Source organism: Mugil cephalus, chromosome 12 (genome assembly GCF_022458985.1).
Source record: "Mugil cephalus isolate CIBA_MC_2020 chromosome 12, CIBA_Mcephalus_1.1, whole genome shotgun sequence".
Lineage (NCBI taxonomy): Eukaryota > Metazoa > Chordata > Actinopteri > Mugiliformes > Mugilidae > Mugil > Mugil cephalus.
In genome coordinates this window covers 23,163,661-23,392,954 of record NC_061781.1, presented here as the reverse complement: position 1 = coordinate 23,392,954, position 229,294 = coordinate 23,163,661, and the positions used below count along the sequence as shown (strand labels likewise).

The 229,294-nt window shown below is 40.3% G+C and overlaps 12 protein-coding genes across 34 annotated transcripts; 9 read left to right on the top strand and 3 right to left on the bottom strand.

Moving 5' to 3' along the window:
- Positions 1–10,562: 10,562 nt before the first annotated feature.
- On the top strand, positions 10,563–21,682 carry hcn5 (hyperpolarization activated cyclic nucleotide-gated potassium channel 5). Its single transcript, XM_047601005.1, has 10 exons — positions 10,563–10,947; positions 12,023–12,209; positions 12,809–12,913; positions 14,385–14,522; positions 15,553–15,714; positions 16,525–16,618; positions 16,712–16,839; positions 18,438–18,584; positions 18,714–18,951; positions 20,368–21,682. The coding sequence occupies exons 1-10, from the start codon at positions 10,763–10,765 to the stop codon at positions 20,538–20,540; spliced, it is 1,557 nt and encodes a 518-aa protein (XP_047456961.1). The 5' UTR covers positions 10,563–10,762; the 3' UTR covers positions 20,541–21,682.
- Positions 21,683–21,705: 23 nt separating this feature from the next.
- On the bottom strand, positions 21,706–30,574 carry LOC125017621. The gene is made up of 4 exons (XM_047601006.1): positions 30,466–30,574; positions 30,195–30,384; positions 26,604–26,807; positions 21,706–22,550 (listed from the first exon to the last, which is right to left on the bottom strand). Exons 1-4 carry the CDS (start codon positions 30,516–30,518, stop codon positions 21,807–21,809), a joined length of 1,191 nt encoding a protein of 396 aa, XP_047456962.1. The 5' UTR covers positions 30,519–30,574; the 3' UTR covers positions 21,706–21,806.
- Positions 30,575–32,126: 1,552 nt separating this feature from the next.
- ska3 (spindle and kinetochore associated complex subunit 3) lies at positions 32,127–39,019 on the top strand. The gene is made up of 11 exons (XM_047600187.1): positions 32,127–32,362; positions 32,454–32,515; positions 33,112–33,283; positions 33,360–33,795; positions 33,922–33,980; positions 35,812–36,011; positions 36,103–36,303; positions 36,392–36,580; positions 36,889–36,968; positions 37,092–37,222; positions 38,349–39,019. Exons 1-11 carry the CDS (start codon positions 32,239–32,241, stop codon positions 38,504–38,506), a joined length of 1,812 nt encoding a protein of 603 aa, XP_047456143.1. The 5' UTR covers positions 32,127–32,238; the 3' UTR covers positions 38,507–39,019.
- A 997-nt stretch (positions 39,020–40,016) lies between these two features.
- On the top strand, positions 40,017–45,455 carry LOC125017282. Of its 2 annotated transcripts, none has more exons than XM_047600199.1 (2): positions 40,017–40,276; positions 41,457–45,455. In XM_047600199.1, the coding sequence occupies exons 1-2, from the start codon at positions 40,099–40,101 to the stop codon at positions 42,767–42,769; spliced, it is 1,491 nt and encodes a 496-aa protein (XP_047456155.1). In that variant the 5' UTR covers positions 40,017–40,098; the 3' UTR covers positions 42,770–45,455. The 2 variants fall into 2 exon arrangements, with proteins under 2 accessions (XP_047456155.1, XP_047456153.1); XM_047600197.1 differs by having other exon boundaries at positions 41,400–45,455.
- Positions 45,456–47,596: 2,141 nt separating this feature from the next.
- On the top strand, positions 47,597–78,880 carry lats2 (large tumor suppressor kinase 2). The gene is made up of 9 exons (XM_047601438.1): positions 47,597–47,822; positions 56,667–57,348; positions 69,487–69,619; positions 69,700–71,291; positions 72,482–72,709; positions 72,885–73,239; positions 74,709–74,891; positions 75,331–75,437; positions 75,746–78,880. The coding sequence occupies exons 2-9, from the start codon at positions 57,019–57,021 to the stop codon at positions 76,301–76,303; spliced, it is 3,486 nt and encodes a 1,161-aa protein (XP_047457394.1). The 5' UTR covers positions 47,597–47,822; positions 56,667–57,018; the 3' UTR covers positions 76,304–78,880.
- A 3,438-nt stretch (positions 78,881–82,318) lies between these two features.
- Positions 82,319–146,049, top strand: xpo4 (exportin 4). Its single transcript, XM_047601331.1, has 24 exons — positions 82,319–82,442; positions 86,025–86,130; positions 86,479–86,620; positions 88,379–88,517; positions 89,954–90,070; positions 90,166–90,319; positions 104,262–104,374; positions 118,475–118,632; positions 126,272–126,446; positions 127,428–127,604; positions 127,685–127,827; positions 127,945–128,090; positions 129,258–129,435; positions 134,921–135,080; positions 135,177–135,346; positions 136,862–137,036; positions 139,129–139,335; positions 139,446–139,532; positions 140,643–140,823; positions 141,604–141,725; positions 141,827–141,957; positions 143,155–143,272; positions 143,350–143,442; positions 144,594–146,049. The coding sequence occupies exons 1-24, from the start codon at positions 82,353–82,355 to the stop codon at positions 144,789–144,791; spliced, it is 3,480 nt and encodes a 1,159-aa protein (XP_047457287.1). The 5' UTR covers positions 82,319–82,352; the 3' UTR covers positions 144,792–146,049.
- Positions 146,050–147,742: 1,693 nt separating this feature from the next.
- Positions 147,743–151,782, top strand: eef1akmt1 (EEF1A lysine methyltransferase 1). Its single transcript, XM_047601300.1, has 5 exons — positions 147,743–147,820; positions 149,217–149,368; positions 149,793–149,875; positions 150,625–150,914; positions 151,258–151,782. Exons 2-5 carry the CDS (start codon positions 149,219–149,221, stop codon positions 151,389–151,391), a joined length of 657 nt encoding a protein of 218 aa, XP_047457256.1. The 5' UTR covers positions 147,743–147,820; positions 149,217–149,218; the 3' UTR covers positions 151,392–151,782.
- On the bottom strand, positions 151,737–155,220 carry il17d (interleukin 17d). Its single transcript, XM_047601301.1, has 2 exons — positions 154,079–155,220; positions 151,737–153,053 (listed from the first exon to the last, which is right to left on the bottom strand). The coding sequence occupies exons 1-2, from the start codon at positions 154,411–154,413 to the stop codon at positions 152,732–152,734; spliced, it is 657 nt and encodes a 218-aa protein (XP_047457257.1). The 5' UTR covers positions 154,414–155,220; the 3' UTR covers positions 151,737–152,731.
- Positions 155,221–155,359: 139 nt separating this feature from the next.
- Positions 155,360–174,404, bottom strand: ift88 (intraflagellar transport 88 homolog). 18 transcript variants are annotated; one of them, XM_047601279.1, is made up of 28 exons: positions 174,219–174,404; positions 174,004–174,066; positions 173,839–173,898; positions 173,085–173,138; positions 172,910–172,973; positions 172,757–172,826; positions 172,481–172,571; positions 172,040–172,144; positions 171,508–171,610; positions 170,668–171,014; positions 169,071–169,141; positions 168,843–168,929; positions 168,637–168,736; positions 168,265–168,270; positions 166,954–167,040; positions 166,664–166,850; positions 166,110–166,218; positions 165,797–165,947; positions 165,603–165,718; positions 164,286–164,338; positions 164,111–164,176; positions 163,897–164,003; positions 161,196–161,268; positions 160,342–160,392; positions 159,751–159,765; positions 159,476–159,526; positions 156,305–156,412; positions 155,360–155,958 (listed from the first exon to the last, which is right to left on the bottom strand). In XM_047601279.1, exons 1-28 carry the CDS (start codon positions 174,297–174,299, stop codon positions 155,837–155,839), a joined length of 2,598 nt encoding a protein of 865 aa, XP_047457235.1. In that variant the 5' UTR covers positions 174,300–174,404; the 3' UTR covers positions 155,360–155,836. The 18 variants fall into 18 exon arrangements, with proteins under 18 accessions (XP_047457235.1, XP_047457236.1, XP_047457237.1 ...); XM_047601280.1 differs by having other exon boundaries at positions 159,751–159,762; XM_047601281.1 differs by having other exon boundaries at positions 160,342–160,389.
- A 503-nt stretch (positions 174,405–174,907) lies between these two features.
- cryl1 (crystallin, lambda 1) lies at positions 174,908–203,849 on the top strand. Its single transcript, XM_047600050.1, has 9 exons — positions 174,908–175,052; positions 176,116–176,223; positions 179,857–179,983; positions 182,668–182,829; positions 183,512–183,607; positions 184,083–184,181; positions 193,278–193,386; positions 201,598–201,704; positions 203,429–203,849. The coding sequence occupies exons 1-9, from the start codon at positions 175,012–175,014 to the stop codon at positions 203,531–203,533; spliced, it is 954 nt and encodes a 317-aa protein (XP_047456006.1). The 5' UTR covers positions 174,908–175,011; the 3' UTR covers positions 203,534–203,849.
- Positions 203,850–205,895: 2,046 nt separating this feature from the next.
- gjb8 (gap junction protein beta 8) lies at positions 205,896–208,197 on the top strand. 2 transcript variants are annotated; one of them, XM_047600033.1, is made up of 2 exons: positions 205,896–206,063; positions 206,959–208,197. In XM_047600033.1, the coding sequence occupies exon 2, from the start codon at positions 206,992–206,994 to the stop codon at positions 207,778–207,780; it is 789 nt and encodes a 262-aa protein (XP_047455989.1). In that variant the 5' UTR covers positions 205,896–206,063; positions 206,959–206,991; the 3' UTR covers positions 207,781–208,197. The 2 variants fall into 2 exon arrangements, with proteins under 2 accessions (XP_047455989.1, XP_047455990.1); XM_047600034.1 differs by having other exon boundaries at positions 206,931–208,197.
- Positions 208,198–209,636: 1,439 nt separating this feature from the next.
- gja3 (gap junction protein, alpha 3) lies at positions 209,637–216,091 on the top strand. 4 transcript variants are annotated; one of them, XM_047601955.1, is made up of 3 exons: positions 209,637–210,070; positions 210,686–210,747; positions 212,396–216,091. In XM_047601955.1, exon 3 carries the CDS (start codon positions 212,431–212,433, stop codon positions 213,862–213,864), a length of 1,434 nt encoding a protein of 477 aa, XP_047457911.1. In that variant the 5' UTR covers positions 209,637–210,070; positions 210,686–210,747; positions 212,396–212,430; the 3' UTR covers positions 213,865–216,091. The 4 variants fall into 4 exon arrangements, with proteins under 4 accessions (XP_047457911.1, XP_047457912.1, XP_047457913.1 ...); XM_047601956.1 differs by having other exon boundaries at positions 209,637–210,161; XM_047601957.1 differs by lacking the exon at positions 210,686–210,747.
- The last annotated feature ends 13,203 nt before the right edge of the window (positions 216,092–229,294 follow it).

The window sequence follows — 229,294 nt, the reverse complement described above, 5'->3', positions numbered from 1 at the left end:
CAGTAACAAATATCTCAGTGAGAACCCCACAGAGTGTCGTTTTTATTTCATTTTTTATTTTATTTTTTTAAAGAAAGAAGAGAAAACTTCCTCCAGAGCTTTCGCTAAAAACTTGTCAATGAGTCACGTATACTAGCGGGAGTCCTCGTTTCCTCGGGTGCATATTTAGAGACACTGAAATAAGTGGGATGGCAGCGTAGGTCGGATTTCAGGTATAAACACCCGCACACATGTCCAGCGCTCGCGGCTCACGGGGACACGTGGGACACATCTGAAATGTATATGCTTTTATTCTTTATTTATACAGAGCCATTCAATAAATACATAGATAGAATACGATGGAATCAGACGAATGGAAACTATGAGAGGGAAATTAAACAGAAACAGATTGAGATTCCATAATGACTTAAAAAAAAGGGTTATGCAGATCAGCCACAACATTAAAACCACCGACAGGAGAAGAAAATAACATTTAAAAACCATCTTGTGACAATTTAATGTTCTTCTGGGAAACTTTAGGACCTGGTATTTAATCATGTGGATGTTACTTAGACGTGTACCTAGACCAGGTCCTGGTCTGGTACCCCGACCACATGGCAATAATGACCAGTCTCAGTTACCATGGTAACCGTCTCCCAGTTTAAATGACCTCTCTTTCTGGAGTTAACCCGCTCTCTCTGGGTTGATTAACCTCCCAACGGAGCCCCGGCCTCAAAATTCACTGGATCCCAAACTGATCAAGTGTCTGTGGGATGATCCACAGAGAGAGGCCCCTCCCCTCAACCCATAGGACCCAAAGACCCCCCACTAACAACATCCTGTTTCCAGACACCACAGGGACCCCCCCTCAGAAGAACCATGTCCATTCTCTGATGAGACACAACTGTTTTGGATGCACCAAGGGAGACCTACACTATATTAGGAAGGTGGTCATAATGTTACGCCTGATCAGTTTTATTTGTAGTGTATAAGTTTTGTTGCAGAGTTGAAGGTCCTACAACTTTAAGTGAATTATTATTTGGGACTTTGAATATTTGAAGTGTCTTTCAGGCTCATGTTAACTCGTCAACACAACAATACAAAATACTGACTTAGTCATAATTTTACAAATCTCAGCCACATGAAAGGTGCCAACTTTAATATGCAACGTTCTTCTGGGAAAACTGGGTCTGGACATTTATGTAGAAGTTACTTTGACATCACCTGAACATAGAACAACAGCTTCTCCTTCTTTGAACCACTTTTAATAGATACTGATCCATCCATAGGGAAAGAGGACAGTCAATGGACATTATTAGTCCCTTAGAACAGAAGAAGCTACTTGGATGAAACATCTTCTAAAAGGCAGGTAGACTGGTAAATGGTTTTTGGATAACAGATTTTTGCTGCTTCTGATATAAACTTTGAGGAAGTTGTTCACTTTCTGCCTAATACTGAATATCTCAGCCAGCGACACTGATTCCAACCGGTCGTAATGTTATGACTGATCGGTGCACATAAACCATAGAACAAAAATGATCTGCTGTACAGGAGATAAAATATATAAAGTCAGTTTTCTTGAAGACGTTTCGTCGCTCATTCAAGTTGCTTCATCTGTTCTTTAGAAAGGGAGAAATATTTTATAATTTTTATTATTGCATCCATCCACCTTCCTTATATCAGGTTCAATCTGTTCTATCAAAATATGACACGTTAGTGCAGAAATGTGCAAAACACGTCCTTCATAAATGCAGTATTTACCAGTATTGACTTGAAAACTACCGTCCTGTTAAACTGCATCCAGTTTACCTGAAAAGCTGTTGTCTTCACAGGTTTAGTTATATTCATATTTGTATAAATTGCAGTTTGGGTAAAAATAATTTGACCTCAATAATAACAATAAAACAAACTAGATCCCACATTTGTTCCAGCTTTTGCAATTCTCAGTTTTGTTTATGGCTCGAAATAAGAAACTGCACCATGAATAGACCATAAACAAAAACTGTTTTATTACATAGAACCACTTATAACCTAACGCACCCTAAAATATAAAGCATTTGTATTTTAATTATAGCATCTTTGGAACTTGCAGGAGAAACTCAACTGTGTCGAGACTAAAAAGACTTTATCTAGTATTTGCAGCTGTTGTTACTATCTAATTATTTCAGATGTTAATTTTTCTCTAAAACATTGTCACTTTTCTGGCTTTTTACCAGTTCTTCCCCCCATGTGACGCATGACTAGCAAGTTTTCTTTAACCTCTTGAGTGTTTGAACTGATCTTTGAATTAGAAGTAGTCATGTGGACACAAGTTATTTTATTGTGCATCAAATGTTTAAAACTATTTCAATCCCTGAACATTGCTGTGCAAAAACAAAGTCCCAATGTCCTCAAACGAGTCCTTGCTAATTAGCAACATTGTAGCTCGTTACCATTAATAATCTGTTTAACTTGAACATCATATGAAACTAGAAGTTAAAAAGCATAAAAACAAGTGTCAACATGTAAAACATGGGGTTTTGTAACCTTGAGTTAACGTATTGACCCGCTGCAACTAGATTTCAGGTCTAAATGAAGCAGAATAATCGGTCACAAACCTAAAACTTAACGTCCCCATATGAGGACGCAGGGTCTCGGGAGGTTAAGTGTGAAAATGGATGTCCACAGCCAGGCACACTTCAGCTACGCCGACACACCGTAGAGAAAGAATGCAGATATGTCGAGTATTGACTTTGAAGGGCTATTTTTAAATCACAAGTGCATACCAGGAACGACAACTGCAGCAAGGAAGCGTTTTCGCTGCCAGAGCAGCCCCTCAAACTCTCCACTTTTAAATAAATAGGCCAGAAAAGAGACTTATTGCATAGAACTTTTATTCAATTTCCAAACAGCATTTTTTAGATATTCACACATTTTCTCAAATTTTGTCAGACTTTTTAAAAAAAAATATTTCTACACAGAGTGAGACAGTGGATCCGTTAGAGGTTAAGTGTTTATCACGTTTCCCTTCCAGTGGAGATATAAATAAGAGGGGGAGAAGGAAGAAAAGGAACAACAGGCGCCATCTTCCACTCACAGCAACACACTGCAGGAGAGAAAAAATTAACACAATGAGCATCCGACACCGTTACAGGCTGCACATTTAAATGTAAAACTAATCCGTTTTCCTACGTTTGTGCGCTGATATTTCACCAGCCGGGACACTGGAACGGCTGAAACGTGAACCGAGCACACATGGCTGCAGGCATGTTTCATGTGTAACCCCCCTCCCCATAAAAACCCTCCCCCCTGCTCCTCGTTACGTGACCTTCTAGTCCGACACTGCAGTTATCGTACAGCAGATAAACCAGCAAAGACACAAACTGGAGCTTTTATCCCAACAAACCAAAAACCTCCATCGCTGGCAAAAATGAGATAAAAGCTCGTGGTTCACAGAAAGGGTAAGAGGACCCAAATTAACCCACCACGCTGACTCCAGTCAAGACGGATTTAGGCTGTCGGGGCACATTTGTCCACGCCTTGTCAATTCAGTGGCTGCATTTAGACCGACGCTAGTATTCTGCTAATAACCGCCCTCTAATCTGTGTCATTTTCAATCAAATAAACTGGATGGGGTCCAAGCTTCTCTGGAATAAATCAATTCTTTGTTTACATGCTTGTTTACCACGTGGGGGTAAACATCATGGGGAAGTTTCCAGGAGGGATGGAAACATAACGGCAGCAAAGCCACCAGGTGAAAAGATGAACGAAGCTGGAACCAATGAGTGCAGCCGTGTTGAACATGTTCATTTTTCATGTTTTGGAAACGTAGCAAAGATATTTTCCTGTAAATCTGAGGCAATGCACGTTGGAATCTCATCAAATTTATATTAAGACATAATATTCCATGTAAATGGAGTCACTTGAGTTTATAGGATCACAATTTAAGCAAATTATACAAGTTTGCTCAACAATTCAAATGGAAAATATGAGATGGAAATTGGAAAACAAAACCAGATTTTAAGATAATTTAAACCATCTTGTGACAATTCAATGTTCTGCTGGGAAACTTAGACCTGCCATTCATTCACGTGGATGTTACCTAGACCAGACCGGACCAGACACCCCAACCCAATTGTTTTTATTTATTTACACTACCAGGACAGAAGTTTCAGAGCATCCTCTGGCTAATTTTGGAAATTTGAGGCTCCACAAGTGACCAAAATCTGCAATGCAAGTTAGAATCTCGTGAAATTTATATCACAAAATAATTTTCGGGTCACTTGAGTTAACAGGATCCCAACTAAAGCTAATTACACAGGTTTGCTCGACAATTTACTTGTTTGTCTGGGATTTTTGCAGGTGTCTGGTGATTTTTTTGCCCCAAAGTGGAAGGTCAGACTGAAGTCAACAAGCACAGCCTCCAGGAAACTGTTTCATGCATCATAGAAAGGAATAATTGTGCTTCATTTGCATTTATTAGCGAGTCCTACATTACCCTTAGTAATTAGGAACGCGTGCATTCGTGTCCTCGTCTGGTAGATTCAGAGCTCAAGGGTATGAATTACGCTGCATAACTAGACGAGTGGCAAATAAACCAATAGGACACTAAAAAGAATATTTTTAAGTTCACGTCACATCGAGTTCTTTTCACACTTACCACATACACACACAAAAAAAAAAGCTAAATCTTGAATCCGAGTGCCCTCATGCAGTCTTTGTGCGCCTCGATCAGCTGCGAGCAGTTTTCCTCTCCTTTTTCAATGATGCTGGTGGAAACAAACATGGAGGGAAGAGTAAATATTTCCACTTTAATCAAGGAAACAATTTTCAGTCTCTCTCTCTCGCCAGGTTCTCACCAAGCGTCCCGGACTTTCTTTGTTTCCGGACAAGCGCAGCACGGCTTCAGCGGCTTCTTCTGCTCGGTTCCCTGAGCAGCAGGTTCCACGCTGGCAGCAGACACAGTCGACATCTTCAAGCTAGAAACAAAAAAAAACAGAAAGAAATTAGAAGAGCGGATTCTGTTTTGCACCCAATTCTTAATTCACCTGATTAACCTGTTTGAGATGTAAAGACGTGTCTGTGTAAATGGTTTTGCAGCATCTGTGACACTTCTTCAAATGGTTGTTTTAAAAAGCCCATAAAAGCAGTTTGTTATGGTTTTAAAACTTTGTGGAAGTGGAAAGTCAAGGAGCGTGACATTTTCAGAAATTGTAATTTATAATTTAGCTGCGTAGTTCCCTTTATAGTTTCAGAAACATGTCAGGAAAATGTGGATATTCCCAACAGATTCAGTGCATCAAGCTCCCCCATCGGTACCACGCTAAACTTTTAGCATCAGGCTTCTGCACTCACTTGCCTTTTTGCAAAAAAACACATATTTAGGACATAACAAACGTTAAGTGAATGCTGTTCAAGAACATTTTGCAGCTCATGCACGTTCTTGGTCTCGTTTTAAAGAGAAGACTCTCAAGTTTCTATCACAAAAGTCAGAATCACTCTAAGTGTTACTGTTCTTGAGTAATCAAAGCTGGTACATAATCAAAAAATAAGTATTGCATCATGCACAGAGCTGTGACTGGTTCAAAAAGCTGCTGCTGCCCCATGTACGACCCAGCAGGATGTTAAAGGGTTAATTAGGTTCACGAGTGACGATGCATCAGTCCCAGCTTCATGAAAGTTACTGTATTTAGCGCTTTCAAGGCTGCAGATTTACCACCTTTGTGACACAGTTTCCTCGCAGCCATGGTCACATTTTTAACTGATCTTTCCACTGAACGGCAAAAGTTTTCTGTAAACTTAACCACTGTCTCTCAAGTTACAACTGGAGCAGTTTGATCAGAACAGAGCCGTCATTAACATGAGTACATGCACGAAATAATGTCTGTAGTGAGAAAGATCTGGGGGGAGATTTTAGAACAAACCTGGAACCGACAGGATCACAACAATGTGGTAGAACGGGACGTTTTGCAACAGATAAAATAGATAATACACATGTTGTGTTCCTCTTCCTGCACGGTGAATTATATGCAGACAATTAAACCTGTAAATGTTCTGCCAGCGTTTCATAATCTTGTTCATGTACAGCTGAACTTAAGTAAGATGCTTAAAGAACGAGATTAATAAATAAATGCTGGACCTACAAGGTTCCCAGCTTCTCATTTTTATAATATTCTGCAAATGTTATTACTTAACTAGATCAAAATAACCTTTTCCAGACAAACAAATAAATAAATAAAAACAACAATAAATGACATGTGACATTTATATCTGATGTAATCATCTATGTGGAAAAGGAGATAAAACAAACAAAAACGTCATGTCAAGTGGAGGAGAAACTAGATTTCGCCCATAAATTAATTTCTGAGTTTGATACATAACTAGATGTTGAGTAACAACAGTTCCACTTCCTTATTCCAATGCTCAGAGCTTGTGTAACGATAATTGTAACGACACAAAATCATTATTTTTAATAGTACACACACACACACAGGGTGCAAACAACAGACCATTAACACAGGGGACGATATAAAATATAAAGTAAATAATATATAAGCATCTGTGGAGACATTGCGTAACAGTGACGTTGGATAACGCAGGCTTAGCTAACAGTGGCTAACAGATATAGCATATAAAACTACATGTACACAGATACACGTTAGTTTGTGTGTCAACAGAAGACGTGTTATTTAAACCACGTCCCGAGTCGTAACGTGGCTAAATGTTGTCCGTGTAAATGCGGACTTACCTGGATGGAGTGAGACCGGTGGATAGAAAACAGTTCACCTTCAAAATGAAAGCGGCACCACGCGGAATACAAGCTCACGCGTTCGCTCTTTATACGCGCCTACGTCATCACAAGCGTCCAGCAGAGGCTTCTGGGAAATGTAGGACTTCATTACAAAACGACAACCTCTTAAAATAATGACCCAAACTGTTTTTTTCCCCATTTTGTTTTTCAGAAAATACAAAAAAACTGAGCCAAATGTTTAATACATAATATTTATCACTGAAAATCATTTTGTCAAAAAAATAAATAAATAAAATAAAAATGACTTAATTACTTGCCATGCCATTATTTTAGAAAGACGGCAACACTAGTGACGGGAAGTTCGTTTTTTTTGTGAGAGTCGACTTTTTTTTTTAACACGGCTCCTAAAGAAGAGTCGACTCTTTCGGCTCTCGAGCGGCTCTTTATTTGTAATCGTTTCTAGCTCGGCGTCAAACATACAGAGGTAGTGGAAGAATTCACATTCTGCATTCAAAGTACTGATGCAACGCTTTTTCCCAAGAAAAAATAAGAAAGTACAGGCTCTGAAATGTACTTTAGTAAATATATATATTTATTATTATTATTTTTTCTGCAATTAATGGAACAATACATTGATAGTTGATAGTTTTGCAAAGTGAAAAAGGTTCTGACAGAATAATCTAGACTGAACTGACCAGATGTCCTGCATGAGCATCTGGACAATGCGTGGATCTTAGGTTAAGACTCAATGCATTCACCATGAATCATTCTATCTATCCATCTTACTAAAAAAGCAAAAAAATAATGTTGTTCCTACTTAAATCAACATCATCCTCATTTGAAACATGACAGTCGTGATCATGTAAAGGAACCACAACATCACTGCTGATTAGAATCAGAATCAGAATTAGAATTAATTTATTGATCCCGGGGGGGAAATTACTTTTCACTACAGCAGCTCCTACTCAAAGTGCACCAGTGTAAAGAACAAAGAGCAATTTAAGCAATAAAAATAAGTAAGAGAATGTAAAAAATATATATATATAACAATTTAAGTGTAAGTGAACCTGTGTTCCCAGTTGTTTCTCTACAGTGACACTGAATATGGGGAAGAAATTCAATTTCAAACTGTCCCTTATTACTACTTTTAGAAACTACTCAAACAATTAATTCATTATGAAAAACAACTTCATTTAAACTGTGTGTGAGCTTACAGTTATGGATTTTTCCCCCACACAGCTATTTTATGGTAGACATTTTGTTCTTTATTACATCGCTGCTGCTGCTGGTGTTTGGCTCAATATAAACAACGGTGGCATGAGAGTTTTGGGAAATGAAAAATGTTCTTATTCTGTCGTGCAGTGCTGAAGGTATGTGTGTGTTTCCACATGTCCGCTGGGTCGACGGTGCGTCACCACAGGAAAAGCAGCGCGTAAGCAGTAGCACTAAGTCACTTATTCTAGTTTGAGGACCAGCTGTGTGCTAGATAAATGAGCTAGTAAGCACATTGTTCATTTGCACTGTACTGGGTGATAGATATCTACCTAAAAACACACTCTGCTGCATTTTTTGGGCTTTCTTTCCACGGGGTTAGGGAGGCAATTAAAGACTGAAAATGAAATGGAAAGTGTACCTCAGTTCATGTTTTAGTTTTCTCCCAGTTCTGTCTACGTCCTGTAGAAATCTGCCCCCTGAAGGATGAAAGGTGTAGAGACACCTGCCACACAAACATTCCCCAGTACGTTGTATAATCCAACAAACCTTGATTTAAATTGGAAAACACACAAAACATTGGAATGCATTTTTTTTGTTTTTACCCATTAAATGTTTTTTGTTTATTTATTTACTTATTTTCTATCTAACCCAGTGAAGGAGGAAGTGAATCTTTAGGAAAATAGGTCCAGAGATGATCCAGAGACCCAGTGTTGAATCTGACCTATAAACACTTTACTCTTATGAAGTTGCTTATAGCTTGCTCTTTTTTTTCCAGACACTTAAAATAAACCTGTGTTCTCTTTTCTCTGACATACGGACAGATGCCAACACAGTCGTTGTTCTCCTGGGGAGGAGGTTGGGGTCGATGGTGAGGCACACAAAACATTTGGAGCAGGAGTTCTGGATGCATCCTGTCTCCAATTAACGTTACAAGTATTAGCAAATACTGTACATATGAATAACGTTTAGAAGAATTATATATGTATATATAATAATATATACATATATAATATGTATAGATACTTTTAGTTTTGTGCATTTAACTTTAACCACAAAGAGGATAAGTGGAGCTGGTGGGGGAATTGAGTGAGGCTTTGCATGGCTGCCCACCACTACAAATCTTCTCTGTGTGTACAAACAGATGCATCAGCCACAACATTAAAACCACTGACAGGAGAAGGAAATAACATTTAACCCATCTTGTGACAATTCAGTGTTCTGCTGGGAAACTTTAAGACCTGGTATTAATTTGTGTGGATGTTACTTAGACATGTAGCACCCAGCTAGAACAAGGTGTTGACCTGGCCTCCAAATTCACTAGATCCTAAACTGATCAAGTATCTGTGGGATGATCCACAAACAGAAGCCCCTCCCCTCAAAGACCAACAACATCATATTTCCACACCCTCAGAAGGCTCATGTCTATTATCTGATGAGTCACTACTGTTTCAGGAATACTAACAATATTAGGAATGGTCATAATGTTATGCCTGATCTATGTATGTACCATCTTATATATACAATCAAAGGTAAAAGATGAACGTAGTAAGTATGAGAATAAATAAATAGAAACAGTGTGTGGTGGTAGAAGTAGCACAAAATGTTTAAATGACGAGTATGAAGTGTTAACAGACCGAACCAACCGTAGTAATTAATTTTCTGAACCACTTTATTGTGTTCGAGGTCAGAATGAGATGAAGGCTATTTCAGGACTCACGCTGAGGGAGAGGCAGCGTGCACCTGGACAGGTTGGCAGTCTATTACAGGGCGTACGAGCAGCGTTTCCAGCAGCGTTCAGTCACAAAGCTGCAGCTAAAAGAAATACAGTGCGTCCGACTGATAAAATAATGCAGGAATGAGCCGCCCTCCATTCAGCCACATGTAGTGTTTCCTGCACTTTTCCACTGATAGAAAAAAAACAACAACAACAAAAAAAAACAAAAAAACAGGAGGAAACATTACCAAACACATCTCATGCACTAAGCTGCCACTAATTCACCTTGCTCTCTGCCGTGACCCCCACAGTTAATCCTGCTGCACTCTCTCATGCTCTCATGTTATTTTGTTTTTTCATCTTCCGCCTCCAGAACAAGCAAAACATAGACTTATATTATTTTCTATTTCAGGTAAAATTTCTGCCTGTGTCTTTATCTCCTGCAGCCGATGGTTCAATGTGCAAACAAACAAACAAACAAACAAACATATGAGCCGGGTCAAAGCTGCAAAGCATATGTACAGCATCAGGTAACACAGTACAGGGTTTAATTACATCCCCGTTTGTTCGACATTGGCCCAGACCCAACTTGTCCCTGCACAGATGTCGAGTTCACGTGACGATTATTGTCATCCACCGCGCACACACACACACACATGCACGCACACACACTGCACACACACTGCACACATATCAATGTCTTTAGTATTAATGTGAGCTGGACCTTGCCCTCTTGACATGGCTTGATTCATGCGGGGATGAGACACAGATACTGAATAGTTGATGAGCTGCGAGAAAAAGAAAAGAAGCGCAGGAGGGATGGGGGGGGGGGGGGGGCAGAAATAGAGAGAGGCAGGACTTACAGGGAGGGAGGGATCGAGCAGAAAGGCGGGTAGTCGCTCTCCTCGCTCCACTAAAGCTCCACTAAAGCTTCGCCAAAGCCCGGAGGTTGGGAGACCTGATGGAAAATTACCTTGTGATGAAAAGGGGGAGGTCAGGGCTGGTGGAGTCGGACTCGTCCTGAGGAGAACGAGGAGGAGGAGGAGGAGGAGGAGGAGAGGAAGGAGCAGCGTTTGCATAGGGAGGATGTGCATTTGGCCGATGAGAAGGGACCGAGGTTGGCCATGGAGAAACTAAAAGGTCCCACGGTGGGATGCACCACAGCCACCTGTGGATGGAGAGCCCTGCTCCTCCCGCAGCTGAACAGACAGTCCCTGTACGTGTACGGCAGCGAGGTGGCCGTGGAGAAGGAATGCATCCGGCAGCTGCAGAGCGGAGTCTTTGTCATTCACCCTTTCAGCCCCATGAGGTATTTAATAACAGCTGATAGATTCAGGCCAGTCCCGCACATCACTCACACCGTTTGTTTCTCTGGGCTGCTTCCGTGACTGTTTCTCGTAGGATCGCGGCTGTTGCTTTAGTTTTCGTTGTCACAGTCAGTAAAGTGGTTTGATTTGTCTGCAAGTGGAAAAATAATCAGTGAGGTAAATTGTGCCCGAAATAATTCACAGATTTGCTGATTATTTTTTTAGGTGATTTAGGGAAAATGAGGAAGTGAAGTCACCTTGTGTGTAAACTTGCTCTATAAATCACTTTAAACTAATTAATTATTTAAAATTATTAATTCATATGTTTTTGTAATATGGAAGTAAAAGAAAATCTCTTCCTCGTGTTTTGTTTTGTTTTTTGTTTCCACTTGAAGAAGTTTTCTTTATCCAGTCCTTTTATGTCTTCAATGTTTTTCCAGCGAACGACCCCCAACTACATTTGTTCTATATTATACTCGGCTTATATAAAAATGTACATTATTATCATAAATTTTCATTCAATTTTAAACAGTCCCTTTTCTAAAATATGTTGGATTCGTGTTAATATGTAGTTGAAGAAATTTAAATTTGTGGGAGAAAATTAAAAAATATATACAAAATGTCTAATCAACCAAAGATTTTGCGACCGCCCCTGCAGTACCCTCTAATTTATTCAGATGATAATTGATATTTAGCATAATTAATCCAAAGCGCATTTAAAAGCCCAATTAGAAGTGATTTGGGGTCGTTAGGACTCCAAGGATAAAAAACAGACGGATCAAATGACTTATTTGAGGAATGGGCGTTTCTTATTATTGGTCTGTAAGGTGATCAGATGGGCTGAAAACAGAGAGGGAATGAAACAATTGGGATCAGAGAGCAGAGTTATTTGAGCCTGGCAATTGAACCCTGACTGAGGAGATGTGCAGTTAACAATATCAGAGTATTTAGTGTGCATAAATCAGCTTGCCTTACCGGGCTGGCAGATAAGCCGACGCTTTCCACTACGAGATCTGAGTATGTGCTCAAAAGTCACATGTGTTTATTTATATTTTTTGGGTCTGTTTTCCCCTCTAGGAGTTACTACATCATGTGCATGATGGCCATCACCTTCCTGAACCTGATCGGGATTCCCATGGAGATCGCGTTCCTGGACGGGAACAGCGGTCTGGCGTGGGAAGGCTTCAACGTGTTTTCAGACACGCTGTTCCTGATCGACGTGGCTCTGAATTTCCGCATGGGCATCATAACGGAGGACGCAGAGGTGAAAGTGGCTCTACTCTCGACTCTATTTTCAGACGCAATCTGGACGACTATAATCCCAAACAAGCACACACAATCCATCTCTGCCCCATCTGTAATCTCAGTACATGGAAGACTAGATTAACAGCCTCCCCCCCCTCGGCCTCTGGGCACAGACTAAATTGGCACCTACTGTTTGATTCTGTAACAGGGATTACGATAGCGCGGATAGGTAGTGTAACATTTCCAATTATGTATAATGAAAACTATATCCTGTTTGTTTTTATCGGCTCATGCTCTTATCTTACCAATCACAAATGGCCCATGTGCAGAGTTTTCTCTCAGCCAACATCTGGTTTTTCTCTCATCCACTCTCAGTACGTTTGTGCCTGTTTTTTAAATATTCATGCTGCGGCAACATTTCAGTCTCACTGTCAGCTGAACGTTTCTCTGCACGCCCCCCCCGCTCATCCTCTCCGACATTACCGTCTGCTTTAATTTTGGACTAACTCCCCAAACTATTGGTTGAGTTCAAGTATTAAATTATACATCTGATCATGGCACATGCTGCGCAGCCTATTCATCCATCTGCTCAATCTGCTGCGCTCCTCTCTTTTGCAGGAAGCTATTCTGGATATCAAGCGGATCCGAGTCAGTTACCTGAGGACATGGTTCATACCGGACGTTATAGCAGCTTTCCCAATCGGCTACATTCTGCTGTTTGCGGTAATAATGAACAGACCGTAATAAAACACAATAAAACACAAGCAGTGTGCGCTGCTCTGTAGAAAACAATCAGTCACACATCACTTTAAGCTTTGAGGCAACTTTAGAGCCAATATAATTTATTAACCCTTTAACATTCTGTTGAGTCGTATATGGGACAGCAGCGGCTTTTTGAACCAAGCAGAGCTCTGCACAGGAGTTGTGTTTTAACCGTGTGCCAACTTTGATTAAGCAAGAACAATATAATTTGATATTGAGGCAACTTGAGTGATTCTGACTTTTATGATGGAAATTTGACCGAGACCATGAATGAGATCCAAAATGGTCATAAACAGCTTTCAGTTTACTTTGGATATTTCATAAATAGGCGTTTTGTTTTTGTTGTTTTATTGACTATAATCAGAATCAGCTTCGTACAGGGTATCAATGACGTCACTTCCGCCTGGAGCCACGCCCCCCGGAGTGGCCCAAATTTAGCTGAATGTAGCAGTAAATACAGCAAGACCGGGGAAAATGTGGATTATCAGATGAAATTAAAGACCACTGGACTCGACAATGATCCGAACAAACTAGTAAGGATTTGGAAAAGCGGATTTTCAGTTAGTTTAAGTTAGTTTTAGGTCATTTCCGGTATGATAAACGTAGCTAAATAAAAGATGCTAACGCTAAGAGCTTTAGAAGTAGCGGTAGCCATACAATCCTGTAGCGTTAAAAGGAAGACGAGGAGTGATCACAAATATTAAGTTTATTTTTTTATTGTTATTTATTGTTGAGACTGAAGTAGTTACAGTCGGCCGTAACTACACACATCTACAAACTTATCTGACAGCCTCCAGGACGTAACTTCATAAGTAACTTAAGGTGACGTCATCAAAAATCGCAGCTCAAATTAAAATTACCAAACGCTGTTTCTGTGCTTACAATAGCTTAGAAATAATGTTAAGAATTATAATGTAAATTAATTTTACAGTTTAGACGCTATTAAAGCCTATGATTAAAGATAATGCTGCTAATCTCCACGTTCAACTGTCACTTTTTCGCCACTCAGTGGCCGTAACCATGGAGACTTAAGCTAACTGTGACGTCACTTGGATACCGCGGCCACTTTGCTCGATGGTACAAGACAAAGCACTTAAATAAACATGAAAAATAAAATCGTTAAAAAAATAAAAAATAGGAAACCGTACAAAGCGTTTCAATTAGCTTGAAAATAAAAGTGCAAACTATACAAAGCTGTACAACATAAATTAGATTTCCAGAATTTAGAGAAAGAATAAAGAGCAGAATCAGATATAAATTGTGAGGATGTTCTTCAGCAACAGCCCGGGGGAAGAAACTGTTTTTGTGCCACCTGGTTTTGATGTACTAATAATAGGTTAAGAAAAAAAGCAATTAATTGAGCAATAAATGTAAGATAATAACGATAAACCAGTAAAATAATGGGGATAATGTGTTTAATTTACAATCCCAGGGCTTACACTACCACAACGAAGACAACCCCTCCAAGACCAACAAGATGATGAGGATACTGATGTTCGTGCGGATCCTCAGCTTGATCCGTCTCGCTCGAGTGTCCAGGCTGGTCAGGTTCTTCAACGAAGTGGAAAAAGTAAGCAGTGAATTTTCCATCAGCCTTCACCCTGAAACCTTTTTACCACGCCGCCGGCTCCAGTGACAAATCTGACTTTGGTCAATGTCATTTGTAAAATAAGAGCTGGTCGTAGCTCGATTATTATTAATTTTTTTTCTTATGCAACAGTAGATGTTATTATGAAATATGATATCTCAGCTCTGACCTTGATAGTGCATGATGTATGCTTTCTGGAACTGGTGTTTACTCGAGGCTAAAATAAATGATTTTAGGTGAAGTGGTGCTTCCTGGAAAACCTGGAAACCTTTTATTTATTTTTTTTTGGAGTGGTTTGTACAGGGACCAGGCTAAGAAAGAATGACACTGGATTGACTGGATGTTGCTGTCATGTACTGCAAATACTTAGACTTTATTCATCTATATTTCTTAAAAATATCCAGATTCAGAGTTAATGCAGATTTTTGAGCAAATAACTGTATTTATTGAGCTTGAATGAGTATTAATGTGCATCACTGGAGCTCGGAAGACGTTTGATGTTTTATTTCTGTTTTATTGTGTTATTTAGCATTAGATCGGGAACATTGTTTGCTTTGCTACAACCTGGGTCTACCTTTCTAACTTGTACTCACAAATTAAATCGAGATCTAGAAACAAGGACGAGCTGAAATGAACTATCACGTACGTCCGTCACAGTTTACCGATCCGTGTCCTGCTCCAGCTGTACATCAGCTGTGTGCAGACGTTATTTCTCTGCAGTCTGAGATTCACTCACTTTCAGTTTTAGATAATCTGACTAAACGGTTGGCTCGCTTCCACCCTGTGAGATCATCTGACTGCTCCTGTTTCTTGGTTTCTTCTTGAGGTGTCCTTCTTGTAGTGATGTGGTCATTCGATGCCTCGTGTTAGGGGCACAATAAATAAACTATTCAGATTCATGGGGAGCTTTTGTGAATTGTTTAAGGGCTGGGATCAGACCGGGGTTAACACCAGCGTGCCGCTCTATTATTATCGGACTCGTCTACATTTACATGTCGTGTGTTCCTGACAGGTGTCAAATGCAAACCTGGAGGTCGTCCGGCTGTTCTTCCGCGTCTTGTCTCTGTTCATGATGATTTTTTTGCTGTGTCACTGGAACGGCTGCATCCAGTACTTCGTCCCGATGCTGGAGGAGTTTCCCACCGACTGCTGGGTCCGCAAGGAAAACCTCATGGTAAAGACGACGTTTTCTAAATGAAGAATGCACTTTGTCTTAAATCTCCTATTACCTTGACATTTTCTATCACTTTTAATCCTTGGTGTCAATTTGACCACAGTAATTCAATCATAAACAGCAACTTTATGTGTCTGGTACTTTATGTGTATTTGTTGACTAACTAAATAACTCTTTAAATAAAATAAAATCCCTCCACCCCACCTCACATTTCCATCCAGAAAACCTGTTACACAACTCTGGACAAATATGCAGATCACCATAAAATCTCACTGATAGACCTTAAATAGGAAAGAGAAATTTTTCAAATTTCCTCCCACAATTTTCCTACACAAATGTAAATTTCTTTAAATACACAATAACATGAATCTAACATATTTTAGTAAAATGGAGATAAATGGAGACAGGAGACACTATCTTTTAGGTATGTTCCTACACTTCATATTTAATTTTATCATCTCTAATATCTCTAAATCCCTTCATTCATCGTTTATAAATATGACTTATTTTTCTTCCTCAGCTTTTCTTTGAATTAGTTTGAGTCAGTTCATTTCTTGTTTATGATGAATCTTTGTCATTTAGGGTTAGAAGGGTTTTTTTGGTTCCTCCTGCACATTCCTACTTCAAAGTAACATTTGTTTCTCTTCTTTATGTACTGTATGCTTTCAGTTATTTTATTGATCTGTTCATTATTCTCTTTTTTACTTATGTGGTAATAAAAATAGATAAATTGACCCCATAGATAAATAATAGGAGGGTTAAAGTGTAGAAAGTTGTCACCTATAGATGGTCCCAAACCTTTTCTTCCAGAACTCCACAGTCATTGTGAAATACTCCTGGGGAGTTTTCCGGGCCCTGTCCCAGATGATCGCTCTCTCTTACGGCTCCATGGACGCTCCAACAAGTGAGGCAGCTTTTTAAAAAAAAAAAGTGTCTAATATAAACTCCCAGTTTATTTCGCACTAAACACACTTTTTGTTTGATTTTCTTCCTGTAGATTATGTTGAAATGTGGATTGTCATGGTCAGCATGGTGTCCGGCTGCCTCATGTACACCGTCCTTGTGGCCAACGCTACGACCATGATCGCCAACGTGGACCCAGCGGCCAAGGAGTACAAGAGCAAGGTGAGACGTCGGGGGTGACACTTGCCCCCCCAACACCTACATAAGGCCTTATACGGGGGTTACACCATTCTGTAGCGGTGTCAGAAACCTTTGTGATCAAATTCTATACCCTACATAGGGAACTCAAAATTTCCCATAAAGCGTTGCAAAATGTAGTGAAAATCCGATCTCTCAATGGGTGGTAGATATCCCATCATGCATTGCGTCTCTAGTGGCGTCGCCGTTAGTGACCGTTAATGGTGGTAAACCCAAATATCACCCGTATTCAGTGTTTATTCTGTGTTGCTAGCATTTGTCGACTGGAAAGCTGGTCAGGGAGACACATAAATAATGTCGTTGCCGAGTGACGAACGGGGACGTTAAGTAGAAAAACTAAAAAAATATGTGTCATACGAGACATTTACTCTTCCCTCACTGAATCTCCGGGTAACGTGTGACAACTGTCATTAATTCATAATCTTTCTATAATGTTAAAATAATTAATCATGGTATAAATACAACATGAAGCTTAGCCAAACGTTTTATTAAAAAAAAATGCTTCACAGAACGTAACGTACTGTCATTTAAGTTCAGCATCAACATTCACTTATTTGACTTTTTAAAATGAAATTTGAATTTTAAACATTATAACTAATAACTGTGATTAAGTGTTTGCTGCACACGTTCACATATCGACTAAGATCAGGGTCCCACAGCTTTTACATCTGTGTTCAGACCTTTTATGGCCTGAAGCCAAACAAACAATTTCTTACTTTTTTATTACTGTCATTTAAGTTCAGCATCAACATTTACTTTGACTTTTTAAAATGAAATTTGAATTTTAAACATTATAGCCCTTTAATGGCCTGAAGCCAAACATGTCTTAGTTTTTTATTACTGTCATTTAAGTTCAGGATCAACGTTAGCATCATAACTTAAAGTGATTAAGTGTTTGCTGCACACGTTCACATATCGACTAACATCAGGGTCCCACAGCTTTTACATCTGTGTCCAGACCTTTATGGCCTGAAGCCAAACATGTCTTAGTTTTTTATACCTTGATGGGAGAAGGTAAAATCTCAGTGTTTTGTCTTTTAAATCGTATGAAGAACGATACACAATGTTTTCACCCCATAAGGGGAAGTGGCCTTAAAAGTTAACGTAACTTACGTAGGACCATTGTCCTCCATGAGCGGCGAAACGTCTTCAAGAAACTCTACAGGTTTAAGAAATGTAAATATCTCACCGGTGAAAGATGTATTTTTGTGTGTTTTCAGTTTATACGCTGAATATCGACACATTTTTGGAGTTTCAACTTGAAAACCTTTTCTGAACATAATGTTATTTTTTATTTCATGACCATCACACATATTCGTTTACAAAAAAAATCACATTTTAATAACGTGTAAATAGTTTTGAGAAGCACATTAATTCACCCCGTATTAGTTCCCTGCTTCACTATTTTCCACCTTTCTTGTCCACAGAGTAAAGCTGTGAAAATATGCATTCATGCAACACGATTAAATATGCACCTGCAGGAAGACACTCGCGGCGTAAAGCTATCCGTCATGAATTATGTGTGGGGGCTAGTGAGCCGTGCCTTAAAAATATCTCCGCAGATGAGCCGTTTGGAGCACTACATGGCCTTCATGAAGCTCCCTCCAGAGCTGTGCCTTCGCATCAACAGCTATTATCAGGCTCGCTACGGAGGGAAGTGGTTTGACGAGAAGGACGTCATGGACACAGTGTCTTCAGCACTCAAAGAGGTACAACTGGGAAACGTTTTTTAATCCCTCGTATCAGATTTTTTTCCGATGCGTGCTATCGTTTTGTTGAACGGTCCATAATCCAAAGCAGACGACATATTTTCTGCCTTTGTTTTTACTTTTTCACAGCAAATCCTGATGGTGATGTGCAGCCGCCTGCTGAGGAAGGTACCGATGTTTCAGAACAGAGACGAGAACTTCATCAACGCCATCCTCCCCAAACTGGAGTACGAGGTTTTCCAGGAAGGAGACGCCATAATCCGACAAAACGTCCCGGGAAACCGCATGTTCTTCATCGACCACGGACAAGTTCTGCTGGAGACAGAGTCCTACGACAGGGAGCTGTGTGACGGAGACTTCTTTGGAGGTGGGTTGGGATTTACGACGAATGTGGGAAATATATAATGTTTATGAAAAGTCTGTTCACTTCCTGTTTTTAGTTTGTGTCAGTCTTTAATAACTTAATTCCTTTAACTAGAATCAGATGGGAAATTTTATTATTAAACAGCCAGTTCACTCAAATTACATCAAATTAAATCACAGTTTATTAGTTATACTAGTTAAAATATTTGAATATAACTGTTCTGTTAAACTTTTGTTTGCATGAAGATTCAGACAACTTTATTAATCCCACCAGAGGAAACTGGTTTGCACAGCTTGTACGTTATTACACAACACACACATACGATAGGAACAGATAAAAGTAGAATTAAATGGCCAATAAATAGATGAAACTAAACTACCAAAAATAATAGCGCCACACTAGACCTGTCAATCTAAGCCTCCTCTACACAGTAAGCCCCGCCCCTATGGCTGCTGAGCCAATCACAAGGCTGCATATTAGATGCTGACTCGGTCAGTTTCCGTGCTATTGGCCGAGAGCCTCATCAGTCCTCAGGTGAAATCCTGCAATATTAGCAGCATAAACATAATTTATAACCTTTACAAGAATGCATTTGCTTTCTCGTACCTAATGATAAATGGATGCACTCTCTCAAAAACAGTTTTCTTACCCTGCAAATGTTTTTGTCCACCTTTATTTTTGCTTCCAGACATAATTTCTCTTACAGTTGTTTCAGTTTTCACGGCAATTATTATGTTTTGGTGGAAGTTCTGATCAAACCTGTTCAGAGAAAGACAGCGCTGAGGCCAAAGGTTGCATATTGCATGGAGTAGAGTCCATTAGGTGCCACGTTCTCTTTCCTTGCCAAGGTCAATTTAGAAACCTGTCAATTCTCTGTTTCCCTAAAAGCAGTTGCATCATTGGAGCCACTTTCTCTGTGAAAGTGAGCGACGGCTCGCTCAGCAGATGACGCGCTCTGATAGTGTTTTCAAGGAAATGACATTGCTATTTGTGTGTATGAGGGAAGTTTTTGCAAAGCTAGAAGTAGTAAAGGAATGAAGAATGAACTTTTATATCATTACTGACTTCCCCACCATTCTGTTGGCTTAAGAGGAATATTTAGTCGTGCTATAAACCTTTCTAATCATATAAACAGTCCTAGGATACAGCTGCAAGTTCCTGTTTATATGTGAACAAGAAGGATTTATAAAAGAGCACAGTTTCCAGTTTGATTTATTTAATTCTTCGTTAAGTGGGAACAGGTCCTAATCTTTTTTTGGCAGCAGAGCTCTGCAGCGTTTAGAGCTAAGCAGGCTTCCACCAAATAAAAAAAAAAAGTCTGGTTGTTTAATTTAGGATTAATTGTCAGATCTCATCCCGTCGTCATTAGGGTTCAGTCGCTCATTAACCGCGGCCTTGTGGTTCCTTCTGTGCGCGCAGAGACGTGTGTCCTGACCAAAGGCAAACATCTGGCCACGGTGAAGGCGCTGACCGACTGCCAGTGCTTCTCTCTTTCCTACAAGGACTTTCAGGAGGCGCTCCGGGGCTTCCCAGATGTCAAGAAGGACTTTGAGAAAATGGTCCAGCTCAACTCTGACGCTGAACTCGTGTAAGACCAAAAAAAAAACCAACAGTATTTGGACTTGGTACTGTATTAAACGCACAGAAGCTATGCATTTCCAGGGCATTTTTGGGGATGACGACTTCTTCGTAAGTTGGACAGAGATGGACAATATTAGAGAGTTTTTATTTTATTTTATTCGTCTTCTTAAGATCGATCAATTATCAGCCATAAACCAAGTGAAACATTTAACCTCAGCCTCCTCGAAAGCTGCATTTAAGCCTCAATGTTCAAAAAAAAAAAAAAAAGTCGATGCATATTTGCGACTAAGCAGGAATTCACAAGAAACACAAGCAGTCAGAACATCGTACGTTTTTTAAAAACTGCTCATTTGAACCTATCTTAACTAAATTTGATTGTTGGAGCATCCGTCATAGTTTGGACCAGTGGTTCCCGACCTTTTTTCCGAGGTTTATTCCCTCTGATCTCTTGGACCCAGATTGGGAACCACTGGTTTAGACCAACCTCAGTACACGAAAGATTATTTATTGTACTTCAGTTGCATTTAACATTTAGATGTAAACAGTTGATTCTGATTGTCTGACTTCATGTGTTTCTTCCTTCTATGGACTGTGTAGTGATACATCCTACAGGATGCTACAGGATGCTAGCAGCTAACTTCAAGGCAAAGGATTATGGGAATGCTAAGATATGTGGGTGTTTGGTCTTAAACCAAAGTACTGGATTAATTATGTTTTTTTTTTTTAAACTTCATAATGGGTCTGCACAACATTTCATGCAATTTCATCTGTTATTTCTTGAGATTTTTGAGTCTGAACCAAAGTTGGAAATCCAAGGATTTAGTAATTAAGTCCCTAATGATGACTTACAATGGTGAGCCAAAACATTACGACCACCTGTTATGCTTTGAGAGTCTTCCAAATACCTCAGGCTGCTAAAACGTGGCCACAGAAGACCTGGTAAAGTAGTAGCAGATCCTTTTCCTCGTCAACGCTGCAGACCGAAGTACAAAGCATCGGCTGTGAGAACCAACAGTTTACTTATGTTAAATGTATCTCCGACTTTGCCACTTGCCATTGTTGCGAGACCATCAAATTATTATTCTTTTAATCTCATCGACTCATTGTAGATAAGACCCACCCTGCAATAAAATGGAACTTTGCTTTAAAAGAAGGTTAAAAAAAATCACGTATGTCTTTTTTTTTTCTGTGTTTATTTGGAGGTAATGCAACAACACGAGAAAGATTTTTACACATCTGTGTGGGATCAGCAGATAGTTTTATCCCTGTTTAATTTTTCATCCGAACACACACACGGTGCCCGAGGCCAGACGGTGCGTGTACTCGTAGAGGTAGTAGGAGGCCGGAGGGAAGTTGCACTTCATCTCCATCCTGCCCGGCACCACGTGAATGGCCACGCCGGCTCCCAGCCCCTCCTGCAGCTTCCTCAGCATGCGGGAGGCCAGGTACCGGCGCGCCCTGCCCGGGTCCTCCTCGATGGAGGCGTACACTTCAGGCGGCGGATTCGGGATCTTCCACTCCAGGTCCACGATGAGCTGGTGGATGCGGCTTTTGTCCAGTGACGTCGGCGTCTCGCGGTAGCAAACCACCACGTGGGGGATCGGAGCTTCAGACACCACGGAGAGGAAATTGTTGGGCTGCTGTTCTGTCGGCGGAGCTTCCTTTTCGTCCTGCGTCTCCTCCTCCTTCTCCTCCTTCTCCTCCTCCATGACTCCCACAGCAGGATGGAGCATCACCGCCCAGCGCAGCCAGTCGTAGTTCTTCTCCAGGGTCTTCAGGATGCTCGACGCCGCCTCCTCTGGAGGTGCGCGGTTCTGCACGGCGTCGTGCAGCTCTTTGCGTACGTCCTCTTCCGCCTGCTCCAGGAAGTATCCCAAGCAGCGTCCGCCGGTGTTCTTCATCTTCCTGTAGAGGGCGCCCATGCGGTCGGACCAGCTCTTCATCAGCAGAGCCTGGTCTCTGCCGGTCAGAGAAGCCTGAGTGAAGAGGCAAAGGAGGCCGGTGCCCAGGACGAAGTTCACCTGATGAGAGAGTGAGAGGAAGTGTGAGCTCTAAAACTATGGTAAAACAGTAGTTCTACCTTAAAATCCCTATAATAACAATAATGATAGTAATAGAAGTAACGAAACAGCAAAATTTACTCATTGTGGACATTTTGTGGAAATGTAAAAGGACAACTTATTGGTACAAAGGTTAGCCTGAGCTAACGGGTAGCGGAGAGTTGGTTGGGCGGGAATTAAGACTTGGAATATCTGTGTGTGGGCGGAGTAAAGATCCAACATGGCGACCGCAGGCTCCGCCCACTTTAGGCTTCATTTTTGAGGTTCAAAATCCAACGGGTGACGTCACGTTGGGTTTGTCAGTAGTATAAACAGTCAGCGACCGCTCCTCACTGTAACCTACTGAGACCTAAACATTTGTTTGGAATATTAATTAATTAATGTCTTAAAAGTAAGATTAAGATCTTTCGGTATTTGGGATTAATTGGATCTAAGAAGTATAAACAAAATAAGCATCATCTTTGTTTCTGAAAAATATTATAGGGACACAGGGATTATTGCACTTTAAGTCACCAATGTGCAACAGTTTATTTTAATGCAAAACCTAGAATTGGATACGATGAAATCCCAACGTCCTCGAATGAGTATTTGTGAATTTGTTAAATTTTCATGTCATATAAAACTAGAAAAGTCACTAAGAATGAATAAACAAGTGTTTTGACCCTTCGCTACCAGTACATGGCAGACAAAAGTGTCCCCATATGAGGACAACAGGACTAAATGGACTAAAACCTTAAACTTAACGTCGTCCACACATGAGGACGTTGGGTCTCAGGAGGTTAAAGATGACTTGTTTTACTGATGACTCTTAATAGTCTATGTTATAGGATCTGGTAGTTAAACTTCTTGTTTGTTTTCCTTCTCAAATATTCAGAGTGAAACAAGCACAACATAAAAGTAACGTAAATAAAACTGCCTCAAATTTGGGATTAATTCAACACAATTTGCATTTCAAAGAGATGAAAAGAGACTTTTTAGGAGCAAACGGTCAATGACATAAATGAACCTCCCATTTATTTTAAGATATTCAAAACTCAGCTTCTCTGATTAGTTCAGTTTAGTTTGAATATGTAAGAAAGCAAACAAAATAATCACAAATAAAATAAACATAAACTAAATATTCCATCCTCCACATGTCTGAACAGGAGAGGGAGGAAGTTTAGATTTATTTTATCCCTTCTTAAAAGATCAATAATATATAATAATATTCTTGTCCTTCTTATCCTGTCAGTATAATAATAAGAAACAAGAAAAATAAAAATAAAATGAAGAAAACAACATCTAAAAGACATAAAAACAATAATAATAAATGAATAAAAAGTTAGGAATAATATTTATATTATGTATTTAATGCACGATCGAGCCTCGATTGCTGATTTCATCTAATAAAACAGATGCAGTTCATGTTAAAATGACACTTTTTCACACATTTATTGACTTGACCTTAGGAGGAAGGGATTTATTTATTATTTATTTATTTCTTTTGGTGCATGTTGACCTTAAAAATCCTAAAAGTGCTGAGGCCCATCGTGACGCGAGGCTCTTAATCTGAGGAGAGTCCCAGCAGATGGACACAGACCAAGAATCCAAAGCTCCTCTGGTGACATTCACATATAAATATAAAAAGAAGTCGCTCACATGTTCTTTCTGCAGCAGGAGCAGGAACAATGTCATCATACGTCAACTTATCACCTCGGACGTGTTTACACATGATAAGTTCTTCAAGGTTGAAGGAAACGAAGGTGCGGCGGCTTCACTTTAACGAGGTCAGACTCTAAAACCTCCTGACGTGCTCAGATTAATGTAACATTTATCACGTTTAGTGCTTTATTCCACTTACTTTGAACGCGCCGCGGGGGCAAATTTAGCCGTTCTTTGCGCCTCAGTGAAACCATAAGGCTTTTATATAAGAGTTTTTATGCAAATTAGTCCTTAAATGAAGCTCTGCATGAACACGTCCCCCCCCCCAGTAACCGGACTCTGATTTGAGTTTGTGTGTTGCCCCTACACAGGTCACGCCCCCTATTCTAATTAATTATATAATTGTTTTTACGTAACACACAGGCCAGGGGTCACTGCTGTGTGTGTCTTTTCCTCTAAGAGTGGACATGCATTCACAATGGCCGAAGGGAAGTACACAAGGACAGATGGACACTGTTAGAAAAAGAGGGGGTGTCTACTCATGGTTAAAGCTGTTGTGTTAAGTTACTTTGTGTCACTGGGGTCATTTTCTGCTACTTTGTGGTTATTTTCGGTCATTGTCGTCACTGAATCATTATTTTGTGTCTTGGTTTCCAAAGTTATCTTGTGTTTCTTTGTGGTCATTTTATGTCTTTGTGGTTATTTAGTGTTTTATTTTGTGCGTCTTTGAAGACAATTTGTGTTTCTGTGAGTTTTTTTTGTATCTCTCTGTTGTCATTTAGTGCAGCTTTGTGTGTTATTCTGTGTCTTCGTACTCATTTTGTGTCATTACCTGTCTGTCTGTGGTCATCGTTTGCATCTTTGCGTCATATTTTGTGTCTCTCTGTGGTTATTTTAAGCCTTTGTGGTTATTTAGTTTTTTATTTTGTGTCGTTGTACTAAGTTTGTGTCTCTTTGTGGTCGTTTTGTCTTTCTTGGAATTTATTTTGTATTTCTATGTGGTCATCGCTTGCATCTCTGCGTTATATTTTGTGTCTCTTTGTGGTTAGTTTGTGTCACTTGTTGTTTTTCTGTCGCTTTGTGGTCAGTGTGTGGCTATTTTGTGTGTCTTTTTGTTCCCTTGGGTTTCTTTGTATCTCTCTGAGGTCAGGTTGTGGTTATTTAATGCAGCTTTTTTGTTTATTTTGTATCCATGTCCCTTTTGTGCCATCATTCTGTGTGTTTGTGCTAGTTTTGTGTCTCTTTGTGGTTATTTTATGCAGCTTTGTGTTTTATTTGTGTCTTTGTACTCATTATCTGTCATGTTGTGGTAATTGTGTCTGTCTCTGTGGTCACATTCAATTATTTTGTATTTCTTTGTGGTCATTTTGTGCACGTTTTCATCATATCTTGTGTGTCATCACTGTTATTTTTGTGTCACTGGTTATTTTTCTGTCTCTTTGTGGTCAGTATATGGCAATTTTGTGTGTCTTTTTGTCAATTTGTGTTTCTTTGAGTTTTTTTTTGTATCTCTCTGAGGTCATTTTGCATCTTTGTGCTCATTTTGTTCATCGTTTCCATTATATTGTGTCACTTCATGGTCACTTTGTGGTTAATTTGCATGTGCGTTTGAGGCAGCTGTTGTTTCACAGGGAACACTACACGCAGCAGCTCTGAGTCTCTGACTTAATTTTAGCTTTAAACCGCTGCTGTTGCTCGTTGTAGCGGTAAAAAAAAAAAGAAAAAGCAAACAACAAAGAAAGTGTGTTCCTGAGCCGACAGAGTCGGCAAATCCCTCTTTTGCCGACTCAGCTCTGGAAGAAAGACAACAGAAGGTCGCAGCTCTGCCGAATTAAATATTCAGTTTATTTTCATACCGGGAAGATGGATGCAGCTCGCTCCATCCCTCCCTCACGGGACCTGGATGTGTTTTTTCTCCCATTCATCTTTTTGGTCCGGAAAGAGAATGTTTAATACTGCGCACATCCGAGCTCCTCCACGCATTCGTCTGATAAACCTTTAATTATTCTTACGAGGCTTATTCTTAATTCTCGGATTGGATGTAATGAAGTTTTAATAGTTTTTGTTCCTCTGAGCTCGTATATATGTGTCTGTGTGAGTTTCAGACCTTGGATGGAGGACGTTTCCTCCTCATTATCAGACAGAAATAATTCAAAGGGCTGTTTGAGGTTTATTCCAGCTTTAGAGTTAAGGTTAGAATAAGGTTATATTAATGAGTGTGTGTGTGTGCATCTGTTAACAAGAGGTTGTTAGATTGTTGTGTCACCTCAGGCTCGCGTGCGTCCGTATAATGACTTGTAAAATAATCGAAGATGAAACTTTAATGACTGCCCGCGGGGGGGGAGACGAGTTAATCCTCCCCTCCTCACCAACCTTGACGCAGAACTCCCTGAGCTCCCAGCGTTTGGGCTTGCGGTTCAGGATGACCTCCTCCAGCAGCGTGGGCTGGTCCGTCAGGGCCGACACGCCCATCAGACGGTTGTACAGCGCCGTCAGCTGCCTCTCCAGGCGGTAGTCGTGCACGTACTGCAGGAAAACCTCCGTCTCCTTCTTGGTGAAGTCTGACTGGGCCCTCACCTGAAACAGGTGGAGAGGTGGCACATTTACAGCTTAATGAACTTCATGCAATTTGTTTAGTATAAAAAAAAGACCAAGAAAACTATAGGGCACTACTCATTAAAATAGTTGGAAAGTCTAAATTTGAACCAGGGGCGTCACTAGGTTTTAAAGACAGGGGGGTTTAGCCCCCCCCCCCCCGGGAGATGCACAGGATGTGAGCGAACGTAGCATGTTAGCACAAAATGTCCCAAACAGCTAATGAAGGCTAGGAAATCTGCATCGATCAGATTTGATTGATTCCTCCTATGAATTTTTAATCTAGGAAAAGTTTGTGGTTTTGTTTAAACAACATTTTATTGAGTTTCTAAACAGGACATAAGAGTTTGTGTAAGAAACATAGGAAACTGGTCACTGGATCCTCACTAGTTCTGTTCTACTGAGACTTAGCGACTCGTGGCTGCACTCGTATGTATTTAATACGTGCATCATCGACAAACACTTCATCATGTCGCTGCGTAAGTTGCATGTTGCGCTGTTACAGTCCCTCCTGGTGAAACCAGAAGTGAAGCCACTTTGGATTGTTTCAGTCTCTCTGCCATTGTGTCTTTGTCGTCATCATGTGATGTGAATGATGTGTGATTCTCCTTCTTCTTTGGGTTTATGGCGATTGTTTAAACAACTTTTAGGTGCATTACTTTCCCCTACTGGACTGGGATGTAAAGATCTGGCACAAAAAGTATCGATAAGCATGAAGGCTAATGATGATGATGATGAATTGAACCAGTTGTAATTTAAAATGAGAGTAAGTTACCAAATATGGTTCCTTGCCCCATAATCAGAATCAGAATTACTTAATTGCAAAGGAGTAACTTTTCATTACAGCAGCTCCTACTCAGAGTGTATCAGTGCTCAGAACAAAGAGCAATGTAGGGAATAAGAATATGTGAGAATAAGTAGGAAATTAGAATAAGAATGCACACATGTAAAAATATATATACATAAAAAAATATCTACAAATATAAGTGAACATGAGTTATTTCTCTGTGATAGCATTGAAGCATTGAATATGGGGTATTGCACATAGTTATTAAACAGAAGGCTTAAATGGTCCTTAACAATCAAATAACTGAAACATCTGCATCTATAATAATGTTGTCTCTCTCTGTTGTTGTTTTATAGTAATTTTTAGCATTTTGTGACTCTTTATGTTTGTTTTTATTGAAGTCATTTCACTGTCCTTCGTCTCACTATTGTTTTCTGTCTCTTTAGGCTCATTTTCTGTCACTTTCTCATTTTGCATCTTTTTGCGATTACTTGCACCTCACATTGTGTCTCTTTGGTCATTTTGCATCTGTCGTCTTGAGGTCATTTTGTTTTAATTTTCTCCCACTTTATTTTTATTTCCTGTCTCTTCAGGCTCATTCTCTTTCTCCCTGTCTCACTTTTCCATCATTTTGTGATAACTGGCACCTACTTGAAATAAATTTCTCTCTTTTTGCTCATTTTGCATCAATTTGTGATTTTTGTCTGTCTCTCTGTGGTACTTTTAGTCATTTTGTATCTTTTTTCATGTTTTTTTTGCATATTTGTCTTCACTTTGTGGTAATTGCCTCTAATTTGTTCTGTATGGTCATTGTCTGCTTTGTTTTATTATTATCTGTGCTTATCTCACCTCTTTACAGTCATTTTTTTTTTGCCTCCTTATGGTTATTTTCTATGTCTTTACATTTTCTACATTCTTTTCATTTGTTTCTTTTCCCACACGGTTTCTAAAAATCTCTTTATGTTACAGTGGGAGAACACATGACACATGAGAACGATGTTGCTGCTGATTGGTTTGACTCTCTGTCCTCTTTCTTGTTTAGAGTTACAGTCTACGTTTCCTTCCTATGAAATAACAAACCCTCGTCCGTATCGGATAGTTTGAACTCATATTTAATCACTTTATTTCTGATGAAGAAACAATAGAAGCAGAAACTGACAATTTTAGTTTGTCCTTGAATTCATGAATCAAGAGAGACGACGTCAACGCTCTTAATTCAGATAAAATAATCCGGGTTTGCATTTCTTTTCTTTCTCTTTTTTTTTTGCCTTTTTTCCAAATTCAGACAAATGAAATGACATTTAATCAGCCGCCGACCAAAAATAGACGACATAAGCCTGTCGATGCTAAGTCTGGTAGAAACAAACAGATGCTTCGATTATACATCTGCTCACGCATCAACATTTATGTAACGCACTCAGCGCGACGAGCTCAGTCACAGACACGCAACGCTTTAGAAAATCCTTCGCCCTCACACGGCTTGATAAGAGGACGCCGGTCAAAGACAGTTTCACCTCAGGCAAGTAAAGGTGAACCGAGCAATCACACTTTGATAACTTTCATCTGATATTTTCCTCCACGCGCACACGGGTCCGTCACGACTTGAGAGGAATCTCAATAGTTAAAAAAAACGAAATTTTGAAAGAAAGATAACTGAAAATTTATGTTAGAGCTATATTCATACACAATTAATGTAATGTTAGAATAATGAATGCAGTGAAATGAATGAACTAAGCCAAAATTACACCTGAATTATGATCATTCATACCACAAGTTACTTTTTAACACAATAGCTTATTATCTGGTAAATAGCGGCAACTCCAAATGTTTCCCTTTGCTTTAGTGCAAAAAAATACAGCTGCATATAATGAACAACCATGAAATTTCTTAAGAAGTGCAAGGTGCAAGTGCAATTTCTTATTTTATCAAATACTTTCAGCTGATATCTTCAGTGTAATTTTTGCAAATTTATCCCACGGCCCAGTTCTGGCCCCCGGGCCTTATGTTTGACACCTCTGCTCTAGATAATGATGGAAGGTCATGAAAGGGATTAGTTTTTGTTGAGTTCTTGTCATCTTGAGAGTTAATAAGAGAACTACATCTATAGCAGCTTAATGCTTTAAAACAAACACTATTACTTACAGGAGAAAAGGTGACGTAAAGATTTTAAACTCTCTTTTGTTGTAATTTGTTGTCAGAAAAGTCTTAATTTGGTCCCAGAACATGAGCCGTGATCTTCCAGTTTAGCTTATTTTACAAAATTTAATGTCTGTTAATTAAATAAAATGACTGAACTAAATTGTAACTGAATAAATCACATTATGCATCTATAATAATGTTGTTTCTCTTTGTTGTTGTTTTATAGTAATTTTTAGCATTTTGTGACTCTTTATGTTTGTTTTTATTGCTTTCCCTTTGTGTCACTATTGTTTTCTGTCTCTTCAGGCTCATAGAATTTATTTCTTCAGCACACCTGCTCATGGACATCGAATGCCTGCACATGATTTGTAATATTCTCCTTTGGTTCAGCTAAGTTGACATTAGTTGAGCCTCTAGTTATCGTCCATGTGCAGTTTTCTCACCGCGGTGCCCAGCTGGTAGTAGACCACGGCCAGGTCGTCCTCCAGCCGGTGGACCTCCTGGTCGTCCAGGAGGCCGTGTCCCGACGCTCCCAGCTCCTGATCGATGCCGTCCAGGTTCTTCTTGGACAACTCGGTCTCCTCCTCGGAGGCGCTGCCTCCCAGGTACGAGCAGATCCCCTGGACCAGGACCCTGAACACCACACGGAGACACTCTTACACTTCACTCCTTTATTCTCACACCTTTAATGTGATCGACGTGTTCGGGTCTTACCTCACAGTCTGCATGTAGCCGACCGGCTCCAAAACTTTTCCAAACATCGCCATGGTTACTGAACCGTCTTCTGAGCACAACTGAAACCGGCTGCTTCTTCTACACCTCACCTCAGGTTTGCACCGACCTTCACGGTTCCTCCCCTATTTATACACTCTCCCTAACAGCCAGTCTGTCTGATAACAGCTCCACTCCAGCAGCAGTGGAGACGACAACGATACAAATGAATGAGTCTCGTGTGCACAAGATACTTTTTAAAATATTCTTCCCCAGATGTCCTCTGTCCTCTGTCTGTATGAACCAGATGAGGGGGGAAACGAGTCCAGTTTTGTTCAAGCACCGTGATCTTGGTCACTGACAATCGTCACAGACATTTCCACCCCAATAAACATAATAAATAAATAAAAATTAAAACCATTAACGTGAGCCTCAGTGAGTGTTTATTAGTGCTACATAGTATCACATTCAATACTTCTGCTACAATCCAACTACTTTTTCTATATAAGCCAATACTTTTATATTATTTATTCTATTCTATTTAACTTTTAAACAGTTCACTCTTTATTCTTGTTACTTTTCTGCCCTATATATACTGTAAACTGCAATTTCCCCATTGTGCGACTATTCTATGAATTAAACTGCAGAGATAAAACTCTAATCTGTCTTAATCATGATGTTACAAAGTGAACTGACTGAAAGTTTTATAGAAATGATATTAAGGTTTCTGGGTGTCACATTTAAAAGTTGAAACGTATTCTATTGATCTATTTCATGCTTTACCTGCCTTATTTAAAACCACCACACAATTCCTAATTTCTCAACCATTATAAATCATTACCATAACTGATTTCCTGTTTGCCTGCAGAAAAAAAGCAAACAAACCTGTGTTTCAGTTTAAATAAACTTTAATCTGAACACAAAAAGCTGCACAAACCTTAGAGATGGTAGTAATTTATTTATTTTCTGTCATATGAATTATAATCACAAGTGAACCACGCAGAGTATTCAAGTTATTTCATCTAAATCTCAGTAAACTGTTTGGAGGACACACGGATTATTGAAATGAAGCGACAGAACAAAATCCTGAAGATTATTTAACTCCATCATTTCAGGGCCATGTATGTTTAGAAACATCCGACAGATCGCTGCCGTTAATTAAACACTAATTTTAAGTGCAGAAACAAACGTTTGCAGAATAGTGAAAATGACAGTTGCTGCAAAAGGTTCATGTAAATGTGTGGACAATTTAAAGCATATTAGGTTTTCTTAGGAAAAGACTGTGTGGCCAGAAAAAGAGAAAATATTTTATGCACAACACCATTTAAAAAATAAAAAAGAAGAGGCAGTGACAGGTGTATTGTGCTGGTTTATGAAAGAAAAGTTAAGAAGTAAAATGAAAGCGATGCCAATTTAATTTCAAATCTTCCAAGAGTTGAAACATTTAATAAATAAAGTTTCACTGAATGTTAAATACTGGACGCTCAAATTAATTCCAGTCACTTTGGGGATTTTCCCACTTAAAACACAACATTTTAGGAGCAGACAACAATGATCTTCAAAAATAACTGAGCATAGTCATTGACAAGTCCCAACTATCACCGTAGGGGGCGCCAGTGAGACAGTTTCAAAATTAAATCGTAGAAGAAGAAGCAGATGCGGAAGAAGGCGCCAAAATCGAAAAGTGTTTTTTTTCCTGCTAGCAGAGAGAAAGCTAAACACTTCTCCGAGAGTTAAACTTTAGGGATTTTACTAACTTGAAGCGCTTACCTGAAAATGGACCCGAGTCACCCAACAACACAGTTCTTCTCCAAACTGAGAAAACTGGCAGCGACTCTTGAGTCAGAAACTGCCAAACTTCAACACACCTTTGAAAACCGCCACAAAGAAGCTGACAGCGGTGAGAAACACACCGACAAACACACACCTGTAGCCCTCATTCTTCAAAGTAGTCTAGTCAGCTTGTATTAATGTGTTTCTTCTTATTTCAGAAACCACAGCGAGAGCAATGAGAGGATATCATGAACTGAACGCGGACATCGGGAACCTGAAGGTACACCAGACTCCATTCATTTATCTGTCATTTTAAGGCAGCGACATTATGAAACGTTACAGCTTTATTTATCACATTCCCATCTATAATTTATCTTGAATACGGTAAATATTACAGTACTCTGTATGTTCAAGTTACGCGAGTCATTAGGTTTCTGACAGAAAATGCGTTACTTTAGCAGAAGTACCAAATTAAAAGTACTAAAATACAAGTAGGAGTTCTGCATAAAAAAATCCTGCTTCATTAAAACTATAACTACAAATATGAGATTTTAAAAGGTTTTATCAACATTAAAATGCTCATACACGGCAGTTTTACTGAAATATCACTAGTTATCTTCTTAATAAACAACATGCGGTGAGTTGAAACATAAATTAATGTTGTTTACAACTCAAAGATATGGAACATGACATGTGGCCTCAACTACAAATCATTGACAATTAATCATCAACAATTAAATAGATATTAAAGTGTAACAGTTATGACATGTGATACCTTAATAAGTCTTTTATTAAGCAATATGAAGAACCACGTACACTATAAATCCATAGGTCTGAAAGCAGAATACTGATGAACTATGGTCTGTAAATATTCAGGGGCAGATCCAGGATCAGTTGTCTCAGCAGAAAACTCGGGTGAACGAGGCGAGCGATTTCATTAAGTCCTGTAGAGCGATGGAGATGAAGGTCTCTAAGGACATCCAGACAGTGAGGAGACACTGGGAGAAATATGGCTACCAAGCTCCTGGCAACACCCAGCGGCCAAACAGTAAGTAGCCGTTATTATCATAACGATGTTTACGGCTGCAGATTGTCTCACCAACATCATCTACTGACGTATACAGAGACGAACGGTCAGGAGACGGACGCTGACGGTGAAACTAACTCGGAGGAAGACGAAGACGGATGCCAGGAGGAGGACGAGGACCAGGATGGACACTTCTCATCACCTCCAAAACCAGAGCAGCCCGTCGGTGATGTCCTGCAAACCCCGCAGCCCTCCGACTTCGGCCTGTCGGACATCCAGCTGAAGCGGGCGCTGGCCGGTGGGGCTGACTGGTGTCCCGAGGCGCCCCCCATGCCTGAGATGAGCCTCCCGCACCCTGCGCTCAACACGCCGGTGCCGCCCATGGCCATGACGCCCAAATGGGCCCTGCGCATGGACGACGACGAGCTGCAGACGCCTCAGATGCACGACTTTGGCATCGCGGAGAACACAATGTGTCTGAACAACGACTTCACTATGGCTTTGTTCCAGAAGAACGTTGATAAGCCCAAAAGGTAGAGCAAATAAACCCCCACGTAATGTAAACAATGCACATGTTTGTCTATATCGACCTCTACTGGCAACACATGGAGTTGCAGGGGCATGTTTTTGTTGCTTCATGAGTGTCTCTTCTTCTACAGAGAAACACAAGACATTCCTACACCAGTGAATTCTATTATGGAGAATTTGCAGACAAAAGGTAACACATATATTCAGATCTATAACGTTGGCTACGGCGTCTCTGTAGCCCAGACTATAGCCTGAAACAATCACTACACATTGCAGCGATGCAGACAACAAAGGTCTGAAATGCATTTCCTTGACTTCTGACAAAATTTATATTTAAAACTTGATGCATTTTCATCCAGTAGATATTATGATCTTTTCTCCAGCTTTTGTCAGTGTTCTTATTATGGCTTGTAATTATAATTAATGATCTTTTTTTGTGGATGCTGGGTCAGATAGTGGCATTTAGGTGATATATATATATATATATATATATATATATATATATATAGTTTAAAAGGAGTGTTAAAAGTGTCTATCTCGGGCTGATCATGATGGCTTTTTGCAGATGGAATGAAGGCTTTTTTTTTGTAGATGTTTTTCTGGACCAGTGGAGCTTTGTGCTTCTTGTCTGATGCCAGTAACTGGAAGGAGTAAAGCGATGGGTATCGTTAAGGTTTTATCCAACACTGGTGCCCAGCTGGTACTTTTGAAGCGGTGCCATTAATTAATGGAAAACATACAAAGTTTGTCCAAAAACGAGTCCTGTTTTTTATTTTTGAGGCGTTTTGTGATGTGCAAGTTGAACAGAATAGTAATTTAAATAGTAATTTAAATTGGAGGTTCTGTATTAAACTTAGCCTAGTGCTGTTTATAAATATACATTATTATTATTATTTTGCATTCAATATTAAGTTATTCAAATAATACACAGGTTCAAATATATATTTTATTTCAAGTATGTGCAACAGTAGCATGACTGTGGAACTGCTATAAACATAACAAACCAAGCTGGTTTATGTATAATTAATTGTAAAGTGTCAAGTTTTAACGTTAAACATAGTTACATGTAGTAATAACAGAGAATCATCACTAGTCATTCTGGCCTCAGTAGTTGGTTGATGGGAGCGAGTTGCTGCTTCTCCTCCTCTAATATTTCAGCATGTGTCTGGGATTTCACTTGGAGATTGAAGACGTTCTCTTGTGGGGAACCAGGCGGAGTCGGTGTATAATTTGCGGCCTTGTGATTGGCTCAGCAGAGATAGGGGCGGGGCCTAGTGTGTACAGGAGGCGTAGATTGACAGGTCTAGTGTTTGTGCACTGTTGAGGTAGCTCCTGTAGAAGTGTTGACTGAAAGTCTTCTGCCTCCTCTGATCCCTTTACTAAAATATGTTGGATTTATATTAATCTGTATGTAAAGAAAGTAAAATTTGTATATATATATATGTAGATATATAGATATAAAAATGTGTAATTAAGCAAAGATTTTGTCACCCCCCTGCAGTCTCACCACAGACCCCACAGGGGTCTCAGACCCCCTGTTGAAGACCTATGATCTAAATAATATAAATACAACGAAGACTAACAAATAAATTAACCCGTATAAAATAACATTCACAACAGTCTGTCATAATTAACATAATAAAACCGATGGCGTGGGGTCGAAGATGCTACATTTCTCAGATTTCATTCTATGCGTCGTCAGATGTTTAATCAAATTCCAGATGTTACATTTCCTATTTTTGAGGTGAAGTTCAGACAAATGTTTGACCTTAGGTTCACTTCCATCCATGCAGGTGAAAAACTGATGTGATGCACAGTAACAGATCTAAGGTGACACTAATTGCATCAATATAAAGCACTAGAACCTGTGTTGCTATTTGCTCTGGTTTCTCCCGTTTGCATCAGCACCGATGTCGTTATGATACTGAGTATCGGTACCTGAACCCTGGAGGGGATGAGAAGTTTCCTCTGTGATCATTGAGGCTGTAAACTTCACATGCTATGTTTTTTTTTGTCTGCAGCTAATATCTTAGAGTCCCCGGAGATGCCTGTGCTTTCTACCCTGGGTTTCAAAATAAAAAAGTCCAACGGTCAATGCTCCCCACCTGCACAAGCCGGTGGCGTCCCAGAATCCCCCCATCGCCCCGGCAACCTGCCTACGTCCCCCGAGGTCCCCGTGTTTCAGACGCCGTACATGAAACGACTGGTCAGCAGCAAGAAGGTAGAAAGGAGGAGTGTGTGTGTGGAGCGTTAAGTAGATTTATTTTTAAATATCTACGGGTATAAACTCTTCAGTCTCCCGTGTTTTACAGCGGCAGCTCGAGCCCGTCACTATACAAACCTTTGATGAAAGCCACAACTTCGAACTTCCGACGCCACCTCGTAACGGGACGACCGGCTCCAAGTGTAGCTGGGAGTACGACGTGCCGGAGATTTCCATCCTGGGTGCGGACGACAGGAAAATGCCCGAGATGCCAAACCTGGAGTCTGTTTTAGGAAATTCTTTACAAAGCGTAAGATCTGAATCCGAATCGCTTCAGTTTAGCTGTTATGTTCTAATCAAAGATTAGCTGTTAAAAGACTTTGTTTTCCCGTGTGCAGAAAAATGCTAAAATCCTGAAGATGAGTGAGCATGAAAAATTAGCCGGGGACCCTGTTATCAGCAGTCTGGAGCTGGACGGACCCACCCAGGAGTTCACTTTGGGGACACCTCGCATCCGGACGAGCTACGACGAACCCAGGACCCCGGAGATGCCGGACCTCAGCTCTGTGACACAGGACATCTGTAAAGTAAGTTTAGTTTATTCCCATAAACAGAACACACTCTAAACTACACAAACTGTTTACTAATAGAGCCCTGGAAACATCATTTCCATTTTGTCTCTAATATAAAGTCTTTGTCCTTCATCGTTCTTCATTTTCTCCTCCTACACCTCTTCTGATTATCAGATTACTGCTTAATTCCCTTTAAATAAGCTGATGGAAAAACCGATAATTCACATTTTTCTTCTTCTGCATCATTTAAAAAGTTCACTATTGTCATTAAATCCAGAACTAAATTCATTAAATGTGTCTCACTCGTCTCTTTTACTCTGTAGCTTTTGTCTCAGGCTCAGATGAAGAGGACAGAAGTAGCTGTTGTTCAGCCAAACATCAGGGCAGAAAAAGACAGACGCAGGTAAACTTAAAGGATTTTTTTTTTATAAAATAAGTATGTAAATGCCTTAATGCTTTTGCTGTCTGCTTGGGTTTGTGCTTCTTTTCCTCCTAATAGAAGCGTAACACGTCTTCTTCCCTTCAGTCCTTCCCCACAGATCTTATCCACCGTGTCGGAGACAGAGTTCCAGAGTTTACCCGGATACTTGAGGCAGATGACTCTCAGTAACCTGAACAAGGCCGTTCTCAACATCAACAGCTTCATAGAGCAGCACGGTTGGTTGTGCAGGACACTGAGCATCTCAGCTGAACGTCTGGTCCAAAGTAGAGCTGTAGTTTCAGATTAATCTTTCTAAATGTTTCCATATTTTTCCACCTGCTGTGGGATAAATTAAAGGATTATTTTTGTCAAGTTTTGCCTTGATTTCTCCACTTGAAAGGAGAAAGATGAGTCTCTGCAGAGTTAAACTAGATTCCACTCAAAGGACCAAACACTTTCTTCTTTATATCCATTTATTTTCAGTTGGTTAAAGGTAAATGCAAACACTTATATTAACTTTACTCTCAACTCTCAGATGTTTTGATCCTAAAAGCTCGATAAAAATGCATCAAATGAGCATCAAATCAATGGATTTAATTATATAATCTAATCTCTATGAAGAATGTGCAATTAGAAATAAGATTTTACATAAAAAGAGAATCAAATCTGGTAAATAAATAGTAAACAATACTTTAGAATGATCCTACAAAATGTGTGAGAACTCAGTATTTACTTAATAATAGTTAATTTTATTTAAGAAGCGCCTTTCAAGTCACACAAGGACACTTTACAGAAAGGAACAGACGAATAGAACAACAGATAAAAACATCAATGGACACATAAAAATAAAACGACATTCAAACATCCAAATACAAGAAACATATAATAAGCAACATTCAAGCATTGACAAACAGACAGTAAGTCTAACATTTAATAAAACAGCATCCATTCATTCATTTACCGTGCTGGTTATTTTATTTTTTTTACACTAAAATGGTAAAATATCTCAGATTTCATCAGTTTCTGGTTGGATTCCTGCACCATCCAGTCTGTCACATCAAATTCATTCACTTTAAGTCATCCAGTGTTTGGAGAATATCTCTCCTGCCTCATCTTTCCACCATTTTTCCACCAAGTCCTCGTCCCTGCTCTTAACAGATCTCACCTTTAGTAGCTCTAAGATTCTTTACCAGGATCTACTCTCAACTTAAACATCACGATTCTAACAAATTTCTTAGAATTTGTCGAATAATATTTAACCAACAACCTCAATTATAAACTATTTAGAGCTGCTACCTTCCATTAATGTCTCTGAGTTAGAAGTTGTCTGATTTCTCTGCTGTTGTGTGGCGCCCCCTGCAGGACAAGCTGCAGACTTCCAGATGGAGCAGCTGAAGAGCATCATCAGCGTCGGCGCCAAAGCCCCCGTTTACATCCTGTGTCTGACTGAGCTCCAGAGGCTGAAGCAGGTGGGCGGAGTCAGAAACACGTCCGTGTACAAACTCGTCACGCACAACTAAAGGTTGTGAGACCGACAATAATCTCACCCGGATTCAGGAAAACACTGAGTCTTTTAAGAAATCTAATTTATGTGCACGTTTAATTTCAGTCTCGTCTGCTCAGAACCAGAAAACGCAGGTCGCTAGTTTTAGGTTATAAATAGTTCTGGTGCATGTTGTGACTCTAAAATGCATTTAGGTTTTTATGTGTATGAAAACAGTTTATAGTTAATTCACAAGATATTTCAAAACACAATATGAAAGCTGGTTATCTAGGTATATAAGTGTGTAGTACAGTATGTAAGATACCGACATAACTATAATAAATATACAACTCTTGATGGATAAAAACCTCCTGATTTACAAAATCCACCTGTGTTAAGTGTAGAACATGTTTAGTGGGTGTTCAACAACAGAAATGCACTAACAACACATCCAACAGTAATTGTGTTCAAGAATCTGTTTTATTTCACATTGATGACCAGTGTTTAATGTCGTAACATGTAAACTTATTCACCACATCTCTTCATGTGTTTCCTCGTGTTTCCTCCTTGTATTTAAGATGTAAATTGTGTAAATAAATTATATTGACCTCGTTTCTTTTGTTCACTTTTTATCTGATGTCTTCCTCCTTGTTCCGTGCGATAAATAAAGGATGATATTATCTTATTATGCTGCAGCCAACGATTATTAGTCTTATTTGATTAGTTGAGTAGTATGTGAAATGTCAGAAAAAATAATGAAAAGCAGGAATTTACTGACAATCATAACAAATATTCACATAATAAGTGTGGATCTCTGAATGGAGGAACTTTTCTACCAATAATAACAAAATACATGTCAGTTATTGCTCTGGCAATCAACTGTTAATTAATTAAATAAGCTAATTATTTGGCTATACATTGCTTTTTGTTTTAGGAGTGGGTTGTAATTGGGCATCAGAAAGCTTCATTCAGAATATTATGTCTATTATTTAGCTTGTAAATCTTTGTATATAATACCTTCTTTGCACTATTATAGCTGTACATGCTATACTTGTGTTTGATTTGTACTGAAAAGGAGAAGCAATCTGTAAAATGACAATAAAGGGTATTCTATTCTATTCTATCTATTCTATTCTATTCAGACATTATAATATCATTTTATTGTCAGGCAAATATCATAAACAGCTAGAATTTATTTAATTTGTCTAGATAGATAGAAAATATGCCAAGAAAATAAGCCTGGACTTCTGCTATTTTAAATTTTATCTCTGATATTATTATTATTTTTTTTAAATCTTATGTTGTTTTACTTGTTTTCTGCCTCATTTTATTAATCCCCTAAATGTCTGTGAAGGTTCTCAGTCATCCAGGTCATGGTAATCCAAAAAAGCCAAAATATTCAACGCTTTTTTGGATAATCCCCTAAATGAGCGCATTGTAATGACGTCACCCGGAACCCGCCCAATCAGACCAGTAAATGCAAACGACTGTTGATGACGTTGCACTTTTTTTCCCTTTTTTTTCTTTATTCTTGTCCCTACTCTGGTCGGCCGCCATTTTGGGAGTCAAAACATCCCCCCCTCCAGCAAAACAGCAGCGCCCACGTCCACGCGTCTCCGTGGCCTTACTATGGTTCACACCTGTGTGGTGGCAGGCTGCAGGAACCGACGGACACCGGGGACCACGTTATCCTTCTACCGCTTCCCACGGGACCCGGAGAGGAAGCAGCGCTGGATAGAAGCCGTGAACCGAGAGGGCTGGGTGCCCAACGACGGCAGTCGGCTGTGTAGCACTCACTTCATCTCAGGTAGGACTGCAGCTCCCTGCACCTGAAAAGGTTTGTTTCAGTCCTGGTCTCATTAATATTCATGCAATAATATATATATATATTTGCAGCGTCTTTGTCTTTAGTTTAGGTCCCAGTGGAGAATTAGTTTTTATATTTATATATTTTTTTTGTTTGCATTGATGCCGTGTCACTTTTAACCCTTTATAATTCACTCATTGAGATACTTTAAATGCATTTCAGCTGTAGAGTGTTAAGCGTAGGGAACATGCATCAAACATAAAGTCCGCGGACCAAAACCGGACCGTCATAGGGTCTAATCTGAGCCGCAGCATGAATTTGCAAAGTGCGAAAATTACATGTCAAACTGCATTTTTTTTCTTAGTGAAAATAACTCATATCCTTATTTATTTATTTATTTATTTATTTATTTTACTGTTTTAGGAACAGACGTGGACAATACGCAACAGTTGCTGTGTTTTCATTCCCCCTAGAAATGCGTAAAACCTAAATATCGCAATAAAAAAACACCTACATTACTAATAACCTCTGAAATATCTAAAAAGCTAAAACATTTTCACGCTCCCGTGTGTTTTTTTCAGACGTTTTGATATAAAAGTGCATCACACAAGTGCAATGGAAACACTTTTTTTGGACATGACGCAGTGGATCATGTGACCAGCTCATTTAAAGTCCATATTCCTCAAAAGTGAAGTTTCTCTGGCCTCACGAGTCTTCACAAGTCACAAGTTTTTACAAGAGTTACAGCTTAGTCGTAAACATTTGTACTTGTATTGAAATTTCAGAAATGTTGCTTTATTTTGCAGAAAAATGTAATGGAAACACAGCTAGTGAGACCCAGGACTAAACAGCACAAATTGCTCTTATTCTTCTTAAGAAAACTTATTGTTTTTAAAGGATAGTTTATTAAATGTAAACATTCACTTAATTTACTTGTTCTTCTTTGCATTAAAACAAATGGAAATAGTCTGGAGTTGCCGAACTAAGAGTTTTAAGAGGTTGACACGTCGGTTGTACGGCATAAAAAGACTTGTTTTACGTTGTGTTTTGGATCATTAGAACATTAGACACTTAGACACTGAAATGCTTCATTCATTCATTTTCTTTCTCTCTTCACATGCAGGTAAACAGGTGAAAAATCCCCGTTCACCAGATTATGTTCCTTCTGTGTTCACGACAGCTCCCCTGTCCCCGGAGATGAAGGAGCCCGGTGCCTTCGAGGTCCTGGACAAGCAGGAGGCGCGCGTGGAGGCGGCCAACGCCCTGTTGTTCCTCCAGGGTCAGGGCAGGTCCTCGGCGGACGCCCAGAACCAGGCGCCGCCTCCCGAGGAGAAGGAGCCGGAGCCGGAGCCCATCGCGGAGGAAAGCGCCTCGTCCTCCGTCAGCGACGAGGACGAGGACGACGACGAAGAGTCCGTGTGCGACAGCAAGAAGGGACGGTTTGCTCAGACGTCCGACGCCCCGGTGAACTTCGACGACGTCCTGAAGGCGCTGAGGAAGGAGAACCAGACCCTCAGGGAGTCTGTGGAGAAGATGTCGCTCTCGGAGAACTCCTTAAGGAACGACGCGGAGAAAGTGAAGTTTTACACTGGCCTGCCCAACTACTTCGTCCTGGAGACGGTCATGTGGCTGCTGGCGCCCCACATGGACGCCATGAAGAACCTGCGGCTCTCCAAGTTCCAGCAGCTGCTGCTGACGCTGATGCGCCTCCGCCTGGACCTCCGCAACCAGGACCTGGCCTACCGCTTCGGCGTGAAGGTCGCCACGGTGACCAGGACGGTGCACCGGATGGTCAACATCATGTCCTCCACGCTGGTGCCGACGGCCGTCTTCTGGCCGTCCCGGGCCGAGCTCAGGAAGAACCTGCCGGCCGCCCTGCGCGCCTCCCACCCGGACTGCGCCGTCATCATAGACTGCTTCACGGTGCCCTTCGAGGAGCCGGTCTCCAGGGGCAACCAGCAGCAGCAGCAGCAGCAGCAGAGGACGCCGCCGTCGCCGCCGAGCTCTCAGGCCGCGGGGGCGAGCCCCAACGTGCTGAAGTACCTGATCGGCGTCGCCCCGCAGGGGGTCGTCACCTTCGTCTCCAGGGGGGTGCTGGGAAACGTCAGCGACAAGAGCCTGGCCGAGGGCTGCGGCTTCCTGTGCAAGCTGCTGCCGGGCGACGTGGTGCTGGCGAGCCGCGACCTGGACATCGGTGAGTCGGTGGCCGCCCGCGGCGCCCTGTTCAACGTCGCGGGGCCGAGGGCGGAGGGCCCGCCGCCGGCCGACGTCGCCTCCTCCTCCTCCTCCTCCGAGGCGGCGGCGAGCGTGCAGAGGCACGTGGAGAGGGTCATCTCCATGGTGAAGCGGAGGTACGCCATGCTCACGGGCCCCGTCGAGAGCCCCTTCACCACGGCCTCCGAGCGCACGTCGAACCTTTCCACCTTTGACAAGATTGTACAAGTCGCCTGTGCCTTAAACAACCTGTGCATCTCTGCTGCTCCACTAGAGTGATTCACACGGTGCTTCTTAATGATTCCCTTTACTGCTCCGGACGTTTCTTTTTTTGTTTTTTTTCCACTATATCCATGTGTCAACACTACGTTATTACTACTCCCTGTTATCTGAGTCGCTTTGTACTTGGTGGTAGGAGCACACTTTGCTGAGATGTAGTGTCATTAAGTATGCAACTGGCAGAGGATTTTATTTTTTTATTTAATCTTCTGGTGATCTCTGTTTTAAATGTCTCCTCGTCGGCCTTTTTTTCTAAGCGCTGACGAGTTTAAAGTGTGAGCGTCGTGGGCAGCAGGTTCCTATCGATCCAGTTTTTTTTTTCCTGACGTTACAGCAGCTGAATTAACTGATTGCGGGTTTGTCAGTTGATCCGGTTTTTTGTTGCTTACCCAGTGGAAAAAAAAAATAAAAAATAAAATAAAAATAAGAGTGTGCACGGCGCGAAGATGTATGAAGCTGATTAAAATGAGAAGAGTAGCATGTTTTGACTGAGTTCACCGTGCAGGGACAGAAACGCTCTGTGGCTTTAGCAGGAGTCGGAGGGATTACTGCGTCTAAACTTGCCTTTCTTGGCACACGTCTTCGCCAGCCAGGTAGATTTTTCAGCAGATAGAAAAGAGACGCCGCTCTGACAAACCTATTTTTGGTTTTAATTTATCTGCTGCGCCCTCGTAGGAGCACACCTCATTTCCAGCATTTCTTCGTCGACTGCACATTTCGCGATCTGCTGGTACCGAGGAATTTTTTTTTATTTATTTAATTTTTTTTTTTTTATACCAACTCAGCAGCCCTTCCTGCAGAAACTTGAACTCCAGTCTGGGCTGTATGATTTAACAATGATGTCAATATTAACCCTATAAATATACATATACATATATGTATGAAAAAAGTTGGTGCACTTTTTTTAAAGTCAGTGTTTTCCCAGAAATATTAAATATAAAAAGCTTTCTGAGAGGTTTTGCTGCTGAGGAAGGAAATAAGTGTGTTTTTCTTCCCTATAGCTGCAGCTTTACTGACGATTCATTATACGCCGACCAGCCACAACATTATGACCACCGACAGGGGAAGCGAATAACATTTAAACCATCTTGTGACAATTAAATGTTCTACAGGGAAACTCAAAAAGAACATCAGAAGATGTTGACCTGACGTCCAAATTCACTAAATCAAGTATCTGTGGGATGATCCACAGAGCCCCCCCCTCCCCTGGAAGCCCCTGGAAGATGGTCATAATGTTATGCCTGATCGTGTATATGCAACCAAAATCATAAAGGATCATAACAAGTGAATGAAAGAGGTGTTTTTGATGAGTTTGTACATTTAAAGAGCCATGGATTTGTCCTCGTCGGGTTAGTTCTGACTCTGTTTGGTTGTTTCCAAGAAAAAGTCAATGCAACGTTTAATCAAATGCAAATATCTTGTCCCCCCTCTTCTGGAAAAACAACGTCTTTCATTGTCCTGTGTCGCTGGTGCCTTAGTTTTAAAAACTATTATTTCACTTTTGAATCACACACTAACTTTAAACCTTCGTGTCCTGGTTTTGCTGCAGGAGTCGATTGTTGACCTTTTGTTTGTGTGCGTGCGTTAATTAATTAATGTTCCCATTAGTTTTAATTAATATGTCGTTATTGGGCCCAACCCTTATTGTTATCAGCCACAACGTTATGACCACAGACGGGTGATGACGCTGATTATTTCGGGACATTTTCGTCCTCGAGGCTGGATTTTTGGATTTTAGCGAGTTGCTTTTGAAAAACTAAATGACTGGAGCATCGACAGATCTGCAGCTGTTGCTCGGTGTTTCCCGGCCGGCAGCCGTCACGGGTGGTTCACGGCTCACGGATCTGACCCCTGTCTGCTGCTGAACGGTCACGTGAGCATCAGAACCACGGAAGCAATGGAGGAAAGTTCGCCTGGTGAACGAAGCACATTTCCTTTGGCTTATCTGGGCGACGCCTCCTCGCTGGTTACCGTGGAGATGGGTTGCGAGAAATGTTGAGGTGGTGCTCTGTCTGGAAGTAACGGCCACATAAATGCCAGGATGCGTCGTTAATGTCGCTCCCTTCACCCGTTTGTGGTTTTAATGTTGAGGCCGTAACTTGAGATTTAAAATGACACCGTTCTGTGGATGTTCTCATTAATTTTTCATGTGCGTTACCTTTTGTGCTTCCTTAAACTCCCCCTTTTTTAAATATAATTTTTAAGTAGCCACACTGGATGTCACGGCTAAAGTCCTTCAAACAAATCAAAGTTAATCAGCAATACTTACGCTTGATGTGTTCCCTCAGTACAGCATGTTGTCTTGATGAACACACACACACACACACACTCTGAAATCTCTGCAGACTGTTTTTTTTTTGTTTGTTTTTTTTAATAGAAAATGTTCTTGTTCCATTTGTTGCTGCAGCACTTGTTGTGTATGAGACGAGACCAAATACCAGTGGTATGAGTAGTTTAGATTGTGAAAGACGGTTTTCATTTGCTTATTTTAAACTTCTTGATGCTTCCACTGAGATGAAAGCTGTTCGTCACTACATATTCGCCTTTTATCGTTGTTATGGGTGCATGTGCTTCCATGATGTGTATGTAACCACTAAAGGTTTAATTATTCTTGTTTTTTTTTTGTTTAGTTTTAATATTTAATATTCTGTGACTGAAAAATTAAAGTTTGGGGGAAAATGCTTCAGCCCTGTTGCTGCTTCTTTAATGCTCGGTGCAGGATATCTGAGGGTGTTGTACAAATATTTGTTATCTGTGTCGGCCCATTTTATTCGCTGTCACGCTGATTGATGGTTTTTGGCTCATTGGTAAAGATTCCTTCCAGTGCCAGAGAGGAGTGACTGACTAATGCAATGCACTCATATTTTATAATTTATCAAAGGGAGAAATGCTTTGCAGGAAGCTCCGCCCTGAATATGCACCAGCAGAGAGGAGGAAAAGCGAAGAGCTCTCACTCTGTTGCTTTTTTCTTTGGCGAGCGGCAGTGATTTTAATGTTGTTTCTCATGGATACTTATTGGAATAATTCTGATAAAGTGTGTTCAATGCGGCTCAGAGATGCCTCAGTGTTTTATGCCCAAAAGGTTAAAGTAAAAAATTTTGACCCAACAAAAAAAAAAAAAAGTCAGGATTTGGAGAAAACCAAAAAGTTATGACTTTTTTTCAGAAAACATTTTTTGTATTCAATATATAATTTATTCTCTGGAAAAAAAATATGTCATTCACTTTTCAGAATTCTGACTTTCAAATAAAAAAAATCGTCAAAATGCAGTTTTGCATGCAATATTTAACTTTTTTCACAAGTTTTGCTTCCCCCTCATCAACTTTTGTCTTAAAGTCCAAACTTAATAAAAACATAATAAAATAATAATAAAAATCTGCATTTGCCCCTTTACAGTTGTGTCATTTTTCTAGACATTCTGACTTTATCCTCATAATTCTTTCTGTTCGTAGACATAAAATCATGACAAAAATATTCAGGAGGATTAGGACTCAAACGTCTGACCTATTTTCAGGCTTATGAGTAAATACAAGTTTCTTTCTGCTAAATATCACATTTTTCTGTTTTCTTTGTCACAAAAACAAAAACAGGCAATAAAAAGAAAAATTGGTCAATTATTAATTGCTAGTAATTGGATTAATGTGACTGATACACTTACCTAAGATATTACTCTAGATCAAATTTTATTTTGTCTTACTTTTTACTTGTGGTTGTTAAAAGTGTTTTATGTGCAACTAAACTACTGTTACCAAACAGTTTCCTCCTCGTGGATCATTAAAGTCTAAGTTTATATGTAAACCTATAAAAATTTCCAGTTATCACAAGAAAAACAACAGTAAGAAAACTCCTGGTTTTGTTCTGGCTTCTACCCGTTTGTCAGGTTTCGGTGCCAATTGTAGGTAACGTTAACACAAAGCTCTGTAGATTTACTTTATGCAATGGTTTAGTGAATTATCTTCACTGTGTGAGCTCCATCACTATATATATGTATATGTATATGTATATATGCTGTATATAGACTGGATTCAGATTTTCTTCTAATGACACTGCAGATAGTGACTTTAACTCCTCTCTGCAAGAGCATTAGGATCATTCCTATGAAAAAAAATTAGAGGAGGTAGATTTTTTTTTCCCATCATGTGCTTTGAGAAAAACGTTGATATACTTTTTTCTCAACATTTCAAGTTTTTTCTTAAAGTGCATGAGGAAAGAAAATCTACCTCCTCTGGTTTTATTCAAGTTATAGTCTCAAAAAGTCGTTTTTTTAACATTATATTTTGACTTTGTTCACGACTTTTTTCTCAACATTGTATTTGTCAACATTGTATTTCGACGTTTTCTGTCAACATTATTTTGAGTTTATTCTCAAGTTTTTGTCTTGACTTTTTTGTCGACTTCGTATTTTTTCGACTTTTTTTTCTCGTTTTTTTTCTTCACATTGTATTTCGACTTTTTTTCCCCCTCAACTTCTTTTTCTTGACATTAGATCTTGACTTCATTCTCTGCTTTTTGTCTTGACATTGTTTTTCGACTTTTTCTCAACTTTTGGTCTTGACATTGCATTTTAAGACATAGCACGATGAAAAAAAAAAAAAACCTCCTCTCATTTTTTCTCATGCACGGTCCTAATGACGTCGACTTTTTTTTTAAATCAACTTTTCCACTTTTTTTTCCCTCGACATTTCTTCTGTTTTCTGTAGGAGCATGATCCTCTCATTTGTTGTTGTATTTTTACCCCCCCTCCCGCTCAGGGGCGCCCCCTCCTGTTTCATAGACGATCTCTGGGACGGTGCTGACGTGCGTCGGTCCGTCACGTGACTCGAGGAATGTTAACAATGCGGCGAGTGTCCAACTTTGTGCTGCGTTTCTGCTCCAGCCCGGAGTCTGGGGAGAAAATGGAGGCTGGTTTCATCACATTTAGCCCGTTCCTCCGTCTCCACTGAGCTCCTCCGACCGAGTCCACGCTCCCCGCAAACTTTTCTCAGCAAAAAACCCTGCGCTGCGCTGACGGGATTTACCCTTTGAGGAGTCCTTTGAGTTATTCTATCACATGGTAAGAGGAGAGCTACTTCTTTTTTTTTTGGGGAGGGGAGTGGTGGTGGTGGTGGAGGAACTTATTTCCATTTGTTGCTGAGGGGGTAGAAAACGTTTTTCTGCTTTAAAGTGAGGAATGCAGAAGTTGTGTGGAAGCTCCCCGGTGTTAACAGGACCGCTTCCATTTTTTATTTATTATTATTATTACTGTTTATTATTATTATTGTTATTATTCACCCCCCTCTGCAAAGGAATGCGTCTCCCAGCCTGGGATACAGTGGAGGAGGCCACCGAGCCTTTAAAGCAGGGCTCTCCAAACTGGTTCATGTCCAGGGGCCCCAGGCAAAAAAAAAAAATCTAAACCACACTGACTCCATTTTGTAACAGTTTTGCATTTAATATGCAGCTTAAACTAAACATAAAAGTCTGTTTTATTCTACTAATTATTAAAGGTAGTTGCACCTATTTGCAGGGATTTTAAATCCTAATCCAAACTCACTTTATGTGTTTATAAAGTTTATTAAGAAACTGTAATAACTCAACATGTGTGTGGTTAAAACATTTTATTTTTAATTTTTATATTATTTGATTTTAACTTTTCACTCTGCTCCTTTAAAAAAAAAAAAAAAAAAAACTGCATAGTTTTGCACTGATGCAACCATGTGTTGCGTTCAGGTGTGCTACAACTACTACTACTATTCCCAAACACACACACACACACACACACACACACACACACACACTCTTTTTCTACCTGACACACGTTTACTACGTTTAACGTCGCTCGTATCAGCCGCTGTGTTTGAACAGTCGAACAGGAGCGTGGTGTAACTTTTATTTAGTCGTTTTATGCTTCTTTGCGAGTCCTCAGGCAGGAGTTTGTGTTTTTTTTTTTGTTTTTTTGTTGTTTTTTTTGTTAAGGCCCGTTATACTTTGGTTGTCAGGCATCTGGCCACAGCTGGGTTTAATTCTGGTCCAGGCAGTTTAGAGGTATCTGTCAAGGAAGAACCGCGGGGATGACTGCAGCGGGGAAATCACCCCTGGACTGTAAAACAGATGCTGGCAGATGTTGGCTGTGTGAGCAGTGAGAGATGGAAGCTGTGATGCACCGAGGTCTGGGCGAGGATGTCTTGCTCGCTTCCTCTAATCCCGCCTGTGTTTGAGGAGGTTCGCGGCGCTGAAAGTGAACGATAAATTTCTCAGCGTGAGTCGTCTCAGAGACAGAATGTGAAAGGGAAAGTTCTTGTACTGTGAGATTCACGGCGTGAGAATGAAAGAAGAAGATGGGATGTGTCAGTGTTTGTATCACAGCTCTGGGAAAAAGCTCAGGAAACTTAAATTAGTTTTATGACTATTACTGATCTGTTGTAATAAGATCAGCCTTAACATTATGACCACCTGGATGCTCTAGTGTTGATTCTGGAAGAAGCTTTCGCCTCGGGGATCAACATGGACACTTCTTCTCCTCCCATAACCATTAGTTGCTGCGATATGAAGAAAAACAAAAACAAAGCAGTAAATAGTTTGAAATTGTTCCGTGACGTTAATGCTCTTGAAGAATCTGAGATAAGTTTCATTTTCTCTAGATTAGTAACAAACAAAAAAAAAACACTACATTGAGAGGAATCATTACAGTTGCTGCACAGTTGAGGACAAAAATGTATTTCTATTGATTTTTTATGCACAGAAGCAAAAGTTACAGATGTAACCAAGGTTCTGTGAATCTACGAAGTGTCCAAGGACAGATTTCTCTTGGTTCAGATTGAAAACAACAAGGATTACAGCTGCTGGACACTGTTTACTATTGGTTACGGGTACAGCAGAGAAACTGGAGTTACAGATGTAACCAAGGTTCTATGAATTCACAGACTCGTACAGTCAAGATCAACGAAACTGTCCAAGAAAAGCTTCTGTCGTTGAGAAAAAACTTCTGTAGCTTTAATGCGTGGACGCGTCGGTTATGAGCGTACCAGAATGCTAATGTTAGCACCTCTCAAATATCTAAAGCTAAAACTTTTTTAAACTCTCATGAGGTGGTTTTTCAGACGTATGTGCAATGGAAACAACTTTTTTTTTCGTGTTTCCCCATCACCAGAGATGATGAGATGGATCATGTGACCAGTTCATTTGAAGTCCATCTTCAGAGAATTATGAGATATCGCAAGACGACACTTAACGAGAGTCACAGCTCATTCACAAAACACCTTTTGTACGAAACACGTACAAAAAATAGTTCTTTATTGAAATTTCAGAACAATTTCACCTCTTTCTTTCTCTATCTTGGATCTCTTCTGCAGACCAGGAACATCCCTCAAGTGCTTCAGTCGTATTGTCCCCAATCACAGTCCCTCCAAACCTTCCACTTTTCCATTTTTCCTGCCTCTAACTTCAACGTTGAAGAGAAAATGGTCACCTGCTGCCTCATATCTCAACAATAACCAGATAATCAGCACGATTCGGGGGTCATAATGTTGTGGCTGATTGATGTTATTCAGAGCGCTTGTCTCTTGTCTCCCGCCTCAGTCGTCGACAGTTTTAACTTTTAGCGGACGCAGTGAAAGGAGACAGGATGTTGTGTTCTTTCCCAGAGACATCTGCCCGACAGGTTAAATGTGATATTTTTATCCTATAATATAAAACTGCTCGTGTTACTCAACACCGCTCTGTGTGGACTCCAGAACATATTTCATCACCAGCTTATTGTCCAAAGGGACAGTTATTGTCTGTCTAGGGACGAGCTGAAAGCGAGAGTTTGACCGTGACAGTATAATATAAAACATTTAAAGATTTAAAAGTGATTATGTGAGTATGTTAAAGCCAAATTCTCTCTAGTGGCCGTTGGAGGAACTGCACGTTAAAGTGATTCACCTCCAGCTCAGTGATCGTTTCCCTGAAAAAAAAATAACCTCGTCGCCTTGTTATGTTATTTATTTGAAAAGACATTCCTTGCTGGGTTTTGTTGGAAAACGTCACTGTTTTAGGAAAACTGGCAAAATACACGGGTTTATCTTTGCCCACATGTGGAACTTATTTAATAAGAAATGCATATTTTAAGTCCCAGTGTCAAACGCAGTGATATAGTATGACAGATTTTTAGCTCCACGTACATTTTTGAAGCATGAAGTGTGAATATTTTTTTTTGGGGGGGGGGGAGTGAAAGTTTCTTCCAGTTTTCAGGATGGATGTCGTCCACTCTTTAGCCAGACATTAGATTTAGAGTCAGGGAAGACCAAAGATAAGGATGAGGTTTGTTTTGGTGAAAGCTGGAGTTAAGTCTGAAAGTATGTTGTGTGGTTTTTGGTAGAGTACGTACTTCTGCTGGTAGATTTTTTAAGTTTGGACCTCCACCAACACCCGCCCTAAGCCTATTTCCAGACAGAGATCACCCATATATCTTGTTATTTTTATTTATTTTTTTTTGGTTTATTTTGGTCAGCGTAGACTGTCCCATGATTCAGCGGTTGGTATTTTTCATGTAGTTACTTGTGGAAAGGAATGCTCATTGCTCGGACACGGCGCCTAAAGCGTCGCAGGAATGGAGGCAAGAGATCCCAGAGATGGGGCAACATTTGTGCAGCTTGGCACCCTTTGGTCCCACATTACCCCGCCGCCACCCAGCAACATAAGGAAAACAAGTTTTTGTCAGTGCAAAGTTTTATCTGTACAAACAGTGAGGGCTGTGTCCTTCCTAGAGATGGCCCAGAGGGATGGAGACTCCCATGGAGGAGGCGGGTGAGGGGGTGTAGCTCGAGAGCTTTTTATGTTTGGCTTCTTCTTCCTTTGCGTCTGCTCGGTAGTAGCTCTCGGCGACACGGTTTACATCACCACCGCATAAATAATAAGAGCGCATTTTTTGGCCTTGCGTAAGACCAATGCGATCGTCAACACAGACGCTCAAGAGCCTCCTGGAGAGAGTAACAACACTGTTTAGCTTCAGTTAATAACACGTTATTTACGAGCATCATTTGCTATTTTCTCCCACCAAGTGGGAAGTCAGAGCTGAATCTGCCGAATTCAACCAAAGCTGAGCTGATTTCAACTGCAGGTTGTTTTATAAGATTTTATTTAGATTTAGCTGCATTGAATAGACTCGAGTTAAATGGACAAAATAAATCATCTGTTGCTGGCTAACAAGTGACTGGGTCGCGGCCTGATGGACATTTCTCAAAGGAAGGTTCAAATTTAATAGGATCACTTGAAGGTTTGGACACACCTTCCTAATCAGTAGTTTTACTTTTATTTTTATGGATGTGCCATTTGTTATTTGGGCTCATCCCGACATTTTTTGTAGTTATTTGTGCCAACAACCAAAGCCATTTTCCTTGTAGCATCAAAACGTCATCTTCTTCTGTTTTAATGGTGGTTTGTTAGCATCAAATTTGGCAAAAATCAAAGAAGAAGAACCAAAATGATCAAACATGTCTGCTTACTCTGGAAAATGAAGTTGCCAGAGAGCAGTTTGTAAATTGTGCAGTGTAGATGTTTGGGTAGGTGATAGTAGGAGACCATCATTGAATATTACCAAAAGGCTAATTCAGTCTTAACTAGGCTCACCTGATCATTGAAACCATTCCAGGTGGATTTTTCAAAAGGAAAACTAAGGCAGCTTCCTACCATCTATAAAACATTTATTAAGTTATAGAAAATAATTCTTGCGCATCTTCCTCTAAATGCTAAATGCTAAATGAATGTGATTAGTTGTCTGTTGGTGGGGAGGAGCCACAGTTTAGACTCATACCGTATTCCCATTTACCTTGGAGGTCGGAAGTTGGACCTGGGAATGTTCCAGTTACAGACGTTGGAAAACAAAATGGCCGCCTCCACCAAAGCTCCCGCCTTGTTCGAATATGACTTGGTGGAAATTTGGTGTGTTCGATATTTACATTTTTTGAGTGCAGAGTGAAATTTAAGTTTTTGTTTTTTAATCTTGATATTAGACAAGACTTGATACAAGACCACACGAGGATTAAAGTTTCAATTGTAGAAAAAAAAATACACTCTTAATCACAGTTTGCCACGATGGTGTTTCGTACTGTTTTGGTTTTACCAGGCTATTGTTTTTAGCCGTTGTTACCGCAACATGGGCTTGTAGTTCCCATATAAAACGTGAATATCACTGTAACAGCATTTCAATATATGTATGTGGGAAAATACTGTCTGTATGACCGATTTAATGCAACAAAAACTAATCAGAAGTGATAATAAACGGAATATTACCGGAGCTTCTAATTACTGTTTACACATGGGGCGGCCATCTTGGTAACTCACCTCGGGGGTAGTGAGGATTCTGCGAGTTTCTGAGTAGAAAATCCAACTTTGGGGGGCGTTCCAGCCTTTCCAGAACTTGGAAATTCCTACGTCCGAGTACAAATTGAATGCACCATCAGCTCTCTTTGGTACTTCTTAAAAGAATTTGAATTATAAAACTTATTCTGATTTGTTTAATATTATTGACTGGTTCATTTATCACTAATTTCAGATTCAAAGACCATCTTTGGCTGCAGTGTCTGTTTCTGCACATTCTTTAACATTACGAGGCAGTTCATTAAGTTTAATTTTATTTGTTCCCAAGCAGTCAGTAAATCTTGGTTAGTTTGTTGGTTTGTAATTAATTTAACAGCATGAAACAAAGCAGCTCCATTCATCCAACTGTGTAAAATATGTTTGAACAAACAATATGTTTGTTCATTAGTAATATCATTTGAAAACATTACGTAACTGAACAAACGGCAGCACATTCATGTGGTTACATAAATACCAGCACATTCTTTCCACCAATACTTTTACAGTAAAGGTGATAATAATAAGGAGGTGTGTGGCCCATGGTTGAGTTGTGTTAAAACAAAGTTATGAAAGTATCGATTAGTTTTGTCTGTAATGCTTAAGATATATTGTTAAAGCTGTCACATATTTGTTTAAATGTAAGCATGTGTTGGTCATTTATTTTCACTTTCAGTCTAGACAAAAATTTAAACTGACTGCAAACTAGTTTTAAAAATAATAGTGGGCAGCTCCTCTTCCTGCCAGTCGTAACTGGGCGTAAACCGAGCTCTGAAAACGTCTTAAAATATGAAATGACTCATTTACAGTCAGTCATTTTTATGTGTCAGTAAAATTCCTTTTCCTAATCTACCTGCACACTAGACTTGAAACAGAACCAGATCAATTAAAGGTTGATTGCTTAACAAAACGTTTGGAATACCAGACAAGATCTTAAAACCGCAGCCATGTTGAAACCTGCCAGGAGAGGATTGTATCTAGCATGTCGGTAACGGACTGAATTGGTGCACAGAGGTCAAATATCACCTGCCAGCCAAATGGAAATCTTCTCTAAACAAACTCGAAGCTTCTCAGTTTGACATTAAACCGAGCTGCCAGTCAGCAGGGAAGGTTTAAATTAGGTGTAACGCAAAGAAAAGAAAGAAAAGGACAAATATTTTAGTCTGACAATAAAACAAAGCAATAAATAGTTTGAAGTCATCCTGCAATGTTAATGCTCAGCAACTTTCTGTTGCTCTAGATTAAAAAATAAGAAAATAAAACCTCTACATTGAGAGGAAGGATTACGGTTTCTGCACAGTTGAGGACAAAAATGTGTTTCTATTGATTTCTCATGCACAGAAACAAAAGTTACCGATGTAACCAAGGTTCTATGAAACTGTGCAGTGTCCCAACGACAGGTTTCTGTTGTTCCAGATTAAAAAACAACAACAAAAGGGATGAGAAGAAGGATTACAGACGCTGTACAGGGCAGACACTGATTACCAGTGGTGTGGAGTACAGCAGAGAAACTGGAGTTACTGATGTAACCAAGGTTCTATGACTTCACAGAGTCAAGACTGATGAAACTGTCCAAGAAAAGTTTCTGTTGTTGAGAAAAAACTTCTTTAATGCGCGTCAATTGTGTGGTTCCACGTTCTTCTTGTAATATCTTTGCTGGAGAGGCTTCACTTGATAAAGACAGACTAGACTTTGTCCCCTCTGTGTCCTCCTTTGTCGTCAAATCGTCCATCCAGTGAGCGAGAGTGTAGGGGTTGGTGAATATAGTCCCATCAGTCAGAGACACTCACAGTCACAGGGAGTGAGTGTGTTAGTATATTCTCTAAAATATCCGTTTTCCTCGTCCATTCTTGCCAAAACAGTCCACAGAAATATGCTAACTGGACGTTTACAGACTATAGTGTTTGAGATGTTTTGCCTCCAGTTAAGCTCCGCCCCTCAAAAACCATTACACTGTTTACAAACCGTCAAGGGGTCTGTAGTGAATAAAAAAAAGCCTTTATTAGTACATGGCTAGTCTAATGAAATATCGAATAATAACAAAGCAGCACACAAAAACAACTCCTGCCTTGTCAATCTTTCTTTAAAAACAAATATGAGTGCACATGTGACTGTCTCCTCCCAGATGTAAGTGTTTTATGATTTGAACGTCATGTCCTCACGTGAGGCTCCCGACAGCGAACATGTGCGTTTATTCCTCACATCCTCCCACACCAACCGTGTGCCGTGGCAGAATGTGGAGTATGTTCTTTTAGATAAGACTCGCTGTCAGGTGGTGTTACATATCTGATCACAGGGGAGCATCGGAGGCCGACGGACGGAGGGACGGACGGACGGACGGAGGGCGGGAGGGGCCGCTGACTTGTTTTGACCCCACCCTGAAAGCTCTGCTCTCTCAGTAGGGTGTTTACTGATGACCACGCACCAGAAGTATGCAGTGACAGGGGCCGACTTGTGCAACCTCGGTTATGCATTGATGGGGTGCAGAGAGGGGCAGGTAGTGTTTAATGACCCCTGGCGTTCCTGGAACATGCATTAGGTGTGCACCGGTGTTTAGGGACTGGATTCCTGGTATTAATAGTCTCAGACTGGTCTCAGGTTGTATTTGTGACATTTTGTGACCACTTGCAACATATTTAAAATTCCAGTTCCTTATATCAAAACGAAATCTTTCTGGTCTCGTTTTCTGATTGACTTCAAGATGTTTACTGCTCAGTAGGGATGTCCCGATCGGTATGGAGGCCAATTCAAGCATTGGCTGATTAGATTGGATAGATATCAGGCTTCAGCCGAGCCTGACCTTTTGTAGTTACTTGTTTTAGACTTTGACAGATTTTTAATGATCCATGAGGGAAATTACTTGGTCACAGCAGCTTAGTTGCACATAAAAGAGTCTTAAAAACCTCAAGTAAAAAGAAAGATAAAAATGATGATTGTGAACAAATTTATAAAAGCAGTTGGCAAAACAGTGTCCGGTTGTTTGGTCAGTTGCATAGCAAAACTAAAACCAAAACTACGTCCCAGTAGCCTCAAAACATCTCACTCCTCTTCGATGTCTAGTGTCAAACCTGCCAAAAGTCGAAGAAGTAGAAGAAGAGGCAAAATCACCAGACTAAACATGTCTGAGTGAAAGTACTTCACAATGGAAAATGAATTCAGCAATTTGTAAATTGTGCAATGTGGATGTTCGGTGAGATGGGTAGTAGGAGGTTGTCATTCCAAAAAAAAACCCTCAGTAGTTGTACACTGAGACAAAGGCTGAACCGAAATACCAACAAACCCTGAATGCTGTTTTTAAATGAAGAGAAAAGTTCCCTCAAGATGGCAAAACTTGTTTTCTGGAGCTACCATTACACATGGTGCACTCGTGATCTACGAGAATAATAAATAAGATGAGAAAAGGCTTTATGGACCTACAAGGGAGAACATTTGGTTCATTCAAAGTTGGATCTTCTGATACTGAATATTAACATATTGGTTTTGGATCAGGGGACATCCCTACTGCTCAGTGTTTGCTTTGGTTTTAGGAAACAGACAACGCGTTAACTCCATCCACGTTTTAACTCCATCCTTACCTCCACAGGCGCAGAGCGGCAGCATCATGGTTTGGCTACGGGTTCCCCTCGTGATCGGCTGCATTTCCTGGAATAAGCTGGAACCTGAGCGCTGAAAGCCACACCATGGAATGCCTGTAGTAGTATCCTGCCTGCATCCACCCCAGAACCAGAACCAGAAACACAAAGTGAGACACCAATAAGGGACGTAGAGGAGGACTCCCGAACTCCGTGCGTCCGAGTCCGTTCTCCACAAGGCGCTTTTATCTATTTAGGTCAGCCAGCTTGAAAGGGATCTCTGAAGGCTGTAACGGGAGCGAGTGCCAGTTTGTGTGCGTGATTCCCTTTTTAGAGTAGGTGCCTGCCCTGGGCACTCAGGCCATGAGGCCCAAGACTTTCCCGGCCGCCCCGTATGTGGGCAACACAAGGCAGCGGCTTCAGGAGATCAAGGAGGGCCTGAAGCAGCCGGCTAAGCTGGTGAGCCAGGCTTTGCATGGAGGCAGCTCCCGCAGCGACGGCGGCAGAGGCGCCGACAGCAAGAGCGGCAAAGACACGGCCAGTCGACAGCAGCAGCTCCGGCCTCCGCAGAAGTTCAACAACTACCAGAACGCCCTGCTGGAAATCCGCAGGTCGCTCAGGCCTTTCGAGTCCGGCGCCGGGGACGTGAACCGGCAGATGCTGCAGGACCTGGTGAACACCGGCTGTGACCAGGTGAGTGAATTAGAAATGGCTACTGTTTCCTAATTAGATTTAAATATCAGTTAATTTAGAGTGGGCGGGGGGAGAAAATATCGATATGGCAAAGTATCGCGATACAGTATCGACTTAATATCGATCTTAAAAGAAAAAATCATGTTTTGACGCGATCGTGAATGACTATGAAATGCCATCAAACTTTAAAGCTGAGGTTTGGAGGCACTTCGGCACAAAGAGTGTGCAGTTTGCAAACTTTGTTTAGACATTTGGATTTATATTGTTTTTTGACTTTAATCGTCTAATGAAGTATCACTGTCATCTGATGTACAGACATGCAACTTGTATTTTAAGCTGCATTTAAACTTTCTCAGTGAACTAAGTAAACAATATCATAATATCGCAGTAATGTATCGTGAAGTTCTTGATACTTAAGTTTCAAAACACTTAAATCTAAAGCTAACGTTGGTTCCAGAGATTCGTAATCTTTCAACAGTAATTTATCTCTAGTATCTTGCATTTGTCTTTAGCTTTGTGCACCTCTTCTTTGTTGTCTTTCGTTCCTGACGCTGCTCTCAGGGTTGTAGCTTCTGTCATGTTTTGGACCCCCCCCTCCTCTCACACGTGGACCAATCTTGCAAAATATTTGTCTTGTGAAACCAGTCTCAGGAGATTCGCAGCTAGATTTCTATCGAGAGGATGCGGGAACTGGCATTAAAAACATAATCTTTCCGAGGAGTTTGTAAATCGCAGTCAAGATTTTCTTATTTATTTATTTTTTGTTGAAGTTTTGAGACACAATTTGAGACACAACCAGACGGGCGTTCCTCCGACAGCACCACTGTAAAAATAAAAGGTCGGGAAATCCAAGAGCAGATACTGGTGTCACGGTGGAACATACACACTGGTCATGCAAAGTTATTTAAGCTCAAACATACATTAACATATATATGTACAAAAAACATTAATAAATTAATTTAAAAAAATGAATAACAGATAAAAACAAATAAACTAAAAATGATATAAAGACATACAACAGAAGCAGTTACTCTGGGATAGTAGGAAACACCAAACCATTCACACAGTTTTATCCAATGTAGCAAACGAACCATTTATTGTATGTCTTAATTCTCCACTTTAATAAAACTGAGTCTATCTTTGATCCAGGAAGAGTGGGAAAGTGGTAGGAGGTGATTTCCACCTCATTAGTATTAATCACCGGGTTAATAAAGTGACAAACGCCATAAAGTCAGATTTTCAAAACAGGATTTTTTATTTTATCCTCAGCCCTAAGTCAGAATAAACTCTTCAGTATGTGAAGCATTAGTACATATTAGTTTGTTTATTTTAAGGCATATGTCTGCGTTTTCAAAATCTTTGGTTGATTAGACATTTTTTATATATATATATATATTTTTTTTGGTTCCTCTCACAAATTTAAATTTCTTTAAATTCACATTAACATGAATCCAACATATTTTAGTAAAGGGAAAGCGTAAAATTGAATGCAAGGTATGATGATAATGTATATTTAGGGGGTCCCTACTTAATCTCTCCATCGGTTTGTGGGTCCTTGGCCTGAAAAACATTGAAGACCCCGGATTTAAGGTACAACTCAATTAACAGAATCCCAAACACATTCTCCCGAACAGCTCGGCCTTTAAACCCCGAGTGTGTGAATGTTTTGAGTTTCGGAGAAGAAAATGTCAATAACTTCCCTCCGCTGACTTCAACCCTCTCTGCCTCCTTCACTCAGGAATTTTTCAGAGGAAGCAGTATGTGCCCCGAGCTGCAATACAATACAAATCTGTCTCCTGCCAAGCGTATAGTGCTTCACTTACGTAACACAGGCCCGGGAGCGTTGACATGTTGAAATATCAGGTGGATTTCCCAACTGGACTGCATAGCATTTTTATTTTTTTTATTTTTTCACTCCCTCTGTCCCGCTCGAGGAATGGAAGTACGACATCAGACGTCTCTGGAGAAGAATGAAGTGGGAGTGGGCGACGGGGGGGAAGTGGGGGGAGGTGTTGGGTCATGTGGATGTAGTTTATCAGGGGTCACTTCACCTCCCTCAAGTCCGAGCAGAGTCTCAACATTATAGATTTCAAAGTGTTTCATCTGACATCATCTACATCTGCGGGAAGTTCAATTTGCACAAATCTGATTTCACGTTGTCATAAAAGAGGTTTCACTGCAACTCGTCCCTGCACCTGTTACAGTTAAAGTTCAGAGAATGTCGTTTGCCAGTTGACAACAATTTAGGCAACAATGCGAGGAGCTGGCGTGGGTACGAACGTTTAAAATGAATGAGGAAGTCTGCGTTTGTGGCTTGAATACGCACCAGTTGCTGCACGCCCAGTCTGAACAGCCGCCAAAAAATTATTCAGTGTCTTCTTCTTGTGCCGCGGCGAAGTGATTGATGATTAAAATCAAGGAACGTCTCACGATTGCGGATCGTCCAGGTACAGTCTGGTACATCCACGGTTAAAAAGGGGGCTGCTGGAGGACGTTCCCTGTGATGGAGCACGGTATGTGAAGAATGCTCCGCTCAAGCCCATGCACAGCTCTGCGAAGAAGAGTTATGAGACTTCCCCTGGCAGCTAAATTGATTTCAGCTTATCACAGCTGGAGGACCCACCATTTGTTGGGTGTTTGCTGAAAGCAGGACCTTTGCTCTCGTTCCTGTGTCTGGACTGAGTTTGTCCTACATTAGTGGGCTCTGTGGTTGGTTTTTACCTTTAACTGTATTGTGATGGTATCTGGATATCTGGATTTTATGGAAGATGATAAAATCTATAGGGTTAACCGACCGTAAAGTCGCACCACAAAGACTAATGCGTTGTCCACCTGTGAGAAAGGAAATAACTCTTCGTACCAGCAGCCAGCAGCAGTCTGTTTTTGTCAATCAAAAGAGGAAACAGGAAAAGTTGCTGTTAGCTGCGAGGCTAGGAAGAGCTACAAACCATCGCACAGATCCGGCCCAACTCAACAAAAAAACATGAAGAACGGCACAAGGTGTTGACCTGGCCTCTAAATTCACCAGATCCCAGACTGATCATGTATCTGTGGGATGATCCCCTCAACCCTCAGAAGGTTCATGTCCATTCTCTGTTGAGTCACCACAAGGGAGGTGGTCATAATGTTATGCAATGAGTGCACCGGTCAGAAGCCATTTCCTCGGCTGCAGTACCTGATGTTCATTGCTGCATCGCCATTGTGAATGGACAGAGCTGAGCAGGTCCAGTCAATGCAAACAGGAAGTGGACATTCAATGGCTTTAGGGTGGATCAGTTCCTTGTGCTGAAGTCCAGCCTCCACCCTTCATGTCGCCTGTCCACCTCCTCCTCCACCCGTCTGTCTGTCTGTCTGTCTGTGGTGTCCGTCAGACTCCTGCAGAGTCACTGCCTTTAATCACTTCCCTTATATTTGTGTCTTTGCTAAATTCTTACGCTGAACATTTTGAGTTATTACATTCATTGATAAATGTTCACAGCTCTCGTTTACTGCACGTATCTTTTAAGGCCTCCTCTCGTGGGTTTGATTTCTTCCTTCTGGTGCTCTAAGCCGACCCCAGACAACACCCAGCAGTGACATACGCTGATTGATCAGCTGCTTCACGCCGACTAATTGCGCAAAAAAAAGTTGAACTGCCAAGTGCTAAGGAATAATTGCCAACTGACCGCCCACGTATTAAGATGTTCTGGAGAGAAGTGGAAAGGATTAAGTCACTTTTTTGGTCTCATAATATGTTAGAAAGACAAAGAAAACAAACTAAGCATTAACACACCTTTGTATGTCTCTGTAAAGTCTCCTCTAGTGTCTTCTCAATGTAGTTGAATATTCTCGAGGTATTTTATTTGGGCGTTATACCGTCATACCGAATACCGGTATTTTATATATAATATAACGGTGCATTTGATTAAAATTTGGGATTTGGGTATTTTTTTAGGTTGACCAGAGGTCCCAGATTTGGATGATCTGTCCCCCAGTTAAAGCTGTCCCCAAAAATGTCCCCAATTTTAGCTTTTTATGAATGAAAAAAAATAATGTTGCGCACAAATTCTTGTCCCCAAGTTTCCACATCATCAGTCAGTGCTAACACGGGTCCATGTAAACCTATTTTTACTACTAGTGTGGGATTATTCTACAATATTTACTCATCATCACAGTAAAATAGTCCATCATTAGTCAATCTACTGCATTAATTCCTCTCTCAACCAGTAGAAAACGTTGTGAACATGTTATAGATTTTTGGTCGAACTGCCCAGCCCTAGGCGAAAGATAGAAAATGAGATCGTAAGAAACTCTCTTTCTCGGCTTCCCTGACCGCAGATATTTTGGGTTGTTATGGCAGGAAAAGCAAAAGTCATTAGTGATGGCTCAGTCCCAATAACACTGGAATAGCCCAAACCGAAATGGATGTTAAATGACCCTTACACCTGTGTTTACACCCACTGCTAATGTTTGCGTGTGTCATTTATGACCTAATATTATCAGTATCTTTACTGTAACAGACGAACTGCGTCTGTTTTGTCTCTTTCAAGCACATTCCATCATGGCCGCCCATGTCCCTGAGCACCTTTCCTCTTCTCTTGGCAGTCCCACTTTTTCATCCCAGCTCTTATCAGCCAGTCTTCCTCCTCCTCCTCCTTCTCCAGCTGCAAATTACAGAGCAATGTGGCTTGTTACATAATCTTTTTTTTTTTTTTTTAAAGGAGGAAATGTTTTGGATGGGGAGAAACGGTGGGGGTGGCATGCCAGGCATCGAGATGACGGGGGGGGGGAAAGGAAGTGAGAGGGAAGGAGGGTGCGTTCGACGCTAGGCCACGCTCACGGGCCTTCCGCTGTATGTACAGGACAAACCGCGGCCGGGGAAGGAATCCGGTGCACGCTAAGCATATTAAAGCCTCCGACGTGTGAGCAAACAAACATTGTGGTGTTTATGTAGCGACGCGGCCAAGAGGACGTGACTTGGTTTGAAAGTTGGGGGTAGAGGACGAGGCTTTCCTCGGGTCACGCTGCAATAAGTTGGAAGGAAGGCGTAGCCCCCTGGTTGAAACGTTGTGGTGCAATCGTTTGTCTGTAGAGCAGGACCACGGCTGAGGAGGCTAAAGGAAGGCTGAGGAGGCTAAAGGAAGGCTGAGGAATGCTAAGGAAGGCTGAGGAGGCTAAAGGAAGGCTGAGGAGGCTAAAAGAAGGCTGAGGAGGCTAAAAGAAGGCTGAGGAGGCTACCTACCATGTGGGAAATGATGCATAGGCGTCCCTCTTGGCGTGTCCCGTCTGCTCCGCGCACTTGAATCGTTCAGTTTTGATTTGAACTAATATTTTGTCACTCATGGAGAGAGTTTGTGTGTCCGTGTCGAGTCCGTAGACCGGTGATTATGTGCTCTGGGATAACTTCGGCGGCTTGCGGCCCGCGACCATTATGACACGGGTGCAAAATGTGGCCGGGATATTTTTGACCGAGAGTGAGAGAAAGAGACTTTCCAGATTGCAAATAGCTCGAATTCCTGCTTCCTGGGTTGAGGAATGTGCACAAGGAACATCTGTCGCCATGACAGCCGGGGTCACCAGGCCCGCCTCCACCCAGAGGAAGAGACAAACAATAAAAACCAGAGAGCGCTGCAGCGCCGATGCTTCCAGTAGATCTCAGTATATTTTAATACGCTGATTAAAGTCAGCCCTGATATTTATAGATGTGCTTTAAGCCAAATGCTGCTCTTAAAAATGCTGGTTTATTATCGTGTCGTACAAAAGATAAAAATGATGGAGGAGGAAGTCTCACTATTATTAATCTGCTAAAGTTCTCTTTTTATGTAACACAGAAGGTTGGTTTTTAGTCTATTTTAATTACTAAATGTGATCTATTCTTGAAAAATATGGAAAAATGGAAAAAGGAGTGCTACTTTTTGTGGATAAGTAAGAAAAACCTTCCAGGTTCTCTTTGGTTTAGGGTTTATCAAATGTGGTGAAGAAGGTAACAAAGGCACAAACATGAAAAAGCCTTTATTAAAAGTGGCTAATATATTGTACAAATTGTATTGTAGCTACTCATTTCAGCACACTGCCTTCATCATCTGATCTTATCATAAATATATTTTTCTTTCACTAATTTAAAGTTTCAATACGCACAGATTCTTTTCTTAGTGATGAAGCGTTTTAAAGGGACACGTATCATTTAAAAGAATGACCTGTACGAATAATAATAATTAAATGTGTAGCAGTGACTCAACTCAAGTCTCTGAGGAGCATCTTTGTGCTTTTTACCCGACTTCTAGTGCAGTTAAAACATGTTTAATAATAGTTTGTGTTAAGTGTGTATCCCCCCCCCCAAACATTTAGAGAGTGATTCATTCAGATGACAAAGGAGCAAAGAATTGAACAAGGTCAAGTATCTATTCATAAAATCCTTGGGTTCATTTTTAACAATGTGCTCTGTTTTATTCTGGTTTCTGGTTTGAGATGCTGCTGCTGCTGTGAGATTGGAGACATTTTGGATTTAAAACCTTTGACCACAGAGAATCAGAATCACTTTATTGGCCAATTGGACAATGTGTAGAGGAATTTTATTTTGTGTATCAGCACCTAAAAGTTAACTTAGCAAAACAGAAGAAAAAAAAAACAATTTAAAAACCATTGATAGAGAATAAACAGAATAAACACCCAATGAACAACGCGATGCTTATTTTTAATTTAATTATCACCGTTTCATTTCTTTAAAGTATTTTTTAAAGCATTCGTCCTAAATGAGGCAGAAAAAGTCAAGTGAAAGGGATGAAATGTGACATTAAAGGGCGGCTCTGGCAAACTGTAACACACACACACACACGTACACACAGGAAACCCAGTATAAACAGTGGGTTGTGTGTGTTTGTGTGTGTGTGTGTGTGTGTGTGTGTGTGTGTATGGTCAGTTTTGAGTTCAGGGACGTAAAGTTATATATATATGTGTGTGTGTGTGTGTGTGTGAACATGCAGATGCAACAGGACACAAAAAGCAGGGAAGTTGCATCCAGTTTTCACAGAATATGTGAATATGGACACACACACTGTTACGGAGGGCATTGAAAGTGTGTGGCCTTGGCATTTCCTGGCTTTCAGAGCTCGGCCGTGCCCACTGTTGCTGTGTGGTCGTACTTTTAAAACGATTTATGTTTGATTCAGTTTCCTCTCGACAAATAAAGGCGGCCAGACGATCTGAGAAACCGCACGACGCCGCGTCACAAAATGGCTCCTCGGGGATAAAACTTCTCAGCTGTTCTTTGATTTTCCTCTTAAATCACCAGGACAGAAATGGATTTTTTTTGTTCCTTCTGTTCTTGGGTGACGTTATCGTCCTTTGTGTTTCATCACAATAAGAAAATCTTTTTATGTTCTTGTTTCACAAACAGAAACTGTCGCTGCCACGACAAATGCTAATGTATCACAAAAGCCCGTGCAGCTTTATTTATATGCTGGAACTGGGAAACTTTTGAACCTGGTGATGATTCATGTGGATGTTAATTAGACATGTAGCACCCACCTAGACCAGACCAGGCAATGAAACTATGTGATGGCAGCAGCTTTGGCTTCAAGAACAAGTCAAAAAAACATGAAGAACAGCACAAGGTGTTGACCTGGCTTCCAAATTCACTAGATCACAAACTAAAATGACCCTAACAAGACCACAGGACCCCCACCATGAAGGCCCGTGTCCATTCTCCAATGACTCACAACTGATTTGGAGGCAAAAGGTAGAAAAACACATTATTAGGAAGGTGGTTATAATGTTATGCCTGATTGGTGTATAGTTTCAGAGAGGTTTAATATTAAGTTAAAAAAGCACAAGATTTTTTAAAGAACTGAACCTTCTAGGAGTTGTTTCCATTCTTGGGTGATTTATAAACCAGCAGCAGCTCTTAAACTGATCCTGAAGCCATTGTCAGGATTTAAGAGTTGGACTAATTCGCTCGCTTCTCCTGGTTCTTGTTAGAAATCTGGCCGCAGCGTTCGGACCTTTGGATTAACACCCGACCTGAGCAAACCGATCGCAAGTGGACCCAGGTTTCAGGACCTTTGGTCACATCTGGATTTAAAATGAGAGGATTTTTAATTTTAATTAGTTGTGATCTGAGTTTTGAATCAGTATGCAAATAAAATCAGAAGAATATTATTGCAGCTGCTGCTGTGTTAGAATTACATCCAGCTGACTTGGGGACGTATTTATTAAAGGTTTATTTATTACTTAGTTAAGAGCTGCGAGGACAGAATATTTTAAAAGTATTTTATTAGGAGTCAACAGAGATCACTTGTTTGGCTTTTTTTTTTTTCCCTTTTCAAGTGATTCAAGTGCTTATGCAAGATGAGCCCTGTTGACTAAGTGGTTTTTAACGTGGCTGAGGATTTATTGTGTGTTCACACTACCTAAGGCATGCAGAGTCCCAGACCACCTCCAAATGTGGCCCGAGTTCAGATCGGTCAAACGTGTCCTCATTGTGTCCTGGACGTGTTCGAATGTCGTTTTAAAGAATCACAGAAAGATCCAGATTATGTTCCTGTAAATGTAACAAACTTCAGTCACTTCTAATGTATGTGACCATTTATGACTTAAGCTAACCGCTACATGCTAGTGTTGCTATATGAACCATATATATGTTGTTTTGTAGATTGTTGTGAGGTGTGCTTTGTGTAATTGCAGTGTGAAGATAACTGTGTTGGGTGTGGACTCCAGGAAGAACAGCGACGGCTTTAGCCAAAGCTAATGTAGATCCAAATAAACGATGGATAAACCTGCACTTAAAGCCGAACACGTCGATGGCTCATTGTTAATGCAACGTGCACGTGCAACTGTTGCTCTTAATCTGCTAAATGCACGACCAGATTTACACCTAAACCACTGTTTGTTCATTATAATTTAGCCTTTAGGCTCCAACTACTAAAGTCAGTGCTTCGTTGCACAGCACAGACACCAGTTAGTATCTGGTGAAGGATTTTTTTTCCCTTTTTTAATGTGTGGGTGTCGTTCCTGCGTTTGACCAGCGGGGGCGCCTGGAAGCCCGGACTCAGCTGGGTCGAGGTCTGAGTTGAAATGTCTTTGCAGTGAGGTCATATGCCATTTGAGGAGACTTCCTCATCTAGGTGTGGGTTGCTGTGTCGGAGAAGGAAAGACTTTCTGTTGTGTTTGTCTCGCTCTTCGCCGTCCCGTTTTATTTGCATGTTTGTGCTGGTGTTAAAAAGACATTGAGTTCATGGAGATAAAAGCTGTGCTGCCCCCCCACCTCACACCCCCCCTCCTCAATCACACACCATATAAAGGAATTTCAGATCATAAACGGGGTCAGTTGAACTCAATGCACACATGTGTCACACAGCATAAACAGGACAGTGATTGTTTTTAGCTGAAGGCTTGGGATCGTTCGGTTTGTCGGACGACAGTGGAAACAGTGTGTTACACAGCGATTAACAAGTACTGTGTGTGTACTTATACGCCACAGAAATGGGAATAAACTAATAGTTTTGCATTGGATATGGCTAAAATCTAATGTGTTTAAATGGTGAAGCTCTGTGCTTTGTAATATTAATTGTAGTATTAATTGAGAATGTGATGATGCTGTTAAAAATACATCGTCTTTGGGAATATTAGCTGAAACCCCCCTATTCCAAAAGTCCCACATGTGAGCTTTTAAAGAGCGAGTGCCTCGTAGATCACTACTACATCTGTGCCGTTTCACTGCGATGACCCGTTTCAGCTGTAAAATACCGATGGTGCCGATAAGACGCCGAATCCTTGACGTAAACAGTTAGATTTTCCGTTTTAAAACCGTGAATCAAAACCACAATTATGTCTTTTGTTTTTTCCCTGCAGCCTCAAAGCTTGTCAAGATGTCCTGGTCTGAGTCGATGACTCTCCTTTAACTTAGCGCTAGAACCCCTGAAGAATGATCGTCATTGTTTAATAAAAGGCTTGAGAGGAATTCTCTGCGTGTTTCCTCCTTCGCATTTTTTTTTTTTTTTCTGCTGCAGTGTCTCCATCATAAATTACACAGCTACTGATGAGGAGAAAATGCCAGAGTGGTTAACCGACATTTTTCACATAGGTGACCTACATACCGCCGGTTTTTATAGTGACCCACCTGTTGGAGCACAAGGCCCCGGTCTGGGATGAGCTCCATGTCGTCCACCTGTGGGTCCGATCCAGGACGGAGACGAGAGACGAGCCTCGTAAAACGTAACTTAACGTGAAGAGGACAGGGAAGGAAGTGAACTTGATGAATAGAGACGTTGTGAAAGCTGCTCGGGCCACGAAGTGAACCTGAATTCTTGTGGTGTTTTAATGTTTTTAGCATCGTATGGAAAGAAATTTAGAAAGACGATCATTTGAGTGGTACACAGTTGACTTGTATCCAAGATTTGAGTCGACTAAACGGAAATCTGCCCTCACATTCTTATGATTATAACAATTACTAAACATAAAGATGACAAAGATCATATTCAATTGACAGACAGATCATCTCATGTAAGAGTTAGGTCTCTGTTGCAACCACTGAGCGTTTATACCATGAACAAACCCATCGTGACGTCACCTGTTTGATTCTAAACCTCGAAGTGGGCGGAGCCTGTGGCCGCCATGTTGGATGAGCTTTACTCCGCCCACACACGGATATTCCAGATATGGACGTAGAGACCCGCCCACTCAACTCTCCGCTACCTGTTAGCTCAGGCTACCACCTGTCACTCAAAGCGGGAACGCCCTCAATTATGCAGAAACTTTAATAAAACATAAATGAATGAGTTAGAAAAGAACTTTTCCCCTGAACAGTTGTCATGAATAGTGAAATAAACTATTGAGACCAAAACTGTTTTTTGCACCAGGCTGTAAACATGTTTAATGGACTTTTTAACATGGGCATCTATGGGGATTTGCTCCCTTTTGGAGCCTCTAGTGGCCAAACAGTGAACTGCAGCTTTTTATACTTAAACATGGGCTTCAATGCTCAGACCTGCAGGTTGTCGCTTGAAGTCCGACTGTGGTGTTGCTTCATATTACTTGACTTGACTATAACCAGTTTATAAAGTGATAATATTTTGATAAAGTACACAACATTTACTGCACCATCTTTTTAAAAAAAAATCTTTTTGCGGTCTCGTAATAATCCAAATATGTGACAGAAACTGAAGCCAGGACAGAGAAGCACCTTGCAAAAGTAAAGACACATATGTAAGATGTGCCAGCTGAGGTATAATATTATGTACATACCACAAATCTCTGGAACCTTAAGTGAAACTGTTCCGAAAGTCAAATGTGTTAATAACAAAATGGGATCCTGTTAATTGGAACTGAACCGATTCAGGAAATCTATAGCGAGTAGGTTCTGCAGCTGCATGAGAAGCAGTGACTCCATAGCAGCAGCAGCAGCAGCAGCAGCAGCAGTCGTCTGCAGTTGTAATTCAAAAGGAGAATAAAAGTGGAGGGAGGAATAACTAGAGAAAGATACAAACTGTCGTACGGAGCTGGCTTCTCCTGAATCTGGCATCATCAGTGATCTCGCACTGACGCACTTCGCCGCCGACTCAACATAGTAATTTGGCCGAGTGGAAGCTGCCAAATTGCCAGTGGACGAGCGTCAATGGTTCACAGGAAGCGTTTAACCCCGACACCAAACAGAAGTGACCGAATACTTAAGGGAGGAAGAAAAATCAGCCTCCAAATTCAACCCGAAATGTAAAATAAACTCCATTAGAGAAATTGCTTACCGGTCATTTCCAGTAAAGTGTGTCAGCTAGTAAACACACACAGGACCACGCCCTGCTGCTCGGCTACAACAATGATTCATTCACATGAAATAATTGCAGAAGTACAGAAGACCGTTGCAGCCGTATGATGATTAACTCGCCTCAGGATATGCTTCATTCGTGCAATTTTTTGTTTTCCTGACTATAAACATGTCAGTAGCTTTTCCACTATCTGTGTTTTTTGTGTTTTTTTTTGTCTGGCACCAGAAGTCGCTGGTATGTGACCCCAAGCGGAGAGGATGCAGGTGGTCGGACACCTACTGGGCCAGTGTTTGTTTTAACGTGTTCATGTGTCTGTGTTTCTATGAATGATTGCCTCCACTGTTGTGGTCTTTAATTTTCACTCGATCAAACCGTGACTCAAAGCGCTTGTGCTTCACAGGAGATGGCGGTGAGGGCGCTGAAGCAGACGGGCAGCAGGAGCATCGAAGCCGCGTTGGAGTTCATCAGCAAGATGAGTTACCTTGACCCTCGCAATGAGCTCATTGTTCGTGTCATCAAACAGACTTCGCCAGGTACGAAAACAACCTTTGGATTTAGACGCTTTCAGCCACAGAAACAATGATTCAGTGGATTCACTGCTTGTTCTTTGCAGGAAAAGCTGGGATGCCAAATGCAATGGACCACCGGCCTCCGTTGCAGGGCTCGGGCGAAGCGGGTGCTATGCCTCCGTATCACCAGATGGGGGCGCCCATGTACGAGGGGGCGGGAGGATACGGCCCCGAGGGGGAGATGCCCAGAACCTACATGAGCCCCGTTATGAACTACATGATGACGCCATCCGGTGCAGCACAGGGCCCCGCGATGGGAAACCCGATGGGCCGACCCCCCAGCATGGGCTCCTATCCGCCGGTGATGGGCACCCAGAGCAACCCGGGCAACACCATGTACCCCCCCGGGGCTCAGCAGAAGGGCTACCCCGGCGGCATGGAGCAGCACGGGCCGATCATGAGCTACAACGTGCCCGGCCAACCTTTGCAGCTCCAGCCCCAGCCACCGGGGGGCCCCGTCCCAGGCCCGCACTACGACTACGGCCACGCCAGGCCTCACATGATGGAGCCGGCCGGCTACGGCGTCAAGAGGACCCCCTCCTTCCAGAACAAGATGGCGCCGCCCCCCATGGCTCCCCCAGACAACTACGTCAACATGCAGGGGAAAGGGGGCATCGGGCAGAACCCGGCGGGAGGAGGAGGCGGAGGGTATCCCGCCAACCTGTACCTCCCCCCTCACTCCCACCCCCGGCAGGCCAGCCCCACCTCCCACCAGGTCCACATGATGTCCCGGTCCCCCGGAGGGGTGGCAGGCATGGGCCCCGACTTCTCGGACCTGCCCCAGGGCCTGATGACGCCCTCCAGGGCGAGCCTCAACCTAGACCTGTATGAGCACCACTGGGCAGGGCCTCCAGGACCGGAGGGGGCCCCTACGGCGAGGCAGCCCCAGCCCCAGGGTCCATTCAGGGGGGAGGTGCGCGTCCCCAGCAGAACCAACTCCTTCAACAGTCGCTGCGCGGGTCCGAACGGCGCCCGTCCCGCGATGACCGCGCCCCCTACATCCGGGAAACAGGACCCCTCGTTGGGTCCCCCCAACACCATCACGGCCGTGACGTCGCCGCCCATCCAGTCGCCGGTCAAGAGCATCCGCGTGATGAGGCCCGAACCCAAGACGGCCGTGGGACCGTGTCACCCGGCCTGGATGACCGCTCAGGCCCAGGACGCGACAGAACCCCTGGCCTACATGCCGGAGGAGACGTACTCCCTGGAGCCGGCCCAGGAGCCCCGCTGCCCTCCGCCTCCTTACCCGATGAATCTGTCCGGGGCGGCCGGCAAGACGGGGGCCATGGAGGGACCCGGGGCCATGTGTGGAGGCCAGGACCTCGGCAACAACGCCTCCGCCAGAAACGCTCACGGCGGCAGCGGAGGCGGCGGGAAGGCCGAGGACCGGCAGCAGGTGAAAGAGAAGACGAAGGTGGGGAAGGGGGAGAAGACGGTGAAGGACAAGAAGCAGATCCAGACGTCCCCCGTTCCCGTGAGGAAGAACGGACGGGACGAGGAGAAGAGGGAGTCGCGCATCAAAACCTACTCGCCGTTCGCCTTCAAGTTCTACATGGAGCAGCACATAGAGAACGTGATGAAGACCTACCAGCAGAAACTCAACCGCAGACTCCAGCTGGAACAGGAGATGTCCAAGGTGAGACATCAGTTTACTACTCGAATAAAACACGGTCGTTTTTTTTCCTGACAAAATATCCTAAAAATAGCATCTGACATTTGCATGGGAATAAACACAGTCTGTCTTTTACTCAAATTTGAGATCTGTAGTTACGCCTCTGCTACTTTCTGCAGAATCATCAAACAACTGCCAAGCAACACGAAAATATGATGTCACAGAACGAACATCTTAAAAATACAAACGGCCAGAGAAACACATTCCATTGGCATCTCCTGGTGTCTTCTTTTTTCCATGAAACGAGTTTGAAAAGGGTTTTCGTCTTATATTCGGGTCAATACGGTTCTTTAGATTATGACCTGGGGGTTGTTGCAACTATCTTGCTTTCTACTAGGGCTGCACCGTTTCAAGCAAAATGATAATCACGATTATTAATCATGTTGGGGAAAACATCTGTATTTTTAGTAACAGTTTTATTACCAATTTATTATCAGTTTTCAGTGCAAAATTAAACTTTAAATAAGAAATACATGCTTAATAATATAAAAAATACGCAAGGATTGAAACTTTACCAGATTAAATCTGCTATTACAGATTTGCAACTCAATGGAAACAATTACAGCTCATACAGAAAAAGCAGTAATGTGGCAAAGTCGTGGTCAAAATCCGATTAATTGTGCAGCTCTACTTTCTACTGTGTTTTTATTAGTGACGTCATCAGAAACTCGGCGACTTAAACTTTCATAACAGTGGAAAAATCTGAACTCTTGCATATATATACTACAATAAGAGCGATTTAGTCACTGTGGATATTTCCCTCTCTGTGGAAAACTTTGACGATTCTCATTAACCTTTAAAAGTGGTGATGAGCAAGTAAGTGAAGAAATGAGATTTAATGAGATGAAACCTGCTGATCCAGTGGTGAAGCTCCAGACAGACGATGAGTCGGATAATTGTGCAGTGACATCAGGGCAGGTTCACACATGTTCTCCAGTCATGACTTTGGCCTCTTTTAAAATGCACTTTTGACCTTTTTAAAATGACTGAAAGGCTTTTTTAGATGAGAGGAAAAACAATGACACAGACAGTAGGTGGTTAAACAACAGAATAAGTCTTTCCACATCCCATCGGTTTTAATAATCATGGATTTAATCAGAGGCTGCTCTTTGATTATTCCACCTCACCACCTCTCTCTCTGTTTTTTTGCTCAGGCCGGCCTCTCGGAAGCGGAGCAGGAACAGATGAGGAAGATGCTGAACCAGAAGGAGTCCAACTACAACAGGCTACGCCGCGCCAAAATGGACAAGTCCATGTTCGTCAAGATCAAGACGCTGGGCATCGGTGCCTTCGGTGAAGTGTGTCTTACTCGTAAAGTGGACACCGGCGCACTTTACGCCATGAAAACACTGCGCAAGAAAGACGTACTCAACCGCAACCAGGTGATTTATTTAAAACCGTGCACAAAAAACATGTCCTGAGCCAAGTTATAGCAACATTTGCTAATTGCACAAGTAAGAACTGATGGAGAAATAATATTAAAATCATTGAAATAGGTTTTACCATTTTAAAAGTGGAGTTCGATCGATTCACCGTAAAGAGTTTGTTTTGCTGCAGGTGGCCCACGTGAAAGCTGAGCGCGACATCCTGGCCGAGGCCGACAACGAGTGGGTGGTGCGTCTCTACTACTCGTTCCAGGACCGCGACAGCCTCTACTTCGTGATGGACTACATCCCCGGAGGAGACATGATGAGCCTGCTCATCCGGATGGGCGTCTTCCCCGAGAACCTGGCGCGCTTCTACGTGGCCGAGCTGACGCTGGCCATCGAGAGCGTCCACAAGATGGGCTTCATCCACCGGGACATCAAGCCCGACAACATCCTCATCGACCTGGACGGACACATCAAGCTGACCGACTTCGGCCTCTGCACGGGCTTCCGCTGGACGCACAACTCCAAGTATTACCAGAAAGGTGAGGCTGCTGGAATAACTGTGGGACAAGTGTTACAAACAAACAATACACATCACAACCTTCTCAGGCATAAACATTATAATTATAGGTATTTAACTCATTGACCTTGTTGTGAGATTTATTATTTATTCATATGGTTCCCGTATCTTTTCCTCTCCAAAGTTATTTGTTTCTCCCACTTTGTGACACTTGGTCCAAAACGTTGCGACGGATCTTTTTGGAGACAAATATTATTATTATTAATATCCGTTCTCTTTTACTGTATTTGTGACCTTTTGGATAAAGTCCTAGAACAAAAAGTTCATGCATGTGAAGTTTAATCAGGTTTTATGAGGATTCAACTGTGACACAGACCGATCAGCCACAACATAAAAACCACTGACCACACAGGCTCCTCCCCTCAACCCTTAGACGATATTAGCCAATTAGGCCACGCCCCCCATTTGGGTGAAAACAATCCACAATCTTGTAGTCAAGTGTTTATTTTGTATTTGTCGGCTGGAAAGCGAGTGAAATGGCTGAAGTTACTTACACATAAATAACGTCGTTAAAAAAATATGGGCTTTATGTCCGTCTACCGACAGAGAAATGGGTGAACGACTCCACTCGGTGGCCGGAGGCTAAATGGGATATTTACTCTGTTACAAGATTCAAGATTCAAGATGACTTTATTGATCCCCACAGGGAAAATGTTTTGTCCATTGTCCCAAGATAAGAAAGAAAATATATGAACCAGACACAGACATAAGAATGAGAGTAAGAGGAGTAATAAGATAAAATCATCTTAAAATAGAATAGAATAAGAATGAGGTAGTAAGAAATACAGAAAATAATATAATATTATATAGACAGACAATTTAAAGTGTGCGGTTATACACCTCCTTGATTCTCCGGGTGATGTATGACAACTATCATCAATTTATAATAATTCATAATCACTCTATAATGTTAAATTAATTAATCATGAAAAATAAAATAATGGAGCAATGGATGAGTAACAATGTAACAATGTAATGAAGTTTCTTATGTGTAACACTGTTGAGATGTGTCTCCAAATAAAAAAGTAAATTAATTAATTAATCATGGCATAAATACAGCATGAAGCTTTTATTAAAGAAATGCTCTGATCTGATGTTTAATCTATCATTTCATTTCATTTCGGCATCAATATCACCACTTTGACCTTTAGCCAACGTTAGCATCATAATTTAAAATGATTAAGTGTTTTGCCGCACACGTATCGACCATCAGGTTCCTACAGATTTCCATCTTTGTTACTCGTTTTACAGCCTGAAGCCATAAATTTATTCGTTTTTTGTCCGTCTCTCTTGAGGGAGACGGTTTTATCAGTGACGTAGGGTCACTGTCCTCATTAGGACCCAAATCCTGCATGTGCTTTAGACTTGGCAGACACCGAACACGTACATCCTTCTTTAATCACCTCGTCTGCCTCCTGCTTCTCTCTGCAGGAAGTCACATCAGACAGGACAGCATGGAGCCCAGCGACCTCTGGGACGACGTGTCCAACTGTCGCTGTGGCGACCGGCTGATGACGCTGGAGCAACGCGCCAACCGGCAGCACCAGCGCTGCCTGGCCCACTCCCTGGTGGGAACGCCCAACTACATCGCACCTGAGGTTCTGCTGCGCAAAGGTGGGTGAGAAGCGAGAAGAGAAATGGACCAGAAGCTGAAGATTTTACATGTTATTCACATGTTGAACAGCGTTGTTTATGTCTTAATGCATGATCTTATGTACATGCTGCTCAGTATATCTGACTGGATTTCTTCTTCATGTAGGATTAAAATTCCCAGAGTCCTTGTGTCTGGGACTCTATATGAATATAGAACCAGGATTTATTTTGGTCTCCCAACACAAAACCAGAGCTACACTGTTGTGCACATACAGTAGAGTCTGTAATTAACTGTGTCGTTTAAGTGCTGACAACTCCCTCTGTGTCCCTGTCATTGTTCCACTATCAATCACTGTTTTGAGGCAGAAAGAATAAAGAGTGTGTGCACAGTGTGTGTAGTGTGAGAGCAGTGGGCGAATAACCTGATAACGTGTGTGTGTGTGTTTTAAATTGTGTGCAGGTTACACTCAGCTGTGCGACTGGTGGAGCGTCGGGGTGATTCTGTTTGAGATGCTGGTGGGACAACCACCGTTCCTGGCCTCAACCCCGACCGAGACTCAGATTAAGGTGAACGAAGGATTTAAAATGACCGATGAGTAATAAGATGGATAATAGATTGAATAAGTCAAACAAAAAAACAAATCAGAGTTTGCATTATTCACTTTAACTCTTTGGCTTCTGAGAGTCTTCATATAAATATCCCTGGTCATGATGTTGTTAAAGCCAGAGGAGGTCAAATACCTGATAATTATAGTAAAAATGTCTAATGATAAGTTACCTTTTATATAGAAATCATGTTTATTCTGATGCAATGACTCTACGATCGTTTATGCACAAATGTGATATTCGTTGCCTTCGCGTGTCTCCCCCTGCAGGTCATTAACTGGGAGAGCACCCTGCAGGTGCCCGCCCAGGTCAAACTGAGCCCCGAGGCCGTGGACATCATCGGCCGCCTCTGCTGCTCCGCCGAGGACCGTCTGGGCGCCAACGGGGCCGGCGAGATCAAGGCCCACCCCTTCTTCTCCCAGATGGACTTCTCCAGCAACCTGCGTCAGCAGCCGGCGCCCTACCGGCCCAAGATCGCCCACCCGATGGACACGTCCAACTTCGACCCCGTGGAGGAGGAGGGCGGCCCGGGGGCGTGGAGCGACAGCGAGGACAGCACCCGGGCGCTGGACATGCTGTGCTCCCCGCACGGGAAGCACCCGGAGCACGCCTTCTACGAGTTCACCTTCCGCCGCTTCTTCGACGACAACGGCTGCCCCTTCCGCTACCCGAAGCCGCTGGAGGCCAGCGAGGTGTCGTCGAGCACCTCCGGGGCCGCCAGCCTCTGCCCCGAGGAGGAGGAGGAGCAGGAGCAGGAGGAGGAGGAGGAGGAGGACGAAGAGGAGGAGGGAGAGCAGGGGGAGGGATGCGAGCCGGTGTACGTCTAGAGCCGACGAGCTCCTTTCCGAGCGGCTTGTGTCTTGTTTCTGTCGTTTAACCCTCAGCTCATGAACCTCCCAACCAACCCACCCACCACTGCTCTTCATATGTGTGCGTCTGTGTGCAGAGGTGTGCGTGCTGCTGCACAGGTGGGTCTGTGCGTGCGCATGCACATCCGTCACGTGTGACTGAAAAGCTGCAGGATGGAAGCAGGAACGGACGGACGGACGTCGCCACCTTGTGGAGCCTATAGCTCGTTCCACGTCGACTTAAAAAAAATCCCAAAACTCCCTCTGATCCGGGACCAAGAATCGACTCGGCCGCATCGAGAAGAAATGAAACGCGGGGTGGGCTCAGAGACGGTTTGCTCATATTTCTTGGGAACGTAAAGACGTCTGGGAATCGCAGACGAGGTTTCACATTCGAGGACCCGCTCCCCGGGGTTCGTCCGGCGGTTTTTTCTCGTCCCATTCCTTCCATTCTCGGTCTTACGGGGCGAGCGAAGCGCCGCCTCCTGCTCCACCCCGAGCTGCTTTAAAAAACTCTTCGAAAAACATTTGCAACGTGCCACAACTTCGAGGAGTGGAAACCAGTTTACCTGTCGATCGCGCCTCTTCCACCAAAGCTGCTGCAGAATAAGCTACGGAGACGCACACACTCATGCACACATTTATCTGCACCGGTCGTAAAAAAAGGACGTTAGGTTTCAGCGTCTGCGTCCACGTTTCAAGATGTCGGCTCGAAACTCGTCGGACAAAGAGATTCCTCTGGCCCGCGCTCAGAAACACTCGTCCATGTTGCGCGTCGGCTGTGGCAGATTTCAAGAATTAACCAAACTAGATATTTAAGGTGTCGACCTTTTATATCTGCACCTGCCTCATTTTTTTTTTTTTTGTGCCAACTTTACTTTGAGAGGTTTCGTCCTGAAGGTGGAGTCAGACCCTTTTCTTGTTCTGAGGTTACATGATGATTCTTGGTAAAAAAAAAAAAAAAAAAATGCTTCTGTAATATGATTTCAACAGCTCACGTCCAAATAATCCTCCATTCGTTCGTCAGGCTGAACCACTGTCGCGCTTTTTAATGAGTCCAAGTCTTATTAAAACCGTAAATGTCCCTGTAATCGTGACAGAGTCGGCTCGGATGACAAATACTCTTGCGTTTATAAATTCTTGTTTACTTTTTTTTGCTTCCTAGCACAACTCTTAACAAAGAAAAACAAAAAAACAAGAGAATCCAGAGCCAGAGGCCGAGTTTGGCGCCAAATCAAAGCTCTAACTCGCACACACATTCACCAAGATGCACAATTGTACAGCTTTTTATTTTGTTTTTCCTTCATTTTCGTTGCAAAGATCAGTCCCGCGGTTGCGTTGTAACTTAAACCCGCCTCCTCCTCCTTCTTCTTTCTCCCGGAAGCAGTCATGAACAAACACATGTCCTTACGTCAGCCAAACATGTGATAATATGACTATGTGCAATACAAAAAAAAAAATCAAACAAAAAATAAAAAAACACATTATATATAGTTTTGTAAACACTTCATAACCTTTTGAAAGTTTAGTTCTGAAATGTGCAAATATATTGGTTTATATATATTTTTTTTTTCCTCTTTTCAGTTAAAACATGCTGCTTATTATTGTGGTTAATATTATTTACTTTATTATTATTATTATTATAATTGTGTACCTGTTTTTTTTTTCTCTCGTCGTGGCTTAAAGAAGACGTGTGTTTGGGTTTCGAACGTGACGAGCTCCTGTGCCCTCCCACAGCTGAGTGTTTAAAGGAAAGAGCGGCGCTGATAAGTGTTTCTGGTGGTCGACTCTTCGCCTCCTGCCGACGGGCTGGACCCGAACGCGGGAGAAGGAGGCGAGTGCGAAGGTTTCAGGTTTTGTTTAAAAGGTTTTTAAAGTTCGGGGACGAAGGGGCGAGCGAGGCAGGTCGAAGGAAACGTGATCGGAAAAGCTCAATATTACAAAAAAAACTTCAACAAAGAGTTGGTACATTTTCTTTTATTTATCCAAAATGACCACACGTTTAAAGTGTTGTTTAATTATTATTATATATATTTTTTTTTTTTTTGCTCTGTGTTGGAGCTTCCATCCCTTCTGCTTCGTGACAATCAGACTGAGAGTCTCTCGGTTGCAGCAGTTTTCTCAGCATCAGTATGTGATGTGGAGTCATGTGATTCTCTGAACCGATGAATGCACACTGATGGAAAAACTAAACAAAAAAAAAAATGTGTGGATAAATTTTTAAATTTTTTTTCTTTTGCTTGACAATGTTTGATTTGTTTGTTTTGATCTGTACATGTGCCTTTTTTTTTTTACTAACGCGAGCAGCACAATCTAAACACACTGCCTTTTTTCACAAACCTCTCGTTTCCCGTTTGATCTGGGGGCAGCTGATGGAGCGCGCCGATCAGCCACAACATTAAAACCGCTGAGAGGGAGACGACATTTAAAGCGTCTGCTGGGAAACTTTTGGACCTGGTGTTAATTTGTGTGGATGTTACTTAGACATGTAGCCCCCACCTAGACCAGACCAGACCAGACCCCCCCACCCCATAGCAATGACATTAATGACACAGACACAAAAAAGCTTTAGGTTTTCAACGTTTTTCAGGCCAAGGATCCACAAACTGATGGAGAGATTAAATAGAGACCCCTTTACCTCCTATATGTGCTCTATATTAAACTAGTGCTATTTATATACAGTATATGAGAGGGTAGTCATGTGACTGGCTCAGCAGCAAAAGGGGCGGGGCCTGCTGTGTACAGGAGGCTTTGATTGACAGGTCTCACTAAATGAGTGAAGTGTCGACTGAAAGACAACGTCTTCTACCTCCTTTTATCCCTTTACTAAAAATATGTGGAATAAAAGTTAATTTATGGGGGAAAATTTTTAAAAAAATATATAGAAAATGTCTAATCAACCAAAGATTTTGTGACCCCCCCCCTGCAGTAACTACCCCAAGATCTATGACTTATCTATTAAAATATGTTGGATTCATGTTAATGTGTATTTAAAGACATTTATATTTGTGGGGGAAACTAAAAAAATACATGAAAAATGACTAATCAACCAAAGATTTTGCGACCCTCCCTCCCCCCTGCAGTAACTCTGCAGACCCTGTTGAAGACCTATCAGAACGTGCATTGACATCGACAAACCACCTTTTGATCTCCAGGTGCAATCGAGCGTTACTCAGTCAGTAGTCATAATGTTATGGCTGATTGGCGTATTTCTGTATTTCTAGTTGCGACATGTTCCATGGAAAAGGAAGCAGGTTTTTTTTGTTTGTTTGTTTGTTTTGTTTTATTTTTTCTCCACCACCACTGTTCAGGTGTTGTGTCTCAGGTCCCGTTTAAATCTGCGACGCTGCTCGTTTTTTATTCGACTGGAGTGGATCGATCAAATTTCAGGTTTCGTCTCACGGACGGACAGATTTGTTTCACACCAAAATAAGAAAAAAAATGTGCTTTATTTCTGTTTGTTCTGAGCGTGTGAATGAGGTGGTTTTTAAACTGGACTGAAGCCAGTATCCTGCATGTCGACGCGCCCGGTGGTTTCGTTCCTGTGAGCTGCTTCACGACCATTTATCTGTGTTTGTGAAGCACATGACTATTTAAGAACAGGCTGCTCTGAAACTTCTCCCCCAATCAGTTCTTCTTCCAGCCGGTCTCAAGACAAAAAAATCCTCTAAAAACCTCAACTGCAATCGCCCGCAATCCACATCTTCACCATCATCAGCAGCACAAACATAGCTTTACAGCGAGGAGAGACACACGAGTGTGTTTCCTGAAAGTTTTGAGAGTGATGACTGACAATCTTCTTCGACTGACTTAATGTCCTCTGATCTGATCTGATCTTCTTCTTCTCACTTGTCGTGTATCCTTTTGATTTTGTATTTTTACTCTTAAGGAGCCTCTGCCTGCCTCCTTAATGTATGATACAATTGTGTTACTCTTGAATTTATATTTATACAGATATACATATTTTTTGTATCCTTTTTTTTCCCCTTTTTTTTCCAGTCTCTTTTTGTGCTAAATGTTAAAATCCATTTCTACGCAGTATTATAGATGTAATTTGGACAGCTATCTCTCTGTTTGATGTATGTGTGTGTAAATGTATGTATAAATTAAATGAACCAATTTGGACTGTGTTGCATTCATGTGTGAAAGGAACATAATCTACAACTGTTCTTATTAACATGTTTTTAACGTGTTGAATTAGATCAAAAATTGGTCATATCATGTAATTTAAGTATAGAACACATTCGGATTTAACATGATATGTCTTTGCATGTCATTTTATTTTGAAAAACCCAACAATTAGAATAAATTAACAGTCGAGGTCGGGGACTGAAAAGTATTTACAAATTAAATACTGAGTTTATTTTTTATTTAGATGTCATTGGACAGAGAAGTCTTTAAACTCCTGCAATATTTTATTATTCTTTTATATGATTATATCTTTATATCATGAGAAATTTGAATCCACAAAGTCCCACCGATCCATCAAATAAATTTAAAAGCAAATGTAGAATTATAGTTATTTATCATTTTACATCTAAATGTATATTATATATATATATATGTGTGTGTGTTATATATATTGTATCTGTATAACAGTATATAGATACTTTAAGTCACATTTTTAAACATGTAAACAAAAACTCATTGAGTAAAAACATGAGACAAATATTAATTTATTTTAGTTTATTATTATATAATTATATCACTTATGATATATGTTGTTAGCCTAATAGCATATTTGCCTAAGTCATACTTGAACGTTTTCAGAAGACAAGAAAAAACAAATTTTATAGCAAGAACATTAATATTTTTTTTTTTATATCATTACAGAGAGTCAAAAAAATTATATTTTTATTCATTTCAATGAGACATAGACTTTAATGATCCTCGAGGGAAATAACTTGGCCGCATGAAAGTAACACTGGCAATAAATAATTTAAATAATTTTAAATAAAAATAGTTAGATCATTTTTCACTTATAAATATATAGATTTATAATTTAATTTAACTAATTAGACATTTAAATATTTTTTTTAAAAAAGTCTAACTAGAGTTATTTTTTCCTAATATTTATTATTATTTTATTTTAATAAAATTGTAATATATATAATAAAATATATTTTATATAAAATAATTATTATTTAGTAAAATAAAATATTATGAGTGTACATCTTGGTGAACGTATGTGTGAGTTATGTGGAAATATTCTACAAAACCTGTAAAAAAAATAATACTAGCAATAGAATTTAAATAATTTTAAATAAAATTATTGTTTCACTTATAAATATATAAAAAATTAATTATTAAAATAATAATAATAAAAAATAAAAAATAAAAACTATTATCTAGTAAAATAAAATATTATGACTGTGCATCTTGGTGAATGTATGTGTGGAAATAGTCTACAAAACCTGGGAAAAAAATAATAATAATAGCAATAAAATTTAAATAATTTTAAATAAAGAAATAGTCACATATTTATTTCACTTATAAATATATAGATTTACAATTTAATTTAACTAAGCGGACGTTTAAATATTTTTTAAAAATAAGTCTAACTGGAGTTACATTTTTTGCCTTATGTTTTTATTATTATTATCTAATATTTTTCCGCCAAGTCTTCCGCTGTTGCTGCGGTGACTGAAATAATATTAGATTAAAATAATAATAATAAAAAAATAAAATAAAAACTATTATCTAGCAAAATAAAATATTATGACTGTGCATCTTGGTGAATGTATGTGTGGAAATATTCTACAAAACCTGGGAAAAAAATAAAAAATAATAGCAATAAAATTCAAATAATTTTAAATAAAGAAATAGTCACATATTTTTTCACTTATAAATATACAGATTTATAATTTAATTTAAGTAAGTGGACGTTTAAATATTTTTTAAAAATAAGTCTAACTGGAGTTAAATTTTTTCCCCTGATGTTTTTATTTTATTATTATTATTATTGAATATTTTTCCGCCCAGTCTTGCGCCGCTGCCGTGGTGGCTGTAATCCCAGAATGCAGAGCGCATGGCGCGTCATTGGAGAGGGACGATGATGGCGGCGCTCGGTGCACCAGAAGTCATCACACAGCTGGAAAGCGCTGCCAAAGTTTTAATGGTGAGAAACTCGTCCTTATTCTGTAGCCACGAGTGTCTTAACTTAACTTAGTCTCGGGTGGAGTTCGCCGCTTATTCGCCGCTCGGTTTGTTTCGGTTTTTGTTGCTAAATGTGTTCAGGTTTTTTTTTTTTTTTTTTTTTTTTTTTTTTGGGTAACGTGAACGATGCGTGGCGCAGCGCCTTCCCTGTCTCCATCCCGCAAAAAATAAAAATAAAAATAAAAAAATATAAACCACATTTCTCATGTAATTCCCTATTCTTTGTAAATATAAACCACACGCGCCGGAAAAATTAAATATGAGTCGCCTTTTTTTCCTTGTGGGGAAAGTTGTGCTCGCGTCGCTGCCTCTCTCACTCGTTACCTCCAAGTTTTTACCCATTGGAGCATCTCGCCGCTGTCTCCTTTCCTCTATATCTTCACTCCACCATGCACCCTTCCTAAAATCACCCATTTACCCCAAATGTTTTCCTGTGAACAGCCTCCAACACCTCCAGCTATAGGAGCAAGTAGTGTCTCAGCGTGTGCACGCTGGGATCATCTCGCTAGCTTTCTGCCATCTTGTTCACTCTTTAAAACTGAGACAATATAAAACTAAGCAACGCTACAACCTCACAACCCGACACTTTGGTGTCAGCAGCAGCAGGTGTCCTTAGTAAATGGGCCCATGTGTTTCTGTCTCCCGTGGGGTTTTTTTTATTTTTTATTTTTTGGATGTCGTGATTCACCGTGGATGCCCTGAAATGAATCCGGGGTTGTAACAGTGATGGTGTGTGTGTTAAGTCATTGTAGAACTGGAGCTGAAGCGTTTAATCAAAGGAAAATTATATTTGTTGCATAACTCAGAATCAGATTAATCTCTAACTCGGAGATTTTAGCTTCTTGCTCCCACCACAATTCACTCCCAGTCGTTTAATTAGGACGTAATTAAACAAGATTTCCTCCTTTGGAGATTCATTAAGACGTTTCTGATCTTATTTGTATTCTCCTAGATCAACATGTGCGACTGTATTAAGTCCAATAAATAAGGCTGTCAGAGTTGTGTGGAGAGGGAAGCTCGTACTTTGGCTCCAGAAACATAAACTCCTTAACTTCCTCTGGGATATTTTATCTCCTTGAAGCTGGGTATCGACTGAAAAGGTTGGGCTCAAACGATTACTACTCAGATCTAGAAAACAAACAAACAAACAAAAAAGAGACTGTTTCTATGGTTTTGCTTGCAGCCAATCACTGCGATCGTTCTAAGATTCATCGCGGCCTGTGATTGGTCGCCCACCTCAACAATAGTAGTTTGTACGGCGGTAAAAGCGGCTTTTTGTTTGTGGCGGATTTGGCTGTTCAGTGTGTGAGTGAGATGCCACCAAAACTCTCAATAGTGCGGCTGTGCTACTGGTACTAGCATAAAAATCCTGTGTCAGGATTATTTTAGGGAAGAATACGAGCAACCTGATAAAACACCTCATCAAACACGGAGTAAACGTGGAGGGTGGAGGCTCTACTCTTAAATAAATCGTTTCCGTCTCGTTGTAGTAGGCGTTAGAGACGAGTTGTTTATCATGTGACGTATAGACGGTTTGTAAACAGTGTTGACGTATTTTGAGGGGCGGGGCTTAGGTGGAGGCAAAACATCTCAAACACGCTACCTTGTAAACGCCGGTTAGCATATTTCAACGGGCTGTTTTGGCAAGAATGTACGAAGAAGAATGGATATTTTAGAGAATATACTAATACACTCCGTCCCCGAGACTTGAAGGTGGAGGGACAACTTCATATAATATATAAATGTTTACTAGGAGTTTGTGTGTTGAACCATTTATTATTAACTAAGTGGTTTTCGGAGTGTTTGTGTGCTCACGCTGTTTTGCTCAGTAGAAGTACTCGGTTGTTATCGCTAAGGGAACTTGTTTTCCTGAGTGTACTTCATGTTTTCCGTTCTTTTTTTTATCTCTGTTTTTGTAGGTTGTGAATCAGGTTTATAGTATTGCATTGCCAAACATCCATATTTTACAACTTACAAATTGCTGTCTGGCTTCTTTTTACCAGAGTAGACGTTGTTTATTGGATGGATTCCCATCATCTGCCGCCTCGGGGGCCACTAATCTTCCTGAGGTCCATATGTCTAGTCATTGTTTTTTAAATTTTGGCAGCTTTCACACCAACCAACCATCATTAAATTCTTCTACTTTGATCATCTTCTACTTCAGCCTGAATCAACTCCCCCCCACACACACCACATCTCCTGATACCTACTGGGACGTACATAGATAAAGGGAGATGCATTGTGATAAATCTGATTCTACCTGGAGGTGAAACTTATTTTGAAACTAGGACACTCAGTACATTTACATGCACGTGGAAAAAAAAACTAATTATTGCCTTAATCCGACTTTAACTGGACAACATTAGCGCATGTGAACACGTTACTAATATCAGAGTTCTTATCTGACTAAGACGCACAGATAATGTGTTTTGGAATCAGTTTTCCCGCCATGTATCCGCCTTAATTAGAGTTTAACTAGACAATGTGTGTGCACATGCTTCACAACTTTACTTTTATTATGGGGACACCCGTCCAATAAAAATCTGTGTTTATTCATTACCAATTTGAAGCTTCAATGTATTTATTTTTTGCGTGAATCGAAGAACGAACTAAATTGTTGCAGAATTAGTTTGTTAGGCCAAGAAACAAAGCCTCAGGAAGCTGAGCAGAGTCCTGTCTTGTGCCAAAAATATGGATTTATTGATACATTGTTGCGATATTATGATGTTGCAACATAATAATAATTTATTGAACAAATTAAGTCAAAAAACAAAATGAATCCAAATGATCCATTTCCAATTTATTGGACTTGCTCAGAAAAAGTCGTGGGGGACGTGTGGAAGTCGAGACTTTTTGTTTTTCTTTTAAAATCACAATTAACACATTCGAAAATTGATATTGTTTGTCTGTTTTTAATCTGGGTTTCATTCTTTTGATGATTTTTGTCTTAACTTATTGAACGTACTTCTGTTTTAATTTTATTGTGCAACACTTTGTCTCATTACTATTTTTATTGTGAAACACTTTGTGGTTTTTACCTAAGAAACATGCTACATAAATAACAGTTTACTTACTTAATAAAAAAATATATCTTCTAGTTAAGGTGAGTAATATTTCTAAACACTCATATGTTCTTTATTTTATCAACATATAAAAGTTATATAAAGGAAGAAGCTTTAATTTGAAGGTATGAACATCTTATCATATTTGTGTTCTTGTATGAGGTAATAAGAGGCAACGATGTCATTTCCTCACGGATTTCCTCTCCTCATGTGCATTAATAGATTAATATATATTTATAGATGCTACAAAGGTACAAAGTCACCGAGTTGCACTTTTCATCTTGTGAAAATGAAGAAACTTTCTTCCAAATAATAAAAACTAATTCCATTAAGAGTCTTTAATGAATCTTTGTTCACTCAGGCTCAAATGACGAAGTTAAAAGCTTGAATTTGGGTTTTAAAACTAGATGAATCACTTTCACGTCGCTGTCAGGAAATAAACGCAAATGTTTCTGTTTATTTTTTTAATTTTTTTCTAACAGGCACCGCCGTCCATGGTCAGCACAGAACAGAGGCAGCACGCTGAACATGTTTTCCTCTCCTTCAGGAAGTCAAAATCCCCCTTCGCCATTTGCAAGCACATCTTGGGTAAGTTAAGTTAATCTGATCCTTTGGCTTCTGCTGGTGTTGATAAACCTGCGTTTATCTGGGGGATATGGTTGTTTCTTTATGAATAAGTGGCGTCTATTGCAAAATTTCAAATGCAGGTTTCTTCTGGACTCTTATCAGACTGTAATGACGTTAGGAATGATGAAATTTAACCATTAAAAGGATGTTTTTAATTAAATATGAGTGATTTAGTGACTAGCTGGTTAAAAATATCATCCCTAAACTCAGCAATAATGTAAATATTTGACTCTTGAAGTTCTGCAAATATACAGAAGATGAGTTTTCCAAGCGAAACTTCTAACATAATGCTTATATTTCCCTGACCAGAGACCAGTAAAGTGGACTATGTGCTGTTCCAGGCGGCCACCGCCGTCATGGAGGCCGTGGTGCGAGAGTGGATCCTGCTGGAGAAGACCAGCATCGAGTCTCTGCGGGCGTTTCTCCTCACATACGTCTTACAAAGACCCAAGTAAGGAAGTAACCAGCGCGTCTCGTTAGATTCACTCACTGCAGCCGGAGGAACGGAGGAACTGGTGGGGAGTCGTGTTGGGAACATCTGTGGGCGGTGAACACTTGATACTCACATGCTTCACCTGTAATTGGAGGAATTTGTTTTGGTCCAAGTCCTGATGCCCTTATTTCAACGTCTAATGTTATTTAGATTTCAGGTGATATTATATATTAAACAACCTGGACAATAGCTAATATTTATCTCTGTGAAGTTTATGAGCTGGTGCATTGAAATGTTTCCTAAACTCCTCATTGATAAACGAGCTCTAAAGGTTTAGCTTTTTTAAATTAGACTCATTTCTTAATATGAATAAGTGATAAACTCCAAAAATAAGAAAGGTGCACTTTCTACTCTCACCAGTGTCACAGTTACCTTGAAAAAGTAATTTAATTACTGATTACTCCTTAAAAAAGTAATTTGGTGACTTCACTGATTACTGGATTTTAAAAGTAACTAAGTTACTTTATGAGTTACATTCAGCAGCCGCCGCCTCAACATAAAAATGATAAAAAAATAAAAATAAAAAAAATACTTTATTGAAAGAGCGTTTTAATGGTTTTAAATTAAAATTAATTTCCTGAAAATAAATAAATAAATACAAGCTTTTATATAAAATAACACAGGACTCTCCACTTACTGGTTTTGTACCGTCACAAGAAAAGTGACGAGTTGTAATGTTTTTATTTGCAAAGCTGAGGATTTGTTAGAAGAAGTTTGGTCTATTTTAATTCTGGTCTATTTATTGAAGATACGTTTATTTAAATATGAACCTTACACGGAGCTTTAGAAGTTAAAAAAAGCTGCTCCTGTTATTACATTTTTTTTATTATTGTTTTTATTTGAACAGCTAAACATTATTCTTTAACCAGCTGAAGAAACTTATTTATTTATTGGTTCTATTCATGTTTTTTCCCACTGTTAGTTTAAGAAGCCATTTTCAGTAATACCACTGTATCATTTTTGGCTTTTACTGAACATTTCACACACTTAAATATATCAGGATGTGAGTTTTGTTCTAGGACTTTGTCACCAGCACAGAGTGTGCAGCCTAAACTTAATGTTGTTGTCTTTAACTGACACAAACTCAAAATAGTGGTGGTATTTCCTCCATTGTTTACGTGTGTGTCGCTACGTGGTATTAAAGTCCTCGTGCTGAAAAACGTGATTGCGGTTAAAAAAAAAAAGTGGTTACAGTTATTTTTTGACATTTATTGTCTATAAAAGACATTTATATTTAATAATTCCATGAAGTTTAAACATATTTTTGAATTTAAAGACAGAAGTACTTGATTTTTAACTTTACTACTTTAACTGTGATGCACCTACTTCAGAAATGAGTTTTAACCTTTATCATCTTAAACATCTTAGTTCATATCGTTTTACTCTGGGTGAGAACATTTTCTGAATGCAGCAGAGAAGTTGGTTGTTTTGTGCCTTGAACATTATGAGAGATGGTTCTCAGCTCAACAATACAATTAAATATAAAAGTATTTAATTTAATAAAGATTAAAAGGTTTGTTGAGTCACAGTGTTTTACACTTTTGTAGTTTGGTTATTGGATCGATGTTTGTCGATGATGTTTGGCAGAATAAGTCTTACATAGAAATGTGTTTGGCTATTTTAGATTTAATGTTTGTGTGTTTTCCAATTGCAATTTTCCACTTCCCTTCCGCCGGGTAACGAACCTCTTTCACACTGTGTGTTTTTTTATTGCAGTCTGCAGAAGTACGTCCGCGAGCAGATCCTTCTGGCCGTGGCCGTCATCGTGAAGAGGGGTTCCCTCGACAAAAGCATCAGCTGTAAAAGCATCTTTCATGAAGTGGGGCAGCTCATCAGCAGCGGGAACCCGACGGTGGTGAGAGCGACACGCTTCAATTACACCTGTTCATGTGTTAGATAGAAACTACAGCGTCTGGGAGGTGGATTCATGTTAATCACAGCCACATCTGGAGCATTAACTTCCTCATTACATCTATTCACTCCGGCCTTCCTCAACCCCCCAAAAAATATATGATAAGTATTGAAATAATTAGCAAACTAAACTAGAAAGAGCTCATATTCATGTCACATTTAATAATTTAATCTTTCATTGACCAGTTATATGATCATTAATCCACGTTTATCAGACAGGAGTTGTCTTTTTATTTATATTACAAAACCAAAATAACACATTTTTGCTTTTAGTATCCAAAGAAAGTCAATATACTGTGTGTGTATATATAAATATGTATGTTTATTTTTTGCATTTCTGCTTTTTAATTCAGTGTAAAGTGACCTTGAGCTTCTTAAAGACCCTTATGAATAAAATGTAGTATTCTTATTTATTTTAAATAACCAAATTAATTGTCACGATCATCAAGTGAGAAAAAAGTTCGAACCATATCAGCTAAAATATTGCTTTAAATACTTATATAGAAATAAATAACTGTTTTTTATAATAAGTTGCATTTGTGACGTGGTTATAGACTTTTTATCTCTGATCACAGGCAACTTAGTCTGAAAATAAACTAATTACCCAAAAAGCTTTAGAGAAAAGGAGCTACAGGTGTTTTAATGTGGTTAAATTAGTTTTTCCCTGCACATTTACTTAAGGTGCATTTTCATGATAATATAAAAAACAAGCATGAAACATGAAGAATGAATGTGATGAATAAAACACGGTTCCTCTCTAGTGTAGAGCATCTCCCCTTTTAAACCAGTAGGTGGCGCTACTTCATTTCTTTCCCAAATCAAACCAGAACCAGAGCAGATCAGCTGTTCTCCATCCAGGATCTGATTTCACTTTAATGAGGCACAAAAAACCCGATAGAATTAATTTAACGGTGCATCATCGTTCGTTATCTGAGCTTATTTTTTTATCTTCATTAAATAAAAGGAACTAAAGTGTTGAAATAATTAGTAAAACTAAACTATTTATATTGGATTTAATCTTTTATTGATTCAGTTACATGTTCATTAATCCACATTTATGAGACACGAGTCGTCTTTTTATCTTTATTACAAAACCAAAATAACACATTTTTGCATTTATTGCACAAAGAAAGCCAGTATACTTTTTCTTTTTTCTTTTTTTTAAACGTTTTCTTCAGGAAATTGTGCAACATGTGAACAGACAGAAGTAATTTCCACTGAACATCTTGGCTAATAGAGGACAAAATGTTTTCTTTCCCAGGGTTTTGATGTTATTTGGGTTTTCTCAACACCAACCGCTGCTTGTTTTTTTTTTTTTTATTGTTTTACAGCTGCTCTCTCTTTTTGTTGCGTTGCATAACTCGATCTTGTCTCCTGCAGCAAACCCTGGCCTGCTCCATCCTGACCGCCCTCCTCAGCGAGTTCTCCAGCTCCAGTAAAACCAGCAGCATCGGCCTCAGCATGGAGTTCCACGGCAACTGCAAGCGTCTGTTCCAGGTGTGTCCCCCCTTCCCATCGTGAACTAGTCTCAGCCTCAGCTTCGTTTCTCATCATTATTAATTTTTTTTGTGTGTTTATCTGTTCTCTCCCAGGAGGAGGGTCTGCGGCAGATCTTCATGTTGACCATGGAGGTGCTGCAGGAGTTCAGCCGCAGAGAAAACCTCAACGCCCAGATGTCCTCGGTCTTCCAGCGCTACTTGGCTCTGGCCAACCAGGTCCTCAGCTGGAACTTCCTGCCTCTAAATTATATCCTTTTGTTCGGACAAAAAAAAAAAAAAAATCAACTTAAAGTGGAGGCAGAGTTACAAAAGTAATGTCGCTTAAAAGACACAGGTGAGAAACTTTCTGCTAGATACGCTGCTGAAAACTCTTTGAGTGTTTCACGTAGAGGATGAGTGTTTCTGTGTGGATGAGAGCTGCTTGGTCACTGGTGAAAGGTTTCAGTTTTTTACTCTTATCGGACTGTGATATATTAGAGATTTTCAAACTTAACTGAGGAGGAGAAATGTACCAACTGTCTGTGAACTGGGAAATTTCGCAGTTGCAGCAGCAGCAGCAATGTACAGGCACTCGACACCATGTATGATACATAACAGGAAAAACACAAGTCAACTTTATTGTCAGTTCTGACACGTGCTACACATACACAGGATTAAAATTAACTTCCTCAAAGGCGCACGTTGCAGCAGCTAAACAAAAAACGTGAACAAAATGTGCAAACGTTGAGAAATGTATAAAAATATAAACCAAGATTAGAATATATCCTGTATATACAAGTACCCTAAAGAGAACATGACATAGCGCATGACAATACACAAAATACATAACAATATACATGAAGTGTCTAATGTGACCAGTCAGTAACACCTGTTCTGTACCACACCTGCTCAGATGGGAGATGTAGTTCAGAAGTGTGTAGACCAGTAGATTTCAGATAAGGAAACATTTTAGATTCACAAGAACCATGCACAGACAAAAACAATATGACAATAGAGAAATATATATAAATACACAGTGTTACAACTAGATTGAAGGTGTCAGACAGATCTACAGAAATATTATAACATAGCACTCGTATCAGAATTAACGTTTAAGCAGTTTACGAGCTTGTTTAGTGATGTTTTCAGTAGAAGCTAAACTTTAACTTTAGTTTTTTTCTTAGTTTTACCAGATTTTCAATATGTGATTTAAAAAAAGAGCCCCCGATCTAAAAGGAAACTCAAGTATTTGTAATTGAAAACAGTCTAGATTGGGATACATGTTTGAACAGCCCAAATAAGGAGATTTTGAGAAAAACCATGATTTTTAGATTTAAAACCGATTTGACAAAAGCATTAAAAACAGATTAACTGCTCACATGCTTGAACTACCGGGGATTCACAACAGTAAATAACAGTGTCATCAGAATAAGAATGATACCTGTAGACATATTGACGTAAAGATAGTTTTTTTTTTTTAAAGATGGAGAATAAAATAGGTCCCAAGACCGAGCCCTGTGGCACACCTTCAATGATCTCTAGTAAAGATGATGTAGAACTGGACGTCTGAACGTCCTGTTAAGACACGTGTTATGAAAACCAGGTAGATGCCTGTTTAGAAAAGATACTGATCAATAAAAGCCTTTGAGACACGTAAATCTGCTAATGTTTCATGGTCAAAAAATAGAACTGAATAGTTGCTTTGTTGTAACAAAGTGAAATGTAGAGAATTCCTGGTTAAAGTCGTGCAAATATAAACACAGTAAAAAGCAAAATGAAATGAAATAAATGGAGCCGTACAGACATATATAGGTGTGTGTGTGTGTGTGTGTGTGTGTGTGTGTGTGTGTGTGTGTGTGTGTGTGTGTGTGTGTGTGTGTGTGTGTGTGTGTGGTATGCAGTGGTCAGGAATGCATCAGTCAGTTTTACTTTGTACTTCATCTCTTGTGCACACATCCTTGTTATCTTTGCAGTTGGCCGCATTGTTGAGCGAACGTAGCCACTTTGTGTGTGTGTGTGTGTGTGTGTGTGTGTGTGTGTGTGTGAGGCCACGCTCATTATGGCCTAAACCCCGACAGCCTGGCATCCTCTCTGCCTGTCTGAGGGGGATCTGGAGTGGCGCTTGCTGCCAGCCACGACCATGTATCACTTTCAAAGAGGTGTCTGTGTGTCCATCCCCGTATCATTCCAACACCACCACCCTCCTCCCACCACCACCACCACCCTCCACCTCCCTCCTCCCTCCTCAGCCTTGGCTTGTTGAGGCTCCCCTTGGTATTCCCGGCACGCTCGCTCCGATATGTGTGTTCTCAAAGACGCACTTTTAAGTCTCGGAGCTCTCGCAATCAATTTTTAGACGTCGGTTTAATTCTGTTTTAGTGTTGGGTGTCTATAGGAAGCTGCTGCAGCAGTTGTTGTGCACGTCAGAGGCTTGAAATTTATATAAAAATAATGACTGAATTCTGTTGAAGCAGCTCCAGATTTAATATTTTTACCCCGCGTTTGGCCTTTGTGAGATATTTTATGGTGGTTTTTGAATGGGAGGATTTATGTGGAAGGTTATTTATATCACAAATGGCTTCCCATCCAAATTCTGAGAAAAATGTACTATACAGCGAAGTGGATGCTGCCACAGTTCAACTCACTTAACAGTAATTTGCTGGAGCCGGATTATACATTCGCACCTACACTTGATACCCTCTTAAAAGTAATCACTTTCGAAGCTGGCATTTTCATGAGTCAGGGCATTGAACGTTTTAAAGCTTGGGTGTCTGTAGCCTGGAGTACATTACAAAATCATTAATTAATCTTAAATGGCTCCGGAGCAAAAGATGGCCTGGGTGATTTATGAATACGGTAAAATAGTTGCGGGGCAAATAGAGACGTCGCTCTCTGGTTTCTTACATGTTGAGTTGTGATGAATGTTTTCGAAGGGGAAACTTTCGCCGCGTAGAAAATAGCATCTGACTTCTTAAATCAAGCGGCGTTCTCCTTGAAATCCGGCGCGCGCAGCCACACGAGTGCACGCGGCGTCTTCCAAGTGTCCGGGGCGGGTTGTTGAAAAGGGGAACAGACTGATGAAGGCCTCCGGGGGACGCCCCCCGAGGAGCGAGTGCCGCCGCCGCCGCCGCCGCCTGTCCGCGGGTGTCACGACACGCCTGTGCTGGTGCGATGCGACGTGAGCGTATGCCAGGGCGGGTATCAGGGGGCCTCTACTTAATTGCGAAGCTGACAGCGGCTACCTTTTCAAAACGGACACACACACACATGGCGGCTCAAAAGAAGAAGAAGAAGAAGCCTCCCTCCCTTAAACAAACTGAGCGGCATGCTTGTCATCTGTCCCCCCCTCGCCCCCGGCCCTTTGGCTCTGGTGTCATGTGGTTGAGACACGCTCCCCGACGCATCGGAGCGACACCGTGTCACTCCGCACCGGGCTTGACTCCGGCCCGGGTCGGGGTCGGGGTCGCGGTCGCGGTCGGGCCTCCGGGCTGCAGCGGCGGTCAGGTGCTGTAAATGGCTGTTTGAGCTGACAGACGGATGAGCCTCCATCCCCTGCGTTCAGACCATTTACCGCGTTGTTGGTTGTTGGTCTGCGGCATGTGAGGAAATCTCTAAATGTGTTACTATAAGCGGGGCTTTGTTCTGTAGCAGTTTCTTTTCCTTTGCTTTGAAATCTCCAACATCTGTTCTTTTCTTGAGCGGAGAGGAATGTGTAGATTTCATGGTGTGTCGGCTCGCTGCGAGTCGGGTTGTTCCGAATTAGAGCATGGCCTTCGCCTGTCTTTATCCGTCTCTACTGCTACAGGACAAAAGTCTTAGACCAGCATCAGTTTCCTCTGGTATAGTTGGTCAGAGCTTCATCCTACAGCAACATAATGACCCAAAACTTTAGTCCAAGCTCTACCAGAACTTGTTAAATGTATATTATGGTATTTTATTCATGCATAATCACGTGTTTACATAATTTTTACTGGTTGAGAGAGGAATTAATGCAGCAGATTGATTAAAGATGGACTATTTTACTGTGATGATGAGTAAATATTGTAGAATAATCCCACACTAACCCATGTCAGCACTGACTGATGATGTGGAAATCTGGGGACATTTACAGCTCAGAGATTAAAAGTAAATAAATAAAAGAATTAAATGTTATCAAGATGAAATTAAGAAACAGGGACAATTAAAGTTTCATTTATTTTTACATATTTAAACATATTTAAATGTCAATAGCAGCTCAAGCAGTTACCGTAATAATTGTAGTCTGCATGCAACATTTTTTTTCTCATTCATAAAAAGCTCAAATTGGGGACAACTTTAGTCGGAGGACAGGTCATCCACAATGGGGACTGTCCCCAGAAATTGTCGTCTGGTCACTCCACCCCTTTGGGCACAAGTCTTCTCGTTTCGAACCTTTCCATCTTCACCACTCCAGTGACACAGTCGCATCATGTGTGTTTAAAAACAGAGCGTCATGGAACCGGTATATTAAAAATTCGTATCATAACGTGAAAAAAATACCGGTATTCGAACTACTTCAGGATAAAAAACAAAATGTAAAGCTTGAAAACTCTCTAAAGTCTCTAGACTTTAACCCCATGGAGCTGGTTTGTGATGAATTGGACAGAAGAGTGAAAGTAAAGCTTCCTGCAAGAGACACACATTTCTACGAATTTCTGCAACAAAACTGGCAAGAAAAATATTAGATTTCCCATTTTAGAAAGAAAGAAGTTTTCACGTGTTAAATCAGACTAAGGTGGTTGAATTTTAACTTCCGTTGTTTATTTGGTCTGTTCTTTAATTTCAGAGTAAAGTGAGACATTTAACTGCTACATTTCAATAAAAAAAGAAAGAAATATTGGAGTGAATTAGAGTGAATTTTCATCTAACCCGTGTTTGGACAAAGTTTGTGGGACATTTACTTGAGTCAAACGTAGAGCATCAGCAGCGACCCCCCTCCCAGTTGTATCTGCTTGTCCCTTAGTTGACTTGTACTTAAACGAGGGCAGACCTGCGTATTTTTAGTGGAGCGTAATAATGGCGGCATTAACTGCTCTGAAAAAAAAACAAAAAAAAACAAATGCCCCCATTATTCTGAGTTATTCTTGTGCCAAAGAGACGACTGATGGTCCAACACTTGTCTGGTCGTGGGTCACTATTCTCATTAGCTGCTCAGAGGTCAGGTTGTAGGTATGTTGGCCCCCCCAGGTTAAGGTTGGGATTAGGAGGGTGTAAGTTGATGCTGGGCGTTCGCCTCGGCCCTGACCTTTATGCAGAATCTTTCAGGACTACTGTCTAAACAGAGACGGGAGGGATGTTACGTTAAAGCAATGGTTTTCTCTAGAAACGTTTATTTATTTATTTATTTATTTATAGTGACTTATTGCAGTTTCTTTCTGAAACAAGCTAGCATGAAGCGCTGGCGTGATGTCCGTGTTGTTTGTTTAATTCAGCGGAGGGAGAATTAATGACAACTGCTGTCCCAACAGATGGAGGCCAAACAGTAGAAAGCTTAGGGGGGAGAAGAATCGGAGGGGGCTGGGTCGCTAAGGAGGTATTCCTGGACTGTTATTTCACATGGCAAGGCTGCAGGGGAGACTTATGGGAGGATATATCACTTAAACCCCACCACGCGCCTTAGCATAGCGCAGCAGTCTTCGCGCGGCCGCTGGCAGCCGCTCAGCGAGTCCTCCCGTGCAGCGGGTTCATCCTTGGTGAGGATCAGCCGTAATGAATTGAGGATACAGGAGAAGCCTGCTAATCCATTATCCTCGAGCAACCGTTATCCTTCGGGCTTGCAAAATGTTCAGATTACCGAGATGAGGCTGATTGTTGGCTATTTTAAACGGTCGCACAAGTATTGTTGGGTTGATTTAGAAAGTGCGACGTGCAGCAAATTGTTGATGATTGTTGTTGTCTGGGAGGTGGGAGTTGTGTTAAATGTGAAGCTGGCTTGGGTTTCTTCTGGGGGGTCTTATTATACACAATTACACAACCATGCTTTTATGTTTTTTGAAAGTTTATATGTAGGGTGCAGATGCATTTCCTGCATAAAATCTGCATAAAAATGTCCTGGAAGACAAAGAGATCACAGTTAAACAAATGAAACCGGAATATTACACTTGCATTTATTTATTTCAAGAGTTGCAAAGCTAAAGTTCTAGTTGCACAGGATTATTCTTACCGTCCTGTGATTCAGATATTAACCCTATTACTGATGACTTAGACTTTAATGATGCACAAGGGAAATCGTTTGCTCATAGTAGCTTAGTTGTTACCAAAAGATGAGTGATGGATAATAAAAAATATATTTTTGATACTATTTATCTCGGGGAAGAAATTATCAACGACCTGTTAACAATTAAATCAGCTTCACTTTTACAGATGAACACGTTGTTAATGGTTAATTTGATGATTTCATTCGTCTAAATGGGTGAATAGTTCAGAGACACCTCGACTTTGCTCCCTAACATCTGTCAAAACTTTTTATTATAGCTTCATAATTCTTAAGTGATAAGAGGCAGAAAAAATCAAGAAAAAGTCTCAAAAACATAAAAACTCACTCCTAAATCACAGAGATGTCGATTCACACAGGATTAGTTTTATCAGAGGACCCCTGTGTTACGAGAGTTATAGTAGATTATTTGCAGTGTAATCATTACTTTATAAATTGCCGACATGGATGAATCGCACAAGATTAAGATCACAGGCGACCTGTGTTTTTTATAAATTACCAAAGGTCCCAGGTAAAACTAGTCCCATGTGATTAGGGCTCATGTGAACCTTTGCTTTCGGTAGCTGGTGATGGTGTAATAACTTCACATTAAGGTCAGGACTTTATGTTGGTCGTTCCAAAACTTTAATTTGGTTCTTCTTGAACCATTTTTTTGTGGAACACCTTGTGTTCTTGGATCCTTGTCTACATGACCCAGTTTCTCTTCAGATTCAGCTTGATTTTAGATTTTAGAATTCAGAATAGAGATCGACCGATGTGGATACTATTCTTTTATTTTTTTTTACACCAGGTAAAAAGATTTGTGTGTCTGTAAATCTTTTCTGGGGAAAGAAAATATATCGGCGATACCAGTAAAAACATCGTCACGCCGAGCAAATAACGGCTCAATGTCTGTAATTCAGAATTCGTTGGCCCATCAATGGTGACAAGCCGTCTTAGCCCGGATGTAGCAAACAGAATAAATGGGACATTAAACAAGCCTGTTGCTCAGAGTCAGTGTGAGAAACTGCTCATTGTGACTGTTGAGCTCAGAGAAGCTGGATCCCACTCCCACAGTGACACAGCTGGAAGCTCATGATTGAGCAGCTCCCATGTTCTTTAAATACATGCGCCTTGTAGTTAAAACCTGCACACCCAGGGGAACGGTTCTTCTTAGCCATGCGAGAGCAGCCTGTAGAGATTTTAATGTTCGTCTGTCACATTGTTACAGAAATAGCTCAAAGTCTCCTGATGAATGGAAAGATCCTCGGTTCAACATGAATTGTTGATCACTAGACGTTTGATCCTACGTGTTACTCTGAATGCAGCATTTGTAGTTAAACGTCTCAACAACTTTGTCAGCTTGTTTTTTTTTTAATGACATTACGACACTTACCACAAAATCATCAAGCGAGATCTGAAAAACATTTACTTGATGGATTGACTCAACATTTGGTGCAAATATTCATGATCCTCAGACTTTGCATCCGTCAACATCTGCTCAGACGTGTATATATTTAACTAAGTAAATAGGTAGGAGCCTCCTTTTGGATAATTACTGAATGGGTGATTATCATTCAGTTGGCAACAAGTTATTTGAGCCCAACTAAGTCAAAGAGTAGTTTCTCATTACTTCAACAACCGTGTGGAAAAGATGTTTGTCTGTTTAAAGAAGCGTCAAATCATTGGCTGCATCAACCAGAGAAAAACATCTAAAGAGACTGAAGCAGAAACTATTAAAACTGGGTTAAAAACTGTCCAACGCTGCATTATTAAAAGCTGGAAGGATAGTGGGGAACCATTGGTGATCAGCTCAGCTTTAGTTGAAATCAAATAAAAGCAGCAGTAGAACTGAGGGCTGACGTTTAATAGTGGAAGTAAAAGCATTTCTACACGTACAATGTGAAGCTTGTGTAGCCTTAAGAAAACCACTGATCAGTGAGGACAACCAGGAAAAAAGGCTTCAATCTGCTAGGGAGCATGAAGATTGGAGACATGGAAGAAGGTCATGTGGTCTACAGAGTCCAGATTGACCCTGTTCCAGAGTGATGGGGGCAGTGCTGTGATCTGGGGTTGATGCAGTTGCATCAACTTTATGCCCAAAGAATGAGGTCAACTGACCACCTCCAGTTTTTCTTCCATATTAATAAGTGGTTCAGGGAACATGAGGCCAGATGAGACCAGACCTGAACCCCAGTGAGAATGTTTGGGACGTGCTGGAGAAGACTTTGTGGCCTCATCAATACAAGATCCTGGTTAAAAATTAATGCAACACTGGACGGAAATAAATCTGGTGACATTACAGTAGCTTCTTATCGAAACAATGTCACGGAGAACGATGCCGCAGTCAAAGCTAAAGCAGGTCCAACCAAATATTTTGGTGTCAAATATCTGCGAAGCTAATGATATTTCAGTCTGAACTTTCACCACTTATCCCACCGGTGTCTTCAGCTCTCAGTCGCAATCCAGCTGCCTCTGTTGTCGCTTTGTTTTTCGATGGTAAACATCACACCTGCTGGTGTTGTCATTGTGAGCGTGTCAGCGAGCGCATGTCTGCATTTAGCTCAAATAAATCTTGCGTCTAAACGGCCTCAGAGCTGAAAGCATGGCTGCAAACTTTGGGCAGCACACGGTTAAAAATTAAATAAATAAATAAAACAAACCGCCAGAAATTATGAGATTAAAAATCTTGGCATTGAAGAATTTTGTTGTTTGGTTTTGTTGTCGGGATGATTCACCGTCTCCCTACGCGCAGAGAAGAACCAACCCTCAGTGTGGTGTAGCAGTGTGGTTCGTCTGTGTGTCGCAGTGGACGCTGAATTACAGCCCGTGAAGGAAGCAGCGATGCAGTTTTATTGCAACTATTTTCACTCGGGCTTTGAAGTGGAGAGCTGTGCACTGATGCACACTACCTGGGCTAAGGTTCACATGCAAATCCATAAATACTCGACTTGTTTGTCATAAAAAAATAAAAAATAAAAAGGCTTGTTTCTTGGCCAGAGCGACTGTAGGAGGAGACAAACTTACGCACATTTATTCCGAGTGTTGTCTGGTATTAATTAATGTGTTACAGCGTGTTTTTATGAGCCTGTGAGAACTGTGCGAATCTTCAGCCGCGTTTGATTTAAACTCCTGCGGTCGGCGGCCATAAAAACTGGCTGCGCGAGTCGGTCCAAAGTGTTTCTGTGTGCACTTGTGTGTCCGTCCGTCTGTCAGTACGTCTTATAGTTGCAGTGGAAAACTGACGTGTCACATTAGTTATTCTTGAGCCTGCTGGAACGGTTGAGATAGTAGCAGGTGATGCCTTTTAAAAACTCAAACCAAACCACAGCCACATGTCCTCGTCACTCCATGCACATTACTCATCCCGGAGGCATGCGCACACACACACACACACAACACACACAACACACACAAACCTATCACTTCTCTTTTTTTTTTTTTGTTTTTAAAAAAAGAGCGGATAGCGTGATTGAGGTTGCAAATTCACTTGTCAACTCGCAAGTATATTTTCCTCTCGATTCACTCTGGATAAACACTTCATTAGGAGAAATTTTAATTTTGTTTTCTTGGCACCGATTTCAGTCGAACACATGACAGGAACACATGACAAGTTTTAATGATGCAATCGCCTTATAATAGATTTTGCATGTAGTATATCTTTATTTAGGTCTATGGAAAATACACAAGAGCCACATTAAAAGTAATAAATGGTGCAGGATATTCTGTTTATCACAGAAATAGCTCAGATCTGAGTTCTACTAATGGATCAATAAATAATTTGGTTCCACCTTCTGAAAGTTATCCAGAGCGTACAACAAGCAGTTTGAAGGCCAGGTTTGATCCAGTGTTTAAGCTGAACTTTAAAAGAACCAAAAGTTGGACTTTTTATTTTTTTTTATCTTGACTAGTTTGTTCCAGTTTAAACTTCCCTGAACTGAAACTTCAGTCTGAGCAAAGGTCAACTTTAGCGTTAAAACACTAATTCAGCTTTAGCCAAAATGGCCTCATTAAATGAGAGGTTTGCTTTGCTTTTCCCCAAACTCTCCTTTAGCTTGAGAGACAAAAATCAGCTTATTATAAAAATAATAATAATAATAATAATCTTCCTAAATAGGTGACTCACAAGTGACGAAACCATTAACTTTATACTATGGACAAACACATCGTGACGTCACCCGTTGGATTCTGAAACTCAAAAATGAAGCCTAAAGTGGGCGGAGCCTGCGGTCGCCATGTTGGATGAGTCTTACTCCGCCCACACTTGGATACTCCAAATATGGACATGATAGGTCATGTTGGGGCGGAGCTAAAGCCGCCTGGACGTTTAGACCCGCCCACCCAACTCTCCGCTACCTGGTAGCTTAGGCAGAATTACAGAATTTTAAACCTTAATAAAAAATAAACGATTGAGTTAGAAAAAAATTCACTTACTCTACAGTTCTCTTGAACAGTGAAATAAACTATTGGGACATAAATCATGTTTTGGACCAGACTATAAACATGTTTAATATCGCTGTAAAGTGTGGCTTTTTAACATGGACGTCTATGGGGAGTTGCTCCCCTTTGGAGCCTCAAGTGGCCACTCGATGAACTGCAGTTATTTGCACTCCTGCAATGGACTTCATCGCTCAGACCTGTACTTTGTGTAATATCCTCTAATTAATTTCTAATTGGAAATCTTAAAGGTGGCAGGATCAATAGGCAGGAACGTTTTGATGCACCAGCGTAGAACTGGTTTAGTTTTCTGCTCACAACTTCTCTTTAGAAACAACAGAACCAACTGACCTGTAGCAAAGTCGGACGTTTTGACCACAGCACCAGTTGCCAAAACCTCTGTTAAATCCACAACTCCTATATTCACTTCATCCGTTCCAACATTAAAAGTTTCTTCAGAGAACCAGACAACACCCTTCTTCTCCGATTTGCATGTTCACACACAGACTCACTCGTGATGCAGATGTTGCCACGGTTTCTGGTTCTGGTTTGACTTTGAAACCAACCTGTGTTTTGCATGTTGGTCAAAAAAAAAAAAAAAAAAAAAAAAAGCCCCGTTAGTCCCCGTCTGTACGAATCAAATCTGTTTCATATATGTAAATATATATATATATATTTGATCAATCTTGTCTAAATTCTTTGTGGGTGTTTGGTTTCAGCCTGTCAGAACATTTTACATGTCTGTCCATCGTAGCGAGGGAGTCGAAGTAACAGTGTAGTTATCATTCCTGAGGTCTCCTGTGAGTTTTGTCCCGGTCATATGATCTTTAAGGAGGGTTTTGTAGAGGCTGTATCGCCGAGGTGGTCCCTCCCCGAGGAGAGGGCCTCAGCCTGCAACGCTGCGCGACTCGGTCAGCCACACTCAACCAAATATGCACCCACTCCTTTTTTCGCTCGGTTTTCTTATCCGCGTTTAATGTGCAGGAATTCGATCCCAAACAAACGGTGAACGAGGAATAGAAGTGGAAAAAAAAAAAGTTTAATTGTGTGTCTGAATTAAACTGGAATTAAGGAAACTTTTTTTTTTTTCCGTATCAAGTCGCTATGTTGTTAGAAAGGTTCAGTCGCAGGACGTCTCCACTATTTTTAACAGGGCCTGGAAGCCAAACACACACACACACACACACACACACACACTCGTCCACGGATCCTCAAACAGGTGCCAACTTTTGTGCCGAAAAGTGTGTTGCGGTGTGTTGCGGTGGGGTGTGTTGCGCTGCGCTGCGCGGGGAGTGACTGACTGTGGGCTGGTGTCGGAGGAATGCGTGACCTTGCCGGCCTCCGCCGCTGTTTGGCTTTGATCGGACATTCCTCTGCAAGTTTTTTCCGACTTCTGCTGTCGCTGAGCCCAAGAGCAGCGATGCGGTTTTATGACTGTTTGTGTGTGATTTGTGTTGCTGATGTGTGTGGGGGAGAGGTGGGGGGGAAGGAGATTGTGTCTTGTTTTTGTTTTATTAACGTTTGATTTATTATCGAACAGGCAGCAGACGTAAGCGGATACGTAGAAACTAAAAGGAGGCGCTGATGTTATTCAGTGGCAGTTTTTTAGTAACATCATCGATCAAAAATCTTTCAAAGGGGACGATTAAGTGTTTTCACACTATATCGAAACGTGGAAACATTTTGTTTCTAATAAGTGAGATCGTTTCAAAATGTAAGTTGTGTTGGAAGTGAGGCAGGGAGGAGGTTGGGGTGGATGGACGGGTCCAGAGGACACTGTTGTTTTTATTTCCAGTGTCATGTCTGGTCATTTTAAACATAACCTTAAGTCTTTGCCTTTCTCAGCCTTTACTACGGTTATTTATTTTTAACAGTTCATATGTGATTCTTTACGAAGGAGAAATAATTACATATTCTATTCTATTCTATTCTATTCTATTCTATTCTATTCTATTCTATAATTCAGTGTTGATTATGTCCATCTTTACACTGTAAACTGGACATATCTGGGTTTTACAGTGTTAATTTAGATATAATATAATTTAGATTTTATTTATTGATTATATTCATTGATAATATAAATAATAATAAAAATAAAAATATTTTAAAAAAAGGTAGAAAGCTTCCAGTTTTCAAGGTTCAGCTCACAGGGGCAAATAAACTTTCATTTTTTTAATTTTTTTATTATTATTATTTATAGATGTGATGGGAAAAAATTCAGAAAAACTTAAATTCAAATAGTCACGTGTTGCTTTATTAATAATCTATTCATTTATTTATTTTTATTTATTTTATTGTGAAATGGACAGTACAAATATGAACAAGGTGTGTGTGTGAGAGCATTTACAAATACATTTTTACCAACAAATTATGTTTATAGGGATCACAACTGTAGTAATATAAAGCTTCAATTAATAATTATTTTTAAAATAAATAAAGAAACTACAAAACAAACATATGAAAAACAATTGATAATTATAGTTATAATGACGTGAGAGGCAAATCTCTTATGATACGGACACATTTTTATTGTTTTATTATATTAATAATGATTTAATAAACTAAACCACCTTGGCCGACACCAGACTGAGAGAAGCCTCTTTTTTCGGGGCCCGTTCTCGACGAGCTGAGGGGAAAAAGCTCGTTGTGGGCGCGTTTCAGAAGTTTTTCGAACGAGCACAGGAAGCGTTTGTGGCCGCGCGAGTGTTGTGGGCTTGAGAAAAGCTTGTTGTGGGCTGTGAGCGAAAGTCTGAAATAAGGGAGACTTGTGTGTGTGTTGTGGGAACGTGGAGAAAGAAAGACTTGTCTGGAGCGAAAGGGATTAAAAATGAGAAGGTTCTTTATGGTTGTTGGAACAGAGTGCGATTGTGTTGCGGGTTTTCGGATGATGATGGTTTGAAACGAGGGCAGAGAGTGTGTAGCTGGATGGATAGAAGTGTGTTATGGAGGCAACAAGAGCCTCGCTTTGGTCTTGGAAAGTGGTCGGGAGGAGAGACGAAGTGGATTGGCTGAGGAGGGAGGAGGGAGTGTCTCAGGGCAGCAAGGAGTCTCGAGGACGTCTCTTAGAGTGGACAAAGCGTCGCAGGGAGGACGGAGAGGAAAAAGCAGGGGAGGGCTCGGTAGTAAGAGGGGTGAACGAGAGGACAAGGAGGGGAGACGGGTGTCAAGAGGGTGAGGGCTGGAAAAGTTGGGAGAAAACAGAGGAGGAAGAAGAAGAAAGAGGAGGAGGAGGAGGTGGAGGAAGAAAGTAAGTGGACAGGAGGGTGAGAAAGGAGATTTGCTGTGGCGGATAAAGAGCTGACGGAGGAGAAAGGAGGAAAACAAAAGAGGGAAGGGTGAGAAAATTAACAAAAAGGCTTTTGTGGAGTAAAGATTGACAAGATTAATGGGAGGAAGAGTCGGCTAACAAGTGTCTGACACACACACTCAGACGGAAATACTCATTGAGAGGCAGCGTAGTGACAGGAGCTGGTGTTTTTGAGTGTCGCGCTCCTCCTCCTCCTCCTCCTCCTCCTCCTCCTCTTTTTCATACCGTTGTCGGCCTTAACTGGCGGCAGATCACTGGGGCGCCACTACATCGCCATGTTCGAGGCCACGCAGAACGTCATGCTGAAGCCTACGGAGTCCTGGAGGGAAGCGCTGCTGGACACTCGCGTCATGGACCTCTTCTTCACCGTGAGTATCTTCTCTTTATAATCGATCCTCGTTCTCACGGCGACTTCACGCTTCAGATTCACGGCCACAAAACAATGTGTATTACGGTATTTTTCAAAATTCTAACGTTGTCACTGTATTTTTTTTATTTATTTTTTCATGCATAATCACGTGTTCACAACATTTTCTACTTTTTAAAGAGAGGAATTAATGCAGCACATTGACTAAGGATGAACTATTTTACTGTGATGATGATTAATATTGTAGAATAATCCCACACGAGTAGTAAAACAGGTTTTCATGGACCCGTGTTAGAACTGACTGATGATGTGGAAATAAATAAATAAATAAATAAAAGATGAAAAAAGTAACAATTAAGTTTAATTTATTTATTCATATTTAAACATATTTAAACTGTTATGTCTGTAGCGTCAATAGGAGCGCGACCAGTTACCGTAATACTTGTAGTCTGCGCACAACATTTTTTTTCTCATTCATAAAAAGCTAAAATTGGGGACATTTTTGGGGACAGCTTTAGCCGAGTGGACAGGTCGTCCAAAACGGAGACTGTCCCCAGAAATTAGCGGCATCTGGCAATAAAAAACAAACAAACAACCAACTTTATTTTATTTTTTGGTAAGTTCTTGTTCTGCCGCTTCATTTTTCGGACCTTTCCATCTTCACCATGTGAGTTTAAAAGCGCTACATTGAAAATGTTCCGGTCTGAAACAGATTCTCGCAGTGAAACGTTCCCAACGTTCAGTATATTAAAAATTCACATCCTAACGAAAAGAAAAGTACCAGTAGCCCTACTTTTAAGATTATTGTTGCATCTTTCGTTTTCCTCTCATTAGTCGTCATTTTAAACCTCATTACAAGGAATCCGATTATCTTAATGAATGAATGACTTCTCTGTGCGTGTGGCCGCATGTTTCCATGCTTTTCTTCCAATATTAAGCCATTTTTGTCTCACAAATTTCCATTAGAGTCTCCTTGCGTCCTCCTTTCCCCTTGAGTTTTTTTTCCATGCTGGTTTATTTATTATAAGCAAAGAGAGACAGTTTTCCTTTTCATGTTGGGCAGACGGATCTCGTTTGACCTCCTCTTTCTGGCACTTTTCTTGGGTTTGCGCTGCTAGTTTTTGCGGGTTTCTTGAACGCACCATTGGGGAGATTTATGAGCGCTTTGCAGTGGGGTCATGTTATTGTGTGAGTGTCCAGAGGGCCGCCCAGTGAAGTAAATGTGTATTTTTGTGCAGTGACTTTTGTGTTTAAAGAGACAGCCCACGCTGGCTGAGCTCGAGTGTGGAACAAACCGGTCATCGCTGCCTTCATCTCCATCCAGTGTCCATCCAAAACCTCTGGCTGCTCATCGCCACATACTGGCCACCCCACGTCTCTTAGCTTTTACCTGTCTTCTCACCAGCAGAAGCTGTGGGACTTTATCTTGCACGTTTTTATCTTGGTTCAATATCATCTAGTTTTTCCATCTTACACCACAAACCGCATGCATGTTGCAAAATACTGATCCCTTCCTGCAGCGCTTTGGCTCGTTTTATACACACCAACAGTAAAACAACACCGGGCATTGTTGCCTCTAATCGTCCCTAAACAAACCATTCCAGTGTGATGACATCGGCTGTTGTGTGTTGTGCAAAATCAATCAATTTTTATTTATATAAAACAAACGAATGCCATTCATGGTGCTTTTATTTTGAAAAACAAAGAAAAAAAGGACAGAAAATCTACTCCGTTTTGCAGCAAACAGTTAATGTTTAGAGGGTTGTGATGTTTTCAAGTTGTGGTGCGATTGTTGAAGCTTCATCAGAAAAATCTCTGTCTGAGTTTAAAGCTAATTGTTTGAAAACTAAAAAAAGTAGAGGTTCTGCAGACGAATGTAAGCTTGTTAAAAGAGGTTAGAGGAGAAAAGTGGTGGAAAATGCTGCGGTTAATATAAATTTTTCTTAATACCAATCTATTTTAATTTGAATTCCCCCTCCACAACACACCATCCCCCAGTGGCTACTTGCAGAAACATAACGCGCCACGGTGCAACGCAAACGTCAGGGGATTTCAGTGGTCTGTAAAACATCTGTGGGATGTGAGAATCTGCGACGAACAGCTTGGAAATTTGCAGAGTATTGAGTGTTTCCAACGTCTTGTGGGATACGTAGCACTAAGAAACCAGAGGGTGTCCCTAACCAGGGTCGGTACGCTGCATTTAATAATAATAAAGCTCTTGGTGCGCGTGTATTCCAAGTATATGTGGTGACACATATACTGGCTTCCATTGGAGTCGCATTCACCATATGAACACTGCCTGCTTGTTGTGTTCACAACCTCGTAATTGTAACGCTGACACATTCAGAAATGACAAGGGAGCGTATTGTAATTTAGTTGTGTGGAGGCTTCTTTGATATTTTCCCACTGGCCCTGTCCTCTCATTACGCATTTACATTTTCTTACGCTAAGTTAGAAACGCTCGCTGTTGCTGTTGCTGTTTTCGCTCGTGTGGTTTCCAGATACCAGCAGTTTCCCTGGAAGCATTGTTCTCACGACCTACATGTGATGTTGCCATTTGGAGGGAAAACACTTTGCATACACAGCTTCCCATGTTGTAACCACGAGCTCGGGGGGGGTTGTGTTTCACGGCAACATTAATCCAAAGTTGTGCAAATACAGTAATATGTGAATAATTGCTTGTTTCTGTCCGTATTTATTCAACGTTGTTTCGTGAGTCGAGGCTTTCGCCAGCTTCTAAATATTGCAGCGCTGCTTCTGTAGCACATGTGGTTGTTACCGAACGCTGCTGCTGCTTCAGCCTCGTTTCTGATTAATGTGACTGAAGCCTGAGAAAGTCAGACACTGTCAGAGTCTCTGGTTCTGATCAGGTCGTCTGAACTTCTTTACTTGGACGTTATTGTGTCAACGCTCTAAAATACAAATGCTGTCATTACATTTACATAAATTTACTTTGAGATGTTGAGGATTTCCTCGTTATGGTGGCGACTGTATTTACACCAAACTGTTTACAACACTGTAAGTGAGTGCAACTCTTTATTTCATCATCATGACACCTGGACTGGTCATATTTGGCAAAATCAAAGCAAATTGAAACATTTCTTGGTCGAATTTAGATGGTTTGGGTGGTGGTAGGTCTGAACCTGAAGCTCTTATGGAGTGTTTCTGGTCTGGTCTGGTCTGACCTGGTCTGACCTGGTCTGGTCTGGTCTGGTCTGGCCTGGTCTGGTCTGGTCTGGTCTGGTCTGGTCTGGTCTGGTCTGGGACGGGCACTTGAGCATCAGAACTAGACCATGGAGCAATGGTTCAATGCCCCCTTTCCTTTGCTATGAGGCTGGACTTGGTCTGCAGCAATGTTCAGGTGGTGGCACGCAAAATTTTTTTAAAATTCTTACGACATCACGGTATTTATGTATTTTTTTTTCATGCATAATCAGGTATTGACTACTGGTTGAGAGAAGAGTTACTGTGGTACATTGGTTTAATGAACTGTTTTATTGTCATCATGTGTGAATATTGTAGAATAATCCCGCGTGGCTCCAGAAAACGATGCATTAATTACAGTAAAAATACAGAACTTTAACTGTGCAAACATCTTTTTTAAAAACCAACACAGGGCTCGTAGTGTTCTAATAAAGTTCCTTGTTCAACAATAAAAGTTCTTTTTATGAACTTATCAGGCAAAAAAACAAAAATAAATGTATAACAGGCCTTGTGGCCATTTCCATAGCTGCTAGCTCAACAAGAAATACTGATTTCTGATTGGCTGACAGTCTCTGGTTCATTCATATATTACTAATCTCTGTTATTTACAGTTAATGTTACTAATGTGCAGTGACTTTTGTCGCTTCTCAGCGTGAGAACTGAACTTGAGACCCTGAATAAAAGCTAAAAACTTTAACCCAACTTTTTTTTTTTGGACTATACGTCACCTTCACCACCATCATAACGAAAATAAGCTAAAATAGTTCAGGTAAAGTTTGAGGAACAAGGTGTTGACACAGTATCCTTTGAGTTACGACAGCTCCTCGTCTCATTTCTGTTTGGGTTATTCCTGGATGATACCTTTGTGTTGGTTATGGAATCATTGTTGGTTTTTTGGTCATTCTCCTTTGATCTAAGCTGGTTTTTAATTCATCTCATTAGTTTCTATCTTTAGCATAATAGACAGGACATTAGAATATAAACCCTCTTGTGTATCTGTTGCTTCTTTGACATCGTGGTTGTTATTTGCTGCTTCACCTCATCTGGTTCAAAGTGAATCTAACCCCAATAAAAAAAAAAAGCAATAATCAGCACCAGATTTTAAGCTTTTTTTCTTGTATTTTGATTACGTGCATTTTTGAGTGTTTTCATACTTTCTCTCATGGTCTTTTAAAATTGATTAAACTGGTGGTGACAGTGTCTATTAATCACCATTTATGGACAATTTAAGCCTTTTTTTTTTTAATGTATCTGGAGGTTTTCAGTCTGATTGTCACGACTCGATTCACAAAACAATCACCAATAACTTAAATTGTCCCTAAGCAGCATTGAGCGTAATCACACATTTTGTCAAGACAAATCACAATCAAGCTCTAATCAAAGACTTGATCGGCTCGTTGTCGTGGTGGTTGTTGCGCTTGAATAAAAATGTTTGTCATTTTTCGGTCGGTTCCCTTTGTTGCTTGGAATCCGCGGGATGTGTGTTCGTCTTGGTTTCAGTTTCCCGGCCTCCGGTCTCGTCTCTCGCTCTGGTATTTCTAGTAGCTCAACTGTTTGTTATTGTAAGGCTGCTGTGCCGCTGTCAGCTGCCGGGCGAGCGTGTGTCGGACCATCGCGCTAGTTGTGTACATTTTTGCGTGCGCCGCCGCCGCGTATCTGTCTCTGTAGGATTGTGTCAGTTTGAGCTTGTGTAAAGGGATGTTTGTGTGTGTGTGTGTGTGTGTTTATTCAGTGTAATGGGTCCTTTGCTGTCTCAGCTGCTGTGTCTCTTCAGCTGAGTGAGGGGGCGACAGGCTAAGTGTGTGTGTGTTTGTGTGTGTGTGTTTGTGTGTGTGTGTGCGTGTTTGTGTTTGTGCGTGGATGGGTGTTCATAGACACGCGCCGTCGGGGTCACAGTCCACAGTGGACCAGTGGCAGGATTAGAGCCCGGCCCTGGGATTAGAGGCCCCTGTTAACAACCACAGTAAGCCAACCATAACACACACACACACACACACACACACAGACACACACAGACACACACACGCCCTGTTGACGGGCTCCGGGGAGTCTTCGTCCCTCGATGGACGGGCGTCTTTCAGCCGCTCGTTAAATGGCTCCAGTGTTCCAGCGCCGATCGGCCGTCGCGTGTTCGACAAACACGAGGTTTGATTGGCGATTGGAGACGTCGCACACGTTCGCCGCCGCGTTGACAAGCGCGGCTCAATCGAGCTACGCGCAAAGTTAAGGGTTGCGGCACTTTATTAAAGTCGTGTTGGGTGATTTAGAATTTGAAACCACAGCGTCTTGTCTGGTCGTCAGGTTCCTCACAACCTTTTTTAGAGGATAACGTTTTAAAGTTTTATAATATCTTCCAACTGGTGCAGTGCCACCGTGCTAACCGTTAGCATGCGCCATCTGCTGCAGAGAGTCTTTGTTGAGTGTTTGTCACAAACACAACAGATGACAGATCTACACTACATAGGAGAAAGTTGATCTTGGTCGAGGCGCTTGTGCGTCGTGGCTGTGCTACAGAATTAGGCTGTTTAATTTTTACGAAGCGTGCAACTTATTGCTCAGACACTTTAGACCAGGGGCGTCAAACTCATTTTAGTTCAGGGGCCACATTTAGCCCAATTTGACCTCAAGGGGGCCGGGCCAGTTACCCAATAGCTTATTACCTGGTAAATAACGACAACTCCAAATGTTTCCCTTTGCTTTAGTGCAAAAAAGTACAGCTACATGTAATGAACAACTGTGAAATTTCTTATTTCGTCAAAAATTTTCAGCTAATATCTTCAGTGTAATTTTTGCAAATTCATCCCACGGGCCAGATTGGAGCCTCTGGCGGGCCAGTTTTGGCCCCCGGGCCTTATGTTTGACACCCCTGCTTTAGACCTTTGGGCAGATAGTTGGGGATGCATGTAACCTTGCAGTGACTTGATGCACATCAATATAATTGGTTTCGTTGCAGCCGTAGACTATGGTTGAGGTCTGTGAATGCACTGAACGCGATGAAATGAAGTCAAGAAACAGAAGATTGGAATTGGTTTAAGCAAATCTCCAGAGAAGCCAATTAATTTTGGAAAGTTTAGTATGTTATAGACGTTCATTATTCTATACAGACTAAACTTACTGGTTAAACTTTGACCTGCCTGCACAGCGAAGCAGCAGAGACCTGGGAAATGACACGTGAAAAGTGAACCGTCTTGAACTTTTCTATACATCAGTGATGCTGAGAATTAATCATCGCTGGAAGTTTCCTTTAATTAGCAGCCTCATCGGATAAAATGCAGAGGCAGCCGTAAGAGGAAGCCTCCAAGTTCACTCCTAATAATCGCAATGAATCCTCAAACCGGTCGGATAATATCGGAGCCAGATCATTATCGATCAGACCCGCCCAGGCCTGAGGTTTTATTTCCTCTCCGGCCGACAGGACGTGGCGAGTATCTGGGAAATCGGCTCGATAATTATGCAGCTGAGGAGATGCTCAGTCCACCAGAGTGTCATTCTGGCCTCCAGGGTTTTTGTAGAAAAGCACTTATCTCTTTTCCCGCTTCGGCCGGTGACAGTTATTGCTCTGAAATTCAGGGAGAGGGATGATTGATCGAGAGATAAGGGTAAGAACAAGAGATGGGGGGGAAAAAGAAACAATAAGAAAGCAAGGAAAAGATGTGAGACGGTGCAGCAGCGGAGGGCGGCGTAAAATCTTAAAGTGCAGACAGAACAAAATGGAACGAACAAAAACAATTTCGAGAGAGGAAGTAAATTGTCGATGCAATTTTCAGGAGAGCAAGAGGTTTGGGGACAAATGGGCCTTTGGAAATTGAAAAAGAAGACGACCTCATTGATTGCGCCTTCAAAATAAACCCACTTTTGTCAATTTAACACCTTGTGATCACGGTACACAAAGCAGCTCCAACCCAAAAAAACATTAGAGGAGAAAAGCACAAAGAAGCACGAACACAGACGTCTTAAATTCTGTCTTTTTTTTTTTGTTGTCTGTTTGTGTTCGTCTTGGTTTCTAGTTTCCGTTCTGACTCTGAATGATAGAGACGTACGGTGAGTTCAGATCGATTGATCAGATGCATCACGTCAAATACACAAACGCACACAAGACGGTAGCAATTCACGTACATCCTTGTTCAACATATGTGTGATACTTTTATTCACATAATTCATACATCATTTTATTCACATACTTCTTGCAGATCTCCAAACTTTCATAAACAGACACACAAATGTTTGTAGTTCTTTCTTTATACAAACGTATGTTTAATTAACATTAGAGATTTTATAGTTTATCATCTGACAACTCTTTTGATTGAGAAACTATTCTTTAACCCTTTTTTACCCATTTAGGAAAAACTTGGCCAAAATGTCATTTAGTTGTGTTTTATTTTGTTTCAAAATCAAAGTCAACAACGTCCATGTCCAAAAACTTCTATAAAAACTTAACTGATTATTAATATTCTTTTCAGATTTTTTTCTGCATAAATCTCTTAAACCGGTTCAGTACTTTACAAAACTACCAAAAATTCAATCATTTTAACCCTTTAAATGCCAGTTTGATTACTTAAAATCACTGTTGTTTCCATAAAACTAATGTTGGGTGGTTGGTGGTCAGTCTTGGGTATGAACAGGATCATCTAAAAGACAAAACTAATAATGCAATTAAGTCAGTATTTTAGATAATCTTAGTCATACTCAAAAATGCCTCAACCACCCAACATAAGTCTTATGGAAAATAGCTATTTTTATTTTTTTTTTCATGTAATCAAACTGGCATCTAAAGGGTTAAAAATCCTCAAAATTATTGAATTTATGAAGCGGTTTAAGAGGTTCATGCAGAAAAAATCTTTAAAAAATCTTAATCAGTTAATTGTTCATAGCAGTTTTTGGACATGGACGTTTTTGTCGGTTACAAGAGGGTGATAAATTTAAATTTTAAGACAAAATTTTATTTGGGGTTGTCAAATTTGTAAAATTTCTCTCTTGAACTTATATTGCAGGAAGTTGACAATAATTATGTTTTGGACTCTAAGTTCCTTCACCTTAAGTTTCATAAGTTGCCTGCACAAAACTGAATTAATAGAACATCCTCAAAAATCTGATTATTTCTATTGGCTGCTGAAAGTGAAGACAACATATAAGTCAAGACAATATATAAGCTGCATAAAGGCTTTGCTCATTTTCAGGTCCACTGCGAATATTTTGTGAGCTTTACATTAATTCTGTTGTTGTTCACATTGTTACGACTGGAGCTGGATTTAAAAAAGCTAAAAACGATTTTCATTTGAAAGATCTGATATCTTTCTTTTTTTTTCTCCATACATCACATTTCCTACATCCCCTTGTTTGAAATGACGTTGCGATCTCGCAAGACGACAAATCTCTTGAGATTGTGCAACGGGATTTAAACAGATGTGAATGAGATTCAAATCATGACAGAAGCTTAAACTCTTGAGATTTTCTTCAGGCATGAAAACTGAGTGAATTTATCTCTAAATGAACTGATATTAAATGGAACTGATTCAGTGGTGATACCCATCCCTAGTAACTACACACAATCATTCTCATGTAAAGTAGTGGCAACAGTTTCCCACCAACACTGGTTTAAATAAAATAGCGATACGACCATCTGCTGCAGCGCTGCAGGGCTATCGCTGTGTTAAATCTGCTCTTTGTAAGGAACCCTTATCCTCACTTCACTTGACAGTCCATCTTGCCAGCCGTCAAGCTCTGTGCTCCAGATATCCCCGGAGGTGCAGACTAATTGGCATCCGTGAGGAGCTACAAGCAACTGTAGCCTCGTTTTAGGTGTGTCAGTCAATCCTTGGAGTGTCTTCTAGGTGCAAATCGTCTATGCAAGGACTTCAGAAACCGCGCACTGATATGCTAACTACATATCTAAAGCCCTGACAATAAACTTTATTCTAACTTTAACCCAAACAACCAAGAGCAAACCAGTCAAAATGTTCTCACTGTCAAGGTCTAAGTATAACTGGAGATTATTTACTGTGAGAAAATACAGGTTGCTCTTGTTTAACCCTTAATGTGGCAAAAACAGCCACAAAGGGGTTTATTTTTCCTTATGATGTCCACTAGAAATATAGCAGCAAATGTTTTTTGGTGAGGAACCTCAATTTTACTTGAATTTTTTAAATATGATTTCAGCATTTTGAAGAAAAAAAACAAAAAACGTTAGTGGCTGTAAACAGTTTATATCAGATAAGTATTTGTCCACTATATTAAATCTCTTAATCAACTTCGGAACAACTAAATATAAAAAAATATTAAATATAATATAAAAAACAACAACAAATTTTAACCCTTTAAATGCATTTTTTTTAAAATAAATAAATAAAAAAATTAGATAAAATAAAAAAAAAAGACCTATTTTCAATATAAAAAGTGATCGGAAACAGGATTTTTTTATTTAATTTAATATTATTAATTATTTACTTTTTGTGCAGCATCAGATTTTCATTCAAACTCCCTCTCGTGCTGTTTGCGGCTGTTTTTGCCCCATTGACTCCCATTATATTTCCTTTTTTTTTTTTTTTGAATGCACAAAAATGACACTGAATAACGATGCATTTTTCAATGCAGTTAAAGTTCTGGATGAAACAAAGTGTTACATAAGGGTTAAGATGTAGACAACAGCTTCTTTAAGATCATTTTCTGTGAATTAGTTTGGAGTCCATGTTCTATGTTGTGATATAAACTGTGATACATCCTGATATTAGATCCACAGGGATGTAAACCCACCTCATATGTACCCACCATAGCACTAATGTCTCTGTACGCTGGAGTGTAACGTGTTCACCCAGTAAACACAATCAGTGTGAAGTTCAGGCCTCTGGGCCGACAGTAACACAATCTCAGTCAGAGGGTGATGGTGGAAAAGCAGCGAGCGAAAGACAATAAGTTGGAAACCGCAGTGTTGATTTGAAAAAACAGAAAGATGAGACACGGAGCCCCTCGGGGTAACAGACACCAGGCTTTGTCTCTTTCTATAAATATCAGCGCTCGTCCTCTCGGCCTTTGTTTCCCTCCCAACTGTCTTTCGTTCTCTGGCCACATGCTCTCCTTCTGCATCCTTTTCTTTTTTTGTTTCACTCCGTCTCTTCCTAAAAGTGTCTTTCTCCGACATTCACTCATCTCTTGTCCCTCCTCATCTGTCTCCACTTCCTCTCTCCTCCCTCGTCTGTTAATGTGTCACGAAATCTAAATACAAAAAGACAAAAAAATCAGCACAAATCAGAAGAAATGCAGAAACATTCACTAGGAACAAATGAAAATGAAATTGATTAAAGATGTATCTGACACATTAGGGCACAGAGGTTCAAATCTGACGAGTGGGAAGTTGATGAGCTTGAATTATTTATTTGATGTGGCTGAAAGTTAAAGTGGATGATGATGAGAGAAGAGTCCAACATGTTGGTGTTTGGAAGAAACGTTACGTTAAAACTCTTTTATCTTTCATCATTTCTTTAAAGAGAAATTATGGTAGATGATAAACAGAGAATCCCAGTTTATTGCAGAAAGTCGATTTAAATACAGTTCACAGTTGTCTCAGATTTGAACAGATGTGAGAATAAAATGTCTTACGCATACATGTTGTGTTATTCGGTGCAGTTTGCTTCGGATCAACAGGTTTCGGCTGCTAATACCTGGTGTTGTCTCATTAGATGAGTTCACAAGTTGGTCGTTTTCCCTGAATATCGAACATTTTAAAACCGCGACCTCTTTGTCCAGCTTTGTTTTGGTTGCGTTTGAAGGCTGTGATACCTCTGCTACCTGCCTGTCCACTAGTCACGTGTGGATTGATACTTCCGACACCACGTCTTTATGCTGTAAAATCCATTCTCAGATCAAAATGTTTGATTTGATTCATGTGCTGATGCCTCCCAGCGAGAAGTTTGCATGTTCTCCTTGTGTCTGCGTCGGTTTTCTCCAGGTTTTTTCTCCGGTTTCCTCACATCTCCAAATACGAGCTCGTTAGTCTGATTGGTGACTTTAAATTGACCCTAAGTGTGATTGGTTGTTTGTCTCTGTGTGTTAGTCCTTCATTAGACTAGCGACCTATCGCCTCAGTGACAGCTGGAATAGGCTAGTTCATTTATTTATCATTTTACTTGTTCTGTTTTTACTGTTAGAAACTCTGTTTTCACATATTTTGTATGATTTTTTTTGTTGTTGTTTCACTAGCTGCGCTACATAGTAAATGAGGCCACTACCTTAATATACTTCTTATGATGTTTTGTCCTCTTTATGAAGCTGTGATTTGAAATACACTGTTTTTTTTAGGTTTACCAGACACATTAGGGTCTATTTACGCAAAGTATCGGTATTGGTATCGCCGATAACAGCCTGAATTTTACTCAGTATCGGATCGTAAAGAAGGAAAATCGGTGGTATCGAACATCACTACTCACGATCGACTTAAAACATGACTTTTTCTTTCTCCTTTACAGTCGATATTAAGACATTTTGCCATATTTCCCTTATCAAACACCTAGAATCCATCAGCCGGACACGTTGCTCAGACCATAATGTTGGAAGTTGAGTCCGTTTGACCAATAGAAACAAAACCTGAACAGTTTGACCTTTGTTTTACTGCAGCACCGCCGCGCTGCACCGCATTCGTTCCACTAATAGGTTTCTCTAATAAACTGTCAAGAGGCAGAGCTCTGTGTTGTCTTCGTCTTCATCACCCTGTTGGTAACTAATTGGTATGAAGTGCGGTACAATTCCAAACTACTGATTAATCGGTGTGTAAAATCAGCTGTCATCTGATCCGCGTGCCCAAAATGTTTGGTGCTGATTTCCTCTCCCTCGTCCCATCCATCCCTCTTTCCCACCCACTGCGACTCTTTCAGTGTCTCTAACTATAGTCGGACTCAAGGCGACTGACATTACTGGCGTTGCACGGCTGATTCGCTGGTGCAGCTGCTTTTTCGGGAGGCTCGGAGCTGCTCGGTCTTTTTAGCCTTAGCGCTGCCTCTCTCCCGCCCCCCTCCCTCTTTCCTTCCTCCCTCCCTCCTCTCTCACTCGCTCACCAGTTGCCCCCACCTCTCGCCTCCTCCCCAAGTCCTCTCGCCGAGCTCTTCCAGAGGATGACTTCACGCTCTGGAAGAGGGCAGCAGCAGCAGCAGCAGCAGCAGCAGCAGGAGGAGACTGTGGTGGCTACGCTACGTTAGCATCTGTTCTCAGCAGTGTGTGGCTTACGACCGACCGGACACCCGAGGCTGCAGAAAGAGAAGTAGAGGGGGGAAAGAATTTAGTGAGAAGGAAGCGAGAAGGAGTGAGGATTTTCAGCGCAGGAGGAGGAGGAGGAGGAGGAGGAGGAGGAGGAATAAAAAAGACGTGTCAAGGAGAGGGAGGTTGAAAGTTTTTTGATTGCTTCAGCGATGGGACCACGCGTCGGGTCGGCGCGTGGAGCCGGTGAAGAAGCTCCTTCTCTGGATTTAAGAGGATGACGGTTGAAGAGACGGGAGAGGAAGAAGAAGAAGAAGAAGAAGAAGAAAGAGGAAAAGAGCTTGGACCGGTTTGTGAAGGTGGTGGTGGTGGTGGTGGTGGTGGAGCCACGGGGAGTCACAGGAGGAACGCATTTGAGCACCAGACGTCTGCATTTTACCCGTCAGTGGAAACACATGTTGCTGAGAGGCTGTGATGACTTGCAGTGCTGCTGCTGCCGCCGCTGCTTCGCCGTACGTCTCTCTCTGCTGAAACCGACGATGCCTCTTATCGTCTCGTTGGAGTGCGACAGCTCGGCTCAGACCGACCCCAGAACCTCGACACTCCTCAACAGCGACTGAGATGAAACTGATTGGAGCTCCGCGTCTTTCCCGTCAGGAGTCGGATCCTTCGTCTCCCAGTTTGATCGAGACTCTGTTTGGGCTCAGACGAGCCGCTCACACGTTGTTTGTTTGAAGATAGATCTAAATCCCTTTCTGGTTTAAACCAGTGAGTATTAATCCTCCGCCGAGCATCAGCTGATGTGTTGGTTGACGGCGGTGACAGGAGGATGGGGGCGCGTTCACCTTTTTCATTCTTGACCTGAGACTTTTCTATTTTCAGGGCGGTGTTCGTTTTAAGTGTCGGCTTCGAAAAGTGTAAAAATATCAAAAGACAACTAGATTTTATTAAGGGGCATCGTAAAATGAACAAACCACTTTAGAAAATAGAAAATTTGAAAACTTTCCATGATGTTTGTCCCTTTTTGCTGTAATTGCTTTTATAACTAAGAAATGGTGCAACTGTGTTTTTCAAGTTTCATCAGATGTAACAAAAACTATTAACTATTGTCGCTTCAGCTCGGATACTCATCATTTAATAGCAGGATGGTTTAACTAAGAATATATTTTATTACTTGTACCTAAACTTGCCATTCAGACCATTTATTTTAAATATTAAACTTATTTCCAATTAAATTTTCTTCGGAACTGACGTAAAGACAATAAAGACACATTGTTATAAAAGTTAAAAAAAAGTAACTTACAATGAACGCAACAAGTAATAATTCAACACCCAGTATTTTTATTTTTTATTATTATTTATTTAGTTTTGAAAATGGTTCACATGCAGGTTCAAAAGGGTTAAACTGGCTCGATGTGAATCATGTCGCTTAATGGGTTGTGACTGTAGTTAATCCCTTCCTGTCCACTCGTTTTGTTGTTGTTGTTGTTGTTTGTTTCTGTTTCCTTTCTTATGTCTTTTGTCTATTTTTTTATTCCCTTTTACGCAAAGGCAACCTTAGGTGACCTGTGTATAAATATATTGTTATTATTAATCTTCACACCACATACGGAGCCATCACAGACAACTTTTATTTATTTATTTATTTATTTTTGCTCGCACTTATTCTTTCATATCTCGAGAATTTAAACTTTTTCTTTCTCGTCTCTTGCAGGTTCACAGGAAGATTCGCGAGGACTCGGACATGGCGCAGGACTCCCTCCAGTGCCTGGCCCAGCTGGCCTCCATGCACGGGCCCATCTTCCCGGATGAGAGCGCCCAGGTGTCCTACCTCGCCCACCTGGTGGAGGGCCTCCTCAGCATGATCAACGGGTGAGTGCGTAGTAACGTTACGAACTTTAATTCTGTTATTTGAGTTGGGATCCAGTTGGACGGGTTGATCTGACACACACACACTGTTTATATTAGATGTTACTGGTTCAGTCCTGGTTATATGATTGTAATTTATATAATGAGGAATTCTGGTTTATGGTTGAATGTTTTAGTCGTGCAAGTGGAAAAGCAACACTTTGAAGTTTCTCAGTGTGAATATAACATGGAATACCATTCGTTTTTGGATAAACATTCATCTGCATTGTGGTTTTAGTTAAATATCTTTATAATCAAGTCAACATATCATTTTTGTGCTTTGTGTTTAAGTTCAACACTGTTTCCGAACTAACGCGCTAACTAACGGTGGTAAACATTATCCTCGAGTGCATATAGAGCGTGTTAGTGTCGGAGTCTCATGGCTCGAGTCCTGTTGGTCTCTCTGAAGTTAATAGACTTGTGTGGCTAAGTATACACAATTTTAGACGTACCCTCAACAGAGAAGGCATTGTCTGGGAAAAGCAAACCACAGTGTTGCATTGTGTCGCCTTCTGTGGTAACTTTCTATATTAAAATTTTAACAATGGAGCCACTGCAGTGTCTGGTTTGTGCATAAAATGTGGAGTTGTGCGTCGTATGCTGTGTTAGTTGCTGGTACACATGTCACCAAACTGTCCTTTTGTGTGTTTAAAGATTAAAAGAAGCGTCTTGTTGTTGTGTTCAGACCTCTAGTCTATATTGGTTTAAAATAGATTAAATAATCTTTTAGCAAGTTCTTTTTCTTTTTTCATACTTTTAGACATCGATCATTTTCTTGCTTTTCTTTGACAATTTGAAAAGTCTTGAGTTTAATAAAGTAATTTCCACTTCACTGACTGGTGAACAGCTCCCAGATGGAGGCTATTATTATTATTAGCATTTTTAAAGTGTAAAAGCAGCATGGTGTAAGTTTAATTGGGTTTATGTCTGTATTTAGTGAAGTCTCTGTAGCACAGATGCTAAAACAGCTAGTTAGGCTCTGTTCAGTGCCACTTAAATCTTTCCTGTGTATCTTAAACTATCAACGTAACACTACAAATAATGAACACGTATTCAAGTATAAAACATTTTGTTGTGTTTTTGGTTTCTTGATCCTCTGCAGCCATATATTTTAGCATGAAAAGCTGTAATCATGAGAAAACTGCTATCCTAGCTCAGTTTAATGCTAGCATATCTTTTTTTTTTAAAACCTCCTGAGCTTTCGTTTGCTTTGCATTTTCAATTTTTCCATTTCTCTTTATTTGGGATTAGTCGGACCGAAGAACTATAAAAACTAAGCGTTTTTGGAAAAAATTCTGTCCTTAATATTATAGCAAAATTACTGATATATAACAGAATATACAAGTGTTCATTTACATGTCTGAAATTGGCTGTGCAAAGGCAGAATTGCAAATAATGAAGTCCCAGTGTCCTCATCCGAGTACTTGCTAATTAGCGAAGTTATAGTTCGCTACTTAAAGTTAATAATCCTAAATAAACAAGTTTCAACTGTAAAAATTGATGACGTTTTGCAGAATGAATCCACCGAAACGCTCGCTATCATGTTTTTACATCAGCTTGTGTCTAATTATGGGGATAAAAGTTTAAATGAAGCCGAAAAAGAAGCTGTCACAAGCCTAAAGCTTAACGTCCCCATATGAGGACGCAGGGTCTCAGGAGGTTAAAAAGGTTATAAATGTTGTACTTTCATCATCGCTTCCAAATGATGAAAACAAAATCAAAGAAAATGTGTACACCTATAAGCCCTTATATATAAAAGCCACAGCGATGGATAAATGCAATGCAAAAACATTTTGTGCATACATACTTGCATAATTTGAGAAGATCAGAGAATAGTATTTCTGGATTATTCTTATTGTGCAGGAAGATTTTGGTAAAGTCTGGTCGTGACACATATCTAATGAACAGTCATTTAAATCTAGTTAACTCACACACTTAGAAGGAGCTGAAGGATGATCTGTATAATCAGTGTTTAATAACTTTATTTCAGCTGCCTACTGTGCAAAAAAACAAAAAACAAATTGGTAGCAGCGTACACCGCTGCCCTTGGCTACAGCTCAGTAGCTGTTTATCTCCGTCCACTATCTCAAGGATTTTATGTTTCTTAAGCTGAGAGACTCAACAAGTATTATTTAGGCCATCGTCAGCAGCGCCGTGACTCATGCTGCTTTATTTACAGGAAGCAACTGCTTGTTGAGTCTCGGTTTTAATGGTCTCTTTTTGTAGCATCTACACACCAGCTCGGTATCTAAGGTTTCCCCCGAATCCTTTAAACCAATATTTACGTTAAAGTGGATCAAATTGTGCCTTTATTCTTCTCACCAAGAGGACAGAGCACTAGCAACCAACTCAAACATTGGTAAATATTGGCTACGAGTGTGTTTTATCAGTCCTACGTTCATCCTCTAATCTGAAAGAGAGCTGCCTCATCCTATAATAAAACAGTCATGGACCATTTCCCAGTTCCAGCTGGAAGCTTTGCTCTCGTCTTGTTTAAACCTATTTGCCACAACTCTCACCAAGGTTATAAATCTTTTATCTTTATTTAAATAATCCGCCGGGAGTAAAAGTTGTCTAGTAGCTGTGGATCTTTGAATTGTGCTTGTCGAGGCCTTCGTACGGTACAGGTCAGGTCAACAGAACAACTCGTTTTTTGTTTTTTATAAATGAAAATAGATGTAGAGTTGAGTTTCATTCAATCTAGTGGTTTGTTTTATGGCAGTATTGGATTTTAAAATATCCAGTGTATTTTATCCAGCAATCAGAAGTTCACTAAAGTATCATCAATTGGATGGATGGATGGATGAAACCATTTATTCATGTTAAGTTAGAAAATAAATAATAGAAAGGGTCTCGTGTTGTCATGGAAGTAGTTATGCTGTGAATAAGAAGGATTTTATTATTTCGACCCCTAGGGGTCCATGGAGGTACTGCATCTCAAAATCTTTGGTTGATTAGACATTTTTCATATATATATATATAAATTTCTTTAAACACACTTTAACATGAATACAACATCTTTTAGTAAAGGAACGAATAAGCTTAATATTGAATACAAAATGCTTATAATAATGTATATTTCTAAATAACACTAGGCTGAGTTTAGTATAGAGCACATATAAAGTAGGTAGGGGGTCCCTATTTAATCTCTCCATCAGTTTGTGGGTCCTTGGCCTGATAAATGTTGAAGACCCTTGATGTAGAACATCTTATTGTAAATAAAAAGCACATGAACTTCATCAGCTCCTACATCGTTGGGTTTTGATAAATTAATGTATTCCAGTTTGATTTTGGGTTTTCTGATTAGTGGAGACGAATACAGCCTTTTTCTTTCAGCTGTTCCCTTCAACATCCTGTAGAAGTTTAAATTACGAGTCTGTGTCTGTCTTTCAGATTCATGACACGGCGTCTTTTAACAACTCAAGATTTTATTGTTGAGGCATAATCTGTCTAAGGCCATTTATAAACCTTTTACCAGCAAATAAGGGAATAAGTACAAGTACTTTACTCTAAGACGTCTCTCTTCTCTGGTGCATGTATTGTACTGCATATATTTCAATGTATTTTAAAGAGACCACTGTGTGTGTTATGTTTTGTAATAGAGGAAAAATCCCTTGACATTTATTATCCTATTTTTCCCAAAACATCCATTATATCAATATTTTTATAGCACTACATCAAACTCGGACGATGTCAAAGGGAACGCTCAATAAAATGAAATATTTTAAAGTTAATCTGTAGTTCCCATCAACTTAAAAAAGAGCTTTAATGAGTTTCAGCTCATTGTTTGACTGTAAAACTTTACAAGAGCTCTGAGAGTGAATAAAACCAGTAATGTCATTTTTTTTTCCGCAACCAAAACGAAGACCAAAAGACCAGTACACAGAACGTACCAACGCTGAACACCAGACAAACACATTTTATTGAATAGAGACCGAGAGTTCCTCCTTAAATTGGTAGTGACCCAAATCAGAGCTGAAAGAAAGTAAACGGTTAGATTTATATTCATTAGGTTATCTGAACTCTTTGCTCTTTGAATTTGCTGTGTGACTCGTCGATGTATAAATAAGCAACCGATTTTGTTTTGTTTTTGTTAATGTTCACAAATTGTTGCTGTCGCCACATAATGTCTAAGAAAATTAACTTGAAAGAGAAAACAGGGTTCTTTAGCACAGCTTTTCTGAGTTAGTTTGGTTTAAGTCTTCCAACTTATCGGAGCTCGGTGCCTGTGAGATAAAGTCCTCAAGGACTGTTGTCTTGGTTTATGCAGAAGATGCTAAAAATACAGTAAAACAGAACTGACAGAAAGAAGCACTGCAGCACACTGTGTTTTATTCTTGTTTATGCCTTTTGCAAAGGTCCCATATTATACATTTTTTTCAACAATTTCATGTAGGTGGCAGAGGTCATTTTTTTATAGTATTACCCCAAATTCAGCCTTGGTCCTGAATTTCGACCAGTCAAAAAGTGGCTGTAGTGATTTCTGCTGAGAACAGGCTGCTTCCGTGTCTGTACCTTTAAATGCTAATGAGCTGTGTTTGACCACGCCCCTCTCGGGGAGAGGATGCGGCTTTCGTTACCATGGCGTTACCATGGCGTTACCATGCGCTAAAGTTTACGGTGGATTTATGAGTATGGCCGGTAGAGACGCTGAGTTTAAGTTAGTTTTAGGTCATTTCACGTATGATAAATGTAGCTAAATAAAAGATGCTAACGCTAAGCTGAGAAGTAACGTTAGCCATACAGTACTGTAGCGATTCTCTGTTCTTTGACAGATATCTGTATCTTTTCAGATCTGCTGGTTCAGTCAATTGCACAACAGCTCTTCACCTTTTTGCAAATTAGTTTTAAAATTTAGACGCTATTAGAGATTTAAGCTAGCTGTGACATCACGTACATACCCTCAATATGTTACAGTTACTACCATGTAGCTAACGCTAGCTTCCGCTAGCTGTAAGGTTAATTGTTACGGTTCGTTGGTGCAGCCAAAAACCTACCTTTACCACGTGGGTTTGCGAGGAGAAAAAATGTCGCTTGCTCTGTAATTTTAGCGAACCACTACTGGAGAGAGTGGTTATTCCTATTTAAAATGTCAGATCCGCCTGTTTGAGCTCACATTCGCTAAAAACTTAAGAATTTCGCCTCATACTGTTACTGGTAGAAAACCTTTTATAAAGTGAATTTTGCTTAATGTTGGACCTTTAAAGTTAAATCCAATCAAATTGAAAGTAAAAAATTATCATAAAAAGCACATTTGCACCAAATATTTACTGACGTTCAGTACTTTACATGACAATTATTTAGCTAATAATTGTGTATTTCGTCTCTGACAGTTAATATTCCAGTTTATGTAATTTGTGCATGAATTAGAGACCAGGGCTGAGAGTGGGGGGTGTACATGAGAAGTTTTATGTTCATCTGTGGGTGTGTCTGCACTCAGTGTGGCTCTGATTTGAATTAAGGGGCCACGCTCACATGTATAAATAACAGACACACACACACTAGCTCAGCGTTGGACCACGTGACGGAGGGAGAGCAGGGGTCTCTCAGTTTCCTTTTCTCTCACAGCCTCCCTCTCTCTTCCCTCCTCTCCTGCTCTGTCTGTAATCACCTATTCTTGGAGCTTTTTTCCAGTTGCCTCATCGGAAAACCACGCGCAGAGGGATGGCCGATCTGCAGTGATTGAACAGTTCTGCTCGCAATTTAACTCCATCTGATAGGGGTTAGCTAGGCCTCTCTCTGCGTCGGCTCAAACACAAAGGCACGGAAAACCTCAGGAGTGGTGGTGGTGGTGGTGGTGGTTATCGTAAAGGACGTTAGCGGGAATGTAGGCTGGTAAAGAGGTGTGCAGAGAGGCGTGTGAGGGCATAAGAGGACACTGTGAAGTAGAAATATGAGGCGGCAAAGTGAACAGTTTGTTCTCAGAGTTTAGAAGGAGATTTTAATGGCTAGAATAGAGCATCTCTGAAACTGCAGCTCTTGTGTAGTGTTCCTATTCTGCAGGAGTCAGTGGTTATTGAAAGTGAAAGGCAATGAGATGGTTTAGGCCGAGAGACCTTGGACCCTGACGTTCATGTGGATAGAGCTGAGCGGTGTGACCAAAAACATTTATATTAAGGTTTTTTTTTCATGCATAATCATGTAACAGTTTCTACTGCTGTAGATTCAGAACAATGAACTATTTTATTGTCACGATGGGTGAATATTGTAGAATAATTCCACAGTAGTAGTGATGCAGGTTTGCATGAGCCACTCATGATTCTAATGAAGTGAAGAATCAGACAGTTTCAGTCAAAAATACTGTGCAAATTTCACAAACAAATCTTTTAGAAAAACAATACAGGGCTCCTTCTTTGTGTGGAAGGCATGGTTACCGTGCGGCGTTTTCACCTAGCAACAAGAAATACTGTTTTCTGATTGGCCAATAGGTCTCTGATTAACGGCGCAGTCGCCTCTTTCATTCGTATGCTACTAATCTCTTTTTTATACAGTTTATGTTACTGATGTGCGGCGGCTTTTCTCACTTGTCGGCGTGTGAACTTGAGAGCCCTGAATAAAAAGTAGAGCGTCTCACAACTAGGGCTGGGCGGTTTGAACAAAAATATATATCACAGGTTTGCATGGACCCATGTTAGCACTGACTGCTGAAATCTGGGGACATTTACAGCTCAGAGATGAAAAATAAAAGATAATTAAATGTTATCAAGATGAAATGAAGAAACAGAGACAATTAGTTTTGTTTATTATAGTGTATTATATTATTTGTGCATTATAGTGTTTATGTTTACTGTCTTGACTCCACTTAACTTTCAATAAAGGCTCAAATGCCAAAAAATATACTAAATAATTGGGGCCATGTTCACTGTTTGTGTTTAGAGTTCCTAACTCTGTGTAATTAAATACACCAGTATGCTAGTATATTAAAAACTCATATCATAACGGAAAAAAATACCATCCAGCCCTACATTCAACTTTAACCAGACAATATGGTTGTTTGGTCAGATTTATGAAACCAGAAAACCTCCAAACAACCGACACGGCTCCTTTTTTTACTTCACTTTCACCAACACTGAACAGGAACCAGCTACACATGTGGCTATTACCACCTCTTTAACGCTGGTCGCAGACCTTCGCGGTGACCACGATGACAGCGGCCTCCTGCTGTGCCAAGCGGTTTAGGGATGGTTTGACGAGCACAGCTTTAAGTTCAAGGTGCTGGTGATCTCAATCCCGTCCAACTTGGCAACTTGCGGGACTTAAAAGGACCGGCTGCTTACATCTCGGTGCCAGATACCAACACACCTTCAGAGGTCTGGTGGATTCCATGCCTCGATGGGCAGAAACACCATAAAAATAACCTTAGATGCAGCTGTGGAAAACTGCTCAGGGATCAAGTTGCCCACGGGTTTTGGTTCAAGGATCAATTTTCAAGCCTGTTAAAAGTCTCGCATGAGGCCAAACTGCTGCTTTTCAGATGAAAATATAAAAGAGGCACAAACATTTTCTGTCACGAGAAGGTTCATTTTTATTTATTGGGTATTTGGACCATCAGGAATGTGTCAGATCTTATCTTTAGGTCACACTTTATCGTCTGCATTCCCAGGATTGAGATCGAGGACTCCGAGGCGGTTGGCATCTCCAATATCATCTCCAATCTAATCACCATGTTCCCACGAAGTATTTTAACGGCGCTGCCCAGCGAGCTCTTCACCTCCTTCATCAACTGCCTCACGCTGCTAACCTGCTCGTTTGGACGCAGCGCCGCCCTGGAGGAGGTGGTGAGTAGTGACCCCTCTGTGAAGCAGACCCCTGTTCTTTAAAAGTTTAGAAGTTATTGTTGTAACTTTGAATTTGTTATATTTGCGACCAAAGAGCTCATTGGATTTACATTAATCAGCTGCTCAGGATCATGACTTAAAAAATAATATTTGCTGTATTTGTAGCTACACAAATAAAACACCCTCTAAGAGGAAGTGGTTGGTAGTGATCCAGAATTTGGATAAGTCTCCTCGTGAGTTGCGTTCAGGGACCCCAGCTGTTTGTCAGGCCTAACATCTGCTATAACTCTAGCTGCACGGATAAAATTAGACTTTCTAAATGCGTAAAAATATTTTTGGCTTCTGACCAATTTCATGTCAGTTTGCCTCCTTTGGTCATTAGTTGCAACCTAGTTTTCGTTTAGGCTTTATATAGGAATCGAACCACTAACCGTCTGGATCATGGATGGTCTGCTCTCCCTTCTGCTTCCTGACCTCGGCCGTTTTTATTCAGACAAAAGACCAGCACAAACATCTGCTAGCTTTACTGAAGTTGACAGCTAAAAAAAAGGAAAATGTACTGAATATTTTTTTAATTTATTTAACTGGAACAAGATGTTAACCTCCTGAGACCTGAGCTTTTGTTTGCTGTGCATTTTAAAGATATTTTGGATTAGTTGGACCTAAGAAGCATAAAAACGAAGCATCATCTTTGAACAGGAAGTAGTTTTTGTTTTTGTGTCGCCAATGTGAAACAAAATATAAAACTATATATTTCAATACCTGAACATTGCTGTGCAAAAATGTCCCCATATGAGGACGCAGGATCTCAGGAGGTTAAAGAATTAACCTCAAAAGGCAAAAATAACAAAAGAATCTTTAAAATCTGTTAAATCTGGGGTCTGGAATTTCAGCTAAAGATGTGAAATGTCTAATATTCAAGCCACATTTAAATTGTTCACCAGATTAATTTCTTTTTTTTTCCCACCTCTTTCTCTTCAGCTGGACAAGGACGACATGGTTTACATGGAGGCCTACGACAAACTGCTGGAGTCGTGGCTAACGCTCGTTCAGGACGAGGAGCATTTTCCCCGCGGCTGCTTCGTCCAGCCGGCAATTCAAGTCTTCAACTCGTACATCCAGTGTCACTTAGCTGCTCCTGACGGCACCCGCAACCTGGTGAGACTCTCTCTGAGACTTTCTTTAACACTTATCCCTGCAATGCATTAATCCCTGAATTCTGCTGCTACCACCTCCAGTCTGTGAACGGCATTTCGTCTCACGAAGAGGAAGAAATCAACGAGCTGCAGGAAGACGACAGAGAGCTGTTCTCAGACCAGCTGTCCAGCATCGGCATGTTGGGACGCGTGGCCGCCGACCACTGCATCCCTCTGCTCACAAGGTAACAGCCTCTCATTTACTTTATTTTTAATGAGATGTAGATATGCTTCTATTTTTACATTACGTCACATTTATGAAGCTATTTAATTGTGTTGCTCTTTTTTGACTTGCCCTACAGCCTGCTGGAGGACCGGGTGACGCGACTCCACGGTCAACTCCAGAGGACCCAGCAGCACCTCATGGCCTCGTCTGATCTCGGATCAGTGGACCGTAAAGTCCTGGATGACCTCTACGAAGACATCCACTGGCTCATACTGGTCTCAGGTCAGTAGCATAACACAAAGCTTATGATTCTTTTATATAAAAAAAATAAACACACTAAGTTTAAGATGGTGGTAAATGGTGCATTACCTCATTGAAGTTGAATTTATACCTCCTAGACTTAGAGTTAACTCTAAATCCTGTCTTAAGAACTAAGGCTTCGTGAAGTCTGAAAACAAATGTCACTGAAGGCGCTTTGAGACACTGAACAAAAGGCTTCATATTGGTCAAATAGCTCTTTTTATAGTTCTCACTAATGCCTTTTCCAGTGTATTACTGAGTTTATGTGTGAACAAAATAAGAGAACTGAACTCCACCCAGCACTGTGGCTTTCATTTCATGAGATAGTGTCTGAATCGGCTCCATTAAAGGCCTTCAAAGTAGCGTTGTTGGTGAGGCTCTTGTAAAAAGTGGAATAAAACACTAATTAACACCCGACCACAGAGATATGTGGTGTAGTTGTTGAGCTGCACCTGCTCTGGCCCGTTCAAATGTTCAAAGTCCAAATTATTTTATCTTGGCTGACCAGCCATCTAAAGCCTGAATTATATTTACTGTCATAGAAAAAAAGGGCTGTGCAAAGCATCCAGTGTTTCTATTTATGTCTGTCTCTTCAGTGTGTGACAAAAACTCAGAGAGCTAGAAGCCAAAGAGTCGCAAAAATAGCATTTGCAATATCAGTATGTCTTACGTTTGCTGTTTTTTTTTTTGATTAAAAAGCACATAAATAGGCATAGGGATGAAGAGGTTAGCGAGCTAACAGATGAATGCTAACATGAGAGAACAGACGTTTCAGTACTTATGTAACGTAACGGAATAAACACTAAAAAAATCTATTCAACCAAAATAGCGATGGAGTTAAGCCACTTTTCACCCTGACTCCTGAACGTCACTCAATCTGGGCAGACGCACAAATATTCACTGAGGTCACATGAGGAAAGGCAAAACAATTTGTTCAAAATAAGCATTTATACAAAAAACACGTGACTTGTGTCTTTCCGAATACCGTACTCAGGTTCGGCTCCTAATAGAAGACAAAGCATATATATATAATAGAAGCAGAAAATTTGTTTGTTTCCTCTTTACTGTAACTCATTTTGTAAAAAGGTTTGAGAACATATAAAACTGTTATATTTATTGTAACGTGTGATTTGTCTGTGAACTCTCCAGGGTATCTACTAGCAGACGATTCTCAGGGTGAAACCCCGTTGATCCCCTCGGAGGTGATGGAGTTCTCCATCAAACACTCGACAGAAGTCGACATAAACACGACGCTGCAGATCCTCGGATCTCCGGGGGAGAAGGCGTCTTCCATACCGGGCTGCAACCGCACAGACTCCGTCATCAGGTACCGTTTGCTTTATATCATGTTTGACCAGACGTCTGTAAGATGTACAGAAAAATGCTGTTATTTTGTCTTTGTGATTAGATTGTTATATCAAAGATCTGCAGCATATGCATCATCAAAATGATATTTAGGCGCCAGACAGTAGGTTAAATTATTTTTTTCCAACCTGTCAATTTCAAACTTAAAGGTCCAATATTATGCAAATTTCACTTTGTAAAGGTTTTCTAACAGTAATATTTGTCCCCATAGTCCAGCCATTATCATAAATCCATCTTAAACATAAGTGCTTGGTAATGGTGCGTTTCATTTGTACTCAAAAGTTGGAATTTCCGAGTTTCAAGTTGGAATTTTCAACTGGAACGTCCCCCAAAGTTGAAATGCTGTTAACGGTGTAATTGAAGTTTTTTATGTGTTATATGAAAACTACAAGCCCATGTCCTGCTAACAGCAGCTAAAAACAATAGCCTGGTGAAACCAACACAGAACGAAACACCATCGTGTCAAACTCTAATTGATAGTGTATTTTCTTCTACAATTAAAACTTTTGAATATTTCTATAAATTTCTGCCTTATTTGGTCTTGTAGATTTCATCACTGTAAATAGTTCTAGTAAAAACCCATAAGTTAACTCAAGTTATTTGTTCCATTTACACTTTGTGGAACTTAAATACAATAACGCCAGCGAAAACCAGGACTGAGGCTGAATTTGTGGAAATACTTTGAAAACAATGATGTTTGACCTCTGACAACTTTGTGAAACCATTGAAAAAATGTATAATATGGGACCTTTAATTGATAAAGTTAACCTGGTTTAACTCCTTGGCTGCAAAAGGCATAAACAAGCATCTTTTTATTTTACCAAAACCAAAAATTTGCTGCGGTGCTTCTTTCTGTTTCAGGTTTTACTGTGTTTTTTATCTTCTTCTGCATGAACCAAGACAACAGTCCTCGAGGACTTTATCTCACTCATAACTTGGATGCTTGAGTCTCCAAACTAATTCATAAATCACGGTTAAGGTTAGAGTCCAATCCTCGTTGAGTATATTTCTTATTACCAGTGAGTCTTGAAGCCACCTCTCTGCACTCAGATGTATTGTTGTAATGGAACAGAGGACACTTCTTTGTGTCCAGCAGTCCTTTGTTAGGACCATTGGTATCTCTTTCCCAGCCAAGCGGCAGTAAAACTCGTCCCAGAATAGATTTTGTCAGTGTCCAGAGTTGGCCGGACTTCCAAGCTTTGTCATTGTTACCGTCCCACAAAGCTGGAGGTGGTTTAGTTCTTCTCAATGAGGAGCCAGTAAAACACAGCAGCACTTTCTGGGGTTGTGGTTTCAGACACATGTAGACACGTGGTGAAACGAAGCTTCATAAAACTGTTGCTACTATGAGAAATCAACTCTGGTCTGGAAGTCTAGATGTGCACATCCTTCTTGAACTGGTTCAATCAAACATTTCTGATCACAGTCTCATTTTATGTGTTTTATGTGTATAATATATACAAAAATGGTGAATATACCTCGTCTTTTTTATTTATTTATTTTTTTTCCAAACCCAGAGATATATTTAAATCACTTATTTTTATTTTATTTATTTTTTTGAAGGAAAATGGAAAAATCATGTAGAAAAACATAAAAAATCCAGGTCTAGACACTGAAAAAGTAAAACGCCTTTTATTTAACGGGCTAGAGTCATTTCTTGAGGGTGTGGAGACGCAGTGAAACAGAGTAATTGTAGTTGCAATTATTTTATAAATAGTGATTAAACAATAATGAAGCATTAAATTAATGGTGGATTGATTTATAGAGGGTACGCACTGACATCACTTCCACCGTGGATAAAAACATGGTGAAATGTGTCAGTAAATACAGAAAAATGTGGATTATCAGATCAAATTAAGAACAATAGGACTCGAAAATGATCCATAGGAACTAGTATGGATGTGGAAAAGTGGATTAGTCTCAGTTTCAGTTAGTTTTAGGTCATTTCATCATGATAAAGCTAAGAGCTTTACTGAGAAGTAACGTTAGCCATATAATACTGTAGCGTTAAAAGGATGATGAGGAGTGATCACAAATATTCAGTTTATTGTTTTATTGTTATTCATCCACAAACTTATCTGACAGCCCTCCAGAACGTCACTTAAGAAGTAACTTAAGGTCTGACTTCATAAATTAATATTACCTGACACTAAATATGAACCACAGCACCAGGTTTCTGTGTCTGGATTCCAGTTGTTTCTTCTAATGCAACGATCTATTTACTTCTCTTTTCTTTGGCAGATATCTGTAAAAATATAAAATTGATCTCTGACTGCTTTTCAAATCTGTCGGTTCAGTCAATCACACAACAGCTCTTTTTTTAATTTAATTTTGCAATTTGGATCCTATTAAATCCTATGACTCAAACTAATGCGGCTAATCTCCATGATCAGCCGACACTTTTTGCCACTCAGAGGCCGTTACCATGGAGACGTCCGCTGGCTGTGACGTCATACGTTCCCTCTATTATGGACTAAACTGAGTTGGGTCACAGTGGCCACATATTCAGTTCTATTTTCTCACATTTTACAGTCTAAAATTTGATAATGACTTCGTCAACTAATATAAATAATCATTATTACCCTCATGCACAGGTCTGTGTAAGAGAAATGCATGATTTTCTACATTTAAAACCAATGATTTCTGTAAGAGAAGTTCATTTTTGTGGCGCCTTATTTAAATTGCTTTGCTTCTTGATTCTTTTTATTGCTTTTTTTCTCTTTTGCCACATATTAATATCACCAAAAACAGAACAAAGAAACTAAATACTAAATACAAGCTACGTCTGTACAGTTTGTTTCGTATCAACATTGTTCCTCTTGGCTCCTCATCTTGTGAGTCAGTTGCTCCATAACACATATTTCATTCACAGTTTTCGGCCATTCATTTTGCGTTAGTGGGTCTGGCTTGTATCACTTTCTCCAGCTTCCTTTCTTACAAGCTACTGACGAGATTTTCAGTAAATATTTCACCTCTTTTAACACATTTCCCGTCATTCCTCTTAAATACAGTAGCGTGCAGGAATTGTCGTACTGAATTCTCACAATAATTAGCTAAATTAGCCGAACATCCTCCCAAAAGTCCGTGACCTCAGGACGGAGCCGTGCTCTGTGATTCTTGTCCTCGGTTTCTCTCTGTCTCTTGGTAGAAAAATGACGTGGCTAAAAATACACAATTAAATGGACTCGAGCACATAAAGCGTGTGTGCAGTTGTTGTTCCGGCGATGAGATTTATTTTTTTAAGTGCATTTAGTTGTGCAGCCAAGCATCCCGAGCTGTTAGAAACCTTGTGCTGCCCGAAGCGTTTGGCTGTCACACTGGATGCTCATCAGTTTGAAGGCAGTTGTCCGCATGTGTGCGTGCGTGTGTGTGCATGTGACGACAATAGGCAGCCTCGCGGGTTATTGTCTGCTGAAGGTCATTGTGCTCCTGTGTTTTCTGGATTGTTCATTATGTAGAGGAGCGTGTGTGTGTTGGAGGGAACTGCAGAGAGCGACGGCCGGCGGCATCAGGTTTCCTAATAGCCGAGCGGCCGACCCCGACCCCCTAAATGTCAGCATGGTTTTGTTTTCTGCAGACAATGTGAAACTGTGTTGTGTCCTCGGCTGACGCGGACGGGGACACATAAGCTGCTTTAAGCCGTCTGTCTTTCCCTGTCCTGCTATGTGTCGAGCAGACTTGACTTTGTCTCACACAGGAAGTGAGATGATGAATATCAATTAAGGTTTCAACATTTTGTTGCAGGTGTTGGGGTTCATTTCACTTAGTAGCAATAGATGCAACGTGAGTGGTTACACTCATAACCCTTTATGGGGCACTACTCACCAAAATACTACATTTCAACCCTGGAGTGTTGTCGTAAGACGTCAGAAGACGTTTTTATGAAAATGTTCAAGATCAATGAATTTAACTTACTCTTGCACATGTTTGAAATAACAAAAATGAATATTTGGACCTTTGTATTATTTTAATAGCTTAATATTGGATGCAAATATTATATAATATAACATGTATATATATAGTAGGTAGCGGGCCCTACTTAATCTCCATCGGTTTTCCTTGGCCTGAAAAACACTGAAGACCCCTGGTTTAGAGCATTAGAACATAAGAGCTGATTCAGGCACTTGTCAACATTCATGTTAGACAACATTAGGTCCCTTCTTCTTCTTCATGGTTCCTATTAAATCAGTTCTACTCAGAGTTCATGCAGACCTTGTGTGTTCACCTTGTAGACCACATTAGACCTAGGGATGTGTATCGATTCTCGTGCTGATGCTAATGGTAGTAACCAGACCGTAGATCAACACGGGTTTGGGTGCTTTATTTCGGTGCCACTGAGTTTTTAATTAGCGTAGCCCCCTTAGCTCTATTACTGTGACATCACGACAGTTTTTCACCTGCATGGATGTTAGTGAACCTTCAAAATGTCTAAGCCAAAATTTTTATCAAAAGTTTGTCTGGACTTTATCTCAAAAGATGCAGACTGGTCAACCTGCAACAAGGGAGGTAACACCTGGAATTAGATTAAACATCTGACCAACTTTCCTTTTAGCTGAGAAATATAGCGTCTTTGAAAGTTATTTCATCATCCCCGTAGAGGAGAGCCCCAGTCCCACGTTAGCCATAAAAGGCTAACATGATCATGTATTTGCAGAAAAACTGCTGAAAGTTTAAAGTTGCTTGGTTGTTTTTGAAACTTTTTTAAAATTATGTTTTTTTGTTATGTCTCTGTATTGCTGCTGGTTTTGATGCACTGCTGTTTTTATTATGATAAATATGACAGGTCGTAGTGAATTTTATTTTATAATTCATTTATTTCTTAGTCTTTATTTATATCAATTAAATTAATATTCTGTTCAACTTCCACATCATAAAATGCCTTAAAAATAAAAAGGCACCGTTTTTGGACAAAGTTTGTATATTTTCATTCTTTAAGCACCGTTTCAAAAGTACAATACCCATCCCTCATTAGACCTGAGGATGTTTCCTTGATCTTCTCCGACTGACTGAATGAAAACCACATGACAACAAACCTCACTGAGAGGAACAGGGACACAATTTAAAATGTGATGAAGTTACCAAATATGGTTCCATGCACTATAAAGGGTTAATTTAATCATCTTAATCAGAACAGACAGACCTGATAGCGATTAATATGTGGGGGCATTTAACATGTGTCTGTAGCTTATCAGAATATTTAATTATGAAACAAGAAAGTTAACACTTTTCAAGTGTCTGATTTGCCTCCTAAACGTGCATAAAGTATTTTACAGACCCTCTAATTTGAATTTTTTTTCATTGACTCTTATGTACGACTTTGAAACCAAAACCATTTAACAGTGAAGTAAAACCCTCCCTCTGATCCTCTTCCAGTGCCATTTATTTCTCCTCTTCTTGCTCCCTAGTTTCTTTCGTTTATTATTAACTTGTTGTTTCTTTGGTTACAGGTTGCTGTCGGCCGTGTTGAGGACGTCGGAGGTCGAGTCCAGAGCGACCAGAGCGAGTCTGACAGAGCTGCTGAGCCCTCAGATGGGTAAAGACATCGTGTGGTTCCTCAGACGATGGGCGAAGACGTATCTGCTGGTGGACGAGAAGCTCTATGAGCAGGTACAATTACTTCTTCTTCTTCTTCTTTCTCTCCTGCTCTTCTCATAAAAATCCTTCCCGACAGATATTCATCTTCCCTTTGTCGCACCTCCTCAGATCAGCATCCCCCTGAGCACGGCGTTTGGCGCCGACACCGAGGGCGCCCAGTGGATCGTGGGATATCTCCTGGAGAAGGTGATCAACAACCTGTCGGTGTGGAGCTCGGAGCCGGAGTTGGCCAACGACACCGTGGATCTGCTGGTGACGCTGGTAGAGAAGAGGGAGAGGTGAGCACAGCTGTTTTTATATAAGTTACTGGTCCCAGCTGCTCACGTGTTACTTACATTCTCTGGGTTTGTCACTCTTTTATCATTATTAATGGAGAATATTTGTTAGACAATGTCACTTTGAGCTATCTGAAATTGTGTTGTTATTTTTGCTATATTTTTTTTTGCTATTTGAAATCTTCAAAAAAGCTTTAACCCAGCTTTATCTTAATGCAAACAATAGTACTTTGCTTTTTTCTTAAATGTACATTAAAAAAAATAGACTTGATTTGGAATAAGGCTGTTGCAGTATACTGGTATTGACGATAATTGTGGTTTTAAAAAATTAAATCTCAATATCGTGTTAAAAATATAATAATATTGTGTATTATATTTAGCCCATGTCTTCGCTTGGTCTCATTAAATACTATTTATTGGTGCAGTTCCACTCCTCACCAGAGAATAACATTGTGATACACTGTTGGTAGGGGGGGGGCGCTGTTGAGCCCCTGCCAGCTCAAATCGTGTGAGGTGAAGAAGACGAGCAGCGAGTGAGAGGATGCAGATGGAGCGTGTTAGAAAGTGGAACACAGACAAACGAAAATTAAAAATAAGTTAAAATAACTTTAAAATTAAAATAAAATGATTATCTTTTTACCGAGGTCGATTCCACTGCAGCGTGTGTTGTATGATTGAAGTCTGTATGATTAATGGGGACAAGTTTTGTCCCGTTTTACTTTGTTTATTGCTCTAAATGCCTTTGTATTTGAAGACATATGTCCAAGGCCTAGTAATGATCCACGTGTGTTGTCAAATATTTCAATTATTTTTCTCATTTAAAGAAGCCAGATAGATGTTCAGTCATTTTTTTGAACATGAATGTGAAGCAGTATAGTAACTAATGTCATTCACTTTTCAAAATTAATTTGTAATAGTGTTTATTTTGCACATGGATGCTACATATAAATGTATTTAACTTAATTTATTAATGTACCACGACTCTCTGGGTTCAGTTGTGCCACTTGAACACTGTGTTCTACTGTTATTTTGAATATAAACCTTTATTTGTCCCACAATGGGGAAATTGCAGTTTGCAACAGCACACATAGGGGTAGAAAAATAAGAAAGGTAAAGAGTGGACTGTTTAAAAGATAAATAATAAGATGAAATAGAATACAATAAACAATGTACATGCATATAGTCAAGATATTGATATTGCACAGAGTTGTACACAGTAAAAATAGTGAATGGTGAGAGTGTTGAACCTTGAGGAGTAATAATATTGAACATATTTCAAACAGAGAGAAAATTACATAAAGTTAAAGATGTATTTCCTGGATTTTGCTTTTATTTACTTTTTTTTGTTGTTGTTGGATATTGTGATATTATCATTAATACCGTGAACTGAAAATCTGATATGGTGACCACACCCTAACCCACTTGAATGCAGTGTTGTGTTTCCCGTTGGGGTGCAGGACTGATGATGTTCACATTAAGTCTCAGCCTCATCACCACAGCTTCTCTCTGTCCCGTCAGGGCCAACATCGTGGTGCAGTGCGAGAGCTGGTGGAACCTGGCGAAGCAGTTCGCCAGCCGCAGTCCTCCCCTCCACCTGCTGTCCAGCTCCGTGCAGAGGTCCCTGATGAAGGCTCTGGTCCTGGGAGGCTTCGCGCACATGGACGCCGACACCAAGCAGCAATACTGGGCCGAGGTAACGTGCTGCCAAGACTTAAAAGTCGCTCCACCTGGTCCTCATCAGGTAATAAAGTGAAGGACAGGTTCCGTCTAATCTCCACTTTCCCCTGAGCTCCGGAGCTTTAGAGACTCCAGCCTGATACGAGGATTAGGGCTGATGGATGTAGTCGATAATATTCGCCGTTGAGTCCTTCTCCCGTGTGTATAACATGATCCTTGTAGTGATCCTGGAGGTCTTTGTCTTAATAGGCTGACAGTAGTAAATGTGGGTGCAAAGCCACGATGGCTCCAGGGTAATTATGTTGGGGGGGTTGTGTGTGGGGGGGGGTTTGCATGAGCGAGACGGCAGCTGTCGGTTTCATACAGCTGCTCTGTTGGAGGAGGAAGAAGAACGAGGGACTCGACAACTGATCAAACACTCCTTCTTTGTTTCATCTCTACATCGCTGCTCTTTAGTTACAGACAAATCACTTTCATCCTTTTTGGTCGAGTGGGTTAGATTTGTCTCTAATGATAGAAGCAGCAGTGTGAAAATGTCCCGGCGGGTTTTATGATACGGTGTCATTTCAGTGGCATGTCTGCGTATCTTCTTTACAACTGTATCCGCACACTCTTAGAGGAGTTTAAGTGTGTAAGAAAAAATATTCATATCATTAAATTAGTTAATTAGATTCCAAATAAGTAGTTGTTTTTTAGTTGTTGTTGATTTTAGAATATTAACCTTACGAAGTTCTTATCAAAGACAATACACATACAATTAAAGACTCAGTTAATGTGCATATAAAAGGCTCCTATTAAAGTATACGGCCGCTTAAAAGTTTTACAACAATATTTCTTTCTTTTTTTATTGAAATGTAGCAGTTTAATGTCTCATTTTACTCTGAAATTAAAGCACAGACCAAATAAACAACTAAAGTTAAAAATATAAATCATGGAATCAATATATAACACAAAATATATTCTAAACTTTGGACTCTTTTCAACTTTCTTCCCAGTTTTATTGTTGAAGAAGAAGTTGCAGGGAGCTTTACTTTCACTCTTCTGTCCAGTTCATCACAAACCAGCTCCATGGGGTTAAAGTCTAGAGACTGGGCCATGGTCCACTCCATGTTTTTATCCTGAGGTAGTTCTGATAGAGCTCAGACTAAAGTTCTGGGTCATTATCTTGATGTAGGATGAAACTCTGACCAACGGTACCAGAGGAATCTGATGCTGGTCTAAAACTTTTGACCTGTAGTGTATTTTTTATTAAAAAAAGAGAGAGATCACAATCTCAGCTCTCATCTCGTTGTTTCACCTCAAAATGTTTGAAGAAGACTTTTAAGATAAGATTAAACTTTATTGATCCCAACTGGGGAGAAATTAAATAGGACAGAGACAAGAGACGACACAATAACCTCTGTACAAGAACAGAGACACAAGTTGTAGATAAAGTGATGACAAGAAGAAAATAAATAAACTACATATGAGTTACATAGAACCCTTCATTCATTCATAAATCAACAAATGCTGTTGAACTGGGCTGAATTAAACACAACAGGGTTTTTGATATTTAGTGTAACACACTCCCTTAAATGGGGTTTGTCAGAATAAGTTTACTCTGAAAGTCAGTTTTTCTGTTTTTCGTACATACGTTTTAGTTTTTTATGTCTATTTAAGTGTTGTTTTTATTTCTCTTGTACCACAGAGCAAAGTGACCGGACTGTTTCTGTTAGAATTAAGAATCGGAATCAAGAATCAGAATTAAGAATTGAGTCAAGAATCAGAATTAAGAATCAGAATTAAGAATCGAAACTAAGAATCAGAATTAAGAATTGGAATTAAGAATCAGAATTAAGAATCAGAATTAAGAATCGTAATTATGAATTAGAAAACAATGGGGAAATTGCAGTTTGCAACAACATACATGGGGCAGAAAAATAACAAGAGTAAAGAGTGTAAAAGATAAATAATAAGATTAAAAATAGAATAAACACTGTGCGAGTATTGACATATATACAAAAAGAATTGAGCCACACAGATAATGATCATCAGAGCATTGACCTAATGAGTGTTTATTGTGTCTCTGTCAGTTTTCTGTGGTTTTAACCTTGTTTCTCTCCGTCCAGGTGCTTCATCCTCTGCAGCAGCGTTTCCTGAACCTCATCAACCAGGAGAACTTTGCCCAGATCAGCCAGGAGGAGGCCGTGAAGCAGGAGATCGTGGCCACGCTGGAGGCGCTGTGCGGCATCGCGGAGGCGACGCAGATCGACAACGTGGCTTCGCTCTTCTCGTTCCTCATGGACTTCCTGTCCAGCTGCATCGGCCTCATGGAGGTGAGAGACGCTTCGGTCGTTTCCTTTCAGCTGGAAAAATCTAAATCAGAGGGAACGTGGTTGAGTCTGATCAGTGATTTATTTATTTTATTTTATTTCTTCGGATGCAGGTTTACAGCAACACGCCGGAGACGATCAACCTCATCATTGAGGTTTTTGTGGAAGTGGCTCATAAGCAGATCTGTTACCTGGGAGAGGTGAGACGCATTTAAATCTACTGCTACATTTACAATAGGAAAATAGATCATTAAAACTAAATAAACTGTATGTGTGACTCCTGGGTCCTGGAATAAGATGTAAATATGTGATGTTATGGGAAACCAGTCCTACTGTGATAAAGGAAAGTCTCCTCCTCCTCCTCCCTCCTCCTCCTTCTCCTCCTCCTCCTCCTCCTCCTCCTCCTCCTCCTCCTCCTCCTCCTCCTCCTCCTCTTCCTCCTCCCTCCTCCCTCTTCCTCCTCCTCCTCCTCTCCCTCCTCCTCCTTCCTCCTCGCTCCTCCTCCTTCCTCCTCCTCCTCCCTCCTCCTCCCTCCTCCCTCTTCCCTCCTCCTCCTTCCTCTTCCCTCCTCCTCCCTCCTCCTCCTCCTTGCTCCTCCTCGGTCTCCTCCTTCCTCCTCCTCCTCCTCCTCCTCCTCCTCCTTCCTCCTCCTCGGTCTCCTCCTCCTCCTCCTCCTTCCTCCTCTTCCTCCTCCTCCCTCCTCCTCCCTCCTCCTCCTCCTCCTTCCTCTCCTCCTCCTCCTCCTCCTCCTCCTCCTCCTCCTCCTCCTCCTCCTCCTCCCCTCCTCCCTCCTCCCTCTTCCCTCCTCCTCCTTCCTCTTCCCTCCTCCTCCTCCCTCCTCCTCCTCCTCCTCCTCCTCCCCTCCTCCTCTCCTCTCCTCCTCCTCCTCCTCCTCCCCCTCCTCCTCTCCTCCTTCCTCCTCCTCCTTCCTCCTCCTCCCTCCTCCTCCTCCCTCCTCCTCCTCCTCTTCCCTCCTCCTCCTTCCTCCTCCTCGGTCTCCTCCTCCTCCTCCTCCTCGGTCTCCTCCTCCTTCCTCCTCCTCCTTCCTCCTCCTCCTCCTCCTCCTTCCTCCTCCTCGGTCTCCTCCTCCTCCTCCTCCTCCTCCTCTTCTCCTCCTCCTCCTCCTCTCCTCCTCCTCCTCCTCCTCCTCCTCCTCCTTCCTCCTCCTCCTCCTCCTCTCCTCCTTCCTCCTCCTCCCTTCCTCCTCCTCCTCTCCTCCTCCTCCTCCTCCCTCCTCCTCCTCCTTCCTCCTCCCTCCTCCCTCCTTCCTCCTCCTCCTCCTCCTCCTCCTCCTCCTCCTCCTCCTCCAGACCAAGTCCATGAAGCTGTACGAAGCGTGTCTGACGCTGCTGCAGGTTTACTCCAAAAACAACCAGAGCCGGAAGCGGAGCGACGCCACGGCCGAGGAGGACCAGTACCAGGACCTGCTGCTCATCATGGAGCTGCTCACTAACCTGCTCTCCAAGGAGTTCATCGACTTCAGCGACACCGGTGAGTTGTCTGGATGTTTCTGTCGTTATCTGTCAGGACTGGACGGTGCACAGTTTTTTTTCCTGATATGGTATGGATGATATGGATTTTTAATGTACCGGCACACCGGTGTATTTGATTACACAACATTCAGAACGTTGCGCTGTGAGATACTGTTTCAGACCTTTTTCGATGTAGAGCTTCTAAACACACATAGTGCGACTGCATCACTGTGAGGCTGGTGAAGATGGAAAGGTACAAAAAATAAAGAAGCAGAAAGAGGAAACTTCTGCCAAATAATGTCCCCATTTTTAACTTTTTATGAATGAGAGAAAAAGTGTTGCACGCAGACTACAGTTATTACGGTAGCTGGTCGCGCTGCTATTGACGTTACAGACATAGAAGTTTAAATATGTTTAAATATGAATAAATATGTCAGAATAAATTAAACCGTAATTGTCCCTATTTCTTAATTTCATCTTGATAACATTTAATTTATTTTATTTATTTTTTTTATCTCCGAGCTGTAAACGTCCCTGAATTTCCACATCATCAGTCAGTTCTAACACGGGTCCATGAAAACCTGTTTTACTACTAGTTTTTAATTATTCTACAATATTTACTCATCATCACAGTAAAATAGTCCATCCTTAGTCAATCTACTGCATTAATTCCTCTCAACCAGTAGAAAATGTTGTGAACACGTGATTATGCATGAAAAAAAATACCGTAAATAATCAGCCGTATTATCTGTCAGAGGAGGAATCAGCTGACGATGCAGCGTCTTTGCTTGTGTTGCAGACGACGTGTTCAGGAACCAGGACCAGGGGACGCCGGCCTCCAGTCGGACGGTGTCAGCGGCCGACGTGGTTCTTTACGGCGTCAACATCGTTCTTCCGCTCATGTCTCAGGACCTGCTCAAGGTAGAACACGCCTCTCCTGCCTTTATATCCTAATAATAATAATAATAATGATAATAATAAAGAGACACGTCGATGCTGATGCCGTCCTCCTTGTTTTCCAGTTCCCGTCTCTGTGTAACCAGTACTACAAGCTCATCACCTTCATCTGCGAGATCTTTCCAGAGAAGATCCCTCAGCTGCCTGAAGACCTGTTCAAGAGCCTCATGTTCTCCCTGGAGCTGGGAATGACCTCGTATCCTTTCACCAGCGTCACAGAACGATTTTATACTGGAATGAGCCAGTTTGAAACATGTGGTTATAATGGAAGTCAATGACCACAAATGTGTCCAAGGTTTAAAAAATACTAATGCAGTCAAATAAATTTATTGCTAATATTTGACATATCCAAGACTCTAATTACCACCAAAGTCCCATCTACTGTTTATTATATGGGAAATAACTCAGTTTTTGTGTGGGATTTTTGTATAAAACAAAACAACAAAAAATAACTTTTAAAACATATTTTCAGGCTGGAATTTAAAAGGGTTAAAATCCTGAAATTGTTGAATTTTTGATGGTTTTGAGCAGATCTGACGTTGTTAAAGTAAAAGTAGAAATAAATGAGGGTTTTATGGCAGTTTTTTCCGCGTGTACGTTTTTGTCATGAAGGCAAAATCCATCACGAGAGTATAAAAGACATGTGAGAGTAAAAGACACTGGATTCAAATATTTGACTAAAGAGAAGAATCCTGCAGAAATTCAAGCTACAAACTGTAAAACAGAAAAAATGATGATCAAATAGAGAAAAAAAAAGTTGAAAAAATGTACAAAAATGTTTTTATTCTAGCAAAGATCTTATTTATAGGATATTTATTTAATATCTGGCTTCTTTTCTGGTATTTCCCATAGTTTAAAAATGTATATTTCGTACATAACAGATTCATAAAGCTTTGCTCAGACTACAGGGGTTTTAAAATACTTTATGATTTTACCATTTAAGGAGAAATTTAACAGATATTCTACTCTCTGCATCTCAAACATTAACACACTTCAGGATTGTACTCAGATTATCGCACCATGTGAGGCAGCATTGAATGCACCACATCAGTATTTTGTCCATAAAATAAGAAAAATTAATATGAACAAGGCAGAAATATAAGAATAAAAAAATACAATAAGTATTTGGAAGTCGCAAACATCAGTAGGAGCATCTTAGAATAAAGCTTTAATAATAAAAGTGTAAAAACAATAGTAACTACTTCTGATTAGACGAGAGACTTTCATGTTTGTTCAGTCATGTTTTCATCGATCTGCACATGTCACACGTCTGTAAATCAGCTTTTTCCAATTAAAAGTAGATCAACTGTTTCCATGTGAACCAGAATGAGATGAAAGTCTCCGTGTGAACCTTCTCTGTGTGGTTTCTTCTCCTTAACGCGGCGTTTTTCAGGATGAGCTCAGAAATCAGTCAGCTGTGTCTGGAGGCTCTGTCTCCTCTGGCCGAACAATGCGCCAAGAACCAGGAGAAGGACTCGCCTCTGTTCATCGCCACCCGGCACTTCCTCAAGGTAACGCGCTCACAGACAACATTTACAGAACGGTGAAACCTTAGATCCACACTTAACTCCATCCTCTGTGTCCTCAGCTGGTGTTCGACATGCTGGTCCTGCAGAAACACAACACAGACATGACGGTGGCAGCGGGAGAAGCTCTGTACACGCTGGTGTGTCTGCACCAGGTGAGCTTCACGCTGTCTGGTTTTTATTTGACTCGCAGCTTTAAAAGTGAAACTTTTTCTTCTCGGAGGAGGAGGAGGAGGAGGAGGAGGAGGAGGAGCGGCCTCGTTTATAAAGTGGTTAAATGTTGGTTTACGTTGAGATGAGTCGACTCAGAAATGTTTAGACGAGTGGATGTGATTGTTTAGATTCGTCACCCTCAGCTTTAATTACGAATTAGTCTCGTCTTTAATCAAGAAACATGAGGCTGTTTTTTTTTTTCTTCTCCATAAAGTGACACCGTGATGAATAAATCTGTAGCTGAGGCATCGACACAAAGACACGTTACGCCCTCTAGTGGTGGTTTAGTGTTAAAACAGTGATTTTATTATTATTATTATTATTATTTTTATTATTTATATCTGTTCTATTAATTTATACGTATTAGGTTAGAGATTAGGTCATGAAGCTAAGATGTTTGTCTTTATATATTTTTCTTCTTTATACTGAAACATGGTAAAGATGCATTAAAACAAAAGCAAAATTTAATCCACACAAATGTTGATAAAATGCAATAATTATATTTTTAAAAAAACTAACGAGTCTTTAATAGTAAGTAAACTTTGAAACAAGCATTAAATTTGGCAGAGCTGTGGTTTAGTGGTTAGAGAAGTGAACTCTACGTCCTCTTTTTCCCAAACTATAACAAGATAGCTGGTCATTTTGTATTAATAAGATTATTTCCATTCCATTATGTAAAGACATGATCATAATGAACATAATGAATTTACTTTTAATAAAAATGAATGTAAGTTATATCCCACTGACTTCAAAACTCCTTCAGTTATATATTAACCAGAGAAATGTAATAATCAAGAAAATGATTCAGATTGTTCTTTAATAACAATAATCGTCACTGGTTTAGGATCAAAACCTTTAATATTTCCATTAAACTTATGAAGAGAGACGATGATTTCAATCACCTTGGCTCCTGTTTAGGGTTATTTTGGATTTAGTTCTGATTAATTGATAAATTCAGGCCGTCCTTTAATTATTGTTGTTAATCTCTGGTAGTGATCAGACCAGTAGTTTCCTCTGCACGTCTCAGGAGGATGAACTGTTCCATCATCCTGATCTGATCCTCTCTCCTCTCTCCTCTCGTCTCCTCCGTCAGGCCGAGTACTCGGAGCTGGTGGAGACGCTGCTGTCCTCTCAGCGAGACGCCGTCATCTACCAGCGGCTGGCGGACGCCTTCAACAAGCTGACGGCGTCCAGCACGCCGCCCACCATGGACCGCAAGCAGAAGCTGGCCTTCCTCAAGAGCCTGGAGGAGTTCGTGGCCAACGTGGGCGGCCTGCTCTGCGTCAAATAACCACTGGAGAAAGACTCGGCCTCAAAGACGCCCCCCCCATCCTTTCCCCTATCTCCCCCTCCCGCCTCATTCCCTGAGAACTCTGGGTAGAAGGGACGAAGCCTCGGAGTTAACTCTCCGCCTGAATCCTCTGTCGCCTCCTCGGGTTTTTGTGTTTCCCTCCTCAACCCGTTCACCCCCCGAAAGCGCTGATTGACAGATTTGATTATGATGATGATGATGATGGCGGTGATGATGATGTGGTAACCATGGAGACGTGCCCTGTTAGACTGAAGCCACAGAGCACTGGTCGCCATGACGACGAGAGGCGGAGCAGGACGTTGACGGCATCGTTCTCCCCCTTCCTCCTCCTCCTCCTCCTCCTCCTCCTTCCTCCTCCTCGTGTGCCTGGAGGCCTCATTAGTTTTGGATGTAGTTTGAAGGTTTTTTTTAAAGGCGCCATTTAGTTTTAAGATTACCATGGCAACCAACCAACACACACACAGACACACACCCCCATAAATGTCACCCCGACTCTTCCCAGAGTGCCTTTGTTCTGCTGATTTGTTGCGTGTGCTCCACTGACGACAAACGACGCCCGTGCCTGCCACAAACAAACAAACAAACAAACACACAAACAGACAAACAAACACACACGACGGAGATTCAGCATCTTTGAGGCTGCGGGGGGAGAAAGGGGGAGGGAAGGGGGGAGACAGGATGACGGAAAAACCAAAATCAGATTGTGTTTCACTAAAAGGGTGTAAATGTATATATATAAATATATAATGTTTTCAAGCAGAGAAGTTCCAGAAATGTTCGTTGGAAGAAACAAAAAATGACTTAAAAAATGTTTTTATATGACAGGAGACGGAATTCAGCTAAAGAGGGAGCAACTTTCTCTGTGTTGACTTTTGAGGTTTGATATTGTTTTTTTTGTTTTTGTTGTTTTTTTTTCTTCTTCCTATCTGGATCGTAGTTGCCTCCTTTCAGGTGAAGACGCCTTTGGGGGCCTGGGAAGCGTTTAGCAGGTTGATTTCTGTAGTTATTTTTCTACCGCGCCGCTCTTCAACAACACACTGGACTGAGGCAGAGACTGTTTGAGTTGAAGGACAGCAATAACAAACCAAATACAAAGGAGCAGAGCCACTCGTCGAAGCGTCACGTTCCTCGTTCAGAGCACTACCCCCCCTTCCTTCCTGTAGATGGCTGTTTTTCTTTTTTTTTTTTTTGTTAATGAAGTGTAAAAGTGTACATAAAGTTATTGTATAAAACGTTACGTCCTCTGCATTTTCATTTCCATCTGCTGTGCCTGTCTTTTATCTACTTTAATGATAAATAAAGTTATTAAACGTATATATTTTATCACAATACTTAGTCTTCCAGCTGTGTTGGGAGAGAGTCCGAACCTTTTAAACCAGTTTAAACCATCTGATATTACATATTTATGATATTTAAACCTATGATTTTATGAAGTTTGTATTTAACGTCTTTACACCTAATTACACTTAAATGAATTAACTGACAAGCAAAGTTTTAACAGTTTACTAAAACCAGGGGGAAATAAACTATAGCTGATTTAACTTTCTGATGAAGTCAAGGTTTTACAGGTAGTTTGTCACAAGCAAACAGAAAAAATGAATCGGTTAGATCAGGTGTCTTCAATGTTTTTCAGGTCAAGGACCCACAAACCGTCTCCCTACTATTTATGTTCTATATTAAACTCTTTAAGTGCTATTGATATTCATTATTACACAGGATGAGATGGTACAAAACACATTTTAGAAGCTCATTCCCACTGAAAACCAATCAGCAGGCTAGGCTAGCAGTTAGCTACCAGCTAGCAACCAACGAGAAGACACAAGCTAACTAGCCTAGCCTAGTGATGCTAGTCAAATAATACACAGGTACATTGTTTTTATTATTTTAAACATGTGCAACAGTAGGTGCAACTGGTGGAAGCATAAACATACCTACATAACATATCTAAATTATTTAAACACAGCTAAATAATTGAAAGTACCGGGATTTAACTTTAAACATAACTAAATTTAGAAGGGACACCCGTCATTAGGCTAATGGGAGTGAGCTGCACTGTTAGCTTACATGCAAGTATCTAGAAGTTAATGGAAATGAATTGCACCATTAATTCTAAACAAATTTCTGTTGGTCTTAACCTCCAGATTTTCCTTTTTAAACTCTTTAAGTGCTATTGATATTCATTATTACACAGAGATGAGATGGTACAATCCCTTGTACCAAGAGGCAAAAACACATTTTAGAAGCTCATTCCTACTGAAAACCAATCAGCAGGCTAGGCTAACAGTTAGCTACCAGCTAGCAACCAACAAGAAGACACAAGCTAACTAGCCTAGCCAACCGCAATGATGCTAGTCAAAGAATACACAGGTACATTGTTTTTATTATTTTAAACATGTGCAACAGTAGGTACAACTGGTGGAAGCATAAACATACCTACATAACATAGCTAAATTATTTAATCACAGCTAAATAATTGAAAGTACCGGGATTTAACTTCAAATATAGCTAAATGTAGAAGGGTCTCCCGTCATTAGGCTAATGGGAGTGAGCTGCACTGTTAGCTTACAAGTAAGTATCTAAAAATTAATGGAAATTAATTGCACCATTAATTCTAAACAATTTTCTGGTGATTTTAACCCACAGATTTTCCTATTTCAACGTAAAATTTCCCTCCAGTCCTTTAACTGAAGAAGTTATTCGGACGAAACATCTTCTCAAAAACAAGTTGCTTATTTATTTCTTTTTTGTGCCTTTTATTCCTTTTTTATTATCGACAATATATACAGAACATGTACAACAATACAAAAAAAACTGTCAGTATAAAATGCAGTTACAAAACTAAACGAATTAAAACAAAAATACAATAAATAAGCGAAAACAACATAAAAAGTCAAACTTATGCTTTTTGATCCTCTGTGGGAGCCATACTTTCCTCATTGCGTCATCATTCCGCGACTTGTCACATGTCCATAAACAGAGCCGCAGCCTGGGTCCAGGTTTCTGACCAGGTAAGAAGAAACACGTTTGGACTTTTTCTCTTTTGATGAATCTCTGGATGTTTGGTCGGTGATTTATTTTAATTTACTCTGATTCGGTTAAAGCTCAGCGTGTGTTGTTACTGTAGCTCAATAAACACGGGTTAAATTAAGTTTATTTATGGAGCACATTGCATACACAGGGCAACTCTGTGCTTTACACTGGAAAAGGTGAAGACATACAATTAAAAACAAACGAACACTGAAGAAAAACAAAGAAGGTTATAATCGGTATCAATAAAAAGACAGAGGGTGGAAAAGGCTAGACAGTAGAGTATAAAACAAGAGTGCAGAATGTATTTAAAGTGATTACAAATCAAAATGAAGTAAATTAAAAACCATACGCACTTGAAAGGAGAAAATGGTTTTAGCCTGGATTTAAAATCATTCACACTTGGAGCTGATTTCACTTCTGTTGGTAGCATCTGTGTGCAGCATAACAGCTAAATGCTGCTTCACCCTGTTTGGTCTGAACTCTGCAGTACGGACTCCAATATAAAATGGCTAAATGATATAAATATCATTTATATTGGCATATATTTTCATACAAAGAGAAATTGTAATGTGCTTTGCAGTGAATGAGAAGGGATTTATTGTCACATGTGTCCTTAATAGAATAGAATAGAATAGAATAGAATAGAATAGAATAGAATAGAATAGAATGCCTTTATTGTCACTATAGAGTGTATAACGAGATTGCTTCTCCTTTATGGTGCAAAAGTGTAAACGAAATAGTGCAAGGACGGTATTATTTACAAAGATTTAAATGCTAAATTTCACCTAAAGTTAAAATTCTAAAAAAAATTCAGAATATACAAAAAAGTTATAAAATACATATTGTTTTTTTTTTTCTAGCAGCAGTGGTACTTTTGGTCTAATAATAATAATAAACTTAGTTTATATAACACAATTTATGCATAAAATGCAACACAAAGTGCTGAACAGAAAAGACAATCGGGACATTTGTTAGAAATAAAATCATGGATAATAATTAAAAGCCTGATAGAAACATGAAAACGCATTTCAAGCGAAAGCACTTTTAAAAAGGTGGGTTTTAATATTTCATACGAAGGTTCAGAGTTTCTAAGACCGTCAGACTGTTCCAGGGTTTAGGGCCGTGCTAATCAAAGGCCCCCTCCTCCTCCTCCTCCTCCTCCTCCTCCTCCTCCTCCTCTTCCTCATCCTCCTCCTCCTGCTCCTCTGTCTCCTCCTCCTCCTCTTCCTCCTCCTCCTCCTCCTCCTCCTCTTCCTCATCCTCCTCCTCCTGCTCCTCTGTCTCCTCCTCCTCCTCTTCCTCCTCCTCCTCCTCCTCCTCCTCCTCCTCCTGCTCCTCTGTCTCCTCCTCCTCTTCCTCCTCCTCCTCCTCCAGCCATGATCGACAGCGATGACGATGACGTTCCCGCCCTGTCGGCTCACACTCTGGCCGCCCTGCAGGAGTTTTACAACGAGACCAGAACCGGTCCAGATCAGAGCGAGACCCCGTCAGACCAGTTCGCCGTGGGAGCCGTGGAGGAGGACTGGGTGAGGAAAACCACATTCTTCCAACCACACGTCTCCAGAAACACTCGCTGGTCTGGGTCCAGGTCTGGTTCTGGTTCTGGGCGGTTCAAAAGTTACATTTGATTTATTCTGAATTAAGTCTTTAGTTATTGTGTCCAGCCGGTTTTATGAGGGGCCCTGGTCGGGTTTCTTGAAGACGTTTGGTCACTTGGATGAAACAATAAAATCTCTGTCCAGTGATTGGTTGTTACAGTAACATTCACTGGGGAAGTAAAACACCCACAGATGGTCCTAATAACAAACAATAAAAACTTAACTCCCCACCCACACATTTAGAACTGAAACCCGCCCGTGATTTCTGGATTTTCACTCTTCTAAATAATAATATTTAGACTGATCTCAGACATGAAACTTCTCATTCTGCTTCATCCCTGATGTCGACCAGCGGATGAGCCAGTTCTGGTACAGTGACGAGACGGCGACGCAGTTAGCGGAGGAGGCGGTGAGAGAAGCCGGAGACGGAGGCAGGTAAAACTAAAACTAAAACTAAAACTACACTCACTCGTTATCTCTGTCTGATGCTGCCGGGGTTTAAAGAAGGAAACTTCTCCTAAACACAAATGAAATTCAGACTGGAAACGTTTTCACTGGAGCAGCTCTGGTCTCGGCTGACGGACGTTTAATGTGCGGGAGGAGTTGTGATGAGACACATTTTAGTTTTTTAAGGTCCGAAAATATTCACGACCGTAATATTTCTTTTTCATTTAGTTCTGATCCATGGAGGCATTTACTAATTTAATTATTAGACCTGAGAAAAGTGGAAGGAGTTTATCATTTCCTGAGCTTGAGCCTCCACATGCGTCTTCTTCATGTGAACAGATGTAAACCTTTACAGAAACAGGAAGTATTGCGTTGCCATGGATACGGTGTTGGAAGATCCTCAGGCAGCTTCTCCATCATCCGTCTGTTGCACCAGAGTTTCATAGCTGGGATCAGGATCTCACGTTTCCAACTATTAAAAGTTAAAGTTTATTTTTCCAAAATGTGAACAAATACAGGATTAAGTACAAACAAGTGTTGTGAAGTGCGCTGTCTTCACATATGGTCTAAAAACTACAAAACGAATCTAGTGCACCAGCTTCAGTTCTCCAGTGTTTCCCCTGGATGCATTCAGGTGCAGCTCTGAGTGTAGGTCACTGTAGTTTGAGCTGCAGGAGCGATGACACGAGTTAAAGTTCTGTTTTTTGTAATGAGCGTATTTGTGCTGAATGTGTCAGGATAGCGTGTGTGAGCGCGCCCAGCGTGTACCAGAAGCTGAAGCAGGGCGTGGTGGACGGCTCCGACCGGGTGTCGGCCGTCGTGTTGGAGTACGACCGCCGCTTCGCCGCCTACGGAGACGACTTCGTCTTCTACGACTACGGGGAGCCGCTGTCGCTCCCCGCCAGCGTGGCTCCTCAGAGCTTCGACGTGGTGCTCGCCGACCCCCCTTACCTCTCTGAGGAGTGTCTGAGCAAAGTGGCCAAGACCATCAAGTACCTGAGCAAAGGCAAAGTGCTGCTGTGCACAGGTGAGACCAGGAGGTTGCTTCAGACGAACAGTAGCTGTGTTTCCATGAGTTTCTGAAACGACTTTCTACGTGTTTCCACTGAAAAGTGTTTTGCAAATGAGCTGCAACTTGTAAAGTCTTGTCCTGTGATTTCCCATAATGCTTTTCATCATATGTATCTGATGGGGAAATGTGTTTCCATTCATCTTAAAAACCACCTCATGAGAGCGTAAAAATGTTTTAGCTTTAGATATTTGAGTATTTTTAGAAATGTAGGCGATAAATGCAGCAACCGACACAAAAAGGTTCTTACTTCCTGTTTTCTGAGCAGCTGTTAACATCTGTTTTTATTTTTCTTCTGCAGGAGCCATCATGGAGAATCTGGCCAAAGAGCTCCTGGATCTAAAAATGTGCAGCTTTTTGCCGAAACACAACAGGAACTTGTCCAACGAGTTCCGCTGTTTTGTCAACTACCCGTCGCGTCTTCTGTCCGGCTGAAGTGAGGACAAACGTCCGACTGTGGACGTCACACAGACTCTTACCTGTCGTCCAGGAGTGAAAGGACACGTTAGACTTTTTTCCGTTTTCACTGAGCTGATGAATCAGTTCACAGGAACTTCTCATAATTGAATAATTGTCTTTTCTTTGGGCATAAATGTCCAGTAATGATGGTTCCAGCTTCTCAGATTTGTAGATCGGATCCTTTTCTTTGTCTCACGTGAAACTGAACGGCTCCAGTTTCTTGGACCTAAATCCTAAAGATGGTGGAGGTGGTTAGATGTTTGCATGAACCTGCGTTTCAGTAACAAGCAGCCGATGGACGGTTACAGCTGAGCAAAGAAATAAAACCAAACGGGACCTTTAATGTGAACCGATCCATCAGAGAACAGAGCTGGAGTTGTTTATTCTGTCGTTTGGATTCATTTTCTAGAGTTTGGTTTAACACACAAATGAAAAATACACGTGTATTTCTATCAGTAGCAGAAATACAGCACAGGGAGAATAATAGGAATAAGAATCTATGGCTAAATACAAAAGTAAAGTACTTTTGGCTTAAACAAACCTTCAGAAGTGCGTCAGAGTTTTGTTTAATGTAGATTTTAAGGCTTATTCTCTTCAGTCCATCCATCACAATGTGAGCAAAATCCAGTCTGTTGTAGAGGGAATCAGAACCAAACCCAACTTAACTTGATCAGTCAATGAACAGTCAATGAACAGTCAATGATCAGTCAATGTACAGTCAATGAACAGTCCTCCTGAATCAGTCTCTTCGTCTAATTATTCAGCGTGTTTTCAGTAAAGTTCAGCTCCGTGAGTTTATGTATCAGATAAAATCCCTTAAAAAACACGAACAAACCGGGTCCAGGTGCTCAGGAAGTGTTTTTTATGCTTATAAACGAGGCTGCTCTTTGTGAAGGGACTTAAATATCACAGCTCAAAAGAAAAGTCCAAGGCTCCACTAGCTCAAAAAAAGATATAAAAAGCCGACATTAAGATGGTTCATAATGAAATGGTTTCAAACACAGGGAAGTAAAAACTACTTCTTCCTTCTTCAGGGGGTCCGCGACCCCTAGAGGGTCCGTGGAGGTACTGCAGGAGGGTCGCAAAATCTTTGGTTGATCAGACATTTTTATATACATTTTTCTTTAAATACACATTAACATGAATCCAACATGTTTTAGTAAAGGGATAAGTTATAGCTTAATGTTTATAAATAGTAGGTAGGAGGTTTCTACTTAATCTGCCTTGGACTTTTTAATTTGAGCCTTAAAATATATTTCTAAAAATGTGGACCAGGTGTATAAAGACTTATCTGGAGCGTCACAGTCCTGCGTCTTTTAGGTTTTCTTGGCTGCGTTAAAGGGCCTCCGGGCCTTGGGCTCCCTCCTCTTCAGGCTCTGGTTTCCTCTCAGTCCGTCCCGGTCCTTCTCCAGCCGCGGGACGCAGGTGCAGCCCACGGCGACGGACACGTAGATCTCGGTGTAGGAGTGGCGGCCGCCCAAGCAGAAGCCCGTTCGCCTCAGGATGACGGAGGGAGCGTAGACCGGAGTGCTGCGGTACCGGGCGCTTTCCTCGCCGTACGAGCCCAGGAGGCAGCCTTTACACAGGCAGTAAGCCTCGGGGATGTAACGGGGATACCTGGACGGGTCGTACGAGATCCTGAGAGGAGGACGAAGTCGACAAGTTAATTTGTGTTTTACAGAAAATAATAGTTTATTTTCTTTTTTAAGCACAAGCAAAAATACTGTTGGATCATTTTACAGAGATGTGATGGTCTGGGAAGAAGTGAATTAGGTGGTTGACATGAATACTTCTTCTTGTTACTGATGCAGAAATTCTGTTATTACAAATCAGAGAAAAATGAGAAGAAACTAAACAAATCAAACTGGAACTACACACAGAAATGTAATAAATATGTAGGTCGTGCATTTTATCCCACAAATATTGTACCAAGACTTAACGATCTGGTCAAAAATACATAAAACCAAAAAAGTTTTTTTTTTCTGTTGTGAGTTGAGATCGTTTCTTTCTTGTGCTCTTGAATTCTCTAATATGGAATTAAATCAGCTCATTAAAACGAGCCTTATTGTCAGGGTTACAACAGGTGAAAAGTAGTCTGATTACTAATTACTCCTTTAAAAAAATAACTTACTTGGTTTTAAAAGTAACAAAGTTAGATTACAAGTTACTTTATTAGTCGCTTTTTTCTTGTAAAAATGGGAAAAAATACTTGGATAAGTAACTTTAATCTGATTACTGGTTTGGGAAATAGTAACGTGTTAGACTCGTTACTGGGAAAAAAAGTGGTCAGATTAGTTATTAAGTAACGCGTTACATCACTGCTCGTTATGATGATGCTGCTTTGTTTTAAAGGAACCAAACATTTATATTTTTAAGTAAAATTTAACTTCATAAAATTTTAACCGTTATTCAAAATGAATAATTTGTTAATAACATGTATTAATTGTGGGTTTTCAGTGGTAATCATTATATGGCTGTTGAATGTTGGGGATTTAAAATATTACTTTGGGTGCAAAGTATTCAACACGTTGTTTTTTAAGCAATCAAACGCAGATAAAGTAATTTAAGAGTCATTACTTAGAGAAAAAGAAAACAGCCAAGATGACACAAATTGGATAAAATAAACCTCTCATTTCACAGAGTCGTGTTCCACCTGCTCTCACCTGTAGGCCCAGGGGGAGATGCTGAGCAGGTTGATCGGGAGGCGGGTCTTGCCGTCGGTCGGGGGTCGCGCGGTGCTCGGGCAGGTCAGGTTGAGATTGACCTGCGGCTCCAGCTCCAGCGCGTGATGGAAAGCGCTCATCACTCCCACCGAGAGCCGCCCGAACATCTGCTCCAGGATCTCCTCCGGCAGGTCCAGACACGACCGGGTCCTGTTGGCTTTCTTACGCACCCGGTTCGCCTCGTCCGTCCGGTCCGGGAGCAGCAGCAGCAGCAGCAGCAGCAGCAGGACGTGGAACCGATGCGGCATCACTCGCGTTTTCGCCAAATAGCGCATCCACAGTGAAAAAAAAACACACTTTACAACATTCACCGCCTTTTCTATTGAAGTAGATTATCAGAACACAAGTGACGGGATGTTAACGAGGCAGATTTCTTTCCTCTTTTATAATCCACTGAGCTGCTGGACGCGCTCTGAAGGCAGAGGCACAGGAACACGAGTGCGCAATCCTGGCGCTGAATCCGAGGCACAGGCGCGCCACCGCCAGAGGAACTGCGGAAACATTTTGGCACTACGCGTCCACTGCATCGCCAGGAGTTAAAAAAAAAGAAAACCCTCCAATTTAAGAATTACTACCAACATAGACGTTTTACACCTGCCGCTTTCCGTTGGAGACGTGGAAAATGGCAACCAGAAAGCTTTCCGTTTGTTTTTCTGATGCGACGCGTGCGTAAAATCCGACGGGAGGCGTTTCTACGCGCAGGAAACACTCAGATGCACCGAGTCTAAATCAAACCGAGGCACTGATAAAAAAAAAAAAAAAAAGTGTCGACATAAAACTACTGGCCAGAGCTCTTGACACGAGTGGGAAGTCCAGACAGATGAAGTGTGTGCGCGCTCTGCTGCTGGATCCTGGCTCCACACCAGACTCTACTTTGCTCCTCAGATAAACGGAGACCAGCTCTGGTTTCACAGAGAAACTACGTCCAGTTCAAGCAAAAAAATATATATATAGCAGCTAAAAGCAGACATTTAAGAGCCTATCCCACTATCACCTGGCTCACTGCATGCCGAGAACTCATTTCATTAGGATTTATGTGCGGAGAAACTCAGCTTTAACTGACTTTTTATCGTCTAATTAACACTTTTTCCTCCATTAAAGCTTTACACTGATCTGTCTTGCCAGAGCAAACATCACGTTAATGGCTCAGATTATCTGCACGCATGGTTTGTGTTAGCGGAAGGTAACTGTGCTGCAGATTGAACTTTCTTCTCCAACAGATAAAACACTCTCCTTTAATTATACATCAAACGACAATGAAAAATAAATATTATATTACAAACTCTGACAAGTTTTTTGGAACGGGCGCAGAATGCAACCAGAGCTGAAAGGGGTGGATTTAAGCATGTTTGCTTGTCATGTTGATGGATTTTGCAGAAGGTTCCCAGGCTCACACATGGAAGTATGCAATGAATGCAAAACCTCTGAACTCCAGCAAATGGGGTGCACTCACAGAAACGTGCTTATCGTACACACAACTCACCCAAAGCCTCTCAAAATTATTAAAAGCACTTAACGTTTCCCTTCAAACCATGTGTCCTGGACTGCAGAGCCGACTGTTTCTGTAAGTACGACCAGTCTGATAAAGGTAAAAGAAACGTTGAGTTTGACGTGTCCCAGTTTTGCTGTGAATTGTTCCGCTCTCGCCTTAAAAAGACGCCAAAAGACAAAACGTTCTGACGATAACAACTGAAGCAGCTACTCCGGTAGAAGATCGTCTCCCAGCTCCGCATCTGCAAAGTCGTCGTCCTCCACGCGCTGCTTGGCTCCGGTCTTTGGTCTCTCCATCTGAGGCCCCAGAGGGTCCACGTAGGACGCGTCTATAAGCAGGAGGAACAGAGGCTTCGCTTGTTACTAACAAACCAGGATCCTGATAATGTCGGATCTTCAGGCCCGGACACAAAAAAAGAGGACTTTCTAAAGTGGAACGTAAATTCAATACCCAGTAGCATAGAACGTATAAAAGATTACAGTCAAAATTACACCAATACAGATATGTTCATCTCCTCTGTCAGCATATTTTAGTGGTTCCTTTACTAGACATAATGGAACAAAATTAGAGGATCTATGATAGATGGTTTTCCAGGAAACTCAAGAATACAAAATGTTCAGAGATATAATTAGTCGGGGAAGTCTGTGGATAGAAAAACAAACATGTTTCCTCACCTAGTTCTTTGGGGCTGCTGGCCTCGTAGGGCTCATTGGAACCAGGAAGTGACCTCAACTTGGCACTCAGACGCTCTCCTTTATTACTGTTGCTGCTGTGGCTGCTGTCTGCTCAAAACACACATGCATGCACACACAGACACGCATTGAAGCATCGGTCATGATCAGAATAAACTGTCCTGACAAAGTTAAAAGTGTGTTGAAATGTCCTTTAAACCGCGACCGTTTATATCTTTTGCAGGGCGACTTTTAGCCTCGGTGGTGCTCGTGTGCAGAGTTTTTGTGTATTTAAAATCCCCATTTCTTAGGTTAGTAACATGCAAGAGACAAAGATTTTCTAAAATTAAATTGCAAGTCCTCAGGTGACCATAAACGGCCACATACATTTCCGTGTTTTTAAAAATGTTGTGTCTTAATCCACGACGATTTTCACACTTCAGACAGGGTCATATGCTCAGTATTTATTTATTTATTTATTTAGATTGTGACTTTTGAAGGACCAATGCTTAGGTTCAGTTAATATCCTTCTTTCGGTAGATATTTTTAGGATTACTTTAGTGACAGAAGATCAAATATTTCCATCCCCTTACTCTCTATGTAGGGTTTTAGGGTACCTGCGTGACGTCACAGCTAGTTAGGTCTCCATGGTTACAGTGGCAAAAAAAGTGGCAGTTGCGCATGGAGACTAGCAGCATTAGTTTGAGTCATAGGCTTTAATGGCGTCTAAATTGTAAAATTAATTTAAAAAAAAAAATGTGAAGAGCTGTTTTGCAGTTGGCTGTACCAACAATTTTGAAAAGCTTTCGGACACTACCTGGTATATGCAGTCAATGTTTCGGACACTACACGTATCATCGTCTGGCGCGCAGTAAATGACGTCACTGCTGTGGCAGTTTGCCGCGGTCCCACGGTTTTCCCGTTTTAATTTACACATTATTAAAACGTGATGATTTTGTAAACAAATATGTGTGAAGTTAATGAAATAATAATAATAAAAATAAATAAATTATGTTTAAAAAGGAGTTTCATATTTTCGCGACGAAACTTCAAAACCACTAACATCCACTAACGGCCATTAACGGCGGCGCCGCTAGACGCGCAATGCATGATGGGATACCCACCACCCGTTGAGCTATTGAAAACTAGTTTGCTCTCTATCCCAGATTGTCATTGTTCTGTTTTTAATATAGTTCTACTGTAAACTACTGTAAATGTAGCTCACAACACATCTGAATATCTACTTTCCTCTTCCATCCTTCTTAACTCACGGCATGAGAATGGCAGCCAAACATGATCCATCAAGGACAGGAAGCAGCATTAGCAATCTCCTCCATTCTGGATGTCAAACCAAATGATGTTCATAAATACAGCTTATTTTAGTGCGGATATCATTTAAGTCATTCCTCTCTGCAAACTTAAAAACTACGGTGCCCTTTATTTTTGGGAGCAAATGTGGGGCTTAATACAAAAAGCCACGACTCGATCACATTACACCAATCATATCACCGCCCTTCATTGTGAGATCGTAAGATTTTTTCGCTTGTTTTTTCATGCTCTTACTTTCATATCAGATTCACATCCTCCTGCAGAGCCCAGGTAACAGTTTCACTCTTCACCTGTGCAACAATAAGCTAATACAGAGTTCAAAAGTTGCTGCTAGCGTTTTTGATTAAAGCGGTAAATACTACTTTAGCAAGACACCGAACAGCAGTTTTTATGAATATGTTGTTCGAGTGACTGTGTGTGTTCTGGGTTTTACGACGGGCTGAGACAGTCGTGGTTACAGACGGCTAACATGTGGCTGCCAGGTAGCCGTGGAAACTGAAGAGATCGACGGTAAAGAGAGATGAAAAACAGGAAGCGGGCCCCGATATTCCACCTTCCCTCATGGTCCCAAATATCTCACATGAGGCCTCACAAACCGCTGGCTAAATGAAACCTCTGCTGGAAAATGTTTCCTCACCATCTCATTTCTCTTTTCTGTTACACAACCGTGAGACAGAAACAAGGGGAATCACACAACAGGCTGGACGCTAAGACCGAGAAGTGATCGTGTGTGTGTCACAGTTTCCACGATTAAAGTTAAGAAAGGTGAGTTTTAGACGTACGTGCTACGTAGCAGCGCAAATTATATTTCAACAAGTGGATTCACGGTGGTGACACAAGTTTCTGGCTTTAACAACTGCTTCAACTTTTGAAAAACAACACTACAGAATGTCAGACACATTAGTAGTAGACTTTATTTTAAAAAGTTACTTTAACATAAATTCCTATAGTCCTATATAGATAAATACATGGTAATTAACTGTATAGCCTTATCATTTATACACTGTATTTTTGAGACTATATTGGTTTTCGTGGTGAGTGACTTCACTTATTTGTTAAGTTATTATATTTTATCTGTTGTGTGTTTTCTGTTGAAGTTCAGTTTGTTTGTTTTCGTTGCTGAATTTGTTGTGTGGAAGATTAGCGACCACTTGGTGGAAGCTAATATGGATCCTAATAAATTAATAAATAAATACATAAAAACCTAATTGAGGATCAGCTCATGAAAAAGTCGCATGTTGGTGGTGAGAGCTGCGAGGCTGCACGGCGTCTCTCTTCTGCAAAGCGCACAGTCCTGGAAAATATGCAGACTTTAACAGAAAAGGTGGAAAACTCTCAGGTGCACTCGAGTTTTTTTGCGAGAGCGCTCAGTGCAAACATCAGCAGTCGGACGCCAGGAGATTTCTGGATCGGGTTCAGGTGCTTTGACCACAGGCATAAAAGTCTCATTTGTAAAACTAAGGGAAAAATGGGAAAAGATGTTACTGCTCTATAGCATATAATCGGCTCTAAATGCAGATGCATGCACTGACTGGTGACAGATGTCACATCTTCGAAAAATTAAAAATATTGCTGCCCTAAAAAGAAGTTCTGCTACAATGATAAAAGAGGGAATACGTTTTGGCTCAGCAGCTCGTGTGGTTGTGCGTTCAGCACCAAATAGTTTCATTCTTGAGCAGTTAAACTACAGATTTATAGATGTCTGAAATCCTCTCTGGATAAAAACATCTGGACAACACCTCCTTGTCCGAGCACAAATGTCTAGAATACGACCCTAAGTCTGGCTGGTTCCTCCTTTTTTTATTTTTTTTTTTATTTATTTCTTGGAGTCATAATCTTACATACCTTTCCCCGAGTCCAGAAGTGGACTGAAAAGTTTAGGCTCAGGTTGAGATACTGGGCAGCAAAGAGGAAGCAGAGTGAGAAAAAAGATAAAAGGGCAGAAAAACAACAACAAAAAATAAAAGAAAGATGTCAGAGTTGGACTGAAAACGGCTGCACACACAAACTGCAAGGACATAATTTAAAAGCCACAGAGAGAAGCAAAATAAATAAATAAATAAATAAAAATCTGCTCGGTGCAGTGAGAATTTATTTGTGTTTTGTATTCCTTCTCTCACCTGTTTTGACATCTTCTGACATGCCGCGCGGAAATAAGAGAAGCAGAAGGGGGTTGAGTTAAACAGCTTACAATCAACATTTAGAGATGTGAAAGATTGAACGTGGGAGACGATGCTGAACAACTGCCAGCGACTGATCCAGTTACAGACTCTGGGCACTACTGCGCTAAAGGGAACAATAAAAAGCTTGAGGTTTTCTAATTTAATTTATCGGGACGCGGAGGAACACTGGAAGCCTTGGCAGGGAGGACAAGCATTAACAGGTGCCTGATATAGACACATATCTGACTATGATACTAGGACGGCTTCAGGAGGAGGCGTTCAGCTGCACAGCAGAGAAAAGCTGAGCCTTGTTTCGAGTTTTGGCAACTCTCTGGTTTGTCTGGATTGCATTTGAAATTTGCTGAGGGGCCAGCTTTCCACTGCTGGAGCCAGCCTATGCGTCTGTATTTGTTGTGGATCTGTAGCGAAGGAGCACTAAAAACTGAACTTCGGCCTCGGCGGTGTCTTTTCTGTGGCCTTTGTTCTACTCGTCCTACAGGAGAAGGAGCCCTGAGGTCAGTGTGGATCAAAGACGTCATATATATATACCCTTAATGACGGACTTCTTAGGGGAGGAGAGGACGGGCGTGGAGACGCCTGCTGCAGCAGCATGTGTGGACAACAGACAGGAGACAGAGATAAATGGAGACACGTGCCAAAAAAAAAAAGAGAGGGGAGGATACATTAAATAACAAATGCATGGTATTGACTGAAGGGTTAGTTTCATTATCTAAATAAAACACTCTGGCTACCATAGTTTGAGGAATAGCCTACTACAGAGCCTCAGAGGGAACATGGAATTAAATTATAGTTTTTTTGTGAGATCCCGAGAACATTTTTTACAAAATTTCTCCAGACATCCCTGAGCCAAGTCGCCGGTTTTTATTTTGATATTGGTCTCAAATACGAAAGCAGCATTTCCACTTCACCGAGAGACGTTTGAAGACAATATTCAGCGCGGTGATATTTCCATGGTGTTCCAACCAATCTCGAAGTAAACAGCCCAAAACAAAAACTTTTACACTGAGACACTTACGCAAGATTTTGCAAAACGTTCTAAGGATCTGACAGAAGAACAGTTTTTTTGTTCATTTTTGTTCTTCTCTACGTCCCTTCGGGAGTTCTGGACAATATAATGATATTTTTAAAAGCCTTTCTCCATTTCACTTGTTTGCAGAACCAAGTTCGCAGCCTAAATATATTTAAATTCAGTCTAAACAACAGCGCAACTCTACCCACATAAATACGTCCCGTCCTTCTGGATACACAACACGTTTCTATGCGCTTTGCAGCGCAGCCCAGGCAGGTATTTGTTTAGACTCTTTTAAACATGACACAAAGTTTACAGGAGCTTCAGAAAATATTCTAGTTTTCACACGGGAACAGTAAGAACCTTGACTCACCTGCGCTGCCTGCGCTTCCCTCTCTGCCTTCTTTGCGACCTCTCGCGCTGCCTTCGCGACCCGACTTCACCCTCTGCAGGGAGACACAATGAGAAACCGAACCGTTGATGCGCACAAGACAAACGCTGTTATTTTAGATTTCATCTCAGAGCTGTTCGAGTCTGTATCTCTAAAATAACCTCAGTTTTGTTGGCCACTATAGGCAATTTTAAAAACCAATATCGACTGATATAAAACAGAAACATAATAATAATGATAGAAAACATTCGTGTAACGTGGAATTTCACCTGAATATGTAACATGTGTCACGGTTTCCAGTTTGTGTTGAATGTAGTTCATTGCTAAAACAACCATGAGTAGTAAAACTGAACATAAAAGACACAACCAGACCATTAGACGGAACCAGAGCCTTGATTCAGGGAGACTTCACACATTATTTTGTGGTTCTAATTATTATCTCTTATATCATGTCAGTTACATTATCAGGATCAGTTGTTTTTCCACTGCCATTCAAGTTTGGGACAAATGAGTCAATCCTCTGGCCCCATCTGTCATTCTCTGCAGGGCTGTTTCTCTGGTCCAGCAGCGTCTCTCATTTAAGAGCAGCTGGTTGTGATTTTACAAAGTCATCCTCTTAATCTGTTCCTGGCTCTTATAAATATCTCTACAGGAACAAGACACACGGCCGCGTTACATTAAATCTCGCCATCTTCCAGACTCGACTGGCACCGGACGACCTTTGGTTTGTCAATCACAGGTGTGTGACGGATGCAAGTGGTAATCGCAAAGATTTTAATTTAAATACATGTCTGTGAATGAGCTATGAAGAAAGTATTTACATATTTTCATAATTAAAAGCAATGTGTCTTTGACCACATTCAGGAAAGAGGCTGTATTAAGTTACTGCTAATATAATCTCTTCGTTGCAAGATTGTGCCAAATATGCGAACACACTTACTCATTTGTTGGAAACTGATCACTTTGAAATACTGCAGGCAGCAATTGAATAAGAAAGTTCAGCCACAGTGAGCTGTTAGATGAAGAGCTGCAGGCCAAAGGAATCCAACTCCTTGCAGCATGATGTGTCCTGCAGTTCACAGACCCACGTCAACGTGTATTTGCTTTTACGGGTCTAGACTGGTGTTTGTAAACCAGGCAGAATCAAAAAAGTCTCATGAGATTATGAGCCACCATTAATACTCACTATTGCCTCCTTCGGGTTAAGAATGAATTGCAGGATTTGTTCAGACTATGTCCTTTTTTGGAGCTTTTATTTTGATTTTTCCCAGATTATAAACCGCAGATATGATAAGAGAATATTTTGGTGATTTGTTTTTGAACCCCAAGTCAAAAGTAAATTCAGATTGCTCATCAGATTTTATTCCTCGAGAGTCCAACTGAGCATAGAGTATAAATAAAAGTTGCATACGATCTTTCCTGGCTCCAAAAGGAGACAACAGCCTCAAGCAGTGATGCTCTGTTGCTTTGTCAATCATGTGTTTGATAGTCTTAAATAAGTGCCATAAGAAATCTGTGAAGTTTGTAGCGACCGGCGCCTTTTATTCATTCAACTCATTCTGCTTTCTGTCCTGTGTTGTTGTTTTTTTTTAGATGTACACTGCTGTGTCTCTTCTGTCCTCGTGTGACCTGTAATATATCTGTAAATTGCTGCTGCTTTTTAAAAAAGTTTTTTTTGTTTTCTTTCCCCTTGTTGATGTTGATAACATCTTGTATTGTATTTCACTTTCAGGTCTTCCGGGCCGGGGACTACAGCCGCAAATTAGCATAATTAGCTAAACGTGAGCTACTGGCACTTTGTAATAGGGACTGTCCACGTCACAATAAACTAATAAATTAAAGTCTTGTAGGATATTAAACAGACTGACACCAGAAGTGTCTGAACCTCAGATAAAGGAAAATAGTGCTGGTCAATCTAAGGACATGACGCCAGTTATTCCATGTTTATTAAGGACTGATAAGTAAAATAAAAGTCAATTACTCAAAAGTGACAAAGCAGATATTTCAAAGCATGGATTACTGTCACCCAGGTGTTAAACATCTGTATTGCATCTGCACTCCTGTCATCACAGTCCGACTCACGCTTAAACAGAAGAGGGAAAAAAAACAGCTGTTTTCCATGCGTTTCTGGAGGTGCAGTGACCACTGTCCCATTTGGCAGTAAAAGACGCTGCATGTTTTCAACTGATGTTTTCTTGGCCATGAACTCACGGCATGATGTGACACAGGTGATGAAAAAATGATAAATGAAAGCACCTGCAAGTTGCGTAACATCCACATGCAAAGTAAACAAGTCATTAATCAAGCGGCGTAATGTCAGTATTCCTCGGATGCACCTAATTATAAAAACTAGTGATGCACACTACTGACAAAACTCGTCACAAGTCACAGGCTTTTCCATTGAATGAAGCTACTTCAATACAGTTTTTTTAACTAGAGCCACCTTACGACATGCTGATAGTTACAAGTCTCATACGACTTAATTTTGTGTCATTAGCTTTCATTTTTGTGGCCTTTCTGAATCTTTTTTAAAGATTTTTTTTTAAATAACGTCAATAAATTAATGAATTCTGTTGTCTTTCTTTATGCCAAAAGGAAAACACAACATATGAAAAAAGGAAACGCTACAAGCTGCTGTTTGAAAAATTACGTTAAAATGTTTGACAGGCGGAACCAGACGTACCTGTTCTCTGATCTCCTTCATCTTCTCTACCTTCTTTAGCTTGGTGGCGTATTCTTGGACTTCCTTTAATCCCATGTCTGTGCACAGCCGCACCAGGAAACGCAAGCCTGGACACAAACGCACACACACCAAGACTTTTTATTTTCTTTACACAGCCACCAGTCTGATCTGCAATAGCTTTGTTGAAAAGTGTGTAACAAACAAGACACGTTACATTCCACATTTTCTGGAAACTTGCGGTGGATGTCTTTGTAAGTTTCCAGAGCTTTCTGGTAGTTTCCTGTGGAGCAAAAAAAGGACAGAAAACATAAACTAAACACTGCAAGTTCACTTTGCAGTTATGCATGTCTTAAAAAATCCATGTGAGATAAAATTCAAAAGACTCTTACCACTTCTTCTGTAACAGCTTGCAACCATTAGCTGCCACTTCACCTGGGTTGGTCTGAGGAATACAGCAGAAAGACCTTTAATCACAAGTCTGCACAAACATCCAAGAAAGCCTTGTATTCAACTCAAGGTTTTCAACCTTCTGTCCAGTCTGACCGGAGAAGGAGAAGAAGAGGCTTTTGCAGCAACACTGACTGATTTAATTAGGTCCAACAACAGCATAACAACATAGAAATTATATTATTTCCTACAGAATATAAACAAGACTGATGAACTATTACTATCCACATGTTTCTTCAGAAGTCTATGGGAGTTACTGTGACAGAATTCTACTTCCGGTTGCCGGATTTATGTTTCCGGTCTCACTACTGCTCATTTAAACTAGCCGGGGAACAAAACACTAGCCGAACGCAGGCCTTTAATTTAAAAACTAAATTAATTAATTAGTTCAGGTTCAAAGTGTGCTGTTGTTGATTGCCACAACAATGCAAAGAAACTGAAAAGTTTATCGGAGAGTGTTTGTTTTTAGCACCATCAACTATAACGATGATGCCCTGCACCCCATGCCGAACAACAAGGAACGAAAGCTAGCAAGACTAGCAGCTTTAAAAGTAAAATATCTCCCGAAGAGATTGAATGTTTGCTCCTACCACTTCGTCGATAAACATCCTGCAGAATTGCACCCAATCCGGAGAATTCACCTTAAAATAATTCACTGTATAGACGTTACAGGTCTGAATCTCAGATAAACTTAAGTGTAAAATTCACCAAAATGGATCGACATTATTATCATAAATGACAGTTATACTACATTTTATTCATACTTTCTGCGTCTAGTCAACTACATCTCGGAGGCAAATATTGTACCGTAACGTTAGTTAACAATGTCAATGTAAGTTAGCTAAGATGCTAACATCTAGGTTAGCTTAGATGCTAGTAGTCCGTGAGAAATAAGATGAGGCACTGTCACAGAAAAATGCCCACAACTTTTTTTAAAACATCCGTATTATGAATCGACCTCAGTTTTTGCCCTTTTCCGTGCTTTCCATAGCTAAACGTTTACCGCGATGTTGACAGCTACCGAAACCATGGAAACGTCGCGCTACCGGAAGAGCAAAACCGGCTTCCGCTATGAATCATGGGTAATATTCTGAATCCAGGAAAAAGGTGGATACGGTTGCTTTGTATGTTTTTAGTAATGAAGAGCTGCATATGAAGTTTATCTGAGGCCTTACTGGTCACCCTGTTATCTTCTAAATCATTGGCAAATAAGTAAATAAATAATTAATGTTAAAATAAGTGAGTAAATGCTTACTTACTGTATAAGTGTGGCTCTTTCAAAGTACTGAATGGCCTTTTCACAGAACTGTGTCTCGATGTAGTAAGCCCCGAGCCACTCGATCACATCAATGTTGGAGGGGAAGTACCTGAAGGACTGAAGAGCAGCACAGCACAGTTAAATATTAAATTCATTAGTTATTCAGTCGAGACACAACCACTCTGATTCGTATACCTCGTAGTAGTACTGGAAAGCCTGGGACTTGTCCCCCTCCGCATCGTGCAGCTCCCCCAGTTTTGCCAGTACATGTGGATCAGTGGGAGTCACACTGATGACCTGCATGAGCCACTCTATCGCCTGCTGGGGATCCTCCAGAAGCTCGTAGCTGAGGTCAAAATGTCAAAGAGCCGTGCACGCTTAAATGATGATAAACAGAGATGTCAGTTCAACAGTTTGACCCGGGAATATCTCCTGAAACTTTGAACCTGTGCAACACAGCAGAAAAACACATTCACAAAGCAAATCACACTTCTTATCGGGGGGATACAGGTTGGCCAGCTGGTACATGACTTGGGCGCTGTTCCTCAGAATGGCGTGAAGCTTCAGGAAGCAGTCCAGAGCCTCCTCCAGACGGCTCAGTCTCTTATAGGTCAGCCCTGAAAGTAGGAATGTTAAAGTCAATGCACCACTCTAATTTATTTATGTTATGCATTTTAGCACATTCCACTTGTGCAGATTATTCCAGGTCTTGAAGCCCTCTACTCTAGCCTCTCTTTTCATAACAAAACTGTGGCCGAAGTCACATGAGGACATTTAGACGGAGCATTTCTTTTATAAATGTTATTATTGTGGCAACTATAAAATATTGGGAGATAACAGCGCAGCGTGCATCCAACTCTGGATGTAAATAAAGATATTTGCATCATTTTCACATTGATTTCCACTATATTACTAAAAAAAGTAAGTGAACAGTGCAACTCATTGTCTGTCCTACTTTGAATCACTTGATAACTCAACATGTGAACACATCCGCCGTCTATAAATACCAAAATCAGTGGGTAGACTCCGTTACTGCAGCTGTGTGATTAAAGCAGGTGTTACCCAGGTTGTAAAGAGCCTCCGTGCACGAGGAATCGTTCCTCAGCGCCTCTTTGTAGAACTCTGCAGCCTTTTCGTAGTCCTGCTTGACAAACACAGTGTTGCCCTTGTTGATGAGCGCGGCCGGGTTGTAGCGGTCGGCGTTCATGGCGAGATCAGCGTATCGGTCGGCCTGGTCAAAGTCCTTCTCCTGGAAAAGAGATCGAGGGGTGAAGTGTAAAAAGAATGAAGTAAACATCCAAAGCCTGTGACGCTACATTAGTGTAACTTTGTTTAGTATTTCAAAGACTCACCAGAAAATAAAGGAAGGAGAGGTTTGTGGCTGCAGCGCTCTTCACTCTGCTGTCCTTCTTCTCAAAGGTCTTCAGTGTTTCCACCGCCTGATAACACAAATAAAGAGGCATCAGCATAACACTTTGCATCAGTAGCACTATAAAGATGAAGCAGAAGCCAACTCCCCCAGTACACAACACACCTGCAGGACAAAACCATAAAAACCATAATTAATAGAGATTTTGAGTCTTTTTTGTTTGTTTTTAAAATATTTTCTAGTTTCTAGTTAGTGACTGGATTGTTTTATAATTTACATTAAGGCATCACTCCTTAAATAATAATATTTATATGAGGAAATATCCGAATGTAAAAGATTTCCATCATAAAATCAATTAAAACATAAGTTAAATTCTTAATCTGACATTTACAGAATTTATTAACACTAAGAAATACGATTAAATATCATTCATTTTTAATCTACATTAATAGCGTGCACTGCAAACTGAGTCTTTTGACATATCATTAATGAAATGTTGTGTACATTGTACAGATTCATATATAATATAAATACTGAAGCTGTATGATGTATATTTTCGAGCTGTGGTCGTCTGTTCTAAAGAGCTATATCTCAAAAAAAGCCACAGATATTTGTATATATAATATGTTTGCACATGGGCAACTTTGTTACAAACTGCAAAATTAAGCATTTTATTGTCTACTACTACTACTGCAAAAAAAAGATCAACTATGTGGTTACAATCCCAGTCAGAGGGTTAAGTTAATGAGAATCTAAAAATTTACATTTATCAGGAGAGATTTTTTTTCCTGTTTTGGGACTGAAATCCTGGTTAAAAACAATGAATTGGTTGTTATGTCTCTGTCAGTGCTTTATACACTCGGGGAAAAGCTTCCAACGATTTAAAGTTATCATGTAAACAAACCACCAGCCAGACTACAGCTGCACAGATGTTACATATTACACCACCACCACCACCGTCTGTAGGCAGCATTAAAGCACCACACACATGCATCAGATCCTCAGCACAAGACTGTTAACTAGTCTAGTTATAAAACTGTGACTGGAGATACTTAAGCTACTTGTTAGTCCGCTAACGTTAGCAGCAGCTTGAAAGATCAGGTAAACATGTCTAGAATTTCCTACGTGCAGTGAAGTTTTTCCCTCACTCATCTGTGGGTTTGTAACTAATAATTGCTTATCCTGGCGCGTTACTTGGAAACGGGCACGCTTAAGTGGTAACACATGAAAAGACGGGGCAAAAAAATAAAAACAACACAACCTGAGTATGAACATGGAGAGAAGGCACACATACCTCAACCTTAGGCATGCAGATGGGAAGGAAACGAGACAAAAGCAAGAGAAAAAACATGGAGGGCAATGAGAAGCAGAAAGTATAAAGTGTGACGCTGCTCAAAGAGGAGAAAAAAACAAAACCGACATATCTAAACAGCGCTGGCAAATAGCCACAATGTTATAAACAAGATGGAAATATAAGCCGATACGAAACGGACAACAGAGAACATGAGCTTAAAGGGAAATACCAACTTATTTATTACAAGTCCTATGCTTCAATTTAGTGGTAAATTATTATAGAGTGTGAGGTTATTGTGGCCCAGGAACAAGAGCAGTGAGACGTCGAATTTAGTGGTATTTCCCTTTATGCCGCTGAGACCAACACACTCACCTGGTTGAAGTCCTTCTGTCTCAGGTACGTGATGGCTTTGTTGATCTCCAGATCGTTGGCGAGCTCAACGTACTGAGAGCTCTTCACCATGTCTACACACCTTGAAAAGAACCACAGCCACACACGAATAGTCCATTAAACTGATAGTAAATGTGATCATTTAAACTGTTAATAAATAAATAAAAGAAAGTACAACGGTAACAAACCAGTCAAATCCAGTAGCGAAAGACGTCTCTATGGCCGGAGCGATGAGCTTGGCTGCGGTCATGATGTATTTCTCAGCCAGGACTTTTCTATCAAACACAAAACACGATTAAGGGAAAATTAAAGGCTCCATAAACTTATACTGAATCAACAGCGAGAGTCGCAATGAAAAAAACGTTTGAAAAGGCCCCGACAATGATTGCGTTTGTGTTGCAATGACATGTTCTCACAGGTCTCTCTCCATCTGGTGAAGCTGGTCGTTCTTAATGGCCTCAATGACCATGTTTGAGCCGGGGTCGTCCTGAAAGAGTTAAGAGACACAGGAGGTTATTCTGGGGCAGCACTCGTGTTTGTAAACAGTAGTACTCTGTGTATAATTTGCAATAATGTTTAATGTAATCTAATACAGGCACTGTGACATGTGCCATGTGTAACACATTCGTATTAAATTACAAGTAAATAATAAATAACAGCTTTAAATGTATGAGCATTACTCATGTGGAGAATGCGTCACACGTCCAGTGGAGGGAGTTCTCATGGAAAAATGGAAAAATCTGATTTATTATTTTATTTCACCCAAGGTCAAGAGCAAACGACTAAAAACCAAATACGGCCTGTTGGAGAGGATGTGGAGTAATGAACGCAGATCACTCACATGTTCTTTGGAAACGGGATAAAATAATGGAATTCTAGAGAATGTTACATGATTCACTACTGGAAATACTTGGTGATAAGATCCCTGTGTCTGGTACAGTATCTATGCAACATTCATGAGGAAAATACAGAATCAAAGGACAGATATTTGATAAAGATATTACTAATAGCTGGTAAAAAAAATAAAAAATAAAAAAAGTTATTACTAGGAAATACACAGGATCAATGGACACAGATTGTAGAAGATATTTACGCAGTAGAAAAGATGACACATCATCTATGATTAAAGGAACCACAACTCAAAGAAAAATTGATGAAATGCACAATATTTAAGACTGAACAGCGACAGAGACCAGAGAAACACTGAGAGATCGTCAAAGCTCTAACTCCCACATGTTTATTTGTTCTTGTATCTACCTGTTTTTACATAAGATCAGTTCTGTCACAGCAAGAAGTTTGAAGCTATCGGCTAGAAACTGTGGCCTTTCTGCATGATATGTTCTCTGTGTGTCTGCATGTTTTCTACAGGTTCTTCCTCTCATGTTACACAACATGCATATCAGGTGATGAGGTGATTCTAAACTTGTGTGAATGGTTGTTTATCTCTCTGCGTTAGCCCCGCAATGAACTAGCAACCTGTGCAGCCAACATGTTTAGATCTGAAACTGAGATTGTACAGACTGACATTTTGCAAATTTAAAAAAAAAATGTAAATCTATCCATCCTGGAGGTTTAATCATTCCTCGTCCTCTTCTTGAGGTTTTCTTCTCTTCCCTGTTAAAGTATTTTTGGGATTTATTTCCACAGCACAGAGGGTGTTGTAATGTGCTTTGAAGAATGTTGCGAAGCCCTTTGAGGCAATTTTTCATGTGTGATACCGGGCTGTAAAAACAAAAAACTTATTTTTCCTTGTCCTTGTTTTTAATTTAAAAGCTCTCAAAAGCCCTCAAGCTCTGAAATAAGGAATATTTTCACGTAAACCTGCCAATTGTAGAACACGGCTGGAACAGCAAAATCAATTTATCTCGTTAACGCCCTGACAGTGATGGAAGATGAAAATAATAATAATAATAATAATATAGAAATGACCAGAGAAAGACAAAGCAGTGCTAACTCTGCACTAAATGCTTTAAGACATGTGTTCATGAGTGTACATGCTCCACTGTAACTCACATTAGACGGGATGTATTTGTCTTCGTCATCGATCCCCAGAGGAACGGCGATGAGCTTCTGAAAAGCCTTCTTCATCCTCTCCCTGTCTCCGATGGCGTAGTAGCACAGGATGAGGTTGAAGCCCGTCTTGACGTTGGGACTCTCGCTCATGATGTGCTCGAAGGACGTTATGGCGTCCGAGTACTGCCCCATGCGCACGAACACCACGCCGATGTTCTGCATGATCTTGATCCTCATTTCCTTGTGGGCGTTGGAGATCTGATCCAGAGCCATGCGGTAGAACTTGATGGCTTTAGGGTAATTCTTCTGCTTGAAGTAGATGTTGGCCATGTTGACTTTCAGACGGCCTGGAGGGACGGAACAGGTGGTTTGAGAGAAACAACACAAGCGATACAACAAATATTTCCTGAGCGCTATAACAAGAGTTTGTGTTGATGTCAGTGAGCAGGAGATACTTCATTGCTTTGGTGGTGAAACAGCTTTATTGCAATAAAACATGCAGCAACTACAATTTCTTAAATAAACAGGTTTGCGTGGAATATAAATACATGGACACATAATGATGAAAAAGACCAAAACAGCCCAAATCCACTTGTCACAGGTGCAGGAATCCTCAACAGGATAGTTTTCTGTTTACTAATGTATGTACATATTTTTGTTAATCTCTCTTTTGCATGTTTTGATGCAGATAATGATCATTTGCACTTAAATGTAAGACCTGAACAAAGTATAGAAACATTTTAGTTTTTACTGCCATATTAAACACAGGATTAAAATCAAAGTCCCGTCTTCTCACGTATTCATGGTCTAAACACATCTGCAATAAGTCTGAGGCCTCACCTGCATTACTGAACATCTTGTTCTTCACAATGACCTGGTAGCTGTTCAGGGCCTCTGGGTACATTTCATTGTTCGCGTACTGGTTGGCGAGGTTGAGCAAAACCTGGTAATTGCAGAAACATTAAATGCAAAACAAAGCGGTTAAGTCCAGTGTATTTGAAGTCAAACATGTGCTTTGTAGTTGGCCAGACACTTCTTTACATTGTCTATCCTATAATATGAAAAGATATTATGAGACAAAATACAGCCCTATAAATGCCTCATAATCATTATGTTACAATGTCAATCTTACTCTAAAGTCTATAAATACAGAAGATCCAATTTGTTACAGCTATGGTCCAGGTGACATTATAAATTAAGGCTGTGGATTCATAAAGTAAGTGACAGTGTCACTAGAAATCAGAAATAAACCTCCAGCAGCTTTTTATTTAGTTTTACTGTTTTGTAATGAAGTACTGCAGGTATGTGCATCAGACCAAAGTTAACTCATTTTATCTTAAAACAACCACTGACATGTAGCAGGTTGACTCACAGAGTAGGTGAGGTCCAAATTGATGCTGTCTGCATTTCCAGACTGCTCCCTCTGTCTGACCAGCGCTCTCTCCTTCCTCCCGGCCTCTTTGGCTTTTTCAAGAGCCTGTAGAAACGAATCAGAGACATGACTCAGCAGTAGTGACCATCTAAACCTGCATAAAAAAACAACAATATAAGCTAGTAAAACATGTTATAATGGTGATGTATCAGTAAATACCAGTTAAATAGGCCAAATAAAGAAATAAATGAATGAAAACAGGATGGATGATCAAGTAAAGTTTAAATTTGTTAAATGAAGCTGTTTATAATGGTGCACTTGTTTCAGTACAGAGCTGATAGAATGAACAATTTGTTTCCAGACTCACTGGAAGCCTTCTCTTCAACTACAGACCACACTTATTATTATTAAATAATTTGTTAAAGAATGACAGAGTCTAACCAGCTGTAACGTTCCCATGCTCTGAGCCATGCAGCTCTCTTCTATCAGATCATTCACTTTCTTCTCCAGGATCTTGATCTTCTCCTCAGGCCTGAGAGACAATAAGAAAAAAACGATACAACGTGTGATACTGTTCCTTTCTCCACATGCAAACAGCAAATACAGGGAAAGTTTACATCTGTCCTAATTGTTGCTTATGCATTTTCTTTGGATAAAACCCTTTGACTAAATTCAGATTCGGTTCAACACTCAAACTACTGCTGAAGGGTAACTCACGTGTCCTCATTCTTTGCCTCAAGTGGAGGAGCAGGGCCTCTGGACTGGCCCAGAGGGTCAAAGGTCGAGCCTGAAAAAATGTGCACACTCAACACATATACAGCAAGAGTAAAATGAAAGTCAATAGTCTTTTTAAGATTGATTCATACTCACCGCGGGTCAGAGAGGAGGTGTAACCGGCTGCTCTGACTGCGGTCATCGGTCTGGCCGCCCCATCCTGTCACATTTGAAAATATCAAAAACAAGAAACATACACATGAAGTAACACAGTATAATAAAAAGTTACCCACATCCTCACATGCGGACAGGAATGGTCAGTCCTACTCACCTGCACAGCTCCTGTCATGGGCCTGCCCATTGAAGAGACCATGGGGATCCGAGACTTTATGAAACAAGTAAAAGATAGATGAGAATAATTTAACCGATCTGATAATTTAATTTCAACGTTCAGTGTGTAGGATTTAGTGAGATCAGTTCGGTATAAGTGGCATTAATATTCTTAATTATGTCTTCTACTGGTTTTCTCAAACATATTAACTGGGTTCTGCTTAAATTTTCCTTCTGTTAGGAGGGAGTTTTCTCTTGCCACTGTCTTGTGAGGGCTTGCACTAGGAGTGTCAAGCTCTGGTTCCTGTAAAGTGTTTAGAGACAAGTTTGATTGTTGCTCGCACTGTATAAACAAAACTTAATTAAACTTAAGTTGAACCTTTAGAAGGAGGGAGCAGGTTCAGATCTACAGAGCTCCACATGTGGCAGCAGCTCTTAGCACAAACCAACAATAGACACCACAAAGTCCTACACACTGGACCTTTCACTTGCAAATGCTAGACAAATAAAAATATATAGGGTGACTTACATCATAATCTTGGTTCTTGTATAAGTTGCTTCGTTATGTGTTGTTATTAATTGTGACATTTATTATTTAGCTTGCAATTTGTGCAACACAGCTGCAGATAGATAGATAGATAGATAGATAGATAGATAGATAGATAGATAGATAGATAGATAGATAGATAGATAGATGGTTGCAGCATTAATGTATAAACACAATATATTATATACATAAAATTCATTATACTTACACCAAAGGAAGTAGCTAAAGGCCGAGCTCCAATTGCAGTACCAGGGAATTTGGCAGTCATCTGGATAATCAAACACAAGACATTTTTATGCGCATTAAAAATAATAATAACACCACATCTCAGTTTCTCTCAAACACAAACTCACACACTATAGTTGCTACTTACAGGAGGTCTTCTTCCATGACTTGTCCTCACTGCTTGCTGGAAGCCCACATCATTCTCCAACTCCTACAATTTAAAATGCACTCTTTACATAAAAATTACTTTTTTTTTTTCATCGGACAAGCAATATGTGTGAAGCGTTGGTTGTATCAAAGTTAACTGTGGGATGGTGTTAGCTTCAGAGCTATCTGAATAGCATCTTCAAGAGGCTAACTCACCTCGGAGTCAAATGTCGGATTATAGTCGTTGTAACCCGAGTAAAGATCATCCTCCTCTCCAGCCAAATGCACATTTTCCATTGCTTCTTCTCCGGGGAAGTGTTTGTAATTAAATATCCGTCAAATAGGGAAAAGATGGGCACTAGTTCGAGATAACGGCAAAACTAGTTTGTTGTCGATTTAGGATTTAATCCCACAATTCAACGCGGCGTGGGCGGGACTATGTGCTTTTGAAACATCTGATTGGCTAATCGAGTGTCAATCATCCTATTCCGTTAATCTGATTGGTTTATTCTTTTTTCACTTGTTGCTAGGATACGCCTTAGTTTATAGTTCGACTCGCACATATTCGCTTCAGTTATTAGGTATTAAACCACTTATTTTTATATATATATACATATATATATTTATATTTTATATATATTTTTATATATATAACTTTACACATTTACAAACACAAAACAAACAAAAAAAGTGTTTTCATTCATTTCTCAATACAAAAATTCCATATAGTGTACGATTTTATTACATTAAGTGGTCATATTAAACCACATTCTTATAACGTAGTAATTAAAAACTTTAAATGTTTTTTGAGGGACTTTATTCTTCGAGAGAGGAATATTCTGTACCACCGATTTCCTTTCTACATCGCTACGGTTTTGGTCCTTTGGTCCTTCCGTGTTGCCGTAGCGTCCTGTCAGCGTGACTCTATGGGGAAGAGGGGGTGGGGGCTCGATAGTTTTGATAGAAATACCCCAAGTTCATACATAAGCTGTAAACACAACGACTAAAAATGAGCTCACCTGACATGAAGACCATCGCTGTGATCGGCAGGTGAGCAGGAAATTACGCTTTTACTGTTCTCAACCTTTCTGGCTCAAGCTGCTTTTGTTTAGCGTTAAAGTGACTGTAAGTTTAATTAAATCTGCATATACATTAAGTCTTGCAAAGTGTCATGCTTCGTGTTGCAGCATGTGCAATCTAAAGTGGATTATTGTGAATGCACGCTTTAGATTTCTTGCATGTTACACATTTTTTGGCCTCTGGTGTTTAGTTTTTGTGCAGCCTTTTCAGTGATTTGTTATTGTAATCCTGTGTCATATAGGCACGATTCAATACGATTATGGCACGATTAATTAAGAGGCATTAATCCGTTGCATGGTCGTTTGAGCCTGTTTTCCGTAGGTTTACATTTTAACCCGCTTCCTGCACCCTCATCGTTATTTCCATCCACTCAGCTGAAACTTGACAGTCCTCTGTAGTGACCTCTTTTAAACCTGAAAAGTAAACACTATACTTTGCATATTCCGTGTAGCAGAATGGACAGTGTAATGTGCAGAATATGCTGCAAGATTTTGCAATTTAGGTAAAAGCAACAGACGTGCAGTGCGCAACTATTGTTGTAAAACCTGGGTGCAGCAGCTTTGAACAATAAACACGCAGACTGTGAAAACTTTATTCCTTATTAAGTGTCATTTTATAGGACGCTACAAAGTCCGAATGACGGAAGAGATTCACTGTGTAGCTGGAAGAGATGTTTCTAGTGTTCTTCACGTGGACTTCACGATACGATACGTATCACGATACTGGAGTCAGGATATGATACATTATTGCGATGTTATGATATTGCGATATATATCGATATATATTGCGATATATATCGCAATATTCTACGTAGTTCACTGAGAAATTTAAAATGCAGCTTAAATTACACGTTGTATATATGTACATCAGATGGAAAAAAAAATAATTGAGAATTGATAAATTGAGTCAAAAAAACAATATTAATCCAAATGATCCTTTTCCAATTTTTTTTTGCATTTATACAGAAAAAGTGGTGATGGAGATATTTTTTTTTCCCACCCCTTGATTAATGTGTGTGTGATTCTTGTTTAAGTGGACTGATCGGCCGTTCCTGGGCCATGGTGTTTGTCAGTGGAGGCTACACCGTGAAGATCTTTGACAACCAACCAGGACAGTCTGCGAATGCCATCACAGAGATCAAGTGAGTCCTGCTGCACCATGTGATATAGTCCAATGTAGGCCAACATATTGCTTTCTTCTTTCTTGAGACAACTTCTGGTTTCTCATTGTGTTATTGTAGAGGTTCTTTCCATTGTTTGTGATGTAATGTTCTTCTGGGAAACCTGGGAGACTTTGATGCCCTCCACTGCCTGAAAACAGCAAAGCTGTGCTTCTTGTATCCTGGTTCTGTGTATTTACTGGATAAACTTCCATTGCTGATGATCACACGCTGTAGACATCGCTCATCAATGGCACCCTGATAAAAACCCCAATATTCCTTTTAAAAGTCACTGAGACTCTTCCAGTTTACGACGTTTGCTGCTTCTAATGCATCATCTTTGAGAACAAGATGTTTACTTGCAGACTAATACATCCCATCCATAATAATATAATGAGAATATCAGCACTATTCATTTGTATATCAGGCAGGTTCAGGTTACTTTATTTATACCCATTGGTAGATTTGTTTTACATTAAATTTGACCTAGTGCTATTTATAAATATACATTATTATTATCATTTTGCATTCAATATTAAGCTATTCCTTTACGAAAATATGTTAGATTCATGTTAATATGTATTTAAATACATTTAAATTTGTAGGGGGACCTATGCACTACCAGGTCAAAAGTTTTAGAACAGTTGGTCAGAGCTTCATCCTACAACAAGATAATGACCCAAAACTTTAGTCCAAGCTCTACCAGAACTACCTCAGGATAAAAACATGGAGTGGACCGTGGCCCAGTCTCTAGACTTTAACCCCATGGAGCTGGTTTGTGATGAAAATAAGTGGTCTATGCTTTAATTTCAGAGTAAAATGAGACATTAAACTGCTACATTTCAATAAATAAAAGAAAGAAATATTGGAGAGGTCTAAAACTCTTGACCGATATTGTATGTGGACGTCTATGCACTAATGAGTCACACAGACTGTGTCAAAAACATGACGATGACAGAGGAGACACATGTGAACGCAGCGTGATCAGTATTTTTTCCTACCCTACTTGCCCAGTCATCACTTGTTAAATATTACTGTGGAATGACAATGCTTTAGATGAGAAGTGCTGTGGCAAACACTGTCAGAAAATAAGGTTCCTTCTGTCCCTTTTTTAAGGCCTGGAACAAATCCAAATTATATATGAATATCTCATTAATTTAAGTTTAATTCCTCCTGCAGACAGAGCTCAGGTCAGTCATTAAGACTCTTGCTGCCTTGTTTCACTTCAAGTTGTACTAGTGCATTAACAAAATTTAACATCCATTAAAGAAGAACCTCCCTTAAGTTAAACCACCCACTTTTATTGCCTCTCCTGATATTACAATTAAAGTAGTATGTTAAAAAAAAAAAAAAAAAAAGTATTGTATTTTATTGTATGAACAGTAGAGGGTGTCATTGTATTGGTTGTTCAGTTTCCCTTTGTGTTATTTCTTGCTGAACAAGCTTAACTCTTCCCTGTATTCCTCTAAACCCTAGTTTTGTAATTTATTTTACATCAATTTATTTTGACAGATAAACTCATTATCTTCTTAATTAGCCGTTAAAATGCTGTATACCTTGGAAAATTGACAGCAGTTGTATTTTAACATCCCTGTCACCCAAATGTAACACATGAAAACAGCAAAACAGGCTCAAATGTAAATGTGAAGTATGTTTGACCAGCTATCATTGCTTAATATGTCATAATACATGGCTAAAGGAGAGGAATGTGTGATAATCAGTTGGATTCTCTGGGATTTATGACTGTACAGATGTTATCTCATGAATCTTTACATTCCTTGAAACCAATCTGTGCAGCTCATTTCATGAAATCTGGAGTATTGTTATTGTAGACTAGAGCTATGGTGTCTATGAGCTATGAGAACTAGCTGTAATACAGTTTATTTCATCTTTTTGACTAACTGAAGACAACATGGACCGTACAATTCGAACAGAATTTACATTTATAGTGCATAATTAGACTAATAAAATCCTGACTTGGCTTAATGAGCTGAAAAAAAAAAAGTTTTTATTAAATGTTATAGTGGTCAGCAAACGTCTGGCAAGAACCACAGCCTCCAAATCCAAAAGGCGTTTTAAAAAAAGGCCACTGGACTTGCAGAGTTTCCTATTTAAACCTCAACTTCCCACCAGTCTCTTAGAACTGAAGAAGCTACGCAGATGAAACGTCTTCTCAAAACTCTACAAGTCCAGTTGCCTTTTTTAAAACCCCTTTTGGATATAAACCATGACCCGGATGACTGAGAACCTTCACAGACCGACTGCAGCTGCCTTGATCCTGTGAGGTTATCATTATCTGTGTTTGCATGACGTCACGAGTCCAAATAAAATATGTGCTCCTCGCAAAACAGCTTAGAAATACAGACCTGTACCTCCCATCCTGGATAGACCCTAACGTAAACCAGCTTTCCACTAATAATACTCTTGGTTGGTTTCTTTAAATTGAAAAACCAACTCACCTAGAATATGATACTTAACTTATAATTTATCAAATTAACTCCAGAAATGGATTGAAATTACTAAAGAAATGGAAGAAGAGCAACATTTTCCTGTTGAATCAGGAGAAAACAAACAGTATTTACAGTATTTTCTCATTCTTATAATCTAGGCTTTGCTTCATTGTGACTGAAACATCTCACAAAACACACCTTAACCCCTGAGACCTGACATTTTGTTTGCTACGCATTTTTAATTTCTGCATTATTTGGGATTAGCAGGACCTAAAAAGTATAAAAACTAAGCATCATCTTTGAACAGGAAGTCGTTTTTGGAAAAAAATATTATGTCCTCATATGTGGACCCTGGGATTATTTCACTTAGTATCCTAATAAAGTCACCAATATGTAACAAAATATAAAACTTTTCATTCTCATGTCTGAACATTGCTGTGCAAAAGCAGAATTGCAAAGAACGAAGTCCCAACGTCCTCAATGGAGTTCTTGCTAATTAGCGAAGCTATAGCTCGTTACTATTGATATACTATTGTAATATTAAACTAGAAAAGTTAATAAGCTTAAATAAACAAGTTTCAGTCAGAAAATTTGATGCGTTTTTGAATTTTGTTCACTTTTATTACGTGATCGGCTGCAAAATTAATCCACTGAAATGTTTTTACACCAACTAGTGTCTAGTTATGAGGATAAAAGTTTAAATGAAGCAGAATAAGAAGCTGCCACAAACCTAAAATTTAACGTCCCCATATGAGGACGCAGAGTCTCAGGAGGTTAAACTCACTGTCTTTACACTATTTATTGTCTTTACACAAAACCTGTGACAAATTGCTGTCGACTAGTTAGTTTTATTTTTATTTATTTGCACCATAATAAAGATGAGACAATGACGTAGAAGAAGAAGAAACAAACACAGTTTGTTTATGAATACTTGTCACTGTTATTATTTTATTGTACTTTTTTATTAAAAGTTGTTATTCCTGCAAACTACATAACCTTCCTCTTTGTTCAGGCTACATTTGTAAATAAGAAACTGTACATAATTGCTTGTCTGGGTAAATAAAAGTTAAATACCTTCTATATTCTTATTAAATGAGCTGATTATGTTAGACCTAGTGTTTGTGTGAGAGTTAACTGCATCACCTCCTGCTCCGTGTCGGTTCAGGAAGCAGATGGAGGAGCTGGAAGGAGCTCGGATGCTGCGAGGGAAACTAACGGCCGCTCAGCAGATTCAGCTTCTCAGCAGCTACGACGACCTGGCTCAGGCACTAGAGGGCGCCTTCTTCGTCCAGGTGAAACCAGCTCATCACGCCAAACTCAAACAGGCCGACGTCACCGTGAACACGGCAAAGTACATACAGCCTAGAAACGATCAGCCACAACATTATGACCACTCACGGGAAGAAGTTAATTTACCGTCTTGTGACAGTTCGATGTTCTGAGTTCATCCTAAAAAATACATACAAGTGTATTATTCATCAGATACATTGATACAATGGATTTGCCATAACAGTCCCACTACTACAGCTGTAGGGTTATAACACATCTTAAAATGAATGGGAGGATACCTTGAATGTGTATTTGATTATTTCTAGGTTCAAGAAATACATTACATCTTTCCACTGAGAAACTTTTAGACCTGGCATTTTTCATTTTTAGCAACCTAATAAATAAATAAATAAATAAATAAAACATGAAGAACAGCACAAGGTGTCGACCTGGCCTCCAAATTCACTAGATCCCAAACTGATCAAGTATCTGTGGGATGATCCACAGTCCATTCTCTGTCATATTAATATTAGGAAGGTGGTCATAATGTTACGCCTGATCTGTGTATTTATCAGCAGCAAAAATAAAAATAAAATGGTTAGAGAAGTCTCAGTCTCAGTAGGTCCTGGCTCTTTTATGACACAGGTTATAAGAGAATTTATTGTGTTAGTCACAACAAACAGACAATAAGAAAAACAGGAAGGACTTCAACTGGGAGGATGTGAGTTATGTTTGTTATTTGTGGTGAAATTCATATCGTATCGTATGTTATCTTAGTTATCATAACTTATGTTATTTATCATATCTTATCTCACTTCTTATCATATTGTATCTTATCTTATTTGTCATATCTAGTCTTGTATCGTATCGTATCGTATCGTATTTTATCGTATCGTATCGTATCGTATCGTATCGTAACGTATCTTATCATGTTTTTGTATTTTACATGGTTATATGGCTTTAGTTGCATCATGCAGTGAAATTCACACCTGTAAGGACAGCTTGTGTCATGTAGCATTGCTTTGTCAAACTACAGGAAACAAAACCTAACAAACTTGTATGCAGAAGGAATTTCTCGAGACACTGTCATGTGTCACGAACACTTTTAGGAGTTGCCCCTCTGTCTTAACAAAAGGTTCAGGGGAGGTTGTTGTGACAAGTTCTAGTCCCACCTATGAAAGAAATACATGACAATTTAATACCAAATCACTCACCTTGTCTTTGTTAGTCTAAGAAGACAAACACTAAGTCAACTGTGGACATGCTGATGGTCTTTACTCTCTCACTGTCACTTAAAATAAAATCTAAAGTGGATTTTTTTAAAGGCAGGAAAGTGCCACCTTCAACTTGCTGATGATAAAACAATACAAAGAGATGGGTAGGGCGCAAAAAAAAAAAAATCAATACTCTGTACTATCTATACTGCTGAGTTCACTCTAACAAAGATTAACTGTTGTGTACATTTCTCTTTAAGTTTCACTCTGCTATTGATCGGGGGGTTTCTACAGGAACTATAGTTAAATTAGCTGTAGATGAATAACTTGTACAGTGAATAATATGAATCCAACATCCAATATGAAGCCAACTAGCTGCTTGGTCTCAGAGACATATTATCAGACAGTAATTCAGACACCTCCCCTCACAATCCTACAGTAATCCATCAAATTTCATAAAAAATAATAATCAATAAAAGCTGTAGGAATGAATATAAAATAAACAGACCTTGTGTGACTTTCTACCTGGTAATGAGCTGAACATGCCTTCTCCTGCGCTCTGCTTGCTCAGCCTGTTATTGCAGTTCTACGCACAAACAACAGCATTTAGAGAATATTAACGCCATCGCTTTGGAAGAGTCATGCCTTTCCACAACTCACATGTACAAGAAACACACAACCTTGACTGGTTGAATCCAGTTTTAAAAACATGCAGTATACGGCCTTCGACATGTTTAAGGAAACAGAAAAATACCAACAAACCCTTTAATCTTTATTAAATTAGATGCTTTTTAATTGAATGATGATGTTGAGCTGAGAACCATCTCTTATAAAGTTCAAGGCACAAAACAATCAACATTCCTGCTGCATTCAGAGAATGTTCTCACCCAGAGTAACACGATGTGAACTAAGATGTTTAAGATTATAAAGATACTTTCTGAAGTCTGCGCATCACAGTTAAAGGAGTAAACTTGTAGAACAGACTCAGTGATGAGTTAAAGTCAAGTACTTCTGTCTCTGAATTCAAAAAGATGTTTAAACTTAATGCAGTTTAATTACATTTTCTTGCTTTTTGATGTTTTTGTTTTGGTGAGATGATTTTAAAAATGAAAAAAGTTGTAGGCATCATAAAAGCTTTTTGCTTCTGCCTACATCTTTTTTTTTTTTTGGTTCTTTCCATCTCTGCAACTAAAAGGAATGTTGCAGTTTGATGCCAACCGAGAATAAATACACTAAGTCTTTATTTGTGGCTGCGATGTTTCATTTCCCCTGTGATAATTCACTGATTGTGAAGTTCCCTGAAAGATAAATGACAAAGGAGCGTTTTGCAAAGTGTGAGCAGGGTCATTCTCTTCTGTTTGTTACAAAAGGCTTTGGTTAAAAATATTATTTATTCACTGTGTTGCAGAAAATAATTGCACATTTCTTGCAGTGACTTAACAATCCCATAATCTGTGTGTGTGTGTGTTTGTGTGTGTCCGTGCCTTTTCCAGGAGTGTATATTTGAGCAGCTGGAGGTCAAGCAGACCGTCTTCCAGGACATCGAGCGTCTTGTGGGAGAAGGCGTCATCCTGAGCAGCTCCACCTCCTGCCTGGTGCCGAGCAACGTCTTTTCTAAAGTGCAGAAGAGGAGTCGCTGCATCGTCTCCCATCCGGTCAGTGCTGGTGCAGAGCTCTGATATTAGCAGGTGGAGTTAAAGAGCGCCACCCTCTCCCCTTAAACTGGCTTTGTTATTAAAGATTCCCTTAATGAATGCAGATGTGCACCTCTTATGTTTGAAAAAATACTCAAGCATGGTTTCTGACATGATTTTATATTAATGTTTCTGATTTGTCTGTTTTATTTTGCTTATTCATGTCCGTCTACATCCCCAGTATAGCTCCTATTAATGAAGCATCATCTCTTCTTCTGTGTTTTTAAAATCATTCGTGGTAGAGCAGTGTCGCTGTAAACGTAAGAACTACCCCTTTGAAAATAGTTTTGTGTTGTAAGATTTATAAATCTTGTGGTATATCCAGAAAACAATTCAACAGGATCTTTTGGGGGGTTTCTTGCAGAGCTACATATGTCAAAGTAATTTCTTCCATTCATGTCTAGGTGGCTGCTACGAGTCTAAGTAACATCCACTTGAACGTCCATTATTTGAATAGATGCTTGAAATACAATGAAGTGACCATAACTAGGCTAAAGTAACAACCAGAAAACTCCAAAAAACTCATTCCTCAAAGTTAAACCTGTAAATAGAGAGTAAACTTCTGCCTTTGAACATCTTCCTAAGAGTTTTCCAAAGTGGCCTTCATTGGATCCAGGTGTATGATGCGTCCTGTGCTTTGCAGGTGAACCCACCTTACTACGTCAAACTGGTGGAGCTGGTTCCTCACCCAGAGACAGCAGCGGACGTCATGGACACCACCCACGCCCTGATGACCAAGGTGAAAAGCTGAGATTACACACCTGCTTGAAAACCAATCAGCCAGAAAAGTGACACTTAATGTAACATCTTTTCAAAGGAGGCTGGGAACAGTCTGATCTGGAGATGTGTCACGGTTGGCAGTTCGTTTCTACAGCGTTTGTGGTTTAGTTAAAATTAGTTGCACTCTGTTGTTGAAAGTGATGCTTCACGGCCACTTTCAACAACAGAGTCTCAGATCTGGAGTGGTAGTGTTTTATGCGCTGTCCCTTGTAAAGCTGGCTCATCAAGTGACAACGAATACTTCGAGGGATTACAGAACGTATTCCAGGCACGTCTTAGCACGTCATGCTAAATTTTTATCACGAGTCGAGATAAAGGGCGTCCTCCCAACTGCTACTAAAGTTCACAGTTATATAATTAAAAGTACAGCTTGATTCAGTTCTTCAGTGCTTTCTTTCAGGAGCTTTAGGAGGACTTTGTTTCTTTTCATACAGGTTGGTCAGGCACCTGTCCGTCTGAAAAAGGAGATTGACGGTTTTGCCCTCAACAGAGTCCAGGCGGCCATTATCGCCGAGTCATGGAGGCTGGTCCAGGTCAGTGTATGGATGGAGCTTTGTTATGGTTATTAGAGGTGGACCGATGTGGATTCTCTATGGCCGATACTGGCGATATGTACTGCCGATACCTGCTTTTTCTCCCTTTATCTGCATGATAAAAATAACAGTGATAACAATTACTAGTCTCAACTTAACCAAAAACATTTCTTGAACTCAAATAATATTTTAACGCTCTTATACATACAAAATAAACAGGTAAAAAGAGGTGGAGCACAAGGTTTTTCCACCTTCCAGCTGCACCACACACTCTGTTAGTGGGGGAGGAGCAATGTATGGGCTGCACGGGTGGTTATATCTCACACTATATCTTAGTCTGCAATTTCAATCAATCAATCAATCTTTATTTATCGAGTGCAAAGGATGCATCGAAAAGTGCTCTATATAAAAAGGATAAAACAACAGACCAAGAGAACACACACAGACATGAAAATTCTAAAAACACTGAGGAATTTAAGAGCAGTGAGGAAACGCGATCCCACACTCACCACCTTCAATAATAAAACTATTAACTATAATAAATAGAATTCAATAGTCTGCAATTTGACCTGTGACAATGTGGAAGCTGTATTTATATGACATTAACATCACATCAAGGTTTGAATTATCTCGTCAGGTAACAGTTAAAGCTAAAGTTTGGCCTTTTTGATTTTATCTGAAGATGCAGCTTTGAGGTTGTGATTAAAATGTTCAAATGAGCCACTAACTGTTCAACCCACCAGTCAGTCCGTCCACACATCGAATCATCCATCAATATGTATTAATCGTTATCAGGTAGTAATGCATGTTTTGTGTGTGTAGTGTTCCTAATCATTATTATTTAATTGCCGTGCTTTTCTTTTTAACGCTCGATTTCTAAAAGACAGACAAATATTATCTCTTGCATCTCCTCTGTGCATCTGACTGTCACATCATGGTGGAGGTTTAAATGATTATAATGGACTAAGCTCAGTGTTTGGCTCATTTCCACCTTCTACATGCGACTAGAAAGCCGCTGTTTTGCTCTGTGTTTACAGATAAGGTCCCATGATGGTCATAATGATGAATTGTCGTTAAGTGCTACTATAGCTATCTGGTGTCACTACAGCGTGGCTATGCTTTAGTCCTAGGTCCTCATACCACTAATGACTAAGAGTCTGTGTGTACATGTTTGTTTAAACCTTTGAACAAGAGCGTCTCAGTCTCTTTGTTTAGTGAGTGAGTGGCGCTACTGATGGCTGCTGTAATAGAGACAGAAGAGAGGAAGCCCCTTGTCAGCTCGCCTCTGCTATAATCTCCACGGTCTCCGTCCAAAAACGAACACAATGAGAGAAAATGAGCTTTAGCCCCTGATGACAGGCGCCATTAAGACGTCACTCAGGGGAGAAATGTTAGAACGATAATGAGGACGATGCACATAACAACAGCAGGGCCAGATCTACTAAAGGTTTGTGTGTATAAAAACTTGTGCAAACTCATCGTGTACAAAAAAAAACACACGTACAAACTGATTTACTAACAGCTCTCACTAAGGTTTGTGCAAAATGCTAGTGATGTGTGGATCGATGCTGAAATATCGATACTTCCGATACCAAGTCTTTATGCTCTAAAATTGTCAAATCAAAATTGGAGGTAATGTAGGAACTAAACTATTGAGTTGTGGCAACACAACAAACCTTGTGAAACACCTCAGGTTAAACCACAACACAGAATATGAGGCATTTATGATGATGAGGACAGAAGAGGTGAGAACAGGGTCAAAATTAAGATGCAAGGTTTCATTTTATAGTAGTTCTTAATAGTTAAACAGTGATTTATTTTAATTGGTCTTATTCATTTATTTTTTTAGTGTTTAAAACAGCATTTAAATGGTATAGCAAGTATAGTAACAGCTATATAGTAAATGAGGCCACTACCTCAATATAGTTCAGAGTTTACAATAAATAAATAAATTACTCTGGTGCCTGGTATTCTTTATGAAGAAAAGTTGAAATACTTTTGTTTTAAATTTACCAGACACACAAGGATGTATTTACACAAAGTATCGGTATCGTATCGGTATCACCGATACCGGCCTGAATCGGATCGGAAAGGAACCAGTGGTATCGTACATCACTACAAAATATCGCGTCGGTATCCACTTAGCACGTTTACCTCAATTAATATGCATATAACCTTAATTGCATATTCAGAAAATGCAAATACATTAAATTGGCAAAAAGTGATTTATCAAACCTGAAAGCAACTTTGCTCGTAGAAACTGTGTCTATATTTAACAGCCCTCGAAAGGACGTGCAAACGATTTGTCTTACGCGTAATTGCGCACATGTGGCTGCTGTTATTGTAGCACACATTCTTTTTTTATTCTGTAAATACCCAAACGGATCAGATGTATCCAATAAATAATTTGCGCTTCCCGTGGTTTACAGCGACTATTCCGTTGCGTGAGCCTCTTTTATTTATTCAGTCCGTCACTGCGCCGTGTCTTATAATTATATTCGGATGTTTTTTTGCTCTAACACCGTAATGTGTTTATTTGCCTTTGATGTAACGGCACCAAATGTCATTTTGCGCTTGCAGTCTTCACGGTGAACACCAATAGCGCATGAAAACCCCTCATTTATGTACAGCCATTTGCACCCGCTGTCATTTACGCAATCGGACACATTTCACAGCTGACTCTTACTATAACTGATGGAATCCTATATGAAAACCCCTTTTTTACCAGAATAAGAAAAGTTTTGCGTAATCATTGCTTTGCGCTGTTCTTACTGGTTTGAAGAGGAGTACAGATCATACTTCTGTATAATCTGGGAGCCCATGATATATCATCTGATGACTCATGAACCATGTGGACAACAGCTGATTTAAAGGGCTGATATCTGAGTAACAGACCACAGATATCTGGTCCAAGAATCCCTGTTCCATCCGTTGGTCACTTTCAGGATCCCTAAATGCAAGAATGAGTTGAGAGATGATTCAGAAGAATCTGTACTGGTTCTGCAAATTCCATAAACAGAGATGAGTGTGATGATGAATAAAACCTGATAAAACAAGACCCACATGATCCTAAGAAAAGAGCTTACCTACAGTTTTTGAATATAAAATTCTTAGGGAGAGATATGATCAGCTTAATATCATGCTTTTGGAGTTTTACACATCTGTATTTAATGCAGTAGAAGACATTTTTTGGTCGTAATATGCTGAAAGAGTTCAGTCTCAAATACTCCACTCCTATGAAACCAGCAGATTAAAGTGTGCGATACTGTACACATTTAAATAGAAATTCAGTTTTTAAAAATAACATTTTTAAAAAAAAGAACTGCAAGAGAGGGATGTAACGATTCGTTTTAACAACGATTCGATTCGATTCATGATTCGTGGTTGCCGATACGATTCAAGGACGATTTTAGTTCATTTAGAACGATACGATCCGAAAAGATTCACTGACTTGAAATCGATTCAGTAACTTTTTACCCAAAAATTAAACTAGTGTGACTGAAATAAATACCTACTCAGTGTTTCCTTTACATTCATTTAGGAGTGTCGGGCCGCCAACAGATAACTATCTTTCTCAGTATTTACTCTTTGGGGTTCTTGATTTACCGGTTACAGTCACTTTTTAAACTTCCTCAAATGTATCGATCCGCTGGACGGCGCTCGGTTTATTAATAATCAACGAAGAAGAAAAGTTATTCTGTCCCAGAAGTTTAACACCACATGTCCGTTTCTGTTTATTATCTCCTCTTTTGAGCGCTGACGTTCTCACTACACTGGTCTGTTGACAATATCACATGATGGTGGTGACCGACGCTGCACGTTAAATTATCCGAGTTTTCTTTTTGCTCAGGTCACCGTGTGACTCTGGTGGGACGAGGCTAGACGTGAAGGCGAATGTTAGCATTAGCATATACATTAATTTTGCAGTTGACATTAGCCGGAAGCTAACGTATATTTGTATAACGGTGTTTTCGGTATATAAAACTAATTTGTAAATTTCGTTTGTCCAGTTTTATAGTGTTTCTCAAGTAAATACTCTAAGCGGATCCTCTGACGCGCTTAAATCCATTTTCCTAGCATCGATACAATCGATTGAATACCTTTTAAATCGATATTAGATCGATGAATGTCTCCCGGAAGGCCAACTTGCCGAGCACAGATCGATGTAGTTGGATCGTAGGAAAATAAATCGATTCATCGATGTAGTGAATGAATCGTTACTGCGAGACTAAACCGCCATCACATCCGTCAGCGTGGTCACATTTTAAATACATGCTAAAAGATTTCAGCGAAACAAATTTGTCTCTACAAAACGATCCATCTCTTCGTTGGTTGGGATGTTTCCTGTAGTAAACGCACAGATGATTTGAATGTTGCTGAATAAAAGGAATGTGCACAGACCGTCAGAACAGGCCGATCCACTACACTAGAACTTTACTTTACAGACTTGTACGTCTCCGGCATCATGTGCATTCCCAGAGGCTGATTACCGAGTAAATGTCAAGTCAAGTAATGTCGAGGCGTCACACATACTAACCTGTGTGACTAATGCCTGTGTGACGTTTGTACGTTATGTTTGTAGGAGTAAATCACACATGAACTTAGACAGTTAATGATTTCTCTCTAGTTCTGTTAGTCACTTCTTTTAACACACATTAACACAAATACAACATATTTTAGCTTAATGTTAATTGCAAAATGATAATAATAATGTATATTTATAAATAGCACTAGTTTAATATAGAACACATATAAAGTTTGGGGGTCCCCTGCTCTACACTTTGAGGTAATGCTTAATTATTTCAGGTCTTTTGTTATTTGCAACTGTATTTTAACCTCAAAGTGGCCATATACTTTAACTTAATCAGTGACGTCTGCATTGTGTTTAGGTGGAGTTTAATCGATCATTTCATGTTTGGAGACATTTTTTTTTCTTTTACTTTTATTTCTTCTGGGCAAGTGAAACAAAACGGCTTTTCTCTGATAGTAGGACTCACACAGACCCTGTTTTTATCAACGCTGCATGCGTCAGATTCTCTTTGTGAGTTTACGTGCAACAAGTGCTACATGATTTGTCACAGTTGAGACTTTTTTAAGAAGTCCTTGAGCAGCGCTGCATGCTTTTGTTTTCCGAGAGTAGCTCCTCAGTTCACCGCCACCGGTCATGTGAAGGCACTTGTTAGTTTAGTCACGCTTGAGCTTGAGAAAACGACGGCAGCAGCAGTGATATTTCCCCTCCCGAGAATCAAAGTGTACGGTCACACGTCAAGGAAACGCGTGAGAAGTGATCGCGGCATCCACCGTGTGATATTTGTCATTTCATACGAGGCCGTGAAAACTCAGACTCAACTGCCTGCACGCTGTTCTTCATTAGTGCGTGGATCACTACCCTGTCAGGCTTCTTCTGGGGGAAGGAGGGGGTGGATGAACCCTGAGGGCACCCTTTGGTCCTGGATGACAGAAATACCACATCACTGTTAAAGAGGGAGCTCCAGCTGATTGTGTCTCAGTAGAACCTGTTCTATGTGTGTGTGTGTTGAAGCGGATCAACATAATAATTAGCTTTAATCTGGGTCTGTGGGTCTGTCAAGAGCCGGTGTGAAATGTGACCACAGATGTGTCAGACGAAGACACACTTTTAAATATTTGCTGCCAGAAGCAAACAGAACGAGAATCACTGCTTCTGTCAGTCAACACAAATCTGCTTCACATCTCTATATGTCGTAGTGTTGAGCAAACCAACACCGAGGACTGAATTCATTTTAATTAAATACCATTAATGTGCTGCAAAAACTGCAAAAATATTCTTATGTTCAATCAAATCATCTTGTATTAAAATAAAAAAACACTGCCAAAGGGTTAAGCTTTTGTTAATTGACAAAAAATTCTTAAAATAAGCACAAAGTTCTTGTCTCTGAACAAAGCATAAAATGTATTTCTTTGATACAAGGGTTTTTCTTTCTTGAAATTCCTTTTTTTGTAGTGTAGTCTTTTGTTCTGTTGACGTGTTGCTACTTAGATCCATTTGGAACAATTATTCAAATTTCATTTTTTTTAAAGAATAATCAACAATAGGTTTTGTTTCTGAAGCTGAGGAAAGAGCAAAAATATCTTCAAAACATTTAAAAAAAAATCAAAATCACTCTAAAACACCTGTTTTTTCTCAAATATCTTGTGTCTACGAGTCATTTGAATGTTGATCAAATGAGCCATAGATGTGCACCTTCTCATCGTCATCATCATCATCATCTTCATCATCATCAACAACAACAACAACAATAAATAAAGAAAGGAAGAAATTGAACCCTGGGAATTGAAACAATTGGCTTTGTGACAACGAGCATCTGCAGCTCTTATAGGATGAAACGTGAAATAAAAAGACGGTTTAGTTTTTCCATTTAAAATCCTCGGTTAGTGTGTTAACATAGTTCCACCTTTACTTTGATATTTACATGAACATCATCCTTATGTTAAAATACTGTTTTTAGATTCCATATACATAGATTTCTATAGTTTGTTTGTTTTCCTTGTAAGAAAGAAAAATCCTGTCAAACAGGAATTATTCTCTCTTTTTTTTTTTTTTTTACAGCTGATCAACAGGTAGATCCTGAAACTGGTCCATCTCAGCCTTGAGGCTCTAATCTATGATGTAGCTCAGTTTTAATACGTCCCCTAAGACTTTTTTTTATGACAAACAGGGGGTTTCTATTCTATTTTTATCTCCCCCTTGGAGATAGAGATAAGCTGTGAATCTCTATTGCTGCTTGAGCCGAGGGCAGGTGAACTAGATGAACTGGTCGACCGGGACCTCGACACAAGTCTTCAGACAGGAGCTGGTGTGATACTCACAATACTCACAATAGTCTGGATATCGGCTCTATCTTAAGACAAGTGTGACTACTTATCATGACATTGGACTTTAGAAGAGAGCAGTTATTCTCCATATGCTAATAACCAGGGCTTCACATTATTTGTTTTTTGTTCACCAACCACTGGGTCTAGTTGTTTTCCGAAGTTTCTAGTCACTCAGGATTTTCTCCAGCCGCACTGTTTTTTGTCCATTAGTTGTCCCTGTCTAATACAGGTGTACACACATATCAAGAAATGTTTAACACTGCATTATTCACCTCACAATGACTACCACTGTATACACAAAATCTAAAAATCAAGGCTAAAACAAAGTTGAATTAAAGACATTTCATCGCTCCTTCAGCTCTAAATATCTGGTGGGGAGTTTGGGGTTTTATTTGTACATCTGTTGGTCGTGCAAACCATAAACTACCAAGACTTAGGTCTGTTAATGACCCAATACTCGTGTTTTTCCATAATTTTAGTGGCTTTTGAACATCCCATTAATTAATTCTCTGCAGAAACTCAACTAGAGAATTGGGGTTAAATCTTTGGGGCTTTGATGTGAAGCCGTTTTTTTACACTTAGGGATAAGATTTACGTGCGCAATCTAGAAAATTGCTTGTGGGCTGGAAGTGCGGTTTGCAGGTGATTCACTAAGACTGATTGTGTAAATCACAGCGGGTGCAAACGACCGCATGTAAATGAGGGTGCACTACTGATGTTCACCGCTGAGGCTTTGGTGCCAGCAAATAAACAAATTACGGAGTTAGAGCAAAAAAACATCCGAATATAATTATAAGACACGGCGCAGTGACGGACTGAATAAATAAAAGAGGCTGACGCAACGGAATAGTCGCTGTAAACCACGGGAAGCGCAAATTATTTATTGGATACATCTGATCAGTTTGGATATTTACAGAATAAAAAAAAAAAAGAATGTGTTTCATGGGGAAACGTTTAGTTTCCAAATGAAGATGCGTAAAAAATCCTCCTCGCTACAATAACAACAGGCATGTGTGCGCAATTACGCATGAGACGTGTTAAATGTAGACACAGTTTCTATGAGCAAAGTTGCTTTCAGGTTTGATAAATGTATGTATGCATGTGCTAATATATGTGCAAACAAAATTGCGCGTAAATGTTGCATATTCATCGAGGTAAACGTGCTAACTGGTTGCCGACGCGCTATTTTGCACCTTTGAAAGATGCAACCCTACGTGCGCGCTGTTAGTAAATTAGTTTGCACAATAAGTTTGCACACGTTTCTGTACACGCAAACCTTCAGTAGAACCTGCCCTCAGTTCTACCAGTGACTCTCAGACATTCACTGGATGCAGCTTATCAGATGTGAGGATTTTCACCTTTTTCACAGTTTTAGATTATTATTTCAAATGGTAATTGTTATATATTTGGTAAACTTTGGTCACTCAAAACAACAAGTTTAATAATTATGCTGCTATGGACTCATTTTGAGTATTTTTCACATTTGAGGCGCATAATTAACACAAATGTAGACTGTGAGGTTTAAATGACAGATGTGAAGGCTGATTGGTGCATACGACCATGTTTAACATCTAATCGTAGCTACGGCACGATCTGCCAACGTGTTGCCTGATATAAAGTATTAAACCGTAGAACCAGCGTGTCCTGATCCGCGGCCTCGTGGTCCGGGACGCCTCCTTCACCCTTTCAAACACAGGCAGAGAAACGGTCCTTGAGCCGAGGCCAGCGCTGGAAAGCAGAGCGGCTGAGAAAGCAGCTTACAGCCCCCAGTGATTACAGTGGAGAAAAGACCCCACCCACCACCCCGGCTTTGCTCAGATAACAGGCTCGTTGTTGGACGCTGGGACCCAAACAAAGACGACCCTGTCCCTCTCCTCTTGCTCACCCTGCTCCCTGTGTCTGTACCTGAGCTTTGATTTCCTGCACAGTCCACAGCCAACGGGTATCTCTGAACCAAAGACACGGGACCCGCTCTCCTTCCGTCCATCCCTCCGTCCTCTGATGCCGTCTGTCCTCCCTGCACATAATGTGGGGACACAGAATTGGCCGATTAAAGGGAACTTTATATGTCTAATGGGATCAATGGGAATTGGCTCGGTACGAAAAGTCGTGACTTTGTTGAACTTCCAGCAAAAAAATAAAAAATCCTCTGACTTAAATCGCTGCTAAACACTAATTAGATTAACATCCAAGGAAATGAGTTTGTGACTGTGTTTTGTTTTTTCTGTGTTACTCCATCAGGACGGCATTATCTCAGTGAGAGACATCGACCTGGTGATGTCAGAGGGACTAGGAATGCGTTACGCCTTCATAGGTCCCATGGAAACAATGCACCTCAATGCACCTGAAGGTAATCCTCCCTGTTTTGGACTCACACGGCGTCACCTCCCAGCATACCTTTTAACACTCTTCTTTTAAACAGTCTCCACTTTATCTGAGAAACAAAGGGAGCGAGATGCAACAGTAGTGTTGGGATGGAACACGTAGACATGGTTAAAGAGCTCAGTGCATCGTGAGACACTCCCAGTTCCATCAATACTGCTGCGTGATGTGACCAAAAACGTATATTACGTTTTTTTTGTTCATGCATAATCACATATTCACAACAGAGAGGATTTAATGCAGGAGACTGACTAAAGATGGAATATTTTACTGTGACGATGAGTAAATATTGTATAATAATCGCACACTAGAAGTAAAACAGGTTTGAATGGACCTGTTTTAACACTGACTGCTGCTGGGACAACATTTATTCATATTAAACTGCTATGTCTGTAATGTCAATAGCAGTGTGATCATATACCGTAATAATTGTAGTCTGCGTGCAACATTTTTTTTTGCCTCGTTCATTTAAAGCTGAAATTGGTTTTGGGGACAGTTTTAGCCGGGGGACAGGTCAAACCGATGGACAAACGACCGATGTTGCGCCTTTTATGTTCTGCTGCTTCATTTTTTGGACCTTTCCATCTTCACCACTCGTCACAGTGACGCAGTCGCACCGTGTGTGTTTAGAAAATGGTCTGGTCTGAAACAGCGTCTCATGGCCGATATATTTAAAATTCATATCACAATGGAAAAATATACCGGTATTCGGTATGAACCACTACAGCACCCAGCCCCACCATCAATTATTTAAATGTAAAGTGTTACTTAAAAACGAGAATATACTGTAAACACTTGTAAATGTGCAGTATGTTCACACCTACAGCTATAATTTCATGAATTTTATATATGGGACGTGTTCCAACTGACACAAAGAGAAAATACCATAATGGATGGACTAACTACCACCCTGAATTAATCCACTGACTATTTGATTGACCCCGTGGATCTTTGCTGGAACATAATGAATTCGAACACTGCAATGTTGTGGCCTTTTGCAACTTCCTGGCTATAACCTGTTCAAATGGTGCGTTCCATTCGTACTCAGAAGTCGGAATTTAGGAGTTCTGAGTTGGAACTGGAACGTCCGCCCAAAGTCGGATTTCCTACTCAGAAAGATGAGTTACCAAGATGGCTGCCCCGTGTGTAAACAGTATTTAGAAGCTCTTTTTGTTGCATTAAATCAGTCGTAAAGACAGAATTTTCCCACATATACACGTTGAAAAGCTGTTACGGTGTAATTTAAGTTTTTCATGTGTTATATGAGAACTACGAGCCCCATGTCGTGCTAACAACGGCTAAAGACAACAACCTGGTAAAACCAAAACAGAGCCAAGCACAATCGTGGCAAAGTGGGATCAACAGTGGATTTTTCTTCTACGTTAAAGTTAAACAATTAAAACTTTTTCTTGTGGATTTAATCACTATAAATAATTCCAGTAAAAAACTCATGAGTTGGTTCAAATGATCTGTTCCACAGAACTTAAATAGCATGAATTTTTTTTTAACAAACTTTAATTTCACTCTACACTCAAAACGTGTAAATATCGAACACACCAAGTTTCCACCAGGTCATATTAAGACGAGCCGAGAGCTTTCATGGACACGGTCGTCTAGTTTTCCGACTTCTGTAACTCGAACGCCGATAACTCAGGTGTGGCGTCATTCCCAGTGCCGATTTCCGCCCTTCGAGGTAAATGTAACGCACCAAAATACTTTTGGTAAACTCAGCAAACCTTGTTTCCACCTGTTTCTTCGACGTGTAACACACCCACTTCACACCCCATTAGTCAGAGTTCAGTTATAAGGCCATTACTTCCATTGCAATCCACAATTGCACAAGAGGTGACATAATGCGTTTAATCGTTGCGTTGCTGTCCTGCCCTCTGGGTGCAGGTGCAGCGCCCTCCGGCACAAAAGAACTCGCTTTCGGATTAGCCTCTTAGCTAAATGTTTTGATTCCACGTTGACACCTGCCTGTCTCATGCATCCGCAACTGGCGTGTGAGATTATGTAAGATTATGTAATTTCTCAGTTCGGACTGTTGGGTACCATTGTGGTTTAACTGTGTCTTATTTTATTCTTTGGGGGGTGGGTGGTTGGGAGCAAAATGAAAAGTCGACTACAAAAGAAGAAAGCTACTATTAATCATCGGTTTTATAAAAATGGCATCAATAACAGTCTAAAATGTGAGCATGCAAACACAAAGGTGGTAGTGAAAAAGAAGACTTTCAACAGGAAGAAGGATGAGACAACTTCATACATGCATCTGGATAAAAACAACATTTGAAGTGCTCATTGTTTTGTATAAAAGCTGTTGCTGTTATAAGAATAAAAAAGAGCAAAGGAGCAAAAAACTTATGTTGTTGGAGACAGTAGCAGCTTTAAGTGTTTAATTATTTTATATTGTATGAATTAGGAGTGGGAAAAAATATCGTTACGGCAATAAATCGCAACTTTTTGTTCCGTTATAATATTATTTTTGAATGTATTAATATCGATTTAAAGTCATGTTTTGGGCCGATCGTTAGCGACTTCCTCCCCTCCACCACCACTTTTTCCGTACAAGTTTTTGGCTCAATTTGTCCGATGAATTATCACTGATGTCATCTGACGTACATATATACAACGTGTATTTTAAACTGCATTTAAAATGTCGTAGAATATTGCAATATATCGCAATAATATATCGTATCATGACTCAAGTATCGCGATACGTATCGTGAAGTCCTTGCCAGTACCCACCCCTAATATACGGTGTTGTTTTATTAATATAATTTGATGATGATGAACTAAACATGGCTCTTTGATGACTAAAACGTGACGAGACGTGTGTGAGTTTTCGTTGATGAGACGAAAATTGGGAGTAAATGTTAGCGGATGGTCTGTCAGACGGTAAAAATGGGTTAAGATTAACTGTTGTTTTATGAATAACAGCGCTTGATACAAACTGTCAACCAAATTTCAATACTTACTGATTTAAATTAATTTATTAGAAGACTAATATTTTATTTATTTTTAACTAAAACTGACGAAAACCCTTTTGAGTTTTCGTCGACTAAAGCTATGACACAGGGAAATGACTAAACTGTGACTAATACTGAAAGACCAAATCCACAACGGCTGCCAAAAACAACACTGCTAGTTTGAATATAACTGGTATTAAAACCCGTCCACTTTCCACCCTACAAAAAAAGTTCAGCTGCTCACAAACTGTTAATGAGGCGAGAAATCTCCCTCTTTTATGACTCATAAAAGTGACGGACCGTTGGAGTCGTCAGTCAATCAACGCGACGCTCGCGTTTCTCAGCTCATCACACACACATGTGCAGCTCCATGCGGTGGCATTCCTGTGTGTGTGTGTCAGAAAGTGAAACCTCGGGGAGATGGAGAATATCAAAGGAGAGTGTGAAACCCAGACAGTAACCCTGACTGTGTGTACACACACACACACATACACATAGAAAGTACACTCTGGCCGAACAAAGCTCCCCTTTGATGGGAAGCGATGAATGCACTCCCTCACACCAGTAATCCAAACCTCGCAGAGCCCACGTCGCGGCCTTCGCTCCAGATGCCAACTCTACCTGTAGTTACAGTACTGAACCTTTTACCTGATGTTGTTGTTTTATCTGCTCAGGAAGCAGAGGCATGATCATGTTCTCCAACTATCGCCGAGACCTACTCCGGGTCCTTAAACCGTTCCCATCAGATACCAGAGCACTCAGGCTCTCTGTCTCTTTTTCTGCTCCACCTCAGTGACTTTCTAAAGCATGAACCTGTAAAGGAATAATGCACTAAAAAAAAAACCCTTAGAGGAAACTCTGCACCTTCATGTTATCAGCTTTAGACTCAGAACAGCTACAATGTATCAAAGGGGAAAAAGGATATAATTCGATTTTTATATTTTATGATACATACGAAAACAAGGATAATAAAGAACTCATGAGGTATATGAGCCTATGTAGGGTCATATGAGGTATATGAGGTCTTCAACAGGGGGTTCGCAGCCTCTAGAGGGTCGGTGATTATGGTTGGTTGATTAGACATTTTTCTATATATATTGTTGTTTTGTGAACAACAATAATTGATCAATTGTAATATTGATATTGATGATATTTGCTAATTGCCAATAGATCTAATTTACACATACATGTCATAAAATACCTGCAGTAAAAGCCAATAATGGAAACAAACAGCTCAGGTTTTGTACATTATTTGTTATAAATAATATAATGGTTATTAAAATATATTCAGAAACAGCCTGTGAATACTGCATTAAATAAATCACCACATATTTATCTAGAACGTAGGTCGTCAACAGGGGGAGATGCTGCAGGGGCAGTATTTGTTATATATATATTTATTTTTAATTTTCCCCCACAATAGATTTGTTTCTGTTTACAGCATGTAAAAATCCAGCTTTGTTGAAGAGCAGTCGCATCTGAGATTAACAGAAATAATGTTGGTGGAGGTAGATTCCTCTTTTTTTACTTTATGTCTCGGTAAAATACCTGAAACATTCCTACACGAGGATAAATATTTACTGAAGATGCTTTTGGAAAGTGGTAGAAAAGCTAGAACCCGAAAATGGTTGTGAATCGACCCAACAAACTTAGACCAAGAGATTGTAAAAGAAATCTATAATATGTAGAGACACATCTATGTTTTAAGACTTTAAAACATTGGAGAAATGTACTAAACGCTGGTTAAAAATGAAAAATATACTGAATAATATGAATGATTTTACCACGATGCATGTATAAAACACACTGTACCCACATAATAACCTCATGTTCTTTGTTTTTTGACATTCAAAACAAAAAGAACAGCTACAACAGATTCAAATGGTGACGACTAAAAAATATCAAAACACTACGTACGTCTCCAGTTATCAGCTGACTATGCAAAAACTGTTGCTTTAGAAGAAAGTAGCTAAATGTTAACGTGTTGAGAAGATGCGGAGCCAGGGAGTGAACAGCAGATAAGTGGGTCAAAAGTCTCTGTGCAAACTGAGCTGTAAATTAAAACTGTTAGATCTGAGCTAATTAAAGCTGCTCAACAAGAAAGACGTCGAGTCTCCCTTTAAATGCTTCAGGTTGCACAGCCACATAGTTGGACCAAGTTAAACAAGATCATTGCTCATGTTTCAACACTAATCACAAGTGATTTTGTTCCCCCTGAGCAAACTGGTGTCGAGTCAAAGATGGAACCTGGAACGGTGAATTTATGACTTGTTTTTGGCTGCAACAACCAGACACATCAGGAACTTTACAGACGGTGGTTTGATGCTTAGTCTTAGACATTTCAGCCCGTTTCTTGTCAGGTAATTGAAATGTTGAAAACAGCGACTCTTAACTAATTTTGTAGCGTAATGATAATAATATAATTCATATCACGCTACCACATGTGGCCTCATTGACTTCTATCTGATTCTGATTCACATTTATTAACCTGCTACAGAAGCAATACTGTTCTTAAAATGTAGAGAATCTGAAATCAGCTGTAGTTTTCATTGTGTTCCAGGTATAAACTCTGACCTTTATATAAAGGAAATCTGTCGGAATGACAGGTCAACTAAGATCCCATGAAGAAACAAGTAGCTTGGTATGAATTATATTATGATCATTACACTAGAAAATTAGCTGCTAGCAAGATTTTAAATGATCTGACAAGACATGAGCCAAAATTCAGATGTTGTCCAGACTTTTGTCTCATTGATCCTGGTTTAGCTTCTCTAACCACATCCGCCTCCTTTCCTCTGATAACTTTTAGCGTCGTTCTCCCTGATTTGTAATAACTTTTTCATGGTCTATAAAATTCCAAATCTTTTATTCAGCCTACCCAAAAAAATATGGCAATAATTCACCATTTTCCTCCATCTGCTTCAGTCTGTGCTTCTTTCTTTACTTTGTCGACTTCCTGATTTATGCCGCGCTGATGACGCGCTATGAGAACTCTCTGTATAATCTGGAAATCTCCAGGTCTGAAAGATCAAGCTCCAAAGACTTTAGATCCTCGAGTGGCCACTTGAGACTGGCTCCAAAAACACAAAACAAATAAACAAAAGACCTTTGGGTTAAAATGTCCAACTTAAATCAGCAGAAATCGACAAGTTTTGTTCTCTACAGCTTTTCTCTCCATTCATGTTTCTACTAAAACTCATCTATTTAAATTATATGCAGCCCTCACAGGTTTTTATTCCTCTGACTCACCTCTTCAAACCTTTTCTGAATTAGCCGAGAACTGGACAAAGTCAGACGCTGACGAGAGCTGCTCAGCTTTTCTGTTAAAAGTCTTTGTTCTGTGTGAGGTTTCAGGCTCTGGAGATAATTGTGATTTTCATTGGTGCTATATAAATAAACCGGAATAAGATGAATTCTGTCACACATAACCCACATGGAACAGCGTCTCTGGGAGGAACAGTAGCTGAGCGGCGAAAGCAGCTGAAGGTGATTTATGCAATAACTTTGAGCGTTTTCGAGAGACGACACCGGAAACTGCGAAAGCATCCGGACAAATGTGTTATTACCGAGTTATCTGTTGGAGAGGGAACGTGTTCCTGAGCCGCTCCTACTTCCACATAACTTCATTTTGGTGTGACAGAGCTATTTTAAATGTGGCCCCTCTGACCTGCCTTAATTAAAGAGTTGGTGAGAAGAAGAAGTGGTTCGGACGTGTTTTTTTTTTTCCACAGACTTTTCAAAGCTTCAGACGTCCTCAGCTGCTCCGTCTCTTATCGCAGGAATGTCAACAAACCATAAGACCGACCCTCTTTATGATACGTTTTGATCAATCATTGTCATTTGTGTTGTAGTTTTTCCGTTTGTTTGAATACTGGAGGATGTTTAGATAAAGACGCCGCAGCTAAGACGCCTCCGTGGAGAGAGAACAGAGAAATTTATGATGCAGGGACTTTTAAATTTGGCTTTTATTCACCGTCACAGCGCGATACCTGAACCGTCTTTACATTAATTGAAGGAACCTCGTGGTGGGAGCAGTGGAGGAAGCCCTGAGTAATGTTTAACGGTTTGTTTGGGCAGCACATAAATCATTGATCGGGCAAAATGTGTGCAGCCTATATCACCAATGAATCATTAAAGATTAATAAATGAAGAAAAAAGCTCCAATTAATCGCAGCGATAGTTAAACTTAAAGCTAAATGAGGAGCTGCCAGTTATTTACGAGACGTTTAACATTGAACCGTGAGCAAGGACGAGTTCACATGTCAGAGTGACTGACGTCTTGTTTTTATGACCCTTAAACCGCAAAGTCTTATTAATGAAATACTCGGGGTTTTTGTTTGTTTGTTTTCGGTGGTTCTCTCAGAAACAGACTGAGGCGAGTCTGCAAATAATATGATGCAATAAGCGTCAACTACAGAAAACTGAATTAATTGTAGCTGCTCACATTTAATTTACTTAATCGCCTGCACGAAGTGGAAACACGTTCCGCTCTGTAGGATGAATTAAAGAACTATTTCATCTTTTTAATGGTGTTGAATATTTGTGAAAATGCATAATTACAATGATTTCCTCTGCATGAGGCTGCACGTGTACATTACTTCTACAAATACACAGACTACGGTGTTATGGGTTAACAAATATGGACCAATTCTGCCACAATAAGAAATAAATTAATTAATGAATCAATAAATACCTGCAGATATGTGACATAAATTAATACCTAAATATATTTATTTATTTATGCACACACTTCAAGCTTCCATTCACAGAAAACATTTGCCTTTGCATGTGGTATAAAAATGTTAGATTTAACCTGATGCAATGAGACAAACAACCATGTGAACCTTTCTGCACCATATCCGCTCAGATTCGCTGCAGTCATTTTTATCAAATGTTTCCTTCGGATGAAGCTCGTGAAGTCACGTAAACAAAAACAACAACAAAAAAAAGGCTAACGTGTAAGCTAACGATCAAGTAGCTCAATTAGAAAATGCAACGGTGATGAAACGATGAGGCTATTGGGAATATCAACCAATATCTCAGACAAACTGCAAAATTATCACATAAACCAATCAGCCACAACATTAAAACCACCATCTTGTAACAACTCTCCACAGACGACCCAAAGCGAACTACACGTAACTATCTGGAAAACGTTTTACGAAGCATATGTGAACCAGCTGCTGTAAGATTTGTGTTTCCTTCCCCCACAGGTTTGGAAGACTACATGAAGCGATACGGGGAGGGCATCAGGAGGGTGTTGACTTCCTTCGGGCCTGTTCCTGACTTCTTCGGTGAAGGATCTAAGAGCATCATTAACGTAAGTACTGAGACGATATTTTAATAATAATAAACTGTCCTGATTTAGGATCTCTTTGTCGGTGGCGTCTTTAATTCTGCACGACTGAAGGTTCCTCCTTGCCTCTGCACCGTATAGCTTCCTATCAAGCATTACTTAAGTCACATGTTATCACAGGCTGTTAAAACGTTAGCCACAGAAGGTCGTCATGTGAGGACACGCTGAGCTACGGCAATAAATAGCTGAAGGTGAACTGGTTTAGAGGAAAATGATCCTGTTTTTTATGGTACTTTTGGCCTCGATTACAAACCTCTTTCTGCATTCAAGAGCAAACAAAAGTCAACTTCAGGATTCTCCACAGCCACAGAATATGATACTAAAGGTCCCACCTGGTACTTCTGTGACTAGAATAAATGCTGCGGTTCATTTCGACACCTGGAGCTGTAGAGTTTTCTGGAGACATTTCATCACTCAACCATGGAGCTTCATCAGTTCTAAAACACTGGAAGGGTCTTTGGGTTTAAATGGGAACATTAATGAGTGTTTCTCATCTGAAACTCACATGACCAGAGTCCGTTAACGACCAGATACTCGCCTGTAAATGGAGGTTTTCATCCTGTTATCGTCGTCCAATGAAAGGCCCGTCATCGGCCAAGTATCAAGGTGTGAACTGAAGAAGCTACTTGGTTTGAAACCTTCTCCGTGAAAGTCCAGCTGCTCTTTGTTTCAACTTGATTTCCAGAGTCACCAGGACCTGGATGACTGAGACGCTTCAGTCGGGGCTAATGGTGCAAAATGATGCGGCTAAGGGTGGAATTCAGCACTGGGAATAAAAACTAGATGCTTTTATCCATGAAAGCGTTTGCCTGAATATAACTTGGTGTGTTCCATAGTTACATTTTTTAAATGCAGAGTGAAATTAAAGCTTTTTAAAAAATGAAATCTTGATATTTTGACCTATTTTGAGGCTATTTAAGCTTCACAAATTGTAAATCGAACGTATAACTCAAACATATAACTTTTTTTAACTAGAATTGCTTAAATTGTTTGTAAAAATATTCTAAAGTTTTAATTGTTTCATTTAAATGTAGTGTCAAAAAAATACACTATTAATCACAGTTTGATACAATGGTGTTTGGCTCCATTTTGGTTTCACCAGGCTGTTGTTTTTAGCATTTGTTAGCATGATACGTGCTTGTAGTTCCCATATAACACATGAAAAAGTTCAATTACACTGTAACAGCATTTCAACATATATATATGTGGAAAAATACTGTCTGTACGACCGATTTAATGCAACAAAAATTAATCAGAAGGGCTAATAAACAGAATATTATAGGAGCTGCTAATTAGTGTTTACACATGGGACGGCCATCTTGGTAACTTAGAAAATCTGACTTCGGGGGACGATCCAATTGAAAATTCGAGACCCAAAAATTACGACTTCTGAGCACAAATGAAAAGCACCGTAAGAACCGTATTAAACCATCCAGTTAACTTCTCAAAGAACATCTCTGCAGTTGATTCACTTACTGATCACAGTTGGTCCTTTAATGGTGCATCTTGTCCTGGCTTCGCTGGTCTGCCTGTAAACATGACAACACCAGAGAAACCAGAAAGTTCAGATAACTTGTGCCACATGTTTGAGATAAAGTTCTCAACTCAAGACGAAGAAGTTTTTAGACATCTCAAAAAAAAAATCCAGACCTGAAGCCTTTGGCTCACGTATATTTTTCCTTCCACAGGAGATGTGTGAACTGATTCCCAGCGACCAGCAGCATCTGACGGCCAGGAAGGAGAGGAGAGACCAGCTCCTCATGCATCTGGCCAAGCTGAAGAAGGACGATTAACACCTTCAAGAGAAACACCTCAAATCAAAGAACAAATCAAACTGTGACTTCTGACTAAATCTGATACGATTTAAGCAGACAACACCTGTCATTTAGTAGAGATTTTACAAAAATTAACCTTTATACACTCAGAGTGCGTTTTATGGATGGATTTTTCCTGAGTCTACTGAACATTTTATCTTCTCATCTCGGTTACAACACCGACCGAGCTCAAATGTGACAAAAAAACATTCACCGTGTTCTCCAGCATTAACGGTCTCCTGTGTAAACGAATTACATGTTTTTGATTAATAAAAACAATGAAGTCATGCGCTTATGTAATTGTTTTTACATCCACCCCAACAGAAATGGTATCTTTATTATTTTAATCGTAAAGGAACATTTAATTATACGCCGTCGTATTTGGGTCCGTTTGCTCCACCCCAAACAAATGGATGATGTGCGCCGCGTCAGATGGTTACAGATAAGTTCAAAACAAACAATGAAGGGGAACATGTCACGAGTGGTTCTTCGTCCTCGCTCTGACATTTCTGCTTTCTGTGTGGCAGATTTCATTTCACAGCAAAATCTGGACTGAGTGACTGTCATATGATCCCAGTGTGAGGATTATATGAAGTGTTGCACCTTTTACCACCAAATCTGAACTAGTGACATGTTCATAAATAAATGCACATACAACAGGCTGCAGAGAAGGAAGCAGCAGCCACTTCAAATGTGATACTTCACATGTTCCAGCAAGAGGATGGGATTTTTATTAAAATTCCTGTGCACACTGAAAGAGTTTGAGCAGTTATGCAAAGAAGAATTGAGTAAAATTAAAAAACAGCATCCAGGTGTGTAACCCTGATTGAGACCAATCCACACAGACTCAGAGGTGCATCTACTAAACTTACTTTGTTTTGTTTTTGTAAGCCTACTTATATTTACCATGACTCCATAATGAATACTTAAGCAACATTATTTAACATTATTTTTAATTAATTGACGTCACTTTGTTTAAATCAGGTTTCATTTTTTTTCTCATAAAAAATCTATTTATATTGACGATGATTCCACAATGAATACTTAAGCAACTGCTTATTTCACATTATTTATTTTCAATTAACTGATATTATTCCATAGAAATCTGTTAATAATTAATTATAAAATAAATAAAACATTCTGTCACAAAAGGGCTCATAATATTGAATGTTACAACAATTATATGCATATGTAGGTTTATTTTAAACGTTATATAACATGTTCTTTCATAATATCCATTATATTAAATTCTTAAATTAGCTCAGGTTACTTCCTGTTCTTTAGGACTTTAGGGCGGAGCTTAACTGGAGGCAAAACATCTCAAACACTATAGCCTGCGAACACAATTAGCATATTTCAGTGGACTGTTTTTTGCAGGAATGGACGAGGAAAACATATATTTTAGAGAATATACTAATACTAACACTCTCACTCACTGGACGGACGAATTGACCAAAGGAGGACACAGAGGGGACGAAGTCTGGTCTGTCTTTATCAAGTGAAGCCTCTCCAACAAAGATATTACGTGGATATATAAGTGGAGGGTAACGCAGTAAATGCAACATGTTGCATTAGCTAGCGGTTAGCATTAACATGTAACAACAACACCCTAAATAAGGATTAACTTAACATAATTTTAGTCACGATTTAGTTCAACCCATGACGTCATCCAGGCGGAAACTGATGATGCATTAGATATTAATCTGACCTGATGTTAATTGTCTCACTCCAATCCTTCCTTTAAAATCACCAAAGCCAAATAAAGTTGTCTACGTCTGGCTGTTATCTGATAAAACAAAGAAACTAAAGAAACAAACAAACACTCAAAGTTAGTGTTTTGGATTTTTCGGTTTAGACACTAAAAATACAGCAAGACAACATTTTCACGGTTGAAAGTGACAGTGTTTCCCTCAAGCTTCTTCTTCTTCTTTTTTTTTTTCGCCTCAGGCTTCTCTGTTTTGCTGTGACGTCACAGCCATGTAGGCCATGACGGGGTCTAGTTATTAACTCAGACGCTAAAAATAACTTAATTTACATGACTCACCTTGAAAGTTTATTAATCAGTACAGGTACATTCGACTAAATTCACTTAAAATATTAAATACAAGGGTTAAAAAAATGTATTTAGTTTTATAGTTGTATTTACAGTTGGACCCTAAATTAAAGTAGCTCTTATGCTTATGCACATGTTCACGCTGTATTAAGCCGTAAAAACAAAACGACCCTAAGTGGGTCGGAGCCATTTGTTTAGAGATAGTGTGAGTCTCTTTACGCATCTGTGGCCCCACCCTGAGCCTGGTCCCTCCCTCCGGGACTGAAAACCTCCGAGGACTCAGGTGCGTCTCGCAGAAGCGTCCGAGACGAGAGAGACTTCAACCCCCAGAAGAGCCAGAGTCTGAATCTGCAACCGGGACGCACACGAGAGAGAGACAGAAAGAAAAGAGGATTAACTGTTTGTTTTTAATCTTTATTTATTTTTATTTCCTGCGGATAAGCTCCGCAGACACAGGTGAGTTTTCTGACTCAGATTTTGAACTCGGCGCACTTCATCCATCACGTTAAGTCATGATATGACCGGACAGAAGAAAAAGTCAAGGTGCTCAGAATGATGTTAAAGTTAACCTTACTGTCCATCTTTTTTACTCTAGTTTAATAAGATTAAAAAAAAAAACGTTTTCTTTAAAAAAAAATTGCATGCATATAGTTGAATACAGCTTTAACCTGATTAATGTCCAATTCGTAAAAAAAATATATATATTTATTTAAACATTGCTCACATCTTTAAATCAGTTGCTGAAGACTGTCTAACTATATCGAGAATGAAGATGAGAGATTAAAAATATACATATTACTAATAATAATAATAATAATAATAATAATGATGATAATGATAATAATAGGCTTTGAGATCACAATCTTCTGTCTGATTTCACCAGTGAAAATATTCAAGAATAAGACTAAAGTTATTTGTCTTTAGAAGTAGAAAGTATTGTGACTAAATACTTATTATTCAGTGACGACCAAATATCCGTGAATAAAGTCAGATGAGTTTAAATCTTCAGGTTGTTAGATGCACATGAGTTTGAGGCTTTCATGCGCTGTAAAAGTCCAGAAAGACTCTTAGAAATTTTCCTTTATCATTGTGTGGCTGCTAAAAGTTTGACTGTGGCGCCAAATCTACCGCAGACCTGGTGCTCCGGGTGTTTGGTCTTGTTTTTTTCCAACTCTACTTGTATCATGTATGTGTCAAAAAAACATCTTGCTCGCTGAAACACTGTGCTCCATAAAATAAAGTTGCCAGTACTCTTCTATAAATGGAGTAGGAGCTTTGCCAGCAGCAGCTCTTCAACACTAGCTTTTTGTTTTGTTTTTCCAGGCTGTTAACTTTCTGCTGAACCCTGCAGGCTGTCTGAGCTTCCAGAGACGTCTCGGCCACGATGAGTTGGGGAGCGCTCTACGCTCAGCTGGGCGGCGTCAACAAACACTCCACCAGCCTGGGGAAGATCTGGCTTTCCGTCCTGTTCATCTTCCGCATCACTATCCTGGTTCTGGCCGCCGAGAGCGTCTGGGGCGACGAGCAGTCGGACTTCACGTGCAACACGCAGCAGCCCGGCTGCAAAAACGTCTGCTACGACCACTTCTTCCCCGTGTCGCACATCCGCCTGTGGTGCCTGCAGCTCATTTTTGTGTCCACGCCCGCCCTGCTGGTGGCCATGCACGTCGCCTACAGGAAGCGCGGGGATAAGAAGACCATGATGGCCTCCAACGGCACCGAAAAGACCAACGACACCGACCTGGAGACGCTGAAGAAAAGGCGTCTGCACATCACGGGCCCTCTGTGGTGGACGTACACCTGCAGCCTCTTCTTCCGGCTCATCTTCGAGGGCGGGTTCATGTACGCGCTCTACTTCGTCTACGACGGCTTCCAGATGCCCCGGCTGGTGAAGTGCGAGCAGTGGCCCTGCCCCAACAAGGTGGACTGCTTCATCTCCAGGCCGACGGAGAAGACGGTCTTCACCATCTTCATGGTGGCCTCGTCGGCCATCTGCATGGTGCTGAACGTGGCCGAGCTCTGCTACCTCGTCGTCAAGGCGCTCATGAGGTGCTCGAACAGGTCGAACAGGGCGAGACACCTGTACACGGAGAACATGGCGCAGGACAACAAGAAGAACGAGATGCTGCTGTCCTCCACCAAAGATTTGTCCAGCGGCAAGACCATGTGCTGAAGAACGTGGCTCAAAGAGACGGGAGGAGGAGGAAATACATTCAGTTTGGTGCTTAGGCTTTAAAAAATGAGCAGAGATTAGATGAGATTCAGAATCAGAGCTTGTGAGAACTTAGACACGCAGACGTGGATCTAGTTGACGTGGTTTACATGAAGGAAGGTTGTTGTGATGCTTTTGTTTTTTTGTCCTAAAACTTTATGTTTTTACTTGAGTGTTACTTGGAGAATCTGATAGTATTGCCTTACTCCTAATGAAGGTTTTAATTTTTTAGTCTGAAGTTGCTTGAACGTGACAGTAGCCTGTATGGAACAACGAGCCTACGCTGACACCTAGTGGAGGAGGAGGTCCGGTCCCTACGCAAACACGTTTGTTTAGTGTTAAAGAAGAAAAACAAAAGATGAAAAATGAAGGATTAAATTTAAAAAAAAAAACGTTTAGTGTCTAGTTTACAAGAGACGACATTTGATTTGAAATGTTTTGCAGAAATTAACAAAAGCAGATTAATGAAGTTAATGTTTTGTGTGTGTTTAGAAGTGATTAATATTGCACAGAATGAAATTGCTCGGATTAATATTGCATATTATATGATCATTTTTGTCTTTAGCTGAGCTCAAAGTGTTTCTTTACATGCGTTAGATGACTTAAACACGCAGAGAACATGTTGCATGTGTTATTTTTAACACACACACGCAATTTGATCAAAATGTAAAAACTGTATGATTGTGATCTATAGGATTGAAAAGCGGTAGAAACCTCCTCATGAGACCTTTGCAGGTGAATGAATCGCTGTCGAATCACTTCCTTGTATTGTGGATCCAGACGTTGGGGCCCAGACCTGCCGCCGTGTTATCTGGACTTGTGTTGCTGTTGTTCGCGTGGTGCGTACTGACCCCAGCTGGTCGTATCACCTTTCAGCATGTGCCTTATTTTAGCCTCGACGCTAATCATTGCTCACCTCTCTCTTAATGTGAGCAGCCGAGGCCGATCTCAGAGTGAAAATGTCTTTGTCCTCCCTCCAGCCAGGAATAGATGTCCTGGATTAGTCACATGTGGGGACAAATAAATAAATAAAAACATTGTGTAAACAGAGATTCTCTGATTAGAAAAGACAGACAAGCAGAGAAAAGCTGCATCATTAATTAGACGTGTCAATTATTACATAACTTCTGTATGGATTAGATTTCACCTTTCACCTCTTGATTTCTCTATGATGCTACTTTTGTGATAACAGTGATGTAACTAACATTATAAAGGGGTGATACAAATGTTTTTATTAACGTTTTCTCCTCTGGTTTATCCCACAATCTAAGTGCCTTCAACAAGAAAAGACAAACTAATGCACAAACAGTTTTCCTACGCAAGAGATGAACAAATGAAACGTATGTGATTGTGTTTTGTACTTGATGTTTTTATTCCACTCGCACTTTGAGACATTTTTCATAAATCAGTAAAAAAAACACAAAAAAACAACTGTGTCCTTCATTGTTTTGTGTCCACTGCCCGTGAAGCAGCACACACTGACAGAGGGGTGGGATGTTTTTATTTCTGCAATACGCAGTTGTTTTTCTTTATAATCACCAGACTGTAATTGAAGTTTCCATGAATGGGGGACTTTATGAAGTAATGTTTTATTTGGACAGAGAGTGCTTCATCTGTGGGGGTCAAACTTGAGTTTATAGTGACCTAATGCCCATTTAATCTGAAAGTGAAGTAAATCTTGCTATTTTTAGGATCTAGATAAACTTTTGGGAATGTTTTCGCGGGGTTTTGGTGCCTATTTAGGGTTTTGCGCGTTTTCGACAACTTTTTTGCGCACACTTTGGAGCGGTTTTTTGGGGAGGTTGGCAGGGGCGTGGTGTGACTCCGGACAGGCTGATGACTCTGTGGATTCACTCATGCATGGTCACACAATGTGACAGTCCAGACATGGCTGGAAACGGGAGGCAGCTCCGTTTGACCGAGCCTCATCTCCGATCCCAAGCCGCCTCCAAAAACTAACGACAACGACATCAAAGGGAAACTTTTTACGCACGTTAACGGGGCCCGGGACACGGAGCCTGGAACAGTTGGTTGCATGAGAGAGTTTATGGGGCAGACTTTAAAAAAAAAAGAAAAAAGAAAAAGGAAATAGTTTGTTGAGCTGTCAAAGTGGTGACTGGTTTTGGGTTTTGGGGAGGAAGAGGGAGGGTCGCTGCAGCCGCAGGAGGTTTTCAACGCGCTCCAACGATGGCACCAACGATGGCTGATGGATTTGCTTTTGGTGCTTAAGTATGACCTCAACGGTTTGAAGGTATGACGGATAAACACTACTGTGAATGTTTTTTCTGCACTTAAATGGGAGTAAAGTAAGGCCAAGTAAATGAAGAGCGACGTGTTATCAGGTAAATAAGAACTGCTGCAGTTTCTTTCTTTTTTTTTTATTTCTTTATTATTACTCATATTATTATTATTATTATTATTATTATTATTAGTGAATAAGAGTCAGACAAAAGCCTGACAAAGGCTGTGGCGTTTAAAGGGAGTCTGGGGACTCTGGCACACTCTGCATTGTCAGCCCTGCAGGAATGGCTTTGTATTTGAACCTGGCTCTGTCTGTTACATTCATTCCGAGCCGACACAAATGCCACAGATACACGTGAATCTCACAGAAATGCGCTCAGTTTTAATTGTTTGCCACTAATAAGTTATCACGAGGTTAAATCATGACTTTCTAAGTGTCCCCAATACAACACTTCCAGTATGTGTACAAGGTAGATGAAAGCGAAAAAAAAAGGACTATAGTACTAGATGTTCAAGTATTTCTTTAGTTAACTTTTGTGTCATTTGGATAAGTTTATGTTTTTTTTCACCCCAAAAACCTCACAAAATTGAAATGAATTGTTGCTTGGCTGTTTTTCTCTTCCAGGTGTCATACATATTGTGAACCCTAGTCGATGGATTTATTACCTTTAATACCAGAATATTTTAGTAAGTTTCTCCTCTGAGCTGTATGTGTGTTTGAATCGTTGTTGGGTTTGTGTTCACATTTTTTTTCTAAACCACACATTTGTCACCTGTCTCTGACACAGGAAAGTTTGTGTATCAGTTTAAAAAGTAAATTAAAAACTTCACTTTTTAATTTATAGCATCATATTAAAGATGTAGTGTAAGAATTCGTCAATTAATGGAATTAAAAACACTGAATTAATGGTTAATGAAGCAAATATCCTTTGGTTCAATCTGTTTAGATGTGAACATATGGTTAATTTTTCAGTTTTCGATCATTGTTTTTACGTATATTTGGGGTTTGGACATTTGGTTTCAGTAAAATTATCAACTTGAGGATCTGAACTTGGGAAATTGTAAACGTTTTTTCAACATTTAAAGTTTCCCTAATGGAAGGATGTCGCTGTCACTGTCATGGGAGACAAGAGTAATGTGTCTGTTTAAGGGAATTTGAGAAAATTGGGCCTTCGATTTAAATCCATAACATCATATTACAGATGTTATTCAAGGATTCGTGAACTAATAGAATAACAAACACTGAATTAACGGTGAATGATGTTAGGAAATTGCAAATGTTTTTCCAACATTTAAAGTTTCCCTAATGGAAGGATTAGTGAAATGTTGGTCATTTATTTTCTCTCACTAACACAGAAAAACCAGATTTATGTTTCAGTTTAAGGGAATTTGAAAACTCTAAATTCATAACATCATATTACAGATGTAGTGCAACGATTAGTCAGTCAATCAATTGTATATATATAAAAAAAAACATTGTATAAATGATTAATCAGGCCGTTTAAAAAGAAATCTTGCTAATTCTATTTTAGTTCCAGCTTTTTAAATGTGAATATGTGATATTTTATCTGTATATTTGTCGTATGCACGTATTGGTTTTAGTAAAAATGATGTGTTCAAGGATCAGAAATCGAGCTTTTTGGAAGTTGCAAATGTTTATCTGACATTTTAAATGCAATTAACCGTAGAAAAAAAAAGTCATTAGACTTCAAAGGGAAATCTCCTCTGCCCCAGTTTTGATTCGAGACTCGTATCTTATCAGAACTTACCACACAGTTATTTTAATATTATCATAATTACAGTAAAAAAACATTTCTTTTGGAGCCGAGGGGGGGCTTTGGTGTTATTACAGCTGACAGAGAGGAAGGGAGTGTGTGTGTGTGTGTGTGTGTGTGTGTGTGTGTGTGTGTGTGTGTGTGTGCATGAGCCACACCAGAGCCCCCATCTCTGCTAAATGCTGTTTTCGAACATTATAATGTTGATCTCAGCACATGCCTGCTGGGCAGTGGAGCGAGCAGGTGAAAGAGACACAGGCCTGACATAGGGAGAAAGAAAGAGAAAGGGAGTGAAGCAGGGTTCAATCACACAGGTGGTCTATACAGTAGAGGAGCTGCTAAAAAAGAAAAAAAAGAAAAAGAAAAAAGAAAGCGATTGTTTGAAGCGATTGATTTGTTGTCGAGATGTGAGGATGTAAAAGGCGCGTTCAGCTAAGAAAAAGATAAATATGTTGGACACTTTCAAATGTGTTTAACTCATGAACCTTTCTCTCACACTCTGTCCATGTTTCTCCTCTTCCTTCCTTCCTGTTTTCCATCCTTCCTTCCCTCCACTCCAGCCTGTACTTTCTCCATAGGCTAGAAATCTTGAAGGATGGGCGACTGGAGCTTTCTGGGGCGGCTGCTGGAGAACGCTCAGGAGCACTCGACGGTCATCGGCAAAGTCTGGCTGACCGTCCTCTTCATCTTCAGGATCCTGGTGCTGGGGGCGGCGGCCGAAGAGGTCTGGGGCGACGAGCAGTCCGACTTCACCTGCAACACCCAGCAGCCCGGCTGCGAGAACGTGTGCTACGACGAGGCCTTCCCCATCTCGCACATCCGCTTCTGGGTGCTGCAGATCATCTTCGTGTCCACGCCGACGCTCATCTACCTGGGCCACGTGCTGCACATCGTCCGCATGGAGGAGAAGCGGAAGGAGAAGGAGGAGGAGCTGCGCAAGGCGAACAGGCTGCAGGAGGAGAAGGAACTCCTTTATAGAAACGGCGGCGAGGCCGCCCGAGGCGGCAAGAAGGAGAAGCCGCCGATCAGGGACGAGCACGGCAAAATCCGCATCAGAGGCGCGCTGCTGCGCACCTACGTGTTCAACATCATTTTCAAGACCCTGTTTGAAGTGGGATTCATCCTGGGCCAGTATTTCCTCTACGGCTTCCAGCTGAGGCCTCTGTACAAGTGCGCACGTTGGCCCTGCCCCAACACCGTCGACTGCTTCATATCGAGGCCCACGGAAAAGACGATTTTTATTATATTTATGCTTGTGGTGGCTTGTGTGTCCCTTTTGCTGAATTTGTTAGAGATCTACCACCTCGGGTGGAAGAAAGTTAAACAGGGCATGACCAACGAGTTCGCGCCCGACCACGAGTCGCTGCGCCGCGCCGACACCGCGGAGCCCGAGTGTTTGGCCTCGGCCTCCAGAACTGCCCCTCCCAGCCTCAGCTACCCCCCCAACTACACGGATGTGACGGCGGGCAGCGGGGCCTTCCTGCCGCCCATGGGCTCGGCGGCCATGCCCTCGGCGGCGGAGTTCAAGATGGACGACCTCCAGCGGGGGGAGGAGTCCCTCCGCCGGCCCTCCCCCTCCTCCCACTACTACATCAGCAACAACAACAACCACAGGCTGGCCGCGCAGCAGAACTGGGCCAACCTGGCCACCGAGCAGCAGACTCGGGAGATGAAGGCCACCTCCCCATCCCCCTCCTCCTCCTCCTCCTCCTCTTCATCCACCAGCAACGCTAAAGAGCAGCAGCAGCAGCAGCTGCTTCCCACCAGCGACAACGCCAGCAACATCACCAACACAACCGCCAACGCCGCCTCCAGCGGGAGCAGCCCCGGCGCCGCCTCCTCCAACGCAGGCAGCTGGGGCGGCGGGAGGAGCGAGCAGGACGAAGGCCACGTCGCCGCCACCACCACCACCACCACCACAGTGGAGATGCACGAGCCTCCGGTAACGGTCGGCACAGACCCCCGGCGGCTAAGTCGGGCCAGCAAGAGCAGCAGCGTCAGGGCCAGGCCGAGCGACCTGGCTGTCTAGACCCCTTCACAGCTTCCCCTTCACGTCCCTCAATCCTCCCCACGAAAACTAAGAGGTTCTCACATTTTAAACGCATAAACGGATAAAATAAAGATAAAATGAGGATGTTTTAGGCAAATGTGACCATACAGTCCTACAAAGTCAGAAGGCCTCAGCAGCAGCAGCAGCGACGGAGCCAAAGACAATGTGATAGTTTAACATCACACCAGCGTGTTTTGTTTTGTTTGGGAGGAAGATTGTTTCTCTATTTTATTTTTTTTTCTTCTTTTCGTCGAGCCTAAAGGACAAATTATTTAAAAAAAAAAAAATGAAAGAGGCCATTTGTCAAAACAATGACTTTTCTTTTTATTTTATCTGCAGGAAGCACAGGAGGCGACATTGTTAGTTATTCAATGTGCTGCCATGAACCACTTGTTCATCATCTAACATGCACCGTGCGTGCAACTCAACATATCAACAACCTTTTGACCTTTGACCTGGAAGAATCGATTTTAATTTTACTCTTCTTTTACCGTAACTTAATCTTCAAACAATTACACGTGTCGCGTTCCTCGTACGTTGTGCACTCACCGATTCACAAATCAGGATTAGAAAACTCTTAAAAATAAACAGACAAAGTTCGCAGCTGTGGAGAGGTTATCGGATATAAAAACTGCTAGTCCCAGAATGCAACACTAGACTGTCCAGGAAGTCTCTGCCTACGTCAACATATCTGAAAATAAATACGCCTACAGATATCACCTTCACCGACAACGCAGAGTGAATAAATAGAAGCAGGTATTTGCTATAAAAAGTCAAAAAAGTCAAAATAAATTGTTGGCAACCAAAAATTAACAATCATCACACCAAAAGATTGAAAGATTTTTCCCCTGTGACACATTTCACGTGCTTCTACATTGGATTTATTCTGAAAAGCGATATTTTTAAAAAAAAAAAAATTGAATCTTACTCATGAGTTGCATACCTGTAGTAGTCAGTTTTGTGATTGCGGCTAGGATAAAAACAAAAAGACAAAAAAAAAAAAAACAACAAAAAACAAACAGTGGCATCGCACGGATCGGACGCCACGGTGCAGTCGGCCTCGACTGACTCTATTTTCTTGTGTTCGCCTTGATTCTTAGAACAACAACAACAAAAAAAAAATCTTTAGGAAACTTTTAACTGAGCTCATCGACAGTCCTCTGTCTCTGTTGTGTAGCCGTGGCGTTTTGGTTCATTCACAACAACACAGGCACTGACTTTAAAAAAAAAAAAGCTTTCAAATGAACAGTGACAGGACATATTGCACTTGCACAGCAGAGCAACACAACGAAAGTACTAATATGTCTGCGCAATACGTTTCACAGGACGCTTTAATGTGCAGGTGTACACACTGGAGTAAGAGGAGTGTAAAGTTGTTTCTTCTGCGTGGATTACACAACGGTGGCACTCTGGCGTTATTAAGATAATGTTTATTATATTATTATATCTCGCTGCAAATATTCAGTGCAGACACACACACACACAAAGAGGAGAAAATACACGTTTCCTGTTCAGGATGGTGAAAAAAAAATAATAATCTTTGTTATCTGGATTTGTTCTTGATTCCTTAAGTTTACATTTTGGTAGTTGATGAAGATTTGCACATTTAAGAAAGAAAATATTGGTAGAAATAGACGGAAAGAGATAAAGAGAGGAGGGAGTCGAAGCCAATCTCTATGATCCTCAAAGGAATAAATGTCTTAAAAAAAGAAATACAAAACATGCTATGACTCTTCACAGGAAAAAAAAGTAGCATTAAAAAAGATATTCATCTCATGAAAATTAAGTAACATTGGGTGTGAGAAAGAGCAGTTTTCCTGTTGTGACAAACCTGTCGGGACTCTGGTCAGACGTCATATCAGGCGACTCTGCTCCCTTGGGGCCGCTGGCGTTGGTGGCTGGTGGCCCTTCTCTTAACCCCCACACGGCCCCCGACAGGATGTGGTGTTCAAAGCCCGTCGCCCCCCCCTCCTCCCCCTTCCTTGACTCCTCCAGACTCTCTCCTCTTACGTCTCGTGTGGATCACGACTTCCTCTGACTCGTCGTCGGGGAGTAGGAACCATCTTCTCGCCTGTTATCAAAGCTGTCTTAAAACAAGAGAAGTGCCTTGTGTATGAATGATTCTTTTGTAAGAACAAGTTGATGTAAATGTTCATTTACCTCAAATGTTTACAAAACTGTTACTAAATAAATTTTTTGTACCATACTTATTTTGTTCGTGATTTTGATTCCCCACATATGATAGAATAGAAAAGTACTGTCCAGTAGCTTGTGCACAAACATACACAGACATGAACATAACAAAATCGACACACGGCTGTAAACTGCAGTCGCTAAAACTACACCTTGACTTATCTGTAGCAACATTAAGCCTCATAAAACACAAATAATAAGAAGCTTTTTTTTTTAAAGAAAGCCTTGGAATAAACAGGATTAAATGTACAGAAAGGAAGCAGCATAGAGAGCATGCGCGTGACGTCACGGCTAGCTCACGTCTCCATGGTTACGGCCACTGAGCGTCAAAAAGTGACCGTTGAACATGGAGATTAGCAGCATTAGTTTAAATCGTAGATTTTAATAGCTTCTATATGGTAAAAAAAAATTAATAAAAAACATAAAAAACTTGAAGAGCTTTTTTTTTTTTAATGAAATCATACCTTAAGTTACTTCTTACGTTATGTCCTGGAGGGCTGTCGGCGTTTGTCAATGTTGTTATTTTTGGCTTAGCGTAGTTATGGCCGACAGTAAATATTTCACTTCCAACAATGAAATAACCATAAAACAACAATAAAACAATAAACATAATATTTACGATCACTCCTCGTCGTCCTTTTAACGTCCGGTCAGATGCTACAGTATTAACGTTACTGTATATGGCTAACGTTAGCATCTTTTATTTAGCTAAATTTATCATAATAAAATGACCTAAAACTAACTTAAACTAACGGAAACTGAGACTAATCCACTTTTCCAATTCCATACTAGTTCGTTTAGGTCATTGTCGAGTGCAGTTGTCCTTAATTTGATCTGATAATCCACATTTTTCCCCGGTCTCTATCGGTCTCTACGTATTTACAGCTACATTTTACCGCTCAAGGGGGCGTGGCCTCGGCGGCAGTGACGTCAATGATACCCTTTATAATTTTAGAAGCAATAAAAACTCATAAATTGATAGTCTGATGTCTCGTCATACAGAAAGTATCCATGAGATACTAGCAAAAACAACAGAGTGTGATTCAGCTTTTTTTAAGCCTAAAGTTCATAGTTTATTTAAACTTTGGGTTTATCAGCAGCATGAATGGATTTTCATGTCTACACAACATAAGTCACAACTTGTTTTTTTTCACCCCTCTGTTTCCCACAGTGCTCACTTCCTGTTTGCTAATCTAGTGACCTCTAACCTCCCGTCTGCTATCTCCCCGCTCCCCCCATTCCAGCTGGGACTATTAAATATGTGACAGAGTCGAGCACCCGTTCTTTCATAACCACCACGTCCAGGAGTAATTCAATTAAATTTTATTTATATAGCATCAATAACAATACAAATTGTCTCAAGACGCTTTACAAAAAAAGGCAGGAAGTCCCTTTTAATAGAGAAGCAGAACCCAGCTCATTTTGAGGAACCCATCTGCCTAAGGCCAGAAACAGAAACAGATTGGAGAGAGAAGAGAAGAGCAATAGAAACAAGATAAACACATTTCTGTCATAGATACATACATACATACATTGGGCTGAAGGAAACTAATAATAGAAGAGATAATTAAAATGAGACGAGCGTGTCAGTCCAGCACCTGAGAGTCTCAAACATCTATCACAGACACACAGAATTCACAACACAGTGCGATACATGATAGAGACGAGTGAAAGTTCATTTTGATGTTGGAGAGCAGTGAGGTGCAGAAAACAAGAAAACATGAGGCTTAGACACAAAAAGGTGACGAATAAGTGGAAGTATTTAAGTATTCAAGATCCTTTACAGCAGAAAAAAATGCAGATACAGCTTTATAAGTAAAAGTCCTGCAGGAATTGTTCTACTCTTTCCTCTCCTTAAGCCGTCAGAAGTATAAAGATCCTGGTCTTTATACCTATAGGAAAGGATATTCTAACTATGTATAGATCAGTCAACAACTTCTCTCGTTTAGGTTATTTATTTGGCACACAGAGAATAAGTATTGATTCAGCGCTGAGACTTCAGTCTATCCACCTTAAGGGTAGAAAATTAGACACAGTGGTCTTGTTCTACCTAGGCTCCACCCGTAGACAACGGGAGGGAGCGCTGCCTTTCACGTATCCAGTGATCTTCTATGTGTAGCCGAAACTTGGTTTAGCTGATCTCCAACGTGTGAAAATATCAGTGTGATGCACCCGTTATCTTGTGAGCAAGCTGCAGCAAAGCAGTGAACTAATCCTTATATGGTGAGGTGGCAGAAGTAACCGTCTTCCCGTTTTTCCACAGTGTTATACACATGCTCAAGGCCTCACTTAACCCCTTAAAAGTCAACACACTACCAGATTAAAGGTTTTAGAACAGCATTAGATTAGTCTCCTCTGGTATAGTTGGTCAGAGCTTCATCCTACAGCAAGATAATGACCCAACATTTTAGTCCAAGCTCTACCAGAACTACCTCAGTATGAAAACAAGATGGAAAGCTTAAAAACATGGAGTGGACCAAGGCCCAGTCTCCTGACTTTAATTTTTGTTTTAACTTCAGTTGTTTATCTGGAGTGTTATAAAACTTCAGGGACAGAGTGTATATAAAAACATTAAAGTACTGGCAGCAGGTATCCACCGATATATTAATATATTACATCATTACATTTTTAGCAAGTTTTGGTGACTTAGAGTTTTATATACTGCAGTTACACATCAAGGGTCGTGATATGTTGATAATTTGATAACATGAGAGGAAAGAAGAAAAAGGAAGTTCTGATGCACGAACCTGTTTTAATTAATTGAGCATTTATTAAAATGAAACCATGTGGGAACTTAAAATCTGGTGGAGCTGCTGTACACATCTGGGACGTGACCCTGATCACACACTGCTATTTATAAGATGTCAGAAACCAAAAAGTCTGCTCATTAAACCTGTAACAATATACACCAATCAGGCGTAACATTAAGACCACCTTCCTAATGTTGTGTAGGTTGCCCTTGTGCCTCCAAAAACAGTTGTGACTCATCAGAGAATGGACATGGGCCTTCTGAGGGCGACCCGTGGTGTCTGGAAACAGGATGTAGTTAGTGGGAATCTTTGAAGGGAGGGGCCTCTGTGAATCTTCCCACAGATACTTGAACAGTTTGGGATCTAGTGAATTTGGAGGCCAGCAGAGTTGTTCCTAAACCTGCATCCTGCTGGGGATGGCTGCTGTTATCAAGGAGTGTCATTGCTATGGGTTGGGAGGTGTCTGGTCTGGTCTAGGTGGATGCTACATGTCTAAGTAACATGCACACATATGCCATGTCCAAAAGTTTCCCAGCACAACGATGAATTGTCACAAGATGATCATAGTTATTTCCTTCTCCTGTCAGTGGTTTTAATGTTGTGGCGGATCGGTGTATTGTACTTTAATATTATAAATCATTTAAAACCTTTATCTAAGCATAAATTAAGTACAAAGTGGTGTCTTTTACATATTTTGCTGAAAGGTAATGAAATGGAAATATTTTTCAATATATCTCAAAATTGTACTTCATGTGATTAAGTCCAACTTTATTTTAAAATCACTCAAAATCAAATCAATCAAAATCTTTGTAGGCTTTTAAAACAGAATGCACTTTTTTAGGAAATGAGAGGTACCATTTCCATGTGGTGTACCTCGGGGTGCCAATATTTGCTATTTTTTATTTTCTTTTTCCAAATACATTATTCACTCCACTAAATGACTTTAAGCTTAATGTCTTAAATGTCTATCCTTGATTGATCAATGTGTGTGGGAGGGGGGAAAAATACACAAAGTACCCAAGAGGTCAGTGAATAAGAAGAGGCTGCTTGGTGCAGTCATTTGGCAGCGAGTCTCACAGCAGAGTACAGTACATGAGTGCTGGGCTCTTGGGTCCAGTGGCTGAAGAGTGACGGCTGATAGCTGATCTGTTGGCACGACTGACTGGAGGCCTCGCTCTGTCACTCAGTCAGTAGCTTTGTTTCCACTGGGGCCAAGCAGGGAAATGTCCACCCAGTACAACTGTATTTATTTGATAAATAACTTTCATCACACTGAGTGAGGTTGATAATTAAATGCATTTAATAGAAATAAGTACGTTGCATTCACTTGATATGAATAAATAAAATAAAAATATGTTTTTTTATTTTTTTTTGTTTTGTTTTTGGATTATTTATTTTTAATTATGGCAGAGTTGCATATTTAGAAATAAATTAATTAATTAATAAAAAAAATAATACCTACATATATATGCCATAAATAAATACTTAAATATGTGCCATAAATGCTATTTATTTATTTATTTATTGATGCACGCATATATGACTGGAGACTGAGGTTCTCACTGGACTCAGAAGTAGCTCAATAATTCAGGAAAAGCAGAGGAGCATATTAGAAGAAAAAATAATGCAAAAAGCAGAAAAATAACTCCAAAAAACAAGCCTAAGAAATATATTACTAGGAAAAACAGAAATAATTAGCCCGAAAAACAAACCAAAAAAACTTAAGGAAAAAAAAATAAATATATATATATATATATTTTTTTTTTTTTTTTGTTTTTTTTTTTTTTTTTTTTTTTTTTTCCAAGTGGATACAGTAAACTTACGTACTTTGCCAGGTAATTATCAACTCCGATAAAGTTTGAGCTGTACTGTAATTGTTTTATCATCATTATCATCTGGTGGAAAAGGCCTGCAAGCACGGAGGTGATAGCATCATGTTGCTCTGCTGCAGGAGTAAGTGGTTCATGTAAAGTTTTCACAAATAAATCTTTTATCCCTACTATTATGGCATTTTGCATCCTTAAAATAAACTCACTGACCTAAAACAGGGGATGTTTACGGGATGAAATGTCAAGAATTGTGAAAAACTGCGTTAAATGCATTTGGCTGAGATGAATGTAAACTTTTGACTTTGTTCATTATAGTTTATTACTTGACATTTCACCTGCAATAACTTGAAACTCAGAATTCACATCTGTCCAACATCTCAGCTTTTTGTAGAGAATACATGTAAAGTCACTGACTGTATTTTTTGTGTGACTTTCTTTCTATTTCATTTGTTACAGACTTAGCTTTCCTTTCTACTCCACATATTTTTGTTTTCACTGTGCTCATCTGAATTATTTATGTGTAAACCAATAAAATAAAAATAAATTATGCCTATTTAGAATGTGTTGTAAGAATGTTTTACGTGTTACATGCCAATCCATGGCCAGATACATGATGTAGTTTACAATCTGAAGGCACGAGGGTAAATAAACATATAGATGGATATTTGGGGTCTCCGATTATCCTACGGATATATCTATCTAATATAGCTCATTAAATAAGAGTGGGAAACTGAAACTGAGAAACTTTAACTTCATAAAATAGAGTTACACTCATCTGGCCCCTTTATTTTGTTGATACACAATTAGATTCTCATAGAAACTCATACTGAAACAACTTTTGGTCTGATGTTGTCATATTTTAATCTAAAAAACTGATTTCAGTTAAGAGGTTTCAGTACCTGAAGCTTACAAATGTCTCTGATTGAAACAAGAATACATTTGCATAAATTCACCACAGATACACTGACCAAGGACTTTCCCCGAACTTTCTGGACATAACATTTCATCAGTAACACATATATTTATATTGTATATTATATATTCCATCCATTTTTTTTGTCCTATTGAACTTAGGAGTTGCACCAGCCACTTTATGTTATATTTTCTTTTCTTTTTAGTCTACTTTGTATACACAGGCTATATTGTTTATACATTTTTATCCACCTTTTTTAAATCTCAGCATTTGCACATTTCATGTTTACATTATTTGCATAGTTCCTGCACCGTAGGCCTTCGAGGAATTTCAACCCTGTATATGTGTTGCACTAACCAGAACTGACAATAAAGTGGACTTGGACTTTGAGGTAGCTTATTAATTAAGAAACATGTGTGCAGAAATAAACACATTATTTCCCGTGGTCGTGAAGGTGGTTTCATGGAGGTGATTTTCTCCCACAGCTCCACTTGTCCCTGCGGTGGAAAAGCGAACGTCTGCCACTGAGTCACCAGTCTGCCGATGGGAGCAGACAGGACGCTATATTTAGCCTTTAATCACCTAACAAATTCACACTCAGCCCACAGCACAAATACCTCAGGCCCTCTTTATGTATTTCAGGAGTGTGATGAATTTGTTTCTGGGAGGCCTGACCGCTGGCTCATGGAAAGATGTTGGTTTGCCTGACAGAAACCTTTCTACCCCGCTAGCAGACTTTTAGTCGTCTGGCTACATTTTTCAAAGAGAAGATCACTCGACTCACAAATAAATAAATAAATGTTATTTCAGTACAAGAACAAAGGACGTATTCAACGGTCAGTTCTCCAAAGCCACTGACAAAAGTAACAGACGAATACAATATCCGAATTCAATCATATATAAGCTGTATATGGTCCTATATAGGGGTTTTGTAGTGGTGTCCGAATCCTTAGTGATAAAAGGGGTCTCAATATTTACCATAAAACAGCGTGAAAAGTAGTTACCATCCGATGGTCACTCAGCAGGTGGTGGGTATCCCATCATGCATTGCGTCACTAGCGGCGCCATGACCGTTAAGGAGAAACATTTTGCGAAAATATGAAACTTTTTTTTAAAAAAAAACGAATTTTTTTATTTCATGAACATCACACATAATTGTTTACAAAATCATTACGCTTTAGTAATTATAATTATTAAATTATAACAGTCGATGAAACCAACCAAGCAGGGGAGGCGCGGCGGTAACAATGCGACACCGGTGACGTCATCAACTGCGCGTCAAACGGTGGCAGCCTCTAATCTGCTGCTGGTTGAGAACACTTATTATTCTTTTGAAAAGGAGGAACAAGCTGAAAAAAACAAACATGGTTTGTGTTGAGTCTTAAAGACCCTTACACCAATCAGCCACAACATTATGATGTGAAGTAATGTGTAGCAATGACACTTCTTGATGGTCTGACATGGATACACACACAAAGACACTTTAGGATCAACTAAAAAAAACATGGAGAACAGTACAAGGTGTTGACCTGGCCTCCGAATTCACTAGATCCCAAACTGATCAAGTATCTGTGAGATGATCCACAGGGGTCCCTCCCTTCCATCCATAGACCCCCACTAACAAGACACCCCAGGACACCCTCAGAAGACCCATGTCCATTCTCTGATGAGTCACACTTATGCCCGGTCAGTGTATCCCTATTTCTGCAGCTAAATTACACAAAGCCTTTTAGAATTGGATTATTGATAATTTACTAAAATTTCAGTATTAAAACATTAAAGATCTCTTCTTAATGTGTAATTTATGTAACATCAAAACACATTTACTCTGAGATCTTTTAATACAAGTCCACAAAGGTGTCACCGACCAACTATTAGCCTTTAAAATAAAAATCCAGAATCACCTTTAGCATAAGTTGATGTATTTGATTGTTTTGGGGGCAGGTAAACACTCGGGAAGGTGACTGTAACCTTATCCAGTCACTTAACTATTAACTATGTCTCTGTTACCGTGCGGCTGCTAATACTATAAGTGATGTAACCTTGCAGCATTTGAACAGTGTCATGTGGGACGGGCTTGTTTTGACGGCCTGTTCATGCAGCGAGGGAGGGGCTGCACATGGAGAAAGAGTGGTATGAGAGGGGAGGTCAGCTCTGCGGGGACACCTGCAGGTCAGGGGAAGGTATGGACACAATACCCACGATGCACCTGGCGTATTCCACCTGAGTGCCTAATGCAACACGGTGCACTTTACCACCATTAATCACAAATAAATCCTTTTCCGTGTCTTTTTAGGAGGAGGAGGAGGTTTAAATATGTAAAACAAACGTGAAACAAGAGCAAGGGAACTTCATGTTCTTTTGAAGACTTTTCATTCAAGCAGCTTCTGAACCATCTGAACCTGAACTAAAGGATGTAACTCAGGTTAACCTGTGCAAGACTAACAACCTGAAACTCTTTTTTTATAAGAAAACAAAAAACATGTCCGGTGCAGAAATAGGTCACATCAATAGCCAATATATCTTCACCAATTAGCCATAACATTACGACCGGTGTTGAGATAAACACTGATTATCTGGTTATAACGAACCTCAGAACTGGATCAATGGAACAAGGTGGCGTGGTTTTCTCATGGATGACACATGGATGTGTCACTTATCTGGCGAACATTTGAAACCAAGCATCAGATGGACACTACCTGCAGAAAAAGGCAAAGCAGTGGATTTACTTCCTTTGCAGATGCACAGTTTTAACATGGATTGTACTTTTATGAGAATGTAAAACATTCTCATAAAAGTACATGTTTTATTGAATCTGTTTTTCTTTGATCTGTTGGTTTGGTTCACTATCCATGCACAACAAGAACAGGATGCAGGACATTACGAAGTGTGCACAAAGATTAAAGGACAAGAGTCCAAGCGAATCTTGGCAGACGCCTCCCTCCCCTTGTTCAAAGACTTTTTATTGCTTCCTTCAGGTCGTAGATACAATCAGTGTAAAACTAACTGTCTTAAAAACTCTTCTGTCTCAACAGTGACTGTATTATCAAACTCTTCTAATTCTTGATCTGCATTGGCTCTTAATTGATTTTTATTGTATATATTGTCAAATTTAGTTTTTAATCTCTTGTATCCCTCCTTGTGAGTATTTATTTATTTTATTTATTTACTTATCGCCATGGAAATCTTGTGTGTTATGGTCTGTATGCGTGACTGGCTTGTTTAATCAGTGGCTGCATAAATAATTCCCCCACTTGAGGATAATAAAAAATTGATTTGTGAAGAAAATAAACACAACATCCCTTCGCCATATATAACAGTGTTCATGTGGTCGTGTGCATCAAAATAACATCCAGCAGGACTCTGGTTTACATCTTGAATTTGTATCAAGCCAGTTATGCACGTAGAAGTCTTCTATGACATCTATGTTTGTTTATCTTGTTCCACTTGCTGCTTCTCTTCTCTTTCTACCCGGCCGGCGTCAAGCAGAGCGGTTTATCGCTCAAGGTTTCTTGTTCTTAGTTTTTTTTATTGGAATGAGATAATACCATCCACTTCACTGTTTTAATGTTGAGCGTGACAAATACTGATTCACATGGGATCTTAAGTCTCAAAAAACAAGTTTCAGGTTTTCTTAGAGGAGGGCGTCAGTAGAACGTCTTCAAGAAACCTTAAACAAGTCCAGCTGCCTTTGTTTCACCTTTTAGCTCCTGAATATGCTGCACCAAGGTCTGGATGACTGAGTTTTCAGATAAACACCAGTTAAAAGTATTTTTTTTTCTAACATCCCTGTGTGATGAACTCTACCTGTGCATCTGTCTTGTTTGTCACGTTTCTGCTCCACACCTTCACCTGTTAAATCTAATATGGTAAAACTCTCTTTGTTCTTAATCACAGCAGCGTTGTGCGACTCCACTGGAAGCAGATGAAAGTCAGCTTCAGTCTTTATGCGTTTGACTCTGTGATGCTCCGCAGATCTTTCCTTGAAGGTCATCTACGCTGATGACGCCGTGCTTGTGTGTTTATTTCAGCGGCGTTTGTTTAATAATCTGCACGTCTTATTTCTGGCTCATAATTTGCTCATAATTTAACTGTTTTACTTCCAGCTGGAGTCTTAACAGGTGACTTTTAAATACGCTGCGTGTCTGTCATAATCCTTTGGGTATTTTTACTGCTGCCGCTGCTGAAAGGCTTTTATTGTGAAAATCTATGAACCTTTCCTCAGCCAAATGAGAAACGCGCTGAACTCCGGTTCACTTTTAAACATCAGTGTTACTTCATGTTTTAAATATGCTGCGGGGTCAAAGGCAGTAGTTACACATCACGTCGTCAACAAATCCGGTTAATTTCAACTATTTATAACGAACGTCTGGACATGAATGTGTTTACAAAGTCACACAGTGAGGAGGTTTCTCCGTATCAAGAGGAGAATGTAAAAGGGTGTCGTCATTTAAATCGAGAATTTTTAAGTTTTGAGGGTGAGTCTCCAGGAGAGTTCTTTTAGAGGATGACCCTAGATAGAAGTTGTTGACAAGTTTAATCTAAAAAGCTCCTCAGGCTGATTTTAAATGTTTCAGCTTCACTAACGTCTCAAGGAAACAAGGACACATCCATCCTTAGGTTAACTTGACTTCATAACATTTCCTGGTCAAATGTATGAATGACTGATTCAATTCTAGCTCCTGCTATTACACAGTTTCTCCCTTTGTGTTTTTTACATTAAAGGCTGTTTTGACTTTTTTTGTTGGATTTCAATTCAAAATCAGTTTTTGCCACGATACTGATTATCTACATGGTTTTTGTTTTGTATTATTTCATATATGTGCAGCGTGTTCATTCAAGACAGACCTATTAAACCTATTAAAACACTAGATAAGTCAGTAATATCTAAGTTAACACTGCATACACGTGTGTATGTGTCAGTTTTGGAAAGAATGTGAGTTTGGTGATTGCGCTGAATGGACCGATGCACTCACTGCTTAACTATGGCTTAACTTAACCACCTACCAAATAGGGTCAGCCTTTCCTAAATTTAATCTAATCTAAGCCCCTCGACTCCCCCCTCACCACCAGCCAGAGCCAAGGTTGCTCTGTTCTGTGTCTAAAGATGTAAAACGCTGAGTTGTGTTCTTGCGCAAACACTTGTTTTATCTCTTTATCCAGACAAGGACCGAATTCGGCCACGGAAAACTGAAACTGTCTGAAGTAATTTGGAGTCTTCTGCTCCATCCTGACGGACAGACGGTGTGAGACCATTTAACAGTGCTTTCAATCTTTAATTGTTGTGTTATAGTACCTGCACTTTAAATGAAAATACCACTGCACATCTTAAATAATTATGTTTTAATCTGTACTGTCACTTTCTTGTAACTGTGCTGCGGCATCTCTGTGAAAGACGTCCTGATCTCAGTGTTTTTTCCAGTTAAATAAATCTGAAATCCTTAGATGGGAAGAAGCCCTCGAAAATGAGAGATCAGTGGATATTTTTGGTGCATTCTGCTGCAGCGTGTGAGACGTGACTAAAAGTATAAAAAAAATAAAACATGTTGCACTTTAACCCACATCCCGGCGGCCTCGGCTAAACTCTTTCCTCGTCTCTCAGTCGGCCCCTGCACCGTGTGTTGAGGCACACAACCTGAGAAATGCAGTTGTCATCCATTCCTGCCCTCTTGTCCTCTCTGCAGCTGTACACTGCATCCACACACACACACACACACACACACACACACACACACACACACACACACACAGCAGCAGCAGCAGCTCTTCCCTCCCTGTTGTTTTATCATTAAATGGCGACATTAGTTCATATCATGTGATTTGAAGAGGATTCATTCCACATTAGAGGCCCTAATCGCCACCTATAGTCTGCCCCCCAAGCCTCGCCCACATGACCCTGCTGAGCGCAGCGCTTTCTTTATGCCCCCTGAAAGAGCTGGGGATTGAGCCCAAACAAAAAAAAACCCCACGAGGGTGAAAAAATGTTTTTACACCCGCCCCGCTCCCTCGCAGGCCCTGGCTGTGCGGGCTGCACAGGGACGCTCTCGCTTTAGATCAATGGGACAAGTTACTGGAGTCTGGCCAACTCTGACCGACGGCACAGAAAGAAAAGAGCTTGCCTCTTCAAAAAATTGGGTTTTGTCACCGTGTTTTGTCACCTCGTCCGGCCTCCCCCGTCCTCCGAAAAAAAAAAAGAAAAGAAAAATATAATGAGATGAAATGAGAAAATGGTTTCTGGTTTTCCTTTAAAGCTGCAAAATTTATTTGGGTCTCGATGCATTGCTGCTTCTTCTTCTTCTTCTTCTTCTTCTTCTTCTGTGGGAAGGGTGAGAGGGTGAGGCTGCTGGGAGTAAAGGGGGAGGAGGAAGAGGGGTGTGCACAGGCTTATGGGAGGAGAGGAGAGGAGAGGAGAGGAGAGGAGAGGAGAGGAGAGGAGAGGAGAGGAGAGGCCACCTTACGTCAGATGAACCTCTTGTTGGTCGTGACACGGAAGCTGGACAAAGCATCGCTCTGATGTTCTAGTTCAACAACACGTCTGCTGGTATTTATGAGGGAAACACAGAAGCTCACGGACGGTTGGACTCAGAGGACGGGGGTCCACAGCGGGGACATAGCGCCCCCCGTCGAGACGGACAGGACGGTGCACTTCTCTACTCACAAAGAAGGAAACGTTGTCTCTCCTCAGTTCAGGTTTTATCCTAGAACAGAACATGTAACTAGTGTTCCTCCGGACCACAGAGCTCCACTGGTCCATAAACCTTTAACACTGCGTCACATGGTCACTGGAACAATAAACGTGTGTTAATCCTCCGCAGAAAATAGTCCCCAACAAATGTACTATTTGTGCTTGTTTGCTCAGCATTGGATTAAAACTATTGTCAACAGCTGTGTTTACTAAATGTGGGTGAATATCTTCCTGTAATTAGACTTTACATATTTTCTGATTCATTTTATTATATATTATCCTGCATTGTACAATTAAAATAGGCAATCTTGTTCTGTTTGACATTATACGTGGTATAGAAATCATTTTTTTCAGTGTACTTTTGTTTATTTTTTGTGATTTTTAAAAGAAAGATATTTAAGACATTGAGGATTGTCTTCAACATTTACAATTTTATGAACTACGTTTCTGGCAAACATTTGGTCCCTTTTGATGATGTTTATATTCTCATCCATCACCATTTGATCAGAGTTACATTCGCTCTGCAATGCATTCAACTACATTTAGCAAGAAGAAGAAGAAGAACAAGGAGAAGGTGTTCGGAATATAAGAGTGAGTTTGGGATCACATGGAGATATGCTGAGACTAAATCCACGGAGAAACTGTAGCAGGTTCTTTAGTTTACCTGAGACGCTGCATGACGACGGCCGGGGCTGCGTTTGACCCTGAGCTTCGTCTCCCAGGCTGCTGCACTGACCTTGTTGACAGACCTCATCACCTCCTCCCCCTCCTCCTCCTCCTCCTCCTCCTGCCCCCGTGTCCTGTCATCCTCCAGATAACGCTCCCTGCCTTGGTGTCATGTCCGCCCCGGCACCTTGTAAAAATGGGACAAGATAGGGAAGAAGGCCAGAGCACACGGTCAGGAGGCCCTGGTGTTGCACTGCCTGCCACAACTCCACATGTATTTTTAATGGCACATGTTTTTAATGACATATGTAAATTTATTCATTAGAAGACCTTTCTGACAGCTTTTCCAGAATGCATTTGCTGACTCTTTAAA

Bases quoted from the DNA above. Each gene is read 5' to 3' on its own strand.
- hcn5 (XM_047601005.1), top strand. From the start codon at position 10,763: ATGGAGAAACTAAAAGGTCCCACGGTGGGATGCACCACAGCCACCTGT. The intron at 12,914-14,384 runs GTAATAATGAAC...TTACAATCCCAG, and splicing joins GCTACATTCTGCTGTTTGCG to GGCTTACACTACCACAACGA. The intron at 18,585-18,713 runs GTACAACTGGGA...ACTTTTTCACAG, and splicing joins TGTCTTCAGCACTCAAAGAG to CAAATCCTGATGGTGATGTG.
- LOC125017621 (XM_047601006.1), bottom strand. From the start codon at position 30,518: ATGGCGATGTTTGGAAAAGTTTTGGAGCCGGTCGGCTACATGCAGACT. The intron at 26,808-30,194 runs GTGAGAAAACTG...CACCTGTTTCAG, and splicing joins ACTACCAGCTGGGCACCGCG to GTGAGGGCCCAGTCAGACTT. The intron at 22,551-26,603 runs GTTGGTGAGGAG...CTCTCTCATCAG, and splicing joins TCAGGGAGTTCTGCGTCAAG to GTGAACTTCGTCCTGGGCAC.
- ska3 (XM_047600187.1), top strand. From the start codon at position 32,239: ATGGACCCGAGTCACCCAACAACACAGTTCTTCTCCAAACTGAGAAAA. The intron at 32,363-32,453 runs GTGAGAAACACA...TTCTTATTTCAG, and splicing joins CCACAAAGAAGCTGACAGCG to AAACCACAGCGAGAGCAATG. The intron at 33,284-33,359 runs GTAAGTAGCCGT...TGACGTATACAG, and splicing joins CAACACCCAGCGGCCAAACA to AGACGAACGGTCAGGAGACG.
- LOC125017282 (XM_047600197.1), top strand. From the start codon at position 40,099: ATGGTTCACACCTGTGTGGTGGCAGGCTGCAGGAACCGACGGACACCG. The intron at 40,277-41,399 runs GTAGGACTGCAG...CTTCACATGCAG, and splicing joins TAGCACTCACTTCATCTCAG to GTAAACAGGTGAAAAATCCC.
- lats2 (XM_047601438.1), top strand. From the start codon at position 57,019: ATGAGGCCCAAGACTTTCCCGGCCGCCCCGTATGTGGGCAACACAAGG. The intron at 71,292-72,481 runs GTGAGACATCAG...TTTTTTGCTCAG, and splicing joins TGGAACAGGAGATGTCCAAG to GCCGGCCTCTCGGAAGCGGA. The intron at 72,710-72,884 runs GTGATTTATTTA...GTTTTGCTGCAG, and splicing joins ACGTACTCAACCGCAACCAG to GTGGCCCACGTGAAAGCTGA.
- xpo4 (XM_047601331.1), top strand. From the start codon at position 82,353: ATGGCGCGTCATTGGAGAGGGACGATGATGGCGGCGCTCGGTGCACCA. The intron at 90,320-104,261 runs ATATCCTTTTGT...GCGGCAGATCAC, and splicing joins GAACTTCCTGCCTCTAAATT to TGGGGCGCCACTACATCGCC. The intron at 126,447-127,427 runs GTGAGTAGTGAC...CTTTCTCTTCAG, and splicing joins GCGCCGCCCTGGAGGAGGTG to CTGGACAAGGACGACATGGT.
- eef1akmt1 (XM_047601300.1), top strand. From the start codon at position 149,219: ATGATCGACAGCGATGACGATGACGTTCCCGCCCTGTCGGCTCACACT. The intron at 149,369-149,792 runs GTGAGGAAAACC...GATGTCGACCAG, and splicing joins GAGCCGTGGAGGAGGACTGG to CGGATGAGCCAGTTCTGGTA. The intron at 150,915-151,257 runs GTGAGACCAGGA...TTTCTTCTGCAG, and splicing joins CAAAGTGCTGCTGTGCACAG to GAGCCATCATGGAGAATCTG.
- il17d (XM_047601301.1), bottom strand. From the start codon at position 154,413: ATGCGCTATTTGGCGAAAACGCGAGTGATGCCGCATCGGTTCCACGTC. The intron at 153,054-154,078 runs GTGAGAGCAGGT...TCCTCCTCTCAG, and splicing joins ATCTCCCCCTGGGCCTACAG to GATCTCGTACGACCCGTCCA.
- ift88 (XM_047601279.1), bottom strand. From the start codon at position 174,299: ATGGAAAATGTGCATTTGGCTGGAGAGGAGGATGATCTTTACTCGGGT. The intron at 174,067-174,218 runs GTGAGTTAGCCT...TTTAAATTGTAG, and splicing joins ATCCGACATTTGACTCCGAG to GAGTTGGAGAATGATGTGGG. The intron at 166,219-166,663 runs GTAACACCTGCT...TCCTACTTTCAG, and splicing joins GGAGGCTCTTTACAACCTGG to GGCTGACCTATAAGAGACTG.
- cryl1 (XM_047600050.1), top strand. From the start codon at position 175,012: ATGAGCTCACCTGACATGAAGACCATCGCTGTGATCGGCAG. The intron at 183,608-184,082 runs GTGAAAAGCTGA...CTTTTCATACAG, and splicing joins CCCACGCCCTGATGACCAAG to GTTGGTCAGGCACCTGTCCG. The intron at 184,182-193,277 runs GTCAGTGTATGG...TTACTCCATCAG, and splicing joins AGTCATGGAGGCTGGTCCAG to GACGGCATTATCTCAGTGAG.
- gjb8 (XM_047600033.1), top strand. From the start codon at position 206,992: ATGAGTTGGGGAGCGCTCTACGCTCAGCTGGGCGGCGTCAACAAACAC.
- gja3 (XM_047601957.1), top strand. From the start codon at position 212,431: ATGGGCGACTGGAGCTTTCTGGGGCGGCTGCTGGAGAACGCTCAGGAG.